This window comes from Glandiceps talaboti, chromosome 11 (assembly GCF_964340395.1).
Source record: "Glandiceps talaboti chromosome 11, keGlaTala1.1, whole genome shotgun sequence".
Classification (NCBI taxonomy): Eukaryota; Metazoa; Hemichordata; class Enteropneusta; family Spengelidae; genus Glandiceps; species Glandiceps talaboti.
This window is the reverse complement of record NC_135559.1, coordinates 11,875,149-12,082,791: the sequence shown is the minus strand read 5'-3', so window position 1 is coordinate 12,082,791 and position 207,643 is coordinate 11,875,149. Positions and strand designations below refer to the sequence as shown.

General features: G+C 35.1%; 8 protein-coding genes across 9 annotated transcripts; 3 read left to right on the top strand and 5 right to left on the bottom strand.

The window, feature by feature from the left end:
• The first annotated feature begins 3,789 nt into the window (after positions 1 to 3,789).
• On the top strand, positions 3,790 to 12,178 carry LOC144442617 (uncharacterized). Of its 2 annotated transcripts, XR_013481645.1 has the most exons (4): positions 3,790 to 3,827; positions 3,941 to 4,063; positions 4,358 to 4,445; positions 11,253 to 12,178. XR_013481645.1 is itself a non-coding variant. In XM_078131996.1 (3 exons), the coding sequence occupies exons 2-3, from the start codon at positions 3,957 to 3,959 to the stop codon at positions 11,533 to 11,535; spliced, it is 390 nt and encodes a 129-aa protein (XP_077988122.1). In that variant the 5' UTR covers positions 3,790 to 3,827; positions 3,941 to 3,956; the 3' UTR covers positions 11,536 to 12,178. The 2 variants fall into 2 exon arrangements, 1 of the variants encoding a protein (XP_077988122.1); XM_078131996.1 differs by lacking the exon at positions 4,358 to 4,445.
• A 6,871-nt stretch (positions 12,179 to 19,049) lies between these two features.
• On the bottom strand, positions 19,050 to 41,179 carry LOC144441957 (ATP-binding cassette sub-family C member 5-like). The gene is made up of 22 exons (XM_078131225.1): positions 41,084 to 41,179; positions 40,293 to 40,451; positions 39,217 to 39,364; positions 38,306 to 38,539; positions 37,268 to 37,444; positions 36,422 to 36,569; positions 35,785 to 36,041; positions 35,219 to 35,569; positions 34,407 to 34,676; positions 33,854 to 34,057; positions 32,613 to 32,868; positions 32,186 to 32,370; positions 31,065 to 31,205; positions 29,141 to 29,270; positions 27,706 to 27,988; positions 26,026 to 26,212; positions 23,996 to 24,085; positions 22,831 to 23,020; positions 21,818 to 21,977; positions 21,277 to 21,469; positions 20,569 to 20,733; positions 19,050 to 19,251 (listed from the first exon to the last, which is right to left on the bottom strand). The coding sequence occupies exons 1-22, from the start codon at positions 41,131 to 41,133 to the stop codon at positions 19,141 to 19,143; spliced, it is 4,089 nt and encodes a 1,362-aa protein (XP_077987351.1). The 5' UTR covers positions 41,134 to 41,179; the 3' UTR covers positions 19,050 to 19,140.
• LOC144442031 (uncharacterized) lies at positions 41,135 to 44,459 on the bottom strand. Its single transcript, XM_078131302.1, has 3 exons — positions 44,336 to 44,459; positions 41,176 to 41,764; positions 41,135 to 41,143 (listed from the first exon to the last, which is right to left on the bottom strand). The coding sequence occupies exons 2-3, from the start codon at positions 41,722 to 41,724 to the stop codon at positions 41,135 to 41,137; spliced, it is 558 nt and encodes a 185-aa protein (XP_077987428.1). The 5' UTR covers positions 41,725 to 41,764; positions 44,336 to 44,459.
• A 3,952-nt stretch (positions 44,460 to 48,411) lies between these two features.
• On the bottom strand, positions 48,412 to 94,859 carry LOC144442030 (inositol 1,4,5-trisphosphate-gated calcium channel ITPR3-like). Its single transcript, XM_078131301.1, is given in 67 exon segments — positions 48,412 to 48,456; positions 49,101 to 49,256; positions 50,106 to 50,303; positions 50,804 to 50,956; positions 51,288 to 51,475; positions 52,209 to 52,332; positions 53,543 to 53,602; positions 54,467 to 54,617; positions 55,020 to 55,109; positions 55,765 to 55,934; positions 56,581 to 56,726; positions 57,308 to 57,419; positions 57,701 to 57,853; positions 58,202 to 58,309; positions 58,612 to 58,761; positions 59,308 to 59,418; positions 59,752 to 59,943; positions 60,830 to 60,926; positions 61,322 to 61,419; positions 61,836 to 61,992; positions 62,406 to 62,482; positions 63,306 to 63,381; positions 63,644 to 63,703; positions 64,613 to 64,802; positions 65,298 to 65,433; positions 66,513 to 66,581; positions 66,832 to 66,939; positions 67,457 to 67,540; positions 68,233 to 68,338; positions 68,943 to 69,130; positions 70,612 to 70,696; positions 71,024 to 71,139; positions 71,570 to 71,698; positions 72,218 to 72,314; positions 72,844 to 72,908; positions 73,307 to 73,430; positions 73,764 to 73,900; positions 74,287 to 74,394; positions 74,571 to 74,658; positions 75,276 to 75,373; positions 75,778 to 75,913; positions 76,261 to 76,457; positions 76,764 to 76,889; positions 77,501 to 77,598; positions 77,942 to 78,074; positions 78,690 to 78,868; positions 79,093 to 79,140; positions 79,602 to 79,671; positions 80,189 to 80,311; positions 81,269 to 81,392; positions 81,600 to 81,790; positions 82,381 to 82,455; positions 84,105 to 84,217; positions 84,551 to 84,592; positions 84,918 to 85,056; positions 85,375 to 85,466; positions 86,176 to 86,283; positions 86,765 to 86,852; positions 87,655 to 87,742; positions 88,200 to 88,303; positions 88,852 to 88,932; positions 89,181 to 89,258; positions 89,623 to 89,709; positions 90,095 to 90,137; positions 90,433 to 90,496; positions 91,220 to 91,314; positions 94,777 to 94,859. Coding segments are annotated over 67 exon segments (7,605 nt in total).
• An 11,870-nt stretch (positions 94,860 to 106,729) lies between these two features.
• Positions 106,730 to 135,410, bottom strand: LOC144442029 (trafficking protein particle complex subunit 14-like). Its single transcript, XM_078131300.1, has 10 exons — positions 135,042 to 135,410; positions 126,386 to 126,608; positions 116,167 to 116,253; positions 113,801 to 113,921; positions 111,593 to 111,740; positions 110,107 to 110,267; positions 109,635 to 109,729; positions 108,731 to 108,870; positions 107,477 to 107,715; positions 106,730 to 106,892 (listed from the first exon to the last, which is right to left on the bottom strand). Exons 1-10 carry the CDS (start codon positions 135,408 to 135,410, stop codon positions 106,730 to 106,732), a joined length of 1,746 nt encoding a protein of 581 aa, XP_077987426.1.
• LOC144442519 (glycerophosphodiester phosphodiesterase domain-containing protein 5-like) lies at positions 117,320 to 159,989 on the top strand. The gene is made up of 15 exons (XM_078131886.1): positions 117,320 to 117,346; positions 136,675 to 136,932; positions 138,809 to 138,908; positions 143,582 to 143,675; positions 146,595 to 146,753; positions 148,037 to 148,130; positions 149,257 to 149,402; positions 149,768 to 149,850; positions 150,801 to 150,951; positions 151,930 to 152,151; positions 152,755 to 152,909; positions 153,017 to 153,164; positions 153,791 to 153,873; positions 156,237 to 156,353; positions 159,713 to 159,989. The coding sequence occupies exons 2-15, from the start codon at positions 136,803 to 136,805 to the stop codon at positions 159,969 to 159,971; spliced, it is 1,941 nt and encodes a 646-aa protein (XP_077988012.1). The 5' UTR covers positions 117,320 to 117,346; positions 136,675 to 136,802; the 3' UTR covers positions 159,972 to 159,989.
• A 9,296-nt stretch (positions 159,990 to 169,285) lies between these two features.
• LOC144442563 (FMR1-interacting protein NUFIP1-like) lies at positions 169,286 to 175,773 on the bottom strand. Its single transcript, XM_078131943.1, has 8 exons — positions 175,336 to 175,773; positions 174,810 to 174,920; positions 174,144 to 174,286; positions 173,351 to 173,443; positions 172,613 to 172,848; positions 170,497 to 170,652; positions 170,010 to 170,209; positions 169,286 to 169,650 (listed from the first exon to the last, which is right to left on the bottom strand). The coding sequence occupies exons 1-8, from the start codon at positions 175,768 to 175,770 to the stop codon at positions 169,291 to 169,293; spliced, it is 1,734 nt and encodes a 577-aa protein (XP_077988069.1). The 5' UTR covers positions 175,771 to 175,773; the 3' UTR covers positions 169,286 to 169,290.
• A 25,949-nt stretch (positions 175,774 to 201,722) lies between these two features.
• LOC144442027 (uncharacterized) lies at positions 201,723 to 207,230 on the top strand. Its single transcript, XM_078131299.1, has 5 exons — positions 201,723 to 201,934; positions 202,289 to 202,339; positions 203,702 to 203,772; positions 205,850 to 205,984; positions 207,072 to 207,230. The coding sequence occupies exons 2-5, from the start codon at positions 202,318 to 202,320 to the stop codon at positions 207,228 to 207,230; spliced, it is 387 nt and encodes a 128-aa protein (XP_077987425.1). The 5' UTR covers positions 201,723 to 201,934; positions 202,289 to 202,317.
• The last annotated feature ends 413 nt before the right edge of the window (positions 207,231 to 207,643 follow it).

Sequence of the window (207,643 nt, the reverse complement as noted above, 5' to 3'; positions counted from 1 at the left end):
AACACTTCAACACTGTGACAACACATAAGTGTTGATCGCAGAACTGACAAAAAACACGATGATATAATTCACAGAGAGGTTGATAGTTCATTTCTTCAAATAAAAACAATCCTTCCTTTAGGAATACCAAGATAAACTAATTTGATATTTATACAACTTCCCACGGCATAGCGTGTACCACAGGCACTTGTTTTTCGAGATATGTCTCAGAACATTTCTATCAGAATACAATAAAATGTCGATAATATCGATATTATAGACGTGTTTAGCCAAGTATATATGAAAGGGTAAAATTTAAATTGCTCACCGAAGTAAACATAAATTAGTTGCTGCATGTGCATGATGTGATAATGATCAAATGGTACTGTGTGGCTCATACCATTATTAGGTATGTGAAATACAATATTGCACACAAGAATAATAACTTCATCTCATGATAATTCAAATCACATATACGGCATGTTAGTTGTTTATCAATGAAATCGGTATTGGAATGGTTGTATTATTGTGCCTATTAGTACATGTACTTCGAATGATGTATTGTGACATCCAGCACTCACACAATTAGCACCCTTTTACAAAATGAAGTCATCTATCTGAAAAAAGTTCATGTGCACTATAGTTTATGCTCTAAAGTTATGAGAATGTGGAACAAAATTACTCGACATAAGATAGTTTCTAGGTGTCATCATTATTTCAAACTCAACCGCTTGTACGACATAAATCATTGACTTTGCCCTTGGCTTTCTAATCACAAGGGTAGATGCTATCAAGACAAGTACTGTTGACTTTGTTTGTTAACTTTGCCACGATCCTGCATTCCTACATCCTCAAATGTGCAGACGATGTCTTCAATTCTGGTGGAAACATTGTGACTGTGTGGCATTTTTAGTGGCAAGCTGTACAATTGTTAGTCAAAGACTTGGACCATGGACAGGAATGATTGGATTCTGATCGTTGAAGAACGTAAAGCCTACACTTGCCATGCATATGTGCTGCGTGCAAGCCTCAGTTTGTAATAGTACAAACAGGTTGTACCCCCTTCCATCGCTCATTCCATTTTGGCTATGTATGGTGTAAGACAGATAACACAAATATACCTGTATCTGAGTATACATGCTGTTTCTTGCCAATTATGTTGTGATAGACAAAACAATCATCAATCAAAAATATACACCACTCGTTTCCATTTTCACAAAAATTAAGATATAACATTTCAAAATTCACAGACCAACTGTACAGAGAAATTGTATGTGCTACGGTGCACTTGCAATTGTACAATGTTATGTTATGTTATCAGTAAACTGTTGAAATTGGCGATTCTGTGCACTAGATGCTCTATAATGCGAACTCTGGCAGTTAGGGCCTACACCAAGAAAGACCAAATTGATGAAACTTGCTAAGGATATTGACAAAGCAATGATATGATGGTATCTAGACAATTAATTGCCAATTTTCATATTTCATGAACCTTTGCAATAAGGGGTATATAGCCAAGACAGTACCGATTTCAATTGAACTTGCTACACATATTGATTACACAAAGATACGACAGTACAGAAAGACTAAGTGTAGTTTCAGTTCATCTTTGGTAATAATTGGTAAAGCGTTAAATTCCGCCAAAACCACACTGGACGGTTAACTTGGTTGTTTTCTTTGTGTTGTTTCACTTGTGAACAATTGTGATGCTACGTTGCTTAGTATTGACGTAAACTGTGAAACGTACTTGAAATGACTGACACATGTCCAGCGTCATCTTCTCGAACTCTGTCATATGGAACGCCATGACTGTCTTATAATGCCCATTTTCATGACGTGTTGTCCATTTAATATGACGTGATGAGCTTTCATCAGAACGTGATGTCCATTTGGAATGTTGTGATGAGCTTTTACCACAATGTTATGTGCATTTACAATGACGTGATGAGCTTTTACCACAACGTGATGTCCATTTGCAAATATGATATGCTTTCACTACAATGTGATGTGCATTTGCAATGACATGATGTTTTCACCCCGTGTTATCCATTTACAATGACGTGTTGTGCTTTCACCACAATATGATATGCATTTGCAATAACGTTATGTGTTTTTACCACAATGTGATATACATTCGCTACGATGACATCTCAATTTGCGACGATGTGATATGCATTTGCAATGACGTGATGTGCATTTGCAATGACATGGTGTTCTTTCACCACAACGTGATGTCCATTTGATATATGTTGTGATGTGCTTTTACCACAAGATGATGTGCATTTGCAATGACATGATGTGCATTGCAGTGACGTGATGTGCCTCCACCACAACGTGATGTGCATTTGATACTTGTCACAAGTAAACTGAAGTCCTCTGCCTCTAAAAGCCTGGCTGAAAAAAGCCAGGCTGATCATAATATACTCGAAATACTCGCATCTCTGCTTGATGAAAATTTGAACTTTAAGCCAAACAAAACGAAGCCAAACAAAAACGGGAACACTGTCTCGTTTGACAGAACTGCGACTGGTGAAGGACCCCAACAGCCAGTCCGAAACGCCTTAAAAGAAGGGTCAACTAAGTATCGGCCTGGGGACGTATCACTAATGTTGTCCCACAGGGAGCTCAGGCTTATTTAGTTTTGTTTACAAATACTAACAAACAAGTAAACAAACAAAACACAAACAAACATAAACACAAACACAAACACAAACAGACAAACAAGTAAGTAAGTAAGTAAATAAACAAATAAACATACATACATACATACATACATACATACATACATACATACATACATACATACATACATACATACATACATACATACATACATACATACATACATACATGCATGCATACATACATACATACATACATACATACATACATACATACATACATACATACACAAACACACAAACAAACAAATAAACAAACAAACAAACAAACAAACAAACCATCTCAGAAAAATAAACACATAACCGGACACTTCTTCGGAGAAAAGACCGTAGTAATCACATCTCCAATACACAAGGCTTGGGCCATTGCGCACTTAGCAGTAAGTTAACAATTCATGCATTAACTAATTAAAATATGTTTTTCAAAAGCATGCGCAACCAAAAAGACCACGCACTTGAAAGAGAGAAGCAAAATGAATACTGGTAGGATTAATTATTTGACTACGTGAGCGATGACATCTTGTCTGTCAGGTATCTTTGATCTTTGATCTATTCACAGGTGTGGTCTTTGCCAGTTCTGACCCCAACGAGTCTAATTGATATATAGAAGTGGATGTACATAGTTTTATCGATAAAGTTCACCTGTCGTCCTGTTATCACACTTCATGCTGAATAAACAGTTTTGCTAACAGTGATAGACTGATAGATCAGCCGTTATTAGGACACGGAGGCCCACAGCCTGTTGGGAAAAAATTGCTGTTTTGAAGATTTTGGAACCTTCATAAATCGTAAAGCAATCAAATATAACTTGTTATTTTCGATTATTTAATAAATATGAGTAGTTGTGTTTAAGAAAAAGTGGTATAAAGGCATTTGTGGCCGTCCTGATCGTATCTTTTGAAGTTTGAAATTGAAAGAAATTGCAATCGTTCTTGCGTTATGTGTGTGTGGTTGGTTCAATGGTCGCGAGAGACAGCCCCCAACGGCGACTTTTGGAGAGTCTTTAAATACGCCGTTTTCCATTGGTTCTTTAACCCCCTTTGCGCGAAGATAACGAATAGAAATCGACGAATCAGAAGGCTTGTTTGAAAAGAATTCGACTCCAAGTTTCGTTATTGGCCTGTTCTTATGAGCGACGAGGGATTTTAACTGACGAGCCTTGCTGCTGTAAGTATGGCTTTTTTTCACAATCAATAGTTTCGACGTTTTGAAAAATTTGACAAATTAACCCCGATGTTTCGATTATGTATTTATCACTCTATGTTTCTGCCAAATTTCAGGGTGATATGATGAAAAATGTTTTCGCGCATCGAATTTCTCGATGCCACGGTGACGGAGCCAGCCAAAACATGGCGGAGGTTGCCAAGTATGTCCCTGCTTCAGCGTGGCTTCAATCCCCTGACGTAAGTATTGTGTACTCTACTTCTTTTGAATTTTTGGCTTCATTTTCCTTCATTTTATACTAATGACTACCTTTTTCATCGATCGATGCCAAGTTATCCGACAAATGATAGCGAACACAACACCAATTTTACACGGGAAATTCACTTCCGGGTTTTTCGAACCAGCTGATTTCTTTACATGGTCAGTAATGACAGTTGTGTATTTTTGTCACATTTTCGCCCCGTTTTTGTCGGCGTACAAGATATATCGTCAGAATAATTATTGAATAATGCTCTCTACACTCAATTTCCCAGGTAATGCAGATTACTGTTTCAAGTTTCAACAAACCATACATACAATGTATGAACAAACTATACATATATAGTTTGTTGCATATTTTGTGTAAGTTTTTATTTATTATTGTGGTGATACTGGTAATGGAACGTTTGTGCCATGTCTGCTGTGCTGTGCTTTGCTCTCCTATGCTTTGCTTTGCTTTACATACTAAATAATAAACAATGCAGTAACCTAAGCTTTTAGAAGTAATATGTTTGTCTAGAATTAAATGCATGTCTAGTGTTTAAAATGTATGTTGAAAAACCAATACTCACTCTTGGTACTACCTTCACTGAACTTAATAATTTGCACAAATTTATTGTATGTATAACACGTTGTAGTTGGGTATAAAGTCTTTATTCTCACACACAAGTACGTCAAATAATATTACACTTCAATAGTTTGAACGGGGCGCCTCCGCCAACGTAATACACCAAAACAACAGTTAGTTCACGTCTGTCTACGGGGTTTCCCCGTCTGCGCATGTCTGTTAATGTTCAGTCAGGCCTAGCGCCCCTAACGTCATACAGTGATTAACCTTTTGTTTGCTACATCACTCCCCACCAAAAGAGTGTTCTCCTGGACACTAAACTTTAGAACTTCATATGACTGTTCATTGTTCATTTCATCAAGGTGAATAAACGTACTAGATATAATAATAAGGACTCTACATTTTTCATTTTTTTTTTTTTTTTTTTTTTTTTTTATATATATTTACAACTTGACAAGTATTCTGGTCAATCAGTTTCTCTTATTCTTTAGAGCAAGTTCTGCATTGTTCAAAAGTTACCCGTATGTTCAAATACATAATTGGAGTACATCCAGTACATACAGACTAGCGTCTAGAAAGTTTCATTATAATCCAACATGTGTGCACAAATCACAATAAATCCAAGGACAGCAGCATGCACCATAATCCAGCAAACTGTACACAATTAACAATAAATCCATGGACGGCATCAGGTAATGTAAACCAGTAATTACACATTGATATCCTATTATTGGTAGTACGTATTATTATCCGCACAATGTCCAAGTGGCAATGTCCTGGTAGGGGTCCGTCAAAACACACAATATTGACTTTAGTCACAGTCTGGATATTGTCCTTGATAACACATTCAAAGTACACATTTTATCATATTGTTTTCCTCTTCTACTCTGTGTACCTTGCTGGTACTCTGGTTACCCGTCCTGATCTTGTCACCTGAGGGCGCAACACATGTTCATTCTCCCCTGGATCCAATATATTTTCTTCCAATTCTGGCACATTATTTTCTACTTCTGGCACATTATTTTCTACTACTGGCACATCTCTCATCTCCCCAGTATGTTGGTTTTCAGCTACATTCAGTCTCTCATTTACATCCTCATCCTCCCCATTTTCAATCTGCTGCCTTCCAGGAATAATCACATAGCCACCAGGAGCAGGAATTGAACTCTCAATTTCTATTTCCCTCTGACTCTCCTTATCCCCTTGTCTCTGTAAACTTACTGAAGGTGGTGAATGTGGGTCATCTCGTTGTAAGTCTATACATGGTTTCAGTCTATTGTGATGTACCACTAATCGCCTACGGTGGGGTCCTTCCTGTTGTATGCGGTATACCACACCTGGCTCTCCATCTGGACCCAATATTCTCTTCTTTACTATAAATGGACCAACCCATGGCAATCTAAGTTTCTGACATCTACCCCTTCTGGTCTTTGGGTCATGTAGCCACACTTTATCTCCAACGTCATATGGTTGATGGTGAGCCCATATATCATACCCAACCTTCTGTCTTCTTTGCGATCTACCCAGTGTTTCACGTACCTGTTGAAAGACAGTTTTCAAGTTGGTGACAACACGCCTTGCATGTGTACTAGGAGCCGCAACTGCCTCATCTGGAGTACTTCCATACAGTATATCTATTGGTAGTCTAGCTTCTCTCCCATGATTGAGAAAATATGGAGTTTGTCCTGTGCTTTCATGAACACTTGTATTATAAGCTAGTGCAATCTTCGATATATGATCGTCCCACTCATCACCATACTGTGCAACACATTTTGCCAACATCTCCGCCAAAGTCCGGTTGAACCTTTCGACCATCCCGTCCGACTGCGGGTGATATGGAGTAGTGCGTGATTTATATATTTGTAGTAGTGCACAGAGTTCTGTCATCACCTGGGACTCAAAATTACGTCCCTGATCTGAGTGAAATCTTTCAAATACTCCATGTTCTGCAATATATTCTCCAAATATCTTTCTGGCTACAGTAGTTGCCTTTTGGTTAAGTACAGCATAAATGTTGACATATTTAGTGAAGTAGTCCATCACAACCAGAGCATAGCGATTTCCCATTTTAGACATGGGTAACTCATTCAAGTCTGCTGCAACCATCTCAAATGGGCGGGTTACTGATATATTTTGCATAGGTGCCCTTGCCCTTGGTACTGGTGATTTCCTTCTTTGGCACAGCTGACAGCTTTGAACCCATCTCCTAACATCTTGACTCATTCCAGGCCAATAGAACCGCTGTCTACATCTTTCTACTGTTCTCTTTACTCCCATGTGACCAGACATGGCACCATCATGCAGTTCTTTCAATACAGTGTTGACCATTACATCCGGAACAAGGTGCAAATGTCTTACTCTTTGACCATCATATATACTCCATTTTTTGCATATTACTCCCTTCACCACTTGCAAACTGTCCACTTTATGCCATAACGCTTTCAATCTCCAGTTCTTCCCTTTCAGGTACTGTTTTGATGGTTTCTTTCCTGTCTGTAACCATGATAAAACTTCTTGTAATACTGCATCTTCTTGCTGTCCCCTTTCAAAGTACAACAGAGTATTACCACCAGTTAACTTTGAGTATGATGCTTCATTAGTTACCTGTGTACTCTGAATTTGGTGAACTTCAGAGTTATTGTTACCATGGGTTGACAAGACTGGACAACACCATTCCTGCTCAAGTGACATTTCTTCGTCAGTGCCCTCTTTGAAGTTTAATCTAGACTTGGCGTCAGCGTTTGAGTGATATTTCCCACCTCTATGTTTTACGGTGAAGTCATACATACTCAGTTCTATAGCCCATCTCTCTCTACGTCCTGTGGGATCATTACCAGCTTTAATATCCCGTAATCCTACCAGAGGTTTGTGGTCCGTTACAACATGAAACTGTGCTCCGCATAAGTAAGGGCGGAAATGTCTTATTCCCCACACAATAGCAAAAAGTTCCTTATCATATGTGGCCCACCTTCTCTCCACCTTGTTAAGGGCATGGCTTGCATATGCTATTACTTTCTCTCCCCCTTCATGTCTCTGTGCTAAAACAACTCCTACTGCAGAATGTGAGGCATCAGCGTGAAGGTAGAAAGTCTTGGTAAAGTCTGGGTATGCAAGTATTGGTGGACTGACAAGGGCAGTTTTAAGTACTTGAAAGGCATGACTACAATCTTCGGACCACTCAAATTTTACTTCCTTCTCTGATAGGTGGTGTAAGGGTGTTGCAATCAGTGCAAAGTTCTTGACAAACCTCCTATAATATGATGCTAAGCCTAAGAAGCGGCGAACGTCTGCTACACATGTTGGAGTAGGATAGGACCGTATACGTTCTGTTATGTCAGGGTCCGGAGATATACCTTCTGCTGAGACCTTATGTCCCAAAAACACAACTCTGCCTTGAAACAGTTTGCACTTTTCTGGCTTCAATTTCAAACCAGCAGCCCCCATCCTTTTGAACACCTCCTCAAGGCTCTGTATGTGTTCCTCAAAGTCCTTGCTGAATATAATAATGTCATCCAGGTACACTAAACATGTACGCCAATCCAAACCAGCCAACACTAATTCCATCAATCTCTGAAAAGTTGGTGGTGCGTTTGTTAATCCAAATGGCATGACCTTGAAATTATAAAGGCCAACTCCTGTGGTAAATGCAGTCTTGTCTCTATCGTCTGGGTGCACTTCAACCTGCCAATATCCTGAACAAAGATCTACAACTGAATAAAGGCTAGATCCTGACAAAGCATCCAAGGTATCATCAATTCTTGGTAAAGGATATGAGCATCTCTTTCTGTAACTGAGTTCACTTTGCGGTAATCGACACAGAAGCGGATGGACATGTCTTTCTTCCTTGCTAATACTACTGGAGAAGCCCATGGTGAATTGCTCTCTTCTATGACATCATTTTCCAACATGGTTTTCACTTGTCGTTGCATCTCTGCCTGTAGATGCACTGGTACACGCCGAGGCCATTGTTTTATAGGGGCAGCATTCCCTGTCCGTATATGATGTTGGACTAGATGGGTCCGACCTCTATCCATCGAGTTCTTACTAAATACATGAGAATACTCCTTCAATAAATTCCCCACTCTCCTTTTCTGAGGTTCTGTTATTGCTGTATCATTAAGTGAAATCTTGGCTATACCACTATCCATTTCTGATGTGTTCTTACTGATTTCCACATGTGATACCGTTGCTGTTGGCTTCTTTGTTTCACATAGTTCATATATATATACTCTTGACACTGTATAGCTTTCCTCGTCAGTCTTAGTAGCTACAAAAGATCCTAAAGGCGTGTCCTCATGCAAGTCTACAGGCCATTCTGTGATGTTCATAACTTGTACAAGCGCAACACCATTGGTAACTCTGGAAACAGTTCGGGCAACAGCTAAACCCCTATCATCTCGAAATGATTCATCAGGGTCTAAAATACCTGTGTAACCATGAGGTGGCGGTTCTCCCATAGTTGCAGATTGAAGGCGAACAGTTACGGGCATCTCACTACGTGGTGGTATTGTAACTGTCTGATTTGCCACAGCACTGCATATCTCTGGAACCAACTGACTTTTCCTCAAAAATGGGACTGGCTGGCCATTAATCCATAACATACAATGCTCTGTATCTACCTGTCCTCCATGTTGCAGAAAGAAATCCCAACCAAGTATAACAGGATTGACCATGTCTCTTACCACGAACATTGTATGAAAGAGTTCATTACTGCCAATTCTCACTCTGGTTTGAATTGACCCCAGTATATCTAACTTCTGTCCTAGTAGTGATGTTGCTAGCAAGTTGACACGAGGATTTAAGTGTTTCTTACGAAGAGCATGACACTTCATTCTAAATTCTTCACTTATAAGAGAGATACCAGCTCCTGTATCCACCACTGCTTTCACATCTGTGTCACCAACAACAATCATTACCATATTTGTAAAATCTGTAGGATTTTCTTTATTCTGTTCCAAGTATTGGCTTGTATTGGCCCCATCCTCTGCTGCTAATGGCTGGCCCCTAACATCAGCAGCTAGTAGTTTTCCTGTTGTCTGAATTGAGTAGACTGTGGTTGTTGCTGAAATTGTCTCTTACTAGTCTGACTCTCATACTGTGCATAGGTGGCACGATCTGGACACTGACTACTTCGGTGCCCATAAACACCACACGAATAACAGTTACCCTGGAATCCTGGTGCAAATTGTGTACGAGGAATGGAACCTCTATTACTCTGAGTTCTTGCATTTGTGGATCTACGAAAATCACCTCTTTGATTCTGCCTCGCATACAAAGTCTCATTTGTCACTGTCATCTCTTCTAACTTCTGTAAAATTCTATGTTCTAATTCCTTGAATTTCTTATCAATAATAGAGTTCACACTGTCTGCTGTAACATGAGCTACTTGTCCACTTCTATGTTGTTGTGGCGCAGCTGACATTTTGGTAACTGCTTTGGTAGCTGCCTCAGTTTTACGAACAAGTAACACAACTTCATCCAATGTCTTTTTATCTGCATTTAAAATCTTTTCTTGTAATGAGCTGTCCTGAAGACCACAAATAAACTGATCCATTACCATATCTTGTTTGACTACACTGTCTAAAGTTGGATAGGCAATGTCTGCTAGTCGTATAAGCTCCGTCTGATACTCGTCTGGGGGCTCCCCAGTCTGACGTGTTCGCTCCCTAAATTGGAGACGATACAAGCTAACATGTTCTTTACCACTGAATTTCCCGGCTAGGGCTGTTTTCAATTTATCATAATCACCTTTATCATCTTCTTGTAATTGTTCATATACTTGAAAAGCGTGGCCATCCAATAAAGCAGGTAATAACCCAAGTTTGGCATCCTTTGTGGTTAAATCCTCCGTCGCTTTCGTTGCAACTTCAAACTTGCGAACCCATATATTAAAGTTTTCATTTTCCTTACCGCAAAATTTATTTGGTAGTTGAACGTACGCCGAAGCCATACTGCACAAAGTGTCGTTTAGGCCAAGTAGCTGGAGTAGTTGATAAACCCACTGGTTTCCTATAATATTGAGCTTCGTCACCGCTGCCACCAGTATAACACGTTGTAGTTGGGTATAAAGTCTTTATTCTCACACACAAGTACGTCAAATAATATTACACTCCGCCAACGTAATACACCAAAACAACAGTTAGTTCACGTCTGTCTACGGGGTTTCCCCGTCTGCGCATGTCTGTTAATGTTCAGTCAGGCCTAGCGCCCCTAACGTCATACAGTGATTAACCTTTTGTTTGCTACATATGTTTTATATGTGGAATGCACTATGATAATAACTGACTTGTTTTGATGGGTTTTGCTCTGCACACAATTTGAAGTTCAAAGCTTTCTTGATGGTCAAAACTTTGTTTCGTAGTGATTAATCATAAATTAGCAAATGAAAATAATTGATGTATCTTTCATGATGTCTCTGTTTCAGGTATATTTCTAATCGAAAATCTACAAATCAGAAAGTGGAAAATATGAGTCGTATTTCACATTGCCACTGCTTAGATTAGACGTTAATTGTTTTTAAGGAATTGTGATTTTAAATTCAAACATATCAACAGAAAGTTATTCTAATTGTTTTGTTTTTCTTTTGTTTTTTGCCATTGTAGATCTTGTTTAGTGGAACAGTGTACCAATGGGTCACACAAGGCATTGACCAACAAGGAATTCCTTGAACTACACTTCACAAGTCATAAGTTTGGGTCGTCGTTTGGTTGCAGTCCTTCCAGGCTCCTTCTCACCTGGTTGCATAGGTTTTGCGCAATTGACACAGACAAGAGGACAGAGACACAACTTCGTATGAAGTGTAAAAAAGTGGAGACTAACTACAACAACCTCATCAGAAAGATTCAGAAAAACAGACAGAAATACTGCATCAGCTTTTCATACTAAATTACACTCGTACCTTGAGCAGTCCTAAAACATATGATGATTTTCCTGATGATGATGATGATAATCAGCCCTTGTCAGAAACCCTCCCCCTCTCAAAGCTTATTTGTCGGTAACATGTAGATAGTTCTCTGAGTTTGGTTCAGTGGCCTGAGTGGTTAATACTCTCAGAATATACTAATAAGAACTTTATAAGGTCTACATGCGTGAAATATGCAATAAACACCAGTAAATAGTACAGGGAAGGAAAACATCTGTGATAACTTCAACTTAATGACAACTTTGATGATGATGTAAGTATCAATTTGACAGCAATGGGGGCAAAACCTATGTTAAAGCCTGCGTGACCTTTGACCCGGCAAGAGGTTCATCACAACAAAAAAGTATGATTTAGCGCTGTTATTTTCAATACTTTTTTCAAATATTTAAGTGACACAACTAACATCAGAACACAACATTTTAATTATATTTTCACTAATAATACAGATGTGTACAAATCTTCAGGAATTTTCCACCTGTGGCCCTCTTGAAATTCCAATTTCGTTTTTTGAACCAATAAGATAATTTGCATGAAATTTGCATATTTTGAAGAAAAAAAATCAATTTCTTCACTTTTAATCATCATTTTGTACCATGGTATAGTATATTGGAAAATTTCATTAATTTTATCTGAAAAATAAAGTAACTGATATTTTAGACCCTTTTTAATGCTTATGGCTGGGGTCATTTTTGATTAATTTGATAAAATCCACTTTTTGGTAATAATACATTTTACTTTGAAACCATTTGAGTGGTAATATTTTAATTTTTCTCTCTCCCAGTGTTATTGTCTGTCATTTTATCATGAAAATAATTGCTTGGGGTCATTTTTTAAATTAATATTTGACCCTAAAATTGACAACTTGTCATGTTCTGCACATTTCAGATTTTTGCAGAAATTGCGCAAATCTTCTTTTTCATTCATTTATCAATGTGTGAGAGCTTTGAAATTTTTGCTGTTGTTTGTATGTAGTACAATCATTGCAAAAATGAAGGGACCATGTCAGTAACCTTCAATATATTTTGATTAGGTCAACTCAAATATGGCATTTTGTCTTTTGTTTCACACTAGCCATGGGCGCGCCTCCTAGTGACCGTCTTCCATGCGAGGGTCTAAGCTTCACAAGCGCAGGCTTATAAGGATGACTTCATTACTGTTAACACATTTCAACACTGTGACAACACATAAATGTTAATCACAGAATGCATGATAAAAACACAATAATATAATTCGCAGGGAGGTTCATTTTATCAAATAAAAAAATAAAAACAATCCTTTCCCTTAGGAATCCCAAGAGAAACTAATTTGATATTTATACAACTTCCCACAGCATAGTGTAGCACAGGCACTTGTTTCCCGAGATATGTCTCAGAATATTTCTATCAGAATACAATAAAATATCGAGAATGTCGATAATATAGACGTGTTTAGCCAACTATATAATATGAAAGGGGTGAAATTAAAATTGCGTCTAGTCTGTGATCGCCCAAGTTCACTCACCGAGAAGTAAACTTAGATTAGAACCTGTATGTACATGATGTGATAATGACCAAATGGGACTGTAAGCAAATGTAAAGTCAAAAATAGGACATTTGTGAGAGTTAATGTTTAATAGTGACCAGACGAAAACCTGCCATTAACATTTTATCAGAGATAAAACTAAATAGTGACCGGGCAAAAACCGGATACAACTATTTCTCAAAAATCTAAGTGTCATCAGCTACCGGACACATTCTATACATTAAAATTGTTCAGGAATTTAAGTCGATAGCAAATCGGACACAATCTGGACAGAAAAAATAATTATTTAGCGCTAAGTCAATAGTAAATGAGGCAATTACCGGATTGGGCGCAAACCGGACACGGTAAGGGACAGACAAGTAGCCTGAGATGATTAACCCAACATAAGGAAGCAGGTCATTGCCTGGTTTATTATTGACTTAGTTTCTAAATTTATAAGGAAGTACACTACAAATTATAAAAGCAAATCTAACCGGACATGAATAAATATGTAATATCATGTTTATGATCATGTCAAACTATCTCATCATAAAGGTAAGATCACAACTACCATGATTAGGCCTACAAACAATAATTGTTTGGTTCCCGTTACCCGACCCGACCTAGCTCTCCATTATGGACCCTAGACCTTTTTGTAATTCCTATTTTTCAATGGGAATTTCAAATTTTGGTTTTCACCAAAATCAAAATCACCAGCTGGGAGCCTGGATTCTAGACTACACAAAAAAGTATCGACCACCTTCTCTTGCCTATATAACTTACTGTACCACCACTGGACATACCCAATTTTACACTTTCAATGAAAAGTTCACCTTCGAAAACTTAAAGCTGCCCAAGAGGACCGAAACTTTTCAGATTGAAGATTACGAATGTGTCGAGACTTTAGGTAAAAAAAAGAGAAATGGTTCTGGTCAGCACGCTCGTCACTTCAACATGAGCGCTTCACTCCTTTTTTTCCGATCTGGCGACAAGCTAGCATTTTGAGCTTGTTCAAAAATTGAAAATGGCCACTGGTGGCGGGCTTCATACCCCTTTCTCATAACATTCTACCCACAGTTCATCACTCATCAAGCGAAATGCACACACATCGCGCACGGGTGTTAGGGAATGTTTAATATTGCAGGGTACAAGTATCACCCAAAATGGCTGTCAGACCTAATTCATCACGTACCTAGGGAGCCGTCATTATTTACGGTGGGGGGGGGGTCACTTGAAAATTGGAATTGGTCGGGGAGGGGGGGGCTTCGTACAACCGACATTTGAAATAATTGCCGAAATTTGTAATAAAATTGCCGATATTTGTAATAAACTGACGACATTTGTAATAAATTCTGTGAACGACAATTGTAATAAAAATAGCCGATATTTGTATTAAATTTCAGAAAAAAATGTGTAATAAACCTACCGAAATTTGTAATTAAAAAATGTTAAGGGGTTCCTTTCTGACTTTCAAAGAAATGGAGTTTCTCATTCTAAACTTAGAAGGGATATAAAGTATCGTCATTACAGGTTTCCTAGAATTAATTTACAACAATTATGTCAGCCACTTGGTCCTTTGAGTCTTTGTCAATCAATCAATCAATCAATCAATCAATCAATCAACCAACCAACCAACCAACCAACCAACCAACCAACCAACCAACCAATCAATCAATCAATCAATCAACCAACCAATCAATCATGCAACCATGCAATCAGTCAATAAGTCTACTTATCTACCTATCTACTTACTTACCTACTAGTACCTACATTATATACCCAGCAGTACTTATGTACCAACCCATCAGTTCAAATCATAATTCCATCACTTGATCAACACGTCGTGCTTTATTGAACGAATGTAAATTTTGATCATTGGCGGACGTGTTGTTAAATTGACTTTGTCAAAAGATAACTGGTTGGTTGGTTGGTTGGTTGGTTGGTTGCAATTGGTTGGTTGGTTGACTGACTGACTGACTGACTGACTGACTGACTGACAGACATACGGGCGGATGGAAAGACGGGCGTATGGAGGGTAGATAAAAAGTAATTTCAATCTGTTTTCTAATTTCTGAATTTATCTAGTTATTGAATGCTACTTCCTCTGAGTGATGAGTGAATATACGAACTAGCATCATCAATCCACACTTGATCAACACTTCGTGCTTGTATTATCGAATGTATATATTTTAATCATTGCGGACAAGTGTTGTTTGTTGAAATCTAGGATTGATGAAGATGAGGCATTGATTGTAAATTTTTATTGTCAGTTTTACTTCAAATGTTGTTACAAATGTCGGCAATTGTATTACAAATATCGACAATGTTATTACAAATGTCGTTAGTTTATTACAAATGTCGTCAATTTATTACAATACTATTATTAGGCTTTCTGAAGGTCTGTCAACATAACAAATTCCATGTGAAATAAACTATCCTAATAGAATTGCCTAGATTTGTAATAAACTGACATTTGTAATAAACTAACGACATTTGTAATAAAATTGCTGACATTTGTAATAATCTAACGATAATAGCAATAAAATTGCCGACATTTGTAATAAACTAACGACATTTGTAATAAAATTGTCGACATTTGTAACAAACTATTGTAATAAAATTGCCGACATTTGTAATAAACTGACGACATTTGTAATAAACTAACGACATTTGTAATAAAATTGCTGACATTAGTAATACAATTGCCGACATTTGTAATAAACTAACGACAATTGTAATAAAATTGCCGACTTTTCAAATGTCACACGAACAACTATTTTCTAATATATTCTGTCGAATTGCAAGTATCCCCGGCAACTTGCAAAATATAACAAAACTCCACTAAGAATTACAAAGTGTACACACATTCATTCATTCATTAATTCATTCATCCATCCATCCATCCATCCATAAATTAATTAGTTCGTTCGTTCAAACAAAAGCTACGCTAAGAATTACAGTGTACATTCATCCATTCATTCATTCATTTATTCATTCATTCATTTATTCATCCATCCATCCAACCATCCAGTAATTAATTTCTTCGTTCATTCATTCATTCATTCATTCATTCATTCACCCATTAATTAATTAATTAGTTTGTTCAAATGAATGGCATCCACCCACCCATCCATTAATTAATCAATTAATTAATTTGTTCATTCATTCATTCATTCATTCATTCATTCATTTCTTTGTTCATTAATTCGTTCATTAGTTTGTTCAATCAATCATTCTTGCACTTCCTGATCACATACATACATACATACATACATACATACATACATACATACATACATACATATATATATATATATATGCGGATTGATTGAAATAATAATAACTTGGTTAATTGTTCAATTAATTATTATATTAATCAATTCAATTAATGCTTGTTAAATCTACTTTCGTTTAACGTGATGTTTTTGCAATCTTGTATTTCTTTATTTAGATAACTCATTTTTTAGTGTGGAAGGAAGGACCCTCCTTAATGTCATTTTTTATTACAAATTTCGGCAATTTTATTACATTTTTTCTGAAATTTATTACAAATATCGGCAATTTTTATTACATTTGTCGTTCATAGAAATAATTTCAAAAATTTCGGCAATGTAGGTGATGTGATGTCCTTAGATACTCCCCACAAATGTCCCCACTACAGTTTTTCACAAATCACGCATGTGAATGTGTGTTTACTCTGTGTCTCTGTGTATGTATCAGTGAATGACAGTTAAAACCACCACATCAAATGCCTTGGTATTAAGTGATGACTACTTATGGTGTCTAGTTGGGAAATAAACAAGATTATACCACATGTGTATGATTACATGTATGGTCAAAATGTTTTATTTTGTTTTGTTTTCTAAAAAACTTCCTCTACAACTACTAAGTTGTTTGGGCTGAAATAGTAACATAATAGTAGTACCAAAAGAAATATTACAGTTGTGCTACAGTAACAAAAAAATTTGTACTCTTTTTAGTTATTGTAGGGGGCAGGATATTGTGCACTTTTTTTCTTTCTTTTTTCTTCTTTTTTTTTTTTTGGGGGGGGGGGCATGAAATTGTTATACTTTTGAAAGGGGGGGGCTGTGAAATTTTGGTTACAGTGGATGGGGGAGGCCAGGAAAACCAAGTCAGAGATAATTTCTCCCCAGCCCCCCCCCCCCTGCCGTAAATTATGTCCGGTCCCTTAGTCATTATATGACACTGTTGATCTTTTAATGACTCTTATGTTGTCATCTTAGAAGACTATTCGCGAAATGCTAACATCCATCCTAAGTTAGTATTACTTCATGACAGCTCATAATTCAAAGTGACCTTGTGTCACACTATTTATCACATGGAGCTCTTTTTTGACACAAGGGCACCATTGCCTTTAGACATATTTGTCACCTAACAATCATGCTAGCTTTCGTGGTCACGTGAAATTTCACGTTTTCTTTAAAACTTCATGTATAAGATTTAGGGGTACAAAACAATCATTAAGCGTAAAACCGAGTTTTATACGGTAAGAACTAAAATGGCTCAAACACGGCATATATGCAAATAACACTTTTTGGGAATATATATCTAACTGCAAAGTCCCTCGTGAGCCTCTTCAAACCCCAAAATATATAAGTAAGGCTGTAATTAGGCAACACCAGCGAATGTAATAATGCTCTGATGATCCCATGATGCACTTGCAATATTTTAACACATCAAAATAGTATACATATTATATAATAGTGTCTACATGCGTCATACTATAGAAACGTATGCTGATGAACATAAACTTTTATTAGTTGTGAACTAGTAAAATTGTATTTACATATTTCTGAAAACAAAGAAATACATTAATGTACTGAAGAAATAAAATCCACTTCATGGCAGAACAATGAATTGAAAAATGCGAGTAAGAATCAATTTAGAGCCTGGAGCTTTACGAGATGGGATCACAATACTTGAAGGTGCTAGCTTGATTTAGTAGTCAGGCGCCCAGTAATTGTTGGTTTGAGCCCAGCAAAGGTAAGAGGTGGTAAGCTGTAGTTGGTAGGAACTCAACAAGTGTACGTGGAAGCCAAACTGCTAGGTGAGAGCAGAGCATGGTTGGTTTAAGCCCAACAATAGTAGGTGGTGCAAAGCTTTAGTAGGTGAGAGCTGAACAATGGTAGGTGGAAGCCAGTGTTAAAATTGGTGTCCATGATGGTTTGTATGAAAGCATATCATGGTAGGTTTGGGAGCCGAACATGGTTGGCTTGAGCCTAACGATGACAGGTGGGAGTCCAGCTCTGGTAGAGTTGGGAGCTAAACAACATTAGGTAGGGGCCCAGCGTTGATGGTAGGAACCTAGCTGTGATGGGTGGGAGTTATGAAGTTGAACGTGTTTCAAGCTTTAGTAATTAAGAACTCGGCTTTGATAGGTGTGAGTCCAGGTTTAGTAAAAACGGGCTCAGCAATGCTTTGTGACAGCGCTCCTTTAGTAGGTGGGGCTCAACAATGGTATCAGGGAGCCCGGTTTCGATGAATGGGGGGGGGGGCTCACCTTTAGGAGGTAAGAGCTCAGTAACGGTGGGTGGGAGCTCAGCTTAAATTAATGGGAGATTAGCTCTGATAGATTGTAGAAGATCATCTGTGGTAGGTGGTGCCAAGCCTTAGTATAGGGTTCAGATTAGAAGTGGTTGACCAGAAGCTCAGCAATATTATTGAGTGGGTCAAACGCTGGATGTGTTTGACAAATGTAAGTAAGTGTCTTTGGAAAACTGATTCAGCCTCACAATGCAATGTCATCATACTCTAATTCCTAGTGACACTGCTTTCAGCACTCGGACAAAAACACATGTCTAGCATGTATGCTCCTCAATTCATATATGTCTGCAAAGTTAAAGTTAGCTACATAGTATAAGTATATATGTTCGGTATCTTTTTTATCCAATACTATTGGTGGAATTCACAGACTGAAGATCACCTTCTAAAGCGTTACATAATTATAGAGCTTGTGTAGGTGATTAATGTGACTAAAATTACAAAAGTCACTCAAACAAAAGAACATTCCCCTGTTAATATATTATACTGGGGATTGGTGAACAATATCAGTGGAGATCGTGTGCTTCTGTTTTCATCTTCTCAGCAGCAGCCACCATTGCACTGAATCTGGATTTGTGATTTGCCAGTAAGTTCTGGGGCGTATCAAACTCTACAACCTGTAAATTCAACACAGTAAAACTATTATGAATTTAGTAAGTTTGGTTAGAACCAAGCGCAAAAAGAAGCCGAGCATTGAAATATGAATACAGGAGTTATACTGTAAATCTCATTACAATATTATTTATCTCATTCAGCAAATTACACGATACAGTTCAGTTCTGCAGTTTGACACAACCACTCAGAACCCAATAAGAAACTGGACATGCTACACTTTAAGATAGCAAGATTCAATGAGTATAGTTTCTTGCTACATTTTGTCTAAGTGAAATGAGCTACACATGCCATCTTACAGACATCAAATGAACACTGCTTAGGATATTTTATGCGCCCCCTAATCGGGTGTTGGCGCCCGAATATATGCATACAGTCGCAATACATTCAAATGGTTTATTTCATTTAGACTAAATGTAGCAAAAAAATGCGATCTTGCTATTCAAGTGTGTCATATGCAGTTTCTTATTGGTTTCTGCGTGGTTGTATCAAACAGAAAAGCTGAACGATGTTGTGAAATTCACTGTATGTAGGTTGCTGAAACACAATATGTATCTTTCATCTAGAGTGCGAACTGTTTAATTTAAGTTACAAGATTAGACATAAGCAGCTAACACAGGACTGGTGATGACTTTATTTATTTCCAATCAAACACAATGTACTACTTAGGGCACAGATTTACAATTTGTTGATCTTAATTACAGTTTATCGGTTTGGCTATTGATTTAAATACTACCTTGATATTTATTGAGTTAAAAATATATTAAAGTTACTTCATGATAGAGGATGGATTTCCTTTGACAAATGTGTAGTACCAATGTGAACTTGCTAAGGATAGGAGAAGTATCTTGTCGAGGGAGTTACAGAAAACATCAAGAAGCATATAGTAGTAGAAACCGAATAACTTCAAAGATTAGTTCAAAAATGTACATTAAAAAGCATAAAACATATCTTAATCTCAAGTTAATTGTAAGTAGGTAGTCTGCATGCTTTTAGAACCACCCCACCCCATGTAATGTACTAAGATTGCATTTGGCTGTCGGTATAATCCAGTACATTGTCACATGTCCAAGTATTGAAGAGTACACCCTTACATCCATCCCTAATTTCCCCCCCCCCCCTCCTTCCCGGTGGTCATACAGTACATAGCATTCTAACACATGGTTCCCAATATATAATCTTACCTTTAATAATAGCCATAACCAATACACTGTCATGTGTCCAAGTACAGTCAAATATGAGGGGAACTAAACCCTCTCCTCTCAGCTAGTCATATCATACACCATTCTAATTGCATATTTTAATCCAACTTCTGAACTTACCTTTCCATTATCCATAACCAATACCCTATCACATGCCAGAACAGTGTTTAGTCTGTGTGCTATTGTTAACATAGTACAATCTTTGAAGGAATCACGGATGGTATTTTGAATATGAGAATCGGTTTCTGTATCAATGGCTGCTGTAGCTTCATCAAGCATCAAGATCTGAAAAAACAAAACCCATACGATTGCATTAGTCACTACTGTTACTTTTTTGTATGTACATTGCCAATGTGAACAATAGCCATACAGGACAGACTAACAAGAAAACCTGGTTTGCCTATCAAGGGGTTCAAGTGGGTACAGGGATTGATATTACTCACAAATACAAATACAAATACAAATACAAATACAAATACAAATACAAATATAAATATAAATATAAATATAAATATAAATATAAATATAAATACAAATACAAATACAAATACAAATACAAATACAAATACAAATACAAATACAAATGCATATGTAATACAATTTGAAATTTATATCTACAAAGCAGTTATATTTTCACAACAAAATTTTAACTAAACAATGGATTTTACTCTTGCATACAATATTGCATATGCTTTGAAAAGTGAGTAAGGTATTGAATGTATAAAATTACACATTTGGTCAACACAGAGGGGAATCTCGGTTTCCGACGTGTTTCTACAAACTAGCTATGCAGGGTAGAATTGAATACTTGATATGTGATATTCTTACCTTACTGTTTCTGAGCAGTGCTCTTGCCATACATATCAACTGCCTTTCACCAACTGAAAAGTTCTCTCCATTCTCAACAACTGGTGCTTCTAACTGTTTATCTAAGGCACTAATGGTATTCTTCATATGAGCTTTCTCCAAAGCGATCCACAGACTATCGTCAGAATGCTCATTAAAGGGATCTAGGTTATACCTGAAAGAACAAGGATTGATGAAAAGTCAACGTAGGACATTTTTAAATATAGGGTTATCTATCGAGATGAGTTACATTAGAAATGATATAATTGCACTATGTTTAGTTTTGATGAGCTATTGACTGATTATGTCATCTTGATAAGACATAAGTGCTTTCCCTTTGAGTGCAATTGCTTGATGCGAACACGTGACATAACAAACCTTTCTTTGAAGATAGTTGATTGGCTTTTAGTATAAAATCCCTTATTTTAAAAAGCTATGATTTAAGATGAAAGTCATTGTATTCAATGAACTTGGGCATATACATAATCTAGTTTTCAGGTTTCTAACTATAAATCTCACCCACCTTACAGTTCCGACGAATAGAACTGGGTCTTGTGGGATGATTGATAGTTTTGATCTGAGGTCTTGTAATCCAATCTTGCCTATGTCTATACCATCAATTTCAATATTTCCGTCAGCAGCTTCTACCAATCTGAACAAGGATACTCCAAGGGAAGATTTCCCTATATAAAATAATAACGAAATTACAAGTAATCAAAAATGTAACTTTTAAGCAATTCTCACTATTTCCCAAACGAATTGACAGCTTATCTAATGATATAATGTATTTTAACATGCACCCCTGAATGTTTTAATTCTTCAGAATGTTACACTTATCTAGAGTATACACTATATCATAGCATTGAGGATCATTTCCAGTCATGGCTTGTTACTACCCAACACACTTCAAATATAATATATGTCTTGTAAATTAACTTATTCTACATCTATTTTGACAAGTTGAATAATTAGCAAAGACAACCTAGTGGTGGACAGTAGTGACTGAGTTCGAGGAGACGGGTCTTCTTGCATGGCGTAAAAGTCCAATCCTGTGCTTAAGACAGGTCAAATTGGCAGAAGGTTTTGGCGGCCTTGTGTACCAGCTTCAGTGGTTAATTATCAAATCGACTTGATATAAAACTCAAGTGTTTTTCCCTTCAAATGTTTCTATACATTTCTGTGGACCTTGATAACATTATAGAACATGGCAATATAAGAGTCAAAGACTACTCTTCTAAAGGTGTACGTTGATTTAAATTCACATTTTGAGTCATGCAATTGTACATGCAATATTAAATGAATTCCATTGAAAATAATAATAACATAATAAAACACACTCTGAGGTGATATATATCATCACCACGCTAAAACTGTATTGCACCGGTGTACTGTCATTAATCCTTCGAAAGTGTTATATCAACTAAATAACCAATCCAGCCAAAGAACCTCCTGGTGAAATCAAATTGGTTTTGGAACATTGGAAATCCCTGAAATTTCATGATTTTGCATTGATTTTATTGCTTTCACAGCACTTACCTGACCCAGTTCTTCCAACTATACCAACGTTTTCCATTGGTTTGATATCTACGTTAATTCCCTTCAGAACCAATGGTAACCCATCCCTGTATCTCATTTTGACATCCTGGTACTTCACACGACCCTCATTTGGCCAATCAGCAGGTGGTTTATGATCTGCGACTTTTGCAGGAGCCTCTTCTTCTAAATTCTGGAAAGGGAAAAACCAAAAAGCAATAAATTACGGTGGCCCACAGGTGACATAGGAACAATACATTTTTGGAATAAATAATTGATTTTTTGAGCGCAAAATATCTAATAGAATGGTAAAACTTTTCATTCATATGACAAAGCGAAAGACGAAATATTAAAAGTTTATTCTTGGAAAAAAGGTTTGGGCCTCAAGAATTAAAAATTTTGATTTGCAAATAAATTTTTCCGCTTTGTAAAAAGAAAGTTTTGTCTCAGAAATTTTAACTTTCTCTTTTGGTATTTCTATTTTGGAACCAGAAACTAATGTCTTGTCATATGAAAGATAATTTTTATCCTTTTATTAACTATTTTGCTCAGAAAATCTATTATTTATTCCACAAATGTATTGTTCCTGTGTTACCTGTGGGCCACAGTGATAATTAGACTATGTTTTGAAAAAAAATAAATGAAAATCCAAAAAGGTATTCTTTACTTCGACTTCCCAGTAGGGCTGCAACTAAACTAGCAGAAGTAGAGTGGTACACCCTTTCTGTCAGATATAATCAAAAGAAGATTTTCAACAACTTGTCGACACCAACAATTAAAGAAAAGTATTAAAGTACATGCGTTTGTGAAAGGAGAAGACTAAAATCTATGGCCGACAAAATATCAATAATTGTATGTAGGAACTTGACAAGAGAATACCTCAAATACATTAAAATGTTTCGGAATGTGATAGGTTATATTATGTCCACTGATGACCATATTGCGGTATCTCAAATAGTGCCCTTATAGTGCCCTCATGGTAATAAACATCAAATATATATTATACCACTCATTCAAATTTGCCCATACGCACGATGGCGACGCTATTTAATCTTTTTTTGTGCAGAACGGGCACATACACAGACAATCATGCCCCGTGCAAAGAAGGATAGACGAAACACAATGTAAAAGACCCTGCCGACATAGGGCTGAAAAAGATGGTAGTTACCTTCGAATAGTGTGTCACTCTCTCAACGGAAGTGAATCTTGCTTCTGCTTCTGCTCCCGTTAACACACTCACATTTAACAACCCAACAATCTGCAGCAGATTTGAAAGTCATTATTAATTAACTACACTGAAATAAGACATTGTACAGCCTTCAACCCAATTATGTGACCATTTTATTTCGAACATTTTCATACCTCGATATTCAAAGCAAAAATCCCCATCGGGACATTTGGTCAAACTTACAGTTTTACTTGAAGTATTTCATATACAGTCATGAACACGCGTGTGTGTGGGGAGAGAGAGAGAGAGAGAGAGAGAGAGAGAGAGAGAGAGAGAGAGAGAGAGAGAGAGAGAGAGAGAGAGAGAGAGAGAGAGAGAGAGAGAGAGCAATTTGTTTCGTATGGCAAAATATCTCTCTGTCTTATTTATTGAGAGGCGCATAATATCTTCAACAAAGGAAATCTAAAGTTATATTTGTATGCCAAACATGGAATGTATTCTGAGAAACCACGACAAAGCAGTCAGTGCAGTCCTTCCACAAGCTGATAAATCCTACAGCTGTAGAGATCGCAAACAGCGTCCGCTTAACGGCAATTGCCTATCAACCAACGTAATATACAGGGCACAAATCACATCAAATAACGACAACACAAGGTTGTACTGTGGGCTAACAGAGAACACATTTAAACAGCTATTCTCAACTCACAAAAACACATTTACTCATAAGAGACTTCAGTACAGCACAAAGCTATCCAATCAAGTTTGGAATTTGAAGGAACGGAACTAACCATATAATAGTGGGATATCATCACACAAGTGGCTGCTTACACAAATGAAACAAAACGTTGCAATCTCTCTCTCTCTAAATGAGAAACTATGTATAATCAATGCTGAAAAGAGCATGCTACTGAACAAAAAATCTGAATTAGTCACGAAATGTCACCCTCAAAGTAAATACTCCCTCGCCAACTATAGAAGTAAACCTCCGTAAGGAATAGTCTTACCATCTTGTTACTTAATATATAAGTTTACACAAACATTTAAGTCTATATATCGACCTTCACAATCCCAATTTTATCAATCGTCTGATGATCGCTGAGGAAGCGTGAACCTCTGAGTAATGACTTATAACATCCTTATTCTTTTAAAGTCTATATATATATATATATATATATATATATATATATATATATATATGCAAATGTATATATATATATATATATATATATATATATATATATATATATATATATATATATATATATATATCCAAATGTATCTTTTGAGATCTTCTGGTGTGCCATGCTCGATACGGATATACAGCTTAATGATTAAATGAAGAAAAGGTGGCTATACATCGCATTCAGCTACCTGACGAGTGTGACCAGCCATACTGGCCATACGAAACATATTTGTAGTGGAGAATCGAATGTAACAAAGTAACCATGCCACTTTTTCTTCATTCACTTATTTGTATATATATATATATATTATATATATATATATATATATATATATATATATATATATATATATATATATATATATATATATATATATATATATATTGTGTGTGTGTGTTCTGATGTACACTTTATATACATTTTGGTTTAAAAGGTATTTAATTCTATATGTTGCCATCATAACAAAATTATAAGCAATATGTCTTTCCAGTCATCAATGGCAAGAACAAATGGGAATACGACAATGATTTGGAAGCCAAACTATTATCCGTGACATGGCCAGAATAATGAGTATTAAGCCAATATCCGTAGCGTGGATATGTTGGATACAGAGTTTATAAACACAATGCAGTGTATGTATATGACAGTGTCATTCTGCCACCATTGTTGAATTTACTCATATGATGGAAATATAACAAGACAAGCCTGTCTAGAATAAGAGAAACAAGCCAGATATGATATCACACACTATTGTTAATTATGAATGAAATACTGATCAAACAAATATGTATAGTGTAAGAGAGAGTCGATCCACTTATCGATTAAGTATGTATTTGTAACACGAACCTGTATGGTGTAAGAGAGAGCTAATCCAGCTAGCGCAGGCGGCATATCACCATATGTAAGTACGGCTATCAATGCCGTGCCTATAATCACTGCCAACGTTAGACAATCCATTCTGATTTGAATCCATCGACCACACATCAAGGAATACATACACGGCACTGAATTATATTCAAGAAGATGGCTAAAACTGTGGAGAAAAGAAGCCAAGAAAGAAAGATGGTCATGCAAGGGAGCACAGAGCTGTTGAACTTACAGTTGCCATGGCACACTCCCAAACTTGAACGCTTAGCATTTCGAAAAATAATAGATATTTTTGAATACAAAAGCTGCCGCAAAAACGGTCTTTTATGGCCCAACACACTGATGGGCACCTCGACGTTCTCAGTTGTAGGCGTGGAAAACTGATTTTAACCAGATTTAAACTGAATGCCTTTCATAAGGATTTATGCAAGAAATTTAGCTCTATATCTATGATTCGTCAAGTCCCAATGAAAGTTAGTTATCAAAAGTGTTGTTCAAATGCCCGCCACGCCTCCTATTCTCAGCACAGGAAAGCTTGCCATCCTTGACTTCACTCGGCTTTCATGATCCCCTACATACCCGGGATATGGCATGTGCGTGTTGAACTTCCTTCTGTCCCACCTCGAGTTTACATGTTCTCAAGATTTTGTTGAGTGGCGTGCCCTCACTGTACACTATTTATATAGAGGTCAATGTATAGGTCACCATTATTGATACATTGTCGCGAAATTTTCTTCGTAGGCTAGGCGCCGGCAAGGCTTGGTCTATTTTCCATATTTTGACCACACACATTTGGGTATAAATTATAGATTATTACACTTGATAAATATGTGAGAGTGTATTTATATCCTGAGATACAGAGCTAGATAAATGATTATGTACAAGCCTTGCAACAAACAGCGGTAGTTTGTTATAGAGAGAAGTTGGAAAAGAACACGGTAAAAAGGAGACGGTTCGAAGTCAATATAATACTTCCTAAACTTCTACTCGAAAATCTAAAAAGATTTTGGAATTTGAAAACGATAAGTCCATATTTGACGAAATTGAAACGATGATAAATATTTCATCTGTTTGTGAATTCCGCGCTCATTGTAAACCTATTTTAAGGCCAAGAAAAAAATTGTTTTCCGGTGAGTTTTTCATTTTTCTCGTGTTCATGCAGCCAATGCAGAGTGCAGATCCAAGGGAAACACAAAATAAGGTTGGCATGAAACCCCTGAAAACAGAGTCTTTCTCAGTAGTGTAGAGCACGAGTATAAAGTTGGCGTCAGATTCAGATTTGGATCTGAGACCATCTGACGCTCAATATAACGTTAACGCTACCTGAATCAGATTCAGGTAGCGTTAACGTTATATTGAATCTGACGCCAACTTTATACTCATTTGATCGATTAATTACTCAAATTGGTCATTAATATTCGTCGGATTATTACCAAAACCTAATCAGTTCTGGCCATTACCCTACGGAACATGTCTATGAAATTTCGTTTGAAGTGATGCAGCCGTTTTTTCGGAAATGGTGACACACACACACACACAGACTTCATCGGAATATTATAACCTTCCTTACGGAAGGTAAAAATGGCATTGTTATTTGGGGTATAAGTATCAAAGCCTGTTCGGGTGGATTCATCCTTTTACTTAAACATATCCTCTCACCTGTTTACAAAATCAGTTTCTCTACTATAAGCATGAATGGTGGAGAGTCCTTGGATGGTGGATGTCAGTAAGGACACCCATGGGGAACGGCTAACGTTGTCCAAACGTTTACACTCACGAATACCAGCTCGGAAAAACTTCAAACACAGAATGAACAGGATTACTAGAAAAGCCATCACAATTAGAAACCATGGAAAAACTGCACAAATTGTACCAAGGGCAAACAGCAGGTAGACGGAATTATGTAAAGACATATCCAATGTAATTGGTAACCAGACATCAACTGCAAGATGCGAAATGAGAAGGAGAGAAATAGCATTATTACGTTGTATGTTTCTCTTTAAAAGTCATCTAGGCTCAACATTCAATGCACATCAACAATTGCAAAACTTAGCCTAATGTTTGATAATATCCTGACACTAGGTTACAATCGAGATTAGTGTTTTTTCTGCAGTTAAATGTACGTAGTTACACTCATGCAATGACTACTAACTTACAAGTTACAGCTGTTCATAATCGTATTAATCGAAATCGTACTAGGCGCACAGAGCAATGGAACGTCGGCGTCTATCTTGGCTTCACTATTTATACGTATACATTATTCAATGATCGAATCCAAAGCTTCTTTAATACCAATATTTTAGGTATCTTCGCCACAATCGCCAATTAAATAGAATGCGCTGTTATAAGAGTTTGGGAGGAATTTCCTGCAGCCGCTGTTGAATATCGTCAGCGCTGTGTCCGCCATAGCGTACATGTACAGGATGCCAACAAGTTTGCAGTTATATGCGCATAGCAACGCGCATATAGCAACGAAAAAGAAAGTAGTCCAAAATTCCTGCAAATTCCGTGAAACGGAAAATTACTGCCCGGCTAGAGCTCGCGACTTCTCCATAGCAATACATGGGGATGTGATTATAGGTATACGATAAAGTATATTTATATAGTGGCGGGCGATGGAACGTTTCTATGATGGTACCAACATGTCTGCGCTTATCAGACTAAAAGTACAACCACCTCTGATAATAATGATACATTGTATGTATTCGCAGACAACTTTTCTGATAAGCTGTTGCTACCACCACTGAAATTGTTGAACGCCCATAACTTGTAAACTGTTGACCATATCTATTGGTAAAGGCTAGATAAACTTTACGATAGATAAGTTTTGGCAGACAGTGGGAAATGTTAATTCAGAGTGTCCCTTCATTTTGTTTACAAACAACAAAAGTAAAAAAAAAATGGTTTGATTGAAACAAAGGAATATATAGATTTTTAAATGCTAGGTTTGTTTTTTAAAGGTGTGTTGCTGGTTGTAAAGTGGATTGAGATTGCTATGAATGTAATGTTATTAAAATAACATTATATTATATTATATTATATTATATTAGACTAGATTAGATTAGATTAGAATGTAACAAAGTTAGGTACTTACTTTCATCCATATCTTTTGAAAACCTGTTGATAATTCGTCCCGTTGGAGTAGTATCAAAAAATTTCATTGGACTGCTCATGATTCTGACAAAGACGGTGTCATGGAGAGTGGATGATGCTAAAAGACATACCTGAAGATGAAAAATAGTTCTACAGTTCACGGTGTATCATATTGCGAGTAAGCTATTGTACCTAACAAAACATTTTCAAAACCAAAAACGTTCCGGTTGCAGCTAGTGCAGCAATTAAATACATTTGTTCGGTCTGAAATAGGTATGAAGATTAGCAAATGTAAGTCAAGAAATATCTTTGTATTTTTGGCGTTGATTTAAATGACTGAATTACGACTCTAAAATTTCCGAAATTGGAAGACTATTAATGACCAGGTCCAAGCGTCCTTTGACCATGTTAGGGAAAATTACAGTCATTAAGACATTGTCATCGCCGAAACTTACTCCCTGCCTATCCCTGCTACCAAATTTAACAAGTAGACAAATCCCTATTTTAAACTCGTTTTTATAAGTTCGTCTGGAACGAAGGCAGGGATAAAATCAACAGAAATAGACTTTGCCTGAAGGTTATGGCTGGTGGCTTAGGCATGGTGCACTTGTCAGGCCTTGAAGTATTCCTGGGTTCAAACAATATTAAATCCTAAGAATACAAGCTTGTGGAAATTTCTTTTTACTTCGATGATAGGCTTGAATACTAATTATTTGAAATTTTATAATAGTCATCAGATTAACAATGTAACCGCCAGTAAATTTAATGACAATGTTTTTTGGCGGGAGGTTCTGGAAAACTGGTCTGAGGTTTCTTATTTACCTAGCAGTACCGTCGATTACTTGAATCAAGTCTTATGGTTTAACCCATTTATTTAAGTCAATAATAATGCTGTATACTATAGATCAAGGGCAAACAATAGAGTTAATCAAATTAGTGACCCGTTAACTAGACGAAGACGGCAAGTTTTTGTCCTTCACTAATTTCTGTTTAAAATACGGATTATCTGTTGATTTTTTGACAAAATCACCTTAACTTTTAAATCTCGCAACACTTTTCAACATATATTACAAACACGATATGTCAAACAATGTACACAAAGTCTTTAAAAACTAATGTAAAAAATAAGATAAAGCCTTAATAATGTGTGCAGAAGTGGTGCGATGTATTTGATACTTCAAAAGATGAATTTGGGGATTACTTTGAATTGATTAAAAAAAAGTTACAGGTGATGTATCCCTTCAATCTTCTCAGTACAAAATGCTCAATCGTATAATTTGTACAAATAGATTTCTTTTCCTTCAAAAAACTCTTTGATCACGAGAGATGCACCTTCTGTAGTTTAGAAACTGAAACTTTGATGCATCTATTTTATGATTGCCAAATTGTTAAACAGATCTGGAACTTAGTTTTTAATCTATGTAATCGACTAAAAGGAAATATTGTTAGGTGTTATTACCACAAACCCTAATGTTTACTGTTGGAATATTATGTTTTTACTGACTAAGAGATATACTTATAGTTGCAAAGTGAACCAATCATCACTGTACTGTGTCCTTGCTGAAAAATTTAAGGACAACAAGAAGCTTCTGGAATGTTATGCATATGAACCAAAGACCAAAAAGATAATTGATAGTCTTGAGGACTTTTTGTAATGCAACTTTCAGTCAGCTTTTTGTTATCTCTTCTTTCACCATGATTTGGTCTAAATGTAATCTACACTTGCTATAGTGGGTTAGGCTCTTCTTTCTTTTTTTCTACTTTTGGTATTTTGGCTTTTTCATACTTTTTCTTCCTTTGGTTTTGTAATGTTTGTATTACATTGTATTCTAAAATTAAAATTTAAATATTTTAAAAAGTCAATAAATATCTAACTTTAAATTGAGTTACTTTATTATTTTAAACATTTGTACAGTCCTACATACCTTCATGAAACTGACTGATCTGACGACACCAAAAAGCAGAACTGCAAGTATAGTTAGACCATAAATCATTGCATAAATATCCACCTTAGGGTTGTCTAACATGCTATCACTGATTTCTGTTGTGTTTCCAATGGTGGCGTTCTGAGGAGAAAAAGAACAAGGAAATGGTAAGAATGAGAATTTCCACTGCATGCATGTGGTCAAGGTATTAAAAAGAGTGTCCATCTTGCAAAAATAACCACCAAAGTACTTCACCATACTCTTAACGACTCATCGCAAAATTTAGCTTTACACCTTGATGTTAGGACAGAGGCAAAGATGACTATTTCATTGTGACAATCCTGTTGGTTCTATTCATAACATTCATAAGGGGACATTTTAACAACAAAATTCTACCAATGTCGGAATATGCTTTTGAAATGGCAATACCATTGCAACGGTTAGGGGTTCGGATGCAGGAATCAATGAATATCCAATAAAATCCTAAGGTCAAAAAAATCAAAGTGTAAACTAGTCTTCTACGTTCAAAGATAAGCCCCCCCCCCCCCCCACATCAATACGTCGTAGTTGTTCTAAAACAAGGTCCTACTGTTCGCTGGCAAAGTTTTAATTCATAACATCACCCATAGCAATATTAATTTGGAACATTCACAGAACAAAAAGCAATTGCCATTGACTGTATATAATAGTGCAATCCATAACATATTGAACAAGTCCAGTCTTACGAGAAATTCCATCCAATCTTTAGTATCGACTTTACAAATCGGTTTCAGAACCGTTGAGTACCTCCAATTCTATTGTTGTACACACTGGCATATGACCTTGACAATCATCGACAAGGTCAAATGACAATTTGATCAATAATTTGCTCACTAATTGTCGACGCTTTGTATATCAGGATTGGGCTGTTCATAGATCATTGATCAAATGCACACATGGACAGATGCATGGATTGACATTTATGATGTATTCTTGACTACTTGTACACCCCTCTGTGCACGGCACCTATGTAATTGTTTCTTTTACATTAGAGGTTGTCTGAAGTGTGTAATGTCATGTTTACATGAGTGAAACACCAAGTCAACATCATTTTCAGTAGCTGCAAACACAAAATGACTCACCCCACTGCCTGCAGAAATCCAATAACTAAGCCACCAATTATTGAACGTCATAGTAGCTACATACACAACAAACAACAGAGCAATCCCGATTTGCAGTAGGTAACCACCTCCAGCTTTTATATAGGCATTGTATGTGGATGCTTTCACTGCCCCAGTCTCCATTTCTTCAACTTTAATCAGCTTACCTGCAAATAAACAGAAACAATGGGTTACATCAGAATGGGTAAGCACCATACAAGATATCGTGGCATAATATTTTATTGCACACATACTTGGTATTAAAATCAACAATAAGAGAATTTCAGCAACTAAATAATTGTCAGCTGTTCAGCGACTTTGGCAGTTATGATGATTTGAAGAAGTCAACAGCGCCCTCGAGCACAGTACCATGGCAATCTACAGATTTGCTCACTATAAAGTGTCTTACCATCATCACTGACAGTTTGTTCAGATTCTTCATTTATATGACTTGTATTTGATTCTGTGGATGCTGATCGCATTCGTCTTTGAAATTCCACTGCCTCCTCCTTCTTCTCCTCTTCTTCATCCTTCTCATGCTCAGCATGGAATGTTTTTATCAGTCCTGCATATTCTTTATCGTCTGTCATTAATTCTATGTGTGTTCCATATTCCTCGATGTTACCTTCTTTCATCAGTATAACTTTATCACATTGGTTCAAGTACTGGAATTAAAACCATTGATGTTAGGATTTTTACAAAATACCTAATTTTATCTTCTTTCGTTGGCATTACTTTATCATACTTATTTAAATTCTGAAATTAAGACATTGCAATGAGATTCTTTATTTAACATATTATCATCATTGGGTGTTATATCTAAGAACACAAGAATTTTGCTGAAAATTTTAGCACATGTCATTATCTCTTTGGGACGATCTTGGAATGTTAACAGACACATCATGTCTGGATTGGAAATATTTTTTCATACCTCAGGAAATGACAAAGTTCAGTTAATGTGCTCATTTTTGTGCTAATGCATTATTCTTAATGACTATGTTTATATGTCCATAGTTATCATTACAAAATCAGTTAGTTTATTAGCGATATTTCGTATTTCATTTGCCTCTTTCTTGAGGCAGACAAGTATGAACATCACATATAAATTAATTCCCAAAAATATGATAACAGAAATGAGTTTCATACACGAGTTCTCTTCATCCACTTTTGATTGAGAAACAGACATGTTTCGAACAAATCACTTGTCCTTCTTCATTGTCTAACTGGATCTGACAGAATAATTCAAATTTTCTGGAGGTGTTGAGTAACCAGGTGTGTGAAAACGTTATATGTAAATTCAAGTGTGAAGAAGAGGACTTGTGTATGAATCTTGTGATTCCATGAAGAATATACATAGTGTTACAAATGAGCTTATAATCATACAGATCATCATGACAATGTTCACAGTATGAGTGACTGTAGCAAACAACGGACCTTTGAAGTGGTGAAAGCAGCTAGAATGCCTGGGGCTGAGGTTAGAATATGGGGTTAGTAGTTAGGTTTAGGGTAATGTCTTGCATAAATCAGTGGTATTAAAAATTATTTTTGACATCCATCTTCTGTCAGTATATGTGTGAAATTCTTTAATTTAGAACATATTAGCGATCCTGATTGTAAGTAGTCAAAATGTTGTCCATGACTTGTACATACCTGCAGTTGATGAGTTACAAACACAATTGTCTTCTCTTTCAGTGCCTCCTTGAGATAATGTTGAAATATATGTTGTCCTACATGGGTATCAACAGCACTTAGAGGATCATCTAACAGATAGATATCACAATCAGCATACAGAGCTCTGGCTAGACTTACTCTCTGTTTCTGACCACCACTGAGATTGATACCTTTCTCACCAATCTAGCAGAAAAAATGTTGTATGAGACTGGATTTATCAGGCTCTGTATTATTAAGAGAAAATAACACTTTTGACTTCCATCAATATTTATAACTCTTGTGAACTGAGCATAGGCATTTGTGTATTCATACATTTATAAAGTGCACACAAGACAATTAGCATGACGAGGAAGTGGTGATTGTGAATGGAACTCACTAAATTATGATCTGAAAGCCAGTCAGGACACTGATACTTTCAAGGCTAAACCCATAAACATTATTACTAGGTTTTGTGTGCATCCCTCTCCCAGCTGTGATATCCCTAAGGAGATTAGCTGGTATTATATAGATAGATAGACAAGTGTTCTCTCACCTCAGTTGTATCTCCATGTGGTAACATATCAATATCTTGTTGAAGACATGCTGCTTGTACAACACTGTTGTACTTCTCTGCATCAAAGGCTTTATCAAACAGGATATTGTCTCTTAGAGTGGCATTGAATATCCATGCTTGTTGTGCTACATATGCTAAGGATCCATCAACTGCAACTTCACCTTCCACAACTCTCATTTGACTAAGGATGGCAGATATCAGCGAACTTTTACCACTTCCTACAGAGCCACATATACCGAGTAGTTCTCCCTATAAAAATAATGTAACATGGATATAATATTATGGTAAATATCCTTAGTATTATACTGACATAATTTTATGGGTACATATTCTGAACAATTACATTGTAGGATGTCCTTGACTGATGTACCAAATTCAAGATTTATAGGAGGTGAAATAGCTCTGTCTATCTTACATTATTCAATCCTAGCTCCTAAATCAGATAGAATAGTTTTTGTTGTTGTACCTGTAAGATCATACACATTCACATGAACAACAAGTGCAAGACAGTTTCAGGTGGTTTCCAGTATATGTCCTGAATTACGATGGTTTCAAGAGGTTGTGGTGATTTTTTGACTTACTCGTCACGTCTAATTGAGGTTCAGAAGGAGGTAAAATAGTCTCTGCATGTTTGTTGCAGTTATTTATTATAGACAACAAGACTTACTATTTTTTTTTAACAATATATACTTATTTGAATATCAAATCATGCTCACACAGCCTATCATGTGATGATCACATGCTCACCATGTGATCATATAACATCAATTAGTAACATTGTCTTTCTTTACCTTGGTCACAACCACATCAATATCAAACAAGGTTTTCACAATTTGTTCATCTTTGTCCACATCTTCATCTCTGACATCTTGGGGGTTTTTTGTCCTATACACACCACTCTGTCCCCCTGTTGTAACATCTCCATTGGCGTCTCTCTTGTTTAGAGTTTGCTCCATGTTTTCCTTTCTTTTCCTTCTTCTACCTCTGGCAGTTTCTTTGCCATGTTCCCCCTTCTCTCCGTTCTTTTTGTCATCATCTTTTTGTTTATCCCATGCAAATGTCCCATTGTTGATAACAATTGCATGGTTTTTGTTCGTCGGACTTTTTGTCACTGGTACAAATTCCTCCATTACTAGAAGTTTCTAAAATTGTTTTATAAAATGAATTTCGTTTCACATCTGATCTTTTGTTATTTCATTAACTCAACCTCGTTTAGGTGAACACATATACATTGTTTTGCATCATTGACGTATTTTTAGGGCTTTTGTACTCCACACTCTATGTGATATAAACAGCACCGCTATTTTCATCGATCGTTTGGTTACGAACCTTGGATAATAATAGAAGATATATTTACCTTTATTCGTTTCTGAGCTACAGCAGCTTCGGCTAATATTTTGATGGCCCACGGAACCACACTGATTACCATTCTAAGAGTATTAAACACAGAAACCAATGTGAAAGCAGTAGAAGCCGTCAGATTATGACCAATCTGTAACAGAACGGTGATAGTCAGGACAGTGGCGAGAGTTGACACAATTTGACCCAATGAAAAGCCAATACTTTGAACATATGCAGCTTTCTCAAGAAACGTTCTTTCTTCCGCACGAATACCTGTAATAAAAAGGAACACAACAGGATTGGTATCATGAACAACCTACATGAACAACCTACATGAAGTCAACAACCACTTTCATATACTTGCATGCCATCCACAAGTTGATGGGAACTAGTTGGCGGGAAAGAGCTGGTCGGTACCAGCTGGTAGGCATTAGTTGGTTGGTACTAAAGTGGATATTGATTTGTGAGTACTAGTTGGTGAGCAATAGTTGGTAGGAATAATTGATGGGTACGAGTTGGTGGGTACTAGTTAGTTGGTTGGTTGGTACCAGTTGGTGGGTATGTTCACATTGTAATAATTTGTATTATAAGAAAAACGAATAATCGCAAATTATAATTTAACGATTCAGCGCTAAAGTATATAAGTAGCTTACCTTTTACTTTTTTTGAGAATGGTATTTCCCAGGCATACATCTTGATCAGTTTGACACAGTTTAGAATTTCGTTCATCAGACGAATTCTCCTGTCAGTCACTTTGATACATTTGGCACGAATCTTCTGGGACCACATTCCTGCTACTGCCTATAAAATGAAAGAAGTTGTCACAAATGAGTACTCCCTGTTCTAAGCGAAGGCAAAATTACAAACAACAAGTTTCATGTAAATATGTGTGCCGCCAAGTCGTATCGTGCGTTGATGCACCGTAGAACTAGAGGAGTCTTATTGATCACGAGTTGTGAATTACCTGGGAATGAGACCGATAACTCGACTTCCACAGAATCACATTCAAAGAGCTAGATGTCTGTGTAAGAGTCCGTGAAAGACAACCACCGGGAGTCCTGGAAACAAACCTGAGACCGCTGATTCACTTGGCTAATTATACGTCCTAAGCTTCCAATCACTATTTCACCCAAACAAGTGATTCATAATTAATATAAGTAAATACATGATATCATATTCCTCATATATGCTAGCAATGAACGATTGACCATCACGTCATATTAAAGTGACCACAAACAACAATTCATAAAATAATGTGTTTGTCTTGTTATGTAATCGTAAGTTTTTTCGCAAGTGTGAAATACTGGTTGTCTTTGACGTTTAGCCAAGGTTGCAAAAAGTGGTGAATTTAAACAGCCCAAATTTCGGGAAAAACTATATTTTAATCTTAATATTATGATCTTCCTTGAAGCGGCCACAAGACAAAGAAAGCTGATAATTAACCAGGTAAAGCAGAATGCTCAACCGATACTAAATTTGAAATGATAATATGGTCTTACCTGTAGAGGCCAGAATACAAAGAAAGCCGACAATGACCCAAGTAAAGCGGCAGGCCCAACCAGTACAGCTGAGTAAATGATAACAAACATTCCAAGAAGAACCGTAGAAATCAACATAGGTGCAAATGACATTACTTCCACATATCGTTGGGCATCATTGGTACACAAATTGACCAGCTAGAAATAAGTAAGCACAAAGTTTCAGATTGAAAAATCGCTCTAAACTATACACCCATTACACCACCCCGAAAAAGAGCTTAGTTAGACAGCCCTGCTTGAGTTTTCTTTTTTACTTTAAACTTTTATAACATATCTTCTCTTTGAACGTATTTGCATATTAAAGATGGGACCATCTTACACCACAAAGACGCCTCTAAATCAAAGATAGGGCTAATCCCCTGACAGTTTCGGGATTTAAGCTTTTGAGTAAAAATCACATTTCTTAGACTTAATTTGCATATAAGTTTATTTACATTGAGGCATCCATGCGCGTAATCCTACCAATTACTAGTCATTAGTCTAGTAGGAATCGAGTTTTCAATTTTCACTATTCATTACCTGTTTTCTTTTCTTATCTGATCATGCGCCAATGAAAGCAAGAATTGTTTTTAAAAAACACCAAAAGTAACACCAAACCACGTTTTCTGGCAGATTATCGTATCTTTTAAGACTCTTCAACAATACAAGTCTTAGAGTAACTGCTACTTATACCATGCACGACCCAAATTGAACAAAAATATGGAATGTATACTCTGGTCGTTCTATGTCACGAAAACGCACGTGTATGTCAAGACAATACGTGTCTACGTCACTGGTTCTACTGTTTTTTGAAATGTGAGTCAAAACGTTAAAATTGCCATTACCTTCCCCGATATTTCTTTGTTATTCTCCAATGTGTTTCTTCATTCAACTGGAAAATACTCGCGACTTAAGGGTTGTCACTATTCGTCTAGCGACTCGTAGTGACAAAGGCCCCTTAGATCATTCGTATTTTCCTTGGCTGAACGAATGAAAATATTGGGAGTAACATCTACTAACCTCCCCTACTGTTTTATCCTGTAAACTTCTTAGTCGTATCATCTTTCTGTAAATCATCATAATGACTGCAGTTCGTAGACGTACACCTGATTGGGCACTAGTGGCGAAAAACCCTCCATTACATAATATACGTATTCCTCCTGATACAAGCAAGGCTAAAACCAGTAGTAAACCATATGTGAGATCTTCCTCTGGCTGCTCCAAATATTCAAGTATGGCACGAATGGTAACACCCTGTAGACAGTGCAAACATGTATATGATTTCGACAAATGAATTTGAAGCCGTCGTCTGTTTATTGAAAAATACGTAAATAAATCTGTAGGTTTTAAATAAGCATTTGAAACTACTTTTTAGTAAGAGAATATATTGTTCATGATTCCAAGATCACTAGAATCAGCAATATAGATGCTAACCGTAACTATATTGTACTTTCTAATATTTTGCTTCTTTTTTTTCTTTTTTTTAAAGTGTAGAAGAAGTAGAACGATTGGACAGTTTTGTTTTTATCTTTAGTTTATATAATCTCTTTTTAGGTATTTGATCAAACTACAGATCCAATTTTATTTGTAGGTGTATGCAAATTCGAAATCAGTTATATGGAGTGCAATCCACTCATATAGGAACTCTGGCATCTGGCCTCAACATTGTTTGACCATTGTTTCCAATGGTGTGACCCACCTAATATTGTGTATTTCCCAGAATACCTCACAACGGGCTATATCAGGCATCTCCGCCAGATTTGACAAATTGTACAACTCAATTTATACAAGTGGCGGAATGCAAGGTTAGTTAAAATGGCTTTTCTGGAGTCCCATGAGAAAAGAACTTGAAGCTACGATAAAATCGTCGCCCTTGTTAAAAATGAATAACTAGAGTATGTACAGTGCTAGTTAACATTAGATATACTCACAGCTGTAACAATCATACAAATGGGAATGAATAATTGAAATGTGGCAGCCATTAATAATCTGGATTTCATAAGTCCAAAACAGGCTTTATTGAATGATGCTTTCTCTATACCATCTCTCTCTACAATTTCATTCCAATGTCTTTCCAACCTGTAACAACAATGCAGACAATGGCTCGGTAGCACAACTGACAGTATCAAAACGAAATAGAAGTGCTTTCCTTGGCCTTCAATAAATGTCTTGGATAGAAACATAAGCAAAGAAAGCAAATTTATTTCCTTATTAGACCCCCCCCCTCCCAATAATGAGTCATCACAGTAAATATGAAATTGTGAATTAGACAATGACAAATTGAAAGATTTTTACCAGTGTCAAAACGCTCACCTTGATTGGCTAATTGAAGGCTGTTGTTTGAGAGATAATTATGCGCACGCGTAGTGAAGAAATCAAAGAGAGGAGTAACTTACAAACTGATATACCGTGAGAGTAAGTGGACTTCCACGTACACGTTCTGTATGTTATTAAAATTCTATTTTAAGACATTCAATAATGAAATTGTCGTCGCAGGTGCCATGCAAGTTTGTTAATTGCTGAATACTTTTCCATATCTTGCTACTAGAGGTCCTTCTTCTTGTACAACGGAAAAGAGACCTCGCAAAAAAATGCAAAAATCTTACCTATTGTAAGTAAAGAATATCCAATATGAGGGTTTTTATTTGATATACATCCACAAATGGACTACTGTTTAATGAGTTCCGAGAAGAGCGAATACATTTGAATAAAACAACAAGAACTCAATAGATTTAAATATCCGACTTTACCACGAAAACACACGAATTAGGCTCACATTTCTATGGTAATCAAGGAAGTCTTACTAGATGCAATACTGAATTTACACAACCATGTGTAAATTTTAATTGAGAACAAACAGGACATCTCCAGACAGGATTATTATGAATGTCACTCGGTTAATTATACACTTTAGCATACATCGAATTCGAAACTGTTTGAAATTGTTCTGATTCTGAATGGTGGCTGACATATCTATCCACTCTGAGTCTAACTGGGGAGTGCCTACCTTATAGCATTTACCAAGGCAGCATCTTTAGGTGAACAGGGCATGATTGTATCCATAGTAAGTTTATTCTTGTAACTTAGGTATACAATCCTGTTAATCCAATTAATGGTTATATAGGAGAAGAAACCAGCTTCATCCAATGGACTTCTTGACTTATCACTGTAAGTGTGTTTAAAACAGAAGTTGCATGTGAGACTTTGAATAACACAACATCAAGGTACATATGCATGATAACTATTTTACTTACTATACTACAGCTTAAGAAAGTCTTTCCTATTTGCTATCCCAATATCGGCATGATATAAACACCTGCCTAACAAGATTTTAACATCAAGCTCGTGCAGGTATTTAACCCTTCCAGCTAGCTGCTAGCACAAGCTGGTGAAGTTTTAACACCAGGCCATTTAAAACAATACTGTCCAGATACGCTAGGCCAATCAATGAGTGATTCGTTAGCATTGCTATATATGAAAAAGCATTTTTCGTGTACAATTATAATGAATAATTAGCACTCCATGTTTCAAGATATCGTTAAGGTATAACATATGCATTTCTTCAGAAACGACAAGAGCACCCTCTATCATCAGCCATTCAAAGTAACAAGATCTGCACATGCTCAGTAGCGCTATTCCTTTTTTCAAAATGGCTGCCCTTTAGTGAATATGATAAGAGCCCCATACTTTAGAGGTTTCACTAAATGGTGTAGTCTGACATATTCAACGGTGCAACTTGACAGCAATATGAAGAAAGACAAAATCATTTACATGTGTATGGGTTTCCCTGTTACTTACATTTTCGGTCGGATGGGAATAAGCACCTTTTTCTCCTTGTCTGTGGTCATCTCAGCATCCCTTTCATTTAGTGGAATTTCAATAAATCCAGCACTATTGTCGTTCATCTTTCTTTTCTCCTGTGAGGGTAGAAATCCTACTTTTATATCATCTAGTTCTTCTTCTTTCTCAGAACTCAGAATTCCATTCTTGTCTTCTCTATCTTGTTTATCAAGAGTCTGCACTTGGTTAGACACTGCTGGTTCCTCTTTTGGTTCAGTTCCAGCACCTTCACCTAATGATCTGGATTCATCAACGGAGGGGATGTCTTCCTTAATTTCACCTTTACCCTCTGATGTCGAAGTAGATCTGACATTACTTATCTCTTCAGGTTCAATTTCTACTGGTTCAGAATCGTCTTCATTTTTGTCATCCCTGTTACTTTCATCATTGTCTATTCCAGTGTCTTCATCATTGTCAGTTTTCTCCTCATTTTCACTATCTTTGGTATGAATGTCAAAACTATTCACAACTTCTCCATGTAAAGACTCATTGTTCTGCTCAGCTTCAACAATGTTAGTATCTTCAATGCTTAAGTTCTTAGCCCCTTCTCCTAAAGGTTCTCCACCTTTGTTGTCCAGGCAGCTGGTTAAGTCAGCCATCTTGTTACAAATATTGTATCCACTCGCCAAACTCCATTACCTTTATTTCAATATAGAACAATATGAATTAGCATAGAAAATCTTACCACAAACTTTCATAAGTAATCTAAGTGTGCACACTCTTTACAAAGTGTGTGATGGAGATCAAATGCAATGAATAATCACCCAAATCAGAAACAAACTATCAAACGCTCTACTTTAATTGTAGTTATAAGACCTAAAATAAATAATTGTTTGGTTCTGGTTACCCGGCCCCACCTAGCTTTCTAATTCCGACTCTAAACCGTTTTTTTTTACGTATTCGACAAAAAATGATAAAATCGCAAAAATTGTGTGAAGTCTCACGAGAAATATTGGACGTGGAAACTGACATCAACTTAAAAATACAAAATAAATAAAGAACACAGAGAAAATTTGGAAAACAATGGAAAACCTGAACCAGACACTCACACAGAAATAATATAAATAATAAAATTAAATTGATAAAATAAGTCGTAAAAGTCGTAAAAGTCTTATAAAATACAGAGTATAATGATTAAAGTTAAAATGCAGTAACAGGGAACAATAAAGGAAAGATGAACAAAAACGAATCCAAAAAATAAAACGAAATAAACAAAATATACATAAAAACAAACAAACAAACAAACAAACAAACAAACAAACAAACAAACAAACAACGTGAATACACTAAAATAAAATTTACTCAACAGACCTAATGCTATGCACAACATGACTGTTTTCTCTTCGCTTTGTCCTAGACTAGAAAGTGATTTTTCCATTGGAACGTGTGGAATACTTGTGATGGTTCGGGATGGAACTAGGTGATAAAGCCTGTGATTGTCCTTTACTGTAGACGATGCAAACATCTTACACATATTGTTACGCCTATTCTCAAGGGTATCAATGTTTACTAACTGAAGAGCCTGACTGTACGAATGGAATGTCGACCTCAAAATCACTCAGCTGTGTCTCACTAGACGAGTGCGAATGTGGTGACTCCTTGAGTAATAACTTGAACACTGGAGGACGATTACACACATGGGGCCCACATGTACTGTGTTTGCCGGGCTTGGGTGACTCCAGGATAACCTGTGGACTACCTGAAAAGCCTTGACAGCGATGTGATATGGAGCGTGTAACATAGCCCTGTCACGTAGTCCAAAACCTGTAGGTTTTCTGTAGAAAGTGTTATGTGTGTATACGTTTGCATAAAAAAGAAAATCGCTCGGAGTCTGAGCAATTCGCATTAAAAACATAAATAAATGAATAAATAAACAAACGAACAAACAAACAAACAAAAACAGACAGACAGACAGACAGACAGACAGACAGACAGACAGACAGACAGACAGACAGACAGACAGACAGACAGACAGATAGATAGATAGATAGATAGATAGATAGATAGATAGATAGATAGATAGATAGATAGATAGATAGATAGATAGATAGATAGATAGATAGATAGATAGATTTAGTTTAAAAAGTCTACGTTTCAATTTGAAGTCATCGAAACAGTACTGCCATATACTGTTCCGGGACAAATTTTTCTATGGCTGTGGCAAATTTGAAGTTGATGAGCCACTGAATAAGTCCATGAATACCAATGCATGTAAATTCCACAAATGGTTGAGGGTATACTCCATAAGAACAGACAGGTCTGCCTTGTCTGTGCCCTAAGCAAGCTACATCGACAGCACAAAATACGAAGAAAGGAATATTGACCGTAATAATGAAAACATTATCGTACACGCCTAGCCAGGCCAAATTGCCACATAGGAATTAGAACCCTAATCACGCCACCAGCAACAAAACCGCCCCAACACCACCAGGTATAAATTCCCTATTTCATATTGGGTACCTTGCATGCGGATGTTCCATTTCGACTTACATTATACCTGTAATAATAATAATAATAATGATAATCTTTATTTATACTGGATAGTTCTTTAAGTATATAAACACTTATCTCTCAAGAAGTCCAGTGAGGGCCATCCCTCATGGGTTCAGTGTTAATGCAGGAGGAAACCGGAGTACCGGAGAAAATCTGCATTGTTCGGTAGATTCAAACTGAACGACACCAACCGCAGTGGCAAGAGGCAAGTGGTTTTTAACCACTCGGCCACCGACAACCCAGGTAATGAAACTAGGCTAAATAAACATATAATTTCTTTACGATTTCTATGCTCTATTCATGATATGACCTCTACTGTAAATTTACACATGCCTTAACAATTCGAACGAAATTAGGACAACTTATACAATGGTAATCTGTCAAATGCGCCAAAAGGTACAACTGTGATAATCTACTTATTTAGAACCGGGAGAATATTGTATACACCTCGCTGTCTATTTGTGATAACGCAATCCTTTCCTCGTCAGATATATTACCAAAAGGTACATTCACCGAATTCATAAACATTTAGCTCTGGGCGCGCCTGACCTGCCTAACCACCTTTGTTTAAGAATGATACTCGTGTCAGTCTTCAAGATTTCTTTCCTGTCAAAATCTATTATTCAACACGAAGAAATGTGATTACAAACAAGTTTGACGACAAATAGTTTGAAACTGGTTCTGTGTTTCGGTTATAAACTACATGTACGAACTCACCTTATTAGGTAGTCGCTCCCGTCTACTCCAACTACAATGTCACCTCTGTGTGCTTTGGTACATGGTGTTGATGCTAGTATTTCAATAGCGTCACGGGTCACTGGCTTGCTTTGATAGAAGTGGCTTACCACAGCTGACCATTTATTATTTTTGAAAGTTGAATATATGTACGTTTCTTTTATTTTCTGGTAGTATGTAAGACTTATTGTACCTTCTAAAATGAACTATTTTACATCTGAAAATCTATACTATTTCAGTGTTAAACACCAAAAAAATCACAGCTGACTAGACATGCCAGTGTAGCCTTGAGGGTTAAGGATATTTTTGAATAAGTTGAATGGAGAGTTCATCCCTAATGATAACTGTGTTGGCATTAAACGTATGTAACGTTGAATCTTCATGCATAAACCTTTATGTTTAATTCAAACGTAAAATAAATGTACACAACGCCCGTTTTAAAAAAAAAAACACCGGTCATAGAATAATAGATTCATCAACTATGCACTTGATGTACACTTATGTTGTATTTTGAACTTTTCATAGTCGTGCAGAACTTAGAAGGGGATGGGGGGGGGGGGTTAAGATGGATGCCGGGGTGATGGACGTAGAGTAAATGCAATTGTATTCATTACGAAAGGATAACACGATACCATGCAGCAACCTAAGACAGACAGACTGACTGACTGACTGACTGACTGACTGACTGACTGACTGACTGACTGACTGACTGACTGACTGACTGACTGACTGACTGACAGACAGACAGACAGACAGACAGACAGACAGACAGACAGACAGACAGACAGACAGACAGACAGACAGACAGACAGACAGACAGACAGACAGACAGACAGACAGACAGACAGACAGACAGACAGACAGACAGACAGACAGACAGACAGACAGAAAATGAAACTACTGTTGTAGCATTGATGGATCCACAAGAAGGTGTCGGTAGTGCCTGGGTATGTGGATATAATCATTTGTGTAATCAAGATAATGAATGCGCTTGAATATCTTACCACTTGAGAAAAAAATTTCAGAGACGCTGCCCTATTGTGAATGTAATTACACAAGTCCATTCACGGCGTATGCCTGTGTTACCTAGATGATAGCCGACTTATACCACCCTCGTAGATTTATAATGAAGTCAAAATGAGCGTGAAAGGAATAGCTACAACTGTGATTGTCAAGATAAACCATAGACCCTACATTGGATAAATTCAATTGATGAGACCCACGTATTTAAACAATTACACACTTTGGAAAGTCGAATTCAAACAATCAACACAAAGTGAGGTATCTGCATGATAAAAGGTCATAAGTACAATGACTCCAATACATGTGTAGCTGGACTGAGTGAAGTTGACCTTACTAGAAACACTGTTATATACAGGGGTTTTATCAATTGAGTTTACCTTGAAGATCACAGTTGTGTCTATTCCTTTCACGCTAATCATTTGAATTTTATCGACATGTACTGTAATAATGACACTGGCGTTTTCTTGAAAAAAAGTAACAGTAAAGTATATACGTAGCACTTTACTTCCGACGTATATTCCACGTCAAAGAAAACATGTACATCTGGTGAAGTACATGCATTGATAGCAACTACATAAGATTTTGGGTGATTAAAATAACATCACGGTTACTTTGGGCAGAAGCCTCACTGCACTTACATTCTTCTTTCAACTTTGATATTACGATTGTCAATAAATACGACGCAGGCATATATATATTATATAGTATGTATGTATGTATGTATGTATGTATGTATAGCAACTTTGACTACAAATTAATTGTAGATACAACGAAAGCCAAATGACTTGAAGCAAAACGTCTGTCTCGACAAAATCTTAGGGCCGAGATCAATAGTTCAATGTAGGATACTTAATTCGTTCACTTTGGTGGTAGGTGTTTGCACCATTTTAGTTCTCATCCTACAAAATCGATTTTACTTTCAATGTTTTTAGAAACAACTATCCCCATCAAATTACATCTTAAACTATTTGATGCAGTGGTGAAGCCCATTCTGCTATACTGTAGTGAGGTTTGGTCACATGAAAATATTAACCAGTCTCCAAACCTAATGAAACTCTCAACTCCCATGGAAAAACTACACATAAAGTTCTGCAAATTCCTACTAAATGTAAACTGTAAAGCTTCCAATACAGCTTGCCTTATGGAACTAGGTCGCTATCCCCGGCCTACTACTATCTGGCCTGACACAAATGTTCAAATATTGGCTAAAGATCTCACAGAAAGCAGAAACTACCCTAACTAAGGAAGCTTACCGTCTGAGTAAAAATCTGGAGTCCAGTGGAATACAATCATGGGCCACAGGAATGAAGCAAAAATTAAAACGTTTGAGCATGGATAAGGTCTGGACAGTTGAACCAAACCACTCTAACAGTGAAAACCTAACTGCTAGATTTAAAGAAAAGTTAAAGTTGCTTCTCCACAAAAATATAATGGACACAATGAAGGCCAACAATGACAAACAACATAAAAAATAAACTACGTACATATAGACAAATTAAAACGGATATGAACTTTGAAAACTATTTAGAAGACATTAAAAACCCACAATACAGATCAGCAATGACAAAACTTAGAATTAGTGCACATATTTTACATATAGAAACTGGAAGATACACAAACACCACCTTATCAAGCAGGACATGCCCTGTATGTAAACAAGGTGAAATAGAAGACGAGGAGCATTTCTTATTACGCTGTACAGGATATCAAAATGAAAGGAAAGAACTCTTTAACAAATTAAATATATATTCTGGTACAAGCACGGATAATCTCATAAAGATTCTCAAAATAAAAGACACAAATAAATTAGTTGAAATAAGCAAATTTATTCAACAAGTATTCAAAATTCGAGAATATCATTTGAACAAAAATATACCAGCTGCCTCGTGATATACATTCGACAATTACATTTACATCACTATCTGTATAATCAATATGTTATGTTGATTTTCACATTGTGAAATGACTCTCTTTTTTGTGTATGGTCAATACAAGCATTTTCTTTTTACTTTATTGTATTGTACTGATATCTGAAATTATAGATAAGGTTACAATAAAGTTTATTATTATTATTATTATTATTATTATTACTTCGAGCCCGGTGTGACAATTGTTGCGCCAAAATTACTGTTACAGTAGTGCATTCAATATATAAGATTCATACTGGATATTAGAATGTTTAACATACAAATGATTACGAATGCCGCTATGTGCAAGGATAACTGCCAACAAACCAATATGCTAGTGGTTGCTGACATGTTCTTTCTTATCTATGACTAACGATGAGATTAACGTCAGATCCAAGCAAACGATTATAGATAATAGTAATTATCAATTCAATACTATATATGCAACACACGAGTACAAAACGGTAGCCATTATATACATATCATTCGACTTGGTACATACTGTACATATGTTAATGACGGTGATAGTTACTCCATTATAGAGTCGCAGAAAGATCGTCATAACAAGACCTGGGGAATGAGAACCAATGTTCCAGATGAAGCAATTATGATAACTGATAGTTGCTTACTATGGAAAATGGGAGTTCTAACAAACGATACACGATGAACGACCGTGTCAACATAGAAAAGAACAACAGGTATATTGATATACGTCATTTGTGTTCAAGCACTGCTTTCCATACTACACGTTGTGTTTCTCTTTCTAACTGCTGATCCATGGTTAATACATATACATTTACATTCACACATTGTACCCCAGTATTATCATATTTGGGTAAATTAGATCAATGTCTGTTTTGAGGCATGTCATCTTGTGTAATTTGTTTCTTAGATTTTTTCCGTGAGGGCGAAATAATAAAATAAACCTGTGGAGCAATGCCTAAATACCTACACTATAGTGATTAAAATCTGACTATACAATGTGTTTTACAACATACTGATAAACTAGTAAGGTTCTTAAATATTATACGGAGACAAGTTCGACATTCAATTAAGATATTTTGGTTGGTACTTGTTATACATTTGTCAGTTGAAATATTCCTCAGTCGAAGGTGCTTATTTTCTATCTTAATGTTGTTGTTGCTCCTTTTCCTTCTGTCGCTTTAATTTGTCCTGAAAATACAACACATGGTGCAAATTACAAGACAGATGTGGACAAGAGAAAAAGAACATCATCAATTGTTCAAAAACATTCAATCGTATCTCTTTATGTAAATTGCCATGTTTCAGTCACACAACTGCGAAAGGTATGGAACAGCATATGTTCTCTTTATTAGTTTGTTTTTTATTGACGAATAAAACAATTAACTGTCGTAACAAAAGCCAATCTTTGGTGATGAATTGCTACAACAAGGATCTATCGAGATATACCTTCACAATATTAGAGCTAGACTATTGCTAATAAATATTACTTTCTTCTAGCTTAAGCCACACACATGCACCAGAGTATATGTACAACATATTTAGGGGCACAATTCGACATACATATCCCACTTTAGGCCGTGTGCCACAACAGGCATACATTACTTGGCACTGAATATATTACACAACTTATCAAAGGCCGAACATATCTATTTCCTTTGCTGTTGTTGTTGGAAATTCCACAGGTTAATTACATGATAAACTATCATATGTTGTTCTCTCCATCGAAAACCATTGTAAAGACCCTATAAATTGTGAGTAGCCATGTTGGTTCATTACATTTCTCATTATGCAATACAGCATGTCATTTACTTCACAAAAGCATAAATACCCACCTCCTCATTTTGTCTCCGGGTCAGATAGTCGACATTGTGAACTAGACTATCTACCCTTGCCATCAGTGTGTCAATCTTAGTATCATACACTTCATCTTTATCACGCAGACACAATGCACGATTCATCGGGAAGAAGTCATAACTCTTCCTCTCCATCTTTGAAGAAAATAGACAACATATATATTTTGAATGCCATAGGTTTGTGAAAATGAACAACTTTTAATACCTGAAAGTACCTATATTTGACGTTTAACACATGTGAAGTACAAGAAACAATAGAGATAAGAATGATAAAACTTCACAAATGAATTTAGATTCACCCCAAAAAACAACAACAGAGCCGCACACACCAAACAAAAACAACACAACAACAACAACAACAACAACAACAGCATACATACAAACAAACAAAACAAACAAACAAACAAGAAATACAATAAATGAACAAAAATGTACACTAAAACACTGATAAACATACAAAAAATAAACAGAAAAGTATCGAAATGATATTTAAGTAATGCAGCTCAATATTATACACTAACATACGAATGGGTTTGTGATCCTGAATTGAGAATGCTTCAATTGGTCAAACGATTTCTTAAAATGGTTTGCTGGCGAAGGGCATTATGTAGCGCCTGCCTGAAGGCAATAATTCGAACTTAAAATGTAGATGTTGGGCGAGCAAGCTTATTATAAACAGAATGAAATGTTGAACAATCCGTGATATTGGATTCCGGTAGCTAATGAAATTGTTAAACTACACTATGTCATAGCAGAACACGAACATAGATTCACTTAGATTAATCAACTAATGTGCTTTTCGATCAGAGAGCCCGTTTTTAATCTAAACTCATTTTGCTACTGTAGTAAAATACAAAACAGTTCAAGGATTTCTTTAAGTCACTATTGCATGATTTACGATGTTTCAAATACCCCGTGTCTTATTTAGATGCTAAATGTCAATTGCATCATATTTTAAGTTAATGTAACATAAACGAAACTTACGCAATTGTACACATACAGCTCTATAGCTGTGTAATCGTTAGGTCTGGTGTCATCCAAGTGAATAAAGAAGAACAAATAGGCCCACATGTTGTGTTCAAATTTGACATGGTGTCTGAAACCTCTCCCAGATCGTTCAAAGTCGTTAGAACTACGGTTACAGATGAAACACAGTTTTCTCATATCCTCATCAGTTCTCCACTACAGAAAGAAATATCGTTACACTAATGTTAGATGATAATTATAGAATACATGAATAAATAAATAAATAAATAAATAAATAAATAAATACGCTGCTTTCACACTTTGGTAGTACATCATTGTTAATTAGCAAAGCAAAACATTGGTTTCGTAAAAATGTTGATTTTACATTTTGACAAGCAATTTTCGAAAACTAATTCAGTGTGTTTCTACAATTTAGTGTTACTGACACTTAATGCAATAACATGTATTATATTGCATGTCGTTTGTCACAGATCGGTGATAACTGTAATCAATACATTATGGAATCAGCAACTATCACACATACTTCAAGGGGCAATCTGAAGTTACCGCTACGTATATGAAGAGGTTCATATAATTTATATAATTCGTTAATTACTGTGATTCTAACCATGATAACAGAGATGACTTACATTAGTGTCTCTGAGTTCCGAGAAGTGTTGATGATGGTTCTAACCATTATAACAGAGATGACTTACCTTAGCATCTCTGAGTTCAGAGAAAGTGTCAACGATGATACCAAAGATGATGTTCAATCCAATAAGTATAACAAGTATATAGAATGTTATATCATAGAAGGAACGCAAACCATAAGTGTGGAATGAACTTTCCTCTTCGGGGACCCTCAAATTCTGTAAATAACGAATGGAATCCATTCATTTAATTCAGTAATTAATTAATTCATTCATTCATTCATTCATTTGTATAGCTTTGTATTCATCAATATTAGCAAAATCATGTACCTGGATTGATTTCACAATATTCTCATTACTAATGTATAAGTTATGTTCTGACCACTTGAGGGTACATTGATTTAGCGACGTTAGCATGTACAAGCCGACGTGTTTCTTGTTATCTAATAAAACATTTATAGCTTTAGATTTAAGAATTAACCAACAGATCAGGAAAGGAATAACCCATTTCAAGTCTTTCAAAATTCAAATATACATTATCTTCCCTTACGTCTTGCAAGCCGCCTATGAGACCGTATCTGACAGACGACACCAAACACTCAACCATATTACCGCAGTATAATCCCAATCCTTCATCATCATCCGCTTGAAAGTGTGTTCGTATGAAACCGAATCCCACGACAGCATAGATATAAATTACGATGAAACCAAGAAGGAAGACCCATAGCAGAGATTTACCTATAAAGCACATATATTATATATTTTGAAATACAAGCAAATTGTTAAATGAAGTGAGGTGGCTTTACATTATGGCAAAATACTTTAAATGGTAATAAATTGGCACAACAATCATCTACGTGGAATGAATGATAATAGTATGCTAGCAGAAAGGTACGACACTTTAAATCCTTGAAAAGAATGTTAAAATGATATGGTATCAATTTCAAGATGAACTGTTCTGTTGCTTAAGATTCCTAGCCATCTTCTTGTTCATCTAGGCATCTTCTCCAGATGCAATAATAAGTGCCAAATTCCACTGTAGCTGAGGGAGAACACTAAAATTCATATTAGAATGATCTAGACAGGTTTCTAAAATGTCCAGAGTACATAATTATATGCATCGGCACTGTTAAGTGTTATGGGTAGTGATCTATGTTAACTTCTCATATATATGTGAATATAATATGACTAGAGTCTACACCTCTTCCAATTCTGCAAACCCAAGGCCGTCACCAAATACTAAATCTTATCGCATGAGAGGGTTTTATTTAGTAATCAAAACACATGAACGACACTACAAAGAATGCTCTATAAGGACATCAACAAAAACACACTTCGAACTGAAAATACCATTATACCCTTATGACTTACATAAAGTTTGCAAACTAAATGATAACATTTGATAAGAGAGATGTATATGTTATATCGACATGACATGAAGTAGTCCTGTTTGTTTTTATTTACTACTCACCATTAAGTGTAACGGCTAGCAGCACCCTCTTTAAAAGCTGGTTCATAAGGATGATGTGAAGCAGATGGAAACAGAAGAAATATCCCCAAAACACAGTGCCTAACACGGATAAAACCAAGAATAGCTACGAGAAAGGACAGAACAATGAAATCCATTATCCATACTTCAATACACTACTCATTCAAATTGCATACATTAACCCGATCATCTTTTACTTCCAGAAGAAACATGCGAATTTGTTTTCTGCATGTTCTTCATTCTAAGACGAACAATAAATAATTGTATGTTTCCGATAACATGGTCTCAGAAAATAGGGTAGGTGGGTCTGGGTTTTATTTTTGTTTTTTGAAAAATATTGCTTCCACCCAATATCTAACGAAATGTTGGTCAGCGTACCCTTTCTGTGTTGAAATGATGAAATATGTACAGGCAGTGCCGGGGAAAGAAAACAGACATGCATGATGGCTAAGAAGACAACTGATTTCTTATCTTTTTGTTTTAAATGTTTTTAAATATGTTTAAGGTCGACGGCTTAAACTAGAGTCGGTCGGTCGGTCGGAAACACAATTCTTTGTTTTATTTTGCCTAATGATAATAATTGTTATTTCTTTTATCTAAATGCTGTTGTACAGTACCAATTCACATAATTGTACATCGGATATGACGTTTCAGTTGTGGTTATAATTGACACATTATAAGCAGTAATATATTAACAAGAAATTTAAAGGTATGGCTGCCTGCGCTTGGGACCCTATTTTGCATATGACTGACTGTATGTTTGGCGGTGGAGAACTTGAGATGACTCACTGGCAAGTAATCACCAATATATAAACATTCCCTATCTGGGTTGTTCGCATATGCAAATGTCGCATATTTGAATAATCCTGAGTGACACACAATATAAACAGTTGTTTGCAGGGGAAATTGTTTAATTTTGAAAGCTGTTTACGTTCTATGAAACAAACAGATTGATTTTCAACTAATTTGTGTATCAAGTTACCATCCTTCGACATTCACAAACAATTTGTATATGATTCATGACATGTGTGTTTCTCGGAGTACAAAAAATGCTGAAACAAGACCCAGATGCTAGTGCTCTGTACAGCAGTTTGATTTTCCCGCATTTGCATAGATTACCCATACCCCTCTTTATATAGAGCAGTTCTGTGTTTAAATTCTTGGTTATCACAGTATCACAGAAATGTGCGAATAAATATATTTCCTATTCCCATCATCTAGTGCAACAAAAGTATTCCTTCCTTTCTGTCCAGGATTACCAAACAAAGTATGACAGTCTACATTTATACTATGTTGTCTGCAATACGGATACGTACAAAGTAATATAATGATAAGAAACTGAAGAACTTGGTTTCCAGATGAGATGCCCTTTTCTTCTTTTTATCTTTTCTCACATCGTGTCTGCAAAAAATGGCATTTATTAATGTAAGTTTACATCATTGGAAGTGGACAACCGGATTGTAAAGGTTCAGGATATTTTTCAATGTCCATATTTAGTTACACAAATATATCATTAGTTGATGAAATATATAACTATAACGACACTCTCAACCAGTTAATATGACAGACAATAATGTTCGGTAGGTAAAACACAAGGTCCAGCAATACCAGAATCATGTAACTCTAAATTCGGAAAGTTACAGCGAAAGAAATGATTCACAGCAGTCTTCTGACTGGATTTTATGTGATTTGTAAGTATCACCAATGGATGAACACATGGATTGTGTTCATTTAAATCGACCAACAGGCCCACCACTTTAAACAAACAAAGAAATAAATAAAATTCATTATTCTTATCCACAGCACGGGTAAGTTTTAATTGAAACAAGTAAGTTCACAATCAATAACATTGCACTCTACTCGCATTCTACCAATATCGCGCATTGCTTACCAATATACCGTACCTAACCGCGTTAGTGCCCCAAGCGCTTCCACTATAACCTTTTGTCAAAGTTGGGGTGGGCAATTGCCCAGATAACCGTTTCTTGTAATGGTTGAGACCTCGGTGTATTGTTTAACAAACACTTATAGGTGGAGTGCATTCCTATATGATCGAGTCAATTCTAGTAGTGTTACATATAGCAAAACATCATTCACTCTACACTTCTTACCTTTGGTATGGAAGAAGTTTTGGTAGCTTTGGTCGGTTCGACAGAAAGAAACTGATAAGTAGACAAACTGATAAAGCATTATGGATAAAGCATTATGTTACATATAGCAAAACATCATTCACTCTACACTTCTTACCTTTGGTATGGAAGAAGTTTTGGTAGCTTTGGTCGGTTCGACAGAAAGAAACTGATAAGTAGACAAACTGATAAAGCATTATGGATCCCTCCAAGAACATAATGGACTGTCCATAAATCTATCAATCTCAAATCAGGTTTCACTCTGAAAAGAATAATGTAAAACGCTGGTATAATATGTCGTATATATTCAAGCAGTCTAATTATAATCGTGTGTGCTCGTAAACCTAGATTGAGATACAAGATCGAAAAACACAAGATGCTTTTTTGTCACTGAATCTGTACACAATGTCAACTATCAACTGATTGAAGCTAAACATTTCAGCAATGTCAAAAATGCGAGAATTATTTTCCATACATATACGGATTCATAATTTCAAATGAACCTTTCTAATCTGAATGTCAGAGTGTTCTTTGGAAGTGAATATGACATGATATACTAGAACAAATTTTGTAGCTAGAAATAAGCAGGGATATCTACTGTCTTCCGTATATGTAGATAGCTATATAATTCTCTCAAGACCAAAATATTCAAAGTGTGACTTACATGTCTTTACTAGCTGGTGCTACCCACGATACAACAATGATTATGTTAATGACCAGTGATAGTGTCAATAACGACCAGTTCCAAAATGGCCTGAAACAAGAACATTACATAGGTGAGTTAAAGATGATTAACAGCTCTTCTTATAGGGGAACGCTGCTCCAGGAAATAAAACAATATTTGTCATAACTATGGGTCCTAGAGCGTCATTTCATATTTTCATATCACATAAATTTCGCCCGTTTACCAAGAAACATCAAATTGAAGCTGTTACACCTCTAAATTTCTTTAATTTCCCTGGTATAATGTTGTCTCATTGGCATTATTAGACATGAATATGGATTAGATGAGCATTGAATATTTGTGTTTCAGTGTTTATTTTCGTCAGATGAATAATCATGAATATGCAAAGCTCACATGCTGAATATTCATGCCTAAGACACAAGAGGCAACAATGTACCTCTAAAAGAACAACAGAGGTGAAACGACTTTCGACTTGGTGTTTCTTGACAGTCTAGTTACACTTTAATGTGAAATCATGAAATTGCTCTCCAGACCCAAAAGTTTATGAAAATACCTCTGTTTCCTACAGATGTGTTCCTTTTCAACATGTTTGTGTCATGTAAACCATTGTGTGTACATGAGTAACATTAAGTAGCAGAGCACCCTCCCACCTCAAATAGAAGTCCATATTGATGTATATGAAATAACATGTTCCTTCCAAATGTCACAAAATGACATTACTTACATCAGTGTAATGAAGAATCTAGCAGGTTGAATAGACAGAATCTTCTGTTGGTATCTGATATCATCGATAATATCTTTAGACCAGTCTGTTAAATCCGTTATCTTGTCACTTGGTGATTCTCTATTGATGTTCCATTTCAGTTTTTCTTTCACCTCCTCTCTCAAAACATTCTGAATGGTGTACAAGAATAGAGATTGATTAAGACTTGTCACTTCGCTGTGATGTATAAATGGATCTCTAATATTACTGGTTGGTCATGCGAAAAAATTGATGTTGTTTATGTGTATATGTCGTCATGGAAACTTGTCATTGTTTATTTTGCACATAAGGAAGAACAAATGAACAATGTATAAGCGTTGACTATATCTTCAAACTAAGACGGTTTTTGGTCAGTATCAACGTTTTTTTTCTATCCATTTTGTCCGTATCTATCCCGTGATTACAATTTAATATGTTTAATTGTGATCACAATCAGAAGTTTAGATAAAAGTAAACAAGACAACTTGATAGCATTGTGAACTATATTAGATCAACAAATCTAGTGTAACTTATGTCAACCTATCATAGAGTGTAACCTGGTATATGAAGGTAAATGTACGACCGCATTTCAATATTTCAATGTGAGAGCAAATTAGAGGCAATTTAAAAACACAAATTGGATCTGATCATGACAATATTATGTTACCGACAAGCACACAGACAAACAAGGAATAAATGATATCTTCCCATATTGTCAAAGTTTAACGAAACTTTAGTATATATGGGCGACTTTTTATTCAGCAAACAAAAGTGCTTGAGAAAATGAAATTAATATACCTGATCTTGGATCCTGAAGTGTACCTTTTGAATTTGTCCATCTTTGAGTAATTCTACAGACATGGAATTGTTGGAATAAAAGTTCCAGGCTTTCTGACAAAGCTCTACATCTAGATCACCACTATCAACTGCAGCCTTAGTAAGATCTGTAAGGTAATATATTTATGAAAAAGCTGTATTTGTTGCATTGTTATATATAGTACTGTACATTCGAGAAATGACATGGCATCATGTAGTAATGTTTAATACATTAGGAAAACCAAGCAAGTTCAGTATATTGGACACCAGGCTTTCACCTCAATCGATTAGAGCGTAAGTTTGTATGTTGTAGTATAGGTGAGACCCACTATCAACTGCAGCCTTAGTAAGATCTGTAAGGTAAAATTTGTATGAAAAATCTGTATTTGTTGAATTGTTATATATAGTACTGTACATTCGAGAAATGACATGGCATCAAGTAGTAATGTTTAGTAAGCTTATTGCAGTAAGAAAACCCAGCAAGTTCATTAGCCTAAGGATAGATTATAATTACTTCATTATTAACTTCATACCGAGATGATTAAGAATATTCATAGATAGATATTTATTATTGAATATTCTTGACTATTGATGTTTTATATCCGCTTTATGAAAAATTAGTACGATTTCTTATAATTAAGTTTCTAGCTGCACTTGAAATTTTAGCTAAAATGTCGGTAGCCTTAAATATATATGATTTTAAACTTACATTTTCTGTTAATCTTTCCATCAACATCAACGTCTTCAAGTCTGCATAGTATGTGAAAGAAGACAAATCCCATAGAGCTATTGTGTTCTCTATCTTCTTCTGCCTCTGGCCTCTGTAGAGAAGCAATAATAATTGAACGTCATTTACGTTATAATAATGATCCTGGTATATTATTTAAACTTACTTAAGTGAATTGTGCAAGAGAAATATTCTAATCTGAAGTTCCATTTTATGATTTTTAATAGAAATCTCACTCCGAGTAAATCAATCTCATAGGCAAATGACCATGCTTAAATATCTTAATTTCGTCACAGATGTGGCATTCTTTCCTGCAGACCTTGGAATCCCCATGTACTGAATCTCAGAAGTAAAGATTTCTAAGAAGTGAATCACCTTGTATTCTTCATAGTATTGTACCATGTGCATGTGTATAGCATGGACATCTAAAGTTTCCTTCACTTCTACTGCTAATGTTGAACATTCAGGGCCATTTTCCTCAATCATGGACATGATGAGGTTTGCAATGTACCCTTTCAGCTGGTTAATCTGTGGAGGTAGAATGATGGACAGAATGATACATTTTGACATGTAAATATAGACCCATTTCTTCTGTTTCAGAAAAAGGGGGCAAGCTTTATTACACTTATGGGTGAGGATTTGTCATAAGTGCGATTTTGGATACTGTTCCAAATGTACTGTTTTGAGAGAGAGAGAGAGAGAGAGAGAGAGAGAGAGAGAGAGAGAGAGAGAGAGAGAGAGAGAGAGAGAGAGGGGGGAGAGAGAGAGAGAGATACAGACAGACAGACAGACAGACAGACAGAGACAGACAGACAGACAGACAGACAGACAGACAGACAGACAGACAGACAGACAGAGATGGGAATATTGCCTTACATCTCCTTTTTCTTTAACTTTACTTGACAAATTGGTATCTCTCAAGATGTAGTTTGTGTACTCAATGATTTTGCTTTCAAAGATCACCATTGAATTTGCATGGTTACCCTGAAAATAAAAAAATAGAATAAAACATATGCGCATGATTTGTAAAGGTCAATAGAATTGATGAACAAAGTTGTAATTTTCAATGCAACTATGTGTGTAAGTGATTCTAATATTCAATAAAAGGCATATAACCACACATGTATGTACAACTTAACCAGAATTATGTGGGTTTTTTTCCAATTTTCTCACCAAATTAAACATGAAAAAACACTCCCCCAATCTAAGTGACAATTTATTATATATGTTAGTACTTGTTCAGCTAAGCGCTTTAGTTTGCAACTAAAACCATGATTTTAACTTACTGATGCAAACTCGTTGAGTGTACTATACAGTTCTGTCACCAATGATATAGTGGAGTCAGTGATATTGGCGAAAATCAAATCTAGAAATCTGGTTGTTTCCTCAACAAGATTGACACTTTTGATATTGTCAGGCTGCTGTCGAAGATAATTCTGCAAAATTAAATATTTATATTCATAATTAGGTACATCACTAGTATGTTATATGCTGATACCAATATTATTATTATGATAGGGTTGACAATAATGAACTGTAGGCTATTTCATCAGTTTACAGTAACTAGTTTTGCAGCAGTATGCCTTCACTGGTGAACACAGTCACGTTAACACATCTAAATAATTTCCAAGGTTAATGGTAATGTGTGTGCCAACTTAGTGTCAGTAAAAAAGAACAGTTTGAAATATTACAGCTGTTGGAAACTATTTTGTGACTTAATAATAATAACATCTAATATAGGGTTAGACACTTGAATGAAGTCTCTGTGTATGATAGTTTTTGTGTTGTATAGAAATCAATGATTTAGAAATCCAAATCGATTGTATTAGCTTCTACCTTGAGGCGGGGAGGAGGGGGGAGGGCTAATTAAAAGGAACGGAGTTACATAGGCTTTAAGTGCTCAATATCTGACACTGTATAAATATCAATGTTCATATCAGATATATACTAAAAAAGTGAATGCATTCAAATTTACTGCATACCTGTAAACGTGTATGTTGACCATCACACATACTTCCAAGTATTCTTAGAAGTAGTTCAATAAAGCCTTCATCTTTAAATGCCAAATCATCATCTCTATCATCTTTAGATTCCTATAGGCAGTGCAATGAAAGAAGGAAACACATCATATACAAAGTAATGAAACTGTTTGATACATGTACAGTTTTATGCATTAGCTATAGGTTTACCACAAAGAACAATTCCCGGACTGCATGGGGTATATGCATTATTATGTTACGTATTCTTGAAGAACTACAACCCTTTATTTGCAAATGTCACATTGCCCTTCGTTGTAAACCACAGACCTGTTTACAACTGTCACACCGTCCAAAACGTATCCGCTCCATATTTCGTTGCATCAAGAGAAATATATGCTCTGGCTTGCGATAATTGTATAGCCATAAAACAAAGTAATGCATGCCTACCGTTGAATCCACACTTGGAAGACCTGATTGATTTCTTTCTTCATCAGCAGAACATGCACGTGAGGTAGATGGGGTTACCATTTCCACACTGTCTTCGCCCATTGAACCGCCCTGGTTTAATCCACTGCCTGTAGCATTTATCGTCTCCTGTCGGTTTCGACTGTTTCCAGGTTTACTTTGAGATGTGTCTCTCTAAAAAATAGAATTATAGCATAAAGTAGTCAATGGATCTCCTAAGTCCAATATTCCATTAATTTATCATATAATAATTATATTCCAACATAATAATAACATTCCAACAGTTTTCAGATTATTGAGAGATTAACATACATCCTTCAAATTACATATATGTATTGTTACAGACTATACTGCCAAAGTAAACATCCGATCAGACAAAACTAGTGTCAATGACAAAATCTGCTTATTTAGATTACATTACAACACACATCATGGTATACCTTCAAGATTTCAAATTTGTACAAAATTGTGGACAAAAAGGCATTCCTATTTCCTTATTTAATAACTGCATGCTACTCCAAAGTGTTGCCGCTGTATGTTATTATGTGGAATTAGTTCAATCATTTATTTGTCTGATATTACTGTAAAGCTAAAATGACCCACCGTGCCGACTGACATTAATCGCGGGGTTTTTTCTAATGTTTATCAATGATATGAATAGAGATTTGCATCCGAGTTGACCTTGAGGAATTCACTGATAATTGCGAGGATTACATTGTTATTTTCAGCATACAAATATGCGTGTACTTTGGAGTCAGCATACTAGGCTATTGTGCTGTTATTAAAATAATGTTACATCTCGTTAACTAAATTTCTTTAACCGTATTGAGAAACCATTGAACAACAATTTCGTACATCATTCCGACCAAAGTTTTTACTCCCAATTTACTCCTGTTAGTGCCAATATTAGATCTACTTCCAGTCACCCTTCCTTTTCTAGCGGTCTCAAAACAACTTGTAATTATATGTATGAGAAAGAAGCTATACTTGTGGTGCACGCGTGCAAATGTTTGTAGATTGTTTGATTCTCAGTTAAACACGTTATATAAGATTAAGTTACCCTTGCCGTAGATTGACGATGGCTGCTGTTTTTGCGAGGGTTGTGTCTTTGATTGACTTCATCTCTTCTCTCTCTATACTGGATGTTCAGGGCTTGTCTGGCGAAATTAGAGGACCAAACACATAGAAAATTCTAATTAATAAGGAATCTTCAGAGTCAAGCTAGAGTTACGCTAGCCTTAGGTCATAGCATAGGTAACATATATATATGAACATTATAAATTATAGATTCTTTACTTCTGGATACAGTACTCTCTATAAAATACTCTAACACGACCTAAAACTACTTACACACATATATATAAATGCAAAATGAACGAGTGAGACAGTCCAAATAAATAGATGCAATCCGAAAGTTTCAAATAAAAATTCTTTTTCTGGGTATTCAAGGCACGACATACTCTCTCTCTAAGTGTAACATTGCAATCACAACAACATATCGGAAATGTATTATCAACTCTTGATATCAACACATATTAAGGAATTCACTTACTTTTCTCTAATAGCCATAGCTGACAATTGCATTCTCTTTTTAACAGTCACAAAGAAGTACTCTTCTCTCGTACTCAAGAAATACTCAATTAGGCTCTCCTGTAACGAAATAGGTCTTTATGAGATTAAAGGGACTCAGATATTATATCCATCCATCCTTTCATTCATTCATTCATTCATTATTCATTCATTCAGTGAGTCAGTCAGTCAGTCATCCTTACCTACCTCCATCCCTCCCTCCCTCCCTCCCCATCCAGCCACTACATACTCTGATACAAATACCTAAGTATAGTTACCATTTATACGTAAAGAAACAGCTAAAATCTAAATACGTAATGCCAGGACAAATGCTCATTCCTAATTCCATTTTATATAACCGAAAAGTAAATGTATCTGGATTATACAGTTATATTCTTGCAAAACTTGAAATAATTCAAATTACTACAAATATCTTAGTTAATATTTGTAATTTTGTCCAATTAATGTTTCTCATCAAACAACATGTCTTTGCTAACCTGTACATTTTCATTGCCATTAAATAGCATAGCAGAAAGGAATGCCAGCACTTCTCTGGCCAAATCATCGCTTGTCCTAGCAAGAAGTGGAAGAACTTTCAACATGGCGCCATATTTATTTAGTTCATTCTGGACATCTTTAATCTTGTTAAGCTGACTGTGGTAGAGAGTAAGATTATGATGGTTTTAATTATCGTGATAATGTGATATATATATGATACATTTATGTATGTATGTATGTATGTATGTATGTATGCATGTATGTATGTATGTATGTATGTATGTATGTATGTATGTATGTATGTATGTATATATGTTTGTATGTACGTACGTATGTACTTATGCATGCATGTATGTATGTATGTATGTATGTATGTATGTATGTATGCATATGTGTGTATGCATGTATATATATATATATATGTGTGTGTGTGTGTGTGTGTGTGTGTGTGTGTGTGTGTTTCAATAAGCCAATGGTGTGTAATGAAAATGGGGTGGTTTTTTGAACATCTGAAAACATTTTTTTTATGTAAGCAAATGAAATTCACACAATTGATTAATTGTACTTACACTTCGTATTTCTTGGGATTTTCACTCCAATCCTCGGGCAGCTGTCGTTCTTCGTTGTGAATTAAGGTCCTCAGTAGCTACGAAAAGGGTGAAATATACATGTCTACAGTGAAGTTTGCAACACATCAATATGAAGGCTGAATGACTCGAGGAATATTATAATGAAGAAATATTTATGCAATTGACCGAAGACATGGCGATAGCATGTGTCCTTACTTATGACCAGGAATCATTCATTTTAAATAACAATACTGCGTGGATACCTCAGTATATATAATGTACATATGTGTGCAATCTGAATAAAATCTGCTGTGATGAAAGCGACTAGATGCTTTATTTACCGCTATTTCCATCGTTTTGTGTCATTTGTTTTGTTATGGGTGATGGCCGCCTTCCAACGGCGATCACCCGGAACAAACCAAACGATAGGAAGATGGAAATAGATGTAAATGACGGCATCCAGCCGCTTTCACCACATCAGATTTTAATCAGTTTAATGTCTGGGTGTCTATGTTAAGATTTTGTTCTTAACGATTAAAAAGAAATGTTATTTCAAAACAACTGAATTCTAAATAAGTTGTTCACCTCGCCTTGTTCAGTAATAGAGTAAATTGGACGGATGCCGTCGTATTTCATGTGCATGATTTACTTCAGGACAAACTTAGAATTTAATGGTATTGCTTATACCATCACTGGCATTTGTTTTATCAATGAAAACCAACCTCTTTTCGCTTTCTGCTACCATCGCCTCTTAATTTCAATATTTGGTATGTTCACTTTTAACAAGATTCATTTCAATTGTAAGCAGACTCACTACATGATTGGTATTAGTTTGACAAGTCATTACGAGTGCTTTTGATGCCCACAGCTATCGGAATCAAAGGCTTTATAAATATATACCTGCAGACATTTCACGTCCAACGTTTCCTGTTGTAATCGCTCCCTCTCACTACCTTTGGGGTTTTGTCCAGAGATTCTGAAAAACAAGAATATTTCTGTGTTGCAACAACCTTTCCACATATGACAAATGTTATACTAATACGATTTCGGTCCGGGATCTCTAGATTTGTTAGAAGAGTTAACAAACCTCTTACTGAGTGTACGTGTAGAGTGAGTCACATCGTTAAACCAAACAGTTGAATGAATGTGTTTGATTTGCGTTCAAAAGAACTCTTCTTTCGCACACGTTTTCTTGAATTGAAACAACAAGAGTACGTTTAGCGATAGCTAGTACTTACTTGAGCTGTTCCACTAGCTTACGAGCATTTGCATATCGTGAAGACATCAACTGTGTCATTCTATTTTCAGGAAGAATGTTAACTAAGTCCGGTGAATGTTCATCAAAATCCTCATCATCTGGATGTTCCTCTTCCCTACAATATTGATTTATATATATATATATATATATATATATATATAACTCGGTGAGTATCAATCTGCTAAAACAGTGCTCTATACCGCAGTGGCAGAGCGCAATAGTTTTGGTAGTGCTGGAACTCTTTCTTGGTTGTAACTCGGAGTTTCACGCATAGTGCGATCATCAGACAACTGTTGTTTGATGATCGCACTATGCGTGAAACTCCGATTTACAACCAAGAAAGAGTTCCAGAACTACCAAAACTATATATATATCATATCACTCAACATAAACATATTAGTATGGTTACTGTAATGCTTTGGGGGTCAAGGCTTAGTTTCTTTGTAAACTTTGATGGGGAACACATCTTTCATGCGAAGGTTAAGAAGTAGGCTGAAAAATAGGGTTAGAAGTAGTCGTAAACCAGTAGGTAACACTCTTTCAATAAACGCGTCATTCGAACAAATGAATTCCCAACAAAAAGTGGAATCAAAACATAAAACAATGTGTATAATACCAGGTTGCCTCTGACAAGCGAAAAATGTGACCTGGTTTGAGTGTGAATGTGGATGCAGTTGTATAATGAATATCATCGTTATTATCACCACAATATGAAAAAAACATGTCTCAGTTGCAGCGAGCGCAGGTTCAATTTTGTATGATTAAACTACCAATATCAGGTACTCAGGTCAGTTGCGTTTAAAATAAACCATTGTAGTAATGAATATATTACAAATTCACAATGCTCTTAAGGAATATCGCACAGAGTTTATACTTATATAAATGTTGTACTTGTTCATACGTATATATAGGACACAACTGTTACAAATGTACAGGTTTATGCACTTACTCGACTTCCTCGAGTTCTCTACCATACATTGCAGGTTCTATGGGTCCAATTTGATTGTTTCGTGTACCTGACGTCACTTGTTGAGTGTTTGTAGGGTTAGGGGACTTATGTTTGGTTATGAAACACTTGACATGGTGTTGGAATTCCTCACCAAGAGGCAACTCTTCATCTCCATCTACCTCAGAGTATTCTGGTGGAAGATCAACAATCAAATCATCTTTCTATGTATAAATCATTCACAGTAAACACCAGTGCACAACATTTCACAGTGTATCTGTAAAACGTGGAAGATTTATTTTACGCACAGTGGCATTATTTGGTTATTGTACCGTACGCATGCCAAATTGAACTTGTGTGAACAAGAAATATGTGATTTATACCCTGCTTGTTCTACGTCAGGATAACTCGTTTCTATGCCATTGTTCTGTAGCGCTTGAAATGCGAGTCAAAACGTTTCAAATCAACAAATGTTTCACAATGTTTCATTCGAACATGAAATTATGCTTGCAGATGTATGTTTATATCATTTCCCAAACATTGTTTTCAATCAGAAAATATTCGTCACCTGAAATCTTGTCAGTTCTCGTCATAGACACTAAGTTACAAAGCCCCCCTATATTCATACGTCAGGTGTGTTACTAAGACTTTGTTACTTCCTTCCTATTCCCCCTTTCTTTTTCCTCACCTCTTTCCATGTCCTGGCCCCTCCTCAATTGAACACCAACTTTATTTTCACCTCCATAAGCCAACTTGAAGTTCTCGGCAAACACGTTCAGTAAACGATTAACCTCTGTCTCCTCTTTGTACCGATTTTCATACTCCTTTAATTTGTCAAGAAGAATTTATTGTCAATGTAAAATAAAATAAATCCAACCTGAGCAATCTACATAGTTTAATCGTGTACAATTTAAACAATTTGTTATACACAACTGCCGACATCAAACCATGGAAGAACTCTACAAACAACTGAATTGGATTAAGAACACTTGGCACAGTATGTCGGAAGTACAGAGACATTACATTCCATCATTTGATAAAAAAGGCTTTATAGCCACTTTACATAATAGTTGACGTTCACAAATACATTCCCAGTTCCCCTGGTGGACATAAAGCTTTTGTTATCAAACCATGGTGTGTAACACAGGTCTATGCTGTTCCAACATGCTGAGCCACGTGATATCAATCCAATTCATTTGTTTATTTTCCAGGTTTGTAATAGGTTCCGTTTGTCCACAGTCTGATGTCGGTAGTTGTAGTAGAAATGATTATCAATTGTAAGCTTAATCTTGAGAATGAACAATGGCAAACGCAATAACCAAACGCCTTTTTATTTTTAATCATATATTCCAGTAAACCTTATGTACATAGTTGTTGTATTTGATTACACCATTCTTAACTTTACTCTTGATTATTGTTCTTGAAACTTGGCGGAAGCTTAAGTATATCATTTGTTCAAGTGAATACAACCACTTTATTTGCAGCGTTCTCCAGAACAACAACAATGTTCGGGAATTCTTAGATTGTTATCTCTCAACAAGGCATTGGGATAAACACGTTTCCGTCATCAGCAAATAGTTTAAATTTGACACACATGCACATCACATATTTTCAAAAAGAATTACATGATTTCCACTACTGCCTAGATTTCGAATTCGTGTCAGCAATACACCAATGAATGATGTCAAGAACTACTAGGTGTTAATAATGACATGGTGACCATGCAGGGCATGCGTGTTTAAATACAAATTTTTCCTCCTAACATACAAGAGGATTCCTTACCAACTTCTTACCAACAACCGATCTGTTAGTGGTAAGTAAACGAAAATAACTTTAATGGATATTGGAATGCAGTGAGGCGGTATTAAAATTAGCAAAGTCAAACTTGAAATGTAATACTAACCATTCTAGCAGTACTTTTGACATTTTGATATCCAGAGTTGTTAAGACACGTTGACAGGAACGTCTTTACCTTTAAGGAAAAACAGTATAACTCAGATATTGCAGTTTCACAGTTTTTAAAACAAACTATTATGTTAACTCGAAGTCTGTCTGTCTGTCTGTCTGTCTGTCTGTCTGTCTGTCTGTCTATCTACCTCTCCCCTCCCTCCTTCGCCCTCCCTCATCACACTTTTTTTACTGGCACTCCCATAAATATAAAATGATTGTTTCACTTTGACGAACATAATTCAAATACCCAAAAAACACAAGCTTTTACTTACCTCATCATCGGGTAATTCAGTCACGTTTAGTAATGCTGTTGTGGCTGACTTCATTGTCTCCAAATGAGTCTTATTGTGTATTGATGTGTGAGTTCTTTTCACAAAGGCCTAAGTGTATAAAACAGAAAATAGCATCTAATAGTATCTATCTTTTCAATTCCTATTTCTGCTGCTCTTCAGACATTTCTTTTATTTTCCATTTCGTGTGAAAGTATCATTTTGTTGATGCGTCTTCTTCCGGGCAATGACCTTTCAAAAACATTCTCTTTTTTTGTACGTCACGTAAAATTAGTTGTTGGTGATAATCAGCAACTATAGCGAATTAATTTTACATGAACAGCACAAGGTCCCCAGAATTGAAATGTACTGTAGATAGAAGCAGACAGAAACGGGCCTAGATTTTGCTTAAAAAGACGTGTTATCTTCCATTTGTGGTAGTATTGTTGAAGACACCGTAGGTAATTAGGTAGGATAGTAGCTATCTAGCTAGATTCGATAGGTATTAGCCAGGTAGGGTAGCTAGCTAGGTTAGGTAGGGCTAGATAGGTCGGTAGGTAGGTAGGTATGTAGGTATGTAGGTACGTGGGTAGGTAGTTTTTGGTTCCATAAAAATGCCATTACTTACCATAATACTTCGAGTAAGCTTATTTAGGGTTTGAATTTCTTGAGGATACTGTTCGTCTTTGTGGTAGATCTGCTTACAGAAAACCTGCATTTGATTGAGAGCAGACAACAGTTTAGGGTACGCATTATGGCGGCTGTTTTGGTTGCGCACTGTAAGTACATTTAAAATTACATGGTTGCAAAAGGGAATAGTTTCTGATAGCAATCTCCTGGAAAACGAAAAAGTGCTGTTAATATGATTATCATAATTTTGTTTTCCTATAAGTTCATTAATTCATATGGAAATTTTGTTTTTAAAAATGTGTTTCCCATCTCTAGTTGACGCCGCCGACCCTAAACATTTTTTTAAACATTTAAAATGAAAAGATAAGAAATTGTTTGTCTTCTTGACCTTCATACGCCTCTGTATTCTTCCCCAGTGATGCCTGTACATATTTCATCAAACTATCACAGAAGGGGTATTCTGAATGACATTTTGTTTGGTTTTGTCTCGAAGTAATATTTGTATGAAACAAAAAACAACTAAAAAAATTAAATAAAAAAAGAATTAAAAATATAATATAAAATAGGATCTCGACCTACATACCCTATTTCTCTGAGGCCATGTTATAGGATTCCGAATTACACAATTTTGTTTCGCCTAATAATTGTTGTTACTGATTAGAAGGACTTTGAGACATTTGGTATATTGTCTGTTTGGTATCTGTTTGTAAAACAATTAAAGCCATAACGTATGAAATAATATTTGAAAGGTTTCTAAAATATTGATATTCCTACCTCGAGTAAAGGAAATACACCTTCCAGAACAAAATATGAAGATTCATGTCCACTTCCTTCTGTTTCAATAACCTCATTCAGGTTTTCCAGTATCTGCCAAAAGTCCCTGGATGTAATGGACGATATAGATGAATTAATGAGTCACATTTTAAAGATTCAATACAATGTTAACTTTTAAGTTAAAAATTATCTTTATTTGAACTGGGAACTTCACATTTCAAATAAAAACGTGTTATCTATTTAGTACGATAATTATGGCTAATAATAAATAATAACTCATCACCATTAAACAAATGGACCCCTGCATCCAGCACCACCACATCAATCCCCAATAACTTCATCAACGTCTAAGACAACTCACTATCAATTGCATTTTTTGTAACATTTGTAACATTTAGCATCTATACATTTCGATCACCTATAAAACAGTATCTGTCCTACCAGGTCCCCATCATACAGCTGGGTTGACTAGAACGCATTGGCGGTTTAAATCTTGTGAAAGCACATAATCCATTCAGAAGGAAATAACAGCGGAAAGTCTCAAGATTGGCAACTTGCAGATTCAGAGACAGTCGCTCTTGACTCCACGCCACGCGTAGATACATTGCTTTTTAGAAATATCGCTTAATTTTTGTACGCTGAAATTTTAGTTTATTTTTCACGTTATCCATCTATTTTTGAAAAAATTTAAAACTGAATGTTTCTCTTGCCTATCGTGTGAGAGGTCGTCTGCTCCACTATCCAAAGTCCCAGTACCAGTGTTCATATACACCCATAGTAGGAACCTAGCAAACGGTTTCTTGATTTTGTTGCTGATTGTTTCGTCGAGGAGAACTGATAGTAAATCCTGAATTGTGAAGATCGTCTGACAGATTGACTCAATGAAGGAGTTCTTTCCCTAATAAAATAAACAAACATATCAAAATTATATGCGCGCAAAGTGGTACGGTAATTGTGGAGTATCATTTATTGGAGCATCCCGTCTTGGAACAAACACAAATGCACATACACACGCAGGTACACAGACACACACATAAATATACACTTGCTCGCTCACGCACGCACGCGCTCACACACACAGATTAGTAAATAATGCTGTGAAGTCCAGAGAGCTCGAACAAATTAACACCCGGGACATTTTGTATTTGGACACGCATGCCCGTGGCCATCATATCATAATTAACACCTTGTAGTTCTTGACATCATTCTTTGGTATATTGCTGACACGAATTCGAATATGGGCAGTAGTGGAAATCATGTATTTCGTTTGAAAATACGTGATGTTAATTATTTCCAATTCTGGGAAATATTTCGGTGGTCAGGTAATTAGAAGGAATGTCATCAGTCTCAGATAATATCAGATACATACATGGAACGTTTCAGGGGATGTAAAGACCAATAGATGTTATATTTTCACTGATATTAGGTTAATTTTTATGATTAATTTGCATAATCATCTTTTCATTAATTAGGCTTTATCTTAAAAATGCATACTTCATTTAATTTGGTAAATACATTAAACATAAAGCGCATAGGTGTTATAGTGCTTGTTGATGCTTGTACTTTTATGAGTAATTTGCATAATTAATGAGCGTTGGTAATTCAGCCAAATCTTAAGAATGTAAGCTTCAAATTCAATATAATTTGGCATTTACATCAACCATAACAAAACAAACATATTCCATAAAGTCTGTTGGCATAGCTTTTAGTTTTCATGATTAATGTGCATAATTAATAATTTTCGGTACTTAGGCTATACACATCTTAATAAGATTGCATTCCAACAATGTGCGTAGGAGCAAAAACCTATGGTTTGCCCTTGCAGAAGGCATTCAGTTTAAATCTGGTTACCGCACTGCCATAGAGAGTATTTTAACGTATGCCATCACCATCTGGTTTAACAACATCACCAGCGATGAGTTGAATGCAATTGAGAGAGTCGTCTGGACAGCTAGCAGCAAAGAGAATCATCGGTGCAGAATAGTTGTTTTCGATAATTAGGCTATATCTAATAAATGCATACTTCAAATTCAGTTTGATTGCATATACATTAAACATACGAAAGCACATGTGTTATAATGCTTGTTGATGTAGCTTATAGTGTTAATGAGAAATTTGCATAATTAATTGAGTAATTAAGCTATATCTAAGGAATGCACACTTCACATTCCGCAACATTTTGTACATATATCTACTATAACAAAATGTACATGTCCTATACAACCAGTTGGCCAAGTTTTTTTTTTAAATTTTAATGTGGTATTGGTTTTTTATCAAAATAGGGTATGGGATTGGTAGCTGTACTGAGCGCACACCCCTACCAGAGTTGGTCACTTGTACCATCACCTGGGTTGTAGCCTTACAACAGTCTTGACTTACCTCAGCACATGTAGCCAATAGATCAACCAAGGCTAGCATGTATGATAAATCTTTGTTCCCTTCTAAAGCCCTCAGCACGTCCATTCTGTGAATACAAGAAACAACATATTTCGCATCCAGAATGCATGCTTGTTTTCTAATCTAAAATCCGTGTGTGGTCCAATCTGATAGTTTTGCCACACAATGTGCACTGAACCCTTTCCTTACCATAACTTCGTTCGATTTATTTGAAACATCACAACGATAGTTTACTCAATAAGCGCATATAGAAACCAAGTACAGTTACTATTATTTTTCTCTTGCTTTAGTTTCGAAACATTTCATTGGGGAAAAGATTTTCTCTACGCAGCTATGTGTATTTTGGTATTGAATAATTTACCCGCTCAAAATGGAAAGTAATTCAAGCTCATACCTCGGTTGTTGGGTCTCAAATTGGTCGATAACTGTAGCCACATCTGATCTGTATTGCATGAAGAATTTCATTACAAATAACTGGTTTCGTTTGATAGGCAAATTCAGTTCTTCTACCTAATTGGAAAGACGAATATGACCATTACGTCTAACTGTAACAATATCGTTCATTGAACAGTATTTTAACACCTTTTTTTCAGAACAATTGCCCATATACAGAGAAAATAAAAGTAAGAAAGAGAATAGAACATAGAGGAAATTTTAGAAATGGAATATACATAGGGTGTTCATCCGCGAATAAACGTCACTCACAATTGATTATTTTCCAATCAGAAACAACGACAAGATGTGCATATTGTGACATATATGATAGCGCCACTATTACATGCATTACTTCACACTTGCCGTCATTCATTCAAAGTATCACATTTATTGGTAATCGACAAAGTAATCGATAATTCTTTTTAAAAAAGTAAAAAGTAAAAAGTAAAAACATTTGGGATTTGAATAATTTGAAATGGTCAATATTCAAAGATTATTCATTTACCTTGACAACTGCATTAAGTAAATCAAGAAATTCTGGGACTTCATTTGAATGTTCTTTTATCATGAGCATTATCTTCTGGACCTCGTGTTCTTTTATGGTCAAACAGGTCTTCTTGTTTCCTGTAAATACCTTAAGAAATCAGAAAAAAATAAGGATTGATTAAAATTAATATGTATCAATGTCATCAGTATGACTACATGATCCAACGATGCAGGTTTCTCCGGGTACTCTGGTTTCCCCTTTCATTAAATTCTGAACCACAGAATGTCTGTAATTTGGATACCTGTAAACATTACTAAATAACAGATCCAGATAACTAATATCAACAAATCAATAGAGGTATGATGTTTATGTTCACAAATTTAACTTTATATTGCATCAAGAAATACTGGTAGCTCATCGAAGCATTCGCCAGGTATCTGTCAGGTAATAGTCTTAACTACTAATGGAACTTTACTTGAAAGTGGTGCATTGTACCTAAAACGACACTCGTTTCCTTCAATTAATCAGCAATGTAAAACATACAGGATTTCACAAGAGCAGGCTGCAGCCTTTTGTTCTTAAAGAATTAGTACATATAAAGCAATCTTCTTATACCTGAAAGTGCGCCATTTTAACCCGATAGAGAACAATTTTATTCGTTCGTACCTCAGTCAGTGCTTTAGCCATTTCTACCTCAGCACCTTTGACATTGAGTAATACATCCAGTCTATCATACAACCTCATCTGTATTACGTCATTATCTCTAAAATATACAGAAATACCATTTCATATATATAAGAACAGAAATGAGTCCTGGATGGTCTCAACAAAACAAGACCAAAAGGGTATCCAAAATTTCGGACTAGCTTTCGCCCTGATAACAGAGCACCATCAGGTCAGTAAGTGAGACAGCAACAATAATTAATGCAAAGGAAATCTAGGATGCGAAAGGCTTGAAAAGAGATAGAAGTGTGAAAAGTCAAATTAATAGTTAGAATGTTAGAATGCTAAAGATATTTAACTATTCCGTCTTTTGTGGTAAAATTTCAGTCTTTTGATCCATACAGAAATATATGTATATGTATATATATAATATATAAAATATGTATGTATGGGGGGGGTAGGGAAAACATGATTACATTACACAATAAATAATTACTACATTGTACACAGTATCATGATCTTCTTGTCATCATCTGAATGATTGTTGTTGTTTTTTTACTTTGTATTGCTAGTGTATGTGATGTACAATAATCATACAGAGCTACCGCATTATATATTTTGAAACATACCTGGAGATCACTTTTAGAAAGATGAAACACTTCTTGAATATTTTCTGAAGACCTCCATATTGCTCCTATTGAATATACAAAGGGGACAATTAAATGATATTTTCAAATAAAATATGTGTCTGAGCTTAAAATACTATAAAATTTATTATTAGGAAATATTATTTATCAAACGCCTCTATTTATGAAATATCCGTTAATATATGTACCATGTTTCCTATTCGTCATGTTCACAATTGAATCTCAAAAGTTTGAATGACAATCGGGATATGTTGTAATTTGGTATAATTCTTTATAATTCATTTTATAGCACCTTGAAATGTTCAAGCAACAACACCACTTGTGAATCGCACATCAAATCAGTTTATCGTATGATGTGATGTACTGACTGGATGAGCTGCAAATGACCATTTAACGCATTGCCTTAACATTGTCATTTTGTACTTTGAGTAATCCCTTTACATACCAACGCCTTCACATTGATTTCCTTAGCAAGAATGTCAAAGATGTCATCTAGAACACCAAAGTTGTACAGGATAGTCTGGTTAATGTAATGACTCTCCTCTGCACTATCACTCAATGAACAATACCTGTTAGAAAATAAGACATTAGTACTTTCCAGGCCCCTGGTCTAGTCTACGTCTACATACGTCACAAAATCACGTATTTTACAGGTTTTTGGAAGACGAAATTATTTACATTCATCACTTACTTAGCATATATGCCAAAATCTTTTATTTTCTCTTTTTGGGTCGACTACCAAGTCATGCAATCAAAGAGATCACTCACAATTATATACCTGTTTGTGACCTTTTTCTCTCTATCCTTAAATATCATTTTGTTTGCCTGGTATACCATCACCATTCAAGTAAACAAATCACAGATATTAGTTTCCAAAACAAACCCATAAGCATCATACTTACGCGATCATCTTGTCCAGAATTTCCCCCATACTTGTGCACTGGTCGTCGCTTAATTTAGTCTTTGAAAGTCGTCGAAGTACGGGAAGGTTTTCGTCACACCATTGTAACACTCCAACAGAATTTTTGGTCAGTAGTACCTACCAAGAAATAAAAAGCTGAGAATACTCAAAATGTGAAGTTAACATTCAATTTTATTCCGGCTGAAGGTGTGGGATATAATGTTGATGCCTTTTGTACCTGACAGATTTCGTCCTGAATTCTTGGCAAACTCTTATCTTGCTATTTTGTTCATGTTCTCCACTCCGAGACCGAAGAATCATCAAGTATCACCGTAACGTGCTCACAGAGAAACGGCAAACAATTGGACAAAATAACACCATGCAAGGATCCTAACTGATTACACAGTTTCGAAGGAACATTATGATGCTCACAATTAATGGCAGTCTTAATTAAAGAGGACATTTATCGAGAAATACTGTGGGCATTTGACTTCTTTTTGTATACAATATCTCTCTCTACTAACCTGTGCCTGTACAGCTCTATCGAACAAATTTGAGTAAGCGGAAAAGTGGCGATTTAAGAGATACATGGATTTTTGAATCATCTCATCATATTCGTAATTTGATAAGTCCTGTAGAAAATTAAAACAAACAGATGAACTTGAGATTATGCCACAGATGTAAAGATTGAATGTAAAGCAATGCAACATGATATCGGAAGAGATTGCCACACATATGTATCATGTTATATTTTAAAGGCGAATTCAATAGTAGAATATCAACAAACAAACAAACAAATTCACCATACCATGAGAATGGGAACAAGTTTTTTGATATGTCTGTTTGATGTTTCCCGGAACATATCTGTAAGGCTATCGACAGCAGACTGAATAACACTGTAAGAGTTAGAATAAAAACTGGTCAGTATGTTACCATGTTTAATAAGATGTTAATATCAGACAAAAATGGGACGGGAACTTAAATGTGAGCATCTTTCGTCATTTGTTGTTGATTTATAATACTTACTGAGACATGGCTAGTATCGGTAGTCACTGGAAGACCACTTGCATTATATGTTGGTATATTATTTTATTTACTATATTACCATAAATACCGTAGTAGTAGTAGTAGTACTACTACTACTACTACTACTACTACTATGACTACTATTTTCATAACTAGGCAAAGCCCATAAACGTCGTACAGGAAAGATTCATTTGTGACCGGTTGCCAGGGCTGCCTCACAATGATATTGTAGATAGCGTCCTCTGCTAGGAGAATGCGCCTAATATAACATATAGAATGCGCATGCGTAGTTATTGCGCCGCAATGCATCCTTGGGTAAAACCAGCCCAAAAAAATGACATAGTATACAGGACGCATATGCATACTAGCCACTGAGCCGCTACACGCCTGCTTCGCAGTCACTGCACAAGCTACTACTACTACTACTACTACTACTACTATGCTGTGGTTGGTGCATCCATACCATAATAATATGACACGTTCTTACCCATTGTCATCATCTAACACTTTAAAGTCTTCATCCATAAAATGTTCTATGTCATGATTACCAATGTCTATAATACCTCTCACACTTTCTTGAAACCGCTGTTGAAGAAACAAAATTGACCTTTTGATGATAAATAAATTGGATTTGAGTATCGAAATTACCTTACTCACATACACACATAGCAGGACATGTGGAATGAACATGGATTACTTAGGCTGTGACGTAACTAAATTACGTCACACAGATTTTTAAACAAAAAAGGAGGTCATTGAAGATGTCAAGGTACTGAACATAAAATCAGGACACAGATACATACAGAGCAACTATGTCTTTCGTACATATGGCTCACGCCGAAATTGTAGGCATTTTCATTACTGAAGATCTTTATAAGTACTAACACAGTAAATGAATATGGAAGAACATATTTAAGTGACAGACTAATAACAGCTTTGTGAAAAATATTTTCTAAAATCATCTTATTTCCCCTTACGAATCAATATACCTCTCTTATTGTCCTCCGTCGATCATTGCCTGAATGTTCACTCCTCCGAAGGTAGACTTTCTTAAAGAGCGCGATGAAATTCTCCAGTCTCGTGTTAAACCGCAAATTGAAGATCAAGTCTAAAACATCCATTGCCCTGAAAATGACATCACGACACGAGAAGTAATATTGGCGGTCTATTGTGTTTGCATTCCAAGTTGTACTTGGCATTGTACCGAGAATATTGAGGAAAATGTTTTCTCAAATTTAAAATTGTTCAAAGTTATCATAGCAAGAGCCGAAACATTGTTTTACATTATTTCTCTTATGACTCTAGATTTGGTCTCTGCAATAGAACAGTAGTAACATAGCTCATGGCTGAAGTAAAAACAGATGGTTTATAATAACAATTGGCTAGTAGCATTTCACCCAGTTCCTCTATATTTCACGCGGGGGAAGGCACAAAAACACACAAATCTCCGAAATACTAATAACTTTACATACTTTAGTTTGGCGTCAACAACTGCTTTGTTTTCGCCACTTTGATTAAATCTTCCTTTTTCCGTGAAATCCCTGTCTTTTTTTCCTTCCCATGTGTCATTCTTCCCATTAATCATACTCATCATTGGTTTCAACAATTTCTCTATGTCTTTATTGTTATAGTATCCAAATTTGACACAAGTATGGACCAATCTCAGCACCTACAAAAGAATGACACTAATACGTCATGATATATCATGCATGTTTATGACATTCCCCAAATGTCTCTCAGAAATATATTCAAAGGAGAATGTGAATTGCTTATTCTTATTAGGTTTCCATATGCAATTAAATGTGGAGATTTTAAAGAACACCTGTTTCACGTATAGGCTAAGGGTACACCCCATGATCTACGAGATATGCATCTCTGTTGCTTGACTCTTGAAGTGTGTTATGTCTTTCAATTGCTGTTGTTTGTCTTTCCCTATCGACTTTGCCAATTAACTTTTAATGTTTACGACACCCACCTGCTCAACAAGCATGTTGTGTCCTATTACAGATGCTTTCATATTCCCATTCTTTTTTAGAAATTGGTTTATCCAATCCTTCAAATCAGTGAAATAGTGCAGCTCTTCGTCTGAATGACCTCGAATCTGAAATTATGTTTACATCACGAGCGTTGGATGCAATTGACAACAACAACAACAACAACAACAACAACAACAACAACAACAACAACAACAAGCTAGCTAAGGTCGAACATGACCATATTATATCAAACTCAAGGTCAACATGTCTTTATGAGGGGTGTATTACTTATACATATTCCAACGCTACGATATCGTCGTAACACCACATGACCTGTTTATTACAACAAATGGATCACCCATCTCGACCACACTTCCACCCAATCTCCCCAAAAGCTGTACAAGAACAGAAAATGCACATAAGATCAATTTCGAATATCATACAATTGTGCAATAGAATCATTCTCGTGTATACGTATTGAAAAAGAAGACTTAGCATTCTGGGTTTCTCTGTTTCCATGACTTTTAATGACACTGCTATCTAGTGTTGTTGTTTTACGTATAGAATCTGCTACTGTTACAGTTATGAATTTTGAGGAAAGGGTGGCAGTCATCTGTAATAAATTAGAGGAAATCCCAACACTGTGCGACTTGATTCGAACTTCAATTAATTTTGAAGAGTTTTTAGTTATCCTTATATACATATTATCGAAGAGCCACAAACTGATATCGCTTACGATTTGTTCCGAAGTGTTATGTCCGATGCTTGTCCACTCGAAAGACAGTTTTATTCTCTCCAAAAACGACTGGTTATCGCCCACATCAACGAATAACTCTGTTCAGAAAACACAATTTTCACAGAAATTACTATTCAAAACAAATGATTATATTATGTGACGAGCAAATACTTCGAAACGTTAGTCCTCGTAGTTTATGTTATGTTATGTTATGCTGTGTTATGTTCGGTTGTTATGTTCGGTTAAGTTAGGTTAGGTTAGGTTAGGTTATGTTATGTTAGGTTAGGTTAGGTCTCATTGTGCCAAAATGGCTGCGAAATATACAATAAAATATAATTTATCGAAGCTTTTATGGAATATGTCTGACAAAATACAATAAATATTTACAAGTAAGTAAGTAGAAATAATTTAACATCATTCTATTTAAAATGCGATACTTACTGATAATAACGGCACAATATTTTGCTCTGAGTTGGGCTGGAAGCTTTCCATTCTTCAAACAGTGGAAGGCTTCTTGCCATGTTAGGTAGCGTAATTCCTTTGTGATCTTGTTAATTGCATAATCATTTCGACCCTGTTTAGTAATGAAAATATGCCTTATGATATTAGTATTATGGAAGATGTTGGTTAGCGTTTACATTTTAACGCATATGACTTAAAAGCCAAGTGTAAATTTAGCTACAATGAGTATAAGCTTATTGACCTGTGAAAAAGGATACACATGAAAAAATTGCCAAATTTGCTTCAGCCCCTAAATTTGCACAATAGAGACAATCATTTGATGACGATCATGAATGTGATTTTATTAAACAGCAAGATAATGGCACAAGGGTGGTAATCCATTGATCCCTACTATGAAGCTCTAGCCCTTCACTAAACCTCCGGATTTCGTTTCCGAATGTTGCAAAAAGTTTATGTGTAATGGCACGGTCTGGACTGGAAGTAGTATAAACTTTAATCTATCAGTGATGAACTACACAAGGTTTTCCAAAGCATTAAAGCTCATGCATACGATAAACTGACCCCCCCCCCCCACGCACGCGCGCACACACACACACACATGGAAGATTGTTACTCGTTAATACAATAGTCTTTATCCGCATCAAAATCATCACTCTTACTGTATTGTTCTGTAAACGATAAATCACATCATTAAATAGTTCATTTAGATAGCGTTTTACGAACTTACATGGCACAGTTGTCCAAACAGATCAAGCTGATGGTCCAAAAACAGAAAGTTTTCACTGGTCACATTGCTTACAAATTTTGGTAATTCAATCCAGTTTTTTCCGCTATCAACGGAAACATATACGATGTCATTGTCCATGTTAGCAAGTTCTGTTCCAACTTCAGTAAGGTACAAATAGGACTGGAGAGGGATTTGAAAAACAAAGAACCATCATACATATTTTAAAAAGTTTTCATCAGATAGCTAACAATGACAATGTGAAAACGTTCTTCAAACAAATAACAGCACTATTAATTTGGTAGAGCATAACTTTATAAAATGTGTATACTTGACTTTGTCATTAACATTCGTTATAGGTGAATAATAGTAAGGGGAAAAGATTTTATACTAAGTCTTACCTCTTGCAATAAAGCATCTTGACCATTTCTCAACCAAGTATCACAAATATAAGCTGGAGAAATTGGTAAATTGACGAGTAAATATGTGTGAAATTTCGAGACTTGTCTGAACATAAACAGCTTAACAGTCTTCAAATGAAATCGCAAATGTGATATTCGGAGTCTTTGGGATGTAGATATCCGAAAAAATGTATTCGAAAATGAGAATTCAGGTGTATACAGAAGTAATGACTAATGGTACTAGGCCCGAGAATGGCATTACCCAGAACAGCGCCTATAAGGCGTCCTAGGTGAGTGAAAAAAAGTGAGGCACTATTCTGGCCAAGATAATTTCAGTCCAACTACTGAGAAATTTGACTCCAGAATGGAACCCTTTTGGCCGCAGAATAGCTCAAAGTCATTATTCTGGCTAAGATGATTTCAGCTCACTAAGGGGGTCTTTTGTTGAATTTACAACTAATAGACTCAGAAATATTTAAAACAAATACAAACTGGGGCATTTGAAAACACTTACTTTGGTTTTCAGGAATAGCAACGCCATCACATACACAAAGCACACCCAACAAATGTAAATATCGATAATTCTGTAATATTGTTGAAAAACAGAGGAAGTAATCAACAAAACTCACTGAAGTGCTAATGTTTCATTGCATCAAATTGCACATTTGTAATTGGCTTGAAATATTGAAGATATCTACGATAATAAAAAAAATGAAGCTGACTGGGGTTTCGAACTAGAATCGAAAATAGTGTTTTGGGGAGGTCACAGGTTCAAACAAACATAAATCAACACATTGATATAAAATACATTGTGTTTAAGATAAATACTGTTCAAAGAGTAAGTCATTCTAAATCCCTACAACTCTCGAATATACTACGTTCTAAGTTAACAACTGCAACTAAAGTTAGTATCCTCACTTTAAAAGAAACACACAGCTAAACGAAAAATATAGCTAACTCTGACCAGCTTCAAATAAAATTAATGAATTTTTGTAATAGGTATGAAAACCTGTTCATCAACTAAAAACCATATTAAGATTGACAATGGTTTTCAAAACAGTATCATTCTAGTGACATTTAACTTGGCTAACACGAACCTACCTTATTTCCTCTGAGAAGATCTACAAACGAATCAATTTGTTGAGTTGTTATTCTATCAATGATCTTTCTGTTGTCTTTAAATAACTCTGTTACCATATCAACTGCCTGAAGCCCTATGTTATCCTGATGACCAAATAGACGAAAATATATTAGAATGCTAGCATGATAATAATGATGATGATGATGATGATGATGATGATGATAATGATGATGATGATGATGATGATGATGATGATGACTACAATGATAATAATGATGATTATGATGAAAATGATGATAATGATAATGATTATGATGACGATGACGACGACGACAAAGATGATGATGATGATGATGATGATGATGATGATGATGATGATGATGATGATGATGATGATGACGACGACGACGATTATGGTGGCGGTGGTGGTGATGATGATGATGATGATGATGATGATGATGATGATGATGATGATGGTGGTGGTGGTGGTGGTGGTGGTGGTGGTGACAGCTGTTCAAATCTTGCAATGGGTGTGTCATGACATCTCTGTGGAAGGAAGCATTTTTCTTTCACAATACATGTTTTTTTTCACTTAAGAGTAAAAGTGATAATATTAACGGACACATTCAAAACATATAGCACAGATTATACCATGCACAAGCCAAGGATTTGTCTTTGAACAGAGAACAGTGATGCTCGAAATATGAGTCAAAACATTCCAAATCGCCAACATTTGTCCCATTTTAAAAGACAAATTATGCTTCAGGAGATATCATTATATACTGGTATTATTCTCCAATATTTATCTTCATTCAGCTTAAAGAAACTCGTGACCAAAAGGTTTTATCATTATTTATCTCGTGACTTGTAGTGACAAGGCCTCTTAGGGCACTCGTATTTTTCTTGGCTGAACAAAGAAAAATATTGGGGAATGATATCTAATTATACACCTTTCAGTGAAATCTCGGTGATAGAAAACAAGTTGGTACTCAAATACAGTCAATATGACAACGATACCCTGGAGATTAAGCACTATTATATTGTACGCCATCATTGTGAACACGGCAAATGAGAATATCAACAGGCATGATCTTACTTACCCTTCTTTTTATCTGATCTTGAAAGAAATCCATGAAACTAGTGAGATATAGTTCATTCTTTCTGCTGTCTCCTATCACAAATGTCTCCATTACATTGTAGCATTTTCCAACGATTTTGATATATCTGTTTGGAGAAATGAATATTAGTTGAGATTTCAATTAATGTTTACTTGAAATGTATTGACTGTTTCTTTATCTTTCATATATAATATGACTGCACATTTGTCAGGATGTCAGTTTATTCACATTTGGTATTCCATTCGCTGTATGTTGAAATGTCATTTTCTGCTTTAAAGAGGTCAATAATAATACAAAATCGATCAAATCAAACCTTTGGTCCTCTGAGCCACTATTCTGAAGTTTACAGATTTCCACAAGCAATTCGAGAACCTTGAGATTTCTGAGCAGTTTCTGTCTATCTTTGACCGGTTGCCCCTTCACAATCATGAAGTCCTTCAATTCATTTAGTGTAGATAGTATTGCTTTACTTCTCTTGAAGTCAAGAACGCGTCCCTCCTTTTTCTGCAAAATTATGAGTGTAAAGTTAGGTGATGAGAAAAGTAAGTACAAGCTATTTGTAGTTACCAATCATAGGTACCGTGACCAAAGCTCAAACTTAAGGTATTAGCAAATTCGGAAAAATAAAACAATCAACAGTAACCATATATTTCTTCGTTCTAGTTATCAAGAATTGACTCTCAAGTCCTCTCTTCCTTTGCCCTGATGACGACTACAATTTTAAGTGATGTGACTCATCTTTGGCTTGTATTTGAGTTTGTGATACATCCAATTAGGTCACAAATCGTGACATTGGTAGACCAAGTGCACTTCATAAGTGGCCGGCAATACACTTGAAACCGACAATATACAATCAGGTCAGATAAAAATTATGTTCCGATCATACCAAACTGATGGGCAGATAGTAACAATTCACGACTTACTATATCCCTCGATCTAAAATGAAAATGTATCAATTAATTCGTACTTCTCATCAATCTAAAACCATTAGTAATGTAGATACATATCACCAAGTATTCTATTTACATTACTGAAATCTACTAACGTTAGTGGTGTACTGTATGTACATTAATTATTTGGCATGTTAAACTTACGTCAGCTATTAACTTTTGAAGTACTGGGACGATACCTGCTACAAAGTTGAATATCTGAACTAGTTCCCCATTCACCTATAGAAGAAAGCATATCAAAAGACAAACAAGAACATGTAAACAAAGAATTGCTACGTTTACATTGTAACCTTATCCGTCAGCATTATCGTTCAATCTGATGGTGATATTTTTTTAATCATTATCAATATATTTGTAGATCCAAAGAGATTCGTCAGCTTGGTTTCGTCGTATATATAAAGGTTATTATATCACAGGCAGGAAATGTTACCTTGTCCAAATATTTCGTCTAGATTCGATTGACTTCTTTATTAGACTGAATGTTTTTGCCAGGTGTTAATGGCGTCACGTGATTATTGACCAAATGCTTCGGAGGTGATGAAGAGGACGAGGTCATGATTTCGTACGATGCATCAGCATTGTTCGTAAGTGTGTCCGTGGAGGATGCAGTGGATGTCATCAGACGCCGACTGCAGGAGGATAGTTCACTTAAGGATAGAACGAATCTCTCGGTCAAAGATATCACCGATTTGTTATCTTTTGCCCTGGATACTACGTATTTCCAGTTCAGAGACAACGACTGCCGTTAGAACCAAGGTGCAGGTATGGACTCACCAATCTCTCCGATTGTGGCTCACCTGTTTATGGAGGGGTTTGAACAGAGGGCACTAGAAACTACAACTTGACATGTTTACCATCATGAAACATGACTATATTGATCCGTTCTCAGAACATTTGAATAAACAACTTAGCAATATAAAATTTACCAGCGAAATCGAAAAAAAGAATGAGCTGGGTTTTCTTGATTCTAGCATAGATAAAGGTGAGGATGGACATTTAGAACTCAGTGTTTACCATAAACTTACACAAACGGACCAATATCTTAATTTCAATCACATCCCCCCCATTAACCAGAAAGTTGGAGTAGTCAGAACCCTTCTCAACAGAAGGGAAACTATTGTCACGAATGAAGAAGACAGGGTGAAGGAAAGTGAAAAAGTGAAATCAGCACTGTCTATATGTGGATACTCAAACTGGATGTTTGATCTCACTCATCTGGCATGGTTGTGCTCCCCCATGCCCATGGTCTTAGTGAAAAACTAGCCAGGATTTATAAAAAGCACAACATTCAGTTAGTGTCAAAGCCTGACTGCACAATCCGGAAGATTGCTCCCAAAGACAAGACCCCTTCGGAACAGGTCTGTGGGGCATCTACAGGATCAAGTGTAATTCGTGCAATGGTTCCTACATCGTAGAAAGTGGGAGACAACAAAAAACCAGTATAGAAGAACGCAGAAAATCAATTAGGGAAAAGATCATGAAATCAGTTGTGGCAGAACATTCATGGACCTGGGGACACAAAATAGATATTGATGGGTACCAACTAATGCATAAAGAGACTAGTATAGGAGAATAGTACAGTATAGGGATCTACACAGGAAGTGGCCTGAGGCAATGTATATCCGAAAGGAGAAACCTACAATGAACCGAGATGGGGACTTGCAGCATACGACCAGGCATCAATTCCGAAGCATTGGTCAATAGTCAAGTGGCACCATTAACACCTGGCGAAAACATTCAGTCCACTGAAGACGTCAATCAAGCCTAGACGAAGTATTTGGACAAGGTAACATTTCCTGCTTGTGATAAAGTAACCTTTTGTAGTTTCTGACATTTGTTTACATTTGTTATATTTTATGCGTACTTACCATTTGAATTGTGAATGCATCATCATAGAGTTTCTTTTTACTGGTGCCAACATTTCTCAATGTAGCTTTGTCCCACTGCAAACCACTTAACGAATGCTCCAGTTGCTGAACGTCTGTAAGAAAAGGTCCAGATATAAATAATATCTAGATTTCGTATATTAGAACTGCATAAAAGGAGATTCTTGAAAAATAAAGATAAGTATATTACAGCGCGATAACTGTCTTTTAGCAATATGCTTGGTGTTTTTGATTAAATGATTCGTATGGTGATATTCTGATCTGAAACTTCTAACGAAATGGGAATGAACATGTACAGCAATATCGTCAAGTGAAGTAGTTCAACTGTGACCAGCTTATTAATTACAAGAGTCATAAACGGGGAGGCTTTCATCATAATCAATAGTTACTTATGATATGATAGTATGGAAGCCAACAGATGTACTAACTTGCTTCTTCCCATGCCTCTGACTCCTTTCGTAGGTAAATTCCTATAAAACAAAAAGTATTTATCAAGCCAAATGTATGACACCATGACTTTGCGTATCTGTGTAGCTCTGTATGTATGTATGTATGTATGTATGCATGCATGTATGTATGTATGCATGCATGTGATACGTATGTGCGTATGTGTGTGTGTGTGTGTGTGTGTGTGTGTTCATATCCATATGTTCATGTAGATATACGTTTGTGTGAGGGGAATGAATTGATGTAATTAATTGATGGGTGGACTTAGAAATGTATATGGATGAACAAATGAAATGGGTATACCATCATTGTAACATAGACGTTTATTTAGGAATGCCAGATACATACCTTCTAAACCATGCAACCAGTGTCCTGTCTCCACATGTTCTATTCTAGTGTAGCTCTCAAACTGGATTTCATCCCTATCATATATAACATGGTGCAATTTGAATACAGAGTCAGGATCTGCATTGGCTGTCAAACCAACCTGCAACAAAGAATTAAAAACACCACGACTATAAACTGAAGATAATCTAAATGTATGAATTAACATGTTTTTCTATTTTTACATCACGTAAAATGTCCAAGCTTGTTTGTGGATTTCGTACAAGTAACTACTATAATTGAAAGTTTCCCTCCATATATTAATCATACATGTAATGAATAAAGTAATTCATAAGAATTTCTGTCCATGCTTTTGTTTTCTGATTGCCTGAACATAATTTCTGGATATTGTTATTCTTCTTGGGGTTTGCACATTTGAAGAACGTCTGTGATTTATCTATTTTGATTATGGTTACCTTACCTGTACTTTAGTATCTATCTTAGTCATGTGCAGATATTTCCTTGTTGAAAAATGTCTGATGCGGCATTTTTGTTCCCATTTCATCATTTCCCCTATAGAAAATAAGTCAGCTTTGAGATACGTATACTTTTCAACACTAAATCAGAACATTGTAGAGTAATACTGCAATTATTATGATTATAACATTATCAAATTACTATAACGAGCTCTCCTTACGGAAGATAATGAGGGAAGACCGTTCAGGTGTATTATTAAATGGTATCATAAACAGTATGACTTCATCTCGGTATTAATGACATATACAGCTCTGGCAACAAGACAGTACATGGTGACAAACTTGGCTCTGTAGATGTGTAGCTACTGATAAACAAAGATTCCAGATCGCTATTCGTTGTAGCCAACATTCAATGATAGGTTTGATGTGGTTAAGATGTTAAACCCACAGCATTACATCAGGCTACAACTCTCTCCGTCTTCCTCCTAGTAGTATGGATCCTCATTATTCTGAATATTATCCCTCAATGGTCTCCATACATGTACCAAGGTCAGACAAATTATAAGGACCGAGACCAGTCCCCAACAGCTGATGTGTTTATTGACGTAGAATGAATTATTTCAGTGGGTAGATTGTTCTCTCTCCAAATAATTTAATGGGGTCAGAAACATTGCCGTCACATGTACTTTTACATTAAATAGTTTGTCATGTTGCCATCTTGCTATCACTATGCCTGTGATGTTTTGAAACAGGGCCACCTTTATAAACACATATTATAATATATATTATCAGTGGAAACATCCTACCTTTCATTATACCTTCCTCTGCCTCTATCTGCCAATATGTATTTGCTGACGTGCTTGGCAGCAGTGTCTTTGGACGATTTAGATCAGTTTTCCTTACTCGTAAATGGACTATGGAAAAAACAAAGGCACATTCTCCTCTTTATCTAGATAGGCAATGAACACTTTGTATCGTGAACTCTAGAATTAAACATTTTGAGTATGAATTCGCAATGCATACTACATGCCATCAAATACACTAAGGAATGATTTTTACTTCTCTAAACAAGTATATGCACATTGTAATCACACCACAGCAATAAATTAAAGCTTGTGTTACAAACATTGATAATGTATAATACAAAGCATAGTTTTCATTCAAATGAAATGGGACCTGTTTTACAAGTTTGGAAAAAGAAATATCAACGGTACCATTAAACAATGCTCAATATCATGCAAAATATCTTAATTATCGCAAAGAAGAAATGTAACCTACTGTTCAACTCAGATTATATTATGTATATGGATGTGTACGTCGCGATAATAGCATTCCGAAGATTTGTTAACAACCGAGCACTTATTATACTCATGACTTACTCAGAAGCCCACTTACCATTTTCACAAACTTCAGAGTCAAAAACACCCTCAGCTGTCAGATAGGCTTCAATTTCTTTGTGAAAAAGTCTGAACACAGACCCCGCCTTAAATTGAAAATAACTCATTGATAGGAAATCATTATAATAAACAAAATTATGACAATATGCATTAAAGACATGTTAAAAGCTACCCATGGTATTCAAACTAAAATACCTACGAGACGACTGACACAAGCTGATTTCTGCCACATTTAAAATGATAAGTTTCCTTCAGAAAGGAAGAACCCTAGAAAGCTTATTCAAAGTTGTTATTTCCCAAAATATATATCTTGACATGAGACAGTAATGAAAACACCTTATTATATTATCTAGTACATGCAAATCAATGGAAACCACCTGCATCGAGGCAGTAATTTTCCAGTATCATGCCCCGGCACACTGCCCCAAAATATGGCGAGTGGAGTGTTCATCAATATCCCTTCACTCAGTTATTTGGCTTTGTTAATGTCTTCATTCTATTTACGTTTTTGAGGAAAAAAACTATTAGTTCACTGTCAATGTATGTGGTTACGTCATTATCAGTTGATATGTCCATGCCACTGCATGGGTTATATGATAAAATCTTTACTGCCCAAAAATGGGTTTTGTGGTCCTCGGTAGTACAGCTTACGGACACCATACAAATTGGCCCGTTGTTGTACAACCTTGGTACGCAAAACCCATACCTAGACCATAAAGATTGTCACCATTTGCCCATCATCTGACCACTCATTAGTATAAATTGGAGTAGAGAACAAATGTTTTAATAGAATGTAAACCCATCAAGTAATGTGTCAATTTACATAACCTTATTTATAGCTAACTGCTACAAATGGCTGCATACAATATTTTCTTTTAAACTTCTTACCTTAACAAGATCTGACTGATCTGAGTTTGGTTTCCCATATCTGTGAGGTGTAAATCCAGACTTAATCACCGATACATTCAACTCTCGACTAAAATGAAAAAAAAAATTACTCGCATCCTGACATGCCACGATTATACAAGGTTGACATATTTCGAAAATGTTTCTGGGCACATGGAAATACTCTTATATTAGACTAGTACTCATTTGATATTTCATTTGGAGAATCGAGAATGACACACAATACGAAATTAGGTATTTGCATGGCAATAAGGAACTCATCTGTAATTTTCTCTACCTCAACTACATAAATCAACATGAAGCATCTAAAGAAAAATCCCCGATTCTCGAATGGTAAATGACATCAACTGTTATCACTTCACATCTCAGAGTTGATTGGCAAACATATTGTTTGCATTTATTCAGATGTCATATATTTTGAGTAACTACTTTCCCTTTTCATCCATCATTCAACCTTCGTTCTATTAGAAGTACATGGTGATTGTCTAATGTGCTAATTGAAAGCATTATATTTAGTTTACACTTACGCAGAGAAATTGACAGATCTGTCTCCAAAGGTATGCTTACTGACATGCAAATATTGGCCAGGAGATTCTACACTCTCTAATACCATCTGATCATCAATGAGCACCTGTGGAATTAACAAGGCAAAATGTTCAAGCACTTACAAGCAAATTATTTGTGATTTCATATGCTTTGGCATTCTTTTGCTGGGCAACAATAGTCACACTTACAATCACCAAACCATATCCAATGCTTAGGTTACACAATTATAATAAATTATTAGATCTCATCACTTTTGAAAGTACTGAGGCTACGACAAACTAATAATATGACATATGCGAATTAATCTACAAATGGATGTTGACGATTAAATATTGGAGTGCAGTGTAACACTGTCGGGAACAAGTGTACACAGTCCCTTTGATAAGAGGGTAATAATATATGCATCATGAAGGCACTGCTATCACCCACTTGTATAACCCATTACATATATCACAATTATAGCTATAGCATGTGTCTGTCTTAGTATTCCAGAAGTAAAGGCACCACAGTATTCACATTTCATGACCATAATATCTTATTCTTTCTATAAAGAAGTGCTGTTTGCAATTTCTCCCAAAATAAAATAATAAACGTGTCTATACAAAATGTTGAAATTTAACTTTGAACACTTACCATGTCACCTTCGGACTTTACTTTATACCTTGGCATGATCTTAAACTGGGCACTTTTGTCATTAAAGTCAAGAAGCTCGACCTACAAGATCAATGTTAAATGACATCTTCTTAGTTTAATGGGTGACAATTTGCTCAAATAAGACATCTGAAATAAAACATGTACATTTACAGCATTTTCAGTCATTAAATAATGTATTATTGGGAATGGTTACGTTTAACCGAAATTTAATTTAATGGAATTTTATAAAAGAGAAATACTTTTACAACTACATTTAAATAACACTGAGATTAGCCCTAATAATAGACAAAGTAGACAAATTTACATACCTGCATGTTACTGTGCTCTAATCTAGAAGTACTCTCAGTTCTGCCATGGATGTATTTACCAGTGAACTGATGTCTCAGCTGAAACAGAGTGATAATAATGCTGATGACATAACTGTTTTCAAATGTCACGATGGATATCAGTCACTCTATAGTTACTTGATCCCAATAAACACTGCACAGCATATGTCGTTACCACAACAAAGGCCTTTCCACAACTTCAACGATCATAAGTGAATGCAAAATATTTGACTATCCATTTTTACGGATATTTCCAAGTATTTCAACATTCTATACACCTACTTTAATAGTTGTATATGGTTAATTAGTGGGTGTCTTAGGAATGTATATAATATAGTGTTCTCTGGAGGAGATGCTGGCAATCATGATTTGGCTGATACATAAATGGCTGGCAAAACGCCGTACATTACTCGCATTGCCTTACCTGTACAACCTGACCATATTTGACAGGCCTGCCAAAGTGTCTTCTCTGCTCTTTTTCGTTATCATGTTGTTCTGCATCAGATGCATTCTATAATCAAACATACAACATCACTGAAAGCATTATGCATAGTTAATGGAGAACCAAACTTTAAGCATCTCAAGAGAAATTACATGCTAAAACACAACTGAAGACATGTAGCTATGACAGAAATGAGTAAAAGATGTTCTTTGTCAGTGTGTATTCGTCAATTTCTTACCACTTTGAATAATCTTTACTACAAGGCCAAAAGCTTTACCAGAGAGAAATAATGTGAAACTCGGTCATACGAAGGTGTTTTCTGAACATCTACTATTGACATAGCAATAAACAGTGTATTATAATTTAGGGGGGAGCAATGGTGTACATTGGTGCGAACATTTCCTTTCAAATTTATTTGTAGATAGCATAAAAAAGACATTAGCCATTTACATACCTTCAATTTGGTAGCAATAGTCTTGTCATCATTTGTGGTGTTCCTGAAATGGAAATTAAATAACAACTTAGTAAAATAACTCTTCATAAATTCATTATGATTGCTCTATGTAAATATTTAATTGATACAAAAAAGGTATGTAGGAGTGTCAAGTGTTGGAAAGGAACATGACAGTTCAGTTTGTTAAAGTATCATGCACACACAGAAACCATGCTATCCATGTAATCATGCAAAATGATGTCTATGATGTAATACATTTTGGAACCTGAAGCCAAATGTTAATTTATGTGAGGTTGCCATCTACATAGCACAAAACAAAGTATCAGTAGAGTACTTACTTTGTTTCACGATATCTTGCCTGGGCTTTGTACCTATTCTGGATCACAACATGAAATAGTGACACTGCAAGAAACGAAAATGTCATCAATCAATGGATGTATATATGTGTGTGTGTGTGTGTGTGTGTGCGCGCGCGCGCGCGCGCGCGTGTGTGTGCACGTGCGTAAACGTGAAACATATAACAGTGCAATAGAAAGTATACTTTCAGCAAAATGAAAATTAAGGGTACTATTTTTTGACATTAAAAATTATTAAACATTAATAACTAAATCATTGAAATACAAAACAAAACGACCAAGTCATTTTTCAATACATACCTGCACGTGGAGATGGGTGACATTATAAATCATTAAAAATATTATGAAGCAGATACACAAACATAATTTTACAGATTAATTTTGGTCTTGTGGTGTGAAAATTCAAAGCAACTAATCCACAGAACAAAGCCTAGCTACACAGTTTATCTTAGATTTGTTTTGACAGTATTTTGACTGTTATTTTAATAATTTATGCTAGCATTGCTAGAACTATTAAGGTTTCTTTTAGCAAATGTTCACAGTAGAATATCGATAATATATGTACATGGTGGTCGTTGATATCGGCTCGAATCATGATATCAATTCTTTGCAGACGTTGGCAGACGACATCTTGGGTCAAGAGGAAAAAAGACATTGTGACGTCATAGTTCGAAACATGAACAACGTTTTGTTAGATTTTACCATTGAATGATTGTCTACAGGCAATTGGATAGAGCCGTTCCTTTCAAAATGCACCTTTTATTCTTACCTTGTGGATTAAGAAGGTTTGGTGTAGTCACATTTGTACAAATTGTAGCTCTGCTGTCTTGCCTCGGCGCCACAAATAATGCGTTATAGGCTGCACTGGAAAGAACAAACAAACACATCTAGGTCAACCGGGGGTCAACTCGTTAGTCCATCTATTTAATAATTGTTTGGAAAGATGTAAAGCTGTGAATAGTAAGTCATATCCTATTTCAGTCTATTCAAATAAATTGGTATCACTTTCACCGAGAGCATGGCCTAACGTCAATCATTCAAACACAATATTTCAGAGTCACTGCAGCGTGTGGACTAGACTATAAGATACGTCGTAACGTTCGGAGTTGGCCGATGTTTGAGGGCGCCCCGTCACGTCACGGCGTACCTTATGTGGACATTCCCCGGTGACATTCCAATCGCGGACTATTCGACTGATCGGGTCGATACCGTTATAGCGCCCTCAGGCTGTCTACACTAAAACCACCGTTGGTATTTAGTGAAGCTGGTTGTGAAATTATACCGTGTTTGGTAAAATAAGGAACTCAATTCTCAAACTTAGAGGAACCGTGAGTAAATACAAAGGGGAAAGCCGGAGAATAGGTTGTGTCAACTTTAACAAATTGGTCCTCGGGGCGAGCCATATTTTAGAAAATGGAAATTAGGAGATGGTTAAATTTGAAATTGACTTATTTTTTAAAATCTAACTTTGATTTACTATTCATTTATTTATTTATTTATTTGATATGTCTACAGGATATTACCCCATTTACAAACACTCAGAAATTGGAAAAGACTAAAATGCATTCTATGTTTACAACACTAATTATTTTGTGATTTTGGCATGATCACACTGCTGCCACCTGTTCGAAATCTTTCTGCTACCACATCCCACCACTGCCACCATTTTAAAGTAATATCATAACATATCAGAGAAATGCATTGAATTATTAATTGTTAGTTGTGGTGTTAGAAGGCAAGGGGAGCAGGTCTCAAAGTATTAAAGGGAGAACAGCATTGTAAGATAATGGGGATAATGAGGAGGAGTGAACTTGAGATATTGACCTCGGTCCTGAGGTTGTCTTTGGGAGATCTGGTTTTCAGCTCAGCCAAGTAAATTCAAACGCAGGCATTGCTTTAATACAAACACAAACTCATTGTGGTTTTAATTGTGAGAAACAAAACATGCATTTAAATCTATCAATGTGGTGGGATCTTACTATATATAAAAAGAAAAATTCCATGTCTCAAGTGGGATTTAAACATAGGACCTCCTGACTAGTAATCTTGATCTCCAACAACTATGCAGTATATTATAAAGGGTTTCATTGGAATATTGAACGGGGGAGGGTCATATTTTAGAGAACGGAAATTGGAGGGAGGGTCACTTTTTAGCACACCGGACTATAGGGGAGGGTCATATTTTATGCCATAGACCGGGCGTGATTTCCGCCGGCTCTCCCTCTTTAATTACTGAAGGCTCCCTAATCTTTCAAAGAGAAGGCTCGATTAGTTCCTGTTTTACAGTACGTCATGTTTGTTTTACATAGAAAACAGGAAGCAAATGATAAGCCAATTAGACTGAAATACAGATTTCAATTGTGCTGTTTATGGAATTTCCCAATCATATCATTCATGAAGTTTAATATGTAACAGACCCCCCCCCCCATTATATATGTAATGTAATGTAATGTAATGTAATGTAATGTAATGTAATGTAATGTAATGTAATGTAGCTATACCAGGATAGGGAGGTATAAACTCGGGTATAAACTACACAACAAGCAAGTCAGATGCAAGGGTCAGATAGAAGTACAAGTACAAGACGTATACAACGACGTTTGACAGCGCTAGCTGGGTACATTTAGAATGACTATTTATAGGGAGATCCGTCTTGGAAATCATGTACACGAAGGGTGGTAAAGTTCTTTTCGTCACCTACCCACCAACGCCCTCACACGCCGGACAAGAAAATTACGTTCTAATTCTCGCAAGACATATCCATACTGTAGCTACCATAAGTTTTTATGGCTATGGCGGGCGGGGGAAAAATAATTGTGTGTTTCTGATTTTTATCTTTTTAATTGTTTTTTATTTTTGAAAAATATTGCAGCAAACAAAGCGTTGTATACAAATAACCCTTTTAGCCCGAGTGCTGGTGTTTCAAGTCTGACATTTCATCTTGATTAGTATACTATGGGAGAAGCTTTATCTCCTCCCGTCTACAATTGAATGTTTATTGATTAAACTATTCGACAAAGTTAATGACAGCAGTAAAGTCAAATTGAAATTCAGACGTTTTCCCGCCATTGGCGTTTAGATGAAAGCTATTCATGACGAATATCCATGCATTAACTCAAATGCGCATTCGGCGGCTGATGAGGTTTTTTTGACAGTGATTTCAATTTTAAACTAGCCAAAACTCAACATGTATGCTTTGTAATAACTGGTTGAAAACGGCAGTGCGGGGGGGGGGGGGAGGGGTAAGGTACTTTTCTCCATGCATAGCAACAATACATAATACATAAGTCATCAAAACTCGCCAAATGTGCAACCTCATATAATTTGAAACAAAATATGGTAAAATTTGATTAATTTTGATATTTTTCCAACGAAGGCGTAGTACGAATGAAATAATGTAAGTAATTTTTGTGAAGGCTATCATGGCAGCATAAATTCCTCTGAAGTCTTTAAAAAGTACAGACAAGTAGAAATGTCAACATCTGAGATTTTGCAAAATTCCAGTGTTATATTAATTTTATAAAACTTTGTACTTTGAAGGTTTACTGCACGCGCACAATATTTATGATCGTAATTTTCCTTCATTTAACCAAGAAAGGCCAAACTTAAGGTAAACTTTTGATTTGTATCATGCGCAGATGAAATGCGCACACGAATTTGGCGTGCTGTAAGAGGAACTCTCTTGATTTTAATATGAACGAGTAATAAATTATGGCCTTGTGTAGGGTACATTGAAAATCGTTTTTTTTTTAAGTATACACAATTTCTAAAAGCGGAACTGAGTTGTCAAAATTATGATAAAAGTATCTTTTACTTCTCTTTACTTTTAAAATAATTGTATAGCAATTCCGATTAGTAAGTTGTTTATATAATAATGTCATATAAAGTAAAGGCATATAATACATTCACTGAGAAACGTTGTGATATTGAAACCGTCACACTATCAATAACAAAAAAAATGTACAGTTGCCCATGTAAACAGTGTGTGGGAGAACTGTCTAAATTTTGACAACTATATCTAGCTCTTTTTTTATTGGCCGACAAAAACACCTCGAAGAGAATAGTGTCTTGGTTCACTACGCAGTGGTATTGTAACGTATATGATTTTACTTGTTTGGTGCAAAAAAAAACTATCAAAGAGAAAGTAACAGTGTCGGATACATACTGATGAAACATTTACATACGGACTCAATAAAACGGAAAGTCAAAAAGATTCAAACGAAGGTACAGTGTGAACAAGTTGAATTAGACTGTCCATTTACAAATGATTCCATGGAGTTTGAAGATTTCACACGTTGAAGTAATTGCAAAAGTCGATGAACTTACCTTGAAAGCTGACTAAACACATAACCGTACACTTCTTCCGAGAAAAGACTAATCACATCTCCAATACACAAGGCTTGGGCCATTGTCACAGTAAGTTAAAAATTCACGCATCAACTTTTTAAAATATCTTTTTTTAAAGTATGCACAACAAAAATGAACTGAACCAACTTCAATGAATCATTTGTTTGTTGATATTAGCAATCTGATGGCAGAAACGTTCTTTCACATGACATACATTGTCACGAGATCTGCGAACTGCAGCGCTAGTTCATTTCTCAGGTGGCAACTGAAGGACAACGTCGATCTGTTTTATATAAATGGGACAATAAAATTTACAAGAAGTTAGCAACGTCACAATTTGTAAATTGCGTTGCCAACTACTTAAATTGACCAATCATGGCACATTTTGTACACCTTGTGATGTCGTCATGGCCCAATTTCAAGTGGAGGAAAGTTACATTTCTCATTTGCTTGTGATTGCAAAGAATAAACAAATATTAGTAATTGCACAGACACACACACACACACACCCGCACGCACGCACGCACGCACGCACGCACGCACACACAGTTAGGTATACGTACATAAATACCTCAACTGAAAGGGTTTCCAAAATTGCGGACTAGCTTTCACCCTATTAACAGAGCATCGTCATGTCAGAAAATGTGGGAAAAACAGGAAAGAAAATCATAGTTATTGCTGATAAACTTTCGAATAAACTCGGACAGTTTAGCAAACAGTTTTAGACTAACAGATCAGCAGTCATTAGGGCAGGCCATAAACCTTCCACGTGAGGTTCTAAATTTTATAAGGGCAGGTTGATAAGCCTTGACAGATGACGTCATTACACGACTTAACAGAGTGTTAACACACTTCAACACAGTGACAACGAATACATGTTGATCGCATAACAGATAAAGGCACACTAATATAAAACAATATTTTCCTTTGCAAATACCAACAGAAACTAATTTTATATTTATATGAGATTGTGTACACTTGATGATTTATTAGAATGCTAGACAAACAAGCACTAACTGATTAAGTGCCCAACCTATTACCTTGTTAAAATTAATTTATGATACAGATTATTAGTGATATATCAGGGGATTGGGACTCCGAACTATGAAGGGTTCTAACCTGAACATAACATCCACATAATTTGTGAGACCTTGAACCCAACTACCATACAACCTGGTTGAATTTTGTCCATATTCGGAGTCCCACCCCCTCCCCTTCTCCAACCCACTCATACTACCGCGAGAGTGTCACACACAAACTAGGAGTACGTGTACTATTTAGTCAGTCCAGGTACGAACAAACGTACCCATTTCTTATATCTCTCCGAAGTTGATGGGAATGGATGGCGATTTAATACCAAGACTGCGAGGCTGATTATATCATCCATTCTCATTGTTAGGTATAGAGCCTACATCTTGTCACAAACCAGATTTCTTACGTTAGGACACAATTTCACAGCACAACAAGGTCTAAGAATAGATCTTGTACTAGGGATTGTCAGAATACAAATCATGACATAAGGGTGAGTGTAAAGCATGAAGATTTGCAGGTTTAAAGCATTCCATAATAGGGTTAATTTGCATCATTTTATATATTTTTTAATATAAACAAATTAAACTGCTTGAGGTTTGCTTATAAACAGCGTGCAGTGTGCAAGGTGTACGTGCAAACTTGGCTTCTAGTGTGGCAACAGTAATCGTTTAACTTCTCCACTTTGGTAGATCCAACCCAAGAAAGTGAGATATTATGAGTACCAGCTCAGTTCTGTTAAGGTGCAAAGCTAGGTTACTATGATTTTCAACAGTGACATGAGAAAGTTAATAGTAGAATGAGCTATCTATCCGAGTCGAATCATGATCATTCACAATGCGGGCAACAACTGCTATTTTCCATTACTGTCAATCAGAGGATCCCCTGGTAGAAAACAGGACATTTCTCAGAGTTAAAGTGTAATAGTGACAGGGGAAAAACAGGACATTAAAATGTTATCATAGATATAAAAGCACAAACCGGACATTGACACTTTATCAGAAATAAAGTTAAAAAGTAACCCACAAACACCGGACATAAATATTTCTCAAAAATCTAAGTGTCAGCTAACGGGCACATTCCCGACATTAAAATTGTTGAGGAATTTAAGTCAATAGCAAACCGGACACATTCTGGACAGAAAAATAATTTTTGGAAACTAAGTCAATAGTAAACCAGGTAATTACTGGACAATGAACACTGTGACTGAACACAAACCGGACACAAAATGTGGCAAGGTATTAACAAGTAGCCTTAAATGACTAACCCTACATTAAGAAGCGGGTCATTGCGTGGTTTACTATTGACTTAGTTTGTAAAATTATTAGGATTTATAGGAAGTATGCAATAAAATATAAAAGCCTAACACGATTATTGTAAATATCGGCACATAGATCCCCTTTCGAACTCGAAGAGGGACAGAGAGAGACATACATACATACATACATACATACATACATACATACATACATACATACATACATACATACAGACAGACAGACATACATACATACAGACATACATACATACAGACAGACAGACAGACAGACAGACAGACAGACAGACAGACAGACTAGACAGAAATCGGAGAGAGAGATCATAGAGAGAGAGAGAGATCATAGAGAGAGAGAGAGAGAGAGAGAGAGAGAGAGAGAGAGAGAGAGAGAGAGAGAGAGAGAGAGAGAGAGAGAGAGAGAGAGAGAGAGAGAGAGGGGGGGGGGGTTCGAATCCTACACGTGTCACTTTTCTTTCCTCAGTTTTCTTTGGGTGAGTTTCATCTGTGTATGTAGTTATTTGGTATTTAATATAAAAAAAAACGTAGCATCATGTATTGATCCTCATTGCTTTAGTACTACGAATTCTAAGTTGATGATTCATAGGCAGGGTCCGTGTGAATTCAAATTTAGATCCTTAGGTTGAAAGGCTAATAGGTTAATGAGTACGGCTTCTCACCTACCGAGGAATACAAAGGCTAGTATTCAGGGGACGTGGGTTCGAATCCTACACGTGTCACTTTTCTTTCCTCAATTTGATATAATATATATAGGTTCACTCACCGCGAAAGAACTTGATACGCGGTGAGTGAACCTGCGCGATCACAGAAACAAGTGTAATTTTACCCATTTCATATAGTTGGATAAATGCGTCAATATTAACGATATATATTATCGCCATTTTATTGTATTGTGCTAGAAATATTCTGAGACATAACCCCGGAAACAAATCCCTGTGTATATGGGCACCTAAATTGATGCATGCCTTGGGTGTGTACTTCATTTCACTGTGTTTGTTCTCTTAAAGTGTGCAAACTCTAAAGCGAAAGTGGCCACACCTAAGGCCAAAAAAAAGGTTTTCTTTCCCGTCCTAAGGTAATTTCAAAAACGATGCGGTGATGCGGGTTTTTTTTTTCCATTTTTTATTGGGGGGGGGGGGGGTATGGAAACACACAACTGGTGTATCGATCAACCATAAACATTCCCAAGAACGCTGGCAAACTGTTCTCCCAAGGACTGGTACTGCTTTTGCCATCCAAAGTTACGATCTTTCAACCACCTGATAATGGCATTGTGGAGTTCAAAACGTCTGTTTGGGCGATCCAAATTATGAAATTTAGGCCACACCTTTGAATGTCTTTGAGTCATCAGAACATGGAAGGCATCTTTAACAGGTTGCTGTGACACTTTGTCATAGTCTTCGATCAAAACGATCTTTAACACTATGTCTTCCAGTTTTGCTTGTAGGGGGACACTCTGGAAATTTCCGTCATATACACGTGACACCAAAGCCTCAATACGGCATAGTTCGTACTGTTCGGGTAGAATAAATCGATCCCCAGAACTTAGAATACCTTTACATAAGTCCTCGTACAATCTGCATACCTTGGTGGAACTTTCAACATCGACAAGTCCAAATGGACGCAAGATTTTGCTGCCAACGGACACTTGAATGGACAAAAGCATAGCGATACAAAAATATAACACCCCCCTCAGTGATCTACCACAGGCAACTGACAACGTACGAAGTATTTTAACTGTAAAAAAAATTCAGTGATTGTAATACTATTTATACGTCACCTGTCACCAATCTCGCATTCTGATTGGTCGAGAGCCCTGCAGATACACAGGCGTATTTTTCACCAACAGCCGTATTTTTGCTTGTTGTATCACGTGATTACTGCACGTCCCCTTGTAAACAAATCTAGCAGACAACTAGAGATCGAGCTATAACCAGCATTTCCAATGCCAAATTTGTTGTCAATCGAACAAAATATCACCGTTGTATACATTGTAACAAGTCTTTGAACTGTACTTTTCATGTCACAGGGAAATAGTCAAAAAATTCACACACAACCGTGAAAGTCCAGTGATGGCGAACGCACGGTTGTCACGCGATCGTAAACATGAATTCCTAAATTTATGGAGGATATGAAAATTACCACCACAGAGGGTGCAGTTTTTGCCTAACTAGAACAAGAAAGCATATCACGAACATTTTTGTACGTTTAATGGAATACAGTACGCAAAACAAAGACGCACTCATTTTTCAGCTGATGGTTATAAGTTTGAATTATATTCGCTGAGTGATATGCAAATAGTAAACAATACGTCATACTACTGAGCAAACGCGCACTCTGATTGGATGATAAAGTTAAGGCTGACGTGTAAACAACCGCATTGCAGTTATCGGAGTGGTGCATGATACTACGCTCAACAGTATAACGCGGAAGTGATTTTATTTAAAATGAAACAGCACTTTTAGACATTCAAAAATTAATTCTTCGTCGCAGGTGACGTATAAGTATGTTATTTGCCAAATACTGTTCCACATCTTGCTGCTCGAGTTAATTTTTCCGGTATAACGGCTCGCCTCCGGCTCTCCGTTATTACCGGAAAAATTACCTCTCGCAGCAAGATATGGAACGGTATTTGGCAAATAACATACATATCACACTACATGAATGATGACATAGACAAGGTGTGAAAGCTTGAGAGGACGTAATCGAAAAACACTACCAAAAAAAAGAAATCATCGCTTCAGTTTGTTCATGAGTAAAATGCATGATTAAACAAAGATTTATCTATGCTTATAAAATTGTAGCGTTGCGTTGCGTTGTCGGGTTTTCTCTTTTATGATGTTTGAAGGATATTGTTAGTCACTTCCGCATTTCAAGCTTTCCTACCTTGTCTATTTCTACACATACGTTGCAAAAGTAGTCATGAAGTATTGTACGATTCATAGAAATATTTGCCACAGTTGTGTTATATGAACTCAGAAAAGGGGAAATTTAAGAAATAATTTCTTAAAAAACGTTGTCCTTATCGTGAAAATTTCGGTCGCTTGCATAACGTTGCGTATACTATAAACTGTCTGTGTGTCCGCTAGACGTTCTGTCTCACGAGCTTCTACAACACAGTACGGGTTCATCCTTATAACATGTATGTACGCGTCTACATGATACGCTATGTTCCAACGTATTCAGACGAAATGTGTAGATGTACCATCATATCAAATTACCAGTACTTTAATTACCCTTTAAATATACTAATACAATCACTGATTTTTTGTACAGTTGAAACATTTAGATCGTTGTCAACTGCCTGTGGATCTACAGTAGTCAAATGAATTTTCACAAATCGCCAGTGACGTCTGAAACAATAAAGGGGAAACAGAATAAAAACGTAGATGAGCATGGTTTGGAATGATGCGCGCGAGGACGGGAAACAAAACCTTTTTTTTGCCTAAAAAGAAATCTTGCACTCTATAATGGGGATTCTATCATAATTTTTGAGTTAGGTGTGGTGAGGTTTTATACATGTGTAATTAAGAATCGACGAGTGATCAATTCATCCACACTTGTTACAAGTCTTCATAGAAGACATAAGCCCCTCCCTAAAATGGGCCTGAATGGAGAGTCTGACATGATTTAAAAGAAATTGGTACCGGTGGCAACAAATAAATACTACAAAGTGTCTGTAACAATGCAGGGAATTATATTGCTGAATTTCAGTAACCGAACCTGGAGATCAATGTCTAAGTCAAAGGTCAACAAGTTTAAACCTGGCAACATAGGGGTAGACGCTTTAATGTAGTCTCCATGTATTAACGTTTTTTGAGTTAATTGGTAAGTCACAATTGTTCACTACAAATATGGCTGCCATTGAGTAAAAGGTTATATGAACACCAAAAATAATCATGTGTATGTTTATCTGATTCTGCATTATCTATAACCATGATCTAAAAGACATAAGCCACACATAATTGCTACATGTTTGCAATATGTAACTCAATTTAAATGGTCTGTGAATAGTGTCTATGATTGAAGTCGTTTAGTTATGCAGTATTCAGTTATGTTTACTACAAATATGGCTGTCATTCAGTAAAAATTACCTGAACATCAAAAATAATGCTTGTGCACATTTCTTTTCTTGAATATTACTTGTAAACATGATGTAAAAGAAATTGGCAATATGTAAACAGGACAGGAATTGGCTTGACTTTGATAATTAACTCTGAAGGTCAAGGTCTCCAAAGATAGCTTCCATCTGATAATAATATGGGGCTAGACACTTGAATGAAGTGTCTGCATATAACAGTTTTTGAGTTATGCAGTAAATATTGATTTTTAACTACAAATATGGCTGCCATTCGGTCAAATTTGCATATATATAAAAAAGACTGATGTGCACGTCCCACATGATATGTCACCTTTGTGTCAGGTTTGAAAGAAATCAGATATTGCATGTCTGAGAAATGACATATTGCGGACAGATAGAAACACGCATACATAGACGGATGGAGCCCATTGTAATAGCACTCCCTTCGGGCAGATAAAAATACAGCGAAACAATAATTAATGCCTGCTATAACATTCCTGTACTGGCCTAAACATTGAAATGTATGTGCCTGAATGCACACACACACACACACACACACACACACACACACGTGTAAACTGAGGATGTTTTTGTTACTAGAAATTTTTCTGATTTAGTCTTCTGCTAGTTCTCAAAGACATTTACTAATTACAGGACTGGTACATTAATTTAATGTACAAGAAGGGCATATTGGTCATTACTTATTTTTGCATCATTATTTTCCAGCGACATAAGCAAAAATAAGCTTAAGTGCAAAATTTCTAGATTTTAGATACATTTGTGCATCATACAAACAACAGGGTATAACTCAAAGTAGCTGATTCAGTCTCATCTACAACGTATATCAAGTACACATATGAGAATTAATCTCTACCCATGTAAAGCAATAGTTTACAAACAGAAATTCAGTGACCACAGAACTTCCACAATAAATCTCTTTATTTCATTGATTTTTATCAAAATGTTTGAATACATTTTCTTCAAATGTATTATCAATAACAAGTTAACTATTCATGCATAGGAGAAATGCCACACAGAATTGTTTAGAATGACTGATTGTGGCATGACAAAGAGTACTTTGACATCAACCATCAAACAAATTCCAACTTACAGTAACATGGAACACTGACAAACATATCATTCCTTGGTAGTTAAGCCTTTGGTTTTCTCAGATAGACACAAACTGAAAGTACTGTCGCAACATGTTAATACAACAGTGATAAGCGATTGAATGGATGTTGGTTTAATTATAGTCTCAGTAGGGAGGCATCTCTGAAACTAGTTTATTTAGAGTTCCATGAACTTGCAGTGCTGTTTTGGGACTTCAATGTTTACACTATGTTGATCACAGGTTGATTAGAATTGCACAACAGAAGAACGGCTGTCGCCCACTTGTGTAATCTACCACATTGAAGAATAGATTTAGTGTGTGTCTATCTTAGCAAACCAAAGGCTGGATTACCAGTGTCGTATCTTACCCTACCGTACAAGGCTTATCTCTGTAAAAGTTTGTGTATGGAAGACCCTTAACATTCAACTAACTACACAACACACAAATAACACAGACATTTGATTTTTAAGAATTATGGGCATTACCCATTGAAATTGAGTTATATTGCACTTCAAAAAGTATCAAAGCTGCCTTGCATTATGGAAATATTGGGTTCTCAAAAAAAATGAAAGTTTCTAACTTTCTTTAGCTACTGGCACGTTATACACAATTTTTGTTAAATTGAATTTTGTATTAAATTTAATGATAAAATAAAGTAATCACCAAGTTCAATAAGAAAATTCAGCCTTTGATATATATTTTTTATGTAACAGCTTTAAAATATTTTCATATAATATCAAAATCAAGGTCAAACATATATAAATATTATTCCAGGGTGTGTTTTACATATCACAACCAACTACATGCAGATAAAGTGATTTCACTGTGTGTCACACATTATAGCTAGCATTCACATCAGGTGTAAACTAACACTGTTTCTATTGCTTTCAACCCTGTACATAGACACAAACCTTCAACAATGTTAAAATACAAAGTGAAATAAGTGAAGTATGAAGAGATTGTAAATGTAAACATCATAAAACTCTGTTTAGAGAGCTAAACACAATCATGGTTGCGTTGCTATAATTCATCAGTTTTATAGTAAGACAACATCATTTATAAAGCATGAACATTAAATGAGCAACCTACTAGGTTTACACCATGAATTATTAAAGCAATTGAAACAATAATATTTTACACCTGATATGAACACTTCTTATAAGTGTCTCACAAAGTGGGAAGTTCATGTTCACACATAACTAATTAGGTTCTCATTGATATCATATCATATCATCAAATTTGATGTTGAGAGCCAGCTCTTTTTAATTCGTCATTATCTTTGCCTTTTTCTAACAGTATACATCTGAGGTGCAAATAATACTTAATAAGCCTACATTGTCACTGTATGTTTATCCTACATGAACCATGATACAACCTGCAAAAAAACAACAACACTGGTGCGTTTGCATGAATGAAGTTATCTAAGGAAAATCTTCATGTAAGGACAAAATTAGGTAAACTCAACAACAGAACTGGTACAAAAATAACAGGGGGTACTGCTGATGTAGGTTTAAGTGATATATTTATCAGTTTGTTTCTATCTGTGAAAATCCTAAAGTAACACGAATATTAAAACAGTTGTGCCAGATTGTTATACCACGGAGCATTCTATCAGTGAACAGAGTTCGGGGATCCTGGCTCATGCAATGTCTTTGCATAAAACTTGTCATTCCTGCTTACCACAAGTAAGCAAACGCACTGGTGGGTTTTTTTTTATTTTGCAGGTTGTAGTTTAACTCATGAACTAACGTTTTCCTGTGTAAATGCTTTATCTAAGAAATAAGTAATTTTAAATATTTCAAATTATTTGGAAAAATATGAATATAACAAGAAAGAATACACAAACACAAATGCAAATATGGAAGCATTTTCTGAGCTTCTACAACATAAACATACATACATACACATCATAAACAATAAACTCTCTTCACATAAAAACCTTAAAATAAATTTTACATTTGAACAATAAATATAGTAATGGAAAATATGAAGTCATGTTTCATAAGAAAATACTCATTATGAACTCAGAACACAATGTACTCTGAAAATAAAATTGCTAAGGCAGTGTACCTTAAAGACACAAACTTCACTGACAAGATGCTTTGGGTGTTTTTTTAAAATTGTTAATTTATGTTCAATTCATATTAAATAATTGGCAAGACATCATTAGGACCATAGCCTTTGACATGGACTAGACTCTTACACTTTCTATTAATTACAGCATTACTGTATCAGCTAATGGTAAATATTGAATTTCATGTAGTTATTTTGAAGAAAAAAAAATTATTTTCATTCGTTGGTCAGTGATGGAGGTTAAATGCAACTTACAAAGGAACGAGCTTGGTCAAGTTAAGTGGCCATATATATGGATGACGATTCAGTCTTTATTCTGGATTTCTAATTTATGAAACAACTTCGCTATGTTTTTCCAAATTGAAAAATCAATGTGAAACAACATTTGACCAAGTCTGTGTTTGTAACTCAATACATTGTAAAAAGCTAAAAAAATGTGTCAAAAATGTTTATTGTACGTATAATTTTACATATTTACGAGTCTTTTGTAATTTATTGATTTCCACAAACAAAAACTTTGTCTATGTTGTTTCACATTGATTTTTCAAGTAGGGAGCCATGATAAATTTGTTTCATAAATCAACAATCCAAATTAAATACCTCATTCCTATGGCCACCCTAAGTTTGCAGTCAATATCAAAATAGTCTGTAATCTGGTAAAAGACTCCTATGAGTATGAACTCCCATTTCAGTATGAGTCAAGATAGATTGATGTATAATGAATGTAATGTAATTGTGTCTTACTTAGGATGTCACAAGATCATGAATCCTGTTACACTTCATTTGCATGTGAAGGAAAATTCCATCACATGAACTACAAACTGTCCTACCTTATACAGGAATTTGAAGCTCCTGAAGTAAGAATATATTCAAATGGGCAAATCATGAAATAATTTATGTTATGATTCAACTTCTATCACATGTTCATTTACTACATTCCAGTATAATTAAGCCTCATAATTCAATTTCCACCCATAAATTATACTATATCAGTCAGGCTACAATCTTAGGAGCTTCACATTAATTGAGCTATTAATAGGATCGGGTGATAGAGACAGGCAACAACAAACCCCTACATGTATTTCTTACAATCTCATCAATTCTCAAATCACTTTACAATTATACATTTTGTGTGTGGATGAGCGTTGTTGTGTGCTACTTGTAAAACCGAAAAGGAGTTAGCCGTTAGGATCAATTCTGCATATCGAGTGTATAAACTGCCAGTACTGAGATTATTGCATACGACCCCCAAAAAACATAAAAAACATGCTGAAAATTACATTCATTGCATCATCTTCCTAAAAACTATGTACATTCTTTAATACAGTCTATTGAGCAATATAAATAATTTGTAATCAAACTTGTTCAATTAATGATCTATATTAATTTGTTTCATATCTTACGGTATTTCAGATGATAGTGCGTATGCATGTCATGCCACCACCACCTTCTCCTAGGATAAGTTTCTACGATATATCTCATGAACACATTTGAGCTAATGATGCTGTCTATAAAATTGTTTATGAAATTATTGGATTTACTAATCTGGAAAAAGTAAATATTCATAAGTGTTTGAAAACACTTCTTAATCAATTTTATCTTTCCTGGGATGAACTTCCTAAAATGTACAAATTTCATTAAATCAAAACATGCTATCTCTACCAATTCCCCCATTCCCTTACATAGCCCCCCCCCCCCCTCCTCCTCAGCACAGTGCAAACTCTAAATAGGACAATACCAGCCTGACGCCTCTGACAAATTATTAAAATTATCATCAGAATAATATCACCAACAATATACTATACAATGGTGTCTTCACTAACTTTACATTATTCATCAGATTCAGTGACACATGCATATATACAACTCCCAACTGTACTTATTATGAAAATAAGGCTTCGCAAACCATTTACAATTTTACATTTACAATTATTTTTTCAATGCAAGCATAACATATTCGAAACCTCACATTGTCTATTAATTCATCTTCCTGTAAGCAAAGTTTTCCTTTGTATGAATCAGTTATTATAACTAGTTTTAAATAGTTAAATAGATGATCTCCTTAGCCTGGAAGTGAGAACATCCACTCCACCATCCATTCACTCTTATTCCAGTTCTTGCAGCTTTTACACATTGCAATAGGCATATCTAATTCAGTCTTGTTTAAACTTACAGGTGGATGCTATGGCTCTCAAGTCCATTTGCTTCAATTTATGACACAGCTATTCCATAATTTGCGTATTTGGTATGGTCAACATTCACATCAAAATCTGCAACATTTGTCACTTACAATAACACATAACTGTACAGGTATATTAGCCACAATAACTGAGACTCTGGATTCTTACGCCATGGCATAAATTTGACATCTTCTCTTCACAATCTTATCTAGAGAGATTTTACCATGACTAGGTGATGAGGTAGTGATACGTTTACTTGGTGAACTGATTGGTGAAGGAACAGGAGAGTCTCCCCTTCCCGGTAAACTGTAAGTACTTCCTGAGGATCTGTTGAAAAAGAGAGTAAAGATATGTTGTTATTTAATAATTAGATATCTTTATTTTGACTTACACAGGTTGTAATGCACAAGCAGTAAATAGCTTTTTGGCATTGAACTTTCAATCAGCTTTGCAATTGGCTGATCATACTGCCACCTAGTGGTCAGTTGTAACTATGGAATTTGTTATTCTGATTTTGCATTTTAACAGGACATCATCTGATCAGCACACATATAAAACAAACAATTTATTATGAAAATAACAACTGTCGAATAAGCAACTTCTGGTGTCTCTGGTGTCATAAGATACACAATAATATTGTTTTCATACAGCTTTTGGCTTAGACCATGTCACATGGTATGGACTAGTGACCCATAGTGACCTGAATTTGCATACACAGGCAATATTTGTTTGCTACTTTCTATAGGGCACTACTATAGTGTCACAAGACTTGTCCTACTGGTGATGGTCTTTCACTGTGGAGAGAATATTGGGAAATAGTTGCTGCATACCAGCCCTTGAGGTAACCAATATCTACTAGTGCACTCACAGCCTAGTAATAAGTGTATAATTGTTTCCAGACACTATCTTACCTCATTCCTGGAGAATAATAGCCTTTATTAAACTGAGGAGGATGATATGTATCACTGCTTATGGAATTGGACCTGGTACCACTGAAGAAACCCTTGGTTCTCTTGTCAGGACTAGGACTTCCAAACTGAACTTCTGGGTATAAACCAATACGACTTTTAGGCTTGGCATCACCCACTGCTGGCGATCCAGTGGGCAATGATGCAGTGTATTGAAGTTTTAATTTCATGTGTTGACCAATCTGTACAGAAAGATATGAAATTAATTACTGCAAAGTGATGAACTCTCTCAGTATAAGCATTTCTATCAATGCTCTCAGAGTTTAAGTGTATGCTAGAAAAAGAATATTTTCACAGCCATGGTGCAACACTTTTCCTTGCCAATTACAGTACAACAACAATTCAAAATATAAATCCACTCCCTGACACAGTCTCAAGTTTAGTAGCCTAGTGTCAAATCATTTAAGTATTGTGATTATCACTTTCAGTAGCTATGATTTTCATTCAGATACATTGCCAATATGTAAGACATATATAAAAGTGTATAATGTTGCAAGATTCTTGAACAGTAAGTCATTTTTTAACAGGACGAGCAATGACAGCAATGAGGGGCGCAAATAAAGCAATCAGAATCACAGAGTACAATGAACAAACTGCTGCTTTAATCAAACTGTCTCTAGAACTAAAAATACATGTAATTGGATAATTAGATAAGACTACGACTTAATATTCAGAAGGTTCATGAATATTAATGAACATAGAACTAAAAATACATGTAATTGGATAATTAGATAAGACTACGACTTAATATTCAGAAGGTCATGAATATTAATGAACATAGAACTAAAAATACATGTAATTGGATAATTAGATAAGACTACGACTTAATATTCAGAAGGTTCATGAATATTAATGAACATAGAACTAAAAATACATGTAATTGGATAATTAGATAAGACTACGACTTAATATTCAGAAGGTCATGAATATTAATGAACATAGAACTAAAAATACATGTGATTGGATAATAAATAAGACTGATTTAATATTCAGAAGGTTCATGAATATTAATGAACATATGTTTTCATGAGCAAACTGTCCCACAAACTATCTAGCATAATTGTAATTATTGACAAAGTTCATAAAACATATTATTATGAACTTTACATGCCTGGCAATTATCCTGGTTCCTATCCTATCCTATACAATGGCAAGTTTGTATTGTGTATATAGGGATACAATAAAGTATATACAAACCTCAAAGACGCCTTCACTCAGAGCTTGGAAACTAACTGTAAATGTTAGAGTAGAGCCATTTTGGCAGTAGCCGGCTATTGAGAATGGTTCATGACATATAAGTGAGTCATTGACTAAGTCTGGTGAATTGCTGTTTACATCTAAAAGAGAGAGACAAAAAGACAATTTTTACTCTCCACATTTGAGCACTATCTATCTGTCCTTCTATACACCTGCCATTGTCTTATGAACTTCATCTAGACATGTATAGAAATGAAGTTTAGCTGGGAATATCCTTCCTAAGAAATTCCATACACTAGTCACGTGACATGGTGTTAGTCAGCAAATCATTAAAGGTATGTCAAGTAAAGTACCATGTTTATCCACCTTAGTGCCCTCACCTGGGCAAGGGCCCAGTACTTTTGTTAAAATTACATGCTTTGTTTTGGGTAAATATTCCACACAGCACCCAGTTACACCCTCTCTATTGTGTCTTTGGTACAAATGTATGTACAATCTACCTGTTGGTGAGTTCCACAATCAATTTACCAAGATTTCCTACTGAAAATATTGTACTGGGTACAGAAACTATATGTGTATGTTTCACGAGATTTCTTGTTCTTGTTATTGTGGTTCCCAAACCGTAACAAACACACTCATCTAGTATCATAACTTATATAACATTATCAATGTCAATTTAAATCAAAGAATGTATGAGTTTTCAGGTGGAACATTGTTTTCAAATAGTTCAACAAGATAATATTCCAGAACAGATTGATACCATGCTACATGTACAAACTCTAAATGTCATACTAGAACTTTTGCCTTAGCCTTACCAGACAGTGCCAGTAACTCAATACTGATTATCCTAATACAGATTTCATAAGGAATTGACTTGAATGTATAGGAAAGAAAGACGACTCACCTTTCTCTCTTTTGACTTCTCTTTCAGGGTCCCATAGTAACTTAACACTGACAAAGTCTTGTAGATTATTTAGTATTGTATATGTAACATCAAAACTGGAATAATAATGAAATTGGGTTTAGTTATGTTGAACATAGCGAGCAAACACAACAGAGTCTGTTGTAGTGATCTGTCAGTTATTATTGACTGTAATTGAGTACATGCAAAGTGTGAACGTTCTACTTTTCCAATTCCTCTGAAATAAACTGGTGTGCTTGTGTTATGGTGTTATGCAAATAACAGACATGATACCATCATGTGGTGAAACGATATGGTGTGCAATAGCATGGTGTACAGTTAAGCATCTTGATATGTGTGTGTGAACTTTACTTTGGCGTAGAATTGCTTAATATTGAAGTTTATACCTGTAATGAAAGTTGATGGCTGATTTTTTTGCAATGACTTTATTGATATGTTTGATGGTCAGACCTACCTTTTTCCTACAGTGATTGGTGATGTGCAAGAGGCAGACATGACAAGAGATGGTAGATCTATTTTGATCCGAGGTAATTTATAATGAGTGATAGTCACTTCACCGTGTAATTGTGACTGGGAGCTCCATGACAAAGCCAATAGCAATGGAACTTCAAAACTCTGGTGTGGAAGAAAATGGAATTGATGAAGGTCATGTGAAAGGCATTGACATACGGTAGCAGTTTAAGTGCTGTAACATGTTGGGAGACAGTATCCATTTTCATGGTATTAGACTGAAAGGTACACAATGCACTATTCCCTGAACCCAGTACCCACAGTGCAATGTACACAATGCACTATTCCTGAACCCATTACCCACAGTGCAATGTACACAATGCACTAATCTCTGAACCCAGTACCCACAGTGCAATGTACACAATACACTATTCCCTGAACCCAGTACCCACAGTGCAATGTACACAATGCACTATTCCTGAACCCATTACCCACAGTGCAATGTACACAATGCACTATTCTCTGAACCCAGTACCCACAGTGCAATGTACACAATGCACTATTCTCTGAACCCAGTACCCACAGTGCAATGTACACAATGCACTATTCCTGAACCCATTACCCACAGTGCAATGCACACAATGCACTATTCCTGAACCCATTACCCATACCCACAGTGCAATGTACACAATGCACTATTCTCTGAACCCAGTACCCACAGAGCAATGTACACACTACAGTGTTCACTGAACCCAGTACCCACAGTGCAATGTACACAATACACTATTCCCTGAACCCAGTACCCACAGTGCAATGTACACACTACAGTGTTCACTGAACCCAGTACCCACAGTGCAATGTACACAATGCAGTATTCCCTGAACCCAGTACCCACAGTGCAATGTACACACTACAGTGTTCGCTGAACCCCACTACTCAGTGTGTCTAATACCATAAGTTGGATGATGTTTCCCAAAAGAAAACAAGATTCATTTAGATGAAGACAAAATGCAAGATAGTGAATGTAAACACCTTCGTAACCATCAATATCACAAACTAGAAAATACATTTAAGTGATTAAGATGAAGAAGCTAATCAAGAGTGCTCAATAGATCACAATGAAAAAACATCCCCCAATATCTTGGTACCTGCAATAGCATTTCACCCCATGCTAGAGGGTCAAAATAGAACAAGACAGTTGACTTAAATTCCCATGTGCACCTAGAGAATGCTGTGCATGTGGAATGCAAGTTAGGGTAGTGACCAACAATTTTTTTAAGACAAACCTAGGTGGTAGAATTCTATTGCAGGTACCGAGAATTTATTTCCTATGCAACAAATGATCTATAAAGTGATATGTATGTACATGTAAATAATCAAATTGCTCACTTCTCATAAATTTATAAATATAACGTCAGCAGTACAATCATAACTTGTTGTTTAAACAATATAAACTGTGACGTGTTATGTCTCAAGTAAAATAAACTTACCTCGGTATTCTCATGATTGCTATAATTCCTAACATCAATTTGAAATACTACACAGTGTTTTTCTAGAGGTTTTAGTTTTATTGGTAGTTGCCAAGTTTTGCAGTTCACCATTGAAATTGAATTCACATCTATGTATTTGGATATATTTCTGAAAGAAACAAAAGTAAACACAGACAAAACATTGTTAAAAGCAATGAAACTGATTAATTTTGGAAAAATTATCAAACGTTTAATAATAGGTATAACTTCAGTTAAACTAGTAAGTCACACTTTTCTGTTTGTTTCTTTAAATTTCTGCAGTATAATATGGTTAAATGACTCATATGAATGAAATAGAACAATTTCAAAGATAATTCCTGTAACTATGTTATTTTACTTTCATACAGACTAACAGTGAACAAAATGTTAATTCCTGTAACTACCGTAATTCCTCGGGTAAGTGCCCTGGGCGGTTTCAAGTCCCCCAAACCCCAAAGTTGGGGTTGGGTGGTTTCCCGCGTACCCTATTTTCGCTGTGACCAAAACAATGCCTCATACATACTATGAGTGTTGCAAATGTGCAGTCTAAATACACTGATCAATTATATTACTTTACTTTCAGACAGACAAATGAACAAATGTTCAACGCTTCTCTATATTCTATAAATCTATTGTCCATTCAACAAGCCATCAAAAGATGCACATATGGTGTGCAATATGGTTTAGACTGTTCCACTGTAAACATCACTATATGAGTTTTATTGTTAGGAACTCTGCTGATACAGTGTGTATCATTATGTGCACAGAATCTAAGCTAAATTATAAATACCAGTGTTGCAGCCAGCCTTTTCAAAGAGTGGGACACAGTGTCCCGAAACTTTCATTTTTCTGGGTCATCATACAATTTTTTGGGGACATTACAAAAAAAAAGCGCCAATAGCGTTGTAGCACAACTGTACAGTTTTTCAAAACATTTACCCACATGCTGAACCATGCTAGATATTTGTTGAATGATTATGCAGTTGCCTATCCAACCCTGTTGTTATCTATGCAATATACACGATCATTTGGCTGTTGCTATAGGCGTGGTCATGTTTGTAAACATATTTGCATACAGTTTTAGTGTGGGTCATCTATGACCCGTCACTTCCAAAATTGTGGGTCAGGTCCAAATAATGTGTGTCAAATGACCCAAAAACCCCCTCTGGCTGCAACACTGAAATACCATACTGGCATGTACATATTCCTCTTTCCATCACAGACATTCACTTTAAAAGGATAAAATTTCCACACTAACGGAGGTCAGCTTTTTTTGCATGACTGTCTTTATTTTCAGAAATTTAAGATGAAATATATAATCTTAAAAAAGCTATTTCAATTCTGACTTTGTTCTGGTGCAAATGCAGCAAATAAACATTTACAAAAATAATATCATGATAGCCAAATGCATTCTGAAATATTCTTCAGTTCTTATACATTTTCTTGAAAATACAGTATTATGAAATGTTTGTCTAATTTCTGATGTCACTTGTACACCTCCAGTAGCTCAAACTATTATATAAAACACAATGACCTTTTAAGTCGAATTGAAATCTTTACATTGATCTATGGACTGGTAAAATATATTTTGGCAATAAAAATAACAAGATGTGTGCAGAAAACAAACAATGTAATAAAAATATACATTTCTGCTGTTTTGGTTGAGGATGCAAACTGAAGCAGGTATGAATCTATGTACATGTATGAATAAAATAACTTTTGCAAAAGTAAAATTTATCTTTTATTCATTAATGTTTTAAAATGATGGTGGTATGTAAGATGAAATATACATCAATTCTTCATGACTTTTACAATGTTGCCATTAACCCTTTCATGACTAGAGACGACATTGGAATAAATAGAAACTTGATTGTAAGAACATTTTCTAAAATTTAAGAATATTACTTCATTGGGAAGTAATATTTCTTGAATTCTGATCTAAAATAAAGTTGATCTTTTTCCAAAAATTACAGAGAAACAAGAATTTTTGTTCAAAAATTTTGGCGTGAAAGTTTCTAGTCCTGAAAGGGTTAAAACTATGGCACAAGTAACAGAAATCTATGCAAGTGTTATCAGATTTCTCACCTGTTATGGGGTTCTATACCAGAATCAGGCTAGATACAAAAATTTAAGTGTTACTCTTCTATACTAGAATTCTTAAGTTTCTCAAAACACTGTACTTATACTTACTCTTTGTTGACAAAGTTATTGTTATGAGCACCATCAGGACTAGGAGGTAAGAAGTTTTCATTATGATTTGGCAGTACTTGTAGCTTATGCAATGTTAGAGAATCTCTGTAATAATTGGATACTGTGGAAAGGAAATAAACACAAATTATCACCACAATTATGAAAAGTTTACTAAGAAATGTATTAATTTAATAATCTATTCAGATATGCAGTGTTGGCCATAGAATATTTACATGAGAAGGCCCAGAAACAGGTATCACTCTCTCAACAGTAAGGCCTAACAAAAAAAAAATTGTGTGGTTCCGATTATGCTCAATTTTAGAATAGGTAGGTAGATTCAATGACATAGGTAGATTTTATATATATATATATATATATATATATATATATATATATATATATATATATATATATATATATATATATATATATATATATATATATATATATATATATATATATATATATATATATATATATATATATATATATATATATATATATATATATATATATATATTTTCCATATGTGAGTGTCTAGTTCAGGTAGTTATGTTTTCCATTGTTTTCCATATGGTCTCTGTGTTATTGGTTTCTTATCAGATGTACAACCATTACAGATTGGAAGAACAGTTTTATATTGTCTTTTTAAGTTGATGTCAGTTTCCACATCCACTGCTTCTTGTGAGACTTCACATTAGTCGCCATTTTATTATTTTTTTCTCAAATATGTAAAAAAAACTTTTAGGGTCGGTCTGAAAAACTAGGTGGGGTCAGGTAACCGGAACCAAACAATTTTTTTTAGGTCTAACCGTAGTTGCTAGTTGGAAAAAAAAGGAAGGAAAAAATGGTCTTGTGGTTGTTGTACATCATTTCTTTATAAAATGTTAGAATATGATTTATATTAAATCAAGTGGGTGCTAAGAGTAACAAGACTGCTTAGCAACCTTCTTGCAACAATGAGGAGTTTGACGTGAATGTTACAATGCATAATCCTACAGACATGTACATTTGTGCATATTTATAAGTTTGTCTATTGTACAAAGACATTTTCACACCTCAACGACTCTGAGATGATCTTGCCGGAATGTATATATACCACAAACATTTCCATACAAAGATGTCTTCTTGCTCTCGTAAATAAGTTCATAAGTATGGCTGAAATAATCATATAATTTCATTGAACTGTACTAAGCTGTTTCTTTTTCTTAGAGACAATCACATAATGTCACACAAGTTTTGAACGAACGTCGTTCACAAGTGCGACATCACACGGTTATATATGAAGTAAACCAAGATCAAAAGTGTAGCAGTCACATGACTACGATTGATGCAATTTAAAATTACAATGGTAAACATGAAGTTCCAACTTTATGAACCTGTTTATTGAAATGATGGTAAACACATCAAAATACTACAATAAACCCAGTACTGTTATCGCAGTATCTTAAATCAGAAATAAATCTTTATCACCTTATCAACATCTCAGTAGTAAATACAGAACTTGTTATCATCAAAGGCGTGAAAGTTTTCGAAATTTGGTTAGAAATGTGAAAATGAAGTTCAGCAACCGCACTGACACCAGCCCCCCCCCCCCCCCCCAACCACTAACAAAGTTTGTTTGTTACGCTTGTGTGACATTTTGCAGTCGTCCCTTACCTATCTTCGAATTTACCAGTCATTTGATGTACATTAGCAGATTGTGGTCAGTGACAAAAGGTGTTATATATTTTTAAGAGCTTACATGTACATGAAGACAGCTGGAAATACCATGTGGTTATATGGAAATGCTATTTATGTATCTGTATTATTTCTGTCCAAACATTGTCATCTAGTATATACATTTCACTGGCAACGTCTTCTAGGACAGGACATTTAGCAGTACATGGACAGGAACCAATGTTTATATTGTCTATTTAAAGATTCAGGGCAGAAAGAAGAATGTGCTGGGATGCTATATTTGGCAGCAATGATTTTCACTGGTTTGTAATGGCTGTATGGAAATGGCAATGATTTTGGGAGGGAAATTACAGAATAATTATAATGACTTTGGAATGTGCTGGTAACTGAGTAATTCTTGCCATGCCCCTCTCTTTGTCAATACATTTCAATTCTGCTTTATTTTTATTTTTATTTATTTTTATTTATTTTTATTTTTTTTTATTTTTTTTTATTTTTTTTTTATTTTTTTTTTTGGGGGGGGATCTGCAAATAAGGCCATAGTCTGTAAAACATGTATGTGATTTTGTTGTTTACCTTAGGGTGAAAGCCTTTTGTTTGCCGGATACATGATAGATGGAATAAAAAACACAATCATGTAACAGGTTGTCTGGGTTTAAAGGGCAACCATAAATAGAAAATCTCACCTCGTATTAGCACGTACTGTTTGCCAGCCACTGGTAGATGCCTACACATCACACATGGTGGTGATAGTAGATTCATGGTAGCGTTGACTGCAAGGACAAATAAAGAATTTATAAATTATAATATATTATTGCAATATAAAATGTACATAAGTCACATACAAGGTGTTTCATGGTAATATCGAAAAGCAGAGTCAACATATTCCTGTATATATGTTTACTGCAAAGAAAGAAAATTTACTTGTCAGTACAAAGTGAAAATGTTAATAAAACTCATTCAGTGCTTTAGTTACAGCAAAAAGGTAAAATCAACCTAGGATGTTGGACAGCCATTTTCCATGGTTCTCTACCAGTAATACAGTACATTGTATATATGCAGCAGATGGAAAACAGTTTTGTCAGATTCCCCACTCATTGTTAGTATTATACTATACCATGGTTGTAAAACCTAAACATTTAGCAAATGATGCACACGAATCAATGATCAAAACTATGCAAGTTCCACACCTGTATCTAATATTAATGAGGCTCTATGATAACAAAACAACTGATGATACATTGCTACTCTGTAATAACCTTGCTAGATCAGTCACCAGGCATCTCAAATTTAAAGAAAATTAAAAATATATAAACAATCATGCACTTATTGAAGATATAACTTTACACATTCCATCCGTGTTCTCACTCAAAGCTCAAATTTGCTGTAGCTTTCACCAGGCATATGAAACAAACAATTTAAGCAAGGCATCACAAACTTTGGAAACAGTGTTTGCTCCACATATGTACTGTACCTCACTCGTAGACCTCATTGATAAAGAGTCAACTGATGAAACACTGATAATTCAGTTGATATTTATTGACATGCATGTATTAGATTTGTTGAACTATGGTACATGGAATACTAATCATGTGCGATATATGCAAATATCTAATAAGTGAGTGAATCATCGTTAAAAAAAGAAAATCCTGGTACATGATCTGAACAACAACCAAAATAAAACAAACTGAAAGCTGTAACTTGTTATGACTTATCTCAAAATAGACTAGACTGACATGCACAGAGTGAACTTATCTCAAAATAGACTAGACTGACACATGCACAGAGTGAACTTTCTAATATCGCATATAATATATATATAAATATGTAAGTGAAATGAACTGATGTAATGCAGAACAGTTGATGGTAAGTATTTTAAGCCGTCATTCTGCTCTCTAACTATAATTATACCATATCCATAATGCGATCAGTTACCTGTATAACATATGAAAGTCTGATGTTGTTGCCAATAACTCTATATGGAATTTGATCAGAGCAGTTGATGTCAATTTCTTTGCGCCATGATTCTATCATGTGACTAAACCATCAGTAACCAGTATAAAATAACAACAGAATGTCAGATGTTAAAGACAATAGTCTGTCGTGACAAACTACCTTGCAAGAACTGATGCATGACAGAACAGCTGATCATGATTACAAATGTGCATTATGCCATGATTCTCTTGTCTATTAGTATTAGCTAACTATCGGCTACCAGTATGACGCATCATGTCTAGGAATAGGACAATACCCTGTCCTGACAATTATCGGCTTCATGATTGTTAGCCATGTGAGCACGTACATGTACATGTGTGTATGCAGTTAGTTATAAGCATGCCTTCCCTTGAGGGTTTTTAGATACATGTGAGCTGAATTCATCAGGGTCCCGCATGACAAATGAAAAAGGACAGGTTTTACATTTCAGACAATCATACTGAACATTTTTAGATCTTCACTGAAGATATTTTCATTTTTATCTGACTCCAATAAATACATGTACAAATGTACATTACAAATTCTGATTATTTCAAAGGAAAACAATTTGGTTTCATAATCATACCATTCGCATATGTATATGTAGATTAATAATAAATTCTTTTCCGCAATAACACATAATTCTAAATGTTTGTACATTTAGAAATACGCCCAGTGTCTCGATCTGTTAAAGAAGAGTGTATACTTATAATGATACAAACATATACCAAACTTTTCCGAAATTGATTTCTTAAAGCATAATACAAGACAAAAGATGTTTTAGTCAATGATGTTCTTTAAGTAAGAACACACCATCTGTTACTTTTATGTCCCATCACTGAATGTACAAAAATATTTCAATTTCTTCAAATACCTGTCAATAAACTTCAAAACTTTCTATTTGTCTTCACTGTTTGGTTACTGATTTGTTAGTCACATGATAGAATTTAATATTTCATCAAACCACAAACAAGTTTAGCAATCATAGCACATGTAACATTCAAATTTAACAAGTAAACACAAGTCAATCTAGTAAGGACCTAGACTCTCTCACAGTCCTTAGAGCTTCGCATCGCTAATAAAAGGGTTGTTTTGTATGCACTGATATCTACTGCATAATTGTATGCGAATATTTTCGCATTGTGCGTCCTCATCAACCACATAGGGCTAACCATTTGTTGACATGTAACTGCGATGCCCCGGGGCTTCGCGATAACATGGAACATGGCAGTTACACATCCACGAATGGTTAGCTCTATGTTGTTGATGAGAATGCACAGTACTATAAGAATATTCAAATACAATTATGTAGTTGATATCGGTACATACAAAACAACTCTTTTTGCGATGCAAAGCTCTGCGGACTGTCAGAGAGTCTATAGTATACAATTATATAGTTGATATCGGTACATACAAAACAACCCTTTTTGCGATGCAAAGCTCTGAGGACTGTCAGAGAGTCTATAGTATACAATTATATAGTTGATATCGGTACATACAAAACAACCCTTTTTGTGATGCGAAGCTCCAAGGAATGTCAGAGAGTCTAGTATACAATTATGTAGTTGATATCGGTACATACAAAACAACCCTTTTTGCGATGCGAAGCTCCAAGGACTGTCAGAGAGTCTAGTATATAATTATGTAGTTGATGTCGGTACATACAAAACAAAAACAACCCTTTTTGCAATGCGAAGCTCCGACGATTGTCAGAGAGTCTAGTAAGGACCATATGGCAGAAAACAAACAGTATAAATTACTCATAATCAATATTTTAGTACTTGTAAATGTCTAATGAAGGAAGCATTATTTGTAAACAATGGAGGGATTTGTCAATTTTTTTGAATATGTGAGTTAAACTATAGACTCTACATAGACTCGTGTGGGGTCTATGCACTGTCACCAGTATACTTGTCTCTGTCATAGTCTGTTTACAAGGAGCACTGGCTCAACTCAACAATTACAGTGGTTCAAATTTGGCATTCACGTTGAACAAAATTTGCAATTCACTTCTGTACATTAGCCTGATTAGGTTGCTGAGGAGAACAGCAAATCTGAACCAATTACATGCTTGTAATCATAGACAAGCTAATGCCAGCATCTTTCATTTACAAAACCTGCAAAACAAGACCTGGCTGTACAAAAATTAACATATTTGAAAATCGTTCCAGCATAACAGTTAAATCATTTTAATTGTGAAGAGGGTAACTCAGGAACACCAACAATGCAAACCTTTCCATCTGGTATTTGCTGAAGTTCACATAAGTTGTAACATACAAAATATCTGATGATATTCCAGATTCACAAACTCTTGAAATAATGACATACATGTACAATACTGTTAATAGTGTTATAATTTTATATATATTCATACATAATATTCCACACATAATATTCCACACATAATATGCCATACATAATATTCCATACATAATATTCCACACACAATATTCAATACATAATATTCGACACATAATATTCCATACATAATATTCCGTACATAATATTCCACACATAATATTCCATACATAATATTCCACACATAATATTCCATACATGATATTCCACACATAATATTTCATACATAATATTCCACACATAATATTCCATACATAATATTCCATACATAATATTCCACACATGATATTCCACACATAATATTCCATACACAATATTCCACACATAATATTCCATACATAATATTCCACACATAATATTCCACACATTATATGTTAAAGATAGGTATGTTGAAAAGATTGGAGAAAGATTTTTCATCAGTCTGACAGAAGGAATTATCTGTGTTAAATTAACAAGTATCTTACGACATCGTTAAAAATTAAACGAGTTAAAATCAAATGATCAAAATCATCCAGGTGAGCTGATGAATTTCCGAAATATATCAAATTACAGAGTGAGTCAAACACATAAAACCAAATAAAAAAAGTTGTTTTGTTCCGGTTACCCAGCCCTAAACTATTTTTTAAAGTATTTTTGAGAAAAATACATAATAAAATCGCGAAAATCGTGAAGTCTCGCAAGAAATACTAGTGGATGCGGAAACTGGCATCAACTTAAAAAGACAATATAAAACTATTCATCCAATCTGTAATTTCTGTACATCTGACAGTGATAGGAAGAAATAAACAACACAGAGACCATATTGAAAACAATGGAAAACCTGAACTAGACACTCACACATGCAAAAAAATATATGATAAAATAAAATAAAGAATCCACCTACACCACCTACTTTAAAATTGAATGTAATTGGAACTACACAATTTTTTTTTTACGCCTAACTACATTAACAGACTCTTGAAAAATCATCAAGTAGATATTTCAAATGTGAAAGTCAGCATTGGTCAAGTGGTGACAGTTCACATTGGTAACATTATAGTAAACATGATTTACCTGATTTCCTATGTCACACCATTATTTTGGTGGGCAATCTCAGTAAAATGTCTCGGGATCTTAAAAGTTAAAGAGTCATAACTACCTTCTATACCCTTCACAAAACAAGTCATACCATAATCAACAAATGAAGCAATGAACAAATAAAACCAACGGTAAATATTGAAACATTTCCTACCTAGATATTCCCAGCTCATTGTATTAGATATCTGTGGCACGACTTTTGTATGTATACGGAACACGCGACACAACTTTGTATGCACTCTTAAACCGAAGAGTAAATAGTAAAATGACAGACTTAACTGGCCTTCACATCATTATAAGCACCACAGTGATGAGCTGACACAATGGCTTCTACCACTTCATCTATATTGAGCCATTGTAATAGGATTACAAATGGCAAAGAGAGGCAACATGTGTTTCCTTTTCAAACGGTGTTTAGACTGAACAGATTACTGTGTAGCGCACGCTCAAACACATTGGTATCCATTCAGGGGGGATATGGGCGTGAATAATTCATATCACTATTTTTAAAAGACAAAGTCTCAAAGTTCTGGCTATTGTTGGCTGCCCCTATTTCAGGAATTTAGCGGGCAGTCAATGGAATGCTTGCCCTTTGGTATCAAGAAGTTAACACAAATGTACTGGTACTGATCATTACTACTCCACCTTATGGCTTCATCCGGGTTCCCCTATCCTTATAATCCTAGCAGTGTACCAACTACCCTTATATTTGTAATCTAGTTCCTATACGACGCGTTACAATTACTATGATCATCTCTACTCACGTATAGGGAAAGTCGTTATTCAAGCACACAAAAAAGTGAGCAACCCCAGACTGCGTTCATAATATATTAATGTGATAACGTTATCGTGTCCCCATGTGTTTGTGTTAGTTTCAAACTGGAAAGGTGGAGTTCCGTTAATGACCAATTTTCTAAAGGAACAAACCAATTTGCAACTGCCTGTCAATTTGCGATGGATTACTTCTAATGGACTACTTCTAACATGCGTTGTTTACTCTTCGCCCAGCAGGAGAAGCACAGATTTTTGTGCTAGAAAAACGAATTTTACTACATGAGTGGAGATGATCGTAGTAATCGTAACGCGTTGTATAGGAACTAGACTATTATATTTGTGGTTGATGTATATATACAGTCATTCATTTTCTGTGTAGGAGTAAAGCTCAATATCAATGTGTTACAAGGAACAAAGTGAAGGCAGTCAGTGGTTTATTCATATATGGATCTATGTACATTCACTGTACATCATGTAGTATGCATACAACAGTCCTATCAATACTTATAGAATTTGAATTTTGAGATGCACATATAAATTTATAATGCATCCTGTATTCTGTACTTTTGATCACTTTGTTTACCTAATTCAAACACCTTTGGTGCAAACATTTTGTGGCTATCACACCAATCAGTCCTATGTCTTTGACTTCACAGTAATTTACAGACAAAAAAATTAAGTTACCATCATAGCTTTAGCACTTCCTGATCCTTTAGTTCAGTTGTGCTAACAAAAATGAAGGTAATGGTTCAGGATAACAATGGTTTCGTATCAGTTAGCTAAAATGTCTACGTCACTGCGCTGTAACTGTACCAGCTCTCATCTACTATGACAGCTAGCGTAGTACAGCACCAGCAATGTAGACATTCTAGCTAACGGATCGCAAACCATTTTTATCCTGAACTCACCCCTTATACTAGCGACTACAGCATTCTGCACCATACCCTACGTATACTGCCCTCTACAGTCCTGTTGTAATAACACTATCAGTTAATCAATCAAATGTGGTACACAGATGTAATGTTTGATCTGATGTTCTGAGAATCAAATGAAACCATTTATCTCTACGCATACATACATTTTTTCTCAATTGAATCCAGTTCCTGCAAAACTGACATACATCTCTCTATTCACAGATGAGATCAGTTTTGTAGATATTTTGCGGTGTATGCCTTTACATTGATGAATGATTACACAGTCTCTTTATAGATTTTCCCTACTGTTATCTAAATTTCATTACGAATTTGATTATATTTTGATTATGGTATGTTATTCTAATGTAATTGATTCCTTTGAGAAGTACTGCAACTATCTCAAGACTAATCAAGATTCACAGCTAGGATACACAACCCTTTGGAACCTGATATTCCATAACATTCTTTGATTCATGCCACAAAATTACTTCATTATCAAACACTACGAATGTATTGTATCCCCATAACATATTCATACCCAGTGCTATTTTTCTTTAGCAGACCTCAGTATTATACTGTGTTAAACATGAATGTTTAGCATAGGGATATATTACTGCTCTTCTCAGATTATCACCAGATTTTGAGTAGAACCTTTATTAATTACACATTGATACACTGTTAATCTTCTGTGTTTTCTTTCTATTTACATGCATTGCTATATTCATAATAATCAGTATATTTATATCTTATTCTTACATGTGTCACATATTATACTATCAGATTTTGTTTATTGCTTACTTATATTTGATGCACGATGATGGTGAACTATATTCCTGAAATATTTTCAAACACGAGATTATAAATTTTTTTCTTATAAAATGTATCATTATGTCCAAATTACGATATGGCTTTGAATTATTATCAATTTTCACCTAAACATTCAAGCTACATCCTTCAATTAACAGAAACATTACTACAAAACATCTGTTTCTTTATTATCTCAATGTCACACGTTTGGTAAAAATCGATATACAATTTGTATGTTGTGAATGAATTTTGCAGACATCATGATCTGTTAATGTTGTGTTGTTCTTAAACTCTGCCTAGGTTTAGTTGTCCTGTTTTACAACCCTTATCCACAAATTGAAAACAAATATTCAGACTACACAAACTAACATCAGCTGTGACATATGACATTAAATGACCATACTACAGCGTTATACAGCCTACCAGCAATGTTGATAAAAACTAAAACAAACCCAATACAATAATACAGGGAAGTTTCTCCCATCTTTCTGGCATATTTATTGCAAATTATAACTTTATTGTATTTTTATCTCTATACTTTATAATCGTTTACACAGTAAAAGTCAGCTACATCACTGCCTATCTGGAAATATATACATTTTTTGTTTTTATAAGTTTAAAAATACAAACATCATATTATCAAAAGTTGATATATGACGGTATCAGAGATCCGTACAACAATGTTATAGCTTACCAACAATATTGACAATGGCAAACACTCCGCCAAACAATGATATTCAGGTTTAATTTTATTGTAATAAATTCATAAGACTTTCTGTTACGGTATTTTAACCTTTACATTTCAATCTTTTATATATAATATATCCTAAAATTTCCCTACCTGGATATATGTTTTGTTCATGCATGTGTAGAAGTTTCATTATACCATGCACGAGCCATGTTGAACAAAAAATTGGGAATATATACTCTGGTCATTCTATGCCACAACAACGTGCATCTATGTCTCGACAATGGGTGTCTACATCACTGGTTCTGCTGTGTTCGAAATGTCAATCTAAACGTTCAAAATTACCATTTAATACTTTCCCACTTTTTCTTTGATATTACTGATGCTGATAATTATGTTATTCTCCAATATTTTTCTTCATTCAGCTGGAAAATACTTGCGACCTAAGGGTGTCACTACGTCACTACTCATCTGGCAACTCGTTAGTGACAAAGTCCCTACTGGTCACTCGCATTTTCCTTGGCTGACTGAAGAAAAATATTGGGGAATAACATCTAAAAATGTGTGTACTGAGCTTTAGGTGAATCAACACTGCTTAGAGACAGTGAAATAAATATTATCATTAGTCGAATTAACTGTATAAAGCTGCTGGTACATGTGTACCTATATATAACTAGTACACTGCAATAATGTATTCTATCGTACCTTAGAATTTAATTTGTCTGGCTTAATTACAAATGTACCATGCAAAATTCACTAATTAGTCCTATAAATACATCAAGTTCTTTGTTTCCTTGAGAAAGACAATAGGTGATGTCTAGCATGCCCTTCTGTTTTTTTAACCAATCACCTTACCCTGTTATATTTAGACTGCTTGATGAGCATGGTTGATACAGTACCCTTATACCCTTATGTATAACTGAAACTTCAATTTCATCATATTTGTTATCCCTAACTGATGAATAATACCGAGTTTTTCACTTGTATTGATAATTAATTAAACAATTATCCAGGTTGGTGGATTGACCTGTCCTTATCTTATCAACAAACAGACTTCTGTGATGACAAACATTTAGGAGGTTGCTTGATATTAAGACTGTTTCATGGAATAAGTTCTCACCTGAATCAAATCCTAAAGTAATGGGGTTTTGCTGTTTGGAATCAACTGAAATTAGTAATCAAGAGATTACAGATGTTAGCTGTCAGACGTTCTAACTCAGCACTGCCTGTACTAAGCTTTATACGGCGATGATTATACATATAGTAATGAGAAAGATTAGTATATTGCCAGGCTTACATTAAAGTCCTGAAATAGACTCAGGCCCCAGTGGACACTAAGCTATACAATCTTCCATGTACAATCAACCCAAATCAATTTTGGACTAGTTGGTGTAATGTACAACCAATAACCACATTCTGACTGACTCATAGCAGTTCAAGGATGTCTACGATGTGACAAAATTCTTATCACATCTTTTAACCATACTGATGTGAATTACAAAACATAAAAGTGCCTCATATGTACTCTAGTCTATCTGCTAGACCTCGGACGTTCTTTTGAAAAAATATGACACATGACCGAAACATCGCTATCGAGGATGGAACATCCAAGGTCTAGCAAATGTCATCAGGATATAAATAACTGCCAATCAGAGAACCGCATTAGCGACAAGCACAAACAGAGGACAATAGCTAAATTTTCATGCATATTCATCTTAAGGAGGGGTTTGTAAAAATAACCACCAATGCGTTAACTGAAATGTGTGAATGACAACCTCTACACACTCATCAAACACAATTACCATAAACCGATACGACATAGTAATGACGTAACATGTGTTTGTCAACATCTGCATGCAGAGATTGAATATATTAAAGTATATATGCATACATGGCCCAACCCACCGCTTAACGTAATCTCAATGGAATGTTCGGTCTGAAAATGACATTTGCTAGAAGGCCCTCACTGCGAACTTGGTTCACATATAGTATCGAAGGAAAGCCCGAACGTCTAGCAGCAAGACTATACGAACCCCATCTAGGCAAGAAATGTTTCAACATATGCTGAGAACTCTGTTGAACAGACACCCACAGGCATAGAGTCAGAGAGAGAGAGTAGAGATAAAGAGAGTAAAGAGAGAGAGAGAGAGAGAGAGAGAGAGAGAGAGAGAGAGAGACAGACAGACAGACAGACAGACAGACAGACAGACAGACAGACAGACAGAGACACACAGAGAGAGACAGACAGAGAAAGACAGAGAGAGACTGAGACAGACCGACAGACAGACAGACACACACACATATTCTACTTACCATTGCACTTGATTGCGGAGCTGCTGGCTTGAAGAATCTGCATTGGGTCTGTTTCCACAAACAAATTGAGGTATCCGTGGGTTTGAAGAGCTTTATCAGTATATTCCGGTGACCATATTGAAACAGTTATCTTTGCCTTGGTGGTTCTCATAGGTAGTTTATCTAAGGACACAGATATTGGGAAGATCACTTTATTTTCCTCTGCTGTGATTGGTTTGGTCAGCTAGAAAATGAACAAGACAAACAATTTACTATACATCATCAATATTGTATAGCTCTTAGGTCAACCGTACATGTATCTTGAGAGTTATGGCTCAACTCTACAACTTACAAAGATGTACTGTTAATAAATTTATTAGAGTACATTGCTGATTTATCAGACGTAAATGGGTACAATAAACAGCTTGAATCGTCAACTAGCTTTGCACCTTTTTTTTTCAAGAAGTTTGGTTGGAATTATCTTTAATTGACATTGTATCAGTTGAATATTAAGTGTACATGCAAGATTTCCAAATGCTTTTTACAAAATGTATAGTATGCTAATTACCAAATACTATGCCAAGACGAATTGAAGTTTTTTGCTAGACTGTCACTATCAAATTGTATTTCAAGTATAAATAATCAAATATCACATATTTACAGCCATTTTTTGTATTTGTTTATTGCAAATTATTTTACTTTAGAATTGTTGAGGAATTAGAACAAATTAATACAATGTATTTTGGAATGAATACATGCATTTTCAGTTTCATTATAAACTCTACAAAAGTTGACAAAGAGCTACATGTATAGTTTTACTTAAATCATCTACCAGTGAGTTATTAAAAACCAAGAAATTAAATCATATTTTATATTCATTCCACATATCCATTTCAGTACTCCTAAAATAAATTATCTTATCTAGTATTTTTTTTTAATTCTCTTGAGATTCTACTCTTGCATAATATTAATATGTATTGTTCACAAGATATTATTCAATTCCTCATGCACTATTCACAAAGTAATCTCATACATCATTCTGTCTCAGTTTGAGAGTCGGGATACTATATCTTCATTTCATTTCATTTCCCAATGGTAAAACATGTAAAGAAAGTAGATTGTGAAAATGTTCTGCACATTTCAGTGTTTAGTGTAAGTTTTGAATTGCTTTAATCATGATAGTAACTGCATGGCTTTTACCAAAACTCTTAAGCCATGATACAGTGTGTGTGTGTGTGTGTGTGTGTGTGTGTGTGTGTGTGTGTGTGTGTGTGTGTGTGTGTGTGTTTGTGCGTGTGTGTGTGTGTGTGTTTGTGCGTGTGTGTGTGTGTGTGTGTGTGTTTGTGCGTGTGTGTGTGTATGTGTGTGTGTGTGTGTTTGTGCGTGTGTGTGTATGTGTGTGTTTGTGCGTGTGTTTGTGCATGTGTCTGTGTGTCTGTGTGTTTGTGCATGTGTTCTAGTGTGTTTGTGTGTGTGTGTGTCTGTGTGTGCGTGTGTATGTGTGCACGTGTGTGTGTGCGTGCGTGTTTGTACATGTTTGTGTTGTGTGTTTGTGCGTGTTTGTGTGTCTGTGCATGTTTGTGTGTGTGTGTGTGTTTGTGTATGTGTGTGTGTGTGTGTGTGTGTGTGTGTGTGTGTGTGTGTGTGTGTGTGTGTGTGTGTGTGTGTGTGTCTGTTGTACATGTCTCAAATTTCTCATCAATACACTTATACAGTACCTGGAGATTGCCAATAAACAAAAGTGAAAATGAAACAAGATTGAAATGCCAACAACAAATTTAAAATCTGCTTTACCACATCACTCCCTTCCAGGATCCTACCTCCTAAAATTTCACGACTTGACCCCACTTTATGCAAGTAGAGTTTTCAAGATATCTTTGTACAGTTAATGGCATACATCTTGAAGAAGTTGATGAGGAAAACAAGTATGTGGCTGTGGATGACTTACTTACTATCATTGAACAAGCTTCAAATAAGCATGTGTACAAAATTGTAATCTTGTGTTTCCCAACTTTTAGATCTTTAGTTTACAAATACCAGTTTAGAGTACAAATACCCTCCTGGTACAAAGAGGATTTAATAAGTTTTCTACAGATGTAAATATTCAATCAGAGAAAATATATCAAACTTCAGTACTATTGAAAGCTATATACTAAATTCAAGTATCACACATTTTTTACATTTACAGTTACTACTTCTGATCTCAAGTTGATCACTATAGCCCTGCCTTCTGGCCTATTTCAGTACCTGTAGGACAAATATATCTCGAGTATACAATTTCAACGTGGGAGGTAGGCTGTTTACGGGAAAACAACACAGCTGTACCGAACTCCATCAGTATATGTCTATCTTTCCACAATATCATTACAGCCACATCTATCATGTATTCATCTACAGCAATATATTTGTCTTTGTAGAATATCAGAATCTAGATGTCTACTCACATGATGATTGAAGACAGAAATCACAATTTTAACGAGCACCGAATGACGTCCTATATTATCTGCGACGACTGTGTGTCAAAGATTAATTCAGTTCACCACTGTTACGAACCTTCAGTTTACTGGTACATGTATCGTGACTCCACAACAAACAGCAGCCACAACAACTCAACTAAACAGCAGAGAGCTGGTTCACTAACCCTTAACTTTCACTAAATGACCTGTTAGGTCACTACAGCCTTACTGAAGCAATCATCATTTGTGGTACACTAATAATACATGTGATATCACACAGTAAACAGATATTAAGTGCATTTTGAATTTAAAATAATATATTATGACTAAAGGCAATAACATAATACAAAGAAAAGAGAACTTTTCAACAGGGAAAACAAACAAGTTACTAAATGGGTGTTTGTACTTTTTAATTGTTTCTTGCTACTCTCCTTGTTCACATATTGACACAATTAAGTGGCTATTAATGTATCTTTTATTAACAAAATCTTAATGACTGTTGATTCATATCAATGTAGCAAGAAGTTTTAATTTCAAAAACTAATTAGACAAACTTAATAACCAGTATGGCAATAGGTATGACAATAGCCAGTATGACAATAGCCAGCATGACAATAGCCACGAGATAGTCTATTTACTCTATTTATTTTTGTTTATTTTTGAAAAATACATATCTTAAACCTTATTTGTAGAGTTATTTTTTTTTGTGTAAATTGTCATGTATAAATGTGACAAAGTCATGACATGCACATTTGTTCACATTTGTTTTTCATTTTTCACAACATATTTGCAAACCAGAGTCAGACCATATTTTTCTTCTGTGACACATCGCCTCTCATTGACAGTGTGTCTTGGATGGTGCCACAAAGAAAGAGTCTGTTGTGGTTTAGGACAATGTTTAACTTCTACTGAACATCTTTCTAAAGAACATAAAATAAACTCTAAAGAAGGGTTCGTTTAGCCTAATTATATTAATGGCCAAATTTGATCCATTCATAAGAATGAGGTAAATGCTACCTTGCTTTACATACATAGAGTCAAAAGTGATCTTCTTGATAGAGTGAATGAAAATGGAATTTCTTGCTCTGAGTCACCTGTGAAGGCAGTCAACCCATTGCAAAACAGTTTGTTCTTCACTTTGCTGGCTGACAGATTTATACTGGCCAGGCTAAATCATTGATCTCAAGACAAATTTACAAATTTATATTGTAGGCTTGGATGTATGGACATCTTATAAGTTAGTTATAAATGTGCCAGTCAAGAAGTCAGTGTCTAACATACATCCTAGTGTCCGAATTACTTTGATTAGCAAAATTCACCTTGAAACTTCTCCATGTGTAAATCAAAGTGCTCAGTTTGAACTTTGCATGTACTGAACCTTTTGATGCTTTTATTGATCTTTATAACACATCCTTTTTGATAGTCTTCAGTGACCCACTTAGATCACATCACATGATATGGATGATTGCCCCATAGTGACCTCAATTTCGCATATAAGGGAACTGGTCACACTCTATTTTCCCTACGCTAATATTCATGTACCTGTAACATGGAAATTTTATCCAGGATTTGCTTCAACTATGGAAAGTACATGTGCCTAAGAATGTGATGTGCTATAAAATACTTATTGCCTGGCCTTATGGGGGGGGGGGGGGGGGGGGGGACTATAGTATTATAGTAGATAGTATAGACTATAGTAGATGTCATATTACCCCTCCTGCTGTGCCATGTATGTCATAATACCCCTCCTGCAGTTACATGTATGTGGATGGGAGGGGGGGGGGGGGGGGGGGGGGGGGGCTATAGTAGATGTCATATTACCCCTCCTGCTGTGTCATGTATGTAGCAACTATTTCAGATTTAAGCTGTTTGTTTGTTTGTTTGGCTTGGTTTTTGTTTGTTTGTTTGTTTGTTTGTTTGTTTTTGTTTTGTTTTGTTTTTGTTTGTTTGGTTGTTGTTGTTGTTGTTTTTTTTTGGGGGGGGGGGTAGTTTCTATATAACAGTCCTCTGGGTAATATGCATCTGTAGTGTCCGTATAGCCAGGCAATAAGTGTTTATACCATCCATGTATGGAATCTAATATATGATACATACATGTACAGATATAAATAAATTGTAATCAGCAAGGTAGTTTTGTGCTGGTAGTAAATGCAGTACAATTGCTATGAATATGGACAACACTTGTATATTAATTAAATTACAGGTCAAAAGACAAGGCCTTTTAAGTCCATACAAATATGGCAAGCTTGGCCTTGGAAATAAGCATGACTAAATTAGTAACACTTCTCAAGAATTTTCAATGAAGTAGTCTAGCTTGTACCACTCAGAGTCACTTCCCCAGCATTTTGTCGCAGTATCAGTACCAGTTTGCAGAACACCATGAACACCCTCTCCCCCTCAAAAAAAGTTTAACGTCATGAACACCTTACCCCCCCCCCCAAAAAAAATAAATAAATAAATAAATAAATAAATAAGAAACTAAAAAAAAAAAAATTTTTTTAAGTTTTTTAAAAAACTTGAAAAAGAAAGAAAATGCTGTTACATTGTCTTCTATATTGATCCAAAGAGATTTACCAGCTTAGTTTCATGATATATACAATTGTATACGTAAAGGTTTTTTTTATCACAAGCAGGAAATGTTAACCTTGTCTAAATATTTCGTCTAGACTCAATTGAAGTATATCTTCCATATTATTTGACACTTGATTCTGCAATTGTCAAGGATAGCATAAATTTATAGTAAGAGAGGTACTGAAACAAATTCTTTTAAACTTAAAGGTGGCCGGCAAACTGGTATTGATGGAAATTGGAATACTCGACAAGGGATTACTCTAAAGTGAGCATACATTTCCCACTGTAAACAAAATCTGGTAATAAAACTTTCATTTGAATCAGAGGGATTAAATGCCCCCCAAATCAATACATATGTTTTAAGTATAAAGATTGCAGAACTGTGAACTTTGAAAAATTTTGGTGTTAAAATCACAGTATTATATTATAGTAAACTACAAAATGTCTTAGATGTACAAATATCAATTTTGTCATCCACTGTATATTCTTTAGGAGAGAGGATGTTTCTCTATAGGAGTTACTGCAAAATATGAATATTGGCTTTGTCAGTAACCTTCAGCACTTCTGGTGATGTTATGTTATGTGACCTACACTGACCTGTATAAAGCGCTCATGGAATGACCTAATACCTAATGTTCCGTATGTCATCTTACAGTGTACACTATGTGTTATAGATGTGGTGTACACCAGGAACTACATTAACATAACAATAAGCAACAATAAAACATACCTTTTGGCTGCGATTTTTTGTATTAAAAATTGTCACAGGTAAGTTGGTAGTAAAACACATACCAGTTTTGAACACTCGCTTATTGAGTAATTCTTTCTTCTCTTGGTAAAACACATATCAAAATTACCCATTCACTTGACCAGATTCCATTAATATATCTGACACGTCAGAGACTGCTTTTGAGTTTTATCAGATTTTCTTGTCTCTGTGTCTGCGTGTATTTTTAGTTGTATCACTCTACTACTAATCAGGCTTCTCATTTAAGACTTTATATGGTATGTGATAGCATGGTATCACAGTTATCTTAGTACTTACAGACTATGCATTTTTAAACTCTGACAAAGACTTTGATTACGTACATGTACATGTAATATCGCAAAGATGAAAATGGGCAAGTGATTGCGTTTATGTACATGTGTAGATGTTCAGCAAGAACTTGATGGGGGGGGGGGGAGAGGGGTTGAAATCAATCATTATACAATTTTAGAATTGTAATAAAACCCCAAGCAGTTGTTTATCAAACTAAATTCTAGTTAATCTGATTAAAATCTGAACAAGAAAACTTGATTTTTTTTATTTTCATGTCTACTGTGCTCTACCCCTGGCGTTCTCCTTTGTTTGTATCAGTGTGCCGGCTAAGCAAATTTGACAAGCCACTCACTGACACACACAATTTCTAGTAACACACCAAAATGTGGTGTTCCCCTCTCTCTTACTATGTGGTGGACTCACAAGAAATGCCAGTTTTTATCATTTTGATTCACAACAACAAAATTTGACTATCATTAGTGGGCACACTGGTTTGTATATTGGGTAACCAAAATAGACATAAAATACAGAAAATTAATCCTTTTCATTGATCAGATTTCACAATTATTATATTTTTTTAAAGATTTTATTTTAAAGACAAGCCAAAACAATTGAAGAAGACAACATCAAAAATACACACCGACTATATTAAATAAAATAAAATACACTCACAACCATTTCATACTTGACAAAGTAAAACTTTTATTTTACATCCAAATTTAATGTTACGCAGTTACTCCAACTTACAAGTTAGCAAAACTTCTATCAATTTAAAGTTTACTTTCACTAATGACAACCAGAGATAAAGCAACTAATGTATTACGACACTGCTTAGTTGACTGTGACCACAGAGGAACACCAACCAATATTATTCAACAGAAAAATACACATCAGAATGAGTAATCTATTTACTCTTTGGTATAAAGTCAGTGTTCTTGCCAAGGTTGGGGAACCCCGGTAACACTATAGAAAGGGAGCAAGGGGTAAAAATGGCAGTGTTTCTTCATAGAGTCTATGGTAATTTTGTTTGGAAACCCTGGTAAAATGACATGGGAAACCTGGTTGATGTTACCTACTTCATGGCCCTTCTTAGCAAAAGCATTGTAAAATGCTGAAGTACCAAAGAGTAAATAGATGAGTCAGCCAAAAATTCATTACCCCTTGCCAACTAAGCTATCTACACTGTCCATTGGTATGTATGTCTGTTGGGTGTCTGCTCTCTGACTCATAACTTTGTAAGGATGGTAGTTTCAATACAGGCAATATGGTATTTATACATTTAATAGGGTCAAAGGAATGAGGTTTGAAGGGCTAATAAAAATCTTGTAGAGAAATATAAAATATGGTGCCTATTACTAGATGCGGTTAGTTCAGCAGACATCTGAAGCCAATGTAAACCCATGTTCATAAAATCATATGTCCTTGTTTAGTCATTTCAATGGGTTGTGCAAAGCATGACATCATGGTTTGTGGCAGCAGTCAGGGACTATAGGCGAGGAGAAGCTATATTTGTTCTTTGAAGTTGGTGGGGTTCCCTTGTCTTTCTTTCATTAAAAAAATGAGTGTATTTGTGAGTTTGTATCATTTGGTAAGACAACGGTACTGAGTGATGTGACATGTGAACTTTATCAGATGGATTAACGTAATGTATACATAAAACTTAACTATTATGGAAAGAAAAAAATCACAAACATGAATACCAGAGGTCAGTACTACAAATAAATAACTTGGATTTACAATCTTTTACAAAAAATCAGTAATACGATGAAAACAATTAGTGCTACTCTTGGGAAAAATTGCTTCACATGCTTAAGCTTAAATTTTCAATTTTGACATTTTAATTTTTTTTCCTATACATTTCTTTGGGATTACATTTCCGTCAACTCTATCTCACAAAGGGAGGCTCAAAATGTTTTACAAAAGTGCTCTGTGCCTCTATTCCCTTCAGGCTGACACTCTTGTCTCATAACTTCCTCAGGTTTATGCCTTTTTATTTTATAAAGTAACATAAGATCAGATATGTATATGTATACCGTTTACTCTTTTCATCACCACCAGTATATGTCAGATGTAGAATTAAACTTTGTTAATTATATTTATGCGTTACTTTAGAACTTGTTTTGATGCAATAAATTTCTTGAAATCTGCAAGAACAATTGTGTACTCCAGCTGGGGAAGGTAGTATTTGATTATTTTATTTCAGTTCAAGATACTAAAACTTGTTCAAATTGGGTAAAAAATGAAGGAAAAATATATATTACTTTATAATTTGTTCATAGTTGTTAATATAATAAGGTCGAGTGGTCTAAATATCAAAATGTGCAAACTCAAAACCCAATGTTATTGTAAAGTAAAAGGAAACGAACTGAGCTTTTTTTCGTTCTTTATTTCATTTTCATTCATTCAAAGTTTCAAAGTAGATAACAAGATTACAGTGTTCGCTATGTTTAACTGTTCTAACAATAAGGCGAAACAAAGACATTAAACATCCATTGTTACAATCCCATTGTAACTTTAGACAAAACACGGCAGACAATACAAATTACAATGACAATGCCCAGCAAATAAAGATGTAAACAGCGGTAGAATCAAAACAAAACCGTGTTCTCACCTCTCTGTCCCGCATTTCGTTTCCTCTGCTGTACAACGATAGCGTTTCACAAATCTTAAAACCATTTTCATTTTCATTCCTCGGGACATATTGTTGATTTGCACCGGTTACCTCATTCACGTTGTCGTCAGCTTCCACGCAACTTGCGTTTGCAGACGTGCATAGCGTCAACATACGATCTCGCCACGTTTGTAAACATTTCACATTATGATCATTCCCTTGATATTCAGAAATCAAGAGGAAGTGTACAGTTTCTCCATGGTAGGCGTATGTTCTTGCAGGAATAGCACGGAAATCCGTAGCATTTTGTGGCTTCGAAGATGGAAAATACATATAAAACCTGCAGTTCACTGTCTTGTCTTCCGCCATGCTGACCTCTCCTACTGCGCTTGCGTCCCCGGCCCCATAAATCTGCCTTCTAACAAACGTATTTTTATTGGCTCTCACAAATCGAAGTGAATTAAAATTAATTCCCATAATTCTCTTAAAAAAGATATTTTTCGACAATGTTATTTTGTAAGCGTACACAAATAATATTATTAACACAAACGTGCCTATCTTTCCATTTTTTTAAATCGTAAATATACGGATATTTACGAAAGTATTGGCTGATGGCATGTTTTACAATGAGCCAATTAGATTCAAGGTTGCAAGTGACGTTGAGTTGAATCAGATACTGCACGAACATGGCGTAATAACATCGACCGGAATATCAATCACTACTACAGGCAGGTAACATGTCAAACGTGTCGTATTTGTGAATATCATGGTATTTCTCCTGACTTATGAATTATCTACAGGCTTACATGTGGCACTAGGAGAACAGTTTGTTATAATTTTACATCTATTTGTATCTTCCACGCAATGCACACAACGATACATTGAAACCGAGTCTTGAAAGTTGAAAACATTCCCCAGGGCTCAAACGAAGAACCGTATTTTGCTACTTAATTTTTGCCGAAGGTGTTATCTTTAGCAGTGTCTTCATGATCAATACTACCAGGTGTATTTTAATACAGATGATTCCATGAATCGAAGGTTTGCGATAAAATCGTTTTACTTTCAGACAGTCTTCACTCTCTTCGAAAATACTTCCTGTATTTGATTTAGAATTTTCACAGCCGGCTGATTCTAAGTTAACAGTGAACTGACTGAATAGACTGGTTTCGGTTTATGATTACACGCACATAGTTTAATATGATTGTAAATTAGGTCACAACTGACATTAATTTGTTAAAAATGATGATCCGAAAAGCCATTTCATGTACTAATATTTATGTGTTTGCTTGTTCGTCGTTCGTTTGTTTATGTATTTGTTTGTTTGTTTGTTTGTTTAGCTTACGTTAAATACATGCTAGTCTGATTCCAGAGTTGTATGGACATTTTCCTAAATGAATATAATGTAAAATAAAAAATGATGTATTATATATTGTCAATGATTAGAATGAAAATGCATAATGCATAAACTCATCAATAGTATTACTAGATATATATTAATTATGTATGTCAGTATTATGATGGCATGAAATATGAAAATAGTAATTGGACATCTATTCATGACTCAGACACGTTTCTGTATTGTAGTATTATGTCTACGACATGTACGTCATTAACGTTTGTCTGTTTTATCTAGATTGTAAGGTCAATTCTATAGCGTCTATTGTGCAACATACAAAGAACCATGTGAAGAAGATGCTATAAAAAACATACTCTACAAAGACACATAAGGACAGCAGGTGATTCAGTACTTAGAATACTAAGATGGTGTCACATCTCAGGCTTGAAGCTCGTCAACGGTACGAGCAACAGATTTGTTTGTCGTGCATTACTGGACTGTACGGGTGTCGATGGAAGCGATACCAACGGTCAACAGCTGATACTTCATTGGTTAGTATTTTACTTTGAATACAGGTGTTGAAAAGCAGTTAGAGGTCAAAATGTGAAGGATGATTAATTATATTAATTCAACTGACATCAATTATTATCCAATATTGTAACCGTATCATATTCTGTTTGAAATTTTATCAGATATAGATCTACTTGATTATGATTGATATGAATGAAATTGTTTTGTATATTAGTGAAATTTATCTATTCAAATGAAAAATAAATTAGTGTGTGTTGTATTTTTATTGATAACCTTGTCTTACATGTAGATATGGGTACATTAAAGTACTAAGTTGGAAATTGTAATTTTTGAACCACTATTACTTGTCAGGATTTCATCATCTGCCCATCATGAAGGGTCACATACATGTATGAATTTTGTATTTTTAATAAGGGCTACTATTGACATGAAATTAGAAAATGAAAAAAAAAATGAAGTAAAATTTGTTTTAAGCAGCTAAATTAGGTGTAATTTCCTAAAATTGCAATAAGTAGTGGTCCTGTGTATGTGTATCAGACTCTCAGAGGAGGGTATGAGTGTTTACTCTGTTCAATCGGTACATATTTTTATATTGAGTCACCTGGACTTTGTTACAACATGACTATGTGTATACATGCAGATATATCTCAAAGACTGAAATGTACTATATGGATTTTTATGAAGGCCATTTATTAAGTAAATATCTGTAACTTAAAAGATTTCATTTTCACGCACATGTCTCAATGAAACTATTTTAAAATGAACAGTAAACACTGGCAATTTGATCATGTCTACCCACTTAACAGTCCTGAGTGGGAAGTGAGCTTTCAGCAAACTGAGACATACACAAACTAAAACTATTGTTGTTATTGTTGCGACTGAATGGATGTTGATTTAACTTGTAGTGGGATGTTGTTTCTGATGATGTCCATGATCTTCCTGTGTACATTTGGGGGACTTCCAGTGTGTATGTTATCTTGATTACAGGATGATAATATCTGCACAACAAAGACTCCGCTATCATCCATTTGTGTATTAAAATCTACCATACTGAACAACAGTACATGTAGTTTTGGTCTCTGTCTACCTTTGTACAACAAGAGTTTTAGTTTCTGTATATCTTTAAAATGAAAATTTGGTGTCCAGAGTAGTAAGTTAACCCTTTCACTCCTAGAGACGACATTGGAATAAATAGAAACTTGATTGTAAGAACATTTTCTAAAATTTAAGAATATTACTTCACTGGGAAGTAATATTTCTTGAATTCTGGTCTAAAATAAAGTAGATCTTTTTCCAAAAATTACAGAGAAACAAGAATTTTTGTTCAAAAATTTTGGCGGGAAAGTTTCTAGTCCTGAAAGGGTTAAAGTAGCACAAGCTGAGTGTATACATCAGCTTTTTATTTTACTCAAGTGAAAATGTTTACATTATTAAAACTCCACTAGTGTAATGGACCATGTGGATCACGTATACCCTCTAGGACATTACAATTGTCTTCTGGTCTTGTTAGAGCATTTGATTGTACAGTGGGGATTTCAGCATCATTTTTTCATACATGTAAAGAATTATGTTGTGGGATTATTTATAAGCTATACATATATCTTAATACCAGGTTTGAGTTCAGTCAATTGCAAGTGATGGTTAAGTATGCTTCCGTAATTAGAATACTGTTTTTTGAATAGGCACCAAAACTTACACCTCCAACCCAAGGATAAACTCAGCTTGTGCCCCGTTAATTATATTGTCATATGTTACTCGTACTGATTTGCGAAATCATCATGATCTCATATCCCATAGTAATGAAGATTTTGAATTATTAGACATTTCACTAAAATATTGAATAATAAAGTGATATGTAATAATTTTCATTTATCAAGTGATTCATTTTTTTTTCAGAGAGAAAGAATCTGGTTTTTGATAACAATATGCGGGATAGGATTCACTGTGTTCTGGTTCTATTTCTGGTTGGTGATTAGGAACGATTGGGATGATATAAACTGGTAAGTAACCCTTTCCTAATCGATATGTTTCATTTTTTGCTTTAATTTCCAAACTTAAATAAGCAATTTTGTTCATACATCATAGATACATCATATTAAATAATTATATAATTTGGTTTCATGCTATAAAGTATGTGAAATTCACTTTACATGGAAATCCTGTTCTTCATACATGATAGTGAATGATTGTGTGCGTGCGTGTATGTGTTATGAGTCGGCGTTTTAACAGGCTAGTATCTTCTGTAGAATTCCTTGGATTATCGCACATGTGAGTTAGAACAAATTACAGAAAACTGTTCATTTTAAATTTGACAGCAGAAAAGAGAAAACTATGAAATTGCACAAAGTGGAAAGATTTCATTGCAAATGAATGTCTGGAATATATGTCATGAATGTAAAAATTGATGAGAATTTTTTCATGTGTTTACTATAAATTACTAGTAATTGTGTGGTGTTCGTACATGGAATGGTAGTGGCCCAGGTTATGGTACACAGGTACATAAAATGCTATTTTATAACATTGCAATGGTCACTGAATATACCATCCCCCCCCCCCCCCCCCATTTTTTTTGAGGGGGGAATAAGGAAAAGTGAAATTATACACATTGGGCACCCTTTTTATGTCAAGGTCAAGGCAAGCTTATGTGTACTCAGAACAAAAGTGCTAAGTGCATACCTGAGATGATAAGGAATGTGTGGGTCAAATGTCACCAGGCTTAAAGAATAGCATCACAGTTGGGTTGTTTAATTTGCATTTGAGGGGGAAATATGAAATGAAAATCTCAAATGAATTTGCTTTATCAATTTCTGGAGCTGAAATTATATTGGGATAACATTTTCTAGTGTTTCAAAATTATATACCTTTAGCAGAAAGATTAAAGTTCAGATCATGTAAAAGCCAAATATATTGATGCAATTTGTAATTGTTACATTTTACAATTGGCAAAAAGCAGTAAAAATGTTCACTGTTAGTATTTCATAGCAAGATGAAGATAGGACTTGTTTAATACCCAAATTCAATTTGTAATTTTCTTGTGACAGAAAAACATGTGAAGAAGCAGCATATTTTGAATAGAAAATTATATGCATATAGAATATTGTACATATGAAACAAACAGTAAATTTGGAAATCTTTCTCTAGCAGGCAAATAATTTTGTTGCTATAAAAAAATTTCCCAATTTACATCAAATATATACATCTGTATAAAGACTGTAGACATCTAAATATTAAATATCAAATTCATATATTATTGAATTATTTCGAAATACCCTGTAAATACCCAGAGTATAAACAATAATAACATTTACAGTAAATGGGGATATCTTTCTCTAGCATGCAGGGAAATGATTTTGCTGCTATAGAAAAATTTCCCAATTTCTATCAAATATATACATCTGTATAAAGACTATATTTAAATGTTAAATATCAAATGCTTTACTTCGGAATGATTTCTGAATACCCTGTAAATGTCCAGAGTACAAACAATAGTAACAAAATAGTGTAAATGGGGAAATATTTTTCTAGCAGGAAACAATTTTGCTGCTATAGAAAAATTTGCTAATTTATATCAAAAATATAAATTTGTATGACTATATCTAAAAATTAGATATCAAATTCATATATTACTAAATGATTTCTGAATACCCTGTAAATACCCAGAATACAAACAATAATAAAAATTAGTGTAATTGGGGAAATATTTCTCTCGCAGGAGTACTATTTTCCTGGTATAGAAAAATCTGGCAATTTATGTACCTCAAATATATATACAGTAATATTAATTTTCAATTTCTAATGTCACACTGCTGAACGATTTCCAAATACCCTTAAAATGGCAAAGTACAAACAGTGACAACAGCTTAACCACATTTGATACTAACCTGCCAAGTCTACTTCGCCACACAAGAATTTGATAAATAGTAACGTATTAAACATGGTGATGATGCATCACATGTGTTGATGATATCAATTACTGTTATTATAGTATGTCTGTTATCAGATTATCTAGAGAAAATAGGTTGTCTGTTAGAGTTTGACAAATTGCTTAGTGGAGTTTAATATTACGCAGGTCAATTTTCTAGGACTGCCTAGTCAGCTGGAAAACATTATGGGATAGATTTTCTTCTCTTAAGTATCTTTTCCACTCAATTTAATTACTTGACTAGTTTTAAGTGGTCGAATTGTACAAGTGGAAAGCCATGTGTTTAACACACTCTGCAATTGAAAGTTAATTGACAACAATTTTATCAATTATCTGTATAATTTATCATGGTAATTTACCCCAAAAATGCATAGTATTACCTGCCAATTCACATATTATGATTAAAGAAAATTCTCCCAAATAGATTATTGAATCCTCTTTCATTTTTACAGTTGATGAAGTCAAAGTCCAATGTTTAGCGTGTGTGTGTGTGTGTGTGTGTGTGTGTGTGTAATATAACTCCAATCTACATACATATGTATTGAACAGTGCTTAGTCCATAGACATTTCACTGTGTGTGTGTATATGTATCTATATATACATACATACATACATACATACATACATACATACATACATACATACATACATACATGTATATATGAATGTACAATAATTTGGTTATAGATACTATACAGCTGGCTGATAAAAATGCTCTCAAAGGCAGATGTGGTTGTAAAAAAATTAAATTGATTATATTCCAAAATTATTGTTGAGTGTTTGAAGAATAGTAAGTGCAGCTGTAGCCTTCAACACAAGGTATTCAAATGTGAGCAGGTACCTCAGGCTATAGATCACTTAAAGAAAATAATCAATGTTTTGTTGTAAACAGTCTGGATCTGTATTGTGTAGTTAACATAATGGAATAGATTTGCAGGAAATTTAACACAAAAACAGTTTGAATTTGCAACGAATGTTTCTAATTTGGCACGAAGTGGCAGGATAATGTACATTCCATCATAATTATGAGTACTAACATTTTAATTAATTCACACAACATACTTTTAATAAGCTGAGAGCTTTCTCAATTAACAGTCAGTCTTGTTCACTCATGATAGATGGTGTTGTTTATAGAATGCTCCCATAGATCTTAGGGAGAAAGTAGCACCCCTCATTTCTCAATTATAGTTCGTTGTGAAAATTCAAAATTCAATCACATGTACATTCATATGTACATGTACATGTACATGTACACACACAGAAATATGATAGGGCTGAACAACAGAACATACACTGCACTTGCTTTCCTTGATGTACTATCAAATGCAAAAGATCTCTTGGTAGTCTTAGTATATCTGAGAACATCATTATCCTTTATCTAAAGATAATGGAGATTCATAATCTAAAGGGGCTATACTTATAACTATTTTTGTGAACTTTGATCGACGTACAGCTTCATTTAAGATAGGAATTGTGGTTATAACTTATAGCCTGGATACATGGACATGTACCGGTACTATATAGTCTAGAGGCTTTAGGGTGACTTTGAATCTCTTCTCCATGACTTCAAATCTCTTCTGATCTTAAGATTCTCAGTCATGGATAGCCTCTACATGTAGACTACAACCCGTAGCCCAAAGACTTGGCTACCTTGCTGGAGAGTTTTGTCCGCCAGTATGTCAAACAAGATAACCAAGTCCTTGGGCTAAGATCCATTCTGTCCTACAGATAAACATTTTTATTATTACTTTATTCATAATGAAAAATATGAAATTTGCTTTGCATCAATTAATACAACAGAAAAATAGATAAATATGCATGAATACACATTCAGAAGATATTTATATTATTGTGTGAAGTGGGTGCATGATTTTCAGTGATTTAAATTTTTAGCAGTGGACTCATGTCAGCTTTGTCTTATGCAACACAGAAGTCATAGAGTTTTATCCACCCACTTCTTTGTTACAAATCTTCCTACGGCAATGAAATGTCTAGTAGCATAAAGCATATTATGTTCCAAGCTACAACACTAAGTAGTCTAGGAACCTAATCTAAAATAATACTTTTACTATGTCAGTATAATTATATATATACAATGGAAATCACAAACCCTGAAACAAAACGTCGCCTGGTTCGACAAAAATCTCACTAACATTGCCATAGTTTTTGTCTGGCCAAACAAAATATCTCTTTGATGTTGTAAATGTTCTCGTCTGGCTCAACAACAATCTAATTAATATTTCCACACGTTATCGTCTGGCACAACAAGAACTGAACTACAATTGATACATTTTTATAGTCAATTGCATGACTGTCTCAAAAATATCAAAGAATGCGCCAGACCTTAGGTTTACCAGGCAGGGACATATGAATTTGGCGTTGATCTCCTAAGATAATGGTAGCTCACGCAAAGAAAGTGTAACAATATCGGTAAAGATGTTTGTCACGCCAGACAATTGACGAAACGCTGTTGGTAAGATTTTTGCCAGCCAGCCGATAGAATGTAGCTTTGTTATTGAGATTTTTGTTGAGCCAGACAACGTTTTGTTTCAGGGTTTATGATTTCCATTGTAATCTTTATTTTTTTACAGTGCCATCTGTAGGGCAGCACAGCATTGATTTCATGCAACATATGATTGATTTCTATTATGACTTTTTTCCTTGAAAAAATTGTACACATCTGAGCTGAGTTTTAAATCTGACCATATCTACATTATTTTATTCTTCTTTTTTCTCCCTCTCTATCGGTAGGTATTTTTATGATACACTGGGAAGCTGGTTTGATTGGTTTTTCCTCTGCTTAGTGTTGACATGTATTATATTTTCATATGCAATAATTCTTTTGGTAAGTATATACTACATGATATACATCACATTTTTTAATTAATTCAAAATTACAGTATGCATTAATTAATAATTATTTATTGCATATTTTACTTCATAAATTGAATTATGTATTCGATACCAGTGCCCTCTTAAACCCAATTTTATGTGCCCCTGATGCACACAATTTCTAGTGACGCACTAAACAGTGTGCCATCTAATGATAGCTACATTTTGTTGTTCTGAGTCAAAATGATAAAAAAGTGGCATTTCTTGTCTGTCGTGACATAATTAAGAGATAGGGGAACACCAAGTTTTGGTGCGTAATTCCAAATTGTGTGTCAGTGGTACATCAAATTGGCACACAGGTTACCACATAGTTAAGAGATAGGGGAACACCAAGTTTTGGTGCGTAACTCCAAATTGTGTGTCAGTGGTACATCAAATTGGCACACTGGTTACCACATAGTTAAGAGATAGGGGAACACCAAGTTTTGGTGCATAACTCCAAATTGTGTGTCAGTGGTACATCAAATTGGCACACTAGTTACCACATAGTAAGAGATAGGCCTAAGGGTAACACTAAATTTTGGTGCGTCACTAGAAATTGTGTGTGTCAGTGGCACATCAAATTGGTCAATCCATACCTAGTTTTGAAGATAACTAGTTTCACTCACTGTCACAAAAGAAAATTTCTGCTGACAAGAGTCAAAAATACTTTTAGCAGCGATACCCAGAGTTTCCCTGACTTCTTATCAGCATCACCAGGAGTGCATACAATGTGTATTATGTGTTTTAAATAAGATTTTAACCCTTTAAAACCTGACAGTGTGACGCCCTATATATACATGTATTATAGGGTGTAAGGCATAAAAAAAATTGTGTGGTTCCAATTACATTCAATTTGAAAATAGGTGGGGTAGGTAGGTTTTAATTTATTTTATTAATTTTTTTTTCATGTGTGAGTGTCTAGTTCAGATTTTCCATTGTTTTTCAAATGATCTCTGTGTTGTTTATTTCTTCCTATCAGATGTACAGCCATTACAGATTGGAAGAACAGTTTTAAATTGTCTTTTTAAGTTGATGTCAGTTTCCGCACCCACTATTTCTTGTAAGACTCACGATTTTCGCGATTTTATTATTATTTTTCTCGAATACGCAAAAAAAAAGTTTAGGGTGAGCGTGAAAAACTAGGTTGGGGTGGGTAACTGGAACCAAACAACTTTTTTTATATGGCCTAATTACATAGAGCTACAGAAACCAAGTCATTAAGGGTATTTGTTTGTGTTTTGTTCATTGAAAATAACATAACAATGAAACATCGCAGTGGTTAGATGAGAACAAAAGTTTAGAAAACTTATCTATAATTTAATTAAAATTGCTTCATAACAGACACTTGGAATAAAAATTGTTAAATTTGTTGTGAAAAATTGATATTTAGATTTTAATGAAAAAAATAACCATGCAACAGAAGTTTTTACTGAAATGTTCTTGAGGTAGATAACATCTTTTTGATTGGATGTTGGCTAGACTAACCTTCAAAATAAAGGAGCTTAGAAGGGAAATTAAAATCCTGTAAAGTTTCATGGTTTTTGGCTGTGAAGGAGACCATAAAGCATGATGGTCTATGTTTTTTTATGGAAATCACCTGGAACAAGCAGCAGTTTTTACTTCACAAGATAAGCTCTTCATGGGATGTATTGCTAGACTATGAACCTTCAAGACAAAGTAGCTTAGAATGGCAAATAATGAGCATCTTCAGTTCTTAAGTTTCATGGTTTTGGGCTGTAAAGGAGACTGGGCACAAATGATCTATGAATTTTTTTATAGAAATCAACTGTAACAAGCAGTTTTTACTGAAACCTTCTTTAGGTTTCAAGATAAGCTCTTGATTAGATGCCTTACTAGTCTAACCTTCCAGATCAAAGAGCTAAAGGAGAAGCACATACATCTTTTGTAGTATTACATTTTTATTTATTTCTAAATATCCTTTCTGATTGTATGATTTTTTCACTTAATATTTCTTATTCCCTTCATGATCTTTGGAATTTCCTACATTGAATACTTTTGATAGCCAGATGTATGTCCTTCATTACAAAGGAAACAATAGTGTAATAACAACAAATTCTATTTTTAACTTTTTTCTCTTTAAATTCAAGGTTTCATTTTTTTTTTTTGAATGTTATAGTGGAAGGGTCACATTGCATTCGATTTCTTGATCTTAAAAAGTTTGATGCCAGATTTTGAGTATACACCCAGTTTCTAATTAAAGAACAGTGTTGCAAAATGATTCAAGGAATACATTTAGAATGATAAATGAATATACTTAAATAATATTATTATATAATAAATAATAATAATGTTTGTTTTCATATAGCTCTTTCCCACTGTGCGCAATTGCTTTACAATTATTACCCCTGGCATAGATCTGTAGCTGCACAGTGGCCCTTTATACTTCCTCAGTGTTAATTCCCTGGGGAGCATGCTATCCATTGCAGCCTCTATAAGCGCATAGGATTAAAGTATTCACATTGCAACCTCTATTCTACCTGGTCCCCAATTATACAGCTGGGTTGACTGAGGCACAATCGTGGTTCAAATCTTGCCCAAGGACTTTAGCCATTCAGAAACAAATGGCAGCAATTGGGCTCGAACCTGCAACCTGCAGATTCAAAACCAGCCACTCTAACCATTTGCCGATCATGACTCCACGACAGACAAGCAACAGATGTTAGTCAATGGTGAAGAGAGATCCTGAGATTCAGAGACACGGATAGCCTCTAGACTAACAGATGCTAACTATCTGATACTGTAAACCTAGATATTTTCGCAACTAGAAAATTTTGTGATTTTACACATTTAGCATATGAAGGAATTCATTCTTGAAAAGATACATCAACAAGTAAACAAATGCTAACAATGATTTGTCTTTTTCTTCCAGATACTTTCTTTATTTCATATTATAGCTGGTCAAGAAATATATTTACATTGGATACACAAAATCATTGTGGTTCTAATTCTTATAGGATCAATAGTAGTTATAATTCTTTTTTCTGAAATCTATCCTGAGGAATGGGTACTTTTCAGACTAAGTCTGCTGGTAAGTGTTTTACTTGATATAGATGTATTGCTCCATATTATTATCAACACCCTTCATCTTTAAAGTTTTCAATTTTAAAGGGGCACATGCTGAGTTTACATATTTTGGGTGTGTAATTTTTTCTGCGTAGTAAAAGGTATTCAAAGTATTCTACTTACAGATACATACTTAACCATCACTTGGAATTGATAAACTCAAACCTGGTACATTGTATTAGGACATAACTTATAAATGATCCAATGACATAATTTATTATATACATATCAAAAAATGTACAGAAACTCCCTACTGAGAAGGCAAATGAAAATACAAATAATTAAGTTTATTCCCAGTCTTTATTCACCCATGATGAGATAGGAACTTTGTTATAACACACATTTACATTTTTATCGTTCGTAATTCAAATTCTAGAGATTTTGAAAGTACCTGTTCAATGCATCCCTGACAAACCATTCAAAGTTTGAACATGCATGAAATCGGCATTTATACATGATCGCAAGGGAGATCTTGTTTAGCCATTATATCATAACATAAACATGTTAACAGTTCGCAGTTGAGTTGAGTATGACAGTGACTATGATATTACATTGTCACTCATCTCTTGAGATTTCCTCTCATTTGTTACCTGTCGGTCTGTAGTAAAGTCCAACTTCATGGACAACAAGCAAACACTGTTGATGTGACTTCTAGAGTCTTAATTTCGTGTAAGAGTTGAGTTTCTGAAATTTGAACACCCTTCAGAAAAGGATTTTTTTTCGTTTTGCTTTGAAACAAATGTCGTATTCCATGACGTTACAGTCTGACAAGTAACAATCTGATTAAAATCCGATGTGTGAATAGGCTACGTTTCTTTAATCTGATTAAAATCCGATGTAGATGTCGGCTAATCGTTCATTGCTATTTTACCTTCGTTATTTTGCCTGAATTGACCTTCTTGGTACATGTTTACATTTTTTAGCCTGATCGCCTCCTCTACATCTGAACTGGCGCACATACAAACAAATTTCTGCTCAGTGAGACACACAGCCAATCAGGTTGCGTATTACTTGTCATGGGCATACATATACGCATTGAATATCAACAATCATCAACAAGTCACGAGGCCATAATAATGAGTAAAAGACGCTAGACATTAGGAGGATGGATTGTATCTGATCTGAAGGCACATAGCAAAGACTTGTATTCATAGTTATGTTATAAATTTTGCCAAATACTATCAAATATTGATGTATATGCGTGGTGTTGCTTATTTCTAAAAATCACAATTTTTTCTGTCTTTGTAGATTTTTGGACCATTTATTCAAATCACAGCTGTTGTTGTCCTCTCAGCTTTGACATGGCTTATAGCAGGGGCCTGGGCTAAGATGAGAAATATGGGTAAGAACAAGTAATTGAAAAATGTCTTTTATCATCACTCTAGAGTCTTTAATAATACCATAGTATGAAATAATAGCAAGGATTTATGTTGAATGGGCCTGGGCAAAATGAGTAATTATATAAATATTAAAGTCAATGGTGGAAAATAATCTAGAATTGTTGAATGTTTGACATTGTATGATGTACTGTAAACCTGGTCATTTTCACTTAAGACTTATTTTTGCTGGTCAATTAAAGACACAAAAATAAAAAGTGACAAAAAATTAAAATGCCTTCTTCTACATGAACACAATGTACAAATCTGGTAATTAGTGAAAATTTGTATTTGTGAATTAGCTGAAGACTGTAATAATGCAAAATTTTCTAGTGGCAAAAATATCGAAGTTTTCAGTATTACTATTAGCAAGAAATTTTATTGCGTAGCATTATCAAATACTGGGAAATAGTGTTGATAAGACTTCTGTCTGACTGTATTGAACTGTAACCCAGTGAACTTTAAATACATTACTACACTTAATGTGGCTGTGTCAATAGATGATTATTGGGGATAGATAGAGTTGTAAATTGATACAGCCTGGTATGTGTCATTCTACTATGCAAGCAAAAGATATCCTTGTTAATTTCAAACAGTAGGACTTGATGTAAATGAAAATATATTTTAAAGTGATACTGATGAGTTCACTTTATTTATCACTTTAGATTTTAAGTGATGTAAGTGAAGACTACACCAATGATTTACAGACAAAAAGAAACAAAATATTTTCTTCTAAAAATATTGAGTGATACAGCATATTATATACAATCATGTATATTATGTATTAAGCAGGTTTGTGATCCTGAATTAAGAATGTTTACACAGCAAGATACATGTTTACATGACTTCTTGAAAATTTATTCACAATATCGAAATTTGTTTTAATTAATTTGAAATTACCTTAGCCTAGAATCCATGCGAATGGAGAATTTTGAATTTTTTAGTTCCCCATCTCATGATAGGGAAGTAACAAATTCAAAACTCTATTTGCATGGATTCCAGGCTAACCTTATCTAAACAAGACAATCATAAATCATGTCCGTTATTATTAATATTAATTTCGAAATTTTGTTTCCTTTTTTCCCCACACAGTACTACACATCATCTATATTATATTATATATTTCATTACTCCTCTTCATATATCTATGTCCACTATTGTTGAATTCACCATGTGTTGCCACTTTTGAACATCTGCCACAAAAACCACAAATGCTGGGTCACAGGGGAGCTCCAGAGGTGAGAAAAAATTAATCTGTCATTTTAAGATTGAGTGGATGGGATCAAGGGTAATAGGTTGTAGCTGGTAACTTTTGTTGAGAGTTGTACATTTAAAAGAGATGAAGAATTTTCATTGAGGAGTGCCCACAACTGTAAATCTCTTAGTCTAGCAGTTTAAGAGGCACATTGAGATATATTTGTGAGACAGGTAATAGTCTAGGTGCCAACATGGTTTCTAATGCCAACATGGTTTCTAACTAAACCAGATCTGGTCAAAGTCCCTCAATGGGCACAAAAATTTGTTCATCCAACCAGTGAACCCCAACTGTTAAAATTTCAAACAATAGAACATTGCTAATGAATCGTGTATATTATCTTTTCAGATTTCCCCAGAAAACACTTTAGTTTCCTTTGAAAGAGGGGTGGAATATAGTGTTTATGGTTTTGAGTCAGATGTCCATATAAGGTAAGAAGTGAAGTCAGAATTTCAAACATGGCAAGATATATAGTCCAAATATGGTAGTGATAAATATAATCCGTTGTCCAAATATGGTAAGGTAAAGTCCAAATATGGTAAGAAGTGAAGTAAGTTCAAATATGGCAAGATATATAGTCCAAATATGGTTACCCGTAGTAATAAGTGAAATCCGTTGTCCGAATATGGTAAGATAAAGTCCAAATATGGTAAAAGTGAAGTCAGTTCAAATATGGCATTGGCAAGATATATAGTCCACATATGGTAGCAATAAGTGAAATCCATTATCCAAATATGGTAAGATGTTTATGTGGAGTTTAATAGAAGTCTATTAGTATTAATATGTTATGATAGTTACTAATCCAAGTGTAGATCAGTAACATGTTACAGAGTCAGATCTCCAAGTAAGTGGTGACTAAGAATCTAGTACCAAATACTGTAAGGTATAGTTAAATGACCGAATCAGGTAAAGTCTTGTCCATATATGGAAATTCATGAGAGTCTGATATCCAAATCCAAATAAAATTCTAACATCTTGTATCAAATACTGTAAGGAATAGCCAAACGTCATAAAAATGTCATGAAATTCACAAACCGCCGATAACAACTTGAAGGAGATGAGGGAAGTTTAAATACTATAATAATAACTGTAATTGATTATTTTCATTTTGCCCATGCACACATTATTTATGCTGTACTTCTAATAAGTAGCAAAAAACAAACAAACAAACAAACAAACAAACAAAAAACAAAGGTAAGAACTAGACATAGGAATTGTATAGTTCGATATCAGTATAGTGTGTTGTGACATCCGTACAGTGAAAAGATTTGCATGACTTCACTTCCATAGTGTATACACTAGCTTGGCATTTTACCAGTAAATTGTTAAGTGTACATGTTATTACTGTCATGTCATAAACTCATTGTTATTATTTTTTCAGTTATGATGGTGTACCATTCCTTCTTCATGATTACAAATTAGGAAGGACAACCAATGTAGAAGACGTATTTCCAGATAGAAAAAATGAAGAAGCCGCTTGGTTTAACATATCTGATTTAAAACAGTTAGATGCTGGATCGTGGTATTTAGATGTAAGTTTTTTTCTGGTGAAATGGTCTGCAATGTGTTGAATACTTTTCGTCACTTTTGTTTCCAAATGAAAGGTTACTTGCATTTTAGTCTAGCTTCACTGTCACTCGTTTAATGACTCGGTTTTTTTTAAGAGCAGCTAAAGTAGGGTTGCCATATCATTTTACTGGGCTTTCCCACCAAAATCCTGATTCTCAATCTTTTGTATCCCATAGCGTATTTGGCGGCCATATTGGATTCTAAAATGTCTAAATTTTGATATTATTTTGAATTGCAGAAATTTGTACGGTGATCTCAGTATTTTATATTGATTTTAACTGTATCTAGAAGTAAATGTTGCTTTGTAAAAAACGGGAAATATTACAATTAACAATGTTATGAAGAACTTTAAAGGGAACATGAACAGAGTGATTTTTTTTTCACCAACATATCTTGCTATAGTTTTCATTTTGTGTGGTCATTGTGTTGTTGACAGTTGATAAAGTTTAGTTTCTTTATCATTATAGAGGATATGGACAGGATGATGTTGCCATAAATGTTTTTCAAACTAAACAAACAAAAACTTCATGGTGGTTCAGTATTTAGAACAAAGTTATGCCCGCTGAGAACATGAAATATTTCATTTTATATACATTGCATTTTAACATTGCTATGAAGAACTCATAAGGTGATATGAACAAGTTGAAATACTGAAGTGCTTTGCATAACTTCATTAAATTATATTATTAAAGCTTACCATATTACATTGATTCCATTTACTGAACAAGGACATTTCTTGTATTTCACTTGAAGGTGATACAGATCAATTTTTCCAAATACAGATCAATGTCGCAAATCAGCAAAGACTTATTTCAACCTTATATATATCATTTCCTCGGAAAAACTTAAATTTTATATTTATTTTTTCCCAATACAAATGGAACCATTCTGCAAACTTTCAAATCTTGTTTAAACTTGATATTTATTGTTTCCCAATACAGGCGGATCCATTTCGCAAAGCATCAAAAACTTCTGAGTATTGGAAGCAGCGATATCGCAATCAGACCATTCCTACATACACAGAATTCCTCCAGTATGCAGCAGAGACAAATAAGACAATTATATATGATTTATTCCGACCACCTGATGGGCACCCGTACCGTGAAAACTACTGGGAGCTGGTTTTAAATCTCACTTTGGCATCTGATATCAAACATTCTTTGGTAAGTTTTATTATGAAGTGATTACCAAAGATCTTAAGATCTTCTGTCATTTGTTGGTACCTATGATTGTCATTGGTTTATTCCTATGGTACTGTTGTAATTCAATTTCCTACTGTCTGTTTAGGCCAAATAAAAAAAGTTGTTTAGTTCTGGTTACCCGACCCCACCTAGTTTTTCACGCCAACCCTGAACTTTTTTTTTTACGTATTTGAGAAAAATAATAATAAAATCGCAAAAATCGCGAAGGCTCGCAAGAAATAGTGGGTGTGGAAACTGACATCAACTTAAAAAGACAATATAAAATTATTCTTCCCATCTGTAATGGCTGTACATGCGATAGGAAGAAACAAACAGCATAGAAACCATTTGGAAAACAAAGAAAAACCTGAACTATAAACACTCACTCATGAAAAAAAAAATACTAATATATAAAATAAAATAAAAAATCTACCTACCCCACCTATTTTAAAATTGAATGTAATAGGAACCACAAAAACATTTTTTTGCACCTTAGCTCTAAATGATAAATGATGTGCGATTGCAAAGATGTGATTTATTTATATGAGATAATCTTAGAACTCTTTTAAATTGTTACTCCAATAGGTATGGTGGTTATCAGGAGTCGAGAGACATAAAGTGATGTTAAGAGCCCCAGACTTTGTACAAGTGTCTGGGAAGGATACAATACAGAACTTACAGTCAAATGACATCAGTGTCATCAATGAGATATTTGCCAGTATGAATGAAGAAGAAGTAAGGTATGGCATTATACGGTTAATGGCCTTCTTGAACTGCTCAACAGTTGACAATGAAATTCACAATCTTGATTTTGTGGTATAAACACACGTTCTCTTTTGTCATGTAGGTACTATGAGAGTTATAACATTAGCACCAATATTTATACAGTCAACTCAAAATGGTTATTTTCATTGTACTGGTGTATCAGCCTACCCACTGTGACATCGTCAGCCTGTCAAGAATTACAGACGATGAAAAAACCACTCTGGCATATGGTAAGTAGGGATATAGATATATATGTCTAAACAGCTAACTTACTTTGTAAAACTACATTTCAAGTAAAAATGTAAGTGCATTCAGTAAATCGTTGTCAGTATCCTATATTACAGTATGTTTTCATTCAATTGCTGTAAATTTGACAAATTTCTATTTACAGAGTCAAAATATTTTTTTAACTTTTCTCTGACAATCTTGTCGCCATCATCATCATCAGGGGTGCAGTACAACAGAGTGGCATACTGTTCTCAAATCAAACATATGAAGCAAATTGGAGCAATACCGCTGGCATCTCTACATCGCCGCAAACCACGGCCTCTTTTGCGGCACTGTCCAAAACACCGTCTCGTTATTTCGCAGTGTTGCGGAAAAATAACAGCTCTAGTTTGCGAGAATGGCATCTTTATGACTGTATCCCGATTTAGATTGAGGCATGTGTGGAAGAGTATAACATTTCATTCAACCTGCTTCTATAATAAAGTTGTTAATATACAGTTGTTACCTTTGCAGTGTCATTTTCCGAACTTATTGAAAAAACAACCTTAGATGATACATACTTCTTTACCTCTGCTCCTCATACAATTTGAAGTGAAACTGATCATAAGTTATTTGGATTTCCCAACAGGATCCTAGCACCTACTTGGTTATTTGGATCGCTTTGGATATAGCATCTGCAGTGTCAATTCTTGTAATGTTTATAATCCAGAAGTAAGTATTACTTTCATTTTTTCTTCACATTATTATATCATTCTCATACTTTCTCATTCCACTTACTACTGCAACACCATTTACTTATGAACAGCTGAAGCTTATTCGTTCTTCAATGCAACAAAAATTAAAAGAGCGAGCGCATTTGGCTAAATCAATTACTTCACAGAAAAAAAGAAGTTGCTATATCAGCATAAATAGAAAAATCTTAGTTTGTAAATTCACCTCCATGCTGTAAATTGTCAACCAAGCACCCATGTTTGTGCTGTTGAGTCCGTATTTCAGTAGTTTTGACTTTGTGTCATGCAGGTTTTATAGCCCATGATGAAATGATCATTCTACAAAAACAACAAAGTTATGACAAACTCCTATATGTGTACTGAAAAATTGTACAGTACACAAGTTTATAAATATTGAAACAAATTAACTCCATAATGTATATGCTGTAATAGAGATTAATGCAGGCAATTATAATTAGACTGGTATTTGAGCCTTCAGTTTACTAAGATAGACACAAACTAAAACTATTGTCGCAACATGTTGATACAACTGTGATGCCTGGATTATTCAGGAATTGCCTTCTAAATCATCCAGTGTACACAATCTCATAAATATCAAATTAGCTTCTGTTGATATTTCAAAAGAAACAGATTACTTTTATTTGGCAAAGTAAAATACCAACTTTCTCGTGATGTATATTATTGTGCCTTAATCTGTTATGCGATCAACATTATTCGTTGTCAAAGTTGCTGTCAATCTATTGAATGGACGTTGGTTTAATTATAGTCTCAGTTGGGAGTTCCATAAACTTGCAGTGTAGTGTTTTGGGACTTCCATCTTGATCCTATCTTGATCACAGATAATATTGCAGAACAGATAGAGGAACCGCTATCACTCACTTAAGTGTAATCTACCACATTGAAGAACAATAGATTTAGTTTGTCTCTATATTCTATCTTAGAAAACCGAAGGCTTGATTACCAGTGTAGCTAGCAACACTATATTGTACATATTTACAGTATTCTTTCATTGTATCGCTTTTATAATTTCAAATTCAGTACCAATTTGAACATTAACACTGAAACCCTTTTCTTTCATTTATTGTCACCAATACAATGTATAACAGACTTTCTGTGCAAGTTATTTTGGCAGTGGCAGACATGAATTCTATTCACACACACACACACACACACACACACACACACACACACACCACAAACAAACAAACCCATTCATAAATTTCAAGTAAAAATGCATCTAAACCCATCTCACCCCCGCGCTTGTCAACACAACATTTCTTAGATGGTATCATATATGTTCAAGAACAAAAGTTATATTACAGAAGTTTGAAATGCTTGCTAGTAAATGTCACACGTTTGCTCATGTGGATGCTATGCCAAATATACTTTCTGTGAGAGCTAGCCGACATTTTTGTTCTGTGACAATGCTATAATTTATTGCCAAATCTTGCACATTACATTACGAGTAAAACATTTATCAAAATACAGGAGTAATGTTTGGAAATTTACTTCACACCATCTTGATTCTTGTGTTTCCAGTTTTCTGTACCTCAACTAATAAAACAAGATTTCTGCAAATTTGCTATGAACTAGAATAAACAGTAAGTTTATTTATGAAATCTAGTATGCCCACATGCCAAATACCTTGTTAAGATTGCAGTAAATATAGTAGATGATGTCAAAAATATGTGTTGTGGAACTGAAGTGAAGTCCTTTAAATTCATAGCGCCCTCAAGTGATGTGATGATCTCACAGTTACTTAGAATGGTGAAAAATAAATCGGTAGTTGTCAGTTACATGATGGACCATGCAAATGATATGTCACTCCTGGACATAGATTCATTCTATACATCTATCATGCACACTCATGCACATATCCAATCATATCTACAATGTAGTACATATTCTGGTATACATACATACATACATACATACATACATACATACATACAATACATTGTACAATGTACAGTCATACATATATACATACATACATACATACACACACACGCATACATACATACATACATACATACATACATACATACATACATACATACATACATACATACATACATGATACATACATACATACATACATACATACATGTATACAGACACAGCCATAGATACACATGCATATAATTTGTACATCAGCTTAACATTTTAAAAATGATTTGGATAAATTTTATTACAGACACCTGGAATGATTGAAGGAATGCTATACCTGCTATATACCACTATAATCCCTAGAACGAAGCTTATAATCTATCAAGTCCAACTCCTTCCAAACCTATCTCCATCATTTAACTCTTTGCTTTAACTCTCTTCATCCACACACAGACACCGATACTTTGGCTATCACAGTGCAGAAACTATTTCTCTAGCCTCACTTGGTGACCATTTCAACCAAGACACCACTAGCACCATTAAGGAAAAGTTTCAGGCACTGCTGACGAGGTACTCTTTACCCCCTCATCCACGACCCTGCTACCTCCTCTCAATGTTGTAGAAAAAGTCCTGTAAAAGTGTATCGCAGAGTCTGTTAAATAGAATAAATGTCAAGTCTATTGTAACTTAATCATTGTCATAATCCTCAGAAATTCCATATTGTAATTGTTCTGTGACTGTAGTGTGGTTGAGTCATATATCCAAACAGTTTAAGATAAGGTGTACTAAATTAAATATGTTAATTAATACAACTGCCGACATCAAACCGTGTATGAACGAAACTTGTTTACAAACAGAGAAAGTAAACAACTGAATTGGATTTATAACACTTGGCACAGCATGTTGGAAGTACAGAGACATGTATAGACTGTCGACAGTCGCTTGTGCTTTTTTTTTGCTACGTTTTATCTAAACTCCGATCCGGCGCAACACTAGTCTAATCGCAAACTGATATCGAGTGCCGAAGGCCCGCCCTTGGCCCTCGATATCGTTTTCGATTATACAGACATGTATTACATTCCCTCATTTGATAAGAACAATTATATGGCCACTTTACATAATAATTCAAATTCACAAATAAATTGCCACTTCCCCTGTCATTTATTTCATGCTCACATAAAGAGGCCATAAAACTGTTCTTATCAAACATTGGTGTGTAATACAAGCCTCTGCTGGTCCAATATGCTAAGCCAAGTGTTATTAATCAAATTCATTTGTTTACTTTCCATGTTTGTAACAGGTTCCGTTTGTCCATGATCTGATGTTGGCAGTTGTATATTAAAACTGTTTAACTGACTAAAAACTAGAAATAATGTAAACTTGAAAATATATTTTAAAAAGTCATATTTTAGATCTTAAATGACTGGTCAGTCAATTTTTTTAAAAAAAAGGGAGAACCAAACGTTTGTTGATATAAATCAAAATGTAGATTTTGTACTCAAACTTTCAGATCTTTGAGTCGAGTATTAAATTGCAAAGTCATTTAATAAGGTTAGAGTATCAAGTCGTGGCTTGCTTTCATTTCAGAATCAGTAAAGATAGTTTCATCAAAACTTATCTGACACCAAATTCAGAAAAAAAATTAAGTTTCATCTTTCTTGAAATAAGCTAGAGAGAATATGGTTTCATTGTTCTATGTTGTTATTTATGCAACATCTTGTACTAAGTCCCAAGTCAATACAAGTTGAACACAAAGGGCAAATTGACTACAAGATCTGTTTGACATCAAATGGTAGAGTCAGAGATTATTATTCAAAATATCATAAGAATAAATTTTATTACATAGTTTACACTTAACCTTTTAAAACTACCACATGTTGTATATTAAGTACATGTTATTCCGCAATATTTTTCTTTTGTTCAGCCAAGGAAAATATGAGTGTCCTAAGGGGCCTTTGACACTACGAGTTGCTAGACAAGTAGTGACAAACCTTGGGTCACAAGTATTTTCCAATTGAATGAAAAAAAAAATTTGGAAGATAACATAATTATACCAGCACCAGTAATATAAAAAAAAAATCAGGGAAAGTAATGGCAATTTTGAATGTTTTGACTTATATTTCGAACACAGCAGAATTAGTGACATAGACATGTGTTGTCATGATGTAGAATGACCAGAGTATATATTCCATATTTTTTGTTCAACTTGGCTCATGCATGGTATAAGTACATCTATTCACATCTAATGCATGCTATTTCATCTTATCTTGTCTCCTATCAATGCACGTACTTTGCATGGCTTAGAGCACTTTACCTGTAGACACTCTAATTTATCACCTGCACTTTTCACATAAAACAAATACCATTGTAGTTACATGTTGCATATCTTTTGTGAAGTTCCCACGTGAATGTTGAATTTCAATTTTTTTTTTCAGATTGTACATAAATCATTGTTTATTCTTGTATTAGTCTCAGAATATCATAAGAGTTTTGCCGTGTTGTGTCACCTGGTGTTTTACAACATTCCTCTGTGTAAATCTAGATCGGGCTGAAATCATTTCAGCAAGCTAAGACAGAAACAAACCAAAGCTATTTTGTGACATGTTGACATGAAAACTATAATATTACTCTGGTAATTGAGCATTCAGTTTTCTAAGATAGAAACAAACTAAAACTTGTAACACAACTTGATACAACAGTGATAAGCTATTGAATAGACTTGGTCTAATTATAGTCTCAGTGGGGAGGTGTCCACAGAGAACTTGCAGTGTACTGTTTTAGGACTTCCAATGTTTACACTATCTTGATCACAGGGTGATTTAGAATTGCACAACAGAGGAAACGCTATCATCCACTTGTGTAATCTACCACATCGAAGAACAATAGATTTAGTTTGTGCCTATCTTAGTAAACCGAAGGCATGATTACCAGAGTGTATCCTTACTCTCACACTGACAGTAGAATGCTAATCAATTCCTTGGATGACCCGTACAGTATTTGATGTGTGTAGAAGTCCAGCATACATTTCCATGGGCTTTGTTTTACATTCTTATCCCTTGATTTAAATTACTGGAGAAATGAGGTTACCTTGGCCCAAGTTGGTGCTTCCCGCATGGGATATGATGTTTATTTATACAAAGATAGACACACTCCATTCTAGATTAACAGTTACTGTAGTAACACTAACAGAAACACAACACATAACACAAAGCAGGATCATTTACCCAATAACATTGTAAAGGGATAAAAGCATCACTGTTCTTTACAGATGAAACAGGCTTGTACTGAAAAAATTAAACACAGACTTGATGATTTTAATGGCTTCAATTGTGTACTTGCCAACTGTTTATCAATGAACTTGCCTACTATTACATTCCCACTGTGTGCGGTACCTCTAGAATTGTTTCTTTTGTATTTGAACTTGTCTGTTAAATTTGTGTGTAAAAAACATGTCCCATGAGTGAAACACCAATTTGAAAGCATCTTCATATCTTCAGGAGACCAAGGTACTACCATCACCCATTTAAACCTTGTACATGCCACAGTGATAGTTTTAGTTTGTGTCTTTCTTAGGTTATTGAAACTACTGACACTGTCTGAGCTCTCTGAAGTATGACAGAGGTAGTTTCTACAGCATTGTGTTACATAAGTCAATATAAACTGTGGCCAAGAGACTGGAGATAGAAAATTTCAAAGGCATCAAGCTGGGCTTGGAAAGACACTCTTGCCTCCAGAGAACTCGATATATCAAAACTCTCATTATATTCAAGTGTAATTCATAAAACACAATAAATTAATTACTATATAAAATGTATGATAAATTTCAGTTATTTCATTAAGAATGTATATACAAATACATGTATCTATAATATCAGGTCAAAGGTCAAGGTCAAGTTAAAAATAATGATCACCCCATTTCTCCTTCACAGACTGAGAAATAAACATATGGATTACTCTCCTGAAGTTATAAATCTCAACTCTCCGAGACGAATGATGAGTGGAAGCAAGAAACAAGATGAGATTGTCCTGGCACCCAATGAGAATCCTGATGATCCGACGATAATGCGTGAAGGTAGCCGACATAGCGTTGCCACTGCTGATTTAGCCAACGGTGAAATCAGTACAGATGAATCTCTGGAAAGTCTACCGACTCTTAATCACCATGAAGTCAGAGTTGATATGGGTTGAGAAACGTGTGATTTATTAGTCGGGGAGGGAAGTTGATATGGGCTGAGAATCGGGGGATATATATATATAATAGTCGGGGTGGGGGGATTTAGATGGAGAGGTACTGTCAGGGAGGGGGTGGAAGTGGGTGTCTGATATCGGATGAGAAATAGGGGTTTAAAGACAATTTGCATTAAGAAACAAGAGATACAGTCAGGGAAGAAGTTGATGAGAGATGAGAAACGGATATGTAATTAAAGGGTTTGAAGTTATATGGGATGAAGGGCTCAAAATGAAAACAGTGGAATGATAACTATGAGACTTGTTAGTCATAGAATTAAAAATATAGGATGTAGTGAATCAGAATAGAATCTATTATACAGAAAGGTTTCAAATGACTGTTTCCCCTACATGGCATAGGTGTGATGTTCTTATGCCGTGACTAACTTTGTAGTAGTGTTTTGTGATTCTAGTCTATTCAAGAAAGCAAGAACAATAATACAAAATACAATAGCACTAGCAGTGAAGAACAAAGGTAAAGAAATTTAACCCTTTTGTCTTCATTACCAGATTTTATTCAGATTTGAGATATGTAATATATCTAAACTTCCCTGGTGGAAAGTGATAACACTTGCTGTGTGAGTCCATGACATACTGTGTGCTGCAAATGTTTCAGATAATGTATTAGCCACAATATCATACTGCATGGAAATTGCATTTGGTAACTTTACATTTGATAACTTTGTGTTGTACTTGGTTTAGAACCTGGATAATGGAAAATGTTAAATTAGTTGAATTTACACATTTTCAAATTTTAGCTGTTTAAGGTTGTGGAACCCTTGTAGAAGGGTTCAAAGTAGGGAGAATTGTATCTGGTATACATAATTTTGTTAGGTCACCCTGGTGAAATAAGTAGATTTTACCTTAATACCACCTTAAGCACTGGTACAGAACCCTGGTAAAATGACTGGGAAACTCATATAGATTTTACCTACTTACCACCCTTAACAAAAACACTGGTAGGGAACCCAGGTAAAATGACTGGGGAACTCATATAGATTTTACCTACTTACCACCCTTAACAAAAACACTGGTAGGGAACCCTGGTAAAATGACAGGGGAACTCAAGCAGATTTTACCTGCTTACCACCCTTAACAAAAACACTGATAGGGAACCCTGGTAAAACGACAGGGGAACTCAGGTAGATTTTACCTACTTACCACCCTGTAACAAAAACACTGATAGGGAACCCAAGTAAAGCGATCAGGGGAACTCGGGTAGATTTTACTTATCAACCTTTACTAAAAGCACATGTAGGAACCCTATAGATTGTACCTACTTACAACCCTTATAATAAAAACACTCGTAGGGAACCTGGTAAAATGACTGAGATGTTAGCTCAAACTTTCTCAGCATTGATATTGTGTCATACAAACATGTTTAGTTATTTACTGGTTACAATGTAATAGTTCAATCTGCCCTTGCAAAAAAGCACAATGATAGAGGAATTCATCATACACCATTCTATTGAGAAGTCTGACAAGTAGTTTGTGATGTCAGGTGTCATTTCATTGGTTCACAATGAGATGCAGTGTCTCACAAGAACAAATCAAATTGGTGTTTGCATACTCCATATACAGTATTCATGATTTAGCTATGTACAACTAATAACATTGTACAAGTAGAAATTTTGTCATTTACCAGGTGTAGTGAACCAAAAGTTTTTTATCTATTTCATTCCTAGATTTCATGAATTTGTTTGGTGTTCATGACCTCTTGACCTCTGTTTCAAGAGTTGACAGTTCTGATTCTTAGAGGAACGAGAAGTTTATGCAAATGAGAATGAACAAACAAATTTCTATCAAAATTTTGTTGTGTTATAGTTACACATACATGTGTAGGAGTAGTTTGGGGATTTTCTTTTTATAGGAGCCATCATGTGAAAAAAAGGAAAATCAACACAAGTATACTTTGCCCCCGAAACTTTTTCTGTGAAAGACAGATAATTGTAAAAGATTCATGCATTGTCATGGTAATGAAATGATTACTCTATGACTATCGTGATATTATCAATATTTATCGCATAACCAGGAAATTTATTAGTAAAAACAAAATACCTTCAACCGATGAGATAATCTAAGTTTAAAGTTGTCACTGTCCAAAGTTTACCAGGTATGTAAACAAAACTACTTAATATCCTGAAAGTATTATTAATTTGAAATATAAAATTTGGATACTAATACATTTTATGTATACAACATGTCTGTAAAATATAAAATTAATGAAAGCCAACACAGGTCCTGCATAAATATATTTTTAGTAACTCCACAAGGATTTTGTTTCATATGGTCTCATATCAATTGTACTATTTACTTATGGAACAAAATTTATAGTCATTTAAAAGATATGTACTTGATAACTATATTGCAAACATAGTTATGTCCATTGTGATAACTTTCATGGCATAGAACAATATTGCAAAAAGTATTGTCTGATAACTTGTTGAAGTGACCATGTGGATGAGGATTGGGTATTTATTTTGGTTCATAAAACAATTTTATCATGGCTTCCTACCTGAAAAATCAACGTGAAATAACATTGACTAAGCCTGTGTTTGTAACTCAATACACTGCAAAAAGCTATATAAAAAAATGTGTAAAAAATTTGTTACTGTACATACACTAACAATGATTTTACACATTTATTAATCTTTTGCAATGTATTTAGTTACAAATAAGGACTTGGCATATCTTGTTTCACATTTATTAGTTTTTCAAGTGCGATGCCATGAAAATTAAAAATCCCAAATAAATACCAAATCCTCATCCATATGGCCACTTTTAATTAAAGCATTATTAGATATATGTTAAGAACATAGAACGTGTGAAAACTACATGACACATAAACCATGTGATAACTGTTGCAACATAGATCTGTCTGATAACTATAATGAGACCATAGAACTATGTGATAACTATGTTACATAGAACCAATGATTGCTAAGCAACCAACATAGAACAATGTGATAACTATGTTGCAACATAGATCTGTCTGATAAGTAGATGTATTTTGAGCCATAGAATCATGTGATAACATAGAACCATGTGATAACTATGTTACATAGAACCAATGATTGCTATGCAACCAAAATAGAGCAATGTGATAACTATGTTGCAACATAGATCTGTCTGATAAGTAGATGTATTTTGAGCCATAGAATCATGTGATAACATAGAACCATGTGATAACTATGTTACATAGAACCAATGATTGCTATGCAACCAAAATAGAGCAATGTGATAACTATGTTGCAACATAGGTCTGTCTGATATCTATATTGAGACCATAAAACCATGTGATAACATAGAACCATGTGTTAACTATGCTACAATCATAGAACCACATGACATTGATGTTGCAAACATAGCATTATGTTAAAACATATTGAGACGTGATAGATATGTTAACTAACATTATATTTTTTAGTTTATCGGGAGGGAATTTAGAAATCTTCAATGTGTACATAGAAATTTGCTTCATTTAAATTGAACCCATCGATCCTCACCCTAAGCTGAAATGTTGCAAAAAAAACTGTATGTCTTATTTAGAACAATGTGTGTGCTGTTTGCAGGTCAAACAGATAAAGGTCTACATGTATACTTTTCACATCTAATTTCTCCTTTTGGACAATGCTATTTTTGTAGTTTTTTGCTGCAGCTGCCATTTTTGTCGTTATTTACTTTGTGTACATGTCGATACATCAATAGCGATGTACCATAATGTTTCTCTCACATTCACGTTTTCTATCAACTTCATAGTCTGTAAGGTACGCCATGGTGGGGCGCTCTCACACATTGGTCAATCCCTCCCATGTCTCTGAGAGGAGGCTGGTGAGGGTGGAACGACACAAAGTATCTTACATGATAGATATGTTAACTAACATTATATTTTGTCTATCAACAAAGACACTCCTGGTAGAAAGAGGATTTAGTGTATACATTTGATGAGTTACAAACTGTTACAAAGACAGTTTCAAAATAAGTTGAGTATCTTTATTATACCACCTTGCACATATCGCACAAATGTGACTTATCATCAACTGTCATTTGAATGTGAACTGAAATAGCCTCTAGTGAATTCTAAAATCATTCTATTCTTTGAATCAATCAATCAACCAGTGAATTTATAAAGTGCTAGTTTCCACTACAATGTAGAGTTCAGAGGCACTGTACAGTTAGAATGCTCTGGAGAATAGATATGTCTTTAAGTTCTTTTTGAAGGAGCGAGCTGTTGTGTTTTGTCGTATTTCCAATGGTAGTTGACTCTTTTCAAATGCTCTTTATAGTAACAGTCTGTCTTTTTAAGAAATTACCTTTTTTTCATTTCTTCTATACACACTTAAAGCATTTGGTGATCTAATAGATGTACTACTTGTAAGAAAAAATAACACCACATTAATAGTTAGTTCTTTTTTGCCATGATCAAGGGTTCTAATTGCTTTGTTAAGCTATCTGTTTGCTGGTTTTGCGGCTAGGCGTTACCAGTGTCATAAACCACAGCCTCTTTTATACACACTGCCCAGAGGTTATTTGTAGTGTCGTGGTTTGTGAGAATGGGTGTTACTTGTAATTAGAATCCTTGGTCATGTTACAAGAACTAGTGAACATATTTAAGGATATGACATCACTGCAGTGTTTAGAACTCGGATCACTATTAGTACAGTAGTGGTCTGAGTTGAGAACAATGAACAGATTTCGTACACCCATCCACAACCAATAAAACTCTTTAGTCTCTAGTGTTTACTGTCACAGTATATTTCATTAGATTGACTTCAAAAGTATATAGTATCGTCTGAGTATGTATGGTTGCTTAAAGGGAATTAAAAATGTAGCTAGCAGACACTGTCATAAATGTTTCGAAACACGTCTTGAAAAATTTTACATTATATATTTGTGCAGAGTGTATCTTTTTGTTTTATAAAAAGATATAATGTATTTGACTTTTTCTGCAGCCGCTGTTCAAGGAAGATTGTGAGTTGGTGCTTCATTTGCATACTTGATGTCATTTGCATAGTTTGTGATTTTTGAGTCAATTGTCATTATAAACATACACCGTGCTAGCTGTACTGTAACTCCCCTTTTAGTATGAACAGTTATTAGCTTGCACAGACATATAGGGTCCATCAGTCTAAAACTTTACTATCTGTTTGTAGAAAAAAAATGTACATAATTTGTGTGATATTTTAATAATGTGTAATCTAACCAATAGCATACATTCCAAATAATTTATAAATATATATTCAGTATTTCAGGTGATTTGTCAAAATTTCTGTGTCCGCTATTTCTGTTTAAATGATGTATTGTAATACATAGAATGTCATAAATACTGTGATTTATTAACTTAAAGGTAGTGTTGTTGTCAACCTACACATGTACAAGTCTACTATTGTAACCATATGGATGATGATTAGGTACCTATTTTGGATTTTTAATCTATAAAACATTTTATCATGGCTTCCTATTTGAAAAATGAATGTGAAACCACATTGACAAAGTCTGCATTTGTAACTCAATAAATTGAAAAAGAGCTATAAATGTGCAAAATCTGTTATTGTACATATCATTTGACACATTTTTTGTAGCTTTTTACAATATATTAAGTTACAAACACAGATTTTGACAATGTTATTCCACATTGATTTTTTCAAGTAGGAAACCATGATAAAATTGTTTTATAAATTACAAATCCAAAACAAATCCTCATCCACTTTAATATCCTACAGACTTGGCAAGCTGGCTCGACAAAGGCTGTTCCAACAAACAACACTGTCAAACCCGATAGCCAGATCTCTCCTATACACACCACTCAATACAAAATCTTTGTCTAAAAATTCATGTAACGAAGTAGTTACTTGGTAGCCTAATATTTGCTATATAGTTTTTTCTGGCCCTATTTGTATTCTATCATTGTGTGCTTATGTATTGTAATAATTAACTAAACAAATCATGTTTTATTACCATAACCCGTCAGGATACTGTAACCCTAGATATTTTCATGACTAGAAAATTTTGCGATTTTACAGTCTTCAGCTAGTTCTCAAAGACTAATTTTTACTAATTACCAGACTGGTACATTGTGGTCATGTACAAGGCAGTTTAGTCACTACTTATTTATGCATATCCTTTCCCAGTGAATTAAGCAAAACTTTCCAGGTTTACAGTATCATAGCCCCCAGATATACATTGTATGTAATCAGTGTTTGTAATTATAGTTATATAGCAGAAAGTCGGCTGTGTGTTATTTCAAATCATGTCAGCAGTTTGCTTCCTCATGTGGAGAAGAAAAAAATTTAACTCGTTCGTTATGTCATGATGGAAGTCATCATAAAAACGATATTTTCAAATTGTACATAGTAATACCACCATGACTACACTTAGCCCCAGAGACTTAGTTATCTTGTTTGACAATATCCTTCACCAGAACAGATGTTGAGTAGTGTGGATATCCAAGTCTCTGGCTAAACTGTACTATTATTTACAATTTGGGATGCAATTATGTTACAAGTAATGTCTCTGTGTCTGTAACGTTTATGCAATGCAAGTCGTTGGTAAGAATCCTAGTCATTGTCGGTAATATATAGTGCACAATGCAAGGCAGTCATATCATTGTATGTATCTGATCACCAGAATACTTTTAAATGTAATTAAAAAAATTGAATACTGAACGGCCTCATGTTTTCCACTAGGTAATCAGTGTGGAGTTACAAACAAGGTAAAGTTGCAAAGTAAGGTTTTTTCTGTAGACTGTCTTCTCTATTTTCTAAGAGTTGATCTAAAAAGTAGAACTTGGTGCCAGAAATAGTGTCCCAGCTCTTTCTTTAATTCTGCATAGTTTATGGTGAATAATGAAATATTGCACCATAATCCAGCCCCTTGAAACACAACAAAAATTCTGGAGAACTATGTCAGACATATTATTTTACTTTGATTTATATGTTATGTTATTTACTAGTGCGTACCTGTCATAAATCAAAGCCTGTTCTCTCATCTTTTGCCATGCATATATTAAAACTTGGTTTGTAATGATATTGTGAATATGGTGAAGATATAATGGTCTTGATTTCATGTATGAATTATTATTATTCATCAACCTGAGGCTGAGACACGCATACAGATATATCTATGCATATAAATGAATATTAAATGAGTAGACAAGATGACTGAATCAAGATGTCACTATTTGTACATGTATGTATGGGTGTATTGTCAGAAGTCCAGCCAAGTTCAATCTTATCGAGAACATCCAGTTTTCCTTGTCTAGATGTGTGTGAATGTATGTATGTACGTACGTACGTACGTACGTACGTATATATGTATGTGTGTGTATGTATGTATAAGTATGTATGTCTGTATATATGTATGTATGTATGTATGTGTGCATGTATGTATGTATATATATATATGCATGCATCATACATGTATGTATGTATGTGTGTGTATGTATGTATGCATGTATACGTATGTATGTGTGTATATATGTATGTGTGCATGTATGTATGTATGTATGTATATATGCATGCATCATGCATGTATGTATATATGTATGCATGTATGTATGTGTGCATGTATGTATGTATGTATGTATCTATGTATCTATGTATGTATCTATGTATGTATGTATCTATGTATGTATGTATGCAGGTGTTCAAAGGCAATAAACTGTAGTCCCTAATAACTAAAATCACCTTTTCCAATAATTATTTAACATATATTAAAGCTATAACTCTTACGGTCAATATTTTCCTGTCTTTCTGCACACATTCGAATCAAACATCTGAAGGCATTGTGTATCATAATTTATTACAAATACATAAATGAAAAGGTATAGTGCCACCGTGCACCTGTGGATATTAAAATATTATAAAAACAAAGTAACACACCAGTCTTTGGTATGAGGGCAGTGTTGCAGGAAGACATTTTCCTATTGCTTTCATTTGCCTAGAAATCACACTTGTGCATAGCTTCGCACAGGTTGATCAGATTTTATGAGATTTTGCAACAAGGCAGTGACTTGTACTTTCATGAAATCAATGAAAACGTTTGTATACAGATAAAATAGTGTTGTTACCAGTTTACAGGCCCTTATTAACTACAACATCATTGAAGTGTGTAGTAAGTCAACATTTGACAGTCAGCCGCAAATTTCATATCTTATTGAAATGGAAGACATCAAAACCACTACACACTTGGGGGAAAAAATCTAACACATCCATCAAATAATGCCACAATAAAATCATGATTTGAAATTCTGACGTGTAGCATTTACGAACCACTGAAAAAAAATTGGTTAAATTTATCTCATTCATTTCTTACAGAGGCACACACTATTATAAACTGATATTATTTGAATTCTGCTGATGATTAGGTTTGCTTCAGTTTCAGTCAGTAGATTGCTTACATTAGGCCAAACAAACAAAAATAGTGTTTCCGATAACCAACCGACCCTACTTTAAGCCTCCGACCCTAAACATTTTGTAAAATGGTTCCAAGTTACTATTATTTCCATGTATATTTTCATGCCTTTGTCACTTTTTAAAAAAAAAAACATATTTGAGAGAGAGAGAGAGAGAGAGAGAGAGAGAGAGAGAGAGCAGGGCTTTTTAGACTATAACAGTACAGTCTGCATAACGTGTTTGTCTACTTAACTTATAATTGTCTTCATTTACTTCTTTTACACCTCATCAAACTCTCACGGAAGTTTTGTGACCACGAGTATGTTTATATCTTGGGGTCAAATTTTTTTTAAAGTTAAAAGTAAATTTTGGAAACAAACATTTTCTTATTTGCCTTACCAGTACTTTTTACATATACGACACTGGTAATCGAATCCAGTCTTTGGTTTGTTAACTTAGATAGACGCAAACTAAATCTATCGTTCTTCAATGTGGTAGATTACACAAGTGGGTGACAGCGGTTCCTCTGTTGTGCGATTCTAATCACCCTGTGATTAAGTTAAGGGAAACATTGTTCTACTGCAAGTTCAAGAACCTCTAAATAAACTAGTTTTCAGAGACGCCTCCCTACTAAGACTATAATTAAACCAACATCCATTCAATAGCTTATCACTATTGTATCAACATGTTGTGACAATAGTTTTAGTTTGTGTTTATCTTAGAAAACTGAAGGCGAAAACAAACTCAGCCCTTTACAGGGACAAAGACAGATTTTCACTATCACACTCATACATGTAAATATGTATTGACTCATTAGAAATTAAAGGTAAATAGAAATAATTCCAGATTTATTTTCCAGAATTAAGTACATTTTTGATCTGATCCAATCACCTTTCTTTTATCTGTTGACTGAGAGATGTTATTGTGGCATTGCCATCAACATTATCTATTTCTATACACGCAGTTTTAGCCTCCATTGATGTGAACATCTCAGTTTTCTCATCATTGTTTGCATTACAGACAGCATCTCTAGTCATTTCTTCATTCACAGTATCATCAGTGTCATCAATGTTTGTTGTTTTCTTTATTCCGTTCATGTTTTGTTCGTCCATTATTCTGTCAGTTTTCATAGAGTTTGACGTCAGTTTTGTAGATTTGTTTGCGACATTGAAAAAATTATTTCTTCTGAGATATCTTACACATTGTAGTATCACATTCCTTTCATGCCTTATCTCTGGAGCAAGGAGCTAAAAACAGATCAAAAATAATATGCCATGAAATAGCGCCCTCAACAGATCAATACGCACCCCGACAGATCAACATCATAATACACGCCCCCAACAGATAAACATCATAATACGCACCCCAAACAGATCAACATTATAATAGCGCCCCCAACAGATCAACATCATAATAGCGCCCCAACAGATCAACATCATTACAGCAAAGAATACATTTCGTACACATCATGGAACACGTGCACATTCATTTGCATACATTTGCATACAGGTATGCAGTCATGTTTTCTATATTACACTGCTATACAAATATCAATACATGCACCCATGCAAGTAATCTCTGGTACATAAGTGACACCAATACTTACCATTTCTAATAATGTTTGTTTTGTTTTCCTTCCATTTATAACTTGTCTGTTAACTTGTTCCTTTCCATTGTCATTTTGTCTATTGCCTCCCCTCTTCTTGTTTCTTCCTCGTTGTCTTTTATTTTTCCATCCTTGTCTTCCCAGCTGCTGAGATGTTCCTGGTTTGCCTTCATTTTGTCTTTCTTTAGGAGGAGAAGGCACTAAAAACAAAGACAAGAAATGGCTGATTCTAATATCCCAGTGTTAAAATAAACATGTCAGAGTTTGTTCCAATGTTGAAGACACGCATATTATATGATCACTATGCAAACCAATATGCAAATTACCATGTTATTTATATGTAAATTAATATGCAAATTAGCCAACATCCTTGCAATCTATGTTGGGAGAACACTGAAGTAGATGTTGTTTTTTCACAAAATATTCTAACAAATGTGAATGTTGGTCCTAAAGATTTGCATAATAGATGAATATGTGATAAACTTACTTGGTTTATTTTCATCTTGATTCTCTTCTTCACTTTGGTCTGAATCACTGCCGTAGTTTGCTGCTAGGGCTCCTAGTGCACTTGAACTTCTTTTCTTTACTTTATCACTTGTGCTTTGACTTGGAGACACTTTGTTAGACACTTCATCAGGAGACTCTGTGAACAGCAAAATATAACAACGGAGATTAAATAAATGTAGCAATTTTTGTTGAGCCAGGTGATAAAATGTTGCAATGGATTTATATCAAACCATACAATAAAATATAGCAATCATCAAGATTTTTGTTGAGCCAAACGATAAAAAGTAGAAAGACATTATGTATTAGTACAATTTTTTCAGGCCAGATGATATCGTAAACCTGGATATTTTCATTAAAGACTTATTTTTGCTTATTTCACTGGAAAACAAGAAACGCAAAAATAAGTAGTGACTAAAATGCCTTCTTGTACATGAACACAATGTACCAGTCTGGTAATTAGTAAAAATAAGTAGCGACTAAAATGCCTTCTTGTACATGAACACAATGTACCAGTCTGGTAATTAGTAAAAATAAGTAGCGACTAAAATGCCTTCTTGTACATGAACGCAATGTACCAGTCTGGTAATTAGTAAAAATAAGTAGCGACTAAAATGCCTTCTTGTACATGAACGCAATGTAATTAGTAAAAATAAGTAGCGACTAAAATGCCTTCTTGTACATGAACACAATCTACCAGTCTGGTAATTAGTAAAAATAAGTAGTGACTAAAATGCCTTCTTGTACATGAACACAATGTACCAGTCTGGTAATTAGTAAAAATAAGTAGCGACTAAAATGCCTTCTTGTACATGAACACAATCTACCAGTCTGGTAATTAGTAAAAATAAGTAGTGACTAAAATGCCTTCTTGCACATGAACACAATCTACCAGTCTGGTAATTAGTAAAAATAAGTAGCGACTAAAATGCCTTCTTGCACATGAACACAATCTACCAGTCTGGTAATTAGTAAAAATAAGTAGCGACTAAAATGCCTTCTTGTACATGAACACAATCTACCAGTCTGGTAATTAGTAAAAATAAGTAGCGACTAAAATGCCTTCTTGCACTTGAACACAATGTACCAATCTGGTAATTAGTAAAAATAAGTAGCGACTAAAATGCCTTCTTGTACATGAACACAATCTACCAGTCTGGTAATTAGTAAAAATAAGTAGCGACTAAAATGCCTTCTTGTACATGAATGCAATGTACCAGTCTGGTAATTAGTAAAAATAAGTAAGCGACTAAAATGCCTTCTTGTACATGAACACAATCTACCAGTCTGGTAATTAGTAAAAATAAGTAGCGACTAAAATGCCTTCTTGTACATGAACACAATCTACCAGTCTGGTAATTAGTAAAAATAAGTAGCGACTAAAATGCCTTCTTGCACTTGAACACAATGTACCAGTCTGGTAATTAGTAAAAATAAGTAGCGACTAAAATGCCTTCTTGTACATGAACACAATCTACCAGTCTGGTAATTAGTAAAAATAAGTAGCGACTAAAATGCCTTCTTGTACATGAATGCAATGTACCAGTCTGGTAATTAGTAAAAATAAGTAGTGACTAAAATGCCTTCTTGTACATGAACACAATCTACCAGTCAGTCTGGTAATTAGTAAAAATAAGTAGCGACTAAAATGCCTTCTTGTACATGAACACAATCTACCAGTCTGGTAATTAGTAAAAATAAGTAAGCGACTAAAATGCCTTCTTGTACATGAACACAATGTACCAGTCTGGTAATTAGTAAAAATAAGTAAGCGACTAAAATGCCTTCTTGTACATGAACACAATGTACCAGTCTGGTAATTAGTAAAAATAAGTAGCGACTAAAATGCCTTCTTGTACATGAACACAATGTAAAATCGCTAAATTTTCTAGTCATGAAAATATCTAGGTTTACAGTATTCTGTTTCCAGTTAACTAGCTTCTATTGCAGCCGAAATAAGAAGCTGAACTGAAGATGGCAACCAAGATCTCGGCCTGTAAGTATTAAATCCGCACATAAAGCATATTTTGGACTCAAATATTGTAAAACAAAAATTATAGAAATTACTTTAAAAACAGGGAAAAGAGCACTTTTCTTACCTCCATCCTCTAAAATATAAGACATGGGGTCAGAGGTCAGGTTATGTGATTTGGTCACATGATCCTTGTTGTTATCCTGCATGTCAAGTCTAGCTTTCTTAGGACTGGTGGTGCTCTCTCCTGAGATGTCTGTACTATCTTTGGGATGGAATCTTTTATTTTGTCTTCCTCTGACATTTCCTCCTTGAAATCTCTCTCCTTGTTGGTTTCCGCCCCTATTGGATCTCCCCATTTTCCTGCAAACGTTGTTTGTAAAAAAAATCTAATTAACAAATAAAAACTTAATGTTTGATCTTAATATGAAGTTATAGTAATCTTCACATATAACACTTTGATTTCAAATAACAATTATTTCAATCCCAGGTTCTCACTTTACTGTTCTCTTGCCAGCAGAGTAATAACAACTAGATAGGATCCTTTGTTTGTTCTAGACTAATTTTTACAGCTAAAAAACTTAAAAGGGAGAGCTTGCCAGAAAACTGTGCATAACTTATACTTTTACAGCTAAAACAGGGAGAGATCACCAGAAGACTGTACATAACATATACATTTACAGCTAAAACGAGGAGAGTTCACCAGAAGACTGTACATAACATATACTTTTACAGCTAAAACGAGGAGAGTTCACCAGAAGACTGTACATAACATATACATTTACAGCTAAAACAGGGAGCGTTTGCCAAAAAACTGTACATGTACATAACCTGTAAAACATTTCCCCAATCATTATAACTTTACCCAAATGTTTTCGTCTTGAGCACTTGTCCACTTTGCTGTCTGCGTATTCCTTCTTCTCTCTTCTTTGCCATGTTTGCAATAGTTGGGTAGAGTCTATGCAAAATATAAAATATAAAAGAGAAATTCACAAGCGATGAACACACACTTCAAAGCTGGTGGCAATGCATGTTAGTATCCTCCCACATACATAGTCACAATCCTCAGGATAGGTGGAACGGTTTGAAGACATAGGGTGTACCCAATAGTTCATTGAAAATCTGTGGTGGACAGAAATTTGTATTTGTAACCAGACTTTTTTCTCCCATTTTCCTTCTTGAAATATCACAAAACGGTTAGTCTAGTTCATATACACTATCGTTATACCTTCACTCACAGTTGACATTCAGACTAGGTACCAGTGTATATATGTGTACTAGTGTACAGTGTTCGTGGTTTTACTACTGAATGTTTTCGTATTAAATAATGCTTATGTAGTGTGCAGTTTAAGAATCCTTCCATTATAAGACAATATCAGGTTAGCGGTAACTAAGTGGTTAAACCACTTGTTTCTCACCACTGCAACCACAGTTTGAGCCCCAATCAGAGTTTTTTACCACTCTGTGGGTAAATAAGAGTGTCAATCAGTTTGATAAGTGAACAATGTAGGTTTCTAAAGGCACATCAGCTTCACTTCCTTCTGCTCCAATACAGTAGTAACAGGGATTGGAAGTTGCCATTTACATTGTGTTATTTGGTCTTTGTGACAGACGTTTAACTTTTTAATACCATACCAGAAATATCAAAGACCATTTACCTTTTCCTTGCTTCTCTCCATTTTGATATTTCTTCCGGTGTTTCCAGTCTGCCAATTTTCTTACTTCCCGGTCCATGTTGGTTTTGGTAATGGATTCTAACAACTTTCCAATGTGCTTCAAACTTGCAGTCCTTGCCTTTACACTGTCAATTGAACACAAATGCCTTTCAGTACTAGTACTCTTTATACCCAGTTCAGACCATGCACAGTTACATCAATGCAGCACCAGCATGAAGTTACAACTGAATTCTTGCAAGCTACCAAGTTTGCCTGTCACATGATGTACATACATGTACATGTAGTTTTAGCGAAATATAAGACAACAGACTTGGTAGGTTGATAGAATTCAGTTTTAACTTTACGCCAAAGCAGCACTGACTGACGAAACTATGCATATCTGAACAGAATATTGAAACACTTGCTAACACACATTGACACATCATGCATACGCGCACATGACAACCACACATGAAAAATTTATCAGCATACTGAACTGACAACAATTATCTGCCAATACTCAAAATACCGATAGCTGTTCAAAGTATTACCAAACTTCACAACGTGCATGGAATATATAATTTGACCAAGTGTCCTTGCTACATCTATCAAATTCAACAAAAACATGGCTAGGTCAATCATGATCTACAATCTACACCTCAAGCTTACCTTGACATGTTCTTGATTATGTTCATTTAATTTCTCCTGAGTTTTAAAACCTCTTTCACAACTTTCACAATAAAATGGCAGTATCTTCTCTTTTTTGGGTTTCTTCTTTTTCTGTGGATAAATCATTGCAATAACATGTCTGAATAAAAAATAACAATAACTAACAACTGGCAGGGGGGGGGGGTTAAAGTTGGACAATATTTTCCTTAGAAACTTAAAATGAATGACAACATCGAAGAGTAACAGAAGATGGGTCTGGTGCTAGTCTAGAGCACTACAGAACATACTGACCCATTACATTGACCTACAGTATCAGGAATGTCAAAACAGCGGCTAGATTGGACAATAATTACAGTGAGTAACACAATTTGCATTCAAGGCACTGTGGTCGCAGTGCCTTGAAACTGCCTTAAAGTAAACCAGATTTTCAGATCGTCTGCAATATGTAGACATTGTTCTACACCAATGAGCATCACCAAATATTGGATAATGTATGTGTCTGAGATTAAATAAATACATTCTGTACCTCAACTTGTCTGTTCCTATCGACAAACTTCTGATGCTGACCCCCGGCACCTTTCCACTGCTGTCGACCATGACCATGTCCTGGGAAAATACGCTCTTGTTCTGGTAACAGAGGTCTTATCGTTCCTCCTGGAGGTCCTTGGTGTTGGTGTGAACTCTGTGGATGATGTGTGTACGGGCCTTGCTGTCTGAAATTAGGTCCGTGTGGGGGAAAAACTCTCCCATGCTGTGGATGATGCGATTGTGACGGTGACGGAAATCGTTGGTGAAATTTTGGCGATGCTCGCTGGTGACTGTGGAAAGAACCACCCTGGTTAAAAGGTGGGTGAGGAGTCCGTGGTCTCTGTGCCCCTGTCGAGAATCTTGGTGGTCCCGGTGAAGGACTGTCCGTCTGACTTCGGGAATCAAAGCTGGGTGGTGGAAATACGTATGCCATACTGTTGGTCGAACATGTGGTTTGGGGTCAGAGGTCAATATTTAATGTTGTGAGGTGTCGTTGGTGGCGCAGTACATGGTGGCGGTCGGGCAGTCGGGTGGCGGTAGGCGTCACTGCGAGTCACTTCCCAGATAACACCACACTGACGGCCCGACGTCGGCAAAATTGGGTCGGTGTGTCAACGTTTTCCCGACGTCGGCAGAAGGTCGGCACATGCATGACGTTGATAATTGAAAGCATATAAAATGTGTTGTGTTGTCATTTTTCAATACTTGCCGTAGTTGGGAAGCACCAGTGAGGCTTTATTTCACAAGAATAACGACTAAAACAACCGTGTTAACTTGCCGAATGCCACCTTCGGGCCAACGTTGGCTCAACCATGCAACATACCCTGCGACTTGGTGCTCACGTGATTGTCACGATATGAATGTGTGAATATTGGGTCGGTGTGTCAACGTTTTCCCGACGTCGGCACATGCATGACGTTGATAATTGAAAGCATATAAAATGCGTTGTGTTGTCATTTTTCAATACTTGCCGTAGTTGGGAAGCATCAATGAGGCTTTATTTCACAAGAATAACGACTAAAACAATCGTTTTAACTTGCCGAATGCCACCGTCAGCTCAACCATATCATGGAGCTATAAACCTGCGCTGTCGACAGGGTGATCACGTGATTGTTACGATGCGAATGTATAGCACGCCCTCAAGATAAGAAGTGTCTTCTGGTTGACTGCCGCCAACTCGTCATCTCGTTTACTAAGCGTTTTAGGATTTGTTTTCATCTTGGTGAGTATATTTATCTTACATAATTACTGTCAAAATGACCATGAATATGTTTAATTGTCTAGATTGTTAAATAAGACGACAGAAATTGCGAAACATGGTATGTATAGTTCAACGTGCACATTTGATAGCATGGGCGCGAGAATGATCGCACTGTGATCAGTAGCGTACAATACACAATATTAATGCCTTTTTCATCAATATTTTCAATTATCACGAAACAAAAACATACCAAATAGTAATACCAATACAATAAACTAAATTTCTATGTGATTGGGTAAGGTATAACTTGATGCGTTCGTCTTACAGAGCCGATTGTATGTGATCCCGCTGTCTCGGAACGCGTATGGGGGTCACCATGGAAATGGACACGAAATAACCGTGTCTGTTCCATTCACCCTCCTCGTGTTTAAATTTTGTTTCCTCGCGATCCTTTACGTCATACAAATGTAACATTGTTGCCATCATTTGCACCAGATTGTGAGCTCCAATTCTATACTCGGAACAATAACATAACATGGCATTTTCGATGTGAAGGCATGGACGTTTGCACCTGAACGACTGGTGTTCAGAAAAATGTATGTTTTTTGCACTTGTGAAGTTTTTGTACTTGAAGTATATGTATGATTGGGGGTATAAATATGTGTAATGGAACAATTTATGTTGTATATTTTGCATACCTGTGTGTGACGTTTAGCCACTTGTGCAATGTGTGTGGGCAGTATGGGGTCAAGTAATCATTGAGTGTGGTTGTTGTTAAAACTATAAGGGGACAATCATTATGTATTAGTATGGTGGATCCTGTATTTATTTTATTTTATTTGGAGGGGTAGGGGAGAGGTTGGGTTTTTTTTTCCACAAAAAGGCTATCCTCCAAATGCAATGATATATATGGGAAGGTTCCATAAACCACCGGTCACTTTAGTGTGATAAATCAAGAGATTTGCTGGGTTTTCTCTGGTTTTTTTTATTTATTAGTAAAACAGCAAAACTCTGTAAAAATATGCCAACATTTGACATTTTCTTTTATATTCTTATGTAAAATTTACTAATGCTGAAAATTGAATATTAGTAAATTCCAGTTTTTAATAATTAATTTACTAATTAAGAATTATATCCATTATGGTGACTGAATATCCACAGGGAGGGAGTAATGTTCCTCCAATGTTCTTCTAGACCCTAAAAATTAGGAAAGAGACATATCTTAATTGGTGTGGAGATTTTACTCTTAGACTGATAATATACATTTATGAAATATATTCCTGAAGTACCCTTTTTGTGACTTCTTTGAGTCATGATATTTTACTTTTCACATACAAAACTTTTGTTTCAACAGGCGTAAACGACCAAAGCATTTTCCCAGTGATCACGACTCCAGTGACGGGGGTGACGATGAAGACGGTAGGAAAGACTTGGAGGAAAGAAAAAAACAAAAGCTGTTCAAGGTGTCAGGAAACAGGTAAAATCAACCCAGTATTTGCACACCTATTTATATATAATCCCATGATATCCAAGTTAGTGTTACGTCATAATTCTACGATTAGGATGGGCGGACTGATATAAACTCGAGCCGTAGGCGAGAATTTATAAAAGTCTGCCCATCCTACGAGTAGAATTATGACGTAACACTAACGTGGGTACCATGGGATTATATATTTATCTCATAAACAAAGCGATAAATATAACAATATTTTTTTGAAACTAGATCACAAATTATAATTGGGATGTTTTATCGAACTATATTTGTGTCAGCGAAAAAACAAAAACATTATGAGGTCATATGCAAATTAATGTGATGACCTGACCGTCTCGCGCTGATACAGCTGCTCACTTTTCGTTTGGTCTCCGACTTCCGATGTTTTGATTACAAACAAATCATCGCAAGTACGTCACAAGAAAATTTCTTGAGATATTTACATTGATAGTTCGTAGAATCATTACTCTCGGTCTAAATTATTAGATATTGACATCTAAACGACAGCGCATATCAGAAATTTACAGTGCAGTGCTGTCACTGCGTCAGCTGGGCTCCGTACCGTCAACTGAATCCGGCAGCCGAAACGAATGCCATATGCACTTCTAGACTCAATAAAATTTTATAACATTGATAATGTTCTACCCAATCTAAATAAAATATTGCCGACATGCCACTGTTTGCAAGAAAAACATAAACTACACTGTACCGGCAGTGATTTGAGTACATGTATTACGAAATATCCCGGCGAAATATATGCACTCTCAAAGTAGTTCCTGTAGAACAGGGGGTATACGGGTGTTTCTTTTTGTCCTGTATTACGTCACACTGTGGAGAATATGGCTGTATTTATGAAATAATTAAAAAAATACCATGTATTCATGGCACTGAATTAAGAAAGCCATACAGACAGCTTTCACGCCTGGTAGGGTATCTTATATGTATATATGTATTATTTTATGCACAAAGTTATTGTTATTATTGTTATCATTATTGTTATCATTATTATTATTATTATTACTATTATTATTATTATTATTATTATTATTCCAAAGAGAATGCAGTTCAAATAGGAAGAAATTAAAAGAACCAAAAATACCTCTGAATTATCATCGTTGGTATTGCAAAATTAAGAACTGGCTAGAAAATCAGACATCATGAAATGCTGCAGATATAACACATAAAAATCAAGGGTGAAAATTTGCATTTATTCAAGGATATGTGTGGTTGAAGAAATTTCACATTCCTTTGCATTTCAAACAGATCTGGAGGACTTTAACCCTTACAGTTCATATCCCGTATATATCCATTCCTAATTTTGAATGGAGGACTTTAACCCTTACAGTTCATATCCCGTATATATCCATTCCTAATTTTGAATGGAGGACTTTAACCCTTACAGTTCATATCCCGTATATATCCATTCCTAATTTTGAATGGAGGACTTTAACCCTTACAGTTCATATCCCGTATATATCCATTCCTAATTTTGAATGGAGGACTTTAACCCTTACAGTTCATATCCCGTATATATCCATTCCTAATTTTGAATGGAGGACTTTAACCCTTACAGTTCATATCCCGTATATATCCATCCCTAATTTTGAATGGAGGACTTTAACCCTTACAGTTCATATCCCGTATATATCCATTCCTAATTTTGAATGGAGGACTTTAACCCTTACAGTTCATATCCCGTATATATCCATTCCTAATTTTGAATGGAGGACTTTAACCCTTACAGTTCATATCCCGTATATATCCATTCCTAATTTTGAATTTCTCACCATTTTTATGCCTTACATGTTTTCATTTATTTCAAATTTCAATGGAAATATTGACTTTGGCAACTTTTATCCGGTCCAGTCTACAACTTTTGTTCAAATATTTTTTTGTAGGAGCAAATCCTATCAAGGATTTGCTCCAACAAAAATATTTGAACAAAAGTTGTAGTCCAGGATCAGCACCATAATCCAGCACTGTAAGGGTTAATATGTGCAAAGAGCATCATTACCTCATACTGATTTTTTTAATTTGCAGCGAAAAAACAAGGCCACTGGTACCTTCCTGGGGGAAAGGCAGCAGTGCCAACAGTAACAGCAAGGGAAGGACTCCTTCACCAAGTCCTGGGTGTTCCCGGTCAATGTCTCCCCTCCCTCCAAGTTTTGGAAAAGAAAGAGCAAACTCGAACAAAGAGGTGACCAACAGTACCAGCAACATCTGCAATGGAAGGTCTCCACCACCAACTCCTGGGTCTTCCAGGTCACTGTCTCCCCTCCCTCCAAGGTATGGAAAGGAAAACAAAGCTAATAACATATATTGTCAGCAAGTCTTGAATGAAACTGCATCATTGTAGCAAACAAGTATCATGTGTGTGCACCATCTTTATGCTTGGCCACTTATGTCTGTATATTTGTCCATAATATTGTTAGTATTTCGCACACCCATAGGGATATTATATTTCTTTGATAGAGGTTTTAGACCAAGGTTATTTTTTCTAAGAGTGTAACACAGTCTGTCAATTTTGCATACAGTTGAATGACTATTACTTGTATATGAACATAAATGTCTTATGAAAAAAAATCCTACAACTAAACAATAAAAAAACTTTCAATTGACAGGACTCTTGATATGGATGAGAGGCTGAATGATGGTTTTGGACAAGATCAATATCCAACAGATTCAACAGAAAGGTAAGTAAGATTACAATTATTAGTTACATTTAATACTTAATATGTATAAATACTGCAACAATATGATGTTTATGCATTTAGGTGGTGGGTATCTTTTAGCTCAGTATAATAAAACTCCATCAATAATTTATCATTTCTCTTCTTTCTTTTTTTTTTAATTTTTATTTATTTTCAGTACACAACACAAAAAGTACAGCACAAAGAAAAGAATACACATCACAGGAAAAGTAATCACCCTACACTTCAAAAATATTATGAAAATTGTCCGATTTCTTCAAATGTTTTTGTAATTTATCAGTTGATATAGCTATTTGTTTTCGATATTGAAAATTTGTTTAACATATAACCTAAAAACAGAAATATGAGGTAGCTTATCAGAATATTTAAACCTAAATATAAAATATCGACCTAATAAGTAAAGAAATTTGTAAGTATGTCAGCATCTTTTTGGGGATCACCCAGAATACAATATATAGCATTGATAGGCAAATATTTTTTCGTTATCGAGTGAAACCATTCTCTTAGAGACTTCCAAAATGAAGCAACATAACGACAATCCCAAAAGAAATGAAAATAATCTTCTTCAGTTTCTTTGCAAGAGAATAACAACTTATTCACCGGCAAAATCTTCATTATCAATCGATATTGAAAACTACGCAGCTTAGTGCAAATTGTTATTTTGTATAACATTATAAATAAATTGTTCAAAGGAAAAATTTCATCTAATATGTCATGCCAATAGCAAACAATATGTACAGGGATATCATCTGGAGTTTGTGTGTACAAAAAATATTTGTATATATCTCTGTTAATTAGCCCCCCCTCGGACAAAGTCCGACGGGGGCTACTACGTTGGGTCCCGTCCGTCCGTGTGTGCGTGCGTGCTTCCGTCCATGTGCAGCCATATCTTTAATATGAATAAGGCAATTTCAACCAAACCAGGTACAAATGTCAGATACAATAGTCCGCATATGCACGTCACTTCATTTCACAATGGTCGCGACAACAGCGAAATGACAGCCATATTTGTCAGAAATATTCACATTTTGCCTATTAACACTTGAAGCCTAACAGATACAGACCCCATTCATATGTCTTCACCCATTTTATCAATGATGACATTTCTAATGACACATTGACCTTTGACCTTGACCCTTATCTCCAAGGTCAAATAGCCATAGTATTGCCTAAGTACATATGCATAAGGCAATTTCAACCAAACCATGCAGGTACAGATGTCAGATGCTGTAATCTGCATATGCACGTCACTTTATTTCACAATGGTCGCGACAACATCGAAATGGCACCCATATTTTCGAGATGAAGCTACGATCAGACCAACTACAGAGAGATGCGCACAGCTTGAGGCTTAACAGATACAGACCCAGACCCCATTCATCTTTCTTCACCCATGTTATCAATGATGACCTTTCTAATGACACATTGAATTTTGACTTTGACCTTCATCTTCAACGTCAAAAAACCAGACTTGTCCAAGTGTACGTGTACACATGTATATCGCTATGCAGATCTCATATTGTTATAGCAAACTTATTCTATCAATTATCTTTGCTCCTCTCTTTTAACACTCACACACACATATCATACTTGTGTTTTCTATACATCATTCCTCATGCATTACAATTTACATGCAACTAAATTTCAAAGTACTCTAACATTTAAATCTGTAACTTTATTTCATGTTCAAACAATACCTTCCATTTCAATAGTAGCAACAAGATCCCTTCTTGCTACTACAGCAAATTGTTTTTGAGGGGGGCTATGTCTTTGACAAAGACTTGTTTTCTCAAGCGTTAGGCACTTTCTATTACGAAAAACAGGTGTACATACCAATAATTTTGCTGAACAAATTGAGTACATTTCCATCTACACACCCAAAGTAATATAATAATTAATATTCCCACCAAATACCGGGGGGCGATCAGTCTGGCAATTTTTGACTTTAAGTCGTTTACGTGCGCGCGCGCGCGCACGCACACACACACAACACACACACACACACACACATTTTTCATCATGCCTATAGCACCACTGAACCTCGGTTCTGTTATGCTTATAAATCAATGCAAAGTACAATGCAATATACAAAGGTAAATGTATCATCAATTCTTATCATGGTACATGAATAGCTGTAATATGGCTGAACCAATGAGTTCTCCCAAACTGTTAGATTAATAAGAAGATCTAAGAAGAAAACAACGCCATGATGAGAATATACTTACATTTCCATTAGTTAGAAAACGCCGCCGGTTATATAGTGATGAGATGTATACCCGGGGATATATATATCGATGAGAATATACTTACATTTTCATTAGCTAGAAAACGCCGCCGGTTATATAGTGAACATATAGAACAGCGACCATATTTGTAGTTTAAAAATCACTATTTAAAAATCACTATTTACGGCATATCTAAAAAGAATTCCGGTAATATATAGGACTCCACTTAGATATCTACCACCATCTTGGAGTCATGATGGGTGAATGGTTAGCGTGACAGGCTTGTAATCTACTGGTTGCAGGTTCGAGCCCTGCCTCTGCCTGCTGAGTGGCTATAGTCCTTGAGTTGAACCCAGCTGTATAATTGGGGACCTGGTAGGATGTAGGTTGCAATGTGAAGGCTTTAATCCTATGCACTGAAATGGCTGCAATGGATTGTATGCTCCCCGGGGACCTGGTAGGATGTAGCTTGCAATGTGAAGGTTTTAATCCTATGCACTGAAATGGCTGCAATGGATTATATGCTCCCCAGGGATTTGAGAAAGACTAAAAGGGCCGTTGTGCCGTTCTGATCCGAGCCAGGGGTAATTTGGCCATATGTAGAATACCTACGAATAAATATGAGTGACTTTGCTTACTCATTGCAGTTTGAATAAGACAAGTTTCCAATATAATTTTTGTATAACTTGTCAAAGCATACATGTACTGATTAGAACGTTCCAAATTAGGTTACTCGTTCATCAGAGGGACCCGGTTTTATTTTTGTACGATGTGTGTCAGTTTAATAGTGATAAAACGACGTTCTGATTGCAGACGTTTCTAAATAACTCATACAAATAGTTGTAGTATTGAAGGTGAACGATGTAGATGCATTCAAAGTTATCAACATCACATGAGATTTATTATAGTCATGTTATCTCTCAGTGTATGCATGTGACACTTTTCCTCTTGGGGGTAATAAGTATCAGAATCGTGGCTATCTCGTGGCGTGTGCTAAGGCTTTCCTCATTAGGAAGATTTTGGCAATATGATATGGTTAGGTTAATTTTGAAATATGAAAACCATGGATTTATTTGTTGTCTGGTATGTCATTGAATATCTTGTAAATAATCTAATAAAAAAAAACATTGAAAATACCATCGAAACACTGAAAGTTTCATAATGTAGCTCTTATGGCAGTAGCCAGTATACATGAAGATATTAATATGATGTTCAACAATATTTGTTTTCAAATTCCTTTATTTATAATCTGTAAAAAGTAAATACATTACGTGACAACACAATTTAATTTCATCAATCAACAGTGCAATAATGTATCAGAGTCTTCCACTGGATCCACTCTACCAGATCTGTACCTACGACTGCTGCATGAGGAGAGCCGTTGGAACCAGTTATAACACTTACACACCTCAGGCTAGAGGTCATTTGTTTTATGTTATAGCCTTATTCCCAGATGAAGATAGCTGTCAGTCATCGAAATATTGGAAGACTCTGATATTTTCTTTCACTGTTGATTGATGAAATTAGGTTTTTGTTGAGAATTCTACAGTGAATGAAACTAATTGAATATGATGTGAGAAACACTTGAACTTATTGCTGCTTAAAATGTATAGAACTTGAGTAAAATATAAGATATTTATTAGAATTATGAATATGTATATATAAACAGTAAATCAAAAGAAAATGAAATGTACAGAGTGAATCAAATTATATGTGCAGAAATGTCATGGTTACCATAGTGACCAAAATGAGTGAATATATTGTGTCAGCCTGCTTAACTAAACAATTTCAAAGAGACATATTTGTTCCACATTCCCAGAAATTTACAAATAGAGGCTTATCATATGGGACATATAAACATTGCAAATGGTTGCCATGTTAACTAACAAAAGGTTAGGATAAAATTCAACCATTTCTGCTAAACTATGCTGGATTGATGTTACTGTTACATTAATACTTGGCTCTTCCTGAACAATAGATCTGAACCCATCATTAAGCAACAGTTATGTCTGCTATGTTTACTAATATATTTCCTTTAAAGAAGACAGCATCTACATTGTTGCTATGTCCAAACTGTTATGAATGAGAAGTGTCTCACATTTCGTTGTGTTTGTAAAACTTCAACCTCCACTCCTCCCACACAACAACCAAAAAGTGACATTCATCTAAAGTCCCCCAACATTTTTCATTATTATATAATATTATTAAACCCCTTAACTTGCAATAATATTGATAACAATTATAATACTAATAGTAATGCAAGCCATACTGCTACTGATAATAAAGTATTTTATATGGTAATTAAATTACAAGAATTGAATACAAACACCAACACAAAAATACTAATACAAGGTATTCGAACACTTTCCCACTCTTTGCTCAAACCACTCTACAATTATTACCTCTGACACGGACCTATAATGGCACAATAGTCATCTATACTATCTCGATTAGGTGTTGCGTATAGAAGAGGTGTTCATTACAGTCCAAACGTTACAAGAAAACCACCCCAATGTAATAATATCATGGTATACATCTTGAAATTAAAGGTATTTAGATGTTAACTGTTTTTCCGTTAAATTCATGACTAAGTGACAAGATTTCCAGATCTGTGTTGAAATTACATATCAAATCACAACCAACAATATTACAGTCCTAAGTTTGAACTAAAAGTCAAAAATGACAAACAGAGATGAAATTTTAACATAAAGAATATATTCGAGAAATTGCATACCCAGCCCCATAGTTGTATATCATATGCTAACATTGAAGTTTAACTCGAACTGTAAAGCTATGAAATGTTTATTAGTAATATATTAATATTAAAATTAGTAATACAACTCATCAAATACCAACAACACTTCTCGTATAAGCCGTCATTAACTGCTATGCCAGTGTCTGAAGATGATGTGTACTTGTATTTAGCAGGTGTCAACTGTTGGATGGAGAATATAATACATGAGTGACAACATAAACAATAATATGGGAAAATGAAAATATCTCAAGGTCACAAATATGACACTTTAAGGACAGTACGAGCTGCAATGAAGAATAATGTATAATGTATAATACATAAGATAGTCACAGACATAACCAATCTCAAAGATAGACAAGCTTAAGGACAGGTAATATAAATCAGACTTAAACTGGATACCTTCTGTAAGGAAAGCAACATTCTTAGCAATACCTATCATACATGATATTTCGCAAAAGGTTATGCGGAAAGATACAAAATCTGACATTTGCATATGTAAGCTTTTGCCAAATTTTCGAAAATCATTAATTATGCAAATTAATAATCTAGCTTGGAAACTTTTATTCTCATATCATTCAACTAATTACAATTAAAAAAACTACATCAGTATACATTCTTCAAATATACCTAATTTGCTGAAAATCGATGACACACAGACAGACATCCCATCCCATCCCTAAAACACAACCTTCCCTTACGGAAGGCAATGACAACAATAGCAAACTGATTTGATAATGTCATGTTAAGTATATAACTGAAAAAACTGCATACTATGTGAACATCACCATTTTCGTATTACAACAACAACTACGACGACGACGACAACGACTACAATACATAATTTGTAGACTGTCAACAGTCACTGGTGTATTTAGCTTAGACGCAAATTTGTGTACTTATTGAGATATCTTTCTATATTGTGTTGGATTTTGACAGCACAGTGAACGCGTGAATTTACTGCCTAATCGCTAAAATGCAGAACCTGTTGATTGTCGCTAAGGCATCAGCTATGATCTGTAATGATTTTCAGCACAACTTAACTGGTGAGGTTCAGTATTGCTATAGGCATGGCAAAGTGTCTGTCTGTCGCAATTTAAAGTCAAAAACTGTTGGACCGATTGCCATAATATGTAGTGGATATACCTTGGGTGTCTATTTGTGAAATTGTACCAACGGTGTGTGATTTGGGTAAAAAATGTGTATTTTCATCAAAAAACTAAAACTCTAAAACTAGTGGCAGATCGGTCTGAAATGTGGTTGGAACGTTCTTAAAGGTGTTTAAATTAAGAATTGTTCATGACATGATGATCCCACTAGTGATATGCAAATTAGATATGAAAATGTAATAGCAAAAGTACTTAGCTGCTTGGGCTAAAATTTGGTTGGAACGTTCTTTGGGGTATTTATATTAAGGATTGCTCATTACATGATGGTCCAATCAATGATATGCAAATAAGAGCTAAAAATGTGTCTTTTTGGTGAAAAATATATAATTCCAAAACTACCAAGCAGATTGGGCTGAAATATAATGGGATGCATCTGGGCAAGTGTAGATAAAGCTGTATTCACAAGGTGATAATCCCAATAGCGATATGTAAATTAGGTCTAAAAATATCAATTTTGGTCATTTTGAAACTGCAAGGTGAATGGGGTTGAAACTTGGCTAAAAATGTGTCTTTTTGGTGAAAAATATATAATTCCAAAACTACCAAGCAGATTGGGCTGAAGGCTGAAATATAATGTGATGCATCTAGGCAAGTGTAGATAAAGCTGTATTCACAACATGATAATCCCAATAGCGATATGCAAATTAGGTCTACAAATATCAATTTTGGTCATTTTGAAACTGCAAGGTGAATGGGGTTGAAACTTGGCAGGGATGTTTCTGGAGGTGTTATTCTGCAGTAATTGTGGGCCCTAGCAACCATAACCGCACCCTTAGCAACAGTGAAATGACAATATACAAAGATATTACAAAGATAACAACAGGGATGGCAGGTAAATGAATACAGATTCAAAAAGTGTATGCAAATATGCCTTGCAACAAGACCACGCCCATAGCAACAGTTAAATGATGGTTTATCTTGCAAAGATGAGGAGGGAAGGGCAGGCAGGTTAATAAAGAATCCAAAAATGTATTCAAATATGCCTAGCAAAAAGGCCACACCCATAGCAACAGCAAAAACAGTTGGGCTACAATGCCATTGACGCTATTTTTAGAAAGGGTACTGTCGCCAGTCTATATATGTCTGTATACAACAACCTGTTTCAATATATATATATATATATATATATATATATATATATATATATATATATATATATATATATATATATATATATATATATATATATATATATATATATATATAGTTTTGGTAGTACTGGAACTCTTTCTTGGTTGTAACTCGGAGTTTCACGCATGGTGCGATCATCAGATACGCTCTGCCACTGCGGTATAGAGCACTGTCTTAGCAGATTGATACTCACCGAGTCAGTATATATATATATATATATATATATATATATATATATATATATATATATATATATATATATATATATATATATATATATATATATATAGTTTTGGTAGTTCTGGAACTCTTTCTTGGTTGTAACTCGGAGTTTCACGCATAGTGCGATCATCAGACAACTTGTTGTTACATGTATTGAGATGCACTATTGCATCAAATGAGATAATGTTCCATATTATTAAATGTTATTTCAAGGATGTTTTTTGTATTTAAGAATTCAAACATGATCTCACCATTCTCACAAAACACAAATTGGTAGTTGCCTGTGCAGTCTTCATCATTCCATTGCCGATCATGTATTAACCTGTATTAAAATGAAATTAAAACGGGATTAAGAGTTTAACTGAATTTATAAAAGTGACACCTGGCTTTTATTTCAAATGTCAGAATTTGTACTTCTTTAGCTCTGTTAATATAAAATATTGTCCAAAAACAACGCAATGATATTTATGAACTATGAGGTTTCAATTCATTACTAATAGATATTGTTTCTTTTTAGCGAAGGGGTGCTATTACAATGGGCTCTGTCCGTCCGTCCGTCCGTTCGTGCGTGCATGTGTGCGTGCGTGCATAATACATAATTTCTCAGACATGCAATATCCAATTTCTTTCAAACCTGACACAAAAGTAACATATCATGTGGGACATATGCACGTCAGACATATTTGTAGTTAAAAATCAATATTTTCTGCATAACTCTAAAACAGTAATATATAAACACTCCATTCGAGTGTCTACCCCCATATTATCAGGTGCAAGCTGTCTTTGGAGCTCTGACCATTAACCTTGACTTTCAGGGTCAATTATCAAAATCAAGCCAATTCCTGCCTATGGCAGACACATTGTAGAGTTTACATATTGCCAATTTCTTTTAAATCATGTTTACAAATAATATTTAAGATCTGGTGCTCATGTAATTTTTTACTGGATGGCAGCCACATTTGTACTAAATAATCACTATATTCAATACTGCATAACAAAACAACTTCAATCATAGACTCTATTCATCGACCATCAAAATTAAGCTATAACTTATATATTGCAGACATTTTGTAGCAATTGGGTTGTCGCTAACGTCTTAAATCATATCTATAGATAATGCAGAACCAGATAAACATATACATGCATTACATTTTATGCTTATATCACTTTTTACTCAATGGCAGCCATATGTGTAGTGAACAATCATGATTTGTCAATTAACTCAAAAACGTTCATACATGGAGACTACATTAAGGTGTCTACCCGTATCACAAGGAACCTTGCACAGCCCTGTAACATTCACATACCTAGGACAGGGTTGTGCACATAGCTGTACCAGCTAAGTCACGGGGGCTGTACCAGCTATGTGCATAATATCCCTGTAACAGCTCTGGCCAACACACTAGGTGTAACATATCTAGATTGACAGATGTGTAACTGGTATGCCAACATCAATGTAACATGGATGTGAAAAATAGCAATGCAGCATAGGTTTTTACAACATCCATGTAAAAGAGCTTTTTCCCACAGCCGTGTACCAGCTATGTTAGCATAGCTGTAACAGGTATCTCCCACAGCCATGTTCCAGCTATGTGAGCAATGCTAGTCAGATATGAACAGAAGTGTTGCTACAAGGTATTATTCCACCATAGCTGTTACATGTATGTGCACAACTGTGTGCTAGGTTTGCAGTACACAGCTATAGTATTGGGATGTGCAAAACAGTCGTGGCACAGAAGCGGTATTCCGCATCCATACAACAGGCACACAGCTGGTACAGAGCAGTGCTCTTCTTCCTAGCACTAGGACCACATCCTATACTTAGTCTTAAGGAGAAACCCTTCAAAAAACTTCGGATTTCTCAATACTCTACGAGAGAGAACACAAATTGGATATATAGGGTATTCCAACATATGGTTTTGCAAAAGTATCTTGCTGTAAATTATTGGCTTAAGTAGTAGCGAGGCCTGTTCATTTCGCCCGAATCATAGCTAGTTTATTATTCATCCTTTTTGTGAATGTGAAACTGTGTCTAATAGATGATTTTTGGGAACATTTCAAACCATGGTGGAATGGAATGACAGAACCTGCTACTAATATTGATAGTGATGCTATTTTGTATGGGTGTACACATTTCTCACAAATACTTAATTGCTTACTAATTCAAGCCAAGCAGTTTATTTATCAGTCCAGAGCGAGGATCAGCAAGGCTACCACAATTCCAAAATTTTACTGAACAAACCAAGAAATTGTATAAGATTGAAAACCAAATTGTCATTACAAATATCAGACAGGCTAAATGTCAAAAGAGATGGTCACTTTTGAAGAATTTCAGATAATTATTTTGACTATGTTGTAACAGTTTTCATTACACTTCTTTTTTCCACTGTATGGTCAGCGTCCTTTGTGCTTTTGGTTTGCTGTGTTGTCTCCTTTATGTTGCTTTGTCTTTGTACTGTTAAATAAATGTTAAATAAAAAACCTTTCAGTAATATAATGAACCCAGAATGTGATCTATTAGACAATGCACTCTTCATTCATAAATTTAAAAAAAAAATCACAGTAACATCAATCACAGTAACAATTGTCAATATCATAATATAAAATCGGAGTCATGATAGGCGAATGGTTAGAGTGGCCGGCTTGGAATCTGCAGGTTGCAGGTTCGTTTTTTTCTGAGTGGCTAAAGTCCTTAGGCAAGATTTGAACCACGACTGTGCCTCAGTCCAACCAGCTGTATAACTGGGGACCTGGTGGGATAGAGGTTGCAATGTGAATGCTTTAATCCGATGCGCTTATAAAGGCAGCAATGGATTGTATGCTCCCCAGGGAGTTGCAGAAGTAAAGAGGGCCGTTGTGCCACTATAGATCCGAGCCTGCTCCCCAGGGAGTTGAAGAAGTAAAGAGGGCCGCTATGCCACTATAGATCCGAGCCTGCTCCCCAGGGAGTTGAAGAAGTAAAGAGGGCCGCTATGCCACTATAGATCCGAGCCTGCTCCCCAGGGAGTTGAAGAAGTATAAAGGGCCGTTATGCCACTATAGATCCGAGCCAGGGGTAATAATTGTAAAGCGCTTTGAGCACATGGTGGGAAAGCGCTATATAAAAAGCTGCATGATATTATAATAATATCAAGCGCCCACCATTTATAAATTTAAAAGAAGTGGGGGTCACAGAAATATCCATGTCAAACGTTTTCACTTTCAGTTCTACAAGAACATAAATGCATTTACTACTATGTGGGCATGGTGTCATATCCATGCAGTCGAAATAGATTACAATTTTGACCTCTCTAGGAAAGATAGACAATACAAAGAAAATATTCCCAACTACACATCTCATTGTTTTCAATCTTTTAAGGGCCTTTTCTTTAGAAAAGAATGATAATCTCCAGCAAACCTTTTCTGATTTTCGCCCAAACCATACTGCTTCATCACATCTTGCAGATTATAGTTTCAGGTTTAGCTACATGTACCTTATCTTAAACAATTGCTTACAGTATCTTTTTGACTGGACGGTAATTTGCATGTAGTAAACAAAAATATAAATAGCTTTTGATGTTTTTGCTTGATTTTAATATATTTTAGTACATACGATTTTATCACAGCACAATCGTCCCAGACCGAATTCGGTTCTCCAGCTCTCCAGTTGGTATATTCCAATGGACTGTCGTCAGTGTACACCCAGTGTCCTTCCTGTTCCAAATCATTTGCATTTATCCGAATACCATCTAGTAAGATATATTCAGTCATTAAGAATGTAACATTCCATACATAGAAGGACTAATCATAGACCTTCCACTGGACTAATAAATTCACCTGTATTCGCTCAAGAACTTTTACTCATGTTGTGACATAGTATGAAGTATCAATAAAATGAAATAAATAACTAAATAAAATGAAATAAAATAAAATGGTGATGATAATAATAATAATAATAATAATAATAATACTAATAATAATAATAATAATAATAGTAATAATGATGATGATGATGATGATGATGATGATGATGATGATGATGATGATGATGATGATGATGATGATGATGATGATGATGAGAAAAAAAAATATTTAATATGGTATGAATTTTTACTTAAGTATTATTCAAATGTGTCTGAATACATTTATTAAAGTGGATTTACATATTTTTATTGGGAAATTTAACTGTCGCCCGAGCCTATGCAATCGGTACAGTTTGGAGATTCAAGCACCTTACCAGGATTCAGGCGATGGTCATCGAGTAATGACCCCAAGAAATGTTGTATCATCTGACTTCTAACTCTTGCTAAGTCACCACCTCTGGTTTGACAATAAGACACAGCATCGTCGAAGTTCATGCGTACAGGAGAAAGTGTGTACAACGTCGTATCTTCAGCAAGAAATGGTAAATTGATGTGTTGATTTCATATTACGCACAGTATCAGTAATCTCTACTGATCTTGTAATTGTCACTATGTATGTACATGTATGTATGTATGTACATGTATGTATGTATGTATGTATGTATGTACATGTATGTATGTATGTATGTATGTATGTACATGTATGTATGTATGTATGTATGTATGTATGTATGGCTGGCTGGCTGATGGGTGGATGGATGTATGTATGTATACATGCATGTGTGTGTGTATACGCAGGTACATGTTTATGTTTGTTTGTGTGTGAGTGTGTGTGTGTGTGTGTGTGTGTGTGTGTGTGTGTGACATATCTGCCCATCTCTGTAATATTATAGTGAGAGTAAAGTCCGCCAGTTAGCAGGACTTATCAAGTACCACATATATATGTTACAATACCAAATAGTCAATTACGTAGTTTTCGAGAAGGAGTGAAGATAATTTTGCTCAAGATTTGTTTGGTTACTGTCTACATTAATATTTAGCACTGAAATGAATAAAACAATTTAATCTGAATTACCGAAACATCCAGCAGGATGACAGGTTTTATTGTCTTTTGAATCCAACCAAAAGTTCGAATCACAGGTGCAGAAACCATTTGAGTTTATTTGGTCAGTCACACAGTGTTGATCACAGCCTCCATTATCTATAGCACACATGTCTGTATCGAAATAATATCAATTAACTCAAATAAGCCAAAATAGAAGCAAATAACTACATATTACTTGAGAACATAGTAATTACAGGAACAACAAGAATACTTATAAACACTATATCTATCTATATATCTGTATGTCTGTCTGTTTGTTTGTTTGCCCGTATGTCTGTATGTGTATCTATACTATCTATCTATATATATATATATATATATATATATATATATATATATATATATATATATATATATATACATATAATTTCATTCTTCTTTCGCCAAGTAGAGTGCTCGATCACCTTGGAGAGCTATCATACATAAAAATGAAAGAAGACGAGTCTGATATTACATAGTGGAATTACACTACGGACCGTTTCACCCGAAGGATCGTCAGGTGTAATAGTGTGGTTTAATAGTATTCGTTAGCTATACATCCTGCATTATGTACATAACTTGTGTGTGTTCACTGATGGCTGTGTGTACACAAAAAGATTGACAACAAAGGTTACGTATTATTAAGTAAGAACTTGTTAGCGTGCCGGCATTTACTGATTAATTCAGTTCTGCTGTTCAAGTTCGTTGATTTGTCGGCAGTTATAATAAAATATTTTTCCCAGAGGCATAGTTGACATCGTTTGGTAACGTTAGAGTATGAGGAAGCCTGCTTGAGAACTGACCAGTGTACGTCGTAATTAATGTTGCTGTCTTTTAGGTGCCAAATGTATTTACTGAGTGCAGTGTCTTTCTTCTTGTGATCAAGTTTAAATGAAGACTTGTGGTTGTTAAACCTGCTTTTGAATTCTGTGTCACTAACGCCTATGTATGATTTGTGATCTTGGTTAGTGGTGACTGTTGCTTTGTAAACAACGCTTTTTATGAGGCATTTTCCTGCGAGAGGGCACTCCTTTGGTTTTCTGCAGTTACAGGTATTTCGTTGTGTTTGCTTAGCTTTTGAAAGTATGGCTTTATTATGACCGCTGATTAATTTACCCATGTAAATACAGGAGGACTTCCACTTCACAAACCGGACAAATCAATGCCGAAGCAAAATGTATCGCAGAGAAACTTCAACTGGATGATAGAATTGAAACACTTGCGCAGAAACCAGCATTCGTTACAATCAAGGACCATAAAGATAACTTTCCCAACCACGTTCAATGTAGACTAATCAACCCCGCAAAAAGTGAAATCGGAATTGTAAGTAAAACCATACTCGACCGCATTAACAAGGACATTATCAAGGCCACTAATACCTATCAATGGAAAAACACTAATTCTGTCATTGAATGGTTCACATCTATTACCAATAAGCAATCATGCTCTTTCCTCACGTTTGATGTAGTTGAATTCTACCCATCAATCACCCAGAAACTTCTACATGAAGCACTTGACTTCGCATCAAATTTTACAGATATCAAGAACGAAGAAAAGGAAATAATTATGCATACAAAGAAAATCCTACTTTTCCACGATGATTCACCATGGCACAAGTCTAACCCGCCCTACCTATTTGATATTACTATGGGCTGCTATGACGGAGCAGAAACTTGCGAACTTATAGGCACCTACTTACTTAGTAAAGTCAAACATATGTTTGATAATGAGGTAGGATTATACAGGGATGATGGCCTAGCTGTACTCCGTAACCATTCACCATCGAAAGCCAACAAAGTAGCCAAGCAGCTAACTTCAGAATTTAAGAAACTCGGCCTTAGAATCACCACCGACCAAGGTATCAAAATTGTCAACTTCCTTGATGTCACTTTCAACTTGCGTGACGAGTCATACCGACCGTACACAAAACCAAATAACACCACCCACTACGTCAACAAGAAATCAAACCATCCTAAAGCCATAATTAAGACCATACCCAGCTCGGTAAACCAACGACTATCCAACATTTCCAGTGATGAACAACTATTCGACGCCACTACATCATCCTACCAAGATGCACTCAATGAAGCAGGATATAATCACACCCTCAAATTTGACCAAACAAGACACACTCAACGCAAGCGGAATCGCAGCCGTAATATAACTTGGTTCAACCCACCTTACAGTAAACACGTTTCAACTAACATCGGTAGAAAATTTCTCAACCTCATCGACAAGCATTTCCCTATATCCAGTGTACTGCATAAAATCTTCAACCGTAATAATACCAAAGTGAGCTATAGTTGCATGGACAACATGGGTAAATTAATCAGCGGTCATAATAAAGCCATACTTTCAAAAGCTAAGCAAACACAACAAAATACCTGTAACTGCAGAAAACCAAAGGAGTGCCCTCTCGCAGGAAAATGCCTCATAAAAAGCGTTGTTTACAAAGCAACAGTCACCACTAACCAAGATCACAAATCATACATATGCGTTAGTGACACAGAATTCAAAAGCAGGTTTAACAACCACAAGTCTTCATTTAAACTTGATCACAAGAAGAAAGACACTGCACTCAGTAAATACATTTGGCACCTAAAAGACAGCAACATTAATTACGACGTACACTGGTCAGTTCTCAAGCAGGCTTCCTCATACTCTAACGTTACCAAACGATGTCAACTATGCCTCTGGGAAAAATATTTTATTATAACTGCCGACAAATCAACGAACTTGAACAGCAGAACTGAATTAATCAGTAAATGCCGGCACGCTAACAAGTTCTTACTTAATAATACGTAACCTTTGTTGTCAATCTTTTTGTGTACACACAGCCATCAGTGAACACACACAAGTTATGTACATAATGCAGGATGTATAGCTAACGAATACTATTAAACCACACTATTACACCTGACGATCCTTCGGGTGAAACGGTCCGTAGTGTAATTCCACTATGTAATATCAGACTCGTCTTCTTTCATTTTTATGTATATATATATATATATATATATATATATATATATATATATATATATATATATATATATATATATATATATATATATATATATATATATATATATATATATATATATATATATATATATATATATATATATGTCAGTGACACAGAATTCAAAAGCAGGTTTAACAACCACAAGTCTTCATTTAAACTTGATCACAAGAAGAAAGACACTGCGCTCAGTAAATACATTCGGCACCTAAAAGACAGCAAAACTAATTACGACATACACTGGTCAGTTCTCAAGGAGGCTTCCTCATACTCTAACGTTACCAAACGATGTCAACTATGTCTCTGGGAAAAATATTTTATTATAACTGCCGACAAATCAACGAACTTGAACAGCAGAACTGAATTAATCAGTAAATGCCGGCACGCTAACAAGTTCTTACTTAATAATACGTAACCTTTGTTGTCAATTTTTTTGTGTACACACAGCCGTCAGTGAACACACATAAGTTATGTACATAAAGCAGAATGTATAGCTAACGAATACAATTAAACCACACTATTACACCCGACGATCCTTCTGGTGAAACGGTCCGTAGTGTAAATCCACAATGTAATATCAGACTCGTCTTCTTTCATTTTTTTTTGTATATATATATATATATATATATATATATATATATATATATATATATATATATACTAATTCAGTGTAAGAGGTAAGTCATAAACTGAAGGAAAAGCGAGAGAAGTAGAGCTGTATTACACAAAATACACAAGTTATGGTACGGAGCCGTTACTCAGAGTTTCACGCTTGAATGCGATCTTCGGACGAAGTAAGTGTTGGTGTACCCGCCAACACTTACTTGTCCGCACCCAATAACAACCAACACCTCCACACATACAAAACCAACACCCACCAACACAGACAATAGTGATGGTATTTCTATTGTCTACACTCTATATATCCAGCACACCCAGAGAGTAGGCCTCAGAGTTGTCTGATGATCGCACTATGCGTGAAACTCCGAGTTACAACCAAGAAAGAGTTCCAGTACTACCAAAACTATTACGCTCTGCCACTGCGGTATAGAGCACTGTCTTAGCAGATTGATACTCACCGAGTTATATATATATATATATATATATATATATATATATATATATATATATATATATATATATATATATATATATATATATATATATATATATATATATATATATGAAAGAAGACGAGTCTGATATTACATTGTGGATTTACACTACGGTATGATAGCTCTCCAAGGTGATCGAGCACTCTACTGTGTGTGTGTGTGTATATATATATATATATATATATATATATATATATATATATATATATATATATATATATATATATATATATATATATATCGTGAAGATATCGTGAAGAGTAAACAATTAGTTAAACCTGTAGTGGTTGAAACCGGAACATTGTTTTCATCAAATAACCAAAGATACATTCACTACAAATGGGACAATTACTTACAATATATATTGTATCTGATAATTAGTCGTCAATATGGTGTATAATTAGTGTAGTGGGAAGTTGAGAGAAAGCTCAATTTTGTCTCTGTCCACATATTAAAACTGTTACTAGTTGTAACCGGAGTATCATTTTGCGATCAGACATTAACTGAAAATTGTTAAAATACAAATAATTCGTACATGTTAATTATATATCAGTTACACCATAAGTGACACAGAAAGGGCTGAAATTGTTATCGCCGTTGAGGACGCTTATTTGTTGGGGCGGAAGCAAAAATCAAATTGCCAATGGTTTAATTGATCGTGTATGCCGCTACGAAAAAAAATACTTTTACGAACAGGTGATGCAGTACTAGTGCTGTTCACGGTATTTCAAAAATCAGAAAATATGTTGGGTATCACATAATTTAACCTATTTATTTGTCTCTCGGTTGATATTTCTTATTCGTCGTGTACGACTTCTCTTATCAAGTTTAAATGAGATATGAGAAATTATGACTATTCAAGAACTAAAAATGACGTAGGCAAAGAGTGATTGAATGACCTTTTTCGGTACTGCTCTCTGTCTCGATCAAAAACGTGGATGACGTGTGTTGATAGGTTTCTGAATTCGTTGATATATCGCTGGTTCCATATCCATGGCCTGGTTCATTTACACTGTTGCTAGTCGAACTCACAGGTAGTAAGGATGACATCTTGGTCAACGTATTTGTTGTCTTAGGTCTACCAATCGTATTTGGTAATTCTCTCACGATTGGTGTCGTAACTATATTTAGTTCCTGCCGTCTGGTTTCAATTTTCAATTTTAAAGCATCTGCCATGTCATACCTGAAGCTACAGCTACAACAACCTGTTGCAAACCATAAGTGAAACAATTCCTACTATTAGACATCAAATATTAGTAATACCATACCGGGTACTGTTACATTTACATTAACTATGTGTGCACTGGGTGTTGATACCTGTAACTTTAAAATGTGTTAGTCTTCTTGTCGCGTTTCCTACTAGTTTAACTTTCCATGTCGAATTGTCTATATTTGTCATTTTGTATTACATTGTACTTTAAGTGATTCAATTCAGGTACGATCTGCTTGTTCTATTTCCAATATATCAGTCTACATTTACTTCCTTTAATATTTATCAAAATATTACTGTGACTATAGAGTACTTCCGGTAGTGAAAACATTTGTCTTTGGGGCAAATCAATCTTTAAAGATTCCGCTTTGAAAAAATTATGGTATGTTCTGATCGTATCAGAACATCTGTTATCTAAAGGACATAATTTGGGGTTTTTTCGCTTTAGATATCTGGTACGTATTCTACGGTGATAGATATGAAAACTTTATGACAAGACATAACACAGATATTGTGAAGTTTAACCCACCTTCATAATTATATGCAGGGTCTAGTAATACCACGTGTATAAACCCAATGATCACAGCACCAATAGCCAACCAATACAGCATCAATGCTAACACCACATTTCGACATGTGTTATCAGTCATTCTTCAATTTTGGTATTCGTTATGGCGTAAAAGCTAGAGGTACCCTATAAAACTTACTGTGGTACAGTCAGGTCCAGGCCTATGTAAATGTTCACTGTAAAGACGTCACTTGTTTTTTCGTGTATAAATACTAGTATATTACAGGTGGCTACACATGATTGGCTCCTTCGTGGTATTCATTAGTCTCGCTGCCAGACTGCGTGACCATCGTCCTGAGACTAAATTTGAGCATGCGCAGCGGCGAAGCCGCAAAAAGTGAGTGACTTGTCATGTGACAAGTCACTATCTATCTATCTATCTATCTATCTATCTATCTATCCATCCATCCATCCATCCATCCATCCATGTATGTATGTATGTATGTATGTATGTATGTATGTATGTATGTATGTATGTATGTATGTATGTATGTATGTATGTATGTATGTATGTATTACATTGTAGTAATCCACTACAATCAAAGTGATACCTTCTATTCTTGTATAAATCAACCACAATCAAAGTGTTTACATTGTTGTAATCCACCAAAATCAAAGTTACATTCTTAAAAAGCATATTTCCGTTCATTTTACATGTGAGAACCTGTTATCTCTGTGTCCAATTTCTTATGCTATATGTGTTACTTCTAATGAAAGCTCAGTGCGGATAACTACATTATGAGTCGGTAAAGGAGCCTTCAGAAATTACAGAAATGGGGGGGGGGTCACATTTTACAAATCTGGTCTTGGGGGGCGGCCATATTTTAGAAACTGGGAGAATGACACATTTTACTTTGACTCATTATGTTGTCTAATTTTCCATTTTGGGGGAATTTGTTATCTTACTGCTGCATATCGGTTAAGGCTAGGGTTAGTGTTAGGGTTACATAATATTACTGTAATATCAGACCATGTTAATGAAATCGGTGCTGACAATTAATTGTCATGTGTGATGTGAGGAGAGAAGTGGATAATGTTCAGGTTGGTCATCGGGATCTAAATCAGAAGGTCATTCAGTTTGGTCAGTATTGGTTTCTGTTGCTGTTGGTTTCTTGGACTGATAGCTCTTATAAAATACAATTGTGCGAAGTAAGTGAGTCAATCTGGGTTTCTGTATTTGGGTTGTGGGAAATATTTTTCAATTAGTACATTGTGTAGTGGATGATGTGTGTTGATTGGTTAACGTTTCTGATTTTTCTGTAGACAATTCTGTAGTCGATACACTGGCAGTTATTCTGATGGCCGTTTTTCCATGGTCGTGCAATGTTGTCGTGAACATATTTGATATATAGCTGGTTCCATATTCTTGGCCTGGTTCATTTATACTGTTGCTAGAAGAACTCACGGGTAGAAAGGATAACATCTTTGTCAATGTATTTGTTGCCTTAGGTCTACCAATCGCCTTTGGCAATTCACGCATGATAAATGCCTTAGCTATATTTAGTTCCTGCCGTCTGGTTTCAATTTTCAATTTCAAACCATCTACCATGTCATACCTGAGGCTACAGCTACAAAAAACCTGTTGGAAACCACAAGTAATAAAATTCCTACTATTAGACATCAAATATTAGTAATACCATACCGGATACTGTTACATTTACATTAACTGTGTGTGCACTGGGTGTTGATACCTGTGACTTTAAAATGTGTTAGTCTTCTTGTCGCGTTTCCCGCTAGTTTAACTTTCCATGTCGAATTGTTTATATTTGTCATTTTGTATTACATTGTACTTTTAAGTGATTCAATTCAGGTACGGTCTGCTTGTTCTATTTCCAATATACCAGTCTACATTTACTTCCTTTAATATTTATCAAAATATTACTGTGACAGTAGAGTACTTCCAGCAGTGAAATCACTTGTCTGTGGGTAAATCACGTTTCAAAGATGCCGCTTTGAAAAAAATTATTTATGTTATGATCGTATCAGAACATCTGTTACCTACAGTTATTGTTTTCGCTTTAGATATCTGGTACGTATTCTACGGTGATAAATATGAAAACGTTATGACAAGACATAACACTGATATTGTGAAGTTTAACCCACCTTCATAATTATCTGCATGTTCTAGTAATGCCACGTGTACAATCCCAATGACTGCTGCAGCACTAATAGCCAACCAATACAACATCAATGCTAACACCACATTTCGACATGTGAGTCAATCTGTCTTTGTGTATTTTGGGTTTTGGAAAGTATTATTCAACTAGTACATTGTGTAGTGAAATATTTTATTAGATGGATCACCCTCCAAACTGCAAATACATTGAAAATGTCTGACAGGGCATTAAAAATGAGATTATACAGAGTTGTCTGCAATTTAACATACCAATAAAGTAATTAATTGAATAAATTACTAAAGTAAATGACTATACAATTCTCAACCATGTCTAGACTCTATTTTCTTTGCCTCGGTAAATATGATACATACACGCCCCCAAAAGTGTCCTGTCAAATCCAGTAGACCGTCTCGAAGCTGTACTAACGACCTTCTACTAACGAATTGTTCAATATTTATACATTGACTGAGTTTTCTTCTTTGATAAAGGCGATTTTAGAGAAGCAATGGATATTTCGTTTCACCATAATACGTCACCCAGCATTGGAACCTTCATTATAGTGGCATCAATAAATGTATATGTTTCGATTGTCTTCAATACACAAAGTTGCCAGCATTTAGAGGATAAGAAATATACAGTCTACATAATTTCGACTTCATATGTAAGACCCATGCCACTCATGTAAAATACTGTAACTACACTATAGAGTGTGCACAACACCTGGGCGTGTATTTACAAGGTTTGTAAGATACGTCTTATTGATTTACTTTCACCTTTGCAACGGTACAAAAAAGAGCAATGAAATAGGATAAAATATACAGACAACGAACATGTACACATGACCATACAGAATAAAAAAACCCACATGAAACAGGAATGACACTCCACACTTTACCTTGTCTAATATGGCATTATCAACAAGCAAATAATATAGTAAAGGCAATACTAGTAAGCACACGTACGAAAGACAAATCTGTCAAAAAGTCGATCCCTTATGACAGGTCATTAATTATCGTTTCTGTCAGACATCGACAACAGGCCCATTTCAAACTCATAACGGACCGACTCTTTATTTCTATTTCCTCGTACAAAGACAAGCAAGTAGTTCACCAATCTGAAGACATGGCAGATCATAACAATACAAGTAAGCAAATTATGTTTTATATTTCTCATCTTCGTAACTTTTTACCAAAGGCCAACTTTTAACAATCATGTTTCCAAAACATTTCACATTTTTAAAAGGGCAATGACAGCGTGTGTATTTACACAGTGCAGATTGTGAAACCGTGACGTAATCTAAAAACACCAATGAATTATACAGCCGTGATACAACAAAACGTGGGCAGCTATGAAAAAAGAATCACAGATTTGAACAAATGTGAATAAGAATGAGCTTGAGGCTGTAGCTGATGTTATTACATTATATGGCAATATTGGCATTCTATCAGAGTTGCAATTAAGGTTACTAATAACCAATTTGCCAGGATTATTTACTGCTCTTATTGTCCACTTTGATAGTCGTTCGTTTTCACTAAAACATTTACTATATTATATGTGGGCTTACAGCTAATTTCAAAATACCACTCAATGACCCTGTTTCTCTGAAATCAATAAGATTCTGTGTATTCTACACATTAATAGCAGGACGGTACGGTGGCTTGTTAGGGCCATTGGGTGATTTTGAATTTCCAACGTTTGTACTCATGAATTTCTCTGTTGATTTTCAAAGTCCAAAACTTAAAAAGAAATGTTTAAAATACAAAATCACAAAGAAACAAAGTGAAAATATCGGAAATTAAACACTGAAAATGTGTAAAATACAAAATCAAGAAAAATAAAGTGAAAATGTCAGAAATTCAAAATCAATGTAAAATAACTGCCACCATGGTAGAAATTATTTTCCAAAACCAAACATATTAGAATGTTGAACTTGTTCGTAAACATCTGAATCATTAGTATTAACAGCATTGAATGAGAGATTGAGATCAAGCAAGTGGAACCATATCTAAATAATCCACAGTGGAAATTATTTTACGTTGATTTTGAATTTCTGACGTTTTCACTTTATTTTTCTTGATTCTGTAGTTTACACATTTGCCGTTTTGAATTTTTGACATTTTCACTTTGTTTCTTTGTGAGTTTGTATTTTAATTCATGAGTGAAAGCGATGGAAATTCAAAATCACCCAATGGCACTAATAAGCCACCGTAGGATGGCTATATATATATATTTAGTCTGAATAAAGTAAACCATTTAAACAAACAACATAATGCAGACACATAGGTGCTAATGTTTTCACGTCTGCATTTGATGTTTGCATGGTCGCACGTCAGTTCATTTCAGTTAGACAAAATGTTGCAAGAAACTGTATTCAGTCAATCTTGTTATCTTAACGCGTAGTATATGTAGTAGTGCCTTTTGTGTGATTGTTTTCAAAGAGTGCGGTTGAACTGTATTTGATATCCACTGTAGGACTTCATAAGTTCACGTATGTCTCTCACCCTAGGTGATTTGGTCAAATGCGAGTTGCTATCATATACAACATTACACGTTGCCGCTATGCCTCAATCACATAAGGTAGGTATTTTGTCACCCTGTAATTCTAACAGTGTGGGTAATGAAAATTTTGTCTTGGATCAGTGTTATAACATTTAAAGTATTGAACAAGAAGTAAAAGTCAGGTCATGACCTTTCCTTTGACGATAACAGTTTATATTTACTTTCTTAAACTGCTGCACGTTGAAAACGTAGCGCCCGATGTCATGATCTCCCATCAATCTTAAAATGCACCTGTCGTACTGCCACGACCTGTCCGACATACCTTTCACGAGTAAAAATATTCTACATTAGGTGTCAACACTTCTATTCTGCACTTGTCACAGTTATCATAAGTTTTCGAATTGCATGCTGACCTATTAATATGCTAGTGATGTAAGTGTATAGCAGTTATTTTCATCATATTGGAGAGTAGAGTTATATACAAACTGTACGGGAAACCTTGCTTAGGGTTACGTTGGATAGTCAAGACCCATTTATATTATGGAAAGAAACTTTATCTCAATTCATCTTTCCAAATTAATGAATGTTAATATTTGTCTACGCTTCAGTAGAACATTACCACCGACGGATTCCTAATGTTGACCCTGGAGGGGGGAGGTTGAGGAGAAAATATATTGGTCAACATTTTTTAGCAGCGCCGCTCCCCCCCCCCCTCTGCGCTCTCAAAAATTCATTCCCCTCCCCTAAATAAACCCATAGCCCCCAAGCTATGTAGAGATTTTTATGTGTGCAATTATACATTATCCCCCCCCCCCCCATTTGTAGATGTACAATTGTATGGTTCACTGCATTAAAAATTAAGAGTGGTAAACAACTTCATGACACTTTTGTACAATAGATGTGTGATTTTTTTACAACGATTTCATTTGCTTATTATTCTTTTATATATTGTTTCCTTTTTTATTTGCTTTTTAAAAAAATATCTTTTCCCTACACGGTGTCATGTAATAAAGTAATTATTTGAAAAGCTGGTGTTATGGGTTTTTTCTCGATCAATTTTAACCACTTTTTGAGCTGGTTGTAATAAACCAACTTTACTATGACTACCTTATTAGATATTTATGACTTTGTTCTACTGAGCAACCTCAACCGATGACCCTTCAAAAATGTTACCCTTCCTCGTCCCACTCACCATGAGAAGACTCTCTCTCTCTCTCTCTCTCTCTCTCTCTCTCTCTCTCTCTCTCTCTCTCTCTCTCTCTCTCTCTCTCTCCCCTCCCTCCCTCCCTCCCTCCCTCCCCTCTCTCTCTCTCTCTCTCTCTCTCTCTCTCTCTCTCTCTCTCTCTCTCTCTCTCTCTCTCTCTCTCTCTCTCTCTCTCTCTCTCTCTCTCTCTCTCTCTCTCTCTCTCTCTCTCTCTCTCTCTCTCTCTCTCTCTCTCTCTCTCTCTCTCTCTAGTTCTAATTATGAGCAAAATTTAAGTGACCCCATCCCTCTTCAGAAAACCAGAATTGTCTTGTCACCAACTAATAAAGTTCAGTAATGTTGTAGGCACGGTGTCTGTCTGTTTGTTTGTCTGTCTGTCTATCTGTGTGTGAATGACAAACTCGGCCGATTGCCTTGGTATTTACGGTGTCTAGTTTGGAAATTGTTCAAAGCGAAATCATTGCATCACAGATGTGTAATTTGGGTCAAAACATTTGGTGGGAATATTCTTAAGTGTATTAAGATTAAGATTACGTCATTACATAATGATCCCATTAGTGATATACAAATTAGGGATAAAAATGTAAAAAAAAATCTGTAATACCGTTACAGATATGCAAACTAGGGCTAAAACAAAACCTTTATTTTTTATGTAAACATTATTTTAAAATATGTAAATGACCCTACCAACAAGCCCACAGCAACAGGTAAACAATGACGTATAATGCCATGTATGTATGTATGTATGTATGTATGTACGTATGTATGTATGTATGTATGTATGTATGTATGTATGTATGTACGTACGTGTGTGTGTGTGTGTGTGTGTGTGTGTATGTATGTATGTATGTATGTATGTATGTATGTATGTATGTATGTATGTAAACATGCATGCATGTTTTAATATTATTTTCCATAATATTGATATGTGAGTAAATTTATTACCTACAGGTGGTAGCAAGACCTACCCGTAGGTTCCAAATGAACATTAGAGGACTACCAAAGGATTACATGTTTTGGTCCTTATTCAATTGTGTGTGTTGCTGCTGGTTACTTGGAGCATTTGCCATTAAAAAATCATTTGAAGTAAGTCAGCCATATTTGATTCTAGTATTTGTTAATGAACATTTTCGATGGATGCTCCTTTCTTAGAAACTAATAAGAAAAACTAATTGCCTGTGCATGAATGCAAATCATGTACATAGGAATTTGCACATGATACTGACTGTTGGTAAAAATGCTCTACCCGATATTGAGGGGTATATGGATAAGAATGGCTTTTTATTTTGGATTTATAAGGATTAACCAAATATAACTATATATGTTTTCGTATTTGAAAAAAAGGAAACAATATGGAGAGACTAAGTCCACATTTGCAACTTTAAAAAATAAGAAACTCAAGTCTCAGTAGTTGCTATTGTTTATACAAGAAACAATTCGTAAGTTAACTGCGTAATGACAAAGAATCACTAAACAGAGACCAGTATGCACGTCACAATACAGAGAAAATGTCATTATTTGTGTTTACTTGTGAATAAAGTGATTAACTTTTTTAAACCAAGTTTTCTACGAACCACTTCTGAACGTACAACAACAAACCTTCTACGAATTTTTTAGCATCTTGCAATCATTGAATAACAACCATGGACTTGGGCTATGTTGTTTCATATTAAGTTTCATCTTAACCAAAAAAGCAGAGTAAAGTTGTATTACCTATTCACAATCCTACTGGCAAATAAATACGCTATTTTGACCATAATATGGCTTTTTCAATAACATACCACCCTGAAGGTACAAAGCTTCTATTGTGGCCAGAATGTTTGTACGGTATGCCGAATGAAGTCTACCCTATGTTTCTTAATTTCTATCTAATTATTACGATTTTCCGTCACTTAAATTTCCAAAATGTAAGAGTGGGGCCTTACCTTTATCATACAATTTTTTACTCTTATTTTTTCTCTCGTATTGCCCAATATGGTGAATTTCATCTAATTTGCAAGTAACCCATATATTCCTATCAAAGGCGATGACAAAATTGCAAGTGTATACTTAATTAGGCATAGAAATGTCAAACTTGTTTATCACGAACAATCTACTACATGGACATGATTACGACACTGTTTTTGTTTATTATGTAATAATTGTTATATATTTTTTTTTAACTTGTTGTCAGGTTCAGACTGCCCTTTTAGAAGAGGATCTGCAGCAGGCAATGAAAGCATCAGAAAAGGCGAAGCGCATAAACATGTTTATCACCGTAAGCGGATGCCTCACCTTAGTCACCTTTATCGCGGTTGTATTTGCTACAGGCTTTTATTACAAAAGAATATAAAGACACGTGTATGCCACTACAATAAAGATGTATACATTGTTGTAATCTGCCACAATCAAAGTGTATACATTGTTGTAATCTGCCACAATCAAAGTGTATACATTGTTGTAATCCACCACAATCAATATGTATACATTGTTGCAATCTACCACAATCAAAGTGTATACATTGTTGTAATCCACCACAATTAAAGTGTATACATTGTTGTAATCCACCACAATCAAAGTGTATACATTGTTGTAATCCACTACAATCAAAGTGTATACATTGTTGTAATCCACCACAATCAAAGTGTATACATTGTTGTAATCCACCACAATCAAAGTGTATACATTCTTGTAATCCACCAAAATCAAAGAGTGTACCATTCTCAAAAAGTATATCTCCATTCCATTTTACATATGTTTGAGAAC

Bases quoted from the DNA above. Each gene is read 5' to 3' on its own strand.
- LOC144442029 (XM_078131300.1), bottom strand. From the start codon at position 135,410: ATGGCGGAAGACAAGACAGTGAACTGCAGGTTTTATATGTATTTTCCA. The intron at 116,254-126,385 runs GTAAGTAGAATA...TTGTCCTTGCAG, and splicing joins CTCCGCAATCAAGTGCAATG to TCAACGCTACCATGAATCTA. The intron at 111,741-113,800 runs GTAAGTATAAGT...TGTTTCTTTCAG, and splicing joins AATAACTTTGTCAACAAAGA to AAATATATCCAAATACATAG.
- LOC144442563 (XM_078131943.1), bottom strand. From the start codon at position 175,770: ATGGCATACGTATTTCCACCACCCAGCTTTGATTCCCGAAGTCAGACG. The intron at 174,921-175,335 runs GTACAGAATGTA...ATTTATCCACAG, and splicing joins ATAGGAACAGACAAGTTGAG to AAAAAGAAGAAACCCAAAAA. The intron at 173,444-174,143 runs GTAAATGGTCTT...TATTTTGCATAG, and splicing joins TGGAGAGAAGCAAGGAAAAG to ACTCTACCCAACTATTGCAA.
- LOC144442519 (XM_078131886.1), top strand. From the start codon at position 136,803: ATGGTGTCACATCTCAGGCTTGAAGCTCGTCAACGGTACGAGCAACAG. The intron at 153,874-156,236 runs GTAAGTATTACT...ATCCACACACAG, and splicing joins GTAATGTTTATAATCCAGAA to ACACCGATACTTTGGCTATC. The intron at 156,354-159,712 runs GTACTCTTTACC...TCTCCTTCACAG, and splicing joins TTTCAGGCACTGCTGACGAG to ACTGAGAAATAAACATATGG.
- LOC144442617 (XM_078131996.1), top strand. From the start codon at position 3,957: ATGTTTTCGCGCATCGAATTTCTCGATGCCACGGTGACGGAGCCAGCC. The intron at 4,064-11,252 runs GTAAGTATTGTG...TTGCCATTGTAG, and splicing joins CGTGGCTTCAATCCCCTGAC to ATCTTGTTTAGTGGAACAGT.
- LOC144442031 (XM_078131302.1), bottom strand. From the start codon at position 41,724: ATGGCTGACTTAACCAGCTGCCTGGACAACAAAGGTGGAGAACCTTTA.
- LOC144441957 (XM_078131225.1), bottom strand. From the start codon at position 41,133: ATGACCACAGACAAGGAGAAAAAGGTGCTTATTCCCATCCGACCGAAA. The intron at 40,452-41,083 runs GTAAGTAACAGG...ACACACTTACAG, and splicing joins ATTCCCATCCGACCGAAAAT to TGATAAGTCAAGAAGTCCAT. The intron at 29,271-31,064 runs GTATGTAGGACT...TTTCATCTTCAG, and splicing joins GATCAGTCAGTTTCATGAAG to GTATGTCTTTTAGCATCATC.
- LOC144442027 (XM_078131299.1), top strand. From the start codon at position 202,318: ATGGCAGATCATAACAATACAA. The intron at 202,340-203,701 runs GTAAGCAAATTA...CTCTCACCCTAG, and splicing joins GGCAGATCATAACAATACAA to GTGATTTGGTCAAATGCGAG. The intron at 205,985-207,071 runs GTAAGTCAGCCA...ACTTGTTGTCAG, and splicing joins CCATTAAAAAATCATTTGAA to GTTCAGACTGCCCTTTTAGA.